Source organism: Gobio gobio (assembly GCF_949357685.1).
Source record: "Gobio gobio genome assembly, chromosome: 16".
NCBI lineage: Eukaryota > Metazoa > Chordata > Actinopteri > Cypriniformes > Gobionidae > Gobio > Gobio gobio.
Window position 1 is genome coordinate 9323779 of NC_137109.1, and position 288358 is coordinate 9612136.

General features: G+C 40.1%; 10 protein-coding genes across 12 annotated transcripts in view; 4 read left to right on the top strand and 6 right to left on the bottom strand.

Annotated features, from left to right (window-relative positions):
• tmem129 (transmembrane protein 129, E3 ubiquitin protein ligase) overlaps nt 1-4907 on the bottom strand; it is a 9205-nt gene extending 4298 nt beyond the window's left edge. The window contains exons 1-3 of the mRNA XM_079838743.1: nt 3910-4907; nt 1928-2402; nt 1686-1845 (exon numbers count right to left, since the gene is read on the bottom strand). Coding sequence (XP_079694869.1) covers nt 1686-1845; nt 1928-2402; nt 3910-4114 — 840 coding nt within the window. The 5' untranslated portion in view covers nt 4115-4907. The remainder of the gene's footprint in view (nt 1-1685; nt 1846-1927; nt 2403-3909) is intronic.
• Nucleotides 4908-5778: 871 nt separating this feature from the next.
• LOC307139686 (uncharacterized protein) lies at nt 5779-17056 on the top strand. The gene is made up of 3 exons (XM_079838744.1): nt 5779-6306; nt 6874-7071; nt 16565-17056. Exons 1-3 carry the CDS (start codon nt 5865-5867, stop codon nt 16906-16908), a joined length of 984 nt encoding a protein of 327 aa, XP_079694870.1. The 5' UTR covers nt 5779-5864; the 3' UTR covers nt 16909-17056.
• Nucleotides 17057-54581: 37525 nt separating this feature from the next.
• On the top strand, nt 54582-61132 carry atoh8 (atonal bHLH transcription factor 8). Its single transcript, XM_079838723.1, has 3 exons — nt 54582-55431; nt 58372-58563; nt 60546-61132. Exons 1-3 carry the CDS (start codon nt 54859-54861, stop codon nt 60549-60551), a joined length of 771 nt encoding a protein of 256 aa, XP_079694849.1. The 5' UTR covers nt 54582-54858; the 3' UTR covers nt 60552-61132.
• Nucleotides 61133-68101: 6969 nt separating this feature from the next.
• st3gal5 (ST3 beta-galactoside alpha-2,3-sialyltransferase 5) lies at nt 68102-100044 on the bottom strand. 2 transcript variants are annotated; one of them, XM_079838230.1, is made up of 7 exons: nt 99171-100044; nt 81324-81447; nt 81093-81213; nt 78642-78979; nt 71457-71643; nt 71203-71361; nt 68102-71123 (listed from the first exon to the last, which is right to left on the bottom strand). In XM_079838230.1, the coding sequence occupies exons 2-7, from the start codon at nt 81428-81430 to the stop codon at nt 70866-70868; spliced, it is 1170 nt and encodes a 389-aa protein (XP_079694356.1). In that variant the 5' UTR covers nt 81431-81447; nt 99171-100044; the 3' UTR covers nt 68102-70865. The 2 variants fall into 2 exon arrangements, with proteins under 2 accessions (XP_079694356.1, XP_079694355.1); XM_079838229.1 differs by lacking the exon at nt 99171-100044 and adding an exon at nt 81561-81659.
• Nucleotides 100045-117490: 17446 nt separating this feature from the next.
• rell2 (RELT like 2) lies at nt 117491-134246 on the bottom strand. Its single transcript, XM_079838745.1, has 5 exons — nt 133848-134246; nt 129281-129343; nt 128570-128633; nt 128008-128187; nt 117491-120425 (listed from the first exon to the last, which is right to left on the bottom strand). Exons 1-5 carry the CDS (start codon nt 134038-134040, stop codon nt 119759-119761), a joined length of 1167 nt encoding a protein of 388 aa, XP_079694871.1. The 5' UTR covers nt 134041-134246; the 3' UTR covers nt 117491-119758.
• Nucleotides 134247-151337: 17091 nt separating this feature from the next.
• rnf128b (ring finger protein 128b) lies at nt 151338-169396 on the bottom strand. The gene is made up of 7 exons (XM_079838875.1): nt 168923-169396; nt 159135-159382; nt 158943-159014; nt 158749-158831; nt 156234-156321; nt 156016-156139; nt 151338-151557 (listed from the first exon to the last, which is right to left on the bottom strand). The coding sequence occupies exons 1-7, from the start codon at nt 169347-169349 to the stop codon at nt 151427-151429; spliced, it is 1173 nt and encodes a 390-aa protein (XP_079695001.1). The 5' UTR covers nt 169350-169396; the 3' UTR covers nt 151338-151426.
• Nucleotides 169397-201749: 32353 nt separating this feature from the next.
• hmgn6 (high mobility group nucleosome binding domain 6) lies at nt 201750-206092 on the bottom strand. The gene is made up of 6 exons (XM_079839905.1): nt 205686-206092; nt 205010-205036; nt 204877-204906; nt 202871-202918; nt 202610-202723; nt 201750-202484 (listed from the first exon to the last, which is right to left on the bottom strand). The coding sequence occupies exons 1-6, from the start codon at nt 205698-205700 to the stop codon at nt 202440-202442; spliced, it is 279 nt and encodes a 92-aa protein (XP_079696031.1). The 5' UTR covers nt 205701-206092; the 3' UTR covers nt 201750-202439.
• A 979-nt stretch (nt 206093-207071) lies between these two features.
• On the top strand, nt 207072-224131 carry sh3bgrl (SH3 domain binding glutamate-rich protein like). 2 transcript variants are annotated; one of them, XM_079838746.1, is made up of 5 exons: nt 207072-207485; nt 213609-213794; nt 220693-220773; nt 220981-221418; nt 222097-224131. In XM_079838746.1, exons 1-4 carry the CDS (start codon nt 207441-207443, stop codon nt 221014-221016), a joined length of 348 nt encoding a protein of 115 aa, XP_079694872.1. In that variant the 5' UTR covers nt 207072-207440; the 3' UTR covers nt 221017-221418; nt 222097-224131. The 2 variants fall into 2 exon arrangements, with proteins under 2 accessions (XP_079694872.1, XP_079694873.1); XM_079838747.1 differs by having other exon boundaries at nt 207282-207485; nt 220981-221096; nt 222328-224131.
• Nucleotides 224132-244190: 20059 nt separating this feature from the next.
• Nucleotides 244191-245300, bottom strand: hrh2a (histamine receptor H2a; the record flags this gene model as incomplete). The annotated part of the gene is made up of 1 exon (XM_079838521.1): nt 244191-245300. One exon carries the CDS (start codon nt 245298-245300, stop codon nt 244191-244193), a length of 1110 nt encoding a protein of 369 aa, XP_079694647.1.
• Nucleotides 245301-285787: 40487 nt separating this feature from the next.
• dock2 (dedicator of cytokinesis 2) overlaps nt 285788-288358 on the top strand; it is a 185008-nt gene continuing 182437 nt past the window's right edge. Inside the window, 2 exon segments of the mRNA XM_079839088.1 lie at nt 285788-285986; nt 288059-288142. Of these exon segments, the coding sequence (XP_079695214.1) occupies nt 285944-285986; nt 288059-288142 (127 nt within the window). The 5' untranslated portion in view covers nt 285788-285943.

Genomic DNA, 288358 nt, shown 5'->3' on the forward strand with positions numbered 1-288358 from the left:
CCTCATGTGTTGCTGGTTCGTTAAACGTGGTGCCTACTTTCTAGTATTGTTAAAGGGTTAGTTCACCCAAAAATGAAAATTCTGTCATTAATTACTTACCCTCATGTCGTTCGACACCCGTCAGACCTCCTTTCATCTTCGGAACACAAATGAAGATATTTTAGTTGAAATCTGATGGCTCTGAAAGGCCTCCATTGGCAGAATGCACGGTTCACTCTCAAGACCCTTAAAAGGTACTAAAGACGTCGTTACAAAGTCCATCTCACTCTAGTGGTTCTACAATAACTTTATGAATCGGCGAGAATAGTTTTTGTGCGCAAAAAAACCCTAAATAACGACTTACATAGTGATGACGATTTCAAAACACGGCATCATGAAGCTTCGAAGCGTTATGAATCAGTGAGTCGATTCAGCGGTTTGAATCGCCAAATTTCAGCAGTTTGGCGGTTTGACACGCGATCCGAATCATGATTCGGCTCACTGATTCATAACGCTTCGAAGCTTCATGATGCCGTGTTTCGAAATCGTCATCACTATATAAATCGTTATTTAGGGTTTTTTTTGCGCACAAAAACTATTCTCGTCGCTTTATAAAGTTATTGTAGAACCACTGTAGTGAGATGGACTTTGTAATGACGTCTTTAGTACCTTTTAAGGGTCTTGAGAGTGAACCGTGCCATTGTGCCAATGGAGGCCTTTCAGAGCCATCAGATTTCAACTAAAATATCTTAATTTGTGTTCCGTAGATGAACGGAGGTCTGACGGGTGTCGAACGACATGAGGGTAAGTAATTAACCCTTTAAGCGTTAGTTCTGCCTTTTGGCCCTGTCTCGTTTCCTGTGTCTCTAGTTCCAGTCCTGTCCTGCAGAGCTTCCCTGGCTGCTTGCTCTCCTTGCCCAGCTGCAAGCCTGGTGTGTTTCCTGAGATATCCCCTTCTGCTAGGCCATCGCTGGTATCCTCTGGTCTCGTTCTGCTCTGACATAACTGCTCTCCAGCCTACCTTGGACTGTGTTCACCTCCTCCCCATTTCTTGTCTTGTCAGCTGTTTTGTTAATAAAGCCCTGAGTCCTCTCTCATAGAACGGTGACATGAGCTAATATGGCTTTACTGCCCTAGTCTTGGGAAATCCCTTTAAAAGTATCCATGTGAATTAAACAGGGCACAATGACCTTCATCATCCCTATGCTAATGCCTATCTAGTAGGGGTGTTTGATTCCAGGTTTTTTGGAGTCGACTCCGATTCCCGACTCCCCCTGTAGGAGTCGACTCCATCTGTGGTGTGAGGGGTTAAAGGCTTTGAGAATCTTTCCTTTTACACTGATATTGTTTAAAGCTAAAGTGATTGTACGTTCGAGTTAAATCCTACATTTTCCTATCGGTTCTAAGGAAGACTTTTACCTTTTAGAGATTTAGAGGTTGAAGAATCAACAACTTTAATCTGATTAATTATATTGGAGTCACATAAATAATTGAATAAGACATTTTTCCCTGACTATTGGTTCAAAATAGCATCGTAAACTTCTAGCCTTACATTAACAATTAAATCACAACATCATTGTTAGTGTTTCACGGTATGGATTAGTACTTGATGAGCTGCTTCTTGGAGCTGATTGCTTTGGTTCAAGTCTTCAAAATCTAGAAAAAAGTCTGTGAAATGTGTATAAAAGAACGAGAGAAGTGCTCACCTGGCCACTTGGACAGCTGTAGACTTCATTCAACCTCACATATGACTTAAAGGTCTCCAAAAAGAGCTCACTCATTGTCAAATGGATGACCACATTGGCGGCGTTCCTGATGGGTGCGTGCAGCTTCTCTTGCAGCTCGACGTACTCTGTGGATTTCAGCCTGCAAGAGAAAGTACAGTGGCCCTTGCACATCACTGAGGAAAACGAAAGGAGGCACATCCATTTCCTAAACATGAAATTACCTTATGTCAAAAGGCTTGACTCTGGGATTGATACTGGCAACAGTGATAGTGACGATTTGCACCGGCGTGTTTAATTCCGGCGACAGGCTGTGATGCTGGGAGTCTGTGACGGTCAGATGGCAGTCCTGATGCAAGGCAACGTGCAAGGAGTACGTCGTGACCTTCATCACCCAAGTATCGGTGACAATCACTCTTGCGCTAGTAGAACCGGAAGCAAATTTATCGATGCGGCGAAACTCTATGTTGATGGATGAGGCGACGGCTCTCCAGCTGGAGCGTTGTAAGGCATGCGTGCTGAGCTCCTGGCATATCGGATGATTAGCCCATCCACGTCTGGACCAATAGAAAGCAAGAGCACAACTCGAAAGCTGGATGGCCAGTGACAGCCCAAAGTATATTTGCCATCCATGACTTGCAAGATGGATGTACATGAGATTCTGTTCAGGAGCTGCAAAACACATTCCTATGTAGTATCCTGCAACACAAGAAAAACACGGATTCAGAAACACTGTGTTCATGTGAGGAAAACACATGGCCTGATGTATTAACCCTATCGCCAACTCTACCCTCCTTTTGATATTGTGGTAACAATTTGGACATTTTACAAAACTTTTTAGATTAAAATATTTACTATTTACGGTAACAGAATTGACAAGATTTATGTCAATTTATGACACAGTTTTATAAGATATTTATTTTTAAACAATTTAATGTTGTAGAATTAGGAAAATTGCTATTTAGGCCTTTTTTAATAAGATAAATTAAATATTACCAAAATAGTCAAATCAAATATTTTGATTACCAATGATACAAAAATACACTGACACACATAATATATGTGTGTGTTATGTATAATTATCATGTATATATAAATATACACACACACACACACACACACACACACACATACATATATATATAAATACAAATACATATTTGCAAGCATTTGTGTGAATACATAATAATTATACACAGTACACACACATTACGTAAACACAAACTTTTATTTTGGATGCAATTTGAATTAGGAAAATTACTATTTAGGGCTTTTTTAATAAGATAAATGAAATATTACCAAAAAAGTCAAATCAAATATTTTGATTACACAATGATACAAAAATACACTGACACACATAATATATGTGTGTGTGTGTGTGTTTTGTATAATTATTATGTATATATAAATATACACACATTCATATATATATATATATATATATATATATATATATATATATATATATATATATATATATATATATATATATGAAATATTTGCAAGTATGAACATTTATATAATATATAAATATTATAAATATAAATTACGCATTTGTGTGTATATACATAATAATTATATGATATAAATATATATACAGTATATACATGCAAATATTTCTTAAATATAAAACATGTATGTGTGTTATGTGTGTATACATAATATTTATTTTTATATAATTAATAATTACACAGTACACACACATTATGGAAACACAAACTTTTATTTTGGAGGTACTTAATCGTTTGACAGCCCTACTTTTACAAAAAATATTATATTGGTATGGCCTGTACCATTTTGTGATCCATGTCAATGAATAACAAAATATTCAAATCATTAAAAATATAAACATTTGGGGGGGCAGCAAAAAATTACTTTGGACTGAACTAAATGTACCTGCAGTTATAGAATCAGATTATCAAATATCAGATTTTCATCTTACATGTCCAAATTGCATATTTTTGCACAGTTTGGGGAATATTTAATACACTTTTTTAAAATATACATTTGCACCTGACAAGGTCATGTGACAACAATATGGGCAGTTTTAGCAATCTGTAGAATGAAAATATATCGACTGTTGTCTATACTACAAGTTTTGGTAGAACATCAACAACACGAGGACTTCAAACTTTATGATTTTTAATACATACCGACATCAATTATGTTTAACCCACTACAGAAAGGTGTGTTTACAGTGTCATACCGAGCGGCAGGAAGCTGTGGAAGAGCACCGTGAGTGTTGTTCGTCTGATGTGGTGCTGGATGAAGCTGATGTCTTCACTGCCCAGCCACTCCGAGAACATATGCTGGACCGTCAGACCGGCCGAACGGAACTCATTCGGCGTGAAAACAAAACACAACGCAAATACCATATAAGCCAGAGTAAATGTGGCGTCCGGCCTGTCCATGTTTACATCTAACGCGCGTGAAGCCGGGTGCAACTTCCTGAAACAAAAGGACAATAACTCATAAAAAGCAACGGATATCCTCGATTTTTGTATCCCTCTTGACGAAAATAAATAACTATAAATAATTAAGAAGTGTCAGTGGACAGCTCATAAACACAGTTAACGCAATCAGCATGTTTGAAGCTATTAAATGACAACAGTGGACGTGGCAATGAGATTTTCAAAATAAAAGCCACTAGTGATGAAGCTTCGAAACCTTTATGAATCTTTTGTTTCGAATCAGGGATTCGGAGAGTGAATCAAACAGTTAACGAGGCTTCTATACATTATACATATAATAACTGTTTTGAATGTACATTTCCTGAAGGGGAAGCTAGGCGGTTGCGAAGGGGTACAGGGTGGTTGGTAGGGCGTTGCTATGGTGTTCTGGGTGGTTGCTAAGGCATTGATAGGTGGTTGCAGGGCGATTATTTATGAACCCATGAATCATGCAGACTCACTGAACCATTGAACAAGTATAGGTTTTAACTGATATTTGATCAGTTTTATACATTTGTAGACGTTGAACATTAGTATAATTAAAAGCAATAATAGTATTTAAACGTTTCTTATTGGCATGTTTAATTGAGCCATCCCATGGAATAAACAAAACAAGCCCTGAAAATGTATAAAAGAACACATAGTATACAGAGACTTGATATTTAATTTTATTAGATGCTTAGTTTATTGCATTTTATAGACTTTACTTTCGATAAAACATTTACAATAGGTTGTAAAAGGTGTTTTTATGCATGTTTGGCATGAGTTGTTGTTGCACTTACACTGTTCTGACCAGCAGGGGTCACCAGCCACACGAACGCTTGGTGAATCATTTCGCGAATCATTTGGTTCAATTGATTCGAAACTTTGAAAAGCTTCGGTTCTCCCATCGCTAAAAATCACATTGAAATATATAATAAAAGTTATAGGGTATATTCCCATGTTTATTTGTAAATTCATAATTATCTCCGTGATTACATTTCGATGCGCAGTGATTGCTGGGCAAGTGCGAGTTGAGATCAGCACTGTTTATCGTAATGTGAGGGTTTGTTATTGTCATTAATGGAGCATTATATTGCAGCGTTTGTCTGAGTGAGGGGCCCATATGGGTCAGAAGTTGTTGATAACCCCGGTACTAAACAAGCAAAATGGTTAATACTGTTGTTGATATAGTAATATCAAAATGTCAGATGTTTGTGAATGAATAATAAGTAAATAATACTGATGAAAGTCAAAAGTGATGTATTTTTACCAATTAGAAGCAACATTGCACTTCATTCTTTGTTATTGTGCGAATATTTACTGACTACGTTTACAAACGCACGTATTGGGGTCATGTTTCTCATATTTTTACGTGTAGGATTATATTTTGTCATGTGAGCGCTATAATCCGATTGCCGTCAGAAGGGTTGACCGACATTTGACTGACAGCCTACCCAACCAATGAGACTGCACCCCAAAGTGTACAACCAATCAGAGTGGGCCGTTCGACAGACAAGGGGGCGGGACGGAGCCCTGTGATTGGCTGTGTTCTTAAATCCGCAGCCTCACGGGCACCATTCCGTTCTCTATACATTACTCCGAATCAAACAACTGTAGTTAGTCTGAATTTTGTCTCATCTGAACATCTTATTCTGAATACCCTATTATACTATAACGGGATATCCATTAATATCTAAGTAATTGCGGCTTCTGCGAGATCCAGGCAGAGATGTCAGGCAATCGAAGAAGCACACATTTCTGGAGCGAGGAAGAGACAGATTTCCTTTTACAAACTTTAAAAGAGATGAACATAGACCGATACCGAGACGGACGGAAGCACCGCAACAGCCTGATCTTCAGGAAGGTTTGCGCCAGACATAAGGAGGCAGGCTTTGCGCGCTCATGTGATCAAGTCAAACATCGCTGGAAAACCCTCAAATCCATTTACTATAAGGCCAAGAAACAAAACACCAGCAGCTCCAATGCGGCATTTAGACACTTTGATACAATGGAGGAAATTTTTGGGCACAGACCTTTAGTGGTTATGACAAATCAAACTGGAGCTGGCAATGATTTAAAAGACAGATCCCCACTGTCGGACAGCAAATGCTTCACTTTTGAGGATGGTGACTGTGATGAGGATGAGGATGAAGATTATGATGATGGTGGTGGTGAGTTTCACTGTAACCAGCATGTGTGCTTCAAAGAAGAAGAAAAAGTACCAGGGTAGCATCATGTTTTGGTTTGTTTCACAACCATGATACCAGGGTATCATATAGCTTTAGTACATGTTGTATAAAGTATTGTACCACGTGATATTACCATCCGATACTACCTGGTACTGCCACATAGCATTTTATATAGATAATGTAAAAACAACAACCTCTAGAGGAAGTTTTCTTGAGAAAATATACACTACACTAAACATGCTGATTATAACAATAACTGACTATAATGTGCTGTATGAATGAACTCACCTTGTCTATATTAAACTATTTAGCCGGTGAGTTTATTCATGTACCACATTTCAGTCAGATTCAAAGTGGGACAGTAAATAAACATATATAAAGTTAAATTAAAATCATTTATGACCGTAAGCTCATTTTGAAAACAGACAAGCATGAATACAAGGACATGAAATAATAATGCAGTGCAATAAAAGCACCAGTGCTCAGCTTTCAGAAGGAGCAGTGAAAGATTTCTGAATTTCTAACCTTGCGTGTGTTTGTCTGTTGAAGATAATGGCGTGGATGACATGGAAGGTGGAATTCAAGAAGTCCATTCAGTGAAAACGGAGAATGAACCGCTCATCCTCACGCAAGCGTCCCATGAGAGCTCCACCTCGACAGAAAGCTCCACGCCCACCCAGCCGTTCACTTCGACAGACAGCATCACATCTACACAGCCCTCCACTTCCCAGCAGCCTCCTGCTCAAGGTCTGCTAAACAACTCTCATCCTAGTTTAGCTTTAAATATATTTAAATATGCTATTTTAAAGGCTCCTAATGTTGCTTTGGAGTCTCCTACAACAGGTTTACATGCATCAAAGGTCAAAAACAGTTTCATTTTCTCATAATACACATTGCACATCACATTTTTCAATGATTCTCAAACGACTCGATGGATGAATCAGTCTCTCTAAATCCCTCCTTTCCGTGAGATACTCTGCTCTGATTGGTCAGATGGCCCAGTCTGTTGTGATTGGTCTACTGCATACAGCGCATGTCAGAAACGAAACGCTCATTACCATAAACTTCAGCTCCAGAGGCTTCCTAAAGCTCAGCGATTGTACACTGTAAAGACAGTAACGATGGCGTTGATTTGACCATATCAATCCGAGCGCGAGTGAACATTGCAGGGTTCCCACTCGTCCTGGAAAACCTTGAAAACCTGGAAAATTGATGACAAATTTTTCAGTCCTGGAAAACACATGGAAAATGAGAGAAAATGTAAAATGTCCTGGAAAATCTTGTTGTTGTTGTCTGGGAAAATTCTTTAAAAAAAAGTTATTTCTTTAGCCGAGTATAAAGAGTTTATCGCTGGCCCAAACAATTAGCGCTAGTTGCAGAAAGCACATGTACAGGAATGCTGAGTTTGATACGTGTGAGTAGTATCTTGAATAATGACGTTTAGTCTTGTGTTGCCTCTTGCAGCCGTTAGCTAATGCTATAACTGCTCAAATGTATGCAGTGAATGTTAACTCGTAAGCTGCTACATATCACATAATTTTGATATAAAGTCACATTTGTGTGTTATATAGTCAGAATTGCGTGATATAAACTCGCAATTCTGACCTTTTCTTCACAATTGACTTTTTTGCACAGTTGCGAGTTTATATCTTGTAATTCTGACTTCTTTTCTCAGAATTGTGAGATCTAAACTGCAATTGCAAGTTATAAAGTCCAAATTCTGAGGAAAAAAGAATTGCGACAATTTTCGTCCTGGAAAAGTACTGGAAAATGGTTGCTGAAAAAGAGTGGGAACCCTGACATTGGAAGAACTTGTTATTCAACCCAAACCTCCATCACAAGAATGACTTGAGCAGGACGTTTCTCAGTGATATGCTACTCATTTTGCAGCTGTAATTCCTCACCATCAGCATTAAATAGAGTACGTCCATCTACAAACCCATGTGTATATTTCTAGTTTGGTGATGTGGGAACTGTATAATAACAGCACACACATTATAGCTGAGCACTACTGTGAATGACTGACGCAACAAACGCTTGTCAAGTCAAGTCAACTTTATTTATATAGCGCTTTTAAAGGATTAGATCACTTTCAAATAAACATTTGCTTATAATTTACTCACCCCCTTGTCATCCAAGATATCCATGTCTTTCTGTCTTCAGTCGAAAAGAAACAAAGATTTTTGATGAAAAGATTTCAGGATATTTCTCCATATAATGGAAGTCAATAGACCCCATACGGTTCAAGGTCCAAATGAGAGGTTCAGTAAAAAACTGGCAACAGTTTAAAAAAATGACCGATCGTTTCGCTAGATAAGACCCTTATTGATCGTCTGGTACCGTTTGATGTGGTTTAAAGCCCTTTTGAAGCTGTACTGAATCTCTCATTTGGACCTTGAACCGTATGGGGTCTATTGACTTCCATTATATGGAGAAATATCCTGAAATCTTTTCATCAAAAATCTTTGTTTCTTTTCGACTGAAGACAGAAAGACATGGATATCTTGGATGACAAGGGGGTGAGTAAATTATAAACAAAAGTTGATTTGAAAGTGAACTAATCCTTTTACAATGCAGATTGTTTCAAAGCAGCTTTACAGAGTTAAACAGGAAAATAATGCAGAATAATTTTATTCAGCCGTCTAGCCATTCTGGAGAAAAAATGTCATCAGTTCATTTCAATTATCATACAGTGACAGTGTGGGCTTTAGATCAGTAATTAGATCAGTAATTTAGTTTATATGGTTAATTTAGTTAATTAATTAGATTTATTTCAATGTTTAGTTGAAAAATTTAGTGTCCCCAACTGAGCAAGCCAAGCCAGAGGCAACAGTGGCAAGGAAACCAAAACCCCATCAGGTGACCTAATGGAGAAAAATAAACCTTGGGAGAAACCCGGCTCAGTCGGGGTGCCAGTTCTCCTCTGGCTTGTGAAACATTTATCTTTACCTTTATCTTTACTCAAAGTAGTAACGATAGACAAACAGCAGAAGCAGTTCAGTTAGACATTAATAACGTGAGTTAGCTGGAAAATTACACAATATAAAACGTAAAACTACGTATTTTGAATTCCCGGTAGAAAATATACACATCAATAATTATTCATTTTTACAGGTTGTGATTCTGAGGAGCAGCTGGTCCAAATAAACCAGTGTTGGGGAAAGTTACTTTGAAAAGTAATGCATTACAATATTGCATTACTCCCTTAAAAAGTAACTAATTGAGTTACTTAGTTACTTTTTAAAGTCCTCATGAAATCAAAATTGACCCTATTTACTTTGTTAGCACTAGGGCTGAACGATACATCGAATTTTCATCGTCATCGCGATATGAACTCGCACGATGAACACATCGCAACAGCCAGCCTGACACGATAAGGGAAAACATGCGTTTATTTCATGCGCCAATCTGAGTAACGTATTCTGAATACTTGGATTCCTTCCACATTGAATTGCATTTTATAAGTGTAGGAATGCGGCCATCAAATCCTGCTTACTAAACATATATCGTCGCTGTCCGATGAAAACCACGTAGGTCCATTTTGCAGATTTTGAGATTTTTCGACGGATTGAATGTCCAGGTTCATTTCCGTATATAGTATGCTTCACATATCTAAATGGCCAATGAAAAGTTGTGAAATCATGTCATCTGATTTTCACGTATATCCATTTGGTGTCAAAGCTGTCAATCACGCCGCGTATCTCCCGCCCTGTGGAAGCATCTCGCCGGTGCATCTCGCCGGTCTCGTGAAGTTTCATCGAAGCTCAGCACTGGATATCCGAAAGTACGACATTGAAGCTCTCCACAGTTTATTTCTAATGTAGTTCTTCACAGATTAGTTTGCTTGTCTCATTGATAAGATTCAAACTTTTTTTTTCTTAGTCAAACTGATCAAATTATAGCCTGTAATGCTACTGTCATGATTGTCACTAGAACATGCCTCACTCATACTGCTATCACCGCTTGCCAGAGGCTGAGAATGTCCAGCACGTATTCCTCTGTCAATATGAAACGCCACTTGGCCATTCTAATTAATGATCGGAAGAACGCGTATCGACCACCGTTACTGTAAAATATGCACATTTGTCCATTTAAACTCAATTTTGGTCAAATGTGGATTATATCATTACACTGGCAAGAATATGGTTTCATGTAAAGATGCCGTACCAAGTATGACAACGCTACATTCAACTGCTTTTGAAATATGGTGTTTTTTTCACTTCCTGAAAAGTAACCGTTTTGGAGATACGTGAGTTTCATCGGGCAGCGACGATATTATAAAATATTTAGCTAACGAGAAACGGGGCCAACGGCTCTAGGGTTTGTAAATCAGCACATAGGAGAATGTAAAGTTGCACGTCAACTAAGCAGGAGCACCGGCGGTGGTCGGCCAAAACAATTTTTTTTTTTTTTATGTAAAGCTGTTTTACGTGAATATTATGACAAAATAAAGAAATTGTCCTATTGCCAATTTAGTAAACAGACATTTTTTCACTGTTTAACTACTGGAAGATAGCCATGACCAAACAAATAATCATTTAACCCTTAAATGCATGAATGTTTTGCCAATCATCATTACATATTTGGGTCTTTAGCGATCCGTATCTATAACACGGATGGATATCGCTAATATAAAACTCTCCTGATATTAGAGTAACAATAACAGAAGCATAAAATAAAGCATATCTTGTGACCTTTTGGAGCTTGGAAGGGTTCAGTTTGAGCAGATGTTTTATACCATCATCACTGTCCCCCGTCAGAGCTCATTTCCCAGTACATTCTGCATCTGGCTCATATTCGCCATCTCAAATATATTCTCAAAACTTTCATTTTCAACGTCTTCAAAATCAATATTTGATCGCTGACAGCTTCTTCACCAGAACCACCATCAAGTGACAGTGACACATATGATTGCGTTCAGTTCTTGATCCTTATGAAAGTTTAGTCAAGAGTAGTGAGCGATTTCTTTTTTTGTTTGTTGGTCTTTTTTTGTTTGATAAACATTAAAACAGACGGTTACACTTTATTTTGATAGTCCACTTTAAACATTCTACTAACTATAAGTAACTTTGCAACTACATGTCAACTAACTGTCATTAGAGTATTAGTTGACTGTCAGTAGACTGGTAGGTTATGGTTAGGTGTTAGGGTTCGGGTTAGTAGAATAAGTTGAATTGTAGTTGCCAAGTTACTTATAGTCAGTAGAATGTCTGTTGGGGGACCAACAAAATAAAGTTTTAGTAAATATTAATCAGACAGTCTACAAATACTCTAATGACAGTTAGTTGACATGTAGTTGCAAAGTTACTTATAGTTAGTACAATGTCTAAAGTGGACTATCAAAATAAAGTGTTACCAAACAGACAGCAGGAATGTTACATATAATCTTGGATTATGCAGCAGACATTACACAGCTCAGTGCCCTCACGCAGTTCAACATTCGCTGCACATGTGCATTTGCACACTGCGAGAAAGAGTCATGCAGCAGCTCTCCTGCCACTCAGTCCCGGAAAGTGACGTCGATGCATACCCTCTATATCGGCCCCCTAGTTGCAAGTAACTTCCGGCTCACTGGGACTTTTAAGAAAAGTAATGTGTTGCGTTACTTTTGCATTACTTTTTCTCACCTGGGCTGGGCTTGCTTTTTGTTTGTTTTGTTTTTTATATCAAAAAAGTTCTATTTTTGTGCAAATGTAAAGATCTCTTCATACCAAAATTTAAATAATAAGCCTCAGACTTGAGGTAAAAATGCAAATTCACTCATGAACAGTAGAGGGCGCAGCTCACACAAACCTTTCAGCTGTGCTGCCATTCTGGATAACAGAAGAATAGGACGCAGGAGAAAAAAGTTTTCGAGTCATTTTTGCTCATGGTTTTACTGAATCATCGAAGGTCAGCAGCAAGACATTGGTCAACAATGTGAGATTAAATGCGTAAAAAATGCTTGATTTATTTAATTTTAAATGTATTTAATAAATTAATTTATTCATTTTGAGGAATACTGAATCTTTATTGTGCAAGTGAGATGAATAAATGCTCACATTGGCCCTCATTTATCAATCTTGCGTAGAAACGGGCGTATATATTGGCGTAAGATTATGCTTACACTCCTCTCACCGCCTGATTTATGAAGCTGTGCGCACGTCTGAAATCCAGGCGTACGCAAAACCTGCCCTTAATAAATGCCGCGGCTGAAAACGATCGTCATTAGAATAACACGCCCCTATATATTCAAGTCTCGGCCTCCCCCACGCCCTCATTTTACGCCATGGACACACGGAAGACGGCAAAGAAGCGAAACTTCTCTGACGTGGAGATCGAGACCATCACCGGGGAAGTGGAAAAAAAACAAAATTGTTTTATTTGGGAGTTTAAAGAGTGGGATTAAAGAAGCCTAACAAAAAGGTGTACGGTGGAAATCCAGTTTAAATAGCTTTTTGGATGAGAAATTACCTATCACAATTCATTATTTTACAGCAGGTGTTTTGAAATAACTAGCATTTAATTTCGTATCACGTCACATGTATTGGGGTGGACAATAGTGATGATGATGTGATGTGGAGTACCATTCATTCACATTAATAATTGCATGACAATTTGTAAGATTCTTCTTATTATTATGATTTGTATTATTAATGACGCTTATTGTTATTTAGAAGAAGAATTTCGTTATTATTATTATTTATTTTATTATTATTTAAAAGAAGAAGAATGTCATTTTTATTATTTTGTCAGTCTGAATTATTTTCAGTCCCAGTCCGTGCGCAGCTCAAATTAAACATTGAAGTCCATGTTGCACAAAAATAAACACTGAAGTTTATAATTACTAGCCTATATCCCTATTCGCACGGGATTAGTAGCCTATTATCTGGGGACCTCTGGTGATTTGTAATAATTGCAGAGAATGTCTGTGATCTTAATCTTGTGCGAATCGGCCATGTCTGTAATATGTAAAGTAAAAATTCCCCCGCAAATGACCATATTTCGCCGAACACAGAGGTCCTGTGATAACATTAGTCCCGTGCGAATCGGCATCTCTGTGATTTGGCCGGGATTAGGCGGATCGTATATAATTTTTGCAAGGTTTTTGTGTCCTGTGCGCATTTCTATCTTTATCTTTCATGAAGAATGGAGCTAGGCTGCATATAATGCGCACCGTTATGAATTCTCGTGCGGCCGCGCGGATTATAGCCTACTTTCACTTTAGAATGATCACCAATTTGGGAGTAATTGCTTGAATGGTGTGTTTAATATTATTCTTAATGAAAAACACAAAAACAGAACAGTACAATGACAACTCGCTTAAATGGGCACTTTTACATTTAGCTTTGAAACTGAATCTTCCGTCGTAGCCTATATTGTTATATTGCTCAGTTACGTTTTTAATTGCGTCTGTTCTCTAACTGAACGAATTTTATTTTTATTACTATAAAACAATCAAAATTATATCGATACGACTGTTTATAATTTCATACAGCTATATCTATAACGAAAAAACATGTTCAAGTCTTTACATCATATCCGGGAGAAGTCAGTAAATTCGAGTAAAATCACAGCTTATCTCGTGCGAATGTGCCACGCAAAACTCAGATGTGGGGGAGTAATTTCTAAATCACACGAGGTCCCCAGATAATAGCGTACTTATCCCATGCGAATAGGGCTTTAGTTGTTGTTTTTTTACAGTGGGTCATAATATAGCATATCTTTGTCAGTGCGTTTTGTGGTGTTAGGAATTGTTTTTCTGCATTTTCGCACAAACTCAAAACGTGCGTACACCACCTCCTGAGCTGGCGTAGGATTTGAGCGTGCCGTACGCCAACGTCCATATTGATAAATCTCAGTCACCGTGGTTTTGGGTGTACGCCAGGTGTACGCTGGAAATTTGGTGTACGCACTTTTGATAAATGAGGGCCATTAAGTGTAGAACTACAATAACATGTTCACACACAACGCCTCTGCACTTACTCTCAATTTTTCCAGGAGAGCTGTCAGTCAAATAAAGGGGGAAAAGTAACTTGCATTACTTTTTTGAAAAAGTAATCTGATTACTTAAACTCAAGTTACTTGTAATGCGTTAGCCCCAACTCTGCTGAGTACTGACCCCGCTTTCAAGAAAATCCTGTGTTTAACTCAGAGAATTGAGAAACAATCGTAAGTAAAATGACGTTTGAGGGCGGGTCAAGTTGTTCGCATAGGTGGGCATTAATGCGTAATGCGATCTCGTGTGTGTGCGATTCGCAACTCTCCACTGTTTACACTGGTGTATAAATCAGCACAGTAATGAGACGGTGTTCCCGCTCATGAATAATGTGGAGAATCTAATGACATATTGTCCTTTGTATCAGTCAGAAGAACGGAAAAATTAAATGTCACTTCACCCTAATATTCATGTTGATATTGTTGATTTCAACAATACATATCTGTTAACATGAAGTGATAATATGTGTCCAAATATTAGGGCTGGGCAAATTAACGTGTTAACGCGGGCAATTAATTTTTTCAGCTTAAAGCTACACTATGTAACTTTTCCGTCCACTAGAGGTCGCCTGTTCAAAACAAAGGCGTAGTTTGATGACGCCACGTTTGAGCGCAGAATCTCGGGACATGTGGTCTTCACCTCACAGCCGGTGGGAAACAGTCAGGATAGGACTCGGGCAGAAATCATGTTCATGGATGTGATTATTAACATTACTGTAGTCTGAAGCAGAGCAGGAGCGAGTGTTGTGGAGCTGAGCAAGGCCGCAGGAGCGATTGAAGAGCGGGACTGTTATTATGGCATAGTCGCTGGCGGGACTTTTATTATGACATGGTTGCCGGGGCAACTTCCTCTTCTCCAGTGCTGAGTGTGAGGTAACGCAGCTCTGTTTATCGTATTAGATATATCTGAGTGTGTTGAAAAGGAAGTTATGACGTTCGCTCGGCGGCTGCTATGACACTTGTTCACAATGCAGTGAGAGTAAAGTGTTTCACTGAATAAAACCGGAGACCGAGGGTGACGCAGATATGACGCAATCGACAGGCGACTCCCTCACACGCATAGCTCACACGTCCCGGCTCCTTGGTTAAAATAGCAATTTTCTCACGATTTACAAATAGTTGAAAACATTTGGGATATTCTAAGTACTCAACTGAACAAAATATATAACACTGGCCTAGTGGTTTCTGGATGTTTTACTGCAAAAATCCTACATAGTTCACCTTTAACGCATTACAAATATTTAACGCAAATAACGCAGCGTCCATTTTTATATCCATTTTTGCCTAGCGTTACATGATCACGCTCCTATTCATGTAAATGCTTCTAAGGGCAACAAGACACAAGAGAACGCGCTGTGTGTGTGTGTGTGTGTGTGTGTGTGTGTGTGTGTGTGTGTGTGTGTCTCATGTCAGCTAATCGAGGGACACTCTGACACACACACACACACACACACTCGACGCAGGGACAGACTCGCGTCAGTCTCCTGCTCACATCAAGTTCTCTTTTGCTCTTGGACAAACAATAACAACACAGAGAATTTTGAGTATTCTCATATTAGGAGTCTTAAATTAGTCAAATAACGTCTTAAATGAACTTAAAGAGTTGTGAGGAAATGAGATGCGCGGGACAGCGCGTGAGATCCGTGTCATATTCGTCAGTGGCCGTTCTTAAAGTGACAGGAGCGCTGATGATGCCTGTCATTAATGTTCATCAAAGAACAACGGGAACAGAGAAAATTGTAGCTTTAATGATGATTAATCTATGTTTCATTTATTATTTATGCAGTTAAGAAAGGTGTTTGATAACTATTACATTTCTGTATATGTCTAACAGGGAAGGCCACAGGTAAAAATAACATTTATTATAATGGGTTTATGTTAAGATTGTTTTAAGTTCACTTAAATCAAAAGTTGTTTTTTTAAAGCCTAATAAATGTTGAAATTCAGTTATACTGTAATGTAACGTCATTAATGTTTCATAGAGACATCAGTGATACTGGCCTTCATTCATAAAAATATGCCATTACAACACACATTTAAAATATGCTGTCTTTAAATTGTTTCTACATTAATTTGGAGAGTAGCTGAAATTATTACAACATAAAAATATTAAAAACTTAAAATATTAAAACATGCGATTAAATACAGAAAAAAATTTGATTAATTAGTTGTATCGAAAAATGTATCGATTCCCAGCACTACCAAATAGTTATGGTGCCACTGTCATTTAGCTGAAGGTGTGTTTTCTCTCTTGTTTTTCCAGGTATGTTCAGACGCAGAAGGTCCTGCTGCGCTGCGTTGCACGGCCAGTATCAAGAGTTTCTTGAAAGAATGCAGCAGACACAAAACACGTGGCTGGAGCGGCAGTGGGAACAGAGCCATGCGCGAGAGGAACGGCTCATTGCTCGAGTGCTGACTGAACACACCCGTTCTATGGAGGCCTTAGTCAACCAGCTGTTTGCAGGGTTAAGAAGCCTCCTGCCCCAGTCCCATCCCCATCCAGATATCCTCAATCCTGCACACCAGCCATCGTCCAGCATGACTTCTCTGCCTGAAGACGATTCAAACGGCCACACGTCAGAGACTCCGAACCAGCCGTCAAAGTGATTTAAAGACTCCGTCAAAACCTGGAATATATTGTTAATATTGATGCATTCTTAGATTTCATTTCGAGCGACTGGTTTGTAAAACTTAAAGGGTTAGTTCACCCAAAAATGAACATTCTGTCATTAATTACTCACCCTCATGTCGTTCGACACCCGTCAGACCTCCGTTCATCTTCGGAACACAAATGAAGATATTTTAGTTGAAATCTGATGACTCTGAAAGGCCTCCATTGGCACAATGCACTTTACACTCTCAAGACCCTTAAAAGGTACTAAAGACATCGTTACAAAGTCCATCTCACTACAGTGGTTCTACAATAACTTTATGAATCGCCGATAATAGTTTTTGTGCACAAAAAAACCCTAAATAGTGACTTATATAGTGATGGGGCGATTTCAAAACAAGGCATCATGAAGCTTCGAAGCGTTATGAATCAGTGAGTCGATTCAGCAGTTTGAATCGCCAAATTTCAGCAGTTTGGCGGTTTGACACGCGATCCGAATCATGAATCGACTCGCTGATTCATAACGCTTCGAAGCTTCATGATGAAATCGTCATCACTATATAAGTCGTTATTTAGGGTTTTTTTGCGCACAAAAACTATTCTCGCCGATTCATAAAGTTATTTTAGAACCACTGTAGTGAGATGGACTTTGTAACGACGTCTTTAGTACATTTTAAGGGTCTTGAGAGTGAACCGTGCCATTGAGCCAATGGAGGCCTTTCAGAGCCATCAGATTACAACTAAAATATCTTCATTTGTGTTCCGAAGATGAACGGAGGTCTGACGGGTGTCGAACGACATGAGGGTAAGTAAGTAATGACAGAATTTTCATTTTTGGGTGAACTAACCCTTTAAAGTAGCAATGGAGTTCAGAAGCCATGTTGTTTTGTTTAGCTTACTGTGGTATTCGTAGACATCTTGTTGTTATTGTTTTCTTTGTACCAGCTTCTGAATGAAGTATCTGTCATGAATAAAGAGTCTGTGTCTAATGTAATTTATCAGGAGCCATGATGCCATGTTTGTGAAATATTTTCTCTTATCTATTCTTTTTATGATTTCTGAAGTATCATGTGACAATGAAGCCGGGAGTAATGATGCTGAGAATTCATCATAGGAATGAGTTACATTCTGAAATATATTAAAATAGGAAACTGTAAATTGTAATAATATTTGACATTACTGTTTTTACTGTATTTTGATCAAATAAATGCAGCTTTGGTGAGCAGAAGAGACAACATAAACATGGTAGTGCATGTATGAATTGATGTGTCCACAAATCCCCCATTTTATCAAACAAAATGCTGCTCTGGTTCCCTCCACAATCCAGAAACATGCAGCATCTGAACCAGATCGATGTGCATGTGTTTGTGAACCGTCCATCTGTCCAGGGTGTTTCCCCAGCTGTGGGACAGACTCCAGGCCTTACAGAGGACAAGTGCTTTGGAGAAAGGATGGACGGATGTGCCACACTGGGCCACTGAACTCATTTTAAAGTCTTTAGCACACACACTCTATCAATCTATCAGTATCCAATATTTATTTTTAACATTTAAACGGTACTATTAGTTCAAGTGCCATGTATCAGCTAACTAACATTTGATTGCCACGGTTAGAAACAAGTTTCAGTTTCTAGGCGAACAGAACAAGGAAACTCTGGCTCAGAGAAGGACAAACCCTTAGTTGCACACAGTCTGTGTTTAAAGAAACTGAACCCTTGTTGAGCTGATGGGAACGTCTCTATCTCAGCGTATAGCAGCAAAATGGACAGAGCTCAGCACGTGCAGATCTCCTGAAGGATTCAGTGGCCGTTCCCATTCACAGTTACTGTGAGAGCTGTCCTGCAAACAACCAGCAGGATCAGAACGCTAAAACATATTGGGTTATTTTTTCAGTGTTTGGGTAGTTTTTGTGTTACACAGATCCTGGGTCAGACGTATCAACCCAGTGTTTGGGTAGTTTTTGTGTTACCCAGATCCTGGGTCAGACGTAACAACCCAGTGTTTGGGTAGTTTTTGTGTTACACAGATCCTGGGTCAGACGTAACAACCCAGTGTTTGAGAAGTTTTTGTGTCACCCAGAAGATCCTGGATCAGACGTAACAACCCAGTGTTTGGGTAGTTTTTGTGTTAACGGTCCTGGATCAGACGTAACAACCCAGTGTTTGGGTAGTTTTTGTGTTACCAGATCCTGGATCAGACGTAACAACCCAGTGTTTGGGCAGTTTTTGTGTTACTCAGATCCTGGATCAGACGTAACAACCCAGTGTTTGGGTAGTTTTTGTGTTAACGGTCCTGGATCAGACGTAACAACCCAGTGTTTGGATAGTTTTTGTGTTAACGATCCTGGGTCAGACGTAACAACCCAGTGTTTGGATAGTTTTTGTGTCACCCAGATCCTGGGTCAGACGTAACAACCCAGTGTTTGGGTAGATTTTGTGTTACACAGATCCTGGGTCAGACGTAACAACCCAGTGTTTGGATCGTTTTTGTGTTACTCAGATCCTGGATCAGACGTAACAACCCAGTGTTTGGATAGTTTTTGTGTTAACGATCCTGGGTCAGACGTAACAACCCAGTGTTTTGATAGTTTTTGTGTTACAGATCCTGGGTCAGACGTAACAACCCAGTGTTTGGGTAGTTTTTGTGTTACACAGATCCTGGGTCAGACGTAACAACCCAGTGTTTGGGTAGTTTTTGTGTTACCCAGATCCTGGGTCAGACGTAACAACCCAGTGTTTGGGCAGTTTTTGTGTTACTCAGATCCTGGATCAGACGTAACAACCCAGTGTTTGGGTAGTTTTTGTGTTAACGGTCCTGGATCAGACGTAACAACCCAGTGTTTGGATAGTTTTTGTGTCACCCAGATCCTGGGTCAGACGTAACAACCCAGTGTTTGGGCAGTTTTTGTGTTACTCAGATCCTGGATCAGACGTAACAACCCAGTGTTTGGGTAGTTTTTGTGTTAACGGTCCTGGATCAGACGTAACAACCCAGTGTTTGGATAGTTTTTGTGTTACCCAGATCCTGGGTCAGACGTAACAACCCAGTGTTTGGGCAGTTTTTGTGTTACTCAGATCCTGGATCAGACGTAACAACCCAGTGTTTGGGTAGTTTTTGTGTTAACGGTCCTGGATCAGACGTAACAACCCAGTGTTTGGGTAGATTTTGTGTTACACAGATCCTGGGTCAGACGTAACAACCCAGTGTTTGGATCGTTTTTGTGTTACACAGATCCTGGGTCAGACGTAACAACCCAGTGTTTGAGTAGTTTTTGTGTCACCCAGAAGATCCTGGATCAGACGTAACAACCCAGTGTTTGGGTAGTTTTTGTGTTAACGGTCCTGGATCAGACGTAACAACCCAGTGTTTGGGTAGTTTTTGTGTTACCAGATCCTGGATCAGACGTAACAACCCAGTGTTTGGGCAGTTTTTGTGTTACTCAGATCCTGGATCAGACGTAACAACCCAGTGTTTGGGTAGTTTTTGTGTTAACGGTCCTGGATCAGACGTAACAACCCAGTGTTTGGATAGTTTTTGTGTTAACGATCCTGGGTCAGACGTAACAACCCAGTGTTTGGATAGTTTTTGTGTCACCCAGATCCTGGGTCAGACGTAACAACCCAGTGTTTGGGTAGATTTTGTGTTACACAGATCCTGGGTCAGACGTAACAACCCAGTGTTTTGATAGTTTTTGTGTTACAGATCCTGGGTCAGACGTAACAACCCAGTGTTTGGGTAGATTTTGTGTTACACAGATCCTGGGTCAGACGTAACAACCCAGTGTTTGAGTAGTTTTTGTGTTACACAGATCCTGGGTCAGACGTAACAACCCAGTGTTTGAGTAGTTTTTGTGTCACCCAGATCCTGGGTCAGACGTAACAACCCAGTGTTTGGGTAGATTTTGTGTTACACAGATCCTGGGTCAGACGTAACAACCCAGTGTTTTGATAGTTTTTGTGTTACAGATCCTGGGTCAGACGTAACAACCCAGTGTTTGGATCGTTTTTGTGTTACACAGATCCTGGGTCAGACGTAACAACCCAGTGTTTGAGTAGTTTTTGTGTTACACAGATCCTGGGTCAGGCGTAACAACCCAGTGTTTGGATCGTTTTTGTGTTACACAGATCCTGGGTCAGACGTAACAACCCAGTGTTTTGATAGTTTTTGTGTTACAGATCCTGGGTCAGACGTAACAACCCAGTGTTTGGGTAGATTTTGTGTTACACAGATCCTGGGTCAGACGTAACAACCCAGTGTTTGGGTAGATTTTGTGTTACACAGATCCTGGGTCAGACGTAACAACCCAGTGTTTGAGTAGTTTTTGTGTTACACAGATCCTGGGTCAGGCGTAACAACCCAGTGTTTGGGTAGTTTTTGTGTTACCCTGATCCTGGGTCAGACGTAACAACCCAGTGTTTGGGTAGTTTTTGTGTTACAGATCCTGGGTCAGACGTAACAACCCAGTGTTTGGGTAGATTTTGTGTTACACAGATCCTGGGTCAGACGTAACAACCCAGTGTTTGGGTAGATTTTGTGTTACCCAGATCCTGGGTCAGACGTAACAACCCAGTGTTTGGGTAGTTTTTGTGTTACCCTGATCCTGGGTCAGACGTAACAACCCAGTGTTTGGGTAGTTTTTGTGTTACCCTGATCCTGGGTCAGACGTAACAACCCAGTGTTTGGGTAGTTTTTGTGTTACCCTGATCCTGGGTCAGACGTAACAACCCAGTGTTTTGGGTCCATTACATTTGAATTGCTTCTAAATGTTTATTGTGTACTTCTAATTTTGTTAAAACAGCTTAAATGTAGGCAATATGTGTTAAAAACCATACAAAATATGCTTTACCGAAAAATATGATCGAAAATAAAGTAATTATCATGCAAACCATTGGCTGTGTGGAGTATTTAAAAAAAAAAAACTATTTAAGTTAATTATTTTATGAAAAAAATAATCTACTATTATAGTAAAACTGAATCAACCCTAACCCAATTTGCTGGGTAAAATTAACTCAACATGTGTTCTGTCCTACCAGCCCTCGGGTTAAAAACAACCCAAATTGGTTTGTTTTTAACCCAGTGTTTTTTTTGTGTTCACAGACCGAGTTTGCAGCTGAACTCAATGCAGACAGTCAATGCATCTCCTCTCCAAGACCTGTTTTAGATAATAATGTAGTGTGTGCTGAAATGCTGGAGAAAGTCAAGAAGACAAACGTCCAGGCTGTTTTTCCTGCTTCCTGTTATGCTGGAGCTGGACATGTGGAGTGCAACGTCTGCACTGGAAGAAAACACAAAGTGCTCAAGGCCTGCCTGATGTGTCTGGAACTGCTGAAATCGCTCTGATTTTACTGAGAAAGTGTCGTCACTGTGACTTTCTCCAGCTTTTCAGCACACACTACATTATTATCTAAAACCGGTCTTGGAGAGAAGATGCATTGACTGTCTGCATTGGGTTCAGAGTGGGTGAATGATATAACATGAGTAGGGAATAAATGCTCAAAAATCACCCTGCAGTCTGCACAACACTTTCAAAGGAAGTGAGACAGCGGCTCAGTGATGTGGCTCATGGTGAACGTCTGTGGTCTTCCACAAACACCTGATCCTAGTGTCTGTATTCTTCCCTATTAAAAAGTGTTCACAGTTGCCTTTTCTGATAGATAGATAGATAGATAGATAGATAGATAGATAGATAGATAGATAGATAGATAGATAGATAGATAGATAGATAGATAGATAGATAGATAGATAGATAGATAGATAGATAGATAGATAGATAGATAGATAGATAGATAGATAGATAGATAGATAGACAGACACACAGACAGACAGACAGACAGACAGACAGACAGACAATGATAGATAGATAGATAGATAGATAGATAGATAGATAGATAGATAGATAGATAGATAGATAGATAGATAGATAGATAGATAGATAGATAGATAGATAGATAGATAGATAGATAGATAGATAGATAGATAGATAGATAGATAGATAGATAGATAGATAGATAGATAGATATGATCATACATGTATCACAGCAACACTGCAAAATTAAAGACAGACAAACAGATCCAACTAAAATCACGTTTTATTGAGTCAGCAGTTATATACAAACAATAAGGAAAGCTTCAATGTTGTTGCAGTAGCGGACCAGCGATCTGTCTTTCTGCCTCCAGGATGCGCACGCACCCTGTAATGTTTGTAAACAGGAAACCCGTGTATTAGATAACAACAAACAAACAAGTAAAAACAACAGAGGAACAACTTGGATTCGGGTAAAGACAAATTTTTCTTCTAGAAAATACTTTTTAATTAAAGAAAGAAGACTGGAACCTGTGGATTAGCATCTGGCTGCTGGATCACCACTCTATCACCTAACTGCAGATTTCCCTCCAAAACGCTCAAGGATTTTTTAAAGGAACTACAGCTGAAAAACATCACAAAATTGTTGATCTCCAGTTACTAAACAGAGAGGTGAGCTCTATCTGCCAAAAAACTTGAACAAAAACTGTATATTTTGATGTTATTCTAGTAAAATCCCTGATTATTACAAGCTAAAAGCTAAAGCTAGCTGCAGTTTTGGCTCAGTGCCCAGTCTGATCACCATGGCGACCCCAGCGCACACAGAGTGCAGGGAGGTGTCTTACCCAGAGAAGTGCAGAAGTGTTCAGGCACGAAAAAAACACAAGGAGAAAACTCTCAGAGACAACCCTGATCTCCTGTATGCTGACTACATTCAACTCAATGGGAAAAGAATCAAGAACAACCTCATCTTCTACACCACTCTGATTACCGCATGGAAAACAGCCATCTGTGAGGAATACAAGCACATTTATAAAGAAGGAATCGGTCGAGGTGGAAGATTAACTATATGTAAAGATGAAATGCTGGACAACGACAACCCCATTCTCACCATAACCTACTATACTAAAGGCACCTTCCTCCTGCAAGGTAATGAGGCAAGCCTGAACTTATTCGAGGAGATCTTCCCTCTGCTGAAGGCCAGAGTAGAGGAGGAGAGAGATGAGCCTCATGCAGACGGCACAGACTCTGAGGAGGACGGCCCAGCGATTCTTTCACCTCCCCCATCCGACCGTCGACTGAGAGACAGTTTAGCTTTGCTGGAACTGGACTTCACTGAATTCAGAGAACACACTCAAGTCAAACTCTCAGACACACACAACACAAACATTCACATCCAAGAGCTCAAAGATGAACTCATGCAGCTGAAGAAAGACACCAACTCCTCCATCACTGAGCTCACAAGAGCTTTCAGAGAACTGCGAGAAGAAAACCAAACTCTCCGCGTGCAGATATGCAAGCTAGAGGAGGACAAAGAGAGAAAAGAAGAGAACCTCTCTAAACAGCTGCAAGAAATGAGAGAGCAGTTACAGGAAAACAGAAAAGACAACACACTTCACTGCAGTACAGCTCCTACTACAGACAGACACCTGCAGAAACACAAACCTCCCCTGCCCACCCTACAGAACCTGATCCAGATGTTCTCCTCCTTATGGACTCGAATGGGAAGTTTGTGGACCCACAGAAACTCTTCCCACATCAAAAAGCCACTGCAAAACGATGCAGCACAACAGGCCACGCCCACCAGATCATCAGAGACTTCACAGGAAACCCCTCATGTGTCATAATCCACACCGGGACTAATGACCTTCACTCGCTGCGCAACAACACGGCTGAAGCTGTCAGGAAAATGGCAGAATTCACCAGCAAAAGGTTCCCAGAATCCCGAGTTGTAATCTCTACACTTCTCCCACGACACGACACACCACCACACATCATCTACAGCATCAATACTGAAATTTCCCGCAGATGTTCTGCACTCCCAAACGTACACCTGGTCCACCACCACCACATCGGCCTCCAACACCTATATGATGGCCTCCACCTACACAAAGATGCAGTGCGTATTTTTGCAAAGACCCTAAGGCCCTGTCCACACGAACACGGGTATTTTCAAAACCGCAGCTTTTTCTACGCGGTTTGGCTGTTCGTCCACACGCAAACGCAGTATCCGGTTACTGAAACCGGACTTTTTTGAAAACTCCGGCCAGGGTGAAGTTTTTTAGAAACTCCGGTTACAGCATTGTCGTGTAGACGGTGAAACCGGAGATTTCGGCTTGTTAAGTCGAAATGTGCGCCGTTCTCTCCTTTGTTTGACATCAGATTGTGCGCCGTTATCGCTTTTGTTTATACATGAGTGGAGTCTATGCAATGGCGGACGTAACTTTTAATAACTCTGCTAACAGCGCTTATTACATACAGATACATGCGCAGTTATCTCATTGTATTGCAGAACAGAGGCGCCAGAATACAAAAATACAACATAGTAAGGCAAGTGTGTGAAGCTTCAGTCCACTTGAGCCCTGCCCCTACAGTTACCTGTCAGTGTCACTGATTCCAAAGTAAACTTGTAGAAGGGTTTCACTGAGCCCATAGCATCCCTCAGTGCATCGGTGCCGTGGATGGGACCCATGTGGAAATCAAGTAGCCAATCATAGCGCGGTTTTGCGTTTTCATGTGGACGGAGATTTTTTTAAAACTGTGCTTGTGTGGACGCGATTGTTTTTTAAAACGGAGGAGGAAAAACTCCGGTTATAAAAATACCCGTGTACGTGTGGACTAGGCCTAAAAGATGCAGCCCTGGGCCGCAGCCCAACATCACAGAGACACCTGCTACCGACTCCAGAACACCACCGGCCCATTCACCCCTATATGCCCAGACACACCCCTCCGACCCCGGTGAGGAAAGACATCGGCTGGATGAGCATCCCACGTCGTCCAACACACCCACAGCCACCTATGGTTCACTACACCCCTGTAAACCTGCAGTCACCAACTTCACATCCACCTGCTGACCATCAGGCCGCCATCAGGAAGAAGAAACCAAAAAACCCCACACACCCACACCAAGAGAAATCCCTGCAACCGAGAGCACAGAGCTACGCTGAAGCTGCAGCCCGGCCTCCTGCTCCACCCTCCACCTCCACCCCTGCCAGTGAGCGGAGCCAGATCAGAGAGATGCTGCACACACTGTGCAACCAGCTCCTGAACAGATAAGAGCTACATTCACAACACAGTGCTCTATCGAGAAAAAAAAAAGAACAAAACAAAACAAAAACAAACAAAAAAACACGTGTACTAATGTAATATTCCCGCAATGTATGTAGCTACATTAGCTTCACATGTTATATTAGTTAAATTATATTAGTTATTTTCTCTGTCTTACCAAATAGGTTTATCTTTAAAAATACTAATGTGTTCATTTCAAATAAGTTGTTGGAATATTCAGGGTCTTCATTCTTCGACATTTGGTTCTAAAAGCACAGACCCAGAATTTCTTAAAAATATCAAAGATGCCGATATTATAATCTTGACTGAAACCTGGTGTCGAAATGATGCGCTTACCTACTGTCCCTCAGGCTACTATGAAATAATTGTACCCTCAGTAAAATTAAGTACAGTCCATCGTGGACGAGACTCGGGAGGAATCCTGGTGTGGTACAGGGAGGATCTGGCCAAACACATTTCTGTTATTACAGTTGGAAAGTTTCATTGCTGGATAAAACTTAACAACCAAATTGGCATTTCAAACACAGACACATATCTCTGTGCCATCTACATTCCCCCAGAGGATTCTCCTTACCATGATGAGGAATACATGCACAACATCCACACAGAAACCAGCCATTTCCAGGCCCAGGGAAATGTGCTGCTGTGTGGAGACTTTAATGCAAGAACTGGATCTGAACCCGGATAACATAGATCCAAAGGGCAATGAATATGTGTTTGGTCACAACCCCCTGAGTCTCACAAAAAATCTCCCACCAAGAAACAACCTTGACCAAACAGTGAATAAAAACGGTAGAGAGTTAGTGCACCTCTGTCGAGCCTCGGGCCTGTACATCCTCAACGGCAGGATCCGAGGGGACTCTTTAGGGAGGTTCACGTGTTGTTCAGCTCTTGGAGCTAGTGTAGTTGACTACGCCATCACTGACATGGACCCATCCTCCTTCAGTGCATTCACTGTCAAACAGCAAACTCCGCTTTCTGACCATAACCAAACTAACATTTATATCAAAACACACAATATACCAGAACAAAACAGGCTGGAAACCTGCAAAATGCATCAGGTCCAGCAGAGATACAGATGGGCTCAAGACAGCCCAGACAAATTTATGCAAGCCCTAAATTCGGAAGAACTAAAAAAGCTGATAAATACATTTATTACTACAAAATTCGAAACAACTAAAGATGGTGTTAATTCGGCTACAAATGAAATCTATTACATATTTGAAAAAGCAGCATATAAAAGTGAATTGAAAAAGAAAGGCAAAAAATATGCAAAAAAAAACACCAAAAGATGAAAAATGGTTCGACTCAGACTGCAGAACATTAAGAAAACAACTTAGAAAATGATCAAATCTGAAACATAAAGAACCAAACAACACAGACATAAGATCTGAATACTGTTCAAAACTAAAACAATACAAAGACACAATTAGAGTGAGAAAGCAACACCATCTGACCAAAAGTTTACAGGAAATAGAACACTCAATCAACAATAATCAGTTCTGGGATATGTGGAATAATCTGAGCACGACCAAACCACAAGACCTACCAATACAAGATGGAGATATCTGGACAAAGCATTTTGGAAAATTATATAAAGAAATCCCACCAAAACAACTCAATGACAATTATAATCTGATCAAACAAAATCTACAAACTTATGAAGAAAGAATTAAAAATAATCAAAATCCACTTGACTTCCCAATTACACACGAAGAATTGACAAACAAACTCAAAAGCCAAAAAAGTAAGAAATCTTGTGGTCCTGACAGCATCCTGGGTGAAATGCTGAAGCACAGCACACCTGAGCTGCAGGCGGCTGTGCTCAAACTATTCAACATTGTACTTAGTTCAGGCTGTTTTCCTGACATCTGGAGCCAAGGACTTTTAACCCCAATCCACAAAAGTGGAAATAAATTGGACCCTAATAATTTCAGAGGCATTTGTGTGAGCAGTAATCTGGGGAAGTTATTTAGCAGTATTTTAAACAATAGAATTGTAAACTTCCTTAACGAGCACAATGTCCTGAGTCCGAGTCAGATTGGCTTTCTTCCAAATCACAGAACTACTGACCACATTTACACCCTACACACCCTAATCAATAAACACGTAAAACAGACCAAAAATGGAAAAATATTTGCATGCTTTGTCGATTTCAAAAAAGCATTTGATTCTATTTGGCACAACGGATTATACTACAATGTACGGTGTAGGGGGTAAAGTTTATGACATTATAAAATCAATGTATTCGAACAACAAATGTGCAATACGAATTGGCAACAAACATACAGAATTCCTCACTCAGAAGAGAGGAGTGCGGCAGGGCTGTAGCCTGAGTCCAACGCTGTTCAACATTTACATGAATGAACTAGCGGTGCAGCTGGAACAGTCGACAGGCCCTGGACTCACTCTAGGAGACGAACACATCAAGCTCCTGCTGTATGCAGACGACCTGCTGCTGCTGTCACCCACTGCACAGGGACTACAGCAGCACCTGGACCTGCTGGAGAACTACTGCCAGAACTGGGCCCTGGCAGTGAACCTCACAAAGACCAACATTATGGTCTTTCAGGAAAAGCCCAGATGTCCGGAACACAGACACCAGTTCAGTCTAGGCAGCACCGCCCAAGAGCACACGATGCAGTACACTTACCTCGGCCTGGTCATCACTGCATCGGGGAGTTTCAGTATGGCAGTGAATGCTCTCAAAGACAAAGCTCGAAGAGCTCTATATGCCATTAAGAAAAAATTCCAAAACATTGACTTACCAATTCCAATCTGGTGTAAAATCTTTGATAGTGTGATTCAGCCCATAGCGCTGTATGGAAGTGAGGTTTGGGGTCCACTCAGTGATCAGAGCTACACTAGATGGGACAGACATCCAACAGAAGCCCTACACACAGAATTCTGCAAACTCATCCTAAAAATACATAGAAAAACACCCAATAATGCATGTAGGGCAGAATTAGGCCGATTCCCTTTGATTATTAATATGCAAAAAAGAGCCCTCAAATTCTGGATGCACTTAAAAGCAAGTCCCACAGAATCGCTACATTTTAAAGCGTTACAAACCCAAGAACTGAACCCCGAAAAAAGTCCCCTCAGTCAGCTGGTTCTGAGACTGACTAACCCGACTAACCCTACTAACACTAACCAGTCTCAGACCAGCACTGCTTCTCACACAAACATCAGAATAAACCAAATTATCAAACAATCTAAGAATACATATCTGGAACATTGGGATCAGGAAACTAAATTACAAAGTAAATTACAATTCTATCGAACTCTAAAGTCATATTATGAATTGGAAGAATATCTCCAGAGTGTCAGAGACACAAAGCAGTGACGGATCCTGACCAAGTACAGGCTCAGTGCACACAGTCTGGCCATCGAGACCGCGTGTGTGTGTGTGTGTGTGTGTGTGTGTGTGTGTGTGTGTGTGTGTGTGTGTGTGTGTGTGTGTGTGTGTGTGTGTGTGTGTGTGTGTGTGTGTGTGTGTGTGTGTGTGTGTGTGTGTGTGTGTGAGAGAGAGAGTACAGGCTCAGTGCACACAGTCTGGCCATCGAGACCGCGCGTGTGTGTGTGTGTGTGTGTGTGTGTGTGTGTGTGTGTGTGTGTGTGTGTGTGTGTGTGTGTGTGTGTGTGTGTGTGTGTGTGTGTGTGTGTGTGTGTGTGAGAGAGAGAGTACAGGCTCAGTGCACACAGTCTGGCCATCGAGACCGCGTGTGTGTGTGTGTGTGTGTGTGTGTGTGTGTGTGTGTGTGTGTGTGTGTGTGTGTGTGTGTGTGTGTGTGTGTGTGTGTGTGTGTGTGTGTGTGAGAGAGAGAGAGTACAGGCTCAGTGCACACAGTCTGGCCATCGAGACGGGCAGACACAGACAGAGCTGGTTACCCAGAGAGCAAAGGGTGTGTGTTCACTGTAGGACAGGAGAGATCGAGACAGAGACGCACTTCCTCCTTCACTGTCAAAAATACATGTCCATAAGAGACCTCTACTTTAACAAATTCAGTACATTAATAAAAAACTTTACAGCCATGACTGAAGTAGATAAAATAAAGATAATATTAGGAGAGGGACAGACAGCAGCACTGGCTGCGAGATACGTGTGTGTGTGCCACAGCCTGAGAGACAGCAGGTGAATGTGTGTGTAATGTGTGTGTGTTACGTCTGACCTCAGTGTGTTTCCCTATTGTCCACCACAGTGACCCCCAGTACATGTGAGTGTATATATATGTTAAAACACTGTGGTATCAAATGTTCTAATTTGTTACACTGTTAATTTAAGTTTAAGTTATGTTGTAATATTTTCCTCTATTATATTGATGTTTATTATCATCATTAATATTATTATTAATGTTCACGTATAATTATTTATGTTCATATATGTATTATTATTTATGTTCATATATTCCTAGCTTTGGCAATATTGTACAATTTACATTCATGCCAATAAAGCAATTTTGAATTTGATAGATAGATAGATAGATAGATAGATAGATAGATAGATAGATAGATAGATAGATAGATAGATAGATAGATAGATAGATAGATAGATAGATAGATAGATAGATAGATAGATAGATAGATAGATAGATAGATAGATAGATAGATAGATAGATAGATAGATAGATAGATAGATAGATAGATAGATAGATAGATAGATAGATAGACAGACAGACAGGTGATAGATAGATAGATAGATAGATAGATAGATAGATAGATAGATAGATAGATAGATAGATAGATAGATAGATAGATAGATAGATAGATAGATAGATAGATAGATAGATAGATAGATAGATAGATAGATAGATAGACAGACAGACAGGTGATAGATAGATAGATAGATAGATAGATAGATAGATAGATAGATAGATAGATAGATAGATAGATAGATAGATAGATAGATAGATAGATAGATAGATAGATAGATAGATAGATAGATAGATAGATAGATAGATAGATAGATAGATAGATAGATAGATAGATAGACAGACAGACGATGATAGATGGATGGATGGATGGATGGATGGATGGATGGATGGATGGATGGATGGATGGACGGACGGACGGACGGACGGACGGACGGACGGACGGACGGACGGACGGACGATAGATAGATAGATAGATAGATAGATAGATAGATAGATAGACAGACAGACAGACAGACAGACAGACAGACAGACAGACAGACAGACAGACAGACAGATAGATAGATAGATAGATAGATAGATAGATAGATAGATAGATAGATAGATAGATAGACAGACAGACAGACAGACAGACAGGTGATAGATAGATAGATAGATAGATAGATAGATAGATAGATAGATAGATAGATAGATAGATAGATAGATAGACAGACAGACAGACAGACAGACAGACAGACAGACAGACAGACAGACAGACAGACAGACAGACAGACAGACAGACAGACGATGGACGGACGGACGGACGGACGGACGGACGGACGGACGGACGGACGGACGGACGATAGATAGATAGATAGATAGACAGACAGACAGACAGACAGACAGACAGACAGACAGACAGACAGACAGACAGACAGACAGACAGACAGACAGACAGACAGATAGATAGATAGATAGATAGATAGATAGATAGATAGATAGATAGATAGATAGATAGATAGATAGATAGATAGATAGATAGATAGATAGATAGATAGATAGATAGATAGATAGATAGATAGATAGATAGATAGATAGATAGATAGATAGATAGATAGATAGATAGATAGATAGATAGAATATTTGGCTTTAAATTAAAATTCATAGTGGGTTGTGGAAGTGGTATGAACTATTAATCTCTACCACTAGATGTCATAATAGTGCTTTAGGTTCACTGAGGGATTCGCATGACAACAAGACAACAAAACTAAACACAAATAAATTATAATAGTTTACTAGTTTAAGAACAAGTATTTTCGTATGCATGTAAGGAATAGGGAAGATTAAGGAGTGTTGTAACAGCTTTTACTTAAATGTCTATAACTCTGCTATGTGTAGCAAATGTTAATAAAATCTTGTGTCTGGGGGAAATTGAAGTGCCAAGTACAAAGTGTACGGTTACAATCTACCAAAAATTGGGTTTTGACCTGTACATCCTTCATATTTATTCAGATGGACTTACAAACTGATGATCATGTATGATAACGATTTCAAATTTGTTAAATAGGGAATACATGTACTTTTATTCATACACTGAAGTACATTTCCCAATATTATTGTTGTTGCATTTATCGCAAAAATGTTTGAACGTGTGATGTGTTGAGATTTTACAGCAGTGAATAAATAATTTGCACCAAACCTGCATTAACCTACATTCAGTCTTGTTGGAAAATAACTGACCCCTACTATGATTCATTGCTTTGACTTCATCTCGCCAGCACAAGCATGAACGCATGATGATCTAAAGTTGATACGATGTACATTTGCATGCAATAAACAGACTGAACCCTTTTCAAACACTGTAAATGTGTGAGAATACAATGAATGACCTCACTAGAGAGCATAACAGCACTGACAGCTGGAAATATTTACTTGTGAGTTCTTGCGGATCGCTGGCGTCAGGCAGGGCACAGTCCGTGCCAGAGGAATGTAATATCAGAGGAACAGCAGGTCGCTGGATGACTGGCACACTGCCCAGGAACAAACGGGCGCCCTTATGTTTGGGGGGAGTATAAAGTCAAGCAATGTTTAAGCATGTGTGTTCTCTCTGAAGAAAAACACTGGCCTCACTGTACTTTTATTAATAATAATAAAAATAGTAATAATAACTAGATGAAGAAGATTTAAGTGGTGCTTGCCGTGCGCAACTTCTGGCCCCTACATTGCAAGCATGTTTTTAACAAGATGCTAACACAATTAGCATGTTGCTAGCATGATGCTAACATGATTACCATATTGCTAACATGATTACTATGTTGCTAGCATTGTTTTTAACAAGATGCTAACACAATATGCATGTTGTTAACATTGTTAACACAATCAGCATTTTTGTTAGCATTATGATAACATGATTGCCATGTTGTTAACATGTTTTAACAAGATACAAAAATAATTAGCATGTTGGTAACATGATGTTAATATGATTAACATTTTGCTTGTATGTTTTTAACAAGATGCTTACACGATTATCATCTGGTAACCTAATGCTAAAACAATTAGCATGTTTGCTAACATGAAGCTAACATAATTACCATGTAGTTAGTATGTTTTTAGCAATATGTTTACATGATTAGCATATTGCTAGCATGATGCTGACACAATTAGCAAGTTGGTAGCATTATGTTAACACGATTTGCATGATGCTAACACAATAACCATGTTGTTAACATAATGCTAACACGATGTTGCTAGTATGTTTTTAGCAAGACATTAACATGATTAACATTTTGCTAACATGTTGCTAACACGATTAACGTGTTGCTAACATGTTTTTACCAAGATGCTAACATGATCAGCATATTACTAGCATGTTTTTAGCAAAAGATGCTTGATGGCATTATGGTAACACGGTAACACAATTAACATATTATTATATATTTTTAACCCTAAGATAATTGCTAGATAAGCGTGTAGCTATTCGCTGCTAGTATGTGTAGCATGTTGAAAGTCCTGTTTGCTAGCATGAGTCAAAAGAGCCAACCCACATGGCTATACGATGTTCTGATGCAGAGATATGTTTTGCTGAACAGTTGCTAGGGTGCTCTGTTTTGTTGTTAGGGAGTGGCTTGGCAGCTGCCAATGATGATACTCCAAAGGCTGCTTGTCAGTATGAATGTTATAAACCAACCCACAATGCCTCTATGACATTCAGAATTGAAGATATCCCTCTTTGGGTTTAGGTTGCTAGGTGTCAGAAGTGTCAAAGTTTTGTCCAGAAGAATAATAAGTATGAGGAATAAGGATAGTGATGCTTTGCCTTTGGCAAGCACCACTAATGATAATACATATTCATATTTTAAGTAACTGGTTTGCTCACATTTCACATATCTCACTGTAAGTGTCTCAGGGCTTGCAGAACTGTATTGCTGCAGTTTGTAAGCAGATGTATATCCAGAGGATTTGTATACAGTTCATTCTGTGAGCAGGACAACAACAGCAAACAGACACATCTCTGCCACAAGTTATCCCCCATTTTAAACAGAACAAAGACTTTCTTATAGTGGTGGGGACAAAATCAGCCGTGATAAAAGGTGGTGGAGGATTCTTCAACATTAATGACACCTAGAGCAAAACTTCCCCTCCCAATGAGTTTGAAAGCATTGTTATGTGGAAAGTCCAAGACATCACTTCAGCTGTCACTAATTTTGGCATTCAGCCCTAGATCGACCTCAAAGACCTCAAAGACGCTGTAGCATATTCTAATTATTACTGACATTATATTTTATAACCAGAGGAGAACTGGTATAACCTGGTTTCTCCCAAGATTTCCCCCCTCCATAATTCAACACTTGGAAGTTGCTCAAACAGGGATTCATATACATTTTTTATATAAATGATATGTCCTATGCCAAGATTTGCATATACAATCCAAGCACAGAACAGCTGGAGAGTTCTTTATTAACATATACAAAAAGTAAAAGCAAAACAAAACGGCTTAAAACAGAAGCCCAAAATACAACCAAAGTCAGCCGGATCTGAGCCGTATCCAGATCAGATGGAGGACCTGCACCTAGACATGACCAACGCATCCCTGAAGTGTCTGCAGAGCCCGTGTCAACTAGCCTGCCCTGTGAAGGCCTCATCGACACGACAGCCAGTGGAACAGATTCTCAACAAACCCGTCTCCGGCGTGATGAATCCGATCTTCAATCAACTGGACAAATATTTGGAATGTTCCAGTCTAATCTGACTTCTGACCTGTAATGCAGCCTGAATCATAATCACACCATGTTTGTTTGTTGGCCAGAGGAGAACTAGACCCGCTATATAAATAAAGGTGACATGGCTTGACAAAACAAAAGACAAGAACATGCGGCTAATGAGAGCTCCCACAGACCGTGAGTTCACACAAAACATGACCACATGATAGCACTCGGCAGATGAAAAACACAAACTGCATGCTACACAAAACAAGACAAAGCATGCTAGACGTAGCACGCGAGACACGAGCGCACGGTGAGCACTTGGTCCAGGTGCTCACAATGAAAGACAAAACATGGAGCATGAATGTCAGAAAGACCAACTAGAGTGACAGAACCTTGACACTTTGGATAAGAGCATCCATTAAATGGCTACTTGCTACTTCCCCAGCCTGCTCCGATCTTAGTTCAAAGCTTACATTAACGGGTCAGGACCTTTGTTCAATCCATGGAGCAGCAAATCTGAGCCACTGAACTGAGCTTGTTTAGCTTCATTCTCAGTCGGTCAAGTAGCCCCAGTTGGCACACCTGAGCAACACATCCTTGCTGATATCCAACAGATCCAGCAACCCTCACCACTTCAGATTGCCAGGGCAAATTCCAATCGGAAGTGAGCATCCCTATGCCCTACTCACTCCGAAGGGCAGAACATGACCATAAATTATTAAATTACTTCCTTGAAGGGACCATTGCATGTTCCCTTCGCTAACGGACCTGTGGAAGGGCCCTTCGTGAAGGGATTCAGATGTTCACTTTCATTTGAAACGCTCCTACAAATTGTGTCCTCTTCCCAAAGTGCCCTTCAAGGGGGTCCTCATTGTTTCAGTGAATCGTCTTTCCCCATAGCTTTAGCCTTATCCCAGTTGCTAGCCTCAGAGTGATGTGGAAGTGATCCAGGTATGACCCAGGCTGCCAAGCATTAAATTATGAGCAGCTGAGCTCTATACTGATCATATGCCAAGGTGGCTTACCTAATCTCACTGGTCTCAGCTGTTTAGGAGCAACAGAACCACTTTATCCGCTTGATAAGTCGTGACTTAAAGGTCCCATGGCATGGACTTTTTAATTATTTTATGTTTCCTGAGGTGTACTTATATTGTTAGTATGATTTTTACATAAAAAAAGGCATAATTTAGAAATAAAAGGCATTTTTTACCCTGATTTTAGCCCTGATTTTAGATTTTAGCCTGGCTTGAATGCTCTGTTTGAAGGGGCGTGTCTGATGTGAGACTTCAGTGTAAACGCCCACTGTTGTGATTGGCTGACATCTTTGCATTTGAAATGAGTATTAGATTTTGTTGCGCCGGGGGCGTGGTTTAGCGAGGTCTGCAAGCAAGCACTGCCAGAGAGAGACGGACTGGGCACTCGTGGACCAGAGAAACGGAGACTCGGAGAGCTGGAGAAAGATTGCTGAGAACGTTTTATTGTACTGAGTTTTTGAAAGCGCAAGTTTATTTTGTTTGTATTTGAGAGTTCTGAATAAACACGAGTCCCAGTCACGCCGACCCTGTCTTCTTCCTCCTTCTTCTACCAACTTTGTAACATGTGGAACCCCTCTCGAATACTTTTACTACATTACCATTACAGCTGTCAAGATTAACGAATCGTGAAAGTGTTGATTATAGCATTATTTTTCGATCTTTTCCCATCACATGAAAGGCTTCAGTGAAGAGCATTGTGTAGACTGACAGTCTGTTGATCGCGTGAATGCAGTGATCTCGTCATTTCAACGCGTTTTCTCTCACAAAATGCTTTCACTACAACTAGCAGCAAACACGACATCGACATGAATACAGTTAGAGCTGCATTGTGCAGCATAACAGCGTCATTCATTATAACGGTAGTTTGTGTGCAGATACACTCGCGACGTGTGATTGACCGATCCGAACATTATAAAGAGAGTGATCGCTAATCTAGCATCTAATCACAATTTAAATAACAGATTTGTTTCATGCTACTAACAGAAACAATGTTAAAGGGTTAGTTCACCCAAAAATGAAAATTCTGTCATTAATTACTTACCCTCATGTCGTTCGACACCCGTAAGACCTCCGTTCATCTTCAGAACAGAAATGAAGATATTTTAGTTGAAATCTGATGGCTCTGAAAGGCCTCCATTGGCACAATGCACGGTTCACTCTCAAGACCCATAAAAGGTACTAAAGACGTTATGAATCAGTGAGTCGAATCATGATTCGGATCGCGTGTCAAACCGCCAAACTGCTGAAATTTGGCGGTCCAAACTGCTGATTCGACTCACTGATTCATAACGCTTCGAAGCTTCACGATGCCGTGTTTTGAAATTGTCATCACTATATAAGTCGTTATTTAGGGGTTTTTTTTGCGCACAAAAACTATTCTCGTCACTCCATAAAGTTATTTTAGAACCACTGTAGTGAGATGGACTTTGTAACGACATCTTTAGTACCTTTTAAGGGTCTTGAGAGTGAACCGTGCATTGTGCCAATGGAGGCCTTTCAGAGCCATCAGATTTCAACTAAAATATCTTCATTTGTGTTCCGAAGATGAACGGAGGTCTGACGGGTGTCGAACGACATGAGGGTAAGTAATTAATGACAGAATTTTCATTTTTTGGGTGAACTAACCCTTTAAGTTGATCGTTTAGTCACTGGCTTGATTCACGGATGCATAAACAGTATTAAACGATTTAAAAAGAAAGTCTGTGTGAACTTGAATAAGGCTAGCCTACACATCAGAAATCACTGATCACAGATCAGGCATTAATGAACACTGTTACTCACTGTTTGTGGCGGTGCTGTCGAATCCATATGGTAAAGTCTGTTTGTAAAGCCTGTGCTAACATTGCAACTAAAATAAACGGAATTCATTTTCTCCAAATTACTCTGGGCGGGCAAAGCAGAGAAAGGGGAGGTAACCGTTCCCCGTATGACAACATACAGGGAAGATTCCAGATCGGCTCGTCTGAACTCTCATTTTCTCAAAGGCAGAGCAGGACACCCAGAACTCGGTTTACACATATCGAAATCTATAGACACTCGGGGACCATATACAGGCTAGGGGAACTCATATTAATGTTAAAAAACATCATAAAGTGACATTTTCATGTCATGGGACCTTTAAGAAATGCTGTTTCTGGGTCTAATGCTGCCTTCATGTGCTATCAGAATTATCGAAAATACTAGTTTCCCAGTTACAAAATGGGACATGAACGCCCTCTCAAGTCAAAATTTGAATGCAACAAGCTCATAATCATGACTTCAGAAGTGGGAGGTAGGAAATTTCCGATAGCACGTGAAGGCAGCATAAGCCTCTACTCGATTTACTTGAGAATACCATCTCAGGAGCCGTTTATGAGCACTACTTAATTTTTTACTACATATTACACATTTAAGCTAAGCATTTAAAAACTCACGGTGTACATTACAGTCTCCAGGCTCACGGCGCCCTGGACACAAATACGATTTATAAAAGATGAATCACTGTCTGAGCATCTGGGATTTCAGTATGGATATGATTTCTAGGTAGTGTTACATCACATAGTGAGTGTATATCAGCACTGCTCGTTGATTTATTATTGCATCTGATAGAGAGTTTGGAATCAGAAGAAGTGACATGACGTCAGACTTAACAAGCAGGAGGTTGTGAGTATTTGATAAGTTTGCATGTGCTCAAGATGCTACCTTCTGCTTGTTGGGAGTGGCTGAAATGTCCCTCACTGGTACAGTACGTCCTACAGGAGGACATCCAGTGAGCTGACAGATGTCATCGGTCTTAAAAAATGACCACATGAAGGCATCTTAATCGGATAGGATAGCATGTTACACAGACTGGATTCAGAGGAGGCTTGATATCTTAATTCCTACCTCCTTATACAGCTCTGAAGACTTTTTAAGTTTCAGACACAGCCAATGATTTAAACCGTGTGAATCTAAAGAATCTGAATAGCTGTGAGTTAATTAAAAGTTTCTTAAGGATAAAAATTATCTCTGTTAATGCTGTAAACTGTATAGGGAGCACTTTGCACATTACTGTAATATTAAAGGTTAACAACAAAGCCCAAACCAGCCTAAATTCAGTAGCTATTTATTTTTAGATATAATTATCTACACTCAAATAACAGATTGTATGCAAACATGTAAACTGTACATTATAAAATTATGTTTTTACTCCAATTTGTCGTTGAAATATTCAATTCAAATTTTATTTATAAAGCACAGCCAAAGAGCTGTACATAGTTAAAAAAAAAAAGAAGAAGAAAATGAATGCAAGAGAACAGATAGAAAATTACAAAGAATTAAAAGAACAAGAAAAAAGATGTTTTTAGCATGGATTTAAATTCGGCAAACGTAGAAGCAGTTCTGGCAGGTAGTGGCAGGTTGTTCCACAGCTTAGGGCCTGCTACTGCGAGGCGAGATCGTGGTACCAACAAAATATGACCATTTTGAAATCTAAGTGATCTGGAAGTGATCTTTCTATATACAGTGATCTGTCATGCTGTAACGGAGGCTAGCTAGTAGTCACTGTGCGAGTAAACCTCACTACTCTGATCTCAAAAGATGCTCTAGCGACTGACGCTAGAGGTTTAGCCTCCTTGTTAGAGCGTCCGACTCACATGCCAGCGGACCCAGGTTCGAGTCCTGCTTGGAGCGGGTGGTTCGAACAGGAGGGGTTACATTGGTGCAGTGACCCGGATGGGAGTGAGGTTTAGGGGGATGAGTGTAACGGAGGCCAGCTCGTTGTTGCTGTGTCCGAGTAAACCTCACTCCTCTGATCTCAAGAGATGCTCTAGCGACTGACACTAGAGGTTGCAGCCTTTAGCCTCCTTGTTAGAGCGTCCTACTCCCATACTGGCGGACCCGGGTTCGAGTCCTGCTTGGAGCGGGCAGTTCGAACAGGAGGGGTTACAATGCCACATTAAAGAGCGTCAAACTGCATTTTTTTGTTTGAATTACATAATAAAATGGACAGAATTTGAAAGATTACAGTTTAGCCGCGTTTCCACCGCAGGAAATTTCCCCAGGAACTAGGGACTTTGGGGTGGTACTCTGTGTGTTTCGACCACAGGAAACAGGGTCTAAATGAAGTTCCGGGTAAAGATTTCCCCCTCAAAATGGGCCTACTCGTGAGCAAAGTACTTTTTCAAAGTTCAGGAACTTTCGGTGGGTGGGACTTGGGCGCTGAACATGCTGATTGGTTGAGCTCACACAACATTTTATTTCAACCTAAAAGTCTGTTGCGGTGCGTGCAGTAAGAGTTGTTTGCTATTCGAATCAACAACAGAGTTTAAAAAATGCGGAGGACGAAATCCAGCAGGCTCTGGAAAGTCGCGTGCAGTCCTACGTCACCCGACTAATCTTCATGGTACTTTAGACCACGATGGAAACGCAGACAGCAGCAGGTCTGAGGGAAAAAGAGTCCCTTGGACAAATTGTTCCGGGTAATTTTGGTGGAAACGGGGCTTATGTTTCTTATCGAAAATTACAAAACGCAGAGCTTATTGCGATTATTGGTGGTTAGGCTTCAGCGCTGTATTCGGTCGTGTACACATAAGACAAGTAGGGGAGAACAAGGGCGAAAGTAACAAAGCGATTTTCTCAGAGCCCTGACTACAATTGCATTCCAAACTATGACAGCACGTTCAGCACACAACCCTTGACGGATCTGCCAAATATCATGTGTTTCCGTCATCGTTTCCCGTGGTTAGGTCCGAAATGCAGTTTTCAAGTAAATGTAAAGTAAAGTAATGAAGCGGTACTTTTTTGTTGTAATTACAAGTTGTGTTTCTTGTTTCATGTGTCACAGTAATAATCATTCTATGGTTATTTAGTGCTGTTACACACCCTGAAGGTTTGTCTTTTTAGAGTTTTTCAGTATAAAAGTAAATCGTGTTTAAATGTCAGGACTTCCTGTCGGGACGAAAGTAACACTTGTTACTTTTGTCCCGCTATTATATATATAATGCATATTATGCTAATTTAATTTAATTTTCATATTGTTCATACTGTTGAAGAAACAACTTATCAAATAAATTGACATTACAAATAAAAAAATATTCTAAACAATTCAAGTTTGTACTGTCAGGTTACATTTGAAACATTTGATCTTTAACATTTAAAATGAAAATGTAATTTAATAATTGTTTTGCAAAGATAAAGGACAAAATATGTTTTCAGTTACATATTAACAAGGTTATAGTCAGGTATGTTTAATAAAAACAACAGTAACACATAAAAATCTAGCTTGTATTGTTGTGTTACTTTTGACCCACCTGTGTTCCAGCTTATGTTCAAAGTGAAATTATACTGTAGTCGCTCAACATTTGTACAAAATACCACCTGATATTGATAGACCACACTTGTGCGTTATTGACCACAGCAAAAATATATCTCGGTCTAAAACATTATCTTTTAAAATTAAGTTTTTCTGAAAAATGGTACTTTCGTCCCTGCTCTCCCCTACCGAAAATTAGTGGGACGAATACATGCACCGTTACACAATTACTATTTAATGTCAAGGAAGAATATAGTTTTGTGACATATGGGTAAAGTGAGGAGAACCTCAGCAATGGGCCAGGGCTGGGCCGGGGCGGGGCAGCAGGGTGTGGGAGGCGTTCAGTATGCCGTAAGAGTACAGCGGTATGTATACTGTGGATGGTGTATTGCGTTTTTTTGGTTCGGCTTGAATATCGTTACACCCCTAATCATTTATCATCATCAAGTCGTATAACAATGACAATCATCGGAGATGAACCATTTAAAGGTTGTTTTTAACAAATGCATCCCTTATTGCATGTCCAGTCATTCCCTCATTCAGGTTAGGCTGGGCGTTCAACAGGCCTAGGTGCATCATAACTGTCCTCACAGAGAGGCACATCGTGCTTGGTAGTGATGTTGAGAAGGACAATACAGGCCAGTATTATGTTGCATGCTCTTCCTGGTTTCACTTGCAAGTAGCAAAGCATATTTTTAGAACTCAATTGCACATCTTATTTTGCAATGAGCAGTGTTTGAGCGTGCCTGCTTAGGTATGTTTTCTACCATGGTAGAAGTGGATAAGTACTGCCTCCGGTCAGCATGATATCCTGCTATACAGTGGGAAATAAGTATTTGAACACCCTGCTATTTTGCAAGTCCTCCCACATAGAAATCATGGAGGGGTCTGAAATTGTCATCGTAGGTGCATGTCCACTGTGAGATACATAATCTAAATAAAAAAATCCAGAAATCACAATGAATGATTTTTTAACTATTTATTTTTTATGATACAGCTGCAAAAAAGTATTTGAACACCTGTCTATCAGCTAGAATTCTGAACCTCAAAGACCTGTTATTCTACCTTTAAAATGTCCACCTCCACTCCATTTGTTATCCTAAATTAGATGCACCTGTTTGAGGTCGTTAGCTGCATAAAGACACCTGTCCACCCCATACAATCAGTAAGAATCCAACTACTAACATGGCCAAGACCAAAGACCTGTCCAAAGACACTAGAGACAAAATTGTACACCTCCACAAGGCTGGAAAGGGCTACGGGGAAATTGCCAAGCAGCTTGGTGAAAAAATGTCCACTGTTGGAGCAATCATTAGAAAATGGAAGAAGCTAAACATGACTGTCAATCTCTGGGGCTCCATGCAAGATCTCACCTCGTGGGGTCTCAATGATCCTAAGAAAGGTGAGAAATCAGCCCAGAACTACACGGGAGGAGCTGGTCAATGACCTGAAAAGAGCTGGGATCACCGTTTCCAAGGTTACTGTTGGTAATACACTAAGACGTCATGGTTTGAAATCATGCATGACACGGAAGGTTCCCCTGCTTAAACCAGCACATGTCCATGTCCGTCTTAAGTTTGCCAATGACTATTTGGATGATCCAGAGGAGTCATGGGAGAAAGTCATGTGGTCAGATTAGACCAAAATAGAACTTTTTGGTCATAATTCCACTAAACGTGTTTGGAGGAAGAAGAATGATGAGTACCATCCCAAGAACACCATCCCTACAGTGAAGCATGGGGGTGGTAGCATCATGCTTTGGGGGTGTTTTTCTGCACATGAGAAAAGGCGACTGCACTGTATTAAGGAGAGGATGACCGGGGCCATGTATTGTGAGATTTTGGGGAACAACCTCCTTCCCTCAGTTAGAGCACTGAAGATGGGTCGAGGCTGGGTCTTCCAACATGACAATGACCCAAAGCACACAGTCAGGATAACTAATAAGTGGCTCTGTAAGAAACATATCAAGGTTCTGGCGTGGCCTAGCCAGTCTCCAGACCTAAACCCAATAGAGAATCTTTGGAGGGAGCTCAAACTCCGTGTTTCTCAGCGACAGGCCAGAAACCTGACTGATCTAGAGAAGATCTGTGTGGAGAAGTGGGCCAAAATCCCTCCTGCAGTGTGTGCAAACCTGGTGAAAAACTACAGGAAACGTTTGACCTCTGTAATTGCAAACAAAGGCTACTGTACCAAATATTAACATTGATTTTCTCAGGTGTTCAAATACTTATTTGCAGCTGTATCATACAAATAAATATTTAAAAAAAATCATACATTGTGATTTCTGGATTTTTTTTTTTTAGATTATGTCTCTCACAGTGGACATGCACCTACGATGACAATTTCAGACCCCTCCATGATTTCTAAGTGGGAGAACTTGCAAAATAGCAGGGTGTTCAAATACTTATTTTCCTCACTGTAGATAGAGCACTCTCCTTCAAGATATGTGCATCATGGACAGACCCAGGCCACTTCACGATTCAGATTGTGATGATGAAGTCAGCGTCACCCATAAAATTGGATGTTGATTCTGTGCCTCCCCTACCGGTAGACATACTCACACTCACACAAATTGATTGACCAGACTGGCCAGTGTGATTGACACAGCTTTCATAACATCACACACAGTTGATTTGTCCACTCATATCGTCTCCAAAAACTTGGTAGAAAGTCCCAGATGCATAGTAAGAGCAATGGGGCATTGTTGTTCTACAGACAGACTGTGACTCCTTCGGGTTCTGCGGCTTTAAAATTCAACTTTTTTTGTCTTGTCAGAGGGAGAAAATGTCTATCATGAAAAAAAAACACTGGTCAAGCTCAGGCCAGTATGACCTAATAATTCTGACCAAATATTTCACATTCTCAGTCCTCCAAACAGGGTGGACCTTAACAGGGTCGACTTTTAAAGTGTATGAAGCCCATTTTTAGCTAGGACAGAGCTAGCTATATTTAAAAAAAAAATTTATATACAAACATTTTCATGTCTAGTATAAATTGACACAACAGGGTGGACTTATGTTGTACGCTATTAGATAAATCTTCAAAAAAATTTGGAAAAAAGAGAAAGGTTTATGACTTATTCTTAATTTGTTGTTGAAGTTGCTTTCCCTCCAAGGAAATTATGTCACTTCTGCCAAGTCATGTGATTTAGGGAATAAGCTTAAGATTTTAAATGGCAAATAGCACCAATGTAATAGGGTGGACTAGAGTTTGAGGGACACAAACTAATTTAATGGTTTTACACATTTAAAAAAATAGGTATGATATTTTTGTGAGAATAAGTAAATGTATATACTAATACTCAAAATTGCAATGAAAAACCCATGTTGCATTAAAGTTGATGAACATTTTATGTGAAATATGCAGAATTGTTTCATGGGGATGTAAAATCCACCAAACTGTAGGAACGATGGGAGTGGCAATGGACATATTATTAAGCTTTTCATCTCTGAGAAAAGCTAAATAATATGGCTGTGTAATTGGTCTTTTTAAACACACACCAATTAAACATTAGCTGATGTGCTTTTGGCTTCTGTTCCATTAAATCAATCATCCTCGAGGCCTATAATCTCCCAGATTCACTACACCAAAGAGGTGGAACCATGGGCTCAAAACAACCTCATTTCACTGTTGCAGAAACTCGCACACCGCTGGAGGGTGTTAGATGCCATTATGCTTCAATAGTAGAAGTGACTAACAAAAGGACATTTGAAATCACCCAAAATGTGAATCCAATGGGGTCTGGACAGAAGAGGACGATGGAGTAAGTGAAATTTAGATTTAATTTAGGGCCATGCTGAAGCAAAAAAACACCCAAACAGGCAACAAGCCCTTTAGGAGAGTTGATTCCACAGATGTGGTTCTTGACATTACTGGAGGTGAAAGCTCACAATCTCTGCATGCGATTCAAGGTGTTGTTGGGGACGGTGAGCCGTAAATCAGAAGAGGAAAAGTGAGTCAGTTCCTCCTAATGCAAGAGGAAACATTTATTCTGGATCTCAGCCATGTTTTTGAGCAAGAAGGTGGATACTCACTGGTATCAGTAGTTTTTTTTTTCTACAGGAGCTCAGAAAAAAGTCTTGAAACATTCACTGCAAAACTAAGATGATGATGCCTATAAGCCACTTCTTAAATGAGAAACTGAAAGCGTGGAGGTACAGATTTGTCAGGCAGAGGAACAAATCACTCATACCAAACTACTGCAAACCAAAGCCACGCTTGAAATCTGCTTTTAGCTGGTCTCTACATAAATGAAGAATAATTCATATTATTGATATTGGTTACTATTGGACATTGCCTTTTTTAATCTGCAAGAACCAATGAGGTTCATTCTCGTGTTACGCAGCACGTTTGAGCTTCTACAAGAACCAATGAGGTTCATTCTTGTGTTACGCACCATCTTTGAGCTTCAGCAAGAACCAATGAGGTTCATTCTCGTGTTACGCAGCACGTTTGAGCTTCAGCAAGAACCAATGAGGTTCATTCTCGTGTTACGCAGCACGTTTGAGCTTCTACTAGAACCAATGAGGTTCATTCTCGTGTTACGCAGCACGTTTGAGCTTCTACTAGAACCAATGAGGTTCATTCTCGTGTTACGCAGCACGTTTGAGCTTCAGCAAGAACCAATGAGGTTCATTCTCGTGTTACGCAGCACGTTTGAGCTTCTACTAGAACCAATGAGGTTCATTCTCGTGTTACGCAGCACGTTTGAGCTTCTACTAGAACCAATGAGGTTCATTCTCGTGTTACGCAGCACGTTTGAGCTTCTACTAGAACCAATGAGGTTCATTCTCGTGTTACGCAGCACGTTTGAGCTTCTACTAGAACCAATGAGGTTCATTCTCGTGTTACGCAGCACGTTTGAGCTTCAGCAAGAACCAATGAGGTTCATTCTCGTGTTACGCAGCACGTTTGAGCTTCTACTAGAACCAATGAGGTTCATTCTCGTGTTACGCAGCACGTTTGAGCTTCTACTAGAACCAATGAGGTTCATTCTCGTGTTACGCAGCACGTTTGAGCTTCTACTAGAACCAATGAGGTTTATTCTCGTGTTACGCAGCACGTTTGAGCTTCAGCAAGAACCAATGAGGTTCATTCTTGTGTTACGCAGCACGTTTGAGCTTCAGGAAGAACCAATGAGGTTCATTCTCGTGTTACGCAGCACGTTTGAGCTTCTACTAGAACCAATGAGGTTCATTCTCGTGTTACGCAGCACGTTTGAGCTTCTACAAGAACCAATGAGGTTCATTCTCATGTTACGCACCATCTTTGAGCTTCAGCAAGAACCAATGAGGTTCATTCTCGTGTTACGCACCATCTTTGAGCTTCAGCAAGAACCAATGAGGTTAATTCTCATGTTACACAGCACGTTTGAGCTTCTACAAGAACCAATGAGGTTTATTCTCATGTTAAGCAGCACGTTTGAGCTTCTACAAGAACCAATGAGGTTCATTCTTGTGTTACGTAGCACGTTTGAGCATCTACAAGAACCAATGAGGTTCATTCTTGTGTTACGTAGCACGTTTGAGCTTCTACAAGAACCAATGAGGTTCATTCTCGTGTTACGTAGCACGTTTGAGCTTCTACAAGAACCAATGAGGTTCATTCTTGTGTTACGTAGCACGTTTGAGCTTCTACAAGAACCAATGAGGTTCATTCTCGTGTTACAGCACGTTTGAGCTTCTACAAGAACCAATGAGGTTCATTCTCGTGTTACGCAGCACGTTTGAGCTTCTACAAGAACCAATGAGGTTCATTCTCGTGTTACGCAGCACGTTTGAGCTTCAGCAAGAACCAATGAGGTTCATTCTCGTGTTGCGTAGCACGTTTGAGCTTCTACAAGAACCAATGAGGTTCATTCTTGTGTTACGTAGCACGTTTGAGCTTCTACAAGAACCAATGAGGTTCATTCTCGTGTTACGTAGCACGTTTGAGCTTCTACAAGAACCAATGAGGTTCATTCTCGTGTTACGCAGCACGTTTGAGCTTCAGCAAGAACCAATGAGGTTCATTCTCATGTTACGCAGCACGTTTGAGCTTCTACAAGAACCAATGAGGTTCATTCTCATGTTACGCAGCACGTTTGAGCTTCAGCAAGAACCAATGAGGTTCATTCTCGTGTTACGCAGCACGTTTGAGCTTCTACAAGAACCAATGAGGTTCATTCTCATGTTACGCAGCACGTTTGAGCTTCAGCAAGAACCAATGAGGTTCATTCTCATGTTACGCAGCACGTTTGAGCTTCTACAAGAACCAATGAGGTTCATTCTCGTGTTACGCAGCACGTTTGAGCTTCTACAAGAACGAATGAGGTTCATTCTCGTGTTACGCAGCACGTTTGAGCTTCTACAAGAACCAATGAGGTTCATTCTTGTGTTAGCTGCACGTTTGAGTTTCAGCAAGAACCAATGAGGTTCATTCTCATGTTACGCAGCACGTTTGAGCTTCAGCAAGAACCAATGAGGTTCATTCTCGTGTTACGCAGCACGTTTGAGCTTCAGCAAGAACCAATGAGGTTCATTCTCATGTTACGCAGCACGTTTGAGCTTCAGCAAGAACCAATGAGGTTCATTCTCGTGTTACGCAGCACGTTTGAGCTTCAGCAAGAACCAATGAGGTTCATTCTCGTGTTACGCAGCACGTTTGAGCTTCTACAAGAACCAATGAGGTTCATTCTTGTGTTACGCAGCACGTTTGAGCTTCAGCGAGAACCAATGAGGTTCATTCATGTGTTACGCAGCACGTTTGAGCTTCTACAAGAACCAATGAGGTTCATTCTCGTGTTACGCTGCACGTTTGAGCTTCTACAAGAACCAATGAGGTTCATTCTCGTGTTACGCAGCACGTTTGAGCTTCAGCGAGAACCAATGTGGTTCATTCTCGTGTTACGCAGCACGTTTGAGCTTCTACAAGAACCAATGAGGTTCTTTCTCGTGTTACGCAGCACGTTTGAGTTTCCTCAAGAACCAATGAGGTTCATTCTCGTGTTACGCAGCACGTTTGAGCTTCTACTAGAACCAATGAGGTTCTTTCTCGTGTTACGCAGCATGTTTGAGCTTCTACTAGAACCAATGAGGTTCTTTCTCGTGTTACGCAGCATGTTTGAGCTTCTACAAGAACCAATGAGGTTCATTCTCGTGTTACGCAGCATGTTTGAGCTTCTACTAGAACCAATGAGGTTCATTCTCGTGTTACGCAGCATGTTTGAGCTTCTACTAGAACCAATGAGGTTCATTCTCGTGTTACGCAGCATGTTTGAGCTTCTACTAGAACCAATGAGGTTCATTCTCGTGTTACGCAGCATGTTTGAGCTTCTACTAGAACCAATGAGGTTCATTCTCATGTTACGCAGCACGTTTGAGCTTCAGCGAGAACCAATGAGGTTCATTCTCATGTTACGCAGCACGTTTGAGCTTCAGCAAGAACCAATGAGGTTCATTCTCATGTTACGCAGCACGTTTGAGCTTCTACAAGAACCAATGAGGTTCATTCTCGTGTTACGCAGCACGTTTGAGCTTCAGCGAGAACCAATGTGGTTCATTCTTGTGTTACGCAGCACATTTGAGCTTCTACAAGAACCAATGAGGTTCATTCTCGTGTTACGCAGCACATTTGAGCTTCTGCTAGAACCAATGAGGTTCATTCTCGTGTTACGCAGCACGTTTTAGTTTCCTCAAGAAACAATGAGGTTCATTCTCGTGTTGCGTAGCACGTTTGAGCTTCTACAAGAACCAATGAGGTTCATTCTCATGTTACGCAGCACGTTTGAGCTTCAGCAAGAACCAATGAGGTTCATTCTCATGTTACTCAGCACGTTTGAGCTTCTACAAGAACCAGTGAGGTTCATTCTCGTGTTACGCAGCACGTTTGAGCTTCAGCGAGAACCAATGTGGTTCATTCTTGTGTTTCGCAGCACGTTTGAGCTTCCTCAAGAACCAATGAGGTTCATTCTCGTGTTACGCAGCACGTTTGAGCTTCTACAAGAACCAATGAGGTTCATTCTTGTGTTACGCTGCACGTTTGAGTTTCAGCAAGAACCAATGAGGTTCATTCTCGTGTTACGCAGCACGTTTGAGCTTCTACTAGAACCAATGAGGTTCATTCTCGTGTTACGCAGCACGTTTGAGCTTCTACAAGAACCAATGAGGTTCATTCTCGTGTTACGCAGCACGTTTGAGCTTCTACAAGAACCAATGAGGTTCATTCTTGTGTTACGCTGCACGTTTGAGTTTCAGCAAGAACCAATGAGGTTCATTCTCGTGTTACGCAGCACGTTTGAGCTTCTACTAGAACCAATGAGGTTCATTCTCGTGTTACGCAGCATGTTTGAGCTTCTACTAGAACCAATGAGGTTCATTCTCGTGTTACGCAGCACGTTTGAGTTTCAGCAAGAACCAATGAGGTTCATTCTCGTGTTACGCAGCACGTTTGAGCTTCTACTAGAACCAATGAGGTTCATTCTCGTGTTACGCAGCACGTTTGAGCTTCTACAAGAACCAATGAGGTTCTTTCTCGTGTTACGCAGCACGTTTGAGTTTCCTCAAGAACCAATGAGGTTCATTCTCGTGTTACGCAGCACGTTTGAGCTTCTACTAGAACCAATGAGGTTCTTTCTCGTGTTACGCAGCATGTTTGAGCTTCTACTAGAACCAATGAGGTTCTTTCTCGTGTTACGCAGCATGTTTGAGCTTCTACAAGAACCAATGAGGTTCATTCTCGTGTTACGCAGCATGTTTGAGCTTCTACTAGAACCAATGAGGTTCATTCTCGTGTTACGCAGCATGTTTGAGCTTCTACTAGAACCAATGAGGTTCATTCTCGTGTTACGCAGCATGTTTGAGCTTCTACTAGAACCAATGAGGTTCATTCTCGTGTTACGCAGCATGTTTGAGCTTCTACTAGAACCAATGAGGTTCATTCTCGTGTTACGCAGCATGTTTGAGCTTCTACTAGAACCAATGAGGTTCATTCTCATGTTACGCAGCACGTTTGAGCTTCAGCGAGAACCAATGAGGTTCATTCTCATGTTACGCAGCACGTTTGAGCTTCAGCAAGAACCAATGAGGTTCATTCTCATGTTACGCAGCACGTTTGAGCTTCTACAAGAACCAATGAGGTTCATTCTCGTGTTACGCAGCACGTTTGAGCTTCAGCGAGAACCAATGTGGTTCATTCTTGTGTTACGCAGCACATTTGAGCTTCTACAAGAACCAATGAGGTTCATTCTCTGTTACGCAGCACATTGGAGCTTCTACTAGAACCAATGAGGTTCATTCTCGTGTTACGCAGCACGTTTTAGTTTCCTCAAGAAACAATGAGGTTCATTCTCGTGTTGCGTAGCACGTTTGAGCTTCTACAAGAACCAATGAGGTTCATTCTCATGTTACGCAGCACGTTTGAGCTTCAGCAAGAACCAATGAGGTTCATTCTCATGTTACGCAGCACGTTTGAGCTTCTACAAGAACCAATGAGGTTCATTCTCGTGTTACGCAGCACGTTTGAGCTTCAGCGAGAACCAATGTGGTTCATTCTTGTGTTTCGCAGCACGTTTGAGCTTCCTCAAGAAACAATGAGGTTCATTCTCGTGTTGCGTAGCACGTTTGAGCTTCTACAAGAACCAATGAGGTTCATTCTCATGTTACGCAGCACGTTTGAGCTTCAGCAAGAACCAATGAGGTTCATTCTCATGTTACGCAGCACGTTTGAGCTTCTACAAGAACCAATGAGGTTCATTCTCGTGTTACGCAGCACGTTTGAGCTTCAGCGAGAACCAATGAGGTTCATTCTCGTGTTACGCAGCACGTTTGAGCTTCTACAAGAACCAATGAGGTTCATTCTTGTGTTACGCTGCACGTTTGAGTTTCAGCAAGAACCAATGAGGTTCATTCTCGTGTTACGCAGCACGTTTGAGCTTCTACTAGAACCAATGAGGTTCATTCTCGTGTTACGCAGCACGTTTGAGCTTCTACAAGAACCAATGAGGTTCATTCTCGTGTTACGCAGCACGTTTGAGCTTCTACAAGAACCAATGAGGTTCATTCTTGTGTTACGCTGCACGTTTGAGTTTCAGCAAGAACCAATGAGGTTCATTCTCATCTTACGCAGCACGTTTGAGCTTCTACTAGAACCAATGAGGTTCATTCTCATGTTACGCAGCACGTTTGAGCTTCAGCGAGAACCAATGAGGTTCATTCTCATGTTACGCAGCACGTTTGAGCTTCAGCGAGAACCAATGAGGTTCATTCTCATGTTACGCAGCACGTTTGAGCTTCAGCAAGAACCAATGAGGTTCATTCTCATGTTACGCAGCACGTTTGAGCTTCTACAAGAACCAATGAGGTTCATTCTCGTGTTACGCAGCACGTTTGAGCTTCAGCGAGAACCAATGTGGTTCATTCTTGTGTTACGCAGCACATTTGAGCTTCTACAAGAACCAATGAGGTTCATTCTCTGTTACGCAGCACATTTGAGCTTCTACTAGAACCAATGAGGTTCATTCTCGTGTTACGCAGCACGTTTTAGTTTCCTCAAGAAACAATGAGGTTCATTCTCGTGTTGCGTAGCACGTTTGAGCTTCTACAAGAACCAATGAGGTTCATTCTCATGTTACTCAGCACGTTTAAGCTTCAGCAAGAACCAATGAGGTTCATTCTCATGTTACGCAGCACGTTTGAGCTTCTACAAGAACCAATGAGGTTCATTCTCGTGTTACGCAGCACGTTTGAGCTTCAGCGAGAACCAATGTGGTTCATTCTTGTGTTTCGCAGCACGTTTGAGCTTCCTCAAGAACCAATGAGGTTCATTCTCGTGTTACGCAGCACGTTTGAGCTTCTACAAGAACCAATGAGGTTCATTCTTGTGTTACGCTGCACGTTTGAGTTTCAGCAAGAACCAATGAGGTTCATTCTCGTGTTACGCAGCACGTTTGAGCTTCTACTAGAACCAATGAGGTTCATTCTCGTGTTACGCAGCACGTTTGAGCTTCTACAAGAACCAATGAGGTTCATTCTCGTGTTACGCAGCACGTTTGAGCTTCTACAAGAACCAATGAGGTTCATTCTTGTGTTACGCTGCACGTTTGAGTTTCAGCAAGAACCAATGAGGTTCATTCTCATCTTACGCAGCACGTTTGAGCTTCTACTAGAACCAATGAGGTTCATTCTCGTGTTACGCAGCATGTTTGAGCATCTACTAGAACCAATGAGGTTCATTCTCGTGTTACGCAGCATGTTTGAGCTTCTACTAGAACCAATGAGGTTCATTCTCGTGTTACGCAGCACGTTTGAGCTTCTACAAGAACCAATGAGGTTCATTCTCATGTTATCTTTGCTTCAATGTCTTAGTTTGTGTTCTGAAGATGAACGACAGTCTTACGGGTTTGGAACGACATGAGGGTAAATGATACTCACCCTCATGTTGTAAATGTCCACTACACTCAAAATAAATAAAGAAATATGCATAAATAAACAAAGAAAGAAAAAATTAAGAAAATTGATTGTGTAATTTCCTAAAAGACACCACAAAATCCAAACAGACTATTCTTATTTTAATGCAATATTGCAGTATTTATTATAAATGATTTACCATGCACATATTTATCCTTGCTCATCATTACCCGACCCATGTTTCAGTCCCTCCCCTCCAGCAACCTAACAAACATATGAAATGACCAAAGCATTTTGCAAACGACAACAATGATCAAATCAATTCCCGATGAGCAAAATCAAGTCCTGCACTACACTTCACTAGGATATAGGTCACACCAGGGAAGAAAGGTCAATTCCTGGTAAACTGTCAGAGTGTGGATTGATGTTTTCTTACTTGTTCATCCCTTGTATCCCACCTGCTCTCCCCTCAAAGGTGTTTTAACAAAGTACTTGGAATGTTTTCCTTAATATATCTGAGTTTATTAAGCACATTATTTTTGAGTGTACTGAATCTATGTGAGTACAATCTATTCTACATGATTCTAATAAGCTCTGAATAACTTTATTGAATACATTTAAGGAGCTGTAACTATTAGTGTTGTAGTCACGACCACATAATCCAAGACCAGACCAGCTACTTAAATTCATAAAGATCCACATGACCACCTGAGAAATTACTTATTTTTAATCAATAAACATAATTAGAATAAGACACTATATAGAGAGCTGTTATACCAATCAAATGAAATCATTAACAACAAAATTAATCTTTGCACTGGTGGTGGTACAGAAGATGCATCTGAATTGGTAAATTACAAATGCATAAATAATGTTGAAAATAATGATTTTATTTTTTTATTGTTTGTATAAAAGCAATATAATGTTTGCAGTCATGCGAAAACAGCTCTCTTGCTCTTGTGATATTGCTTAATTATATCACATGTTATAATATAAAAATCCAGATCTCATACAAATACTTTTTTGTAACAATATCTTGAATTTTGTGAGCATTTGTATTAATTTTGGTGTCATTTTTGACACATCCCTCATTTCTGAACCGGCACAATAAATAAATCAAAGTAGAAATAAGTTATTGATTGCTTCTGAAGCAGTAACTTTTACATCCAATGAATGATGTTAATAATTAAATCAGACAATAAACCGGCAAAATCGTCAATATCCCAGTTGTGGTCTTGAACTGAATTGAATCAACATTGAACTGAATTGTAATCAACATTTAACTGAATTGAATTTGTTTCATAATTGATGAAAGTTGCAACATTGACACTATTGAACTGAGTTGAATCATCAACATTGAACTGAGTTGAATCAACACTGAACTAAATTGAATCAACACTGAACTGAGTTGAATCAACATTACTACAACTAGTAACTATACTAAAAAAACAAAAACAAATAGCAGCATTAACTAAATAGGATTTCTGCGTGCAACCACCTTTAAAAAAAGTGTACGTACAGTCTTTAATTTATGGATGGGTTTTATTAATGAGTTATGATTCCATGACATTAGTCTAATGTTTAATTAGGACCACTTGATTGGTTTATTAATAACGACTTTGGGATTTACAGAGAACAATAACCTTGTTTAACCTAACTAGTGGAAAAATACATTTAGCCTATATAAATAATAAACCAAACATTTGAGAGTTGCATTTAAAGTTTATATTGTAAACAGTTTTAAACTGTGTAAATCTACTAATGAGATGTAGACTTTGCGACAACATGCTCCCGAATATGATGTTATCATGTCTTCCTTGTTTATGAATTATGAAACCTCACTATTCATTCGGTACTGCCTTCTGTTTTAACAAAGGCTTATATTAAGTGTGACAACGTCGTAATTATTATTTATTATTATTATTGTCATTTGAAAAGCTGTCGAGAGAGTGCTTTCATTGGTAATGTGTCAGGTCCTCTTGAGGGTTTATTTTGGGCGGTCTCTCGGCGCTGACTTATCTCACCAACAGGGGCTTCTGTGTTAACTGAGGCTGAATAAACACAGATGAACTGTCGAGCACATTCACAAAAATGTCCTGGCAATGTCTGCCTGACTTCACAGGACTCAGGACACCACAGGAGAAGCACGTCACCTCAAAAATACACTGACATGGAGTTTTAAACAAGCGAAGCAGGCATGCTCGTCCTGGAAGACTTGACTACAGCTGACCGAGCGCTGATTTGACACTTACAGCGTGATTTGTTTATCACCTCTCTACAACATTTCTCTTCCTTTCATTTCATTTTTTTTTTTTTATTGGACATCCGACATGAAGAATCCACATCTAAACGGTCATTGCAAGATCCTAAACACGGTATCAGGAGACAAGAAATTTAAACGGAAAGCACGAGACCCAATTAAGCGTGTCAGTGAGGATCATTTACCTTACTTTAAATTGTATAAGAACTCGCATCTAATGGCCGAGACACTGGGAGACGCTTGTCAAAAAGAGACTCACGGTTCGGAAACCGTCGCCGCGAGTGTCGGAAACGAAATTTTAAATACAGCCGTAGATATGCGGATTAACACCGTGATTTCTGGAGAGATACATGACTCGCAACTTCACTCCGAGAAGACTGTCAATAACAAACACTCGGCTTTGAGCAGTTCACAGGTTTTTCCGATGGAGCGCGTTGTGTTGTCTCAGCGCGCAGTCTCTCAGGCGCCTGCGACCAGCGGCAGAAGCGAGAGCGCGGAATCACCTAGGAGACGCGCTGGAGAGCCGTCTGGCGTCGTCACGGAGATCAAAGCCATTCAGCAGACTCGAAGGCTACTGGCGAACGCGCGCGAGAGGACGCGCGTGCACACCATCAGTGCAGCCTTTGAGGCGCTCAGAAAGCAGGTAAATTCCCACAGGCGGCATTACTTCAGTGTTGGATGAAATGCACAAAGTCACAAGGATCTGCTTTTACGCAGATGTAGAGGTCAGTAATATCCCAAATTTGAGGAATGCAAATGTGTTTAGCTGTAAAGATGTTTCAACAAAATAAAGAAATTGTCCTATTGCCAATAACTTAGTCAACAGACATTTTCATTTTTGCAGTTTTGGAGATGTTACATAATTATAAATTATCTTATCAGCACAACCCAAACCTAAGAGTGATGGAATTAGACCATCAATGAATATACTGTTTTTCAAGTTTAACTACTACACTCTTAAAAAAAAGGCTCGTAATCATAGTTCTTCAGCGGTTCTTCAGAGGTGCTATATAGCACCTTAGTCAAAGAACCGGTGAAGAACCTCTGAAGAACCGCTGAAGAACCACTGAAGCACCAAAATTGGTGCTATATAGCACTAAAAAAGGTTCCCCTATGATTACAAGCCAAGAACCATTTTTGGTGCCATATAGAACCTTTTTTTTTTTAGAGTGTAGAAGATAGCCATGACCAAACAAATAATCCTTTAACCCTCATGTTGCATGAATGTTTCACCAATCATCATTACATATTTGGGTCTTTAGCGACCCGGATCTTTAACACGGATAGATAGCGCTAATATAAAACTCTCCTGATATTAGAGTAACAATAACAGAAGCATAAAATAAAGCATATCTTGTGACCTTTTGGAGCTTGGAAGGGTTCAGTTTGAGCAGATGTTTTATACCATCATCACTGTCCCCCGTCAGAGCTCATTTCCCAGTAGATTCAGCATCTGGCTCATATTCGCCATCACAAATATATTCTCAAAACTTTCATTTTCAACGTCTTCAAAATCAATATTTGATCGCTGACAGCTTCTTCACCAGATCCACCATCAAGTGACAGTGACACATATGGTTGCGTTCAGTTCTTGATCGGCAGTAAATCTCTGAGCCATTTCAAGTTTTGCTGATGATACTTCCTATTCTTTTGTTTTCTGCCTGCGGTGACTATGAGTGAAACGTCACGTCATCATTGCGTATCAGACATTGCCACCTTGTGGAATAAAGGTGAACTGCACTTATTCAGTCATCAAAGATTCAATTATTGTTGTGCAGAAAAAAAAACTTGCACTGTCACACACCTCGGGTCGTTAGCGACCCTATACCATTTTTACAAAAATGAATGGGACAGCAGGAATTCTTTTATAATTGTTTTTCTTGTTATATTGTTTATTATGAACTGATTGAGGAATACTAAGAAGGTTTATGTCTAAATGTAAAAAATGAATGAGGAGGAGGGTAGGGAATGACGTCCTGGGTCACTAAAGACCCGAGGTATGAGTTTAAGCGTTAAACATTAACAGTGTTGAATTATCGCAGCAAACACCTCATTTTTTTTAGTGTAACAGTAACCTTCTTGTGAAGAAGACCTTTGATGAATTACTATACATTATTAGATAGCACAAGTAGATCTCGGAGACGTCTATTTGATGTCTGCATTTTTTTGAGTGTTTGCTCATCTGCAATACGTCTCTAGGACATATCCTATTAGATGCCATATATACATTAAGAATATGTCTTTAAGATGTATAAGATTTCGAATGTATGTAAAACTGCTTATTCTTCAGCTGTGTAAAAACATGTTTATCAGGTATTTTGTCTACACTGCAGATATGCTTTCCAGGTTAACATATCTATAGCAGACATCTTACAGACGTGCCTGTGCTATCTAATGGATTGAGTAGACTTTTTAGGCCTTAGGTCCTCATAATCATAACATAGAAGGAAATTTGCCTGGTTTCCATTACAGATTTGAGATGTAATGCATTCCATTAACCGATGTAAAGTGTAATTTTTTCCTCTTGTGATAAGTTGGTAAGTTTACGTAGCAACCGCAGCAACCGCACTAGCCATTATTTGCAATCGAAGGAGACGTAGGCGTGTTATCCAAGCATTAATGGATACTTGGGAGGTGTTTCTGGGAGGTTATAGTACATGATTTCACAGAGAAACGGCAGATTCATAATTTCCGGATGAACAGACCAACCTTTTTTGAGCTGTGCAATGCACAATTCGTCTTCTGTCCAAACCATAGACTGTTAAAAATATGGACGACGCACCTTTCACTCTCTTCCATTGTAGAAAAGCCGCCAATGTCCCAACATAGCGCCGACATCTTGCGGCGATTGGGGACCGTAGTGAACTCAAGAACCAAGTCTGCCGCGGTATCAGGGTCCTGCCCACACTCCCACAGAATCAATTTGTACAGTTTACTGCAGACCAACTCATGTCGGTGTGAAATAAACAGTTATGGAAATGTAGAAATTAAAGTTAAAGCTCCAATCTCCTCCCGAAAATCCCCCAAAAAGTCAGTTGGTGCCTCAGTGACTGCTTCGCTCAGAGAAGCTGTCAATCATGACGTCACACCCCACGTTTTTATAGCATCAAATAACTAACTAAAACCAAACTTACTTAAAAAACAAACACTTCAGCGTGATAAAAAACTGCCTAAAATGACAATAAATAGGCCTGTCTTTGGAAAAAAAAGTGTATTTGATTGTTTAGTTTGTCTCGCGTCCCATTAGAATACATGGCGGGGGCGGGGTTTATGTTCACCTGGGGGTGATCGAAATGTTTTGGCTTCACTTTTCAGGACTCGTGCAGCACACTTGGTCCAAACATAGATCATCTTTAAAGAATGATCATGTGACTTTAACGTACACCAGGTGACCTGTAAAGGCCAAAATTTCCATTGCAGTTTTGCGAAATACTCGCAAATGGCCTGAAAAACCACCTCATGTGAGCATGATGTTTCCATTGGGTGTATTTTCAATTTGAAGGGTAATTGAAACGCAGCTATTGATTTTTATATTCACGACCTGCTTTTTCTCGCTTGACGACACCTTAATCTACTTTTACAGGTACCCTGCTACTCTTATGGGCAGAAGCTTTCCAAGCTGGCTATATTAAGAATAGCTTGCAACTACATACTGTCCCTCGCTCAGCTTGCCGACCTGGACTATTCGCCAGACCACCGCAACATGAGCTTCAGAGACTGTGTGGAGCAGTGCACTAGAACTCTACAGGCCGAGGGTCGCTCCAAGAAGAGGAAGGTAAACAGTCAGTAGGGAAGAAGTTTTCCAGTGTCCCATGAAGGGCTACTGTATCCTGTGTGTAGGGCTTTTATATGATAAAACCAGGAGAAAAAACACATTTCCCACCTTTGAATTGCTCTTAACGGTCATGTAGTGCAAGTATATTGCAATCTGTATTATATTATTTTTAAAAAGAAAACAAACCCGTGCCTTTAGAAAGGCATGTTGCTCTCATGTGAACCTTGACATTTGCCCAGCAAACTGTGAATAATTATAGACAGGCAGAACTGTATTCTTAGGGTGTGTTTACACTTGGCATGTTGGGTTCGATTAAAACGAGCCCTGGTGCGATTGCTCTGTCAGTGTGAACGCTGCCATCTGAACCCAAACAAGTGGACCGAAACAGCTGAAAAGATGGGTCTTGGCCCGCTTCCAAACCAATTCTGGTGCGGTACGATTGAGAACGCAACATGGACCAAAGACATGTAAATGAACCAAAAACAGGAAGATGAGACCCTAAAAAGGACAGAATGCTTACGCATATTCTCGTCATAGCTGCGAGTTTGCCCATCACAGTTCAGTACAGGCATCAGAACCACATCGCATCGCAGCAGATCTTCGTTTGTGTGTGTGACGGAGGGATTCCTGCCCCTGTTTTGACTCCTTTACACATTTTATAAGCTCTTCACAAGTTCTCAGCTGGTCAAAATACCATCATATGTGGCTACACACACAACGAGCGCATTTAGGCCAGAACACGGCACTGCTTTGAATGTTCAGTAATACGTCATAAAAGCCGACCAATCAGGTTGTGAACAGATTTGGTTCTGCGATGAAAATGGCAATATGAACGCTAATCGGATCAGGAAAGCGAACCGAACTACAAGTGTGAAAACTCCATCCATTAGTTATTTTCTGCAAAAATAATGATACATACATACATTATGTGTATACATACAAAATTGGAGAGAACCCCCCCCCCCCCCCCCCCCCCCCCCCATGGCTAATAATGATCCCATTAAATTAAATTATCATCAACTTTTGTCAGAGACAGGACTGGGTGTTCCGCCAGCTTTTTCCTCAGAAAGCATCCCGGGCGAATAAATGGAGTGATTGATGTGTTTTTTTGCGGGGAGTTTTATGACACAGTCATCTATGTAGTCCCTATTTCCTGCAGCGTTATCCTATATCAACATGTGCGTTCCCTCTGTAATGATGTGCTCATGGTTTGTGTACAGTTAACCGTATAGTTTCCGTGATCCTCTCGTAGGAAAGAATGGGACGTTTTTATGGCATTTGAAATGAAGAAAAGAGCAGCTGTGACAAATCTAATCGGTTATGCTAACAGTTAGGTAAGGCATGAAGGGTCTTCAGAAGCCCGACAGATTATGTGCGAACCTCCATCCCCTATGTGAGCTAATGCGTTCCTTCAGCAAAGGAAGCTGGTTGAGTGCGCCTCCCCCTCCCCCCTCCAGAGCCAGACACCAGATGTTCGCAGCACTAGTTGGGAAGTCCTGCTGGCGCCACTCAGGGCAGAGGGCAGAGGGAAGGCACGCGAGCTGGAGCCCAGAGAACTCGCTCACTACAGGAATTGGCACATTCCCCAGCGCGGTCTTGGCTGACTCCCCAGTTCTCCCTTGGCCATCTGTTCCAAAAAAACACTTTGAAATAAAAAAGCACCGATCATCACTCTCTTAGGATACGGCTCCAAAGAGCAGCTGTTACAGAGGCGAGGGGGAAACAGGAGGAGGGTTTGGAGGAGGGGCACCGTCCAAGAAAGAAATCCCTTTGTCAAGTAGAGCCAGTGAGTCTGAGGGGAAAAATGTTTTGGCAAAGCAGAGCGTTGAAAAGCACTGAGTGAACATGGAAATGTGCACGAGTGTTGCAATTCTCAACAAAAAAAAAACAACTAGACCACTATATCTAGTCAGAATATGATCCTTTCTTTTGTCTGTGTTTTTGACAACTAACTAATGCATTTTTGTTGTTGTTCACAATAGGAATAATATGAAGAATGAAGTCTTGGATTTGGAGAACGAAGGAACTCAATCAATTGACATGAAGACACTTTCCCCCGTGTGGGAAAATGAAAGTGTAAAGTGAGTTTTACACTGCACTATTGACTTTACTACAGCTACCCCTATAAACCCGTAACGGATCTAAATATGCTATTCTACAACTTTTGCACAGCACAAACATTTTTCAAAAAGATGATGTGAAATCAGTTTCATTTTCCATTGTTGCATAATTGAACGCAGCAGTGACAGACTGATTATTTATTTATTTTTGTTATGATTTGCAGTGTTCTTATACAGTTTAACAAATACACTTAAAATAAAGGTTCCAAAAGGGTTTTTTATTTGCTTCGATTTCATAGAATTATTATTTTTGGTTCCACAAAGAACCTTCAAGTAAACAGTTCTTAATAGAACCTTTTTTTCTCTTAGCATGAAGATATAACTCTTTACCCGCCAGCGTAAAAAACAAAAAACAAAAAAAACAGCCAGCGTTTTTGATCATTTTTACAAAAATTTCATGGCCCCCAGAATATTTTGTTGTATGAATATCTGAACATGCAATATATATCAAAATAAAGAACAGATAAAGAATATATGAAAAGAATATATATATATATATATATATATATATATATATATATATATATATATATATATATATATATATATATATATATATATATATATATATATATATATATATATATATATACATGTATTAAAAAGCAACATTTTGAGCAAAAAGCTAACCTGGCGGGAACTCTGTTGAAGTTTAAAACTATTGGATCTGCACAGAGCAATTCTGGATCTGCCATAACCATTCGCTAACGTTTGGTCGTGATGTATGTCATCTCAAACTAGCGCATCAACGTCATCGTTCTCAGCCACTCCCTCTGTTCGCTGATTGGACCGGTTAAAATTTGACCGGAGAAAACCAGAGAATATACCGCAATCCCAGACTGAAAAGACATCTTGTCAAATTGTTCTGGAATCTTAAGTCACTTTTGAAAATGTGCAGATTTTTCGGTTTAGTTCTGAGATAAAACCTCAGGTGCAGACAATGTTCGAAGGCAAAGACCCACACTCCTATCTCTGTTGTCAGTTGAATGAAAGAAGTGGCATTTACGAGACATCAATGTGACATTTTGACTTGGTGGACAAAGTTTAAAGGGATGAGAATAATTTTTGTGCACAAAATTCTGTGAATAGCGCACTTTTTGTGACAAGAATGTGTTGAATATATTGAAGTATATGTTGAAGTTATTTTTGGGGGTTTTCCCACAAAAAGTATTCTCGTCACTTCAGAACATTAAGGTTAAACCACTGTAGTCACATGGACTATTTTAACGATGTCTTGACTACCAGTACTGAAGGAAAATGAAAATTGAGCAGAAGTACTTAGGAGGGCGGAGCCAGGCTAGAGAAAATCACGTTTGATCAAAACACAGATGGAGCAGATTGAGTCCATCAACACCCCTAATGCTTGCACAGTCCTATAGCTCGTCCTGGGTCGACATTTCATTCGCTAACATTAGGCAGTTTTGATTTATTTGCTATTTAATGTTGAGGATCGCATTATTTTACATATGCATATGATTGCATATGATATCACTTTTTGATTTAGTATTCTTTCAGAAATCATCATAGCGCCCCAGGGTTGGCAGGTTTTCTCAACAAAACCCGCCCAATTGCTACTCAAAACTAGCCCAATCGCGTTTCAAGGGGTCCCCCACATTTTTTGACGGGGGTTCCCTCCTTAAATTCGCATTTCCAGGGGGTAAATATCACATTATTGGGGTCGCTTCAACCCGCGCACATGAAAAACAGCCCTCGGCAACAATGTTAAAGTAGCCCAATTCTGCGGGAAAACTGCAAACTTGGTAACACTCGAGCGCCCCCTAGCAAAATCACGCGAACCTGGACAATTCTGTGTTTGGCGGGGAAAGAGTTAATAATCTAAACAACCCTTTTCCATCATTAAGAACCGTTTGTGGAATGGAAAGGTTCCGTGGATGTTAAAAAGTTCACGGAACCATCAATGCCAATGAAGAACCTTTATTTTTATGAGTGTATCTATAAGTTCCTATTCTGTCAAGAATGTCCTGCATGTGCTAGATCAAGAAAGCACACATTTTCTTTTTCTTTTAAATTCATATGCTTGTTATTTTGTCATTTTATCGATTACATTATAAACACTGATATCAATGAAAATGGCATATCATTAATTGAACGCTCATCTCCTGTCTGGCTTGTATTAACATTAACATTCTTGTAAACAGGAGCCTATACTTTAGAAAATGTATCCGAGATGTGGCTTTGCCAGCCAGTTGCTTATGTTAGCCTGTATTTTATACATGTATTTACTGTTAAAATACTTAACTATGTTGTAGTTAATGTAATACAAGAATTAATTACTGAAGAAGTTCTTCTTTGGAGGACGCAGTTTGCAATTGTTGATGATCCGCCAAAAACATCAAGAGGAAACAGATCTGAACATGGTGACCTGACCTGATCAGCAGGTCACAAACACCTAACTTCTGCATCATCAAAACTTAATGAATGTTGTAGTCATGCCAAAGTCAGTATTATGTGTTTATAACATGCCAGAAACACATTAATCACTGCAATAATGATCCAATCATAGTATTTACTTATTTAAATTCAGAAGGTGCCTTTTTTTGGCCAAACAGTGTATATAATGTATTTAATTGTATGTATTTGTATATGAATTAAAGTTCTGTTCCACCAATGAGAAAATTAAGATTTGGTTGTTCACTGATTAGTGTTTAAAAGCAATGTGTTTATGAGCATTTAAAGGTACACTGTGTGATATTTTCCCCCATCTAGCGGTGAAAAGGTATATGACCATCCAGTGAATATTAGTTTCTGTTCCTCTCAATTCTGATTTCGTTTTAACTCCTACGGTGGCCGATTTAGTCCAAGATTAATATGGCTTCCAGTTCGACCTCGTCCACATTTGACACGGTGCCATTGAGTGTTAAAACGCGAAAGGCGAAGCTTGAATTTACGGGTATGTCCCTCTTTGGCTAATGTACTTTCAAGATGGAGGGGCAACATGGCGACCCGCATTCGAACCCCTCACCCGTATGTATTTTCAATGGCATATTATAAACTTACGAGAATACTTTATTACTTGAAAGAAGTAAATATACATTAATGAGCACATATATTTTTGAAAGAACTAAGTGTTTTTAGCTAAGAATAAACTAAAAAAGTTACACAGTGTAGCTTTAACCAAACATATTTTAAAGCTGTTGTCCGTAACTTTTTTTGTGTTCAAGATTTGAATGAACATGAATCCATTTTCCAAACCGTGTTTTTGTCTTGCCCTGAATCATTATGGTACACTTATAATAAGCGTTTATATTGGGACTATTTCAGACCGGTCTGTTGGAGCCGCTGCGGAGGAGCGTGACTCGCCATAGACATAAACAGAGAGAACACATTTCAGAACACTCAGACACACTCAGAACACATTTCATTTCTGTTACGCCACATTAGCACCAAAACGCTATATAGTTGAAGTTTCTTACAGTTCATGACTATTTAATCTCTCAGCGTGCTTTCTGGTTGGATATTACTTCGTTTCACGCGAGTGTGCGCGCGTTTGTCCTCGGGGTTCCCCCCACACATCAGGATTTCTGATCGTAAATATTCAACATGTTGAATATTTACGATTCGCGATCGGGACGGCTCCGACGTTCGGACACTCTTAACACACTTCACACCACAGGAAAATCTGATAAAATAATCTTTAGAACCATCAAGATAATCGGGACATAGCTAGGATTGTCGGAAGGGGGGAAATCGGCCCAAAATCAGCCCGATTATCTTTTGGTGTGTACCCAGCATTATTGAGCAGTAGGCTAGCTGGAGCCATTTACCTCCAGTCTTTGTGACAAGCTAGGCTAGCAGTGGGTGCTTCAGACAGAGTTATGGCACGCACGGAGATGAGAATGGTAAGTATGGACTTATCTAACTCTGGGGGATACGGTGAATGAGCTATAGTCCCAAAAAGTCGGCGTGTTCCTTTAAGATTGCAGACGGCCCAATGTCATCTTTTTAGATGACATTGGGTTATGCCGACTGCACGATTTTCAAACTCGTCGGATTGCTGCCCTTTTCACACTGCATGACTATCTGGGGTAGCATTCAGTCACTGCTGTGTTCACACTGACCGATGGATCGGCAACAGGGGGTTTCACACTGCATGACTGTACAAGAGGAAGAATCGCCGACAGCTCTGTCCCGTCCGCAAACTACGTTTCACAACCAAACACACGCGAGAAGTGAGAAGGAAACAACGCAAGATCACACGTGCGCCAGACTGGTGTTCTTGTGCGAGACTGGAATTGTTATTAAAAATATAGACTGCAGTGTAGAAACTTGCGATCCAAATCGTCTGTGCGCTGATTTGCAGCAAAAAGGAGAAAAAGAAAAAGATTATAGAGGAGGAAATGGTTGGGGAGACACAGGGAGCAAGGATTGTGTTCTGCAAAGAGAGTTTGAGGTAAATAAATAATTTTGCACCGTGCTGCTGTTATGGCTGGTCAAGCAAATGTTTGTTTGCTTTGTTTCTGTTTGATATAATTGTGAATGTATCTATTAAAAAACTGATATGCTGGTCTATAACTCCTCCCTGAACCTCCCACTGCCCTGTATCTTGCTCTCTCAATAGCTGTCGGTCATCGCCAATGTAATTTTCTGTCAGAACACATTTCATACAGCAGGAGTTTGAATCGCAGACAGGTCCAGATATTTAGCGTGCCAAATATCTCACGGGCGCTGGCGACTCATCTGTGATTCTCTCTGATCGCGTCTTTGATAATTCACACTGCGTGATTGTCACGTGCTCGAGCACCGATTTGCCTATGATTTCGGGCATTTGTTGGTGATTTCGCAAAACCTGTTAGCAAGTCAAAACCGGGGCTAAAATCGGGCAGTGTGAACTCTGCATTACGTGATTATTGATTTCAGTCATGAAACTCTACATGGCACAAGTTTTAAAGTACAATCAACTTAGATGTTTAAGTAATTTCAACTTAAATTTCATTAAACTGACTTAAACGAGTTGAATCTTGTATAACTTATTTTGATGAGTTAAAGCAATGTAAAAACATGTCATAACTTATTGATCATATCATTGAAGAAAAAGCAGATCTATATTGTAAAACAGTCACAGCAACATGTATGTGTCTTAGCGGTAACACTTTACAATAAGGTTCTTTAGTTAACATTAGTTAATATGAACTAATAATGAACTGCACTTATAAAGCATTTATTTATTTTTGTTAATGTTAATTTCAACATCTACTAATGCATTATTAAAATCTTGTTAACATTAGTTAATGCACTGTGAACTAACATGAACAAACCATGAACAGCTGGATTTTTATGAACTAACGTTAACAAAGATTAACTAATGCATTAACTAATGTTAACTAATACAACCTTATTGTAAAGTGTTACCGTCTTAAATCTTTTTACATGATCAGCAACAGCATAAGCAAATCTAGTATGTCGAGACTAAACCTACTATTCACTTTCATTATAACAAGTTTCTTGTTCGCTAAGTTTCATTGAATTACTTTTAAATTGATCTTTTAGTGAAAATAAAATATCTGAAATGTCTGTTAAATTACTGGAAATAACATGGGGAAGTGAGGTCAGAATATTTATGATGTTGTCTCATGTACAAGGAAAAATGAAAGGTAAAATATAGAGCTACTTTTATTTCAAGGTGACTATAATCACATCAGCTGAAACTGCTGGAAAAGAGACAAAGAAAAACACTAGATACGATTTCATAGGGTTTTTATTTCATAATTTAAGCAACTTTGTTGAATGCTTTTTCCTATTCAGAGGTGGCTGTTCAAAGTTCACGTGAATGGATGCTTTCTTTCCTCTCTGAAAGGGTTAGTTCACCCAAAAACGAAAATTGTCATTAATTCCTCACCCTCATGTCGTTCCAAACCTGTGAGGACCTTCATTCATCTTCAGAACACAAAATATTACATTTTTGATGAAATTCGAGAGCTCTCTGACCCTTCCATATACAGAAAAGTCATCGCAACATTTTTTTCAGGCCCAGAAAGGTAGTTAAGACATTGTTAAAATAGTCCATGTGACTACAGTGGTTTAACCTTAATGTTATGACTTGATGAGAATATACTTTGTGGGAAAACCCCACAAAAATAACGACTTATTCAACAATTTCTTCTCGTCTGTGAATAACGTAGGAGAATGGCGTTGAGTAGAAGAGATTGTTGAATAAGGTCGTACATAAGGGCGCAAAAAAGTATTCTCGTCCCTTTAAACTGCATCTGTCCACCAAGTCAAAATGTCACATTGATGTCTCGTAAATGTTACTTCTTTCATTCAACTGACAACAGAGACAGGAGTGTAGGTCATTGAACATAGTCTGCACCTGATGCACAAGCATTGATCTAAACCAAAAAATCTGCACATTTCCAAATGCGATTTATTCCAGAACAATTTGACAAGATGTGTTTTTTTTTTCTCCTCAAAGTCTCATGCTTTGCAGATTTACTTCAATAAGAGGTTTGCCTCTCTATACATCCAAGTACAATTATACCACCACAATTGTAATAAATCACAGACATTGTAATTTCTTTCAGTTTAAACACTTTAACACAAAATCACAGATACTCGTTTTACTTCATACTTTTACCAGATACTTTCTAAAAAGTGAGACATCTGACATCTGTCTCCAGCATTTGGTGAGCGCTGCCTCAGGGGACGTCCATCCTCGTGCTAAACATGGGCTCGAGCCCGTCCTAAAGGGAAGCTATATTTTGTAAGGGAGAGGTGTCTAGCTGGGGTACCTCAGGGGTCAATGCTTGGCCCCCTCTTTTTCTATATACATAACATCACTGGCACAGACTGGTCATAGTGAGCATCATCCCGGTCAGGGTTTTATCAAAACCAGCTTTTAATACACAAATTATTTAAATGGAGAAAAATAATATCATCTGGCCGGCCATTTTCTATGACAGGGAGAGTAGTTTAACTGACCTCTCACACCCATTCACAACCTACTTGCGAAAGTTGCTGTCTAGGCAAGGAGATTTAGGGAAGAGATACAAATTTTAAATAAACCAAATGACATTTCACAATGTGTGTCATCAGCTAAAGGATAAACAGATGCATCTAAAACAGAGACAGCGTCTGATGGTGTGCTGTAGTAGTACTGAAACATTTATCTTCATACCCAAATCTCAGTCTACCCATCTGGGACACTGTATAAGTGTAGTATATACATTGAGTTTTTCAAAGCTTAGCTTAAATATAAGCTATAAATAAGCTCATGAACAGCTGTTAGGAGAGTATTCTCCCTTGAAACAGACCGAAACAGTATTCATTGAATTATGGCTCAACAGATTCTCCAAAATGCACAGTGGCACAGCAATTTTTGTCTTGCCCCACAGGCTATCTGTAGCTACCTACAATAAAAATGAATAAATCACAATATTTCTTTATTTTATTTTGTATTTATTGCAATAGTTAAACAGCATGAAAAGGATGACACATCATTCATTTCAATCAATACAAGCAACATGAGAGAACGAACAATGTGTCTTAGTATGGAATCTGACATTAGTTAATAACTAAAACCTTTTAAAAGAAAAATCTGTTGCTCATCCAGCACCTTCATGTCAAAGAAAAAGCCACATATAAATGATTTGTGTGTGTGCGTGTGTATGTGTGTGTGTGTGTGTGCAATTATTATAATACCAATCTAAAAGACCAACACTTGCAGGAAGACTAAAAACCATGAATGCCAGCTAATACAGTCCTTCAAGCTATACTTTCAGGTCATTACGGTTTCTCAAAATAAAATAAATTACAACTAGTATCTTGTATACAAACACATCTCTCCACATAAGGCAATTTGGCTGAAATCAGTATTTCTCACTTGTCAAACGTAGTGTGGTGACTTTGCGACCTCACATTAAGGATATAGCAAAGGTGAATGTAGTTTCTCTTCACTAGGCAAGACATTCAATAGGCTGTTCAGTGTATTTTTCTGTGTATTTTTTTACAACAATTGCTCCATCTGTTGGAAGAGTACAGTTATTGCAGTGACAAATTAATATATACAGTTGAGGTCAGAATTATTGGCACCCCTGGTAAATATGATCAAAGGCGACTGTAAAAATAAATCTGCATTGTTTATCCTTTTGATCTTTCAGTCAAAAAAAAATTATAATTCACAAACATCTAACCTTTCATTGAAGTAAAACAATTGAAAGTGGGGGGAAGTCACATTATGAAATAAATGTTCTTCTCCAAACACATTGGCCACAATTATTGGCACCAAGTTTAAAATATCTCTGAAGTATATTCCCATTCATAATTACATTTTTTTAGCACATCAGGATGACTAGGAGCATGAAATTGTCCAGTCATGACTTCCTGTTCCACAGGAATATAACTATGGGGAAACACAAAGGACAAATTCCCTTAATCATCATCAGAATGAGTAAAAGCACAGAATATATTTCTGATGTGCAGCAAAAGATTTTTTAGCTTCACAAAATAGAAAGTGTCTGTAAGAAAATAGCTGAAGCATGGGCAATAATTAAGAAGTTCTGATCAACTAAAGATGTTATGAATCTGCCTGGAAGAGGACGTGTCTATATCGTCCTAAAGCACGGTGAGGAGGAGAGTTTGAGCGGACAAAAAATCTCTAAGGAGCACAGATGGAGAACCGCAGAGATTAGTTGAGTCTTGGGGTCAGAAAGCCTAAAAAAATATCAAACAGCCCCTACATCACCACATGTTGTTTGGGAGGGTTTCAATAAAAATCCTCCTCGCTCATCCAGAAACAAACTCCAGAATATTCAGTGTTCAGACACAACTGGAAATTCAAAAGGACCTGGTTCAGCAAATCCATCTGATGGCTTTGGTGCAAACATGGATAAAAAGTAGCCCATGCCCACGGTTAAATATACCGCTGGATCTTTAATGTTTGGGCCTATTTTTTTGCTGGAGGTCCTGGACATCTTGTTCAGATTCATGGCATCATGGATTCAAATACCAACAGATAAAAAATCTAAACCTGTTGCTTCTGCTAGAAATCTTATAATGGGCCGTGGTTGGATCTTCTATCAGGACAATGATCCAGAACAAACATCAAAATCAACACACACACACACACACACACACACACACACACACACGTGTCGCGGAGCACAAAATGAAGCTTCTGCCATGACCGTCCCACTCCTGACCTGAACCCTATAGAAAATGAGTGAACTGAAGAGAAGAGCTGGGAATCTGAGGAACTGGAGAGATTCTGTATGAAGGAATGATCTCTGATCTCCAAACTCATCAGGCATTATAGAAGACGACTCAGAGCTGTTATCTTGGGAAAAGGACGTTGCAAAAAGGGTGCCAATAATTATGGCCAACATATTTTGGAGAAAAACATTTCATAATGTGATTTCAATTGTTTTACTTCAATGAAAGGTTAGATTTTTGCGCATTTTTGGAACGAAAGATCAAAAGGATAAACAATGCAGATTTATTTTTACAGCCATCTTTGATCATATTTACCAAGGGGGCCAATAATTCAGACCACGAATCAAGCATAGCGTTAGTTCTGGCAGGTCACGTAAGTCAAGCTCGCATCAGCTGATCACGTCTACCAATAGGAATACGATGTCTATCACAGCATGCAAATATAAGCTCCTTCAGTATTATCAGCAGCTATCGCGTTTCTCCGGAGCTAATTACCCTTCATCTCATCAGTCAGGATTTGCCATTCTGATTCCCCCTGAATCAGACTAAATTCCCGAATTATGTTGTACATTTATATATTGACCTTAATGATATCTGCAATACATTGTTGGTTCTGTTTTTATCACTGCTCTCCCCTGCCATAGAATCCAGAACCATACCGCCAATCCAAACTATATACTAATTGTCAATCATCTTTGACGATAATGGTCCTAACAGAACTGTACACAATGATTTTAATCATGATCAGAATAAAAAACAACAACAATTCAATTAAATTAAAAAACGGGCTTCGGTTACCCAACAAACTGCTTTAAATAAACAACAAAATGTATTTTGGCAAATCTTTTTAAAACAAAAGACTAAAATGGAGATTACAAGTTCAACCTAAAACAAAACCATCACAGCACCAGTCTCACAGCTTTAAGGTTACTAAAATACTAAGTAGTCCTTCATTAGTAGTTATTCCTCCACTTGCACCTTCAGCTTGACCCACAAAAGGGTTTTGTGGGAAGACATTTAGCTTGAACAGAAGCCGCAGTGTATCCCACCTGTGAGGTCAGTAATACTGCCTGAAGTCACCAGACGCTTAAGAAAAACAGTCTCTGTCTGTACATCGTGCATGGCTTCCTTTAACATGGATGTCATGGGTCTGTCGTCATAGTAATGAAGAGCAGCCTCTTTCTGGCTGAGGTTATAGCCAAAGCCTGCTAAGCTCACCTCATCACATAAGTATGTAGCCAGGTTGAGAGCGGAGACTCCTAAAGTAGGGACATTCTAGAGAGGGAACAAGGGGAAAAAATTATAACGTACATCTATTTTTGTTCTCCTATAAAATAAATGAAAAGGAGCTCACCTGGTCCCAGCCCCAGAGCCTTTGTCTAGCATCGGGATAGTGAAGTAGATCCGAGGACGTCTCTCTAATAATCTCCGGATTCAGGAGACGGAATTGGGAGGCATTGATTGGAACACTCACTGGCACATTCTGCCAGAAAAACAGCCAGTTCCACAGCGACTGAAAAGTTACATGTTAAAACTTGATGTTGAGACATACTGTATTGAACAAGACTTTAAGAGAATCATCTGCCAGATGCATAAACGCGCACTCACAATGGAGGTCTTTGTAATCATCGCACGGAGCCAGTGGAAGTCCACCGACTTATAGATCACAGCCACATACTTGAGATCGGAATCCATATCTTCCCAAACCATTGGGCAGCTTTCAGGGTAACTCATCCTGATGGAGGTGCGGTTCCCAACATCTGCACTGAAATCTCGGATTGGGCCACTGTTCAATCTGCATAGAAACAAGTTTCTTCTGCTCTTTTAAGTATTTACAATCAAACATTAGGCAAGTGTGAAACTCTGTAATAGGAGGGGTCGCAAGACAGATATTGAAAAAAAAAAAACTATAAAGAAATACAGGTAATACAAAAAAATGCACCTAAACGTTGGTCACCTTCATGAAGCCGCTTGTAGGAGTGGGAATCACCAAAGGCACAACGATACGATATTGTAATTCTATACAATGCAAACAATATTATTGCGCTTTTAGACATTTTGACATATGCTGAATATTATACTAAAATATACTGCGATGTATTAACTTGGTAACAAGTTACAATAAGGTCTCACATTAGCTAATGTACACAGGTGCATCTCAATAAATTAGAATGGAAAACGTGGAAAAGTTCATTTATTTAAGTAATTCAACTTAAAATGTGAAACTAATATATTATATAGACTCATTGCATGCAAAGTGAGATATTTCAGGCCTTCATTTGATGATTCAAGCAGCTTATGAAAACCCCAAATTCAAAATCTCTGAAAATTTGAATATTACATGAAATCCATTTTAAAAAAAGGATTTTAAATACAGAAATGTCAGCCCTCTGAAAAGTATAACCATGCACATGTACTCAGTGCTTGGTTGGGTCCCCTTTTGCATGAATTACTGCCTCAATGCGGCTTGGCTATCAGCCTGTGGCACTGCTGAGGTGTTGTGGAAGACCAGGATCCTTCAAGAGCGGCCTTCAGCTCTTCTGCATAGTTCGGTCTCATGTCTCTCATCTTTCTCTTGGCAATGCCCCATAGATTCTCTATGGAGTTCAGGTCAGGTGAGTTTGCTGGCCAATCAAGCACAGTAATCCCATGCAATGTTCCCTCTAATTTCTTTTCTCGCTGAGCAAAACTTTTCTCTATAGACCAATTTACTGTTTGTAAACACACAGGATGCGCGCGCAGATAGGATGCAGAAAACCAGGGGGAGATCGCATTTACGTATAGAAAATTACATGGAAAATTTAAAAAAGATTATAGATTATTTATAGATATATCTATAGATGACTAATTATAGATTAATAGATGTTATTTTCAAAATGTTGTCCGCATATTACAATCGTTTGTCACCCAGTGATAGGGCTGTGCGTGACAACCGCACCACCGCGGTGGCTGAATATTATGACACGAGTGAAGCACAAACATTTACTTACAAAATAAATATTATATTCATGCCAAACGAGAGAGAGGTAGGCTTTGTGAGCTGAGCCAAAATTTAAGCTTTGCCTACGTTTTGCGATCTGGTCACCCGATTTCCCACGAATTTAACAATAGGCTTACACCATTTTATTCTTCTGGACATGGAATCTCTTATTTATTTTCCAAAATCTTCCAAAATGTACGTGGGATTATACATGTTTCTTCCTTGTTTGCATCTAATTAGGAGTTTGCAGAATTTACTGTGTTAAAGTAGAAAACGGTGCTAGGACAGATACATTTTCCTTCAAACTCTATTTAACACAGAATCTTCCAAAATCTGTGTTAAAATTGCTGTTATTAAACTTAAGGTGTGTCAAGTTTATGTGTATAGCGCATTTCATTCATGCCGGATATTTTTAGTTTTGCTTATTTTTAGTGCATAATCAAACAAAGACTAAAGTTCTTGACCCTGCAGAAGATAAATTCGCTGTTCACAACTTTTACTACAGCAAGGCTCTCAGTTTTGGTACATCAGGAGAAAACATGAAGATATTGGAAAAGCGATGCTCTCTTTCCTGTACGATCGTGTACATCCTTTCAGCGCAAAGCGGCATAGGAGCACCTCTGTGGGGAAATTGGGAAAACCAATATATTAACTAATATTTAACTTTCTTAAATAATTTAAATTACCATTATTTACTGATATTTATTTAAATGTTTGACAGGCTGTAGGATTGTTTCACTGACGGAAAATGTAGGCTCTCTATCTCTATCTCTAATACAAAAAAAAAGTGTTTTGTCCGCCCAGTGCCAGTGGTATTCAGCCACCGCGGTGGTGCGATTGTCACGCACATCCCTATCACTGGGTGACAAACTATTGTAATATGCGGACAACATTTTGAAAATAACATCTAATAATCTATAATTAGTCATCTATAAATATATATCTATAATCTATTTAAATCGAACGATTTTGTACCGTATCCATGTAATTTTCTATACGTAAACGCTACCTCCCCCTGGTTTTCTGGAACCCATCTGCGCGCACATCCTGTGTGTTTACAAACAGTAAATTGGTCTATTGGGCGGACATTTTGGTCACCTGAGCAAAAACATTCTTTACCTTTACAGCGTATGTAAACGCACACACAAAAAAGTGGTTTCATCATGCAATTATAACTTTTAACTTTAATGTGCCATTTCTATTTTATTTAACCAATGTAACTTTTTAATTAAAAACAGTTAATTCAGAAGTCACTAAATTAAGCACATTTTACAGTGCTGCTAACTGTAGTCTTCTTTACCAAGAAATACTATTAAAATCTCCCCCAAGACAGTTCAATTCTTTGTAACATAATATAATATTTAAAAAAATTAAGCGATTACACTGAGATGGTTCTTAATGTGTTTTTGTACAGTCACATCACTGAAACACACACACATCTATTTAAACTGATGCGTGTTAGTTTGGTGTTTAGAGTTTGCACACTACACTTGTGGTGAATGTTCCCTCTAAGCTGCACGCGTGCGAGGCCGCGCAGAAAGAATAATGATGGACACAGCACATTTACACCCACTACAAGTGTAGCGTGCAAACTCTAAACACCAAAGTAACACACATCAGTTTAAATCAATGAGTGTGTGGTTTGGGTTTCAGTGATGTTTAGATAACTATAAGAGTTCACATGTTCCCTTGAACATATTTAGCTATTAGATCTATTTAATTACTTCAGTTATTTATTTATTTTTGTACAAATTGAAGCATTTAAGCTGATATAATATACTATCAGTTTAAATACTTCCATTTGTTTTTATATTATATCATAGGCTATTATAATTGTATTATAGTGTAAGCCTAATAAAGAATTGATCTCACAAGGGGATTGTTTAGGGACCTAAAGGATTATTAGAAACACCATACTAATACTGTGTTTGACCCCCTTTCGCCTTCAGAACTGCCTTAATTCTACGTGGCATTGATTCAACAAGGTGCAGAAAGCATTCTTTAGAAATGTTGGCCCATATTGATAGGATAGCATCTTGCAGTTGATGGAGATTTGTGGGATGCACATCCAGGGCACGAAGCTCCCGTTCCACCACATCCCAAAGATGCTGATCCATATTCTCATTCTGTTTACGCCAAATTCTGACTCTACCATCTGAATGTCTCAACAGAAATCGAGACTCATCAGACCAGGCAACATTTTTCCAGTCTTTAACTGTCCAATTTTGGTGAGCTTGTGCAAATTGTAGCCTCTTTTTCCTATTTGTAGTGGAGATGAGTGGTACCCGGTGGGGTCTTCTGCTGTTGTAGCCCATCCGCCTCAAGGTTGTGCGTGTTGTGGCTTCACAAATGCTTTGCTGCATACCTCGGTTGTAACGAGTGGTTATTTCAGTCAAAGTTGCTCTTCTATCAGCTTGAATCAGTCGGCCCATTCTCCTCTGACCTCTAGCATCAACAAGGCATTTTTGCCCACAGGACTGCCGCATACTGGATTTTTTTTCCTTTTCACACCATTCTTGGTAAACCCTAGAAAAGGTTGTGTGTGAAAATCCCAGTAACTGAGCAGATTGTGAAATACTCATAAGTATGAGAAGTATGAGAAGAAATACTCAGACCGGCCCGTCTGGCACCAACAACCATGCCACGCTCAAAATTGCTTAAAATCACCTTTCTTTCCCATTCTGACATTCAGTTTGGAGTTCAGGAGATTGTCTTGACCAGGACCACACCCCTAAATGCATTGAAGCAACTGCCATGTGATTGGTTGATTAGATAATTGCATTAATGAGAAATTGAACAGGTGTTCCTAATAATCCTTTAGGTGAGTTTAGATGGTTTAATGCTGCCTGTCGCCAATAAATAACTGTACAAAAACACATTAAGAACCATCTCAGTGTAACCGCTTAAATTCTTTATAATATAATATGAAAAAAATGAACTCTTGGGGGAGATTTTAATAGTATTTCGTGGTAAAGAAGACTACAGTTAACAGCACTGTAAAATGTGCTTAATTTAGTTACTTCTGAATAACTTTTTTATTTATTTTTTTATTTAATATATCATTAAGTTACATCAATGGGTAAATAAAATAGAAATGGCACATTCAAGTTAAAAGTTATAACTGCATGATGCTGATTTTCACAATATTCAAATTTGCATAAGCTGTAAGCCATAATCATAAAAATGTAAACAAATAAAGGCTTGAAATATCTTACTTTGCATGCAATGAGTCTATATAATATATTAGTTTCACATTAAGTTGTTTTACTGAAATAAATGATCTTTTCCACGACATTCTAATTTATTGAGATGCACCTGTGTACCATTAACAAACATTATAACTCAGATTGTGTTATCTGAAAGAAGAATGTCATATATGCCTAGGATGGCTTGAGAGAGTAAATCATGGGCTAATTTTATTTTTAGGTGAACTAACCCTTTAAAATGTTATGAAGTGATGAGAACATTTTTTGTGCACAAAAAAATTTTTTTCAACAGTTTCTTATCGTCTGTGCCAGTCTCTGTGACGCTGTTGACGTAGTGTAAACGTCAGAATGGCGTCTCACCATTTCGCATGACAGTGCACGTCATTTTTTTTGTAACTTTCGATGCACGACCTTGAGCCGATTCTGCTCGAGCAGATACATCTGTACCATCAGCTGTTGGTCCTCTTAGCAGCATGAACATCACGAGTTTTTGCCACATAACTGCGGTAATTACAACATGGCGAGAACACGTCATAAGACACAAAGCCACTAGTCTGTATCTCTAGCTCCACATTAAAGCAGATCACAGTGAAAGTATTTTAGAGATGAAATTTCCACTAATTATTAGGAAAGCGTGTAGCCCCTAATGTAATTATTATTTTTCGAATTATTATTCCTCCTCAATTGGAGTTTATGGCAACTAACTCTCACCTGAACTTCTGAACTAGCTGTTTTTCATGCATCATATTTCTGCAGGTTTTCGCACTTGTACCTTTGGTGTTTGGCCTTAATAACACTGCTTGCAACTAGATTTTATTATATTTATAAGTCTTGAAATATTTAGAAACTGTTTGGCTACTGCAAACAGCTGTTTGGCTGAAATGATAGTTCAGCTGATTTTGTTGTTAATCTTTTAAGCCATTTCCGAGCAAATACACAAATATTGAGAAATATACAGTGGGGCAAAAGAGTATTTAGTCAGCCACCAATTGTGCAAGTTCTCCCACTTAAAAATATGACAGAGGCCTGTAATTTTCATCATAGGTAAACTTCAAATATGAGACAGAAGGAGAAAAAATCCAGAGAATCACATTTATTTGCAAATGATGGTGGAAAATAAGTAAAAAGTTAATCTCAATACTTTGTTATATACCCTTTGTTGGCAATGACAGAGGTCAAACGTTTTCTGTAAGTCTCCACAAGGTTTTTACACACGGTTGCTGGTAGTTTGGCCCATTCCTCCATGCAGATCTCCTCTGGAGCAGTGATGTTTTGGGGCTGTCGCTGGGCAACACGGATTTTCAACTCCCTCCAAAGATTTTCTATGGGGTTGAGATCTGGAGACTGGCTAGGCCACTCCAGGACCTTGAAATGCTTCTTACGAAGCCACTCCTTCATTACCCGGGCGGTGTGTTTGGGATCATTGTCATGCTGAAAGACCCAGCCACGTTTCATTTTCAAGGCCCTTGCTGATGGAAGGAGGTTTTTACTCAATCTCAAGATACATGGCCCCATTCATTCTTTCCTTTGCGCGGATCAGTCGTCCTGGTCCCTTTGCAGAAAAACAGCCCCATGATGTTTCCACCCCCATTCTTCACAGTAGGTGTGGTGTTCTTTAGATGCAGCTCAGCTCTTTCTCCTCCAAACACGACAAGTTGAGTTTTTACCAAAAAGTTCTATTTTGGTTTAATCTGACCATATGACATTCTCCCAATCCTCTTCTGGATCATCCAAATACTCTCTAGCAAACTTCAGACGGGCCCGGACATGTACTGGCTTAAGCAGGGGGACACGTCTGGCACTGCAGGATTTGAGTCCCTGGCGGCGTAGTGTGTTACTGATGGTAGCCTTTGTTACTTTGGTCCCAGCTCTCTGCAGGTCATTCACTAGGTGGTTCTGGGATTTTTGCTCTCGTGATCATTTTGACCCCACGGGGTGAGATCTTTCCAGGAGCCCCAGATCGAGGGAGATTATCAGTGGTCTTGTATGTCTTCCATTTTCTAATAATTGCTCCCACAGTTGATTTCTTCACACCAAGCTGCTTACCTATTGCAGATTCAGTCTTCCCAGCCTGGTGCAGGTCTACAATTTTGTTTCTGGTGTCCTTTGACAGCTCTTTGGTCTTGGCCATAGTGGAGTTTGGAGTCTGACTGTTTGAGGTTGTAGACAGGTGTCTTTTATACTGATAACTATACTTTTTATACTTTTATACTGAGTTCAAACAGGGGCCATTAATACAGGTAACGAGTGGAGGACAGAAAAGCCTCTTAAAGAAGTTACAGGTCTGAGAGAGCCAGAAATCTTGCTTTTTTTGTAGGTAACCAAATACTTATTTTCCACCATAATTTGCAAATAAATTCTTTAAAAATCAGACAATGTGCTTTTCTGGATTTTCATTCTCATTCTGTCTCGCATAGTTGAAGTGTACCTATGATGAAAATTACAGGCCTCTCTCATCTTTCTAAGTGGGAGAACTTGCACAATTGGTAGCTGACTAAATACTTTTGTTGCCCGACTGTATAACATTATCAAAAGTTTAACTATATCAACTCCAGTCCTAGAGGTTCTTTAGCTAAAATCACACAAATAATAAGAGCAGGCTCTCACCTGATGACGGTATTAAACTGATTAAGAAGAGGTCCAAGTCTTAATCCTTTAAGTATCCCTCCATTTCCAATCACTACACATCGACGACAATCTCGCCCTCCGTGTCTCACTTCAGAAGAGGCTGGTAGGAGCTTCACGATTTCCTGAAGCCTGCTCTTCATATCCATGAAACCAAACGGTGGGGGATACTGGAATATTTTTTCATTTAAAAGAGTGTTCTTGTCCAAAAAGGGCTCTGCCACTGATTTGGAGCTGTAATGTTCAGCTTCCATTCTCTGTCGGGCAAAAGAAGGTCTGCATTCTTTGGCCAGTATCTCTCTGACATGGGAATGGATGCGCTGTAAGTGAAAATACAGTGCTTTAAAAGCAAATCCCCATTTCAACACAAATTGAAAAAAAAATGTCCACTAGTGCTGGGCACTATATTTGCATTATATATATATATATACACACAATTTATCTTATATATAAATATAATTTTTTTTCTTAATATGTGTGTGTACACATGCATGTATATATTTATGTAAACACAAATTTTTATTTTGGATGGGAGCAATTGCAATTATAATTTCATGTTTTCCATTCATTAACGGGCAGTAGTCTGGTTTAGATCCTACCTAACAGATTTCTACCACTTGGCAAAAAACATCTGACCTAAAAAAATTGGGGGTTAAGTATGATGTGCCAAGATTTGATCCAAGGATCTATTCCACTTTTATGCGCCGGCAGCCAGAGTCCAAATCTGGCACTACAAATGCCATCCAGACTACTCCACTTATATCTGTGGATCAATGCTACAGAATTCTCACAAGAAAAAAATGATTAAAAAGACCTAAACAGTGTTCATTACAAATGTATGCATTTAGATTTGTCATTTTGCATTTGTCAAAGGTTTTGATTCTGTTAAGCCCATAGAAGCTAAATTACAGTTGAGATCAGAATTATTAGCGCCCTTGGTAAACATGAGCAAAGGCGACTGTAAAAATAAATCTGCATTGTTTATCCTTTTGATCTTTCAATCAAAACATTTGCAAAAATGTAACCTTTTATTGAAGTAAAATAATTTAAAGTAGGGGGGAAATCACATTATGAAATAAATGCTTTTCTCCAAAACACGTTGCCCACAATTATTGGCACTCTTTTATTAAATACTTTTTGCAGCGTCCTTTTCCCAAGATAACAGCTCTGAGTCGTCTTCTGTAATGCCTGATGAGTTTGGAGATCAGAGATCATTCCTTCATACAGAATCTCTCCAGTTCCTCAGATTCCCAGCTCTTCTCTTCAGTTCACTCATTTTCTATAGGGTTCAGGTCAGGAGTGGGACAGACATGGCAGAAGCTTCATTTTGTGCTCAGTGACACGTGTGTGTGTTGATTTTGATGTTTGTTCTGGATCATTGTCTTGATGGAAGATCCAACCACGGCCCATTATAAGATTTAGGTGTTGGTATCTGCTAGAATCCATGATACCATGAATCTGAACAAGATGTCCAGGACCTCCAGCAAAAAAATAGATCCAGCAGTATATTTAACCGTGGGCATGGGCTACTTTTTATTCCTGTTTGCACCAAACACATTTAGTGGATTTGCTGAACCAAGTCCCTTTTGAAGGTCCAGTCGTGTCTGAACACTGAATATTCTGGAGTTTGTTTCTGGATGAGCGAGGAGGATTTTTCTTGAAACCCTCCCAAACAACATGTGGTGATGTAGGGGCTGTTTAATTTTTTTATTTATTTAGGCTTTCTGACCCCAAGACTCAACTAATCTCTGCGGTTCTCCATCTGTGCTCCTTTGAGAGTCTTTGTCCGCTCAAACTCTCCTCCTCACCGTGCTTTAGGACGATATAGACACACGTCCTCTTCCAGGCAGATTCATAACATCTTTAGTCAATTGGAGCTTCTTAATTATTGCCCTGATGGTGGAAATGGGGATTTTCAATGCTCTAGCTATTTTCCTACAGACACTTTCCATTTTGTGAAGCTCAACAATCTTTTGCTGCACATCAGAAATATATTCTGTGCTTTTACTCATTGTCATGATGATTAAGGGAATTTGGCCTTTGTTTCTTCATAATTATACTCCTGTGGAACAGGAAGTCATGACTGGACAATTTTATGCTCCTAGTCACCATGATGTGCTAAAAAATGTAATTATGAATGGAAATATACTTCAGAGACTCTATCGTGGCCAACGTGTTTTGGAGAAAAAAACTTTTATTTCACAAAGTGATTTCACCCCACTTTCAATTATTTTTCTTCAATGAAAAGATAGATTTTTAGCAAATTTCTTAAATGAAAGATCAAAAGGATAAACAATGCATATTTATTTTTACAGTCATTGATTTACCAGGGGTGCCAATAATTCTGACCACACCTGTAATTTATGTTTACCACAGAAATGTAAGTAGATACTTCCTGAATCTGATGTAAAATGAAATGAAAGGAAGTCATACCTCTCGGTGGATAGGGTCTACTGACACTTCAACAGGCTTTGGTTCCGTGTGAAAGAGAGGCAGTTTTAAAAATGCCAGTGAAATCAATGCCAAGCTCAGAAGAGGAATAAGCCATCTTTTGCTGAGGTAAAAAGGTTCAGTTACTTAACAACATTAGTAACATGATATTTGTAGGTGAATTTAAACGTGTTTTAATGGTTTACAAGTAATATTATCATGTCTATCGTTTACCTGGGTTGACAAAGCCACGGTTTGACAGCTCTCCTCATGGTGGCATCTAACCACCAAGTCCTCTCTTTACTTCTGCTGCCTAAAACAAGAGGCCCTCGTTTGCGCATGTGACGGATGCTTTCACCTACAAGCAGAAACAAAACCAGACTGATCACTTAAAATAGGGCATCAGCACTGCGTTCTTTGTGCTATCGCACTATAATCTGACAAATAAATTGAAAGAAAACCAAACACAACCTGAACAAAAACCTGTTGTCTCGCCAAATAGACAGAATAGGGTCTGATAAAAATTGGTAGATGTGCTTCTTCATTGCCAGGTGGTACACTGGGGTTACTTCGCCACATTGTTATGTTTTCTTGGGTTTGTGCTATTCCCTTCAAAGCAAACAAACCAGTGTGTCTTTATTTGTTGCTTGACAGTTGTATTGAAGTAAGCTAGACATGTGCAGGTGCTGCGCAATTTGGCTATATTTTAATATTCATATCGACTCATGAGTTTATAATATGTGCGTCAAATCGGTGCAGATTACATAAACTTCACCTGAAAATTGAGTGAACATAATTTGCAAAATCATAACCCACCAAACTGGTTAGTTTACATCGTCAGCCGCAACAGTTGATTTTTACCCGCATTTGACGGGTGTTGATTATGAAACTGCACAGAACATTTTGTTTGTAAAAGCAAACTGCTTAATTATGTTGTTGCTATGACAATATTGTATAGCAGATCTCAACTAAAGTTGTAATCATTGGCAAAATGGTAATGTTAGTGGATTTATGAAAGTGGCATTTGGAATAAAAAGTACACTATCTTAGGGTTGGGCAATACAACCAAAATCTTATATCATGATAGGAGTAATTTTATTTCACGATATATACATCACAATATAGTTATTTTTGCTTTAAATAAGGTTTTTAATATCAAAATGTATGATGCCACTGAAATGTCATAATTCCTGTAACCATTTTCAATATTACAAAACACTAATACTAGTACTAATACTTACTGAAGACAAGTAAACAGTGATAAAGAATGAACAAATAAACTATTTACAAGCATATAGGAAAACAAACTACAATAAAACGGACACGTATGAAATAGACCAACCTGAAAAACTTCAAGCACTAGAAATATTATCAATATAATCAAATGTATAAAAAAAAAAAACACTGCATAGTCTTCACTGTGTAAATTAAATATACATTTATTCTTAAAGTAACAAAAGTGATTCAGTCAAGAGCAGCGAGAGATTTAGTTCTTTTTTGTTGTTTGATTAACAAAGTGACCGTATCCAAGTGTACCTGTTGTCGTTAAAGAGTGAATGCACAGATCCAATACACTCGTGCATTTTCCTTCTCAACTGTTTACTTTCACATAATATATGACTGTGTTTACTTGCAAAGACATGGTCACATTGACACACAAGTATGTTTATTTAACATAGAATGTAAAAAACATATGGACGTAGTGTCCATGATATCACCTGTTGGTTTCTAAAGAGCAGTTTTAAAGCCTAAAGTTGGATGTTGCCATCTTGGCAGCACGTCAACGCGTTATAAAAAATGAGTGAGATACAGATTTGACTCCCTTTTGCCTTTTGGAGCCTGACTCTAGCAGCCAGTCGACGAATTGCAGTTTAAGTCACTTCCATGTTGGTTCAAGAGAGACCACGGGGGTTGCTGTTTGGTATTTAACCGTTCAAGCACAATTAGTCAGCAAAAAAACTTGCATCAGGTTAATAATGGACTAAAGTTTCGGCTAACTCTCGGCACTAGTTTGTGTGTACTTAGACTGTAATTTCCAGCTAATTTCCATTTAGGACAACAGAATGTTGCTCAACCAACCTAAATAGGGCGAGCCTTACCTCTGTTTATTGTAATATTACTCTAGCTGTGCTCTAGCGCTCTATTATTCTGCGTTCACACTAACATGAATAGAACGTCAAAATCGCGTCTATCGTGTCTGGTTGGACTCTTGAATATTTTGAATCCATTCGCGTGTCCACAGCGAATTGGACATGCGTATAAATAGAGTGTTTTAAGCGAAATAGACGCGTGTTCAATGCGCTCCAGGAGAAATATATCTTAAAACAGTTATGAAACTTCTTTGCCCTCGGTCAAAACGATTTGGTAGACAACAAATGATAGATTCATGACACCAAAGATCGGCCGTTAGATCTACACAAGACAAATTCTATCTCATGTTTAACCACTACAGAGGCATCTGAGTAGGGTTGCCACCTCCAGTGTGGCAAAATAAGGGACACCCATTCACAACCTATGTAAAATCCGGGACAAATATTGGTTTGATACGGGACACGTCATTTTGCTTGTAAATACGGAAAGATTCCGTATTTTACGGAACGGGAGGCAACCCTACATCTGAGCCAGCGGCAGACGTCAGAAGGACTGGCCGAGCAAAGGCTGCTCTCGCCGGGATTAATGAGAGCTGAGCGCCCGGTGATCGCCTGGATCTTACAACTCCAAAAACACAAGATTAATCTTTTTAAATAAACCACAGATTTGAGCTTTAAACAACTACATTCACACCTGAAAAAGTCTTAAAACTAAATTGTGACATAAGAACATTTAGTATTTTCCAAATTATGCGGGTTTCTCATCACGTCCCTATACCACGTGACAGCAGCAAACAGGCTCCTGATTGGTTAACACAGCGTGAATTGATGCCAAAGTTCAGATTTTTCAACTCAGGCGTCAGGCGCAAATTCGCTTCAAACGCGTGAATGCACAAAAAGCACCAAATAAAATCACTTGCGCGTATCGCGCAAGATGGTCGATTCGCATCTTTTGCGTGAACTGGACGCACAAATGAGGCAGAATTGTGTCCCGTCAACGCGTCTTTACATTGACTTAACGCTCTATTCGCGTTTGGTGTGAACGTAGCATTACTCTAGTGTACATGGGAAACCATGGCATGACCAAAGCAAAGCTACTATTAGAGAAAGTAATGTTGGGCGGCTTATATCAGTATTAGTGCTTATGTCCTCGGTGTTACTTTAATTCAAGTGTATACACATCTATGGGGACTAAACAAAATACGAGACCCCGAGCGACGTTGGAATCCAGATGAAAGAGTACAATAAGAATAAAGAGTTAAATAGAATTAAGGGTGTGCGATATCACTCTTTTATCGTAGACGATTAAAAGGTCTCCAGGATCTGCTTTTGAAGAAATATCGTAATATTGTGCAACACATTATAGCCTATCAGTTGCAGTTCTGACGCCTCTGTCTCAACATAGACTACTATACAACGCAACGTATATTCCCATCCATGGACGTCGGAACCATTGTATGTGGGACAAGACCCACCCACTTTTTAAGACCAATGATAATGGACCCACTCACTTTAACCGTCTCTAATTCAGCACATATCTGTTCACCTACCCCTAACTGATAAACACTATTATTAAACACCCGTTAGACACTTTATTTCCACTTTTCAAATATTTTCTTAATTTTATTTTATTATTTAATAAATTTCTTCCTGATCTGATGTGATGGGAAAATGGAAGAGCGAGTTCTGCAAAAGGCGGATTCGAACCTCGGGTCGATTTGCGTCAAAACCTTCTGCCATGTGCCTTACCCCTACACTATTGCCGCTGTTAATAATGCGGAGTCTTCTGTAATTTTGTCTGGCCCAACCAGACGTTTAGTAAACAAGGCGGGCTACTTGCCCTAATGTAAATGGCATCTACTCCAGTAAAAATGTTCTAGGGGAGGACCCGCCCACATTTGTTTTTGCTTCCGACGCCCATGTAAGCACAGAGGTAGAGCAATTCACAAAAGTTCATTATTTGCATGTGTTTTAAAGCCTTACCGGTTAAATATTTAATGTGTTTGCTGTTCTGACATGCACTTTTCTGAGCGCATACACCCGAAGTGCACAGACACTAAAAGCCTGTCAAACAGTGCCTGATTACTGGACTAAGTTATCTTTCACATCTGATTGCGCTAATAATGTCAAATAAACACCAGGTTTACATGAACACAGTTGGTTATGTCTAAAGGGAATGTTAACAATTGAGAAAATCGGATGCGTGTCAGTATATTAGGCTAGATGTGTGCAGATCTAAAAGTCAAACTTTTATTTTTTCAACAGAAGAAAGAAACTGCTTTGGGTTTAAAACTACTTGAGTAAAGGACGACAATTTCATTCATGGAGGGTTTATCCCTTTAATGTTAATAAAACTAAAGACAAAGAGAAATCACTCACTGCTCTCCACGATATGTCGGCCTGATATTTAGTGGCTCTTGTTATGTTATATCACAGGGTTTTAAAGGTGCTCCTAAGGAGATGTTCTTTGGAACAGTCAAGGCTGATCCAAACTTCATTTTGGCCAATTGAGACAAACTTCGGAACTATCGGAAGCCATTGAGACCAAAGGTAAATATACTCAAAGTTGGTATATGAAGGAATTTTCTGAAGGAAACCTGTATTTTGAATTATACATTGCATTGTGTTTTAGGGTTAAAGGTCCATGAATTAAATGGATAATGCCCTGGCAGAAAATGACCTGCACCTTTTCTGTTTTTCTACAGATTTTGAATGCATGTTAAACATGTATAATGCTTTCATGTCCCTATTACCAGTTGTAGGAATTTGTTTTGACAAAATAAATTAAAAACATTGTTAATTTTCAGCTAAGCTTAGTGGAGGTGTGGAGGACACACCCCTGCAACACCTGATTATAAATGTTCTCAGAATGTATTCCTAGAAGTTAGGGATGCACCGAAATGAAAATTCTTGGCCGAAACCGAAAAAGAGGAAACCAAGGCCGAAAGCCGAAAACCGAAACACCGAAAGAAATTATGCCAATTATTAGTACCATAGCATTTATGGCTATGACTGTGTACTAACTTTACTAAAATCAAGGCATTGCAATTGCATAAATTAATATTAAAGTTTCAAAGATTAAATCAATTACAAATTATGCCAATATTTATTTAGCACATTGCAACAATGCACAGTATAAAATAAAATTCAAACTAAAATGTTTAACTTGACCCCACTCATTTGTACATTAAATAATAATGTACAGGCCTACAGAAAGGTTTTAAAATTAAATGGTTCTCTCATAAAAACAAAGTGCATTTAGGTCTAGTGAAAAAACCTTGCTTCAAAAATGGCAGGACAATCACTGCCGCTACTAAAGATTGCTTTTTAAATAATCTTCCTCATCAGTATCATCTCCTCAACATCCCAGATAGTATAGAAGACCTCGATGTTGCAACAGAAACTATTGACTCTCTCTTTTCCAGTACTTTAGACACAGTTGCTCCTCTGCGCTTAAAGAAGATTAAAGAAAATAGTCCAACGCCGTGGTACAACGAGCACACCCAGGCCCTTAAAACAGCAGCCAGAAAAATGGAGCGCAGCTGGAAGAAAACAAAATTAGAGGTATTTCGTAATTCGTGGAAAGAGCACATGATCACATACAGAAAGGCCGTAAAAACTGCTAGATCTGCTTATTTCTCAACTCTCTTTGAAGAAAACAAACACAACCCAAGGTATTTATTCGATACAGTGGCTAAATTAACCAAAAATAAAGCTTCAACTTCTGATGATTGTAAACAGCACAGCAGTAATGACTTTATGAACTTCTTCACATGTAAGATTGATAATATTAGGAAAAAAAATTTTACCATTCAGCCGTCTATTACAGTATCACATCAGACAGAGCATTGTAGTGTCACTGAGGAAAAATTACACTCATTCACTGCCAGAGATGTATAAAGTACTAGAGACACATACTTGAGTAAAAGTACAAGTTCCTTATCAAAAAAGACACTTAAGTAGAAGTACTAAAGTATTCAAAAATTTTTGTACTTAAGTATTGCAAGTAGTTTATTTTAAAATGTACTACTCAAGTACTGAAAGTAAAAGTACAAGTATTGTGTTATGTAGTTATTAAAGAAAGTAGTCAAAAGTTTGAACATCATATTGTTTTTATTATTTCAAATGATTAAGCTAAAGGACAATCAATGTTGGTAGGTAATTTTTCTACACATTGCCATATAAATAACCTGAAAATAATGTAGTTCATTAAGATTAAATCTTACTATAACCACTCTTACTAAAAAAAAAAATGGGGTAAGCACACTTATATTCTCATTTCAAGAGGTGTTCTGAGTAAATGATTTGTTTGTAACACTTTACAATATAGTTTGATTTGTTAACATTACATTAGTTAATTTATTAGACTAATAACTAACATGAACTAACCATGATCAATACATTTGTTACTGTATTTATTAATCTTTGTTAATCTTAGTTAATAAAAATACAGCTGTTCATTGTTTGTATATGTTACTTCACAGTGCACATTAACTATGTAAACAAATAGAGAGCAATTTGAGCGCAAGAAGCTTGTGTTGTTTTAAAGACAGTTCTCTCTCTCTCTCTCTCTCTCTCTCTACCCGTCTCCAGCGTGTTGCCCTCGGTCCCTCGAATATTCCGATCTATTATGACCTCTGACCTGTAAAGCTGCCATAATAATAATAATAATAATAATAATAATACGCTGTTTGTTAATTGGCCAGAGGAGAACTGGCACCCCGACTGAGCCTGGTTTCTCCCAAGGTTTATTTTTCTCCATTGGGTCACCTAATGGGGTTTTGGTTTCCTTGCCACTGTTGCCTCTGGCTTGGCTTGCTCAGTTGGGGACACGAAATTTTTCAACTAAACATCGAAATAAATCTAATTAATAAACAAAATTACTGATCGAATTATTGATCTAAAGCCCACACTGTCACTGTATGATAATTGAAATGAACTGATGACATCAGCGTTTTTCCAGAATGGCTATACAGCTGAATAAAATTATGCTGCATTATTTTCCTGTTTAACACTGTAAAGCTGCTTTGAAACAATCTACATTGTTAAAAGCGCTATATAAATAAAGTTGAGTTGACTTGACTTGACTAGTGCATTTAATTTTTTTCTCTGTAGGACTACTACAAGAAAGTGCATTCAGAACAAGTGCAACTGCTTAAATATACAACTATTTTATCTGTAGGCCTTTAACATAATAGTGTATCAAAACAAAGACTGCCATAGCCCATATGTAAACTGTAGAATAGGGGTGTAGCGGTACACAAAACTGACGGTTCGGTACAGCAGTTTTACAAAATGGCTTTTTATTTATTTTTATTGGTTTACTGAAAGAAAGAAAAAAATATCTGTCCTTAAGTGAATTAAATTATAACTAAAAGTTTACTGAAGATATTGCTGTAAACAATATATAGGGAGCCCTTACTTGCACATTAATATTAAAGGTTAACAACAGAGCCCAAACTATTAACCTAAATTCAGTTACTATTTATTTTTTAGGTCTAATAATCAACACTCAAATAACACATTAAACATAACAACATAAATAACAACATAAACTTCACATAAGGCAGTATTTGCAATAACTTCTAAATCTAATTATAAAATAGTTTTTTATCCAATTCGTTGTTGAAATATAATCATTTATACACAGTGTCTGCCATTTTCATGACAGGTTTATTTAAACATTCATGAAATAATCAAGATATCATTAACAGGTTAAAGGGTTAGTTCACCCAAAAATGAAAATTCTGTCATTAATTACTCACCCTCACGTCGTTCGACACCCGTAAGACCTCCGTTCATATTCGGAACACAAATGAAGATATTTTTGTTGAAAGCTGATGGCTGAGAAAGGCTTCAGATAGGCCTCCATTGGCATTCAGTACACTTATACTCCCAAGACGGATAAAAGGCACTCAAAACATCGTTACAAAGTCCATCTCACCACAGTGACTCTACAATAATCTTACGATGCGACGACAATAGTTTTTGTGCGCAAAAAAAATCTAAATAACACCTTTTTCCAACTTGTTACTGCCTTCCGTGTGTGCCTCCACGACGCATGCGCGAGAATATGACGCAGATCCGGCGTTCGGACAGATGACCCAGAAGTGATTTGTTTACAATCAGAGGAAGACGCGCGTATCTCAGCTGTTGGATTCTACATTGATCGTGCTTTAGGTCTCGTTGTAGTGCTCAAAATGGGGTTAGAGTGTGCATTTCATGGATTCCCGAACCCCGGCGCCACGTCATATTCTCGCGCATGCGTCGTGGAGGCACACGCGGAAGGCAATAACAAGCTGGATAAAGGTGTTATTTTGATTTTTTTTTGCGCACAAAAACTATTGTCGTCGCATCGTAAGATTATTGTAGAGTCACTGTGGTGAGATGGACTTTGTAACGACATTTTAAGTGCCTTTTATCGGTCTTGGGAGTATAAGTGTACTGAATGCCAATGGAGGCCTATCTGAAGCCTTTCTCAGCCATCAGCTTTCAACAAAAATATCTTCATTTGTGTTCCGAATATGAACGGAGGTCTTACGGGTTTCGAACGACATAAGGGTGAGTAATTAATGACAGAATTTTCATTTTTGGGTGAACTAACCCTTTAAGTAGAATATAATGAATATGTAGGCTAATATAGGTCATATATTTAGTGAAAGAGTTGATTTACTCTAGTGAATAAAATTCTGTGGACACTGAGGTGCCTGAGGTAAATGTGATGCTAAAGTTACATGACATTGTTTAGTTTACAAGCAGGTATATTGACGTCTTTTCGCCGCGATTACACCACATATGATACGTGACAGTAAGTTGTAATGTATCCTCAACACACCTTAGATGTTCATTCATGTTTATGATGATCGATCGCGCTCACAGATGATCGCGTTCACGCACGTGCGCTGCCCCGCTTGAACTGTGATGTGATCAGTGATGCCACATTAGAGAGCGTCAAAACGGCATTTATCGTTTCAATTTCGTGATACATGTTGATCGATGTTGGTGTGGGAACTCGGATTGAAGTGTGTTCCGCACTTAAAACATGCCCACTGTTAAAGATTGCATTCGGAAACCGTTCGGTTTCACAGTGAAGTCTGGTCCTCTTCTCATCGAGAACACGAGCTGCTGCACTGAACACTAGCTCTCGCTGTCAACTGTAGAATAGGGGTGTACATGGGTGAACAGCTCTGGCTGTCAGTGCGTGTGCATGGAGCAGAAGTGGGTGTTTCTCAGATATACTGAAATACGTCCACACCGCAGACATGTTGCTTCAGACAAGCACGTGAGGGTCGCGGTTTCTGTTTGCGTCATCACAACATTTCGGCCGTGTTGTTTCGGTGACAAAAGTCTTTCGGTGGCCGAATATTCGGTGCATCCCTACTAGAACATACTGAACAATTACAGATTAATACAAAATAATGATTTGGTACATAAACATATTTTTTTTTTTTGTCATGCAACCGGTTTTGTCTCAGTGCACAGTCATGTAGCCTGTGGCTCTATGCTTTTCAACTATTTGAAGTAAATGTATTCTTAGAAATAAATAGTTGAAACGCATAGAGCCACAGGCTACATGTATAAATGTATGCATGTGTGTTTATGTACCAAATCATTATTTTTTATTAATCTGTAATTGTTTAGTATGTTCATTGGTATTTTGGTTTCTTCCGCTTTTTTCTCCAACTAACGAACATATACAATTATGACAACATTAGAGTGTTATATCGATCATGAAAAGAGGAACCAAAGGAAACAAACGTACATTAGGAGTTTATTAGGAGGTTTAGATGCTCCAGTGTGGAAATGAATGGGTCTTTATCATCGCTGAAGTGAACGACAATACGATCGCAAATGAACAAACAAGCAAACATGACACATGAGCATATTCAAGAAAAAGCCAGCATATATTAGTTCTGTGAAACAAAACTAAATCAACGTTACTCGCCTATAACACAGATGGAGTAGATCGAGTCCATCAACACCCCCTAAGCTTCACAGTCCCATAACTTGTCCTGGGTCGACATTTCAATCTGTAAAGTTCGACAGTATATCAATAACAATATCGCTTGTTTCTGCTTCTTCGCATATGTTTTGATCCGGAGATTCTGTAGTGAAAAGTGTTCTATCCAAGTGTGCCGCATAAGTCCTGAAAAGTGAAGCCAAAACGTCTCGATTGCCCCTAGGTGGTCAGTCCCAGGATAGGTCATAAACCCTCTCCATGTAATCGAATGGGATACGAGACAACTAAATGAAATTACACTTCAAATTAATTTTTTCCAAAGATGGGCTTTTAATCACACTGACGTAACTTCAAGTGTTTAGTTAGGTTTTTGATGCTATAAAAACGGAGATGTGACGTCATTATTGACATCTGGGATGTCACCAACACCAACTGCCTTTTTTTCTGGATTTTCAGAAGGAGATTGGAGCTTTAACTTTAATTTCTACATTTCCATAACTTTTTATTTCAGTTGAGTTGTTCTGCAGTAAACTGTACAAATTGATTCTGTGGGCAGGGTTTTGATATCATCTGCCAGAAGCTAGTTATTTTAGTTTTTTAAGTTTTAAATATGGTTATTTTTCCTCAAACAAACGCACCGCTTCGCTTCCTTTCAGGCCTTTATTAACCCCCCCGGAGCCGTGTGGAGCAGTTATGATGGCTGGATGCACTTTTATGGACTTCAAAACAGAACTACCCATTCAGTGTCATTATAAAGCTTGGAAGAGCCAGGACATTTAATATAACTCTGATTGTATTCGTCTGAAAGAAAAATGCCATATACACCTAGGATGGCTTGAGGGTGAGTAAATCATGGGTTCATTTTCATTTTTGGTTGAACTAACCTTTTAGAAAGAAATGAACACGTAACCCATTCTATTTCGGTATGACACATCCGCATTTGTTTCCTGTAAGAATGCAACCTTGCAAAAACATATGTTTAATTTTTAAAGTTCTGAAACTACTGCTCTTCCTGTCTCATTTATATTTAAGGCAGCAACCCTAAGACACTCCATAATAAAGACAAAAGGGATAGACATTAGACACCCTGTGCAAGTTATGCAGCTTAAGTTTCTACTTGGTATAAATTCTCTAGAAACTCTAGTTTCTACATAGTATACATTTAATTGATACATTTACTTACATGGGGGGATGTTTCTTTCACAGTCTGAAAGAAACATCCAACTCTGGTTCATTCAGAAACACAAAAACGTGCACATGCTTCAAAGATTCATTTTTGCATCCAAAAGTCAACTTTATTTATATAGCGCTTTTTACAATGCAGATTGTTTCAAAGCAGCTTCACAGTGTAAAACAGGAAAATAATGCAACAGAATGAGATTCGGTTGTACAACCGAGAAAACGGTGATGTCATCAGCTCATTTCAATAATCATACAGTGACAATATGGGCAATTTAGTTGATGCATTTAATTTAGTTTAGTAATTAAATTCAGTGTTTCCCCTACAATGTATTCACAGCGGCGCAGCGCCACTGCAAAATCTTCACATGATCAGTAATATCACGACATTCACTTACACACTGTAAAAGAGAGCGAGAGATTGACGATGGCCAGAGAACTAAACAAAAATGTAGTCTGCTTACACTTACACAATCACAGGGCTGTGATATTAATCTTATTTTATTTTCGCTTCCAAGTATTATAAAAAGAAGATATGAGGTAAAACTATTATAAACTATGCTCGTGCATCGTCTAGCACAGCTTCCTTCCCTTCATAGCGCGCGCTGTCATTTCTCCCCAACAAACATGCATTTAACGTCAGATTCAGCACAATCTGTGATTGTTGTCAAATGCACTCTCCACTTTGGCTAAATTGCAAAACGTGTTTGATTAAATGAAAAGCTCAATAATCAGCGCAATAGACGCTGTTTCCAAGTTCAAGGCGTGTGTGTGTGTGTGTCCGCACGCTGCGAAACGGACCGACTTGCACATATGCTTCGTTTGCGCGACTAAACCATCAAATACACAACAAAATAGCCTATATCTCAAAATGACAGGCTTGGAGAGTATTCACTTAAACAGTTTAGCTTAAATGGGCGTAAATAGTTGGGAGAAATTAATGGGAGAATGATATTAGATCTGCGTCTTAAAGGGGCAGCATCTAATAACCCTGGTGACGATTGAGCCAATAATGTGAATCAAACAACAAAAGGCAAAGAGAAAATTTACTTGCAGCTCTTGTATGATATGTGATGCTCTTAAATTAAAATTTTTTTATATACCTTTTTATTAATCATATATATATAATTTGATTAATAAAAAGGTAAAAAAAAACATCATGTAATAATATTTCACAATATGTTTTTTTTTCGGTATTTTTTATTAAATAAATGCAGGCTTGATAAGCATGAGACTTTTTGCAAAAGCATAAAATAGTATCCAAACACTTTTTTTTATTTTTATTTTTACATATTGCCCCTTTCTTACATTTGAGCCCTTGCCCCTTAGGAACTTTTTGCACGTCCCTGCAGGTTATTGAAGTAAAATAGGCTATAAGCTAGTCACCTTTTAAACTAATAAAAAGCTTAATTTGGATTTTAATGTTTAAAATGTCTATTTCTATCCACAAAACTTGCCAGAAATCATGGTTTAAGGGGTTATTTTTATTTTATTTATTCTGGAGGTGCATGCCCCCGGACCCCCCGACGCGCGGCTTGGTAACAACCACCGGTACGTAACAGCACCGCTGCTGGAAAAAATTCTAGGGGAAACACTGAAATTTATTTGGATATTTAGATGAAAATGTAGTGTCCCCAACTGAGCAAGCCGAGCCAAAGGTGACAGTGGCAAGGAACCAAAACTCAATGACATGTCGATTAAACAATTATTAAATAGGAATATTCGAAAGATCCAAGTCATCACACCGGAGACGGGATTATTGAGGATGACGTGTCGATTAAACAATTATCAAATAGGAATATTCGAAAGATCGGAGTCATCACGCCAGAGACGGGTTTATTGAGGATGACGTGTCGATTAAACAATTATTAAATAGGAATATTCGAAAGATCGGAGTCATCACGCCAGAGACGGGTTTATTGAGGATGACGTGTCGATTAAACAATTATTAAATAGGAATATTCGAAAGATCGGAGTCAGCACACCAGAGACGGGTTTATTGAGGATGACGTGTCGATTAAACAATTATTAAATAGGAATATTCGAAAGATCGGAGTCAGCACACCAGAGACGGGTTTATTGAGGATGACGTGTCGATTAAACAATTATTAAATAGGAATATTCGAAAGATCGGAGTCAGCACACCAGAGACGGGTTTATTGAGGATGACGTGTCGATTAAACAATTATTAAATAGGAATATTCGAAAGATCGGAGTCAGCACACCAGAGACGGGTTTATTGAGGATGACGTGTCGATTAAACAATTATTAAATAGGAATATTCGAAAGATCGGAGTCATCACGCCAGAGACGGGTTTATTGAGGATGACGTGTCGATTAAACAATTATTAAATAGGAATATTCGAAAGATCGGAGTCATCACGCCAGAGACGGGTTTATTGAGGATGACGTGTCGATTCAACAATTAAACAGGAATATTCGAAAGATCGGAGTCATCACGCCGGAGACGGGTATATTGAGGATGACGTGTCGATTAAACAATTATTAAATAGGAATATTCGAAAGATCGGAGTCAGCACACCAGAGACGGGTTTATTGAGGATGACGTGTCGATTAAACAATTATTAAATAGGAATATTCGAAAGATCGGAGTCAGCACACCAGAGACGGGTTTATTGAGGATGACGTGTCGATTAAACAATTATTAAATAGGAATATTCGAAAGATCGGAGTCAGCACACCAGAGACGGGTTTATTGAGGATGACGTGTCGATTAAACAATTATTAAATAGGAATATTCGAAAGATCGGAGTCAGCACACCAGAGACGGGTTTATTGAGGATGACGTGTCGATTAAACAATTATTAAATAGGAATATTCGAAAGATCGGAGTCAGCACACCAGAGACGGGTTTATTGAGGATGACGTGTCGATTAAACAATTATTAAATAGGAATATTCGAAAGATCGGAGTCAGCACACCAGAGACGGGTTTATTGAGGATGACGTGTCGATTAAACAATTATTAAATAGGAATATTCGAAAGATCGGAGTCATCACGCCAGAGACGGGTTTATTGAGGATGACGTGTCGATTAAACAATTATTAAATAGGAATATTCGAAAGATCGGAGTCATCACGCCAGAGACGGGTTTATTGAGGATGACGTGTCGATTAAACAATTATTAAATAGGAATATTCGAAAGATCGGAGTCATCACGCCGGAGACGGGTTTATTGAGGATGACGTGTCGATTAAACAATTATTAAATAGGAATATTCGAAAGATCGGAGTCAGCACACCAGAGACGGGTTTATTGAGGATAACGTGTCGATTAAACAATTATTAAACAGGAATATTCGAAAGATCGGAGTCAGCACACCAGAGACGGGTTTATTGAGGATGACGTGTCGATTAAACAATTATTAAATAGGAATATTCGAAAGATCGGAGTCAGCACACCAGAGACGGGTTTATTGAGGATGACGTGTCGATTAAACAATTATTAAATAGGAATATTCGAAAGATCGGAGTCATCACGCCAGAGACGGGTTTATTGAGGATGACGTGTCGATTAAACAATTATTAAATAGGAATATTCGAAAGATCGGAGTCATCACGCCAGAGACGGGTTTATTGAGGATGACGTGTCGATTCAACAATTAAACAGGAATATTCGAAAGATCGGAGTCATCACGCCGGAGACGGGTATATTGAGGATGACGTGTCGATTAAACAATTATTAAATAGGAATATTCGAAAGATCGGAGTCAGCACACCAGAGACGGGTTTATTGAGGATGACGTGTCGATTAAACAATTATTAAATAGGAATATTCGAAAGATCGGAGTCAGCACACCAGAGACGGGTATATTGAGGATGACGTGTCGATTAAACAATTATTAAATAGGAATATTCGAAAGATCGGAGTCATCACGCCAGAGACGGGTTTATTGAGGATGACGTGTCGATTAAACAATTATTAAATAGGAATATTCGAAAGATCGGAGTCAGCACACCGGAGACGGGTTTATTGAGGATGACGTGTGGATTAAACAATTATTAAATAGGAATATTCGAAAGATCGGAGTCAGCACACCGGAGACGGGTTTATTGAGGATGACGTGTCGATTAAACAATTATTAAATAGGAATATTCGAAAGATCGGAGTCATCACGCCAGAGACGGGTTTATTGAGGATGACGTGTCGATTAAACAATTAAACAGGAATATTCGAAAGATCGGAGTCATCACGCCGGAGACGGGTATATTGAGGATGACGTGTCGATTAAACAATTATTAAATAGGAATATTCGCAAGATCGGAGTCATCACACCAGAGACGGGTTTATTGAGGATGACGTGTCGATTAAACAATTATTAAACAGGAATATTCGAAAGATCGGAGTCATCACGCCAGAGACGGGTTTATTGAGGATGACGTGTCGATTAAACAATTATTAAACAGGAATATTCGAAAGATCGGAGTCATCACACCGGAGACGGGTTTATTGAGGATGACGTGTTGATGACGAGATTTCAGGGGGAAGTCTAATTGACACAGGCAGACACTTCAGGGATGCGTTGGTCATGTCTGGGCGCAGGTCCACCAAAAGTAATCATTTTAATTGGGCTTACACGCACGGCCTCATCCGATTTCACTATTCTTAATTAATGTCGGTACATTTGATATCGTTGGTGTAACCACTAGTGAAACAGTAATACGAGAGAGTGTATGGGTGTTTTGCATGTATTCCAAGATTTGTCAATATAACTGCATTACTAATCAAGCTGAATTGAATTGAGAGTGTGTGTGTGTATGAGGCTCTGTGTGTTAGATTAAGTTTCAAAAATACTATTGATCTGACGGTAATGATGTTGTTGTTTTAGAACCGAACTGAGCGATGAAAATCTTTTGCACAACTGCTTTACAGAGAAAATGACAAATTTAGTTGAACAGCAGAAAGGAATCATTTTCCTGTTATTACAGTAAAGCTGCTTTGAAACAATGTGTAAAGTATGAGGCAGCACTATATAAATAAAGGTGACGTGTGTGTGTGTGTGTGTGTGTGTGTGCGTGTGGTTTGTGGACATTTTGAATTAACGTAATCAGTAAAAAAAAACTGATACAAAGCATTACTTGTGTGCAGCCGTGTCATAATGGAAATCAGAATAAAATTTCACATTTAAGAAAAGATCTTATAAAATTAGAAAAATTAATGAAATGTCAGTATAAAACATAATGAGTCAGATGCTTAGTTACTAATTAAAGAGGGTCTGGTGCCCCCAAACAGAACGTAAGGGTTTACGCTAACACTTTATTTGACAGTGTCATTGTTACACGTTGCATGTAGTTACTAATACATACATTTTATTGCATACTTACAACTAACCCTAAATCAAATCCTAACTCTATAGTAGGTACATGTAGCTATATTACTCATTACTAATGTATAATTACAGTGTGACAAAGACACTTTAAAATAAAGTGTAAGAAGGTTTACTCACTACATTTAAAAAAAAAAACAGCTTGTTTGATTTATAGGGCAATATAGAGCAGCGCGGGGCACAACCTAACGCGGGTTAGTTGTAACACGCATGGTTTAACACTTTCCACACATGCCAGGTTGACGAAACTTAGTGTATTTACTCGTTGCCATATCAATATTTAGAGACAAAATTGAGCCAAAATTAAAAAATCCTTGGCAGATATTACTGAACATTTATTTAACCATAGCAAAAGCAAATTTCTTAAGTTTATTTTTCATAAATTTGTATTGTATCATAACATTTGAAGCTGTCATTTGGTCATGTTACAATGTAGGCTACCTCACTTATGGGGCATGTCACTTCCATTCTTTCAGGGTAAATCAAGAAAAATTGATGAAACAAAACCACATTCTTCTACTAGACATGTGTGAAATTAATGTGGGAAACCCAAATTAATTCACACAAAATGAGAAAGTCAAAAAAGCGTTAGGTTGTGCCCCGCTCTCCCCTAAGCAAGTTGTTGTTGTTGTTGTTGTTATTTTTACAACTGACATCACAGCACAACACCTAAACATGATTGAATGTGTAATATGAAGGTATTTTTGGTGCAAAACAACTGAAGGCGTGTGAGAGTGGAATTTGTAGCTGTAAAGCAGATACACACTTGTGGATTATTTTAACATACCGTCCTTTATTGGTACTTGATATCGCCAGATCGGGAGAGGTTGCTCATGGGTTTTTCCCCTTTCTCGGTCGCGCGCCAGCAGTTTAAAAGAGCTCTTTTGATTGGCCGAAATTCTCTGCCGCTGCCTCACATATGCACACAAATTACTTTTGTTCCACATTTCACGTAGTATATGGTGCAAAAGTGAGATGTGGTGCGAAAGTGGAGGAAAAACTGCATTTGAACTCGTAGCAGCAGAGTCAAGCAGTTGTAGTAATTAGACTTGAGATTGTGTTAGAAAAATATCCAAGAAAACTAATGCATTTGTGACCAAATATTCTACAAGTGTGCACCTCTCATAGCATGGATCCACATACTAATTTGCGGATGTGCAACATTTGTCTGTGCCTTCACATTTTTGATACGGATGCGTGAATGCGTTTTGCACCATAACTGTAGCAAAACTGTGCGTATGAGTTTCTACGTGTGTGATTCGTAGAATAGGATTTGTGCACCTGTCCTGCAGTGAAGAAAGTGTGAAGGTGTAACTGTTGTGTTGTGTTTGTAGGTGAGAAGAAAAAGTCTACAAGTTTACAACTCTCTGTGACCTCAAATGTATTGATACACAAGTGAGGATAATGGCTACAGATTCCACTTCAGTTGTTTTTCACCAAAATACCTTCATATTGTGTATAACGTTGAACTAGTATAACATTGTTAAATCATCATTCACACTTACCTTTAGCTTTGTGTTCTCATAAAGATCCGCTTACTGAGCTAATGATCCCTCGATGTAGCCGTTATGCATTTTTGTAACCAGAATTGCGTGGGAATGTTTGGACGCACTGACGCTACATCCAAAAAAAACAAAATACATAGGCTACTCTGAAGATTGCATTAAGAAGATTGCATTAACCCATTGGATAGGCTACCGATCCAGGACAAAAATGTGTCGACGCCACTGTTCATACGTTCCTAAAGGAAATGCACAAGTCATACCTCGACGTGAGTGCGCTTATTTATGCACACACACACACACACACACACACACACACACACAAACAACGAATAACGTATCGCTTCCTGGGGGCGTCCAGTCACGTTATCTAATTATTATTCACAAGTCAAGTAGCGGCGTATTTACACTGGGGTGGAGGAAACCTTCTCAGCTGAACGCTTCCATGCCTCTCTATGGGTTTTTGTGTAGGCTAATGTTTGATCAGCACACGATAACAGTTGGGATATGCAAACCTTCTTTCCGGATGATGTTGTAACTGTTGTAAACTCAGCTAGTATATGCGTACTAATACTAAATAGGCTAACCTACACAACCGCAAGTGTTCAAACAATACGACACATGCGATAAATTCAACAGAAAAGCGTTTTTCGCTTGGTATCCCAGCATATACACAGAGAGCCAAGCCAGCAGTGGGTTAGGTTTGTCAGCTCCGCCCCAACTTCCGGTCTGAGATTTCTCGCTTGTCTGCTGTCCCTGTAACGAGATATATGACCTGGGGCACGTTCAAACATAGATATGTAGAGCTCAAACCGGTGCGCAACGTTTTGCTAAGGTTTCCGGTTGAACGTCATGTTTCCTGGAAACGGTGTGTAACGGTTTGCAACGGGTTTGAGATGCGTTTTCTCTCGTTTGGTGGGTGTGTCAAATATGTCAGCCCAATCAGCGAGAAGGGGGTTGCTGCAGCCTGCGGTGGATGTCCAACCCGGCCCACATCCAAGTGTGACGTCAGAGTCCAGGCCAAAGCCGCCCTGCAGCCAGTGGCGCCACCAGGGGGTGGCCCCTGGCCGACTCCTGGCCACCCCATGGCCAATATAAATTTTAGTAGCATCAGTTATGCATTTCATCCCTAATGCACAGTCTTCTTCTTCTTCTTCTTCCTTAATTTTTATTGGCGGTTGGCAAACAACTTTCAGGTGCATTACCGCCACCCACTGATCTGGAGTATGGACTAAAGATCTATATAAACACCCAAATTATAAGGACAAAGAGAATAATTTTAAATTAGATTAAAAACAAACAAACAAAAACTGATAAATAAAATAATAACAAATAAACAAACCTATATAAATATAAATAAAATTATAACTCAAATTCTATTCATTAATCTTGTTGATCCTAAATACTCTAGAAGAAGTTTCCAACCATTATCACCTGCAGATGTTTTAAGAATATTACTGATATTTTCCTCTCCATTTTCTCTTAATGCATGCTTTAAAACTTCTCTCTCTGATTCATACTTCAGACAATGTAATAAAACATGATCTACTGTTTCTTGCTCACCACAATATTCACACTTCCCATCAATATGTTTTCCAATCACGTAGAGAGAACTGTTTAGCCCAGTATGCCCATTCCTTATTCTTGTAATAACCCTCTCCTCTTTTCTATTTCTTCCTCCATACCCTGTACTCCCAACTAATGGATTATTTTTGAACAGATATCTTCCTTTTCTTTCTTTGTTCCATTGATTTTGCCACATGTTTTTTATTTGTCCTTTAATCAGCACTTTAGCTTCTGACTTACTAATATTTACATTTATGTTTTTATCCCCATTCTTTAATGCACATTTTGCTACTTGATCTGCCTTTTCATTCCCATCAACCCCCACATGTGCAGGGACCCACACAAAACTAACATACAAGTGCATTTGTCGAATTCTAAATAATGATTGTAGTATTTCATACAATAAATCCTCTCTACTTCTGGAATTGCAAAATGTTAAACTCATTAATACTGCACATGAATCTGATGCAATGACCACTCTCTCTGGCCTGACCTCCTCTACCCATTGCAATGCAATAACAATGGCAATCATTTCACATGCAAAGACAGATATATCATTTGTGAGTCTCTTTCCACATTCCACATTAAAATCAGGGATTATTACTGCTGCTGCTGTTCTACCTGTCGTAGGGTCTTTAGAACCATCTGTATAGATTTGTAAATACCCATAGTAATTTCTTCTGATGTATGCATTAAAAATGTTTTTGTAATTTCCCTCATTTACATCTCTCATCAATTCAAGGAGGCTTAGATCTATCTCTGGCTGTGGCAATAACCAAGGTGGTATAGCTGGCAGAACTACAGTTGGAGAGTAACTCCTATCTAGTATACCCATTTCACCTGCCTTCTTTCTAACAACCCAACCAAAGCTCTTTGTTTGCCTTTTTTCATGTTCCCAGCACGGCTCAATTGCACTTATTGCAGGATGGTTATTATGTCCTTGTAAATTAACCCAGTATGTTGTCATGATTTGCTGTCTCCTTAACTCCAATGGCATTTCCCCCCTTTCAACCTGTAATGCGGCCACAGATGTTGTTTTAAAAGCCCCACTACATATCCTTCATGCTTGAGCTTGAATTACATCCAATTTTTTCAACAAGGTTTTAGTTGCTGACCCATACACCACACATCCATAATCCAGAACAGATCTTATTAAACCTATATATATAGTTTTCAAAGCAGATCTATCGGCTCCCCACTCTGTTCCCACTAAACATCTCATCACATTCAATACCTTTTTACACTTATTTACAATACTGTTAATATGTACATTCCATGTGAGCCTAGCATCAAACCACACACCTAAACATTTGAATGATTCTATCCTTTCCAGCTTCTTGCCATATAAATACAGTTGGACCTCTACTCCAATTTTCTTCCTTGTAAAGAAAAGTGTTTTTGTTTTTTCCACCGAAAATTTAAATCCCCATTCCCAGGACCATTGCTCCACTCTTTTAATTGTTTCCTGCATCTGTTTCACAACATATTCAACATTCCTACCTCTTTTCCACAGTGCCCCATCATCTGCAAACAGAGATCTCCCTATACCTTGCCCAATATTATTATACACATCATCTATCATTATTGAAAACAATAATGGACTTATAACACTTCCTTGTGGCGTTCCATTATCCACCAAAAAGCTTGCTGACAAGGTTTTTCCCACTCTCACCTCTATTGAGCGTTCATATAAAAATTCCTTCACCCATCTAAAAATGTTTCCTGATATTCCTAATCTTTTCATTTTAATCAATAATCCCTCTTTCCATAATAAATCATACGCTTTTTCCACATCAAAAAACACTGCTACCACTACCTCTTTATTCACTTGTGCCTTCCTCACCTCTGATTCTAGACATACTATCGGATCCATTGTTCCCCTACCTTTTCTAAATCCACTTTGAAATATTGATCTTATATTCCTTGCTTCCAAATAATATGTTAATCTGTCTGTGATCATACGTTCCATTATTTTACACATATGAGAAGTCAATGCTATTGGTCTATAGTTAGATGGATTCGTTGGATCTTTCCCTGGTTTCCTGATGGGTATTATAACTGCTTGTTTCCAACATCCTGGTAATACCCCTTCCTTCCAAATCATATTATATAAATGTAAAATGACCTCTAACCCTACATCTGACAAATGTTTCAACATGATATAGCAGATCTGATCTTTTCCTGGAGCAGTTAATCCTGATTTAAAGATAGACCGTTTCAATTCCTCTAAAGTAAAATGAGAATTAATAGCATTATCCCTCTCTTCTTCTCTTTCCAGCAATTCTTTATTATCTTTACTAGTTTTTTCCCTTCCTATTATCCCCTCTTCTGACATATTACTAGAACTATGCACCTCAACCAATGCTTTAACTAACATATCTGCTTTCTCTATATCTTTACTAGCCACCACCCCCCCCCCCATTTTCCAATACTGGGTACCCCCACTCCCGTCTTACTCCACTCATTTTCTTTATCATTGTCCAGACTTTCTCAATTGGTGTGCTTCTCCCTATTGAATCACAAAATGTTCTCCAATACTTCCTTTTATTTTCTTTAATAGTCTTTCTAACCACTGCTTGCATTCTTTTGTATTCTATAAAATGTTGGAAATTATGGGTATTTTTTAATACCTTAAAAGCCTTATTGCGTTTCCTTATTACTTTACTACACTCATCGCTCCACCACGGAACTAACTTCCGCCTTTTCATAACATCTTTTCTTAAAATTGTCTGATTAGCAGCCCCAATTATTGCCTCCCTCACATTTTCATTAAATATTTCTATATCCTGCTTTTTATTTATATTTTTAAAACTTGTTTCACTTATTTCTTTAAAATTATCCCACTCTGCTTTACCAAATATCCACCTTTCTGATGCCTCTTCTAATACAACCTTACTTTCATTACCTACTCTACATAAAATGGGGTAATGATCACTTCCTACAGTTGATTGTTTTATAACCTCCCACACACAAATACCTGCCAAGGACTGTGACACTAATGTCAAGTCTAAACATGACTCACTCCCTGTACTACAATTAACCCTTGTAAAACTCCCATCATTTAAACACACCAGTCCTAATGTATCCATCAAATCCTCCACTATCAAACCATTCCTATCCGTCCTCTCCCCTCCCCAAAGAGTACTGTGAGCATTAAAATCACCGCACCAAATTATTCTTTTACTATCTAGTCCCTTTATATGCTCCAATTTTTCCAATTCCAACCTCTGACATGGATTATAGAAGTTCACAATAACCAACCTACCATCCCCTACCCACACTTCAACAACTACATACTCCAACTCTTTACCTTTTTCTATGACTCTATATGAAACCCCTTGCTTGATAAAAGTAGCACATCCACCCCCATTACCTCCTTCTCTATCCCTTCTTATAGACACATATCCCTGTATCACAAAATCTAAATTAGGTTTAAGCCATGTCTCTTCAACACATATTATGTCAGGTTTGTATTCTAACGCGTCAAGAAATCCTTTAAATTCTTGCCCATTCGACAGTAGACTCCTTGCATTCCACTGAAGAACTAACATTAAAATTAACAATAAAATTAATCTTGTGACCATGATTCCTTGCTTAACTGTTCCTGTTTTTTAAGCTCTTCTTGAACCCCTATCCCAGTCAAGCCTTGAATATTTAAATATCTTGCTGCACTTTTTACTATTATTTCAATCTTCTCAGATCTCCCCTTTGCTTGGAACGTACAGTTAATTACTTCAGCCATGAAATACACAAAATCTTCCTTTTTAACTCGTAACATATCACCATCTTCCCTCTGACTTTTTGTTACAAGCTGCTCACTTGAATGTTCTTTTTCTATTTCTTTTACTTTCTTCTCCACTCTACTCTCCCTCTGAACCAACTTAACTGCTTCTACATATGATATGTCCTTGTTAGCTCTCAGCTGTTGTACTTCTACTGCCTTCTTCCTCACTTCACATCCACCATAGGCCACACTATGTGCACCTCCACAATTAGCACATTTAATCTCTGCCCCATCCTCACATTTCCCATACTCATGTTCCCCTCCACACCTTCCACACTTCTGTTTTCCTTTACATCCAGCCGCAATATGTCCATATTTTTGGCATTTATAACATCTCAAAGGAGGAGGAACATATGCTCTTACATTGTAACTTAAAAAGCCCACTCTCACTTTTTCTGGCAACACTCTTTCTTGGAACACCAGCAGCACTGACAAGCTATCAACCCTTTCTCCTCCCTTTCTCGCTTGAAGTCTTTTAATGTTAATAACTTTCCCACCTTTTATGCTTAGCTTCAAATCCTCCAACTTTTCTTCAACTGGAATACCATAAATAACACCTTTCGTAAAGGGTCCATCACCTGTCTTCTTGGCTTCCTCCACCGATTTACCGCACACTTTAGCCATCTTCATCGCCTTTTCTCTCTGTTTCTCATCTTTACATTTTATTAACAGCCCACCATCTCCCAACACTTTCGCCATTGAAATTTCACCAATTTTCTCCTTTAAACCCCGTGTCTATGCCACCGGACTAACTTTCCTTATATCATGTCCTTCCTTAAACCTCAGAATTATTTTAAACCCCTTCTCTTCAACTTGCCTTCTCCTCACCACCCTACCTTCCTCTCCCCCATCTGAACTACTCCCTCCTATACTACTATTATTCCTAACTCGTTTATTTCTCCGTACTTCTGTCCAGTCATTTAAATCCATATCCTCATGCCCACCCTCACCATCACTACTACCTGCCATCCTTAGTCCAGTCACAGATCAGTTTATGCCCCACCACATTTACATTACATTTACATTTAGTCATTTAGCAGACGCTTTTATCCAAAGCGACTTACAAATGAGAGCAATAGAAGCAACTAGAACGGTCAAGGGCTACAGTATGCAAGTGCTGTAACAAGTCTCAGTTAATCTAACACAGAACACACGACAATTATTTTTTTTTTTTAAATAAATTAGACAGACAGAAAATGAATCGAATGGAATGTTTAGATCACCGTTTAGATCCGATCCACGCTTCTCACAACACTCGATTCCAGGGAAGATTGTAGCATGAACCTAGCCTGGATGCCAGCCGAATTTAGCCCCGCCCACAAAAATGTTTACTCGGGCAATTCGGTCTGGGCTCGCTCCATAGAGGAGTAATTATGCCCGAACAGAAACTGTTCGGACCAATGAAATTGTCAGGGCGGGCTTTAGACGATGATGGACAGATGATCAACAGTAACGTAATCATCCACGTCATCGAAGGCTCTTGGGTTCAATTTGCTCTTATCCTAAACGGAGAACTTGTTCGTATATGCATTCACCTTCACTATTTCTCTCAGAAACGATGATCAAACTTTCCGGGGGGTTCTCCGGACAAAAATGGCGTTTGGTTGGCAAAATATGTTATTTTGGCAAGGTTGCCTGCTAAAATTCGCATTCCTGGGTTTATATAATCACATAATTGGGGTCGCTTCAACCCGCGGACATGGAGAAAAACACGGACTTGGTAACAGTGCAGTTGAGTTCTGTTGACATTTGACAACTAACGTTACGCGTCGCTCCGTTGCTCTGATTGGTTGTGGGTCTATCCAATTGAGGTCTTTCCTGGCTCGGTTGAAACACGCCCCATAATCAAAACTCAATGGAGCGGTACCAGACTCATATTCTGACTAGAATTGAGTATGGCCACGCCAGGCTAGCATGAACCCTAATGCACAGTCAGGCAGGCAAGCCGCTCTAGACCTTCGATCACACACAGCCCGCCCCGCCCCTCCCCCGATGCCGCTGTTGCGCGCTCAGACAACAGTACAGGTCAGCGCGTGCCTGTCAGTCAACAATTTCAAAAGAATTAAGAAGACGAAGAAGACTACCGTAAATAAGTCAAAAAATATTCTTTAGTAAAAGAAGATGGGGAATTATGTGTCGTGACGTGCTTTTTAACCCTTTAAGACCTAAGGGTATTTTTACAATTAATTTTCCGCCTGGTGTTATTTACTAAAAAAGCTTGTAAAACATCAACCCTGTTGTGCACAGACAATTGACACACCTCTTTTTTTTCAAGACAAGTTGCACTGTCAGTATATTTGTGTTGCATTGATGTCACCTGAATGTAAAATAAGTTATGGGACCATAAAGACAAATGAAAACATAAAACGGAAATTGAATCACTCAAATATTTATTGAAAACACACACAAATAAATAAAAGCTAAGCATATTTCCTCTGGAAAACAGTTTGTTCAAGTCTTTGGAGTCCTGGAACTCAGGAATAAACATGATAACTTATACAGAACCAAAACTATTTAAATTTTTCCAAAAATAGTCCAGGCGCTTTTGGCCTCTTTGGATTTTGGATATTTACTGGTGCCAAGCCTCAAAACAGTTCCTATCAGGAACTTCTCCTCAAACTTTCTCCTCAAACTTTTTCCTCAAACTTTCTCCACAAAACTACTAAAAACTGCAGCGCGTCTCTCTCTCTCTCTCCTCAACACTAGCCGTGCGTCTCTCCCTCTTCACAATAACAAAGCTGTGAGGAAAGAAAAAAAAGTTGGTATCAAGCATCAGATATTATTTAAAGGGGCCATGAACTGCAATGTTTTATTGTTTTATAATGTTTCCTGTGGTGCACTTATAATGTTAGTATGGTTTTTACATCAAAAATTGTCATAATTTAAAAATAAAAGGCATTTTTCCTACCCTAATGAACATTTTATCCTAATAAACGCTCACTGCTGTGATTGGCTGCTGTGAGTCTTAAAGGGTTTGTTCACCCAAAAATGAAAATTCTGTCATTAATTACTTACCCTCATTTCGTTCGACACCCGTAAGACCTCCGTTCATCTTCACAACACAAATGAAGATATTTTAGATGGCTCAGAAAGGCCTCCATTAGCACAATGCACGGTTCACTCTCAAGACCCTTAAAAGGTACTAAAGACGTCATTACAAAGTCCATCTCACTACAGTGGTTCTACAATAACTTTATGAAGCGACGATAATAGTTTTTGTGCGTAAAAGACCTCTCATTAACGACTTAATTAGTGACCGATTTCAAAACACTGCATCATGAAGCTTCGAAGCGTTGTGAATCAGTGAGTCGAATCATGATTGTGATCGCGTGTCAAACTGCTGAAATCACGTAACTTTGGCGATCCAAACCGCTGAATCGACTCGCTGATTCATAACGCTTGACAGTCAGCGACGGAGTGTAATCATTTTTGTGCGATACTGTCTGCAACAAAAACAAGTATGGAAGAGATGCAAGCCAGGATTTGTTCATAAGGGTGGCCGGGCAGGGGCCAGCAACCATGCTGGGGTGGCACAGAAATCTTCGTTATTTCAACATAAAAATTTGTTTGACTATAACATACTGGACTGTTTCAGTGCCTACAAAACAATTGAATACAGCTAATTCGTACCTACTTAATTGTAATTGAGATAGTAGTGAATTAGATCATGGAATACTGAGTGAATTTGAATTTTCTTTGTGTTATTCCTCACCTCCAGACAAAGGGCTAACATTATAGCTAAAGTTGAACTTGCTCAGTCAGCCAGGTTCTGGTTCTCAAAACCCCTAATATCTTTTTCTCCATTGTTGCATCTTTCATGGATGTGAAAAACATGTGTTCTCTATTGAATCATATGCAAGAATATTAATTTATTTAAATTATTGAGTAAGGATGGAAGTCAATATTTTATTTTATGCATTTAAATATTATCCATTGTTGTTTGTATACTTTACAAGTGAAAGCAAAATGAACGCCTGTCTTTCAGTATAAATTGGTGCAAATTGGGGCACAATGCTCACATATATTTGTGCATTAAAAAAATTACATTTCAGCTTGTGCTTTATATTGCAATCTCACATGGCAGAATGTTAAATTTTTATCCAGATATGTGACTCATATTTAACAAATATATACATGCACACACAGTTTTAACGCAACTTTAATCGATTTTTTTCTTATTTCATGACTTAATAGATGACAGAACTACGACTTTGCACGCTCGTAGTTTCTTTTGCGGTTTATTTGAAGTGATATGAGGCGCCACGTAGGATTTAAAGGGGTGGTAAAACACATTCTTTTGAAGGCTTGATTGTGTTTGTGGGGTGCACTGTAACATGTGTTCATGCTTCGTTTAAAAAAAAAAAAGCATTATTTTTCATATATTTGACCTTTATTCTACACTGCTCTGTCCCTCCTTGTAAAACGGTCTGATGCGTTCCGGGTTGTATGAAGCCAGTCCCTCAAAAATACGCAGTGGGCTCTGATTGGTTAGCTGGCCTAGTGTGTTCTGATTCGCTAACCGCAGTGCATGTTTGTCGGAAACGCCACGCCCTTTACCGGTAGACTGTGCTTTGGTCAGTATTAGCCAGTATTAAACCATTGCATCAATAAAAGCATACCAATCTGAGCCCGAATCAGACCCAGAACATTTTAGTGAAGATGATCGAGCAGAACCTGTTCAGTCCTCAAGAGTAAAGACTGCGGATCTACAGTGATCGCTACTGAATGGCACTGTTACTTTTGTATTTTTAGAACAATTATAGCCAAATATCTGTCGCAAGAACTATTAACCCAAAACGAACACTAAGCACTGGCTTTAACTAGTAAGTTAGCCAAATCACACACAGAACCATGTTTAGCATGCCTGCAGATAAACAATACATAAAAGCTCTAATCAAAGAATCATTTACACTAATGCCAAGTTCGCTGTTGAGATTTTAACGTTAGTGTTTGTAATGTTAGGTGTTCGTCGGATAACGTTAAGTATGAATGAGCATTTAACAGACTGGTTTGCAGAACAGTGTTGTCATCTGTTTACTTCCTTGCTACAACATATTACAGGAAAACACATCGATGAAATATAAATCAGACTTACAGGTTGTGGCCCGTAAACAGCTTCTGTTTGTAAATCCAGCTTTCAGGACAAGCCGTTGTGTGATTCCTGCATTGAACTCGCGAACATTGTGAAAGGTTTCCTCCGTGAAATGTGCTGCGGGAGGGAGCCCCGCGCGCGTCGTGCATTCACGCACTGGCCGCGTTTGTCTCGGCGCGCTGACGTTGTGCAAATCTGGCATTGAACTCGCGAACATTGTGGATGTTTCCCTCCGTGAGATGTGCTGCTGGAGCCCCGCACGCGCCTGTTTCCCTCCGTCTCAAACACACTTGCATATAACATGCTGTATGTTAAACGCTCTGCAACGCACCCCTGTCCCTATGAAGGCTGAACAAAGCAAGTACCCCAGACCTGCAATCCGGATGAATATAACAGCGTTTCCTCGGCATCGCGGCAACAACACTCCAGCCTAAGTGTTGTAACTATACCACAACAGCGCCGCGATACAAAATGGCCTCACCCCCCCCCCCCCCCCCCCCTTATTTAATATTCTCGGAGGAGGGGTTTATGTAAATATTGAGCCTGTTGATGTCACCAACCCTGGAGGAATGTGTGTAGTCGCCTACTGGCCGTTTGCTGTAGTTCTTAGAAATTGATTTCTTTAAAAGCAAATATCTCCCTTTGCTTTAAACTTTGAACGTTGTAACTTTGCAGATGTTGTTTATGCTCAAGCAGCAACATTACATGCTAGCTAAAGTTAGAATAGTGAAATCGTTGTTTACCACCCCTTTAAATCAAACTTCGCTTATCAATACATACATAACACACGTGCATATACACCTATACATTACTCGCATATACAGGTGGATGTTCAAAATACATATATGAAATACACGTGCACACTAATATGAAATCCACACCAATACATATTATGTTAGTAATGAATGCATTCACACTTGTGAATAACTTGCATACACATATAAACTTGACGCACGCATAGACCTATAAACACTCGCACATACACTCACTGCACGCAGACACACCTATACACACTCGCACATACATATAAACTTCCATGCATTTACACCTACACACTCGCACATAAACTTCCATGCACCTACACACTCGCACATAAACTTCCATGCACCTACACACTCGCACATACATATAAACTTCCATGCATATACACCTACACACTCGCACATATAAACTTCCATGCATATACACCTATACACACTCGCACATACATATACACTTCCATGCATATACACCTACACACTCGCACATACATATAAACTTCCATGCATACCTATAAACACTCGCACATATAAACTCGATGCGCGCATACACATCCATAAAACACGTGTGCACGTGTATTTCATATGTATTTTGAACATCCAATAGTGTACATGTATATGCGAGTAATTTATAGGTGTAGCCTATATGCACGTGTGTTATGTATGTATTGATAAGCGAAGTTTGATTTAAATCCTACGTGGCGCCTCATACGCATCTGACGTCTGAAGTCTCACGTTTTTTGTGGTCTTAAAGAGACGGTTTTGCGTTTAAATAAACACAATTCTTGTCAAAAAAAAGCGGGGTGGCCAAAGGGGTGGCCAAGCTTAGGCCAAGGGTGGCCGCCCCCTAGCTCCGCCACTGTAATGTTAATCAAACAACTACAGGTGTGAAATAAATGTATAGGCTACATATTAAATAAACCTACTGTATCATTTTTTTTTTTTTTTTAGGCTACTATTGTTTTTGTAATTTGCTTATTTGCTTCTTTGTTCTTTATAGCCTAAAAATAACTCAATACATTTCTCATATTAGCCTATGTTCATATTGTCCACCCCTTGCCCACCTGCACATACCAGCTGATATGCAATGTAGTCTTGATTTGGGTGGTCACTCTGCATTTGAAAGTTTGAAAGGGTTTTAAATCTTCTAAATCAAGTACAATGACTCAAAATCCAGTTATTTAAGCATGCTATAAAGTCAACTTTAATCATATAAGATTTAATTTCAAAATTGTGGCCTGTGAAAATGCTGAGTGGCTAGTAACTTTGGAAAACCACAAGCCACAGTGACTGGTGAGCAAAAAAAGTTAATGTCAAACCCTGTATAATAGTTTAGCATATTGTTTTGAATATTTTGTTGAATTCTTTGAAAGATGATGATATTAAAAAAAAAAAAAAAACTAATCTCTGACACCATGCTTGCCTCATCTTGAATATATCTTAGTCATTAGGCCTGCGGAGGACCAGTGATATTTGCATATTGCATCTTAAACTTATAATGTTGGCACACTCAGCCTATCTGTTGCAAATGAGCCATTCCAAGAGATAGTTCACAAAATAAACTACTGGCAGAGACTACTTGCAAGGTGAGAGAATAGTTGTTTGACAGGTTTGAAAACCCCTGGAATAAGGAATAGTCAAAATGTATAATTATGTTGTCTCTATTGTCTGTATGCCAGTATTGATTGCAAAATCTGCCCCTCTTCCGTGGCTAATATTAATGTCATAGTGATCATCAAGCAGCAAAAGTCAAGAGACAATGTGCAAATCCTGGCTCATTTTCGGGTGAACTAAATATGCAAGACTGTTTATAACACAGGATGTTACAACACAGGGTGTTACATGTCACTGTTTATAACACAGGATGTTCATCTATTGCTGGGCCACTTAAAAAAAAAATTGGGGGCATAAATTAAGAGTATTCTCCAGGCACCACTACACCACTGCGTGCATCACTTTGGCGTTTGTTTTACACAAAGTAACTTATAAATTACTTTTCTGCCTGGATTTGGCCTACCCAAATTGAAAAGCTTCCCATACCCATGCACATACAGTGGTCTAAATACACAAGTTTGGTGTAATTTTACAGGAACCCCTTTGAAGTTACATAAACCACTGCTAAAAGTGATAAACATGTAAGTATATGTTGTCTGAGCTGTAATAACCGCTTTTTTATTTTTTTGGTTATAAATTCATTTTTGAAAGTGATTTTTGTCTGGATCATGTATGCAAGATTTTATTCAAATGAATCTAAATGGAGGAATATTACTTTTTATGTAATATACAGTGGTATAAATACAATATCTCTCTTTTGTCTCTTTTACAGAAAGTCCCTGAAATTACTTAAAACACTTCTGAAAGTGATAAATGTTATAGTATATGTTGTGTGTGATATAATAAACATATAAAATATTTTTTTTAAAAACCAGACAAACAAAATAGGCGTTTTTGATTTTTTTTTTTTCCCTTCAGATCCATTTGTGTAAATCTTGCGTACAACATGATACAGACAAAATTCTTTTTTCCAGTATTTTCTGGAATCTAATGGAAACAGCCCAAACTATCTGCAGGGTGCTAGAGCACACAGGGTCTGAGTTACACACTTTCAAAACTGAATTTATAACCAAAAAAACAAACTGAAAGTCTCTTTTTTTGGGTGTGTGTGTGGGGATGGTTATTAAGCTCCCAGAGTTTAAGAGGTTAACTAATCATGAAAAATGTGTTGATTATATGTTGATTATAGCATTATGTTTAGATCTATGGCATTATATCCAGATTGTGGCATGAAAGGTTGCAGCGATGAGCATTGTAGCCGATCACAGACAAGTTGAGCTCATGAATGCAGTGATCTTGTCAGTCATCAATGCAACTCAAATTCTGCACACTAACAAATGCTTTCATCATAACTAACAGTGCAAACGCAATGCGAATAAGATTATAACGATTTAACAGAGTTTTGCTGAGAGTCCAGAACTCAGTCAATGATAAACTCAGTCACTGATAAACTCAATCATTGATAAACTCAATCATTGATAAACTCAATCATTGATAAACTCAATCACTGATAAACTCAATCACTGATAAACTCAATCACTGATAAACTCAATCATTGATAAACTCAATCACTGATAAACTCAATCATTGATAAACTCAATCATTGATAAACTCAATCACTGATAAACTCAGTCACTGATAAACTCAGTTTGATTGACCGCTCCAGTGACTGTAAAGGGAGGTTTCTTTGATCACTTTCTATATGTAATTTAGTTACAGTTTGAGTAACAGATTACTTTCATCCTACTAAGAGCAATAATGTTAAGTTGAGCGTTTAGTCACTGGTTTGATTTACTGACACTTAGACAAAGAACATCTGACTGTACATGAATCATTACATATCAGAAATCACAGAACAGCCAGTAGAATTAACACGGTTACTTACATGTGTGCACACCAAAAGCGAATTTAAAGGATTAGTTCACTCAAATATATTAAAGGATATATTTTACTCATCCCCATCTCATCCAAGATGTCCTTGTCTTTCTTTCTTCAGTCGAAAAGAAACCACGTTTTTTGAGGAAAAGATTTCAGGATTTTTCTCCATATTATAGACTTCTATATGGCAACCAAAATGTTGAAGGTCCAAATCAATGCAGTTTCAAAGGAAGGGCTTCAGAAGCTCTGCACAATCCCTAGCCAAACGATCAGTCATTTTCAAAAAAAAAACAAAAATTCTGTATATACTTTTTAACCTAAATTGCTCATCTTGCGCCACGGATTGCGTAATCACGTCGGAAAGGTCACGCTAGATGTAGGCAGAAGTACCACCCCAATTGAACGTGCAAGGACTAATACAAACGGCCTTTACCAAAAAACACTCCATCTTCAAATTCAAAATCATCCGACATGATTTTGCTAAAGGACATTTGTATTAGTCTTCGCAGCAGTACTTCTGCCTACGTCTAGCGTGACCTTAATAGCTAAACTTGGAGACCTGGGCATCAACACTTCAATGTGTAACTGGATTTTGGACTTCCTAACTGACAGACCCCAGAATGTTCGATCAGGACTCACCTGCTCCACATCCATCACTCTTAACACTGGTGTACCACAGGGCTGTGTGCTAAGCCCGTTTCTCTACTCCCTCTTCTCCGCCGACTGTAAGCCTGTGTATGGATCTAATTCTATCATCAAGTTTGCGGACGACACTACGGTGATTGGTCTCATCAGCAACAACGATGAGACTGCCTATAGGGAGGAGATCCAGCACCTGGCCACATGGTGTACCGAAAATAACCTGCTCCTCAACACCACCAAAACGAAGGAGCTCATCGTGGACTTCAGGAAGGAGTCAAGAGGCACACACGACACCATCCATATCAATGGAATGGCTGTTGAGCGTGTTTCCAGTTTCAAGTTCCTGGGGATCCACATCTCGGCGGACATGTCGTGGACGACCAACACCTCCAGCCTGGTCAAGAAGGCTCACCAGCGCCTTTTCTTCCTGAGGACACTGAGGAAGAATCAGCTCTCCTCGGCTATCCTGGTGAACTTCTATCGCTGTGCAATAGAAAGCATCCTGACCAACTGTGTGGCAGTATGGTATGGGAGCTGCTCTGTTGCGGAGCGCAAGGCACTGCAGCGGGTGGTGAAAACTGCCCAGCGCATCACAGGGACTCCACTGCCTGCCATCGAGCACATCCAGAGGAAACGCTGTCTGCATCGAGCTCGCAGCATCCTCAAGGACTCCTCTCACCCAGCCCACAGACTGTTTTCTCTCCTGCCCTCCGGCAGGCGTTTCAGGATCCACCGGACCAGGACCAGCAGACTAAAGAACAGTTTTTTCCCCAGAGCTGTCTCTTTACTGAACTCAAACCCCCGTTGATCCACTCCCCTCATATACTGCTAACTCTCCTCTCCCCCCTCACACCTGCCTTCACTTTGTTATTTGCACTACCGACTGTTTATTACAGTAACTGTTTACTTATGCATTTTGCACCGTACTTCGTACTGTAATACACTTTAAAAAAAAAGTCTCGTAATCATAAGGGAACCTTTTTTAGTGCTATATAGCACCAATTTTGGTGCTTCAGTGGTTCTTCAGAGGTGCTATATAGCACCTTAGTCAAAGAACCGGTGAAGAACCTCTGAAGCACCGCTGAAGAACCACTGAAGCACCAAAAATGGTGCTATATAGCACTAAAAAAGGTTCCCCTATGATTACGAGCCAAGAACTATTTTTGGTGCCATATAGAACCTTTTTTTTTTTAGAGTGTAGGCAATCACTTCCACTGCACTTTTACACTTTTTTCGGATAGCTTCTGTCCATAATTTATTGCACTACCTTAATCCACTGCCATATTCCTCATTTTAGCCTAACATATAATTGTATACCTCTATCTGTAAAATTATGTTTATAGTAATAGCCATCTGTATATTATATTATATTCATAGTACATATCCACCTGTAAATTCTGTTTATAGTAATAGCCATCTGTATATTTATTCACTGTACATATTCACCTGTAAATTCTGTTTATAGTAATAACCATCTCTCTATTTATAGATATATTTATATCAGTACATATCCATGTCCTGCACTTATGCAAATGTTGTATATCCTGCACTTGCTGCTATTGCACTTCTGGTTAGACCTAAACTGCATTTCGTTGCCTTGTACTTGTGTAATGACAATAAAGTTGAATCTAATCTAATCTAATCTAACATGATTGCGCAATCACTGGCGGCTCGCCAGAGCAGCACAAGATAAGCAATTTAGGTAAAAAAGTATGAAAATATTTATTGTATTTTTTTAAATGACCGATTGTTTGGCTAGATAAGACCCTATTCCTCGTCTGGAATTCTTGCAGAGCCTAAAGCCCTTACTTTGAAACTGCATTGATTTGGACCTTCAACATTTTGGTTGCCATTGAAGTCCATTATGTGGAGAAAAATCCTGGAATGTTTTCCTAAAAAAACGTAATTTCTTTTCGACTGAAGAAACAAAGACATGAACATCTTGGATGAGATGGGGGTGAGTAAATTATCAGGAAATTTTCATTTTGAAGTGAACTAATCCTTTAATTATTTGCGCGGGTAGATTACAAAGAAAGTCAATGCAAAGATGCTAATTCTTGTGGGTGACGCAAATTGGACGATGTGATTGTCAGTGATAAAAATATGCGTCTATTACTTGATTCTAGCTATGAGTTTTACATTATTATGAACTGGTTTACAGTTGATGACAGAAAAAATGACAGAAGGAAACGTTGTTGTTGATGTGTGTGAAGATGTGCGTGAAGACACTCCTCATCATGCAATGTTTTTATTCGCACAAGTGATTAATCTAGAGCGAGTAACGCAGTGCGAATATTCGCTTCACTTTTGGTGTGCACACCATCACATGTTGCGGCATTACTGTCGAGTCCGTATTGTAAAAGTCTGTTTGTAAAGCCTGCGCCAAAATTGCGACTGATTTACCAAAGAATCCACAGTGAAATGTACCGAATACTAATAAATAATGCTCAACTGAGACATTCACATTGTTGAAAATAAATAAGCACATTCCTAACATTAGGATCCTTATAAGGTAATGTTAATTGTAGTCCATCCTGTATCGCTCTTTTCTCCTCTTCATCTCACTAACACACCAGTGGGCGGGGCCAAAGTTGCAATGATGAAGTAGGCGTTGATCTTCTGTGGAGGCGTCTGTCTTTCGGCACATTCCACAATGAGTCGTTCTCTGGGCTTGGTTACAATAAAAGCTGTTTTTAGACTTAGCTTAATTTCAGAATCTCGCCGGGAGAAGTAGCTGTGAAGTATGCGATTTCAGATGCAGCCAAAGAGTGATTTTGCTAAATATTTCTAGAAAGATTCAACCCAATATGTGCACATCCATGGGCAAAAAGCTCAATGAGGAAAAAAGGAAAAGTTGGCACACCACAGCTCCAAAAATAGAAAAATATTTATGTTATCATCAGAGGTGACGAGTCTTTCTTTCCTCTTTTTTTATGCACTATTTCTAGGTCATTCAATCTGTACTGAGCATTGTTACAGGGCTGGCTGACATGGATAGTGTAAATAACTTTTATTTCAACTATTTTATTTTATTTTAATATTTTATTTTCTGTTCTCAAAAAAAAAAAACATACACAGGTATACAAAAATTGTACTGAAACGAAACAAGAAACTCAATGGAAACCAAGGGAAAATGTCAAACATAGGATAAACTGAGTACAGATGGAGCAATTTTTGCTTTTTACTGCACGAAAACAAACAACAACAACATCTGTCTACCAACATATGTCAAAAAACGACATATATAGTTCCTATTTACCACAATTAATGCTTGAAGACAAGCAGCATTTTTGTTATCTGTCAGTTGTCACACTACCCCAGGACTTTATGCGATTAATCATGTATTTAAATAATGGTACGATAATCTCAAACAAAATTAAATATCTATAAGAAATATTATGTTACTAACTTTGCAAAACTTTGGCAAATCCAGTGATTACTTCATCCTCAAAAGTGAACTGATAAAAAGACCTGACATTGATAGACTGATGAAGTGTTTTCCAGTTTTGTGTGCAATATGAATCAGATTGTTATAGTAAGACGGGCCGAGCTGAGGCTACAGTACTTCTCCATACTGTATCTCTGGCTCCAAATTAAAATGTGCTTCAGAAAGAAAGAATTTTAGAGGTCGACAGAATTGCCAGTGTTTATTGATGATTAGGCTATTATATAATTTGATGAGCTGTAAGTGGTTCACAAGCAATGTTTGTCCCCTCTTCTGTTCAGACCTTTCAAACTTTTAAAAACCAGACATTTCAGCCATATTCACACAATTCCAAGCCCATCACATCAAATGTATTTTGTCCACAACTGATGAAGCCATCTGGACGGGTGGTGAAATGTCTTTAATAAATAGAAATGTTCATATAGTCCAATAAATACATTTCTATTCATTGATGACCTGCATAACTGCTGACTGTTTTTGCAGTCTTATATACAAGGACACATGACATAAGTTTAAATAGTTAAGGTAAAAAGAGTCCCCAATAACACAATTGAGTACAGTGTTATTTTAATATGAGCGATGCCTGAATTAAGCTGCTTTCTAACCCTCATCCCTCCCTCCTCGCACTTTGTAACAAATCTTTCCATCGCGGGTCAAAATGACCAGAAGCCGTAAAATTATACTTTTTTTTGTCCAGAAAGCTTATTTCATTTTGATCATATTTGTTTTGTTTTTTTTGTTAATGCAACTTTTCGGAGATTTTTCCATTTAATTACTAATTTATTACTAGATTTTATCAATAAATAATAATTGAAGCACATGCTTCACATTCTTTCACATTAACTCACCATTTCATGCATAACCCTTTCAATTAAACTCAAAATATCTTACATTGGGTGTCTTTGCCGACCTCTTGTGGAAAAATATAATCTAATATATTTCATGACTCTTGCCACCTGGCTCCGCCCTCCTACGTACTTCCGCTCAATTTTCATTTTCCATCAGTACTCCGTCTGGGATTGCGGTATATTCTCTGGTTTTCTCTGGTCCAATTTTAACCCGTCCAATCAGCGAACAGAGGGAGTGGCTGAGAACGATGACGTTGATGCGCTAGTTTGAGATGACATACATCACGACCAAACGTTAGCGATTGGTTATGGCAGATCCAGAGTGGCTCTGGGCAGATCTAATAGTTTTAAACTTCAACAGAGTTCCCGCCTTCAAGGAAGTAAACTCTTGTCAATGGAGAGTGGCCAGACTGTCCGTACAAATGAAATGTACGAGAGTCTGGTAGGACCAAGCTAGCGTTATAGCTCAATATAGATCAAATTAGCTGTTCCGCTGGGTCCTAAAGTCAGTTTCTCTTCAGTATGCATTCAGATACACACGTAGACATTATAAAATTATTTTTTGGTAAAGTTTTAGCATTTTTAGTTTTCTATGTGAAGCATTCCTTGCATTCCCATCATTTCTAAGGAGTTAAATTGACCCGTGAGGGAAGGATTTGTTACTTTTTAAGCACAAAAATTCTCGAATCCAGTTAATTTTTTTGTGTGCATTTGTGGTTCAAGTGCGACAAAATTGCTAGGGTCTTGGACCACTCCGATGAACACTCAATTTTCGGGTCAAAATGACCCGAGGGAAGGATTAAGGCTAAAGGACCAAATTGTCAATATATTTTAATAGCCTTTGCTTATTGATTAACCCTTATCATATTTATAGATTTAATATGCAATTAACTGAGAACCAGGTGTATTTTTGGTCAAAGCAGTGCTGTGGCAAATTATACGTTTTCCATTTGAGTCCCCTTCTTAATAAACAATCGTCTGACCATCTGATAATTGTTATGCTTGTGCGGATGTGACGCTGTAATCATATCTGCTGATTGTCTGTACCCTCCTGACTAACTTGGCCAGTCTTAACGTCCTCGTGTTTTGTCGTATCTTCTCTATAGTCAGCGGCGGCTACAGGTGGGATGGCAGGCTCTTCCGTAGTTCGTACCACCGAAAATCTATTAGAACGATCACAAACTATCTCTGTTGTGCTTGTGCTTAATTTGTCTCGCAATTTCACGTTTAAAGTCGCTTCATCAGCCTTTTCGTTCTCTAGGCTGATCTCCTCTAATTTAAGACCTTTATTTGAATTTTCATCTAAAGCTGTTTCGTCAGTGGGAGACAGTGCTACTGAGCTCAAGCCTTCTTCTAGAGAGACAGATAACGGATCAGCGGTGGTTGACCCCTCCTTGTCCTCCTCACACACTTCCGGTCCGCCTTTGGTCTCCACAGGATTAGCACCCTTATAGAAGCCGAACAACGTGACACTCTTCTTCCGTTTGCCTACATTTGGGACTTTGCCATTGGTTGCTCCAGTGTCTTTGAACATGTTCTGGATGTTGTATTCCTCCTTTTTTGAAGTGTCTTTAAATCCTGCCCTGCTATCAGAGAGCGTTGTGTCATTTGACGTGTTTCCTGGCTTTGAGGTAGAAAGGTTGATTGAACCTTGCAGGCTGTTTCTCTTATCCATGTGGGTGACACGAAATCTGTGAATTTAGGTAAGTATTAGTTAGGTTAGAAAATTATTCTGTAAATTTAGCATTTTGCAGATTTTGCTATTATCTTCCATGATCAACACAGTCAAAAGTCTGTATGTTTCTCATTATCCTAAAATGCTTTTGACCTAAAGGATGACGTTTCAATGCTTCAAATAGTTTTAGATACATTTCATTCATGCTTACACATGAATGTCTTTACAAAACTGGATCAACATGGTCATACTTTTTGTTCATATTCATTCATACATTCACTGACTTGAATACATTCATTTTAATTCAGTTTTAGTGTATCAATTTTTTAAAAAAAGGCAGCGGCTATTTGCACTAAGTGTAAATAGCAACTAGATTATACAACCCCAAATCAAAAAAAGTTGGGACAGTATGGAAAATGCAAAAAAAAAAAAAAAGAAGTGATTTCTAAATTTACTTTGACTTGTATTTCATTGCAGACAATATGAACACAAAATATTTCATGTTTTGTCTGGTCAACTTCATGTCATTTGTAAATATGCATCCTTTCCTGTCATTCAGACCTGCAATACATTTCAAAAAAAGTTGGGACAGGAGCAATTTAGGGCTAGTAATGAGGTAAAATGGTTAAATAATGATGTGATTTGAAACAGGTGATGTCAACAGGTGATTGTAATTATGATTTGGTACAAAAGCAGCATCCAAGAAAGGTCTAATCCTTTAGGAGCAAAGATGGGCCGAGGATCGCCAGTTTGCCAACAAATAAGTGAGAAAATTATTGAAATGTTTAAAAACAATGTTCCTCAAAGAAAGATAGGAAGAGATTTGGATATTTCACATTCAACAGTGCATAACATAATTAAAAGATTCAAGGAATCTGGAGGATTTTCAGTGCGTAAAGGACAAGGGTGCAAGCCTAAGCTGAACAACCGTGATCTCCGATCCCTCAGGCGGCACTGCATCAAGAATCATCATTCATCTAGAAGCGATATCACCACATGGGCTCAGGACTACTTTGGCAAACCTTTGTCAAGTACCACAATACGTAGTTACATCCACAAATGCCAGTTAAAACTGTACTGTGCCAAAAGGAAGCCCTATGTTAACAGTGTCCAGAAGCGCCGTCGACTTCTCTGGGCTCGGAGGCATCTGGGATGGACCATCACACAGTGGAAACGTGTACTGTGGTCAGATGAATCAGTATTTGAGGTATTTTTTGGGAGGAATGGACGCCGTGTGCTCTGGACCAAAGAAGAAAAGGATCATCCAGACTGTTACCAGCAACAAGTCCAAAAGCCAGGGTCTGTCATGGGATGGGTTGTGTCAGTGCCCTTGGCAAAGGTAACTTGCACTTCTGTGAAGGCACCATTAATGCTGAAAAGTACATAGAGATTTTGGAGCATAATATGCTGCCTTCAAGAAGACATCTTTTCCAGTGACGTCCATGCATATTTCAACAAGACAATGCAAAACCACATTCTGCACACATTACAAAGTCCTGGCTGCGGAGGAAGAGGGTTCGGGTACTAGACTGGCCTGCCTCAGTCCTGACCTGTCTCCAATAGAGAATGTGTGACAACGGAGACCCCGTACTGATGCCCACCTTAAGACTTGTTTGCAGGAAGAATGGGACAAAATTACACCTGAAACATTTCATCACTTGGTGTCTTCAGTCCCTAAACGTCTTTTAAGTGTTGTGAAAAGGAATGGCAACATTACTAAGTGGTAAATGCTTTACTGTCCCAACTTTTTTTGAAATGTGTTGCAGGTCTGAATGACAGGAAAGGATGCATATTTACAAATGACATGAAGTTGACCAGACAAAACATTAAATATTTTGTGTTCATATTGTCTGCAATGAAATACAAGTCAAAGTAAATTTAGAAATCACTTCTTCTTTTTTTTTTTTTTGCGTTTTCCATACTTTCCCAACTTTTTCTGATTTGGGGTTGTATTTATACTAAGTGAAAATAAAATTTTCTTAGTGATAGACGAAATTTACACTAAGAGCAAATAGCTCTAAAATCATTTAAAAGAAAACCATATTAAGTGGTATGGCATATTTATGGTGTATTTTATTATTACTTATTAGAAGAAAAAAAAGAAAGAAAAGGAAAGAAAAAGAAAACTGCTTATTAATATGAACATTTTGTTCATCAGATCAAAGTCACATGGTGCAACCAACATAAAACAGAAAAAGATCAAGAGAACCCACCCAGCCAGCACAGTCATGTGGGGCCCATATGGGCGTCACCTGGGCTGTCTAACTGGGGCCCAGCCAGTTTTGTCGTCAGTTTCCATGTAGGCCCCACATGGGCTAGCCCAGATGAACTGAACACTGCTCAGTGTGCACACTACAGGCTGTTAAATGTAACTGAATCAGTGTTGGAGTTAATGAGATAATTAAGTGATTAATAGAGTAATGACTGAATATTATTGAAGACTCCTGATGATAACAAGCAGAATCACTGAAGGACAGAGAAACACAACAGACTTCAGACACAACTTCATAAAAGCATTATCAGCTTCCCTTTTTACCTATTAGATTGACTTTCTTTATCTTAGTTTTTATTGATAATTCCCACTGAGCAAAGGTGTACGTTGAAAAGACGTCCACTGAGGAGCCAGAATGAAAGTTTTTATGACGTCTGTTTTTGACGTGTTCTGCACGTCCGATATAGACGTTTATGGAACCTCAGGGTTAAAAACTAGTTCAAATGTGCTCATTGTGGACATATTTCCCATTTGCAATTGCAAAGCAACTCACAGACAGTGTGTGTTTGTCCAGAAATCATGAAAATAAAAGAAACTTAGCTCACACCTTTAGACACTTTAGAAAACGTATCATCTGTAATTCACACATCTTTGGATTGTGAGAGAATCGTGGGATTCAATCCAGATCTTCTTGCTGTGAGGAGACAGTGTTTCCCACTGAGACACTGGTGCTGCCCTTAATCACAGACATAAGACACACTTTGACTATTTCTGTCAGACGTCTACAGAAGCTCTTACTGAGAATTAACAGAGCTTTAGATGTTGATGTTTATGGTTAATTTGAAGTCACCATCGTGGTGGGAAGCGTTTGCTTTAGTTGGGCTCTTGGTCCCTGTACTTGAGTTAGCATTTCTTTGGCAGCTGTAACTGTGTGTGTAAAACACAATAGTAACTGTGTGTGTAAAACACAATAGTTGTGGCTGAGAAAGCAAAGATAAAGTGACTTCAGGTGTTGTCAGCTCCTTGTTGATGACTAAATCATCAGAAGTCTAGAATCTGATGTTATGCTTTTGAGTTTTATGTTCTTGTTTGGCAAATAATAATTTGTTTATATACTATAACCTTGTGAATCCACTGTATCGGGACTAATCGCAATAAAATAATCACTTATCCTGAAAGATGATAAAACCGCATGTGCACGTTGTTTTGAGAAAATATTTCACATAGTCACACGCAGACATCAAGATTTTGCATATGATTCACAACAACGGTGACAATCATAACAAAAAAAACTTCATGCTGCAATGCATGATGGGTAGCTTCAAAGTACAAAACTCATGCTTGATTGTCACCGTTGTTGTGAATCATATGCAAAATCTTGATGTCCGTGTGTGACTATGTGAAATATTTTTCTCAAAACAATGTGCACCTGCTGTTTTATCATCTTTCAGGATGAGTGATTTGTTTATTGCTATTGGCGTCAATACAGCAGATTCACAAGGTTATAGTATATAAACAAATTATTATTTGCCGAACAAGAACATAAAACTCAAAAGCACAACATCATATTCTAGACTTCTGATGATTTAGTCATCAACAAGGAGCTGACAACACCTGAAGTCACTTTATCTTTGCTTTCTCAGCCATAAGTATTGTGTTTAACACACACAGTTACAGCTGCCAAAGAAATGCTAACTCAAGTACAGGGACCAAGAGCCCAACTAAAGCAAACACTTCCCACCACAATGGTGACTTCAAATTAACCATAAACATCAACATCTAAAGCTCTGTTAATTCTCAGTAAGAGCTTCTGTAGACGTCTGACAGAAATAGTCAAAGTGTGTCTTATGTCTGTGATTAAGGGCAGCACCAGTGTCTCAGTGGGAAACACTGTCTCCTCACAGCAAGAAGATCCTGGATTGAATCCCACGATTCTCTCACGATCCAAAGATGTGTGAATTACAGATGATACGTTTTCTAAAGTGTCTAAAGGTGTGAGCTAAGTTTCTTTTATTTTCATGATTTCTGGACAAACACACACTGTCTGTGAGTTGCTTTGCAATTACAAATGGGAAATATGTCCACAATGAGCACATTTGAACTAGTTTTTAACCCTGAGGTTCCATAAACGTCTATATCGGACGTGCAGAACACGTCAAAAACAGACGTCATAAAAACTTTCATTCTGGCTCCTCAGTGGACGTCTTTTCAACGTACACCTTTGCTCAGTGGGAATTATCAATAAAAACTAAGATAACAGAAAGTCAATCTAATAGGTAAAAAGGGAAGCTGATAATGCTTTTGTGAAGTTGTGTCTGAAGTCTGTTGTGTTTCTCTGTCCTTCAGTGATTCTGCTTGTTATCATCAGGAGTCTTCAATAATATTCAGTCATTACTCTATTAATCACTTAATTATCTCATTAACTCCAACACTGATTCAGTTACATTTAACAGCCTGTAGTGTGCACACTGAGCAGTGTTCAGTTCATCTGGGCTAGCCCATGTGGGGCCTACATGGAAACTGACGACAAAACTGGCTGGGCCCCAGTTAGACAGCCCAGGTGACGCCCATATGGGCCCCACATGACTGTGCTGGCTGGGCAGTGGCATAGCTTCTGGTTATGCAAGGTATTTATATTCAAATGCATTATTATAAAATAATAATAAAATACTTTTATTAGGTTCAAGTCATTTATTTATACACCGATCAGGCATAATATAATGACCACCGTCCTGACATTGTGTTGGTCCCCCTGACCCGTCGAGACATGGACTCCACTAGACCCCTGAAGGTGTGCTGTGGTATCTGGCACCAAGATGTTAGCAGCAGATCCTTTAAGTCCTGTAAGTTGCGAGGTGGGGCCTCCATGGTTCGGACTTGTTTGTTCAGCACATCCCACAGATGCTCCATTGGATTGAGATCTGGGGAATTTGGAGGCCAAGTCGACACCTCAAACTCGTTGTTATGCTCCTCAAGCCATTCCTGAACCATTTTTGCTTTGTGCCGCATTATCTGCTGAAAAAGCCACAGCCACCAGGGAATACCATTTCCATGAAAGCGTGTACAAGGTCTGCCCACTGTTGGTGCTTTCAGCGGTGGACAGGGGTCAGCATGGGCACCCTGACTGGGCTGCGGCTATGCAGCCCCATACGCAACAAACTGTGATGCTCTGTGTATTCTGACACCTTTCTATCAGAATCAGCATTAACTTCTTGAGCAATTTGAGCTCCAGTAGCTCGTCTGTTTGATCGGACCACACGGGCCAGCCTTCGCTCCCCACGTGCATCAATGAGTCTTGGCCGCCCATGACCCTGTCGCCGGTTCACCACTGTTCCTTCCTTGGAGCACTTTTGATAGAGACTGACCACTGCAGACCGGGAACACCCCACAAGAGCTGCAGTTTTGGAGATGCTCTGACCCAGTCGTCTAGCCATCACAATTTGGCCCTTGTCAAACTCGCTCTAATCCTTACGCTTGCCCATTTTTCCTGCTTCTAACACATCAACTTTGAGGACAAAATGTTCACTTGCTGCCTAATATATCCCACCCACTAACAGGTGCCGTGATGAAGAGATAATCAGTGTTATTCACTTCACCTGTCAGTGGTCATAAATTTGTGTCTGATCGGTGTATATTGCTTTATACAATTTAGATTCAAAGCAGCTTTGCAGTAACAAAAAGGAAATAACAGTGTAAAAGTTGCAGAATTTATCATGAAATTACTTCAATTTCAGCTGTAAAGCAAGGAGACAATAGTGTCATTATTCAGTTGAAATCTTGGAAGAGCCAGGATATTTTTAATATAACTCCGATTGTGTTCGGCTGAAAGAAGAAAGTCATGTACACCTAGGATGGCTTGAGGGTGAGTAAATCATGGGATAATTTTCATGTTTGACTGAACTAACCCTTTAAATGTTTTTTAAACCCCAATTAGGCAAGCCAAAGCCGACAGTCAAATTCTATCAAGTAACATAATGGAGGAAAAAAAATTGGGAGAAAATATGGTCAGTCGGTGGGCCAGTATTACCCCAGTTTTGGACTCTTTACACTTGTTGCCTGTAAAATTCAGAATTTGAGTTTAAGGTTATATTGCTGTTTTTAAAGCTTGCATGGTGTTGCACCAAAACATATTTTTAAATGACCTTTTGATATCTTATCAAAACACAAGGCATGTGAGATCTTCCAGCCAGATTTTTCATGTTCCCGAAACTAGATTAAATCCAAAGGGTGATAGGGCCGTTTCTGTGGTTGCTCCTTGCTTATGGAACTCTCTTCCAAATGCACATTAAATTAAATGGATGCTTTTAAGTCTAGTGTGGATGTACTGTATGTAATTGCTTGTTTTGTATTTATTATGCTGGAAAGCACTTTGGTCAACCGCAGTTGTTTCAAATGTGCTATAGAAATAAAATGTGTATTTTATCGTGGATACTCTTATTTGTCATCAGACTAATATTAGCATTTTTTAGTCCCAATGCCCAGCATACATGGGAACTCCTGTAAAGCTTCTTTTAAAAAACTTACTCCACTATATTGCCAAAAGTCTTGGGACGCCTGTCTTTAGATGCGCATGAACTTTAATGACATCCCATTCTTAATCCGTAGGGTTTAATATGGAGTTGGCCCACCCTTTGCAGCTCTAACAGCTTCAACTCTTCTGGGAAGGCTTTCCACAAGGTTTAGGAGTGTGTTTATGGGGATTTCTGACCATTCTTCTAGAAGCGCATTTGTAAGGTCAGGCACTGATGTTGGACGAGAAGGCCTGGCTCGCATCCCGCTCTAATTCATCCCAAAGGTGTTTCTATCGGGTTGAGGTCAGGACTCTGTGCAGGCCAGTTCCTCCATACCAAACTCACTCATCCATGTCTTTATGAACCTTGCTTTGTGCACTGGTACGCAGTCATGTTGGGACAGGAAGGGGCCATCCCTAAACTGTTCCCACAAAGTTGGGAGCATGAAATTGTCCAAAATGTCTTGTATGCTGGAGCATCAAGAGTTCCTTTCACTGGAATTAAGGGGCCAAGCCCAACCCCTGAAAAACAACCCCACACCATAATCCTCCCTCCACCAAACTTTACACTTGGCACAATGCAGTCCGGCTAGTACCGTTCTCCTGGCAACCGCCAAACCCAGACTCATCCATCGGATTGCCAGACAGAGAAGCCTGATTCGACCGAATTCAATGATTTGCAGGGGTTTTCCAATACTTTTGGCAATATAGTGTTTGCACCTCTATAATCTAGGCAAGATTCAATTCATTTTTGAAGAAGCACAAACATGTTCCATACATACTTCCATTTGTGGTATTGCATGTCTTTGAAAACTTTAGCATGTCCATTACTGTACCTTTCTGACTGATATATAATAACAGATAACAGAGTCTCACCTTCCCACAGAAAACACAGTCTGCTCCACTGGCCGAGCTTTGCTTCTAGCCACACGGCTTCTGCGGCGTGTTTTTAATATATGTCCTTGCATACAGTGGATGCAAGAGCTGATTTCCCCACCCAGATGAATTGTATGATGGTGAAGGGGAAGACCAACTGCACTATCTTTGTGATGTAACCTGGTTAGGAAAAATAAAATGATTTAAGTAATGCTGAAATGGCCACTATTCCTCAATTACATTTGCATTAGTTTAGAGGTCAGTCAATGTGTACGCTAATTTACACATCTACATGTCTTTGCTTGTGCTACATCACTGTGAGGTATGTAGGGCCAATGTTGAACTGAGTACTAAAACAATTACACATTACAAACTAAAATATCTGCAAACAAACTGGAAGATCTTAAATAATCTCAATGTATGCAGTTCATATCATTTCAAACAACATATTTATACAAAGTTAATATCTCATCTTTGAGTCCACCAAAATGCAGCCAAATGTGATGTGTAGGTTGGTGTTTATCAATTTAGCATTTAAAGATCACAAATATAATGATAATACCGTGGATCGTGATGTTCACAAACATTTTGGCCTTCGAACATGTCTTTGAAGGCCTCCATATTGGCTGTGACACAAAAATAGCAAAACACGTGGTGAAAATCATTTAAATACATGACCAATACTGTCATGATCCCAGCCTGTGTTTCCTTGTCTTGTGAGGACTTTTGTTATTTCCTGTCTTGTGTCATGTTTTGTAGTTCTTTGTAGTTTTTTCATGTTGATTAGTTCTCCCAGGTGTTTCCAATTTAGCCACTCCCTCTTGTTGTCTTGTTAAGCTAGTCTTCCCTTTGTATATATATATAGTGCTTGTGTCTTATTAGAGTTGGTGGGTAGTTCTGTCACGTGCTGGAGAAAGCAGGCGAAGGCGAGGATCTAAATGCAGGTTTTTTTTAATAAAATAACACATTGAACAAAATAACTCCTGGAATAAAGGAACAAAGACCACTAGGACACACGAACTAGAAGCAACCATTACATGTACAACAACCCACCTACACCAGTAAGACACAAGCACTATGTATACTAAGGGAAGACTAGCTTAACAAGATAACCCTGAGAGAACTAATCAACATGAACAACTACAAAGAACTACAAAACATGACACAAGACATGAAATAACAAAAGTCCTCACAAGACAGGGAAACACAGGCTGGGATCATGACAAATACAACAGTAAATACAGCAGAATAGAACAGAACGAATGATCTGTACCTTCATTCTCAATGATGCATTTCAGAATTTGTTCCACAGTGTCTTGACTGTCTTCTGATTCATCTGGGCAAAAACAGTTGGTAATTTTATGTCATATTTAATCAGAGGTGGACAAAGTACACAACTCCATTACTTGAGTGAAAGTAAAAGTACTAGTCAAATATTACTCTGTTACAAGTGAAAGTTGTTAAAAAAAATGTTTACTTAAGTAAAAGTACAGAAGTACTTGCTTTTAAAAGTACTTAAGTATCAAAAGTAAATTTCCTTTTTTATGTCAATGCATTATTTTATTATTGTTGCATTGTTGTATAAATGCACGGTGGTTTAAGCCAGTCAGTGATGCTCCATCCGACATGCTAGCATACGACTATCTTGAACTCAATTAAATACTTAAAAGTTACAAAGCTTTTTACAAAGCTGCTCTCCCTTTAAGGCAGAATGCACAAATCCTACACACTGATGCACATCCGATATTCCCCCAACTGTTTACGTTCACTTAAGACATAATCAACTTTGTTTACGTGAATACTTTCCAAAATGAAAATTGACATTTTGTGTGTATTGGTCTGTTTAAGTGCTAAAAAAACACACAAAAGAAAGCTCTATTCAGTACTCGTGCTCTGGCATCTGAGAGGCACAAAAAACAGACTGAACTGAGCTCGTTCATCAGGCTTTCTCAGATTCATCCATATGTCTATGCTTCTCTTTCTCCCAGACATTTACATTTTGCACAAAAAAAAAACACTTTTAAAGAAGAAGAAAAAATCATCCACTGACTTGCAAAGCTGCTACAGAAACGACTTTTGACTTCGAGGACCTTGATAGAAATGTAGTGGAGTAAAAAGTACGATATTTGTCTTTCAAATGTAGTGAAGTTAAAGTAAAAGTTTCCCTAAAAAATAATACTTCAGTAAAGTACAGATACACAAAAAGTGAACTTAAGTACAGTACTCAAGTAAATGTACTTCGTTACTGTCCACCTCTGTATTTAATTATGGTAATGAAAGTCATGTTGTATAAACTGGATTGACTCAAATTTGATCTGAATATTTCATAAATCATCCTGTATATTTGTTCAGTTTAAAGGGGCTATATTTAAGATTTTTCATGTAGGCTATTATATATATTTTTTTACTGGCAATGTGTGAACAGCTTGAAACGAAACTTTGTGAAACTATATGATTTGTATGTGAAGGACAAATCGCCGGGAAAATCTAAAGGATGTGATGTTTACACATGCTCCCAAGAGTCTCTCTTCCGTTCTCTGACAGATTAAATTAACGCTTATACAAATGATCAGGATAATGCAGAAAGAGCTATTCTGGGTTGCGTTTCCCCAAAGCATCGTAAGCCTAAATCGATCGTGGAACAATTGCCACCAATGGTCTTTATGATCAACTTAGGCTTGCAATGCTTTTGGGAAACGCAGTCCTGTACCGTAATGTCAATATGTTGGGCACAGAAAAGGGATTCATTCAAACTATAGTCTCACATAGTCAGATCTACATAGTCTCAAATATACTTTTCAAAATCGCCAAGAAAATTGTAATCCGTGCATCTCTAATAACAAGGGTTTCTGAAGTCTATATATAGCCCCTTTAAAGGGTTCGTTCACCCAAACATTTTAATTATGTCATTAATTATTCACCCTCACAAACCCGTAAGACTTTCATTCTTCTTCAAAACACAAATGAACATCTTTTTAACACTAGAACCGCCAGAGGTCGCTGTATACCTAAAACCGCCAGCGGGTAAAATTTACCCATACAGATGATTACTGTTTTGAAACGGCTAAAAAACGTAATATATCACTGTATTATGCCACTGTCAATGATTATTTTTAGTCATTAACTATGTTTTTGTCCTGCTGTTTTGTGCTATTTTAAGCAGGTTACACTAATCACTTTTTGGTGAATAGGTTAAATCAGCCTGCAATGATAACGAGAATTTGAGGGAAATAAATACATATTTGGGTGGTGTAATATTATAATAAAATGTCATTAATCTCATATTAAGATAACCCATGTTATTTAAATTAATAAAATACCCTAAATAGACAATAAAGAGTGATTATAATAATCCACCGCACTGCATGTGCAAACGACAAATCTAAGCGCACAGTTTCACCTAATTAAATATTAATTTGTATAGCCTAGTTATATCATTTATAATTTGAATAAGACAACAACACCAATATTGCTGTAATCATGAAAATTGTTTTATTCATTACATTATAGATCGGAAATATATTTTTCAGGAAACGGGCAGACTTGAATAAACAGCAACACAGTAGCAAACAATTACACAATAAAAAATAGCTAAACAAAAATGTATAATTTATCCAAAGTTTGAACATTTATAAATAGGCTAAAACATCTTAATTTGACCGTGCGTTGTGTGACTGCCTACACGTTGCTATTTATATAGGGGTAAATTTGACCCGCTGGCGCTTATAGGTATAAATGCCCCCTTTTTAAATCTGGTTTTATCTAAACAATTTTTAACAACAGGGTATTGTAAATAACACAATTTTAGTAAAAGTCAGTGACTTGGATATTTTATTGAAAATCTTTTATGTACATTTGAAAAACAGCCATGGGTAAATTTTGCCCTGTGGCGGTTCTAGTGTTAATAAAATCTGAGTGTTTTCTGTCCCTCCATTGACACCTACACAACTACCACTTCAAAGCCCCAGTAAGGTAGTAAAGACATCATAAAAGTAATCCATGTGGTCCAAGTGGTTTAACCGCAAATTTATGAAGCGACGCGCATGCTTTGTTTGCACAAAAAAACATAATTTATCTCCAACATGCGTTCACGAGAGCACCATGACACATGCATGTTGTGCTAACGAGAGCAGACATTGCGCGAACACGCATTGAAGATTAATATTTTGTAAATAAAGTGGTAAATTATGGGGGGTTTTTTGTGCAAACAAAGCACTTGCATCGGTTAAACCCCTAGAGTGTTCCGAAGATGAACGGAAGTCTTACAGGTTTGGAACGACATGAGGGTGAGTACATTTTTGGGTAAACTAACCCAGCAAGCAATAGCCGTCATTTCACCGTCTCAGTTAACTATAGACCTGATATAGTCCGGGTATGAGTAACCCACTTCTAACCAAAATAACCTTGAATTTGGTTACATGTCGTTTTTGCAAAATAACTTGCGAGATGTGTGATCATGAAAGTCAACAGTGATTACAAGGTGTTTGGTTTCATTTCTTTGACATGTTCTTGATGACTAGTCTATTCTTGGGCTATGGTCTGACGTCTATTACATTTTCACTGACAGCACAAATTTCACCTTGGTTTAGCCTAGACATCAAGGCTGTGTTTGGACGGCTATTAGACATCTTTTAAACGTAAAATGTCTTGCTGGGAACCCTTTAATGAGATATGTGCATCTCAATCTCAAATCCTGGGTACGTGCCCAGTTTCCCACAAGGTTAATCTTATGGTCAAGTTGACTGTGTCAAATTGGGCTTGTATTTGTCAAAATGCTAAGTATTTATACCCTTATATAGTTAATAAAATGACTATTAATTACAATCTTGCTACTCTGTTTGTAATCTCTTGTCTTTTGGCAGTGTATGTTTAATACAGTTAAAAATAATAGCCAAACTTGTTGGCAAAGGTCATTTTCCCTAACTTCACTCACCATTCCTCATATGTGACCCTGGAGCACAAAACCAGTCATAAGTCGCACGGGTATATTTGTGGCAATATCAAACAATATGGGTCAAAATTATACATTTTTCTTTTATGCCAAAAATCATTAGAATATTAAGTAAAGATCATGTTCCATAAAGATATTTTGTCAATGTCTTACCGTAAATATATAAAAAATTTATTATTAGTAATAATATGCCTTGCTAAGGACTTAATTTGGACAACTTTAAAGGCGATTTTCTCCTTTTCATTTTTTTGCACCCAGATTCCAGATTTTCAAATAGTTGTATCTCTGCCAAATATACAAACCATACATCAATGGATCTTATCCTAACAAACCATACATAAATGGAAAGCTTATTTATTCAGCTTTCATATGATATATAAATCTCAATTTAAAAAAATGTACCCTTATGACTGGTTTTGTGTCACATGTAGTCTATTTATTACAAAATGTTCTTTCTATTTATTCTTGTGCAAATATACCTACCACTATTTATATAAATAGTATCTACCTTCTTAACACCACCATGTTTTATTCGTCAAAAATCTTACTGTGTATCATATTTTGACAGAGTGATCCTCATGCTGTGCACTGCAAGGGCGGAAATCTTTTTTAAAAAGTCTATTATTATAATATCCCAGTTAAATGGGGGTCTATGGAAAAATAGTGCTTATGTTTGGATCATATGACCAGACTATACAAGCAAATAATAATAATTAAAAAAAAGTGGTGAGTGGTGAAGTTCTGAGGGATGTCTTGGTGTTAAGCCAGGAATTTGGAGAGAAATAAAACCTCCATGGGATAAAGATACAGAAACTATGATCTTTAGACAATATGGGTTTTGTATAAAACATATGCATATTTTTGCAAAACAAAGTTTGAAATGACTTGCCATCTTTGTCTGTCCCCGGTTTGTCTTCACACTCTTCTACATCCTCTTCCAGTTCACAGCGGTAGCCCTTCGTCTTCAATAAGTGACAGATTAGGAAACCCAGAAGGCCAGTGATGAAGAAGAAAAAGACAAGGATGAAGATTATGTATGTTGGAGACTGATCACCCTCATTGGGTATCTCTTGGTCTGTCATCCCACTGTCTTCTTTGCAAAGGCAGTTGGCTGCAAATTGGACAAAAGGATGGCAGTTACATTTATACGGCAGTTGACGCTCACACAAGCTACAACTAATTTCTCTCCAGCACTGAGAAAGTCGTCTTTGTCACGCCATCTGACTCTCTTGGCTCAGAGAGATAATCAGCCGCTCAGCTCCATCAGGGTAGATTTCCTATTAGCAACTACCTTTATCTTGCCATCCAGCCGTGTGATGAGAGGAACTCAGCCCACACCCTCTGGTATACGCAGCTTCGACAGCCTGCAAAACATGTCTCATTCTGTTGTTTTAACATTCGAATCAATTCAAATTATTCATGAACAACTGCCATGAAAACCAGTGGAATAACTATTCACATGACCGTTCACCAAAACAACAGTTTAAATAAGGCAACTGGATTGATATTGGGTTTGCCAGTTTATACACATAAAGTGTACCTTTTATAATCTCGATAGACGGTTCCTGCTTCTTGTCTGACAGACGTCTTTTTTCAAAGAATGAGCGAGTAATTTACCCTTTATTTTATGTTTCTCCATTAAAGGGTTAGTTCACCCAAAAATGAAAATTCTGTCATTAATTACTTACCCTCATGTCGTTCGAAACCCCTTAAGACCTCCGTTCATCTACAGAACACAAATGAAGATATTTTAGTTGAAGTCTGATGGCTCTGAAAGGCCTCCATTGGCTCAATGCACGGTTCACTCTCAAGACCCTTAAAAGGTACTAAAGACGTCGATACAAAGTCCATCTCACTACAGTGGTTCTACAATAACTTTATGAATCGGCGAGAATAGTTTTTGTGCACAAAAAAACGTCTCGGTTACGTATGGTAACCCTCGTTCCCTGAAGGAGGGAACGGAGACGTACGTCCCGTCGCCACAGTTCCTTACCATAACTGCATGGCCGAGTCACTAGTTCGGCTCCTCAGTGAAAAACGTCAGTGCGTTGCTCTCGCTTCCTGTTTATACCCGCGGCGCGGGGCGGAGCGCGAGATGCAAATCTCGCACGCCAATGGCCCATTGGCCTGTTCTCTAAATCTCGAAGCTGATAGGGGCTCTCTAAAGTGATCCCAATTCGTCGGTAATACCGACGTACGTCGTAGTGACCGACTGAAAGGGAACCCTAAATAACGACTTATATAGTGATGACGATTTCAAAACACGGCCTCATGAAGCTTCGAAGCGTTATGAATCAGTGAGTCGATTCAGCAGTTTGGATCGCCAAATTTCAGCAGTTTGGCGGTTTGACACGTGCACAAAAACTATTCTCGCCGATTCATAAAGTTATTGTAGAACCACTGTAGTGAGATGGACTTTGTAACGACGTCTTTAGTACCTTTTAAGGGTCTTGAGAGTGAACCGTGCATTGTGCCAATGGAGGCCTTTCAGAGCCATCAGATTTCAACTAAAATATCTTCATTTGTGTTCCGAAGATGAACGGAGGTCTGACGGGTGTCGAACGACATGAAGTAATTAATGACAGAATTTTCATTTTTGGGTGAACTAACCCTTTAATGTGTACAATGCAAAAAAAAAGGTACAGATAACATTGTGAATAACAATAAGAGTGGGGAATGATATGAGACACAAACAAAAATCAGCACGGAATGGAAGGGTTAAGCAAACTGAACTGTTTGGCCTGCCGGTGGAAAATCGACTTAGGGTAATATCTTCTATATTATTAACACATTAGTCACATGACGTCACAGTAGGTGTTACACCCAGTGAATTGCAAAAAGACGCTAGTGTTCAGCTTGAATGCCATAGAAACACATTTCAAATGTGAAAGAGCCTGAAAGTCGGAGCCGGAATCCAGGCACCTTAAATGTGGTATGTTGAATTGTACCCTAGGTCAGTGGTTTAAAAACCCAAGCCCTGCACATTGTGTGCGTCTCCCTCATCTATCACACCTCATTCATCTCATCAACTCGTTAGTAGAGACTGCAAGGACTAAATTGAGTGTGTCTGATAGGGAGACTTACAAAATGTGCACATTTTATGCAAATATGACATAAAATTACCAACTGTTTTTGCCCAGATGAATCAGAAGACAGTCAAGACACTGTGGAACAAATTCTGAAATGCATATCATTTGTTCTGTTCTATTCTGCTGTATTTACTATTGCATTGGTCATGATCCCAGCCTGTGTTTCCCTGTCTTGTGAGGACTTTTGTTATTTCCTGTCTTGTGTCATGTTTTGTAGTTTTTCATGTTGATTAGTTCTCCCACAGTTTTGAAAACCACTGCCCTAGTTTGCATGTTGATATTGTTATTAGTTACTCATCAAGGAAATATATTCTGTGTAACCGTGAAGTTTTTATCAGAAAAAAACTGGTAACAGTTAATGAATAACTACACAGGAAAAAATGAGTAACACACTATTAACATTCTGATAAATAATTAGTAAGTAATAGCACTCATGTGAATGTGGTAGTTCACTATTAGCTAATCAGTGACTATTCATTTTTGAATTCATTATACATTATGCATTATTCAGATGAATTATGAACCTGTATATAGTAGTTCTTAGTAGTGAAAAAAAAAGTAGTTTTTGAATAGTGAACTACAACATTCAGCTGAGAGCTATTACTTACTAATTCGTTAATCAGTTAATAGCAGTTACTAAAGTGTTGATATTGTGCTGCTCATTTGTTCTGCTGTAGTTATTCATTAATGACAGAACAATATTCTAGAGTGCTGAACTTTGTATCATCTGCCTCATGTTAATCGCTGACTGTTATCCATCTACAAATAATATTGAGGACACAAAATAATGTTCTGGTAGTTTCATGATTTTAATTTCACCAACAAATCCCGCCTTAAAGTACGACCAAGCGTCAAGTCAAATGTATTTGTTTAGCACAATTCACATTGTTCAAAACAGATTTACATGAAGTCATAATGTTATGACTATAAAGCAAATCTGCTTTAAGGGCAGGGTGATATAACGATAAAAAATTAAGTGATCCTTTGGATTTAGATCTAGCTGTATTGCATTTTTAGTGTTATCTAGCAGATGAAGCGTTCAGGCTTTGCTGTGTGTATTTCCAGTTACATTTAAAGGGGTGATGAATTGAGAAATCAACTTTCCTTTGAGCCTTTGGTATATTAAAGTTCATCGTGATATAAGAATATCCTGCAAGTTTCAGAGCTGAAAACTTCCTTGTTAGTCAAAGAAAAGCTTTTATAGACACCAGGCCCAGAAAACGAGAGATCTCAGAATATGTCGACCACTGGCGTAGTAGGACGCAGAAGCACCGCCTCAAGCCCGCCCACCGACTCGTGAAGCTAAACGATGCAGAATCGATTGTAAACAAGATAGAGGTCGAGACTGGATTTGCAGACATATTGAGATTAAAACACAATGCTGTGCCTTCTATATTGGATCTGACCGGAACGGTGCAACACACTTTTTTTATGTGTTAGTATTGCATTGTTACAGATCGTTTGATATCTATTGATTACATACCTTAGCACGCTGTCACAGGCTGGAGAAGGTGTTATTGGTTCATTCGGGATCAGACTCGGACTTGTAACGGCAGCTCGCAAAACCCAAAGTCCCGGGGCTATGTGCTTTTCAGACGGGCTCGCGCATGTGTGTGTACGGTTCGCGGTTATATTCACTGATGATCGAGCGAAATGATATAAAAATAACATTGCAATCAATCGCAGGTGGATGAGAGATGAATCATTGTGTTTGTTTGATAAAGACATTTTGCGAGCCCTGGGAGATTAATTCAGGTTGGAGGGGAGCAGAAGCTCATTAAATATGCAAATCTTATCCAATCCTAGCCGTTAGCGTTTACTTCCAAGTCTTCAGTGAGCACGCCCATCAAAACCGACCGTTTTTCAGAGAGCCTCAAAACCAAGGCAGAAAGTAGGCTATTACTTAATCATTATGATGTTTCTGAATGTAAAAACCACAAGAACGTCATAAGTTGACCTCAGACAACAGTATAAACAAATTAAAAAAGCCAGTTTATGACACCTTTAAAAGTAAAAAAACCTGATTTCTGTGTCCACTAGTTGTTTGGTAAGTTGTAAAGATTGTTGTCTAGTCTAACTGCCTTTAATTTAAGCATGTAATCATTTGTTTTGCTCTAGCGGGTTCCCCTACTAGCACCAGTCAATTTGCTGGATGTTTTGCTACTCAGTCCGACAGAGAGTGGTGGAATTAAAGTGTTTTTTGTGTGTGTGTGTGTGTGTGTGTGTGTGTGTGTGTGTGTGTGTGTGTGTGTGTGTGTGTGTGTGTGTGTGTGTGTGTGTGTGTGTGTGTGTGTGTGTGTGTGTGTGTGTGTGTGTGCATGTTTTTCTAGCCTGGTGGGGACTTCAACCTGACTGTAGACAGACTCATGGGGACTCGTGTCACCGTGGGGACCTCAAAAAAGCTTATAAATCATTCAGAATGAGTTTTTATGAAAATGTAAAAATGCAGAATGTCTCCTGTGAGGGGTAGGTTTAGGGGCAGGGGCAGTGTAAGGGGATAGAAAATACGGTTTGTACAGTATAAAAACCATTACGCCTATGGTGAGTCCCCAGAAGGATAGCGCACCAGACGTGTGTGTGTGTGTGTGTGTGTGTGTGTGTGTGTGTGTGTGTGTGTGTGTGTGTGTGTGTGTGTGTGTGTGTGTGTGTGTGTGTGTGTGTGTGTGTGTGTGTGTGTGTGTGTGTGTGTGTGTGTGTTTGAGCCTTTACCACTAGCCAGCTCGTCTTGCCCAAAGTCATTGTGGAAATTGCTGAATTAGTTATGACATTGGATTAATTTACAAAGCGTGGCCTCTATTTTCAATACAGAGTAAAGCTGGTAAGCATGAGAGAGCTACCCTGCAGTATGACTCAGCATTCTCATGACCTCTACAACCAAACACACACTGATGACACCGCACGCACAAGTTATTCTCATCCTCAGATCATTGAAACCTGATCTATCTATGTAGCATAGCCTCTTACTGTCATTCAAATGTATTCAAATGCAATGCATCCAGTCTTTTCACGTTGGTTTAGTTAGAACAGTTGTAAACAAAATGACTACAAAATAACATTTTGACAAGAATCTGATATAATCTAATTTCCCAAAAATACAATTTTATAATTTTTATTCATGAAATGCAGAGGCACTCTATAGACCTGCATACATGAAGAATTCAACTTTATGATCAACTTTTGAATGAACTTATGAAGACTGGAAATGTCAAACACTGTATGCAAGAGAAGAGTCTGAACTAAACTTGTATGTCCAGATGAACATTCTCATGCATAATAGCCTACTATCTATTAAACGGTTCATATTTGTACATATAGACGAGTAAAACAGACAAAAGGGGAATATTATGAATGCACTCAGCCAATACTGTGTAAGGAAACAATGTTTAACATTGTCTCACCTTGAGTGCTATGCTTCATAGATGCGCATAGGAGGATATCATATGTCATACTTTACCTAATCAGGAAATAGCGAAACTATCGTTATTTTGAGGATAAAACCAAATGGGTTACTCTATTCACTGCAAGTAGTAAATATACCGACAAAGACTGTCAAATGCGTCATTGTCACAACCATTCTGATTATTATTATTTTGATCATTGTTATTATTAATAGTTCCCACGTTTTTTCCTCTTTTTTTTTTTGCTGGTCTACGCGCATTTTCGAAGATGCGTGCCAAGTTAAAAAATAGTTCAGAGAAGAGTCACGTGAGCTTTGAGTATTAGATGTAAACACAAGAGACTGATGCTGACACTCTCGGGTAAACACCTCAATAAAATCACTGCGGTGTTTTTGAATTATTTGCTTCCTGGTTACTTGCACAGATTATTGTGGCGTGAATTTAATGTGACAAAAATAGTGTTACTATTAGGCCTATGCTGCATTCCTAATAAACAAAACAGATAGAGCTGCTACAGTTAAAAACAAAAACATCAATGATCGCATTATTGTCAGGTAGGCTACTCACCAGAGCTTTTAACCACCAAGGGATGCTGATGCTTTCCGCATGACACTGAAGCTGAGACAGCAGAAGCTGGACTCGAGAGCTGCAGCCCGCTACATATTTAAAGGCAGACGACGCGTGAAATGCTTTCTATAGTGGATCCAGCTCTCTGGAGCAGGTCTTTAACTTTTGAAATGGGTTAATGCATTAAAGGGATACTCCACCCCAAATCACCCTCATCGTTTTCTTACCCTCGTGCTGGCCCATATACACTGTGTGCAGAATTATTAGGCTCGTTGATTTTCTGATCATATATTTTTTCCAGGCACATTTGACCAATTCCAAACCACAGTTATCCTAATAACTACTATTAATTTAGTACCCTATTTAATAATGTATAAGTGATATATAATTGTTCATGAAGGCTGGAAATGAAAAACACCTTATATTCAGGTGTGCAGAATTATTAGGCATGTTTTCTTTTACAGATAAATTGAGCCAAAAAAGAGATTTAACTCAGACTGAAAAGTCAAAAATTATGAAATGCCCATGAGAAGGATGCAATACTAGACATTGCAGTTAAGGCATGACCATTGGACAGTGAAATGTTCGTTGGGTCAGCAGGGTCAGACAAAAACATGTGGTGGAGAAAAGACACCTGTTAACCGCAAAATAATTAAGAATTAAGGTGAAGAATTAAGTGTGAAACCATCAGGAACCCTTTAGTCTCCTACCTGGAGTCTCCAGAAGTGCAAGGTGTCCGGATCTCAGAGACTTCAGTTAGGTAAAGAATCCTAAAAAATGACCCCCACTAAATAAGAATCACAAGCTGAAGTGTTGTAAAATACATGAAGACTGTTTTTTATAGACTTTATGGACAGTTTTTTTTAAATGATTCGGGAGGAGCACGTTCAGATAATTGACACAGGTGGAGAGCACTCAGCTAATCAACAATAGAGGTATATATACACGCAGCAGTCTTACCTCCATTCATTGACAGTTTTCCAGTATCCCTCCACCACCCCTTCTCCACACTTTTATTTTATCAACCACTTACATACGGGGGGTACTCTGGGTTCGGGCCAAATTCCGAGCTCGAAGCCCTCCCCCCGGACAGCACGCCAAATACGCATTTAAATTACTCTCCATAAATTATATGTAAGTGTGAACTCGTGAATAGGCTTTATGGACAGGTTGAGAGTGACTCTTGAAGGACCAGCACCACATCCTCTAGTAGCACTGATTTGAGAATCTATCTATAGTGGTTGGAAGGATTGTTCTGCCTGGTCGATAACGTGGCGCAACATGACAGATTTCAGCAGTATGCAAGTTACCATGTAATGGTCAGTGGCATCATCACTTTGCGGTATAATATCTATATCGGTTGGGTTGGTTCCATGTGATAGAATTAAATCTAGTGTGTGATTAAGACGATGAGTGGGACCAGTGACGTTTTGCTTGACCCCAAGGGAGTTTAATAGATCTGTAAACGCAGCCCCTAACGCATCATTTGTGTTATCTACGTGTATGTTAAAATCTCCAACAATTAATGCTTTATCGACGTTGACCAATAGATCTGAGAGAAAGTTTGCAAACTCTTTTAGGAAATCAGCATAGGGCCCTGGAGCTCTATATACAGTAGCCAGGGCTAGAGATAATACGGATTTCTTTCTTACATCTAAGAGCGTAACATTTAGCACTAGTACTTCAAACGAATTAAACCTGTGACCTGTTTTCTGGGTAACATTTAGAATATCTCTATAGATTGTTGCAACACTGCCGCCACGGCCAATCAGACGGGGCTCATGCTTATAACAGTATCCTGGTGGAGTAGACTCATTAAGACCGAAATAATCATTTGGCTTAAGCCAGGTTTCAGTAAGGCAAAGTACATCGAAACTATTATCTGTGACCATTTATTTACAATAACCGCCTTAGGTGTCAGCGATCTAATGTTTAGAAGACCTAGTTTTAGAAATTGTTTTTGTTCACTAATATTGCGATTTTCTGGTTTAATCACAATTAGATTTTTCCTAGATCCTACAGTAGATTTAATGTTTGACCTCACTAAACGAGGAATAGACACAGTTTCTATATAATGTTCTACATTGGTACTTATGTCAATTAAGTTAGGACAAAATTGGTTTTGTTCACTAATATTGAGATTTTCTGGTTTAATCACAATTAGATTTTTCCTAGATCCTACAGTAGATTTAATGTTTGACCTCACTAAACGAGGAATAGACACAGTTTCTATATAATGTTCTACATTGGTACTTATGTCAATTAAGTTAGGACAGCAAATACTGTGATTTGGACTTTGACTTACTAGTCATATGATGGTGTGCAACGCTCTCGAGATGTTGTCCGACAGAAGAGCCGCTCCGATTCTGCTGGGGTGAAGGCCATCAGGACGGAAGAGCCTAGGTCGCTCCCAAAACAGATTCCAATTATTTACAAAGAGCAGCTTCTGTTCATTACACCATGACATTAACCATTCATTTAGAGCAAATAATCTACTGAACTTTTCATGTCCTAGTCGGTACGTGGGAAGCGGTCCAGACACGATGATCGTTGCTTCAGGCGATGTTCTGCGCACCGTCTCGACCAGGCTCCTGTAGTCTTTCTTCAGAACCTCCATCTGCCGCAGCCTGGTGTCGTTCGTTCCCACGTGCAGCACGACAGCTCCGATGCGCTCGTCACCGTTCAGGATCTCGGGAACCTGCGCAGCGACATCGAGAACACGAGCACCAGGAAAGCAGTGAGTGATAACCTTGCCTTTACCTGAGGTAGCGTGGACATGCAGGACGATGGAAGTACCGATGACCACAGCGTCGCGTTCCGTCTCGCGAAGAGGGGAGAAGCGGTTCCGGGTGGAGATCTCGAAGACCGGGAGGGGCGGAGAGGTCCTCGCTCTGGTCCTGGCTCGCGTCTTCCGCTGTGGAAACACCCAGGGTCCATGGTGCTGTGTCGGTGCCGGAGTGAACGAAACCAGGGATGATGATCGCGTCCTGGGTGCTTGGGTCCTGTGCAGAGAAACACGCGGAGTAGACGAGGTCGGAGTCAAAATGTTAGTATCCACTGACTTGAGAGCATTGGCGTGCGATGTTTCAAGCGCTGTTCGCCGCTCTCTCAGCACGTCTTGTCTGTCTAGAAGGCCGCGAATCTGCTTCTCCAACGACTCCAACTCCAACTGCACCGAATGCAGCCTGAACGTGTCCTCACCTGCACTCAAAGGTAACATTAGACACACATCCGAGTTATTCGCCATTGTAGCAGAAGTGCTACGATGGCGAATTGTAGCTATCAGTGTTTACCGGGTGTAACGTTAAACAAGTTACCACGCGTGCAAGGCTAGCGGGCTACTGCTAGTAGCAGAAGCTCGGATATAAGTAGCGATATCAAAGCAATCCGATTGTTTTTTTATAGAGAATCGTATTGGAGATATGTTCACACGCTGTAAATAATAGAAAGTATTCGTTTGTAAGCGAGTATTAAGAAGAAAATCAAGGATTATGAATCAATTTGACGGAGCTCAAACACAAACAACGCGCTCATATGAACGAATACAAGTTGTGCATGAAGGAATCTACAGACAGCAGCCAATGCAGCAACTTCAGGTACGGCAAAGGAAGGACAGTCATCCTGGCATAATGTTGCCTATTCAAATTAAATTAAATTAAATTAAAAATACACTGCCGTAGGGATGCTCATTCGGTTAATTTTCCCAACCGACAACCGCTGCTCATTATCCAATTATTAACCGTTAACTGATAAGATTATAATATTGAATTGGCATTAAATAAAAATATGATTGACGAGTGTCTGTGACACTTTTTTCACGGGTTTATTTTACCGTGCAAACAGCAGCATACAGATCAGATAAAATATAAATAATAAGAATAAAATAAAGAGGCCTACACAAAATATTTTTCACTTAAATAATTACCAAATTAAGATAAAATGAAAATACACAGAATCCATTTGAAGAACCGGAATAGTTTTTTGTTAAATAAAAATAGCAGGCCTACCTCAACCCTCACCTTGTATGTTTTTGTTTTTTTAAAGTAACATCTAGAGCGCAGCCTGTTGACAGTTAAGCCTTGTCTATACTTTCGTCTGTCTCTGCAGGGCGACTCTCCAATGACTGCGCGCGCCTTCTGCGTTCTCCTGTTGGGAGCAGCAATATTTAATCGTTATAACTTTATATTTTTGCTGCTGCGAATGCACATGCATTCTTATAGTCATGAAGGTGTAACTCGAGCTGTAAAATGGTCCCAAACATAACTCCGACATGCTTCATTTTTTTTCATTTTTCATGTTGGCTTTACATGTTTTGCGGTTAAGCAAGCATGCATGCGCATGACCTTGCTTAATCAATTTGACCTCTGCAAAAGCATCCAATTGCACCAAGTCTGGCTTGACAGACAGGAGCGCATGCCCAATGCCAGGTATGGGACCACCCCTTACCAAAATGCATAAAGCACCTGCACACTCTACCTTTCCTCAGTGAGCATTTTCGTTTCTCATGCAGCTAGTGGGGCACGCTTGGTGGATCTCTCCACTCAATGTTTCAGAGAAACAGGGATACGACAGTAACCTATTGTTCTCTTTCATCATCTTGTGTTTGAGGTTCACCTATGGGAGATATGGACAGCTCCCTAGTTGCCAATACACTCACAGCAAGGCCCTGAAACCCAGAGGATGGTCACCTGGAAAGGCATTGCATGACACGTCACAAATTTGCAGACCACACAAAAAGTGAGGATGCAACACCAGCAATCAAAAGAAATTATATGTGGTAACATGCATTCATGAATAAACCAAACAATGCATATAATGATGAAATGATATAGTGCCAGGTGAGGGTACGCTAGTGAGCTAGTAACATAAATAAGCTGAGCTAGTCAGCCCAGGATTAAAGTGGGGTAGAGGGCCTCAGAGCACGAGGCTACGAAGAGCCCACACCCAGGACAGAATGAGCTACCGGGATTCTGGTGACATTGAGCCGGTAGTATCTGACAAATTATATGGGCATATGTCCAGCTTGCAGCGGCACATATGTCAAGCAAGAAAACTCCCTTAAACAGAGCCCAAGAGGCAGCCATACCCCTGATGGAGTGTGCTCTGAGGCCCCCTGGAGGCTGCACTCCCTTAGATTCATATGCCAGCAACATATCTTCCACAAGCCAATGAGAGAGGCATTGCTCTCTCATTGAGAGGGCAGCCCAAGAGATGAAAAGCTGGTCGCTGTCTAAGTAAATCCGCAAGGCACATGAGTGTGCAAATCTCTGAAAGCTCAATCACCTCGCATGTGAACTCTGAGAAGCATTTTGACATAAAGGCTGGCTTGGGCCTGAGAAAAACCTTATCTTCGCTCAAGGACTGAACAAGCAAATCACCGACATGTTTAGCTGGTGCCAAGTCCAGGAACAGAGCTGTCTTGAAAGACAGGAGCTTACGGGGAATATTTCCCAGGGGCTCAGAAGGCTGTCGATACAAAGCCTCCGGCACTATGGAGAGGTCCCACTCTGGAACCACTCTTCTAGTGATTGGAAGACAATGGCGAGCGGCCTTCATAAATCTATGAATAAGGGTTGCCCCACCATAGCGCCGTCAAACCCAACATGACATGCAGCGATAGCCAGGCCCAGTGGGCAAGCCTGTCTGGATGAGGGTGGTAAATTTCCCCGTTCGCTTGGGAAAAGTGGTGCGTAATGGGAGGGGCCACGGCTGGGCATACAGCAGAGGAATAATCCCTGTGAGCCATGGTACTTTGGGCCACCTGGGTGCTATCAAAATAAGAATGTCCCATAGCGAGAAGAAAATAGGGCAATGAGCATTTTTACACAAGACGAAGAGATTGACGGTAGCCTACCATATCTCTCCTACAGTAGATGCACTATCTGAGGATGGAGGGGCCAGTCTACATAGAGTGGGTTCCCCCTCGACTGAGGTCTGCGTCCCTGTTTAGTAAGCCCGGGACATAGGTCGCCCGTAATGACAGAAAGTGCTGTCTGCTCCATATTAACAGCTTGTGATCTATAGCATGAAGCTTGGAGGAGCACATCCCCCTTGGCGGATGATATGTGCTATAGTTGTGGTATTGTCGAAGCGCACCAGCACGTGATGCCCCTGCAAGCGGGGCAGAAAATGATTTAGAGCCTTCCACACAGTGAGGAGCTCCAAATAATTTATATGAGTTTATATATAATTATATAATTTATATTTATAATTTAGTGTGCTTGGTCACACACCATTCATTGTTCTGCCCTCCTGGGTGGCCCCCCACCCTGTTAAAGACGCATCTGCCATTACCACTTTCTGCAAAATGAACGGGTCCCATGTGTTGAATTGGGAAGCGTTACATTGATGCCGCATCAACGCAGGTCAAAATCCAATTTTAGCTTCAGTCCAATCTCTCCCACTCCAGACAGGATCCATCATCCTAGCCCTGGACTGAAGAGATCTTCCGCCGTTGACCTGACATCGATGCCTGAGCAACCTCCACCCATGGAGCCAAAGCCTGCCAATGTGTCCATCCCAGAGCTAGAGCGGGAAGCCACCTTCATCCCGAGGGCTGAGCCCACTGCCAGGTCCATCACGGAGACCACACAGTTGGGGCAGTCTTCTCCTGAGCCAGTCGAGGAGTGCTTCACAGCAAGGCCAGCTCCCAACCTTGTCCGTGCCTCTGAACTTAGTCCTAGGAATACTTTAGATCCACTCCGACCCTGTTAGTTACTTTAGTATTTAGTTTTTCCCTTATCCATAGCAGTCTGCCTTTGACCTTTATTTATTAGTTCTTTCTCTTTATTCATAGTATTAGTTCTCCTCTCCTTATTAGCTCCCTTCTTTAGTTGTAGTTCCTTTCTAGCTATTGGTTAGCTTTAGTCTCTGCCTTGTTGTCTTGTCTTGTGTTTGTTGTGTCTCTTGTTTGTTCTAGTCCTGTCCTGCACGCTGAGCTTCCCTGGCCGCTTCCTCTCCCTGCCTAGAAGCAAGACCGGTGCAGTGCCCTAGATACCTGAGTGTTTAGGCTGAGGTGCTTTGAGTTCCTGCCCAGTTTAATGGTGCAGATTAATTATCATACTTTATTAGTATTTATAGCTCCTAACATAATAAAACAGGCATAAGGAATAAATACCTAAGTACCCCTCCCTGTACCAATGCTTGCATGCCTGCTGTAGTTTATAATACATATGGTTAAATTGGTGATGATGGAGTTGATTAGATATGCAATGCTGAGAAATAATTTATTAGATTTGGCATGTAATCCTTTGCAGTTGATAGAACATTCAGAGTTTATACTGCACAGTAATGTTTCCTTAAAAGTGAAATGATTTCTGGTCAGATGCTTTAGACTTTTCAGACCTTAGACTTTAACCTTTTATTGTTCTGCTTAGGGACAATTTGTTCTGCAGCATGGAAATTACCATCACATAAAAAACAAACAGAAAAACAACATCAATAATGAATTTCTTTCTAAAGAAAGAAAGAAGGGTACCTAAATGCTGTGCACGTCCATGCTTCAGTTTTTAAAACCAAAAGTTGAGGTTATCCATTTACTGGTATATAAAGTTAGCCTAGAAATCTGCTAGTGGCAGCAAATATAATTTGCAGCCAGGGCGTCTAGCAACTCTCCGTTGGCTTGCGAGCTGGAAAATCCAAACTCTAGTCAGGCCAATCACATCGTGTATAGAGTCGGTGGGCGGGCTTAACATAATGACGGCAGAGTTGACACGGTTCCCAGTGCTACTTGAAAACAAAGAAGCTGGCGAACAGCGGTCTTTCGAATCGGCTTTGGCCACGACTCTGGAAGACTTGGAGTTCAGCTTTTCTTTGAGAAAAGAACAAAGAACGGCACTGAAGTCATTCTTAAAAAAGGAAGATGTGTTCGGAGTTTTGCCGACCGGATACGGCAAAAGTTTCATTCAATCAACTAGCTTCGTTCCTCTGGTTGGTTGTAGCGCTATCCTATTGCAGAAGGAATTTGAAAGACAATCGTTTATCCCGCCCTTCGGATTGAGCCCTGCCAATGTTGAGTTCCCAGACCCAACATCTTGATGTGGGTCTGGCTTGTCAGGCTAATATAAAGTGGCTTGCGATGCAAATCTCACTCGTGCATTGGCTTGTTCTGTTACCACTCAAAGGTAATTGGGCTCTTAGTCTTAGCTCTCCGACATGATATCGAACGTGACTGACTGACTGATAGGGAACAAATTAGGTTAAATATGTCAACATAGTTACCAATGTTTAGGGTTAGGGGTTGGTTAGGAGAAAATTAGCCTGGTCCTACCAGACTCTTGTACATTTCATTTGTACAGAGAGTCTGGCCACTCTCCATGGACAAGCGTTAACTTCCTTGAAGGCGGGTTCTCTGTTGAAGTTTATAACGATTGGATCTGCCATAACCAATCACTAACGTTTGGTCGTGACGAATGTCATCTCAAACTAGCGCACGACATCAACGTCATCGTTCTCAACCACTCCCTCTTTTAGCTGATTGGACCGGTTAAAATTTGACCGGAGAAAACCAGAGAGTATACTGCAATCCCATACAGATTACTGAAGGAAAATGAAAATTGAGCGGAAGTACGTAGGAGGGTGGAGCCAGGCTAGGAGAAAATACTAGTTATATTTAAATAACTAAAACAGTACGTTATTCCTTAAAATAAATAATACACATACAAAACTGATTAGTAAGTGCTCTAAAATATATACAAAAAATAAAGGTAGAAATGTGTGTCCTGGGACTGCATTAAGAACAAAGGGCAGGAGCAAGTTGTCTGCAAGCTGAGAGTGAGACACAGAAACTGTTGTGACATGTGGCTCTGCAGTTGGATATTGCTTTCATATTTTACATTATGCCTTATTCTTCCCTTTCTTAATTCCACTAAATACCACTAAATGGCCTAATCTATTATCAGGGTATATTACAACATGTAACAGATAGACTTTCAGTAAAAATAATCTCATATGGTCATATTTATGAGGTTTTATTTATTAGGTTTTTTATTAATGAATGGCATCATATAGGTTTCAGACAGCAACCTACACCATACATATGATAACAATTAAATATACCATCAAAATGAAATCAGGGTATGCAAATATGCAATCAGCAACAGAAAGAATACAATCAACAATCAATTGAGTTTAGTACTGATTCACCCAAACTTTGCAAAGTGTTCAGTGTGTGGGGATATCTTATCTGTATCCATAAACTGATGATGCATCAAGACATTGAAATACACGCCACAGGGTGATGTACCAGTGTAAATCTGCTGGCTCACTGTTCGATCATCCAAGATTAACTCAACTCAATGGAAGACTTTCACAACAAAGAAACCAGCACAATTCATATGACTAGTAAAAATACAATTGTATATCTCTCTAATCTTAATTCTTACTAGTAAATTTCCAGATCTACAATTGAAATTCAATGATAATGAGTACTCTTGGGCCATTTAAAGCTAAATCGGTTGGCCATGCAATGGTGCGATATTTGACTAGTAAAGATTATATCGCAGTAATTAGTAAAAATGCAATTGTAGATCTGTCTAATTGGAAGTCTTGCAAGTAAAAATGTATTTAGAGAGCTCTGTAACTGCAGTTCCTACCAGTGTTGGGGAACGTTATTTGTTGTGTTACAATATTGTGTTAATTTTAATGAAAAGTAATGCATTAAGTTACTTTTGTGTTACTTTTTCTCAAATGGGCTGGGCTTGCTTGTTATGTTTTATAATTATAAAATGTTCTATTTTTGGCAAATGCAAAGGCCCTGACAAATTTACACGAAAGGTGAAATGAATAAGCCGCATGCTGAAGGAAATGCAAATTCACGTCTGCACAGAAGAGGGCGGAGCTCAAACAAACCTTTCAGTTTTGCTGCCATTCTGAATTGCAGAAGAAATTTTAACACTCTTAACTTCAACAATAATAATAATAATAATAAAGAAACACAAATGTGATGTTAATCTAAAGTCACTTTTGTTTGTTAGTATGATTGGATTGGATCATCGAAGGATAGCAATATTGGTTAATAAAGTGAGATTAAAAACATAAAGTATATTCTTGTTACTTAAAGCTGCAGTCCGTAACTTGTTGCGCTCTAGCGGTTAATAAACAGAACTGCATGCGTCGTGCGGACGAACATTTCAGCCGGAGCTACTCTGTTTATGTCTATGGCGAGTCAGGCTGGGGCTGTGCTCCTCCGCAGCGGTTCCTACCAGACCGGTCTGAAATAGTCCCAATATAAACGCTTATTATGATTCAGGGTAAGACAAAAACACGGTTTGGAAAATGGATTGATGTGGTACATTCTCATTATATAATTTTTGTAAATCTTGAACACAAAAAAAGTTACGGACAGCAGCTTTAATATTGAACTAGTGCAGGTTTGTGTAATATTCTGAGTTTGCATTTCACTCTTTTTATTTGTTGAAAAATACTGAATTAAAAAAAATTCTCTCGACATGGGGACAGGAGAGGTGTCAGTCAATAAATGGGAAAAAAGTAACTTGCGGTACTTATTTGAAAAAGTAACTAAAAAAGTAATCGTATTACTCACATCGCTTGTAATGCATTACCACCAACACTTATTTTTTCTAGTAAAAATTTAATTACAGAGATTTCTGATTGTAATTCTTACTAGTAAACATAGAACACATCTCTGTATATCTGGGGGTATATCATTTTAAAAATATATAATTTTTAAAAAATATAACTTTTTCTTTAGCTAGTGTTTGTGTGTGTGTGTGTTTGTGTGTGTGTCTTTGTGGTTCTGTTGCAGTGATGGGCTGCAAGCGTCTTTGAAATGTGTGTGTGTGTGTGTGTGTGTGTGTGTGTGTGTGTGTGTGTGTGTGTGTGTGTGTGTGTGTGTGTGTGTGTGTGTGTGTGTGTGTGTGTGTGTGTGTGTGTGTGTGTGTGTGTGTGTGTGTGTGTGTGTGTGTGTGTGTGTGTGTGTGGTTCTGTAGCATTGATGGGCTGCAAGCGTCTTTGAAATAACTTAATTTGGCGAAGTGATATGGACTTGTAATGTAATCAAGACCTGGCTGGAACTACTTTTAGCAGCAATTATTGGAGATTTAATATAAATTGAGTTATCAGTGTAAAACCAGCTAGCTCTTGTTATGGCATTAAAACAGATTCACTTACAGTACAAGCTTTATTGATCCGATGACAGGTATGCAAGCTGTCACAGTAATGAATCATTTTTATTTTTGTTCTCTAACCTGCCTCTTCTTAAAAGTAATTAAAATCTACATAAATTAAACAGTGCTCAATTATTAATAAATAGTCTGTCACACTTTGAACATCCAATTTTAGTAGTTTCTTCTTTTTTATATATTTGTCATTTTGATGTCATATTTCAATCACTTGTTTTGGCTGTTTGTGATATTCAAACTGTAGAAAGATTTGAAATATGTTACAGTAGTGTATTAATCTTGGCTGTTGATGTCCTGCTGCACCGTTATCTCTGGTTCTTCTTCAAATGCTTGGTTCTCATAGATGTATTGTGTCTGGATATCCGGGTCACAGCGCACAGAGTCTGATGAATGTCCAAGAGCTGCTGTCATAAAGAAAAATCAATAACCATGAGTCATCAGTATACACCATATACAGATTCATCCAGCATGAGAATGATAATGACTGCTGGATTTATGTATTTATATATTGTGTTTAATTTATTCATTATTATGATACAGTATATTGCCTTTACTTTAACGAATCTGGTTTTAGTATTACTGCAGATTTTTATGTTTTTATGGAATTATATTTAAATTTTCTTTACTATATTTGGTTACTGTTTTGGGATCACGCACAGTCCTTGGTTCCAAGCATCAGTTACTTGATATTAGTGTTGCTGAGTCTCCAGATCAGTAGATAAGATGTGGATATTGGAGTCCATTGTTGAGATTTGAAATGTAGGATTGATGCTATTAATCAATATTTTGAATGATACCAATCCACAATCGGACTTCTGTCTTGTGATACAGCCTGGAATCATAAGTCACACTATGTTCGTTGTTGGTCCCCTGACTGAGCTTGGTTTCTCCCAAGGTTTTTTTTTCCTCCATTCTGTCACCGATGTATATTTAGGGTTTCTTGCCACTATAATTTTTTCAGGCTTGCTTAGTTGGGGACGCTTAGTATTCAACAATATTATTGCTATGACTGCACTGACACTATTTGATGAGAACTGAACTGAGCTGGACGATGACATTACTGTTCCCTTTCGAAGTGGAACTCTGTATCATGGTGTTGATGATATGGAAACGCTCCTCGTGAACTGGTGTCTGAAGCATGTGTGCTAAACACCAATCTTGACCAATCAAGCAATCAAGCTTTGCTCCCGGCTGGCAGAGCCAGGTTTCTGCGGCCTGAGGCAGTGCAGCGTTTACGATCGTGGTGCTTACATTTAGATGTGATGGGGGTTGAGGAAGATGTATTATATGAGCCCGCCTTTTTATCGTCATCAACACGGGGAAATACTGGACGTGATGATCCGTGCCACCCCTAGATTGAGTATAGACTGGATGGTGGACCAACATGAATGCTCTCCAGGCAGGCTAGACGAGGTGGGTCATAAACAAGTGTCCCCAGCAAGCCTTCCATTTCTCCCAGATCTCCACAGTGAAGTGTTGAGATCTTGGTGAAATCCTTTCTCAGCCCATGTGTTTCATCCCAGCAAGTCCAACTATGCTAATGTAAAAGGATCGGAGGCACACGGGTATACAAAGATGCCCCGGATGGAGGAATCACTAGGAGGTTACCTCTCCTCTGGCGCGGCATCTTCGTGGAAGCCTCCTGCTTTGCCCTCTAAGCCCAGCCAATTTACATTTACAACTTGTGGGAAATAATGTACACAGCTACAGGTCAAGTTGGCAATCCCCTGCAGGTGTTGCAGGTATACCAAGCTGACCTCCTGAAGTATATTGGCGCTGCGGGAGGTGTGGCTCCAGATGCGATTGAGGAGCTCCACCGTACCACCGACCTTGCCCTCCGTGTGACTAAGCAGGCGACTCGTGCCACTGGCCACTCACTTGCTGCTTTGGTTGCAACAGAGTGGCATTTACGGCTTAACCTGTCTGACGCCCCAGTTTAGCCTTCCAGACTTTTCAGCACTGCACAGTCAAGAAGGTGGTCTGGAAGTTTAGTGAAAGTGAAAGTGAAGTGACGTGTGCCCGAGTATGGTGACCCATACTTGGAATTTGTGCTGTGCATCAAACCCATCCAAGTGCACACACAAAGTAGTGAACACACACACACACACCGGGAACACACACCCGGAGCAGTGGGCAGCCATATTGTTGCGGCGCTCAGGGAGCAGTTGGGGGTTCGGTGCCTTGCTCAAGGGTCTCACCTCAGTAGTGGTATTGAGGGTGGAGGAGGGCGCTGGTTATTCACTCCCCCCACCGACAATTCCTGCCGGACCTGAGACTCAAACCTGCAACCTTCTGGTTACAAGTCCGACTTGTCCACGACTGCCCTGGAGGCAAGGGTTAAGTCAGTGGTGTTCCAGTGCTACAGACAATGTCCTTTAGTCCCCCCTTTTGAGCCTGTCCCTGGTCCAGCTGACGACAGGAGCAGAAAATGAGTGTGGCCGCTAGGGCTCCACCACAGAGAGGTAAGGGATCGAGGCAGCGACCTTGCTCAAGAAGCGGTAAAAAGAGGGGTGTGCTTGCGTTGGTGCTGGGTACATTTAAAACGTTTTCTTTTCAAATGAATGATGGATGATACCGCTGTCTCTTCACAAAAAAAGAGTACATATATAGGTTTATTTTGCATCCATCCACAGCCATTGCAGTATGTTCATGGGAAAGATGTAAGGTTATTGGTGATTAAAATCTTTTTGTTGTCACTCCCCAGTAGGGGGTTGGATGCTATTTCATATATAATAGACACCCAATCATACTTTTGATGCCGTGACGAGGTTGTATGCTTCCTCTGCACTTTTACTAATGATTATAAGTGCGCTGTAGCTGATCGAACAGCATCTCGCTCCTTGGCACTAATAACTGTGCAGTGATAGAAGAAGAGATATGAGATCTGGTCTTTCTCAGGAAGCTAGGAATGTTTTTCTGAGAAGCACGTTTGCTCATTCTGCAGTCGCAGGCTTAAATAACATAAGATGCGAAGATGGGCAATACCACTTCTCGCGTTTCACTTCTTCATTTACTGCCTTTTGGAACTGTGCGTGCAGAAGTGAATGTGATATGCTTATGTAATGGAACAGCTGAAAGAAGATAGAAGTAGAAGCTCTTTTGCTTCCCACTTTCTTATGCCCCACTTCTCCTTAACAAATACGACAGATCAGCAGATCAGCAGGGTCAGCAGGGTCAGCAGACATAGTTGAAGTGGTTGCCACTTCTCCACTGGCCGCTGTTACAGAAGGTATGCTGGTAGGCTGAGTAAGAAGTTGGTACCACTTCTGGTGTCCCGCTTCTCCACCTATCGCCACCTCATCTGTTGTCTCTCCAGGTTGAGTTCCCTTATTAGGGTAAGGTCAAGTTAACCCTTCACACGGTCAGAAGGGCATTATGTGCTCATTGGGGAAATGGAGGATGTGGAAGCTACGTAAGCGCTTCATCCTCACTAGTCTCTCACCATATATTTTGGGAAGTACTTGCGAGTTCTCATGTAAGCCATTTCGTTGAGCGAGTACCACTCTCTCCCAGGGCCGCTCCGGTCTCACCACAGGAAGCTGAATCTTTTCGCCAAGCTCCATGGACAAATTTACCATCGCCTCAGGTTCACTTGTTGTGAGCCATCAATGCTTCCCCTCTTTCTCCACTAAGGTTGGTTCAGGTAATATTGGAGGGGTCGACTTGAGTGCACCAGGGGTGCTAAGCTCTCTGGTCAGCAGGTGCATTGTGTGGCAGCATCTCGGCTACTGCTAAGAGCTCACTGAGAGGCGTTTTTTCAGTACGGTGTGGGTATTTCAGTACAGTGGGTATTTCGTTTCCATAGCGTCAACACCATGATGAGGTCCACTTCGAAAGGGAATGTCTTGGGTTACAACTGTAACCACGGTTCCCTGAGAAGGGGAATGAGACGCCGTGTCGAGGTGCCATACTTCTGGCTTGCCTACTAGTCTTCCTTCAGACAATATGAAGCAGATAACATGTTCTCTAGGTACCCCTTATATATCCAGCAAGCATGCCTGTGACGTCACTTGACAGGAGTGGCCAATAAAGATTGGTGTTTAGCACACGTGCTTCAGACACCGGTTCACAAGGAACGTTCCCATCGCGTCAACACCATGACACAGTGTCTTGATTCCCTTCTCAGGGAACCATGGTTACAGATGTATTCCAATACGTTCTCTGCAGAGCTGCTTTATAAGCGAATTGAACTAATTTAATAATTGATTAACTTTATTATGGGACTGAATCAACACTGAACTGACTTCAGCTGAACGATGACACATATTTCTTTTTAGAGCTGTTTTACAGCTGAATTTCTGTTTATTTCCTGTTCATGACTGTAAAACTGCTTTGAAACAATCTTAATTGTATAAAGCGCTATAAAAGAATAAAGATGACTTTACTTGATTTATTATAAACTGAGTAAATTAACCTTTTGCATTGCTTCTTATTAAGTAATAATTAATAATGAAATAATAAGAAAATGCTTTAACACAAACGGTGTCCTTTTTTAACCAGCAAGTCATTGAAAGGCTATTAACAACAATGATTTTGAATTACCAAACAGCAGGTAATAATATAAAAGAGACCAATGAAACACCATTATGAATTGTAATTTGTTAATTTGTTAATTAAATATGTAAAATATTGTTTTATAAAATCTATAAATAATAAAAATATATTTAAATATATCAATTGACATAATCACTTTCATAATCACTCAAAACTAAATATTTGCTATAAAAATAAGTTTAACATTTTAATGTGCATATGAAAAAAAGAGCAGAGCTGCAATGAAAAGTTGTTCATTTCCAACACCTACATAATGGAAGAACACAATTTAAAGGACGGCAAATGTTTTTGTGATAGCCTTTACTCACTTTCTGCTGTTTGAATGTTTGAGTTTTGTTGATCTGCCGATGTCTCTGTCACTGTCACTGTAGCTAAAGAGAATACGTTGTTTGATGGTGATGATGAGGGCTGCTCATCGCTCTCCTCGTCAATCTAAACACACATGGCAACAAAGAATCTCATGTTAGTAAATGCAACATCATCTATGTCTGAATAAAGATGGTTCAGTGGGTGCTGGCAAACCGACCTTGGATTTAAGGATATTATATTTACACATGGGACAGGTGGGGTGTTCCAGGAGCCATGGCTCAATGCATTTCTTATGGTACAGATGTCTGGGAAAACAGAATGTACCCCATATTATCCATTTCTTTCATATTTACAGGAAAACAAAAGCAACTACTGCGTGTTAAACGTGATTTGTGTAGTTTTTAATGTTATGTTCTACTTTCTCCTCTGGCAGGATGAATTTCAGTACCTCAAAAAATGAAAATATACTGCACTGAAAAAAATGATTAGTTGAATTTACAAAAAAAATGTATCGTAAGTGGTTGCAATCAATTTATTTTATCTCAATTTAAACAAAAACACATGCAATTCCCATAGAACCAAATCATTTTTTTTAATTAAAATAAAAAAACTAAATTTCAATAATTTAAACGAGCACAAATTAATTATGCTTAATTTAATCGGGCCATAATCATTTGTATGTATAATATAACAACATGTACAATCTAAAAAATAATGTGTTGGCTCAACAAAATAAAAATTACTCTTTTATTATGAGTTATGAGGAAATTTACATTAAATCAACAAGCTACACTGAGTTAGAGGAACTTAATAGTTTGTAGAATAAAAACACATTTTTAAGTTGATTTCTCAAAAAAATTCAGTTGCTCCAACTACCAGAGTTATAACCCTGGAACCAATTAACTCTTTCCCCTCCAGCGTTTTAAAATAAAGTTGCCAGCCACTGCTAGGTTTTTGATAATTTTCACATTTGCATAACAGTATGGCCCATAGAATATTTTGTTGTATGAATATCTGAACATGCAATATATTAAAGACCCTCTGCTTTTAAACACACAAAAAGTTTTTATTCTAGCTTCATGCATTCCTTTTTTATCAACTGTGGGTAAGTTTAATTTGAAAAAATCAACATTTTGAACAAAAAGCTGAGAAAATAATTTTTTTGTCAAAGACTACGTCTGGATCAGATTCAAAGCGATGATCAAACACAGATGTAGTAAATCGAGTCCATCAACACCCCAAAGCATCACAGTCCTATAGCTCGTACTGGGTCGACATTAAATTCAGTAATATTAAAGGGTTAGTTCACCAAAAAATGTAAATAATGTAATTTATTACTCGCTGATTCGATACACTCCGAAGCTTCATGAAGCATTGTTTTGAAATCGGTTATCACTATATAAGTCGTTATTTCGGGGGTTTTGGCACACCAAAAATATTCTCATCACTTTGTAATATTAATATTGAACCATTGTACTTACATGAACTTATTTAAATATGTTTTTAGTACATTAATGAATATTGAGAGAGGAAATGTCATTGCTGGCTATATATGCAGGCCTCACAGAGCCATCGGATTTCAACACAAATATCTTAATTTGTGTTCTGAAGATGAACGGAGGTCTTACGGGTGTGGAACGGCATGAGGGGGAGGAATAAATGACATTATTTTCATTTTTTGGTGAACAAACCCTTTAAGCAGTTTTGATTTATTTGATGTTTAGTGTTGATGATCACGTTATTTTACATATGCATCTGCTTACATACGATCGCTTGTTTTTTTGCATCTTCTTCGTCTGTGTTTTGATCAGGAGATTCTGTACTCATTCAGAAGATGCGTAATAGCGCCCCCTACCGTATAACAGTGAAAACACGGAAAATTCAGTGTTTGGCAGGGAAAGAGTTAATCTTATCTATTTCAGTTCAAATCGACAGCTATCATAGCACATGCTAACATAACTTATTTAACATGTATATTTAATAATCAAGTGTGATAGGCTATTACTTGTCACTGGCATTAGCGCAGTCATTGCTTATAGTCAATGTATTGTTTACCTTCATGTGTCTACTCTTCAGCACAATGGTAACCACAAAAACGTCAACATTACAGAAACTCTTTTAAATGTCAAACATAACAGGTCTTTCCCTTCACTAAAACATATAATTTAACACTTAATTTCAACATTTATTCTCCTTATCCAGTCCTATGCAAAGCATGCTGGGAACTAGAAATCCACTCCCTAATTTAATTTAATTAAGTTACTACAACCTAATTTAAGGAAAAAAAAGTCATTTAACACAGACATTTGAGTTTAAATTACAGATGATATTAAGTTGATGTAATGATCAACATTATTACGTCAACAGAACTCAACAAAATAATCTTGGCAACTTAAAAGATTTAATTAAAACAAAAAATTTGAATTTTTAACTTTCGACCATGCTTTTAATTAAGTTGTGGTAACTGAATTACTTTTTAGAGTGTATTTACTTCTTATGTCTTCTCTAAATAATATGCTTAGTGTGTGCATGGCACAAAACTCAGACCTTTCATTCAGCAGAATCTCATTCAATGCACTAACGCAAGCAAGTTACAATAGAGAAAATAAATGAGGATGAATAAAACCATTCAAAATAGTCTGAGCCAATGCATTGGAATTGACACTCCTCCGAAGTTAGGAAACGTCTGTAATGTTGCACTAAAATCACATGTGTATTTCCTCATACTGCACCTGCAGGGTAGAACCGTGACCTTTTCACCATGTGTGAATGAGTCGGTGCAAACCACACAGCTCACGTCCTCTGATCCAACCTCCTACAGACACACAGGCATGATGCTTTTACTCACTGCAGTTTAAATGCTTGCTGAATTTATTACACTGTTATTTACAGTTATTTCTTTTATAATGTAGCAATGGTACAATACCGGGTCACCTGTCCGCAGAGTCCGCACTTCTAACTTTACTATTGCATTTCCAGTCACTTTTTTCATCTCCCTCTGCACAGAAACGAATGACAGAGAAGAATTAGCATCCCTTATTTCGGGATGCCTGGAATATAACAGATTATTGTATATTGAATATACTACATATTTCAGTAGAGTGGCTAAATACTTGACCTGTTGCATACGAAGTTGTCTGTTTCTGTACATTCGTTTGATAAGCAGGAAAGCGAAGTAGAACAAAGTGATGGCTGTTATTCCAATGAAGGTGAAAGACAGTGCATATGCCCATGTAGCGCTGAACCACAGGCCATGTGCATTGGCCACAGCAATCGCCATATAGACATCTGAGCCATTCTTGGTCAGTTTAGAGATTTCTGTGCCTAGAATATTGCCAAGCATGATGGCAACTATGTCATCAGCATCTGTAAAAAATAAAATACTAACATTAACCATGACTGGTTAGCTATTTTTGAGACCAACAGCATAGCATACAAAAATATTATCGCAGGGAATATATTCCGTGTTGATCACTTGCATGACTAAAAACCATGTCAAGCATTATATCAAGTTATAAATCAAGTTATAAAACATCTTCCCTTAAAAGTCTAGAGTATTTGAATAAAGTGTCTGGGAATGAATGCAAATAGCCTTAAAAAATGTCAGTCAGAAGATTTTTTTTTTTAATTCCTGGGATCATTACAATGAATGGCATTAAACAAAATATATAAATATAGTCTTAAAACATTTTTTTGTGAAAAAGTACTATTCCTACAATATATTCACAGTACTGTTGATACACTATATTGTCAAAAGTTTTGGGACACCTATCTTTAGATGCAAATGAACTTTAATGACATCCTATTCTTAATCCATAGGGTTTCATATGGAGTTGGCCCACTCTCTGCAGCTCTAACAGCTTCAACTCTTCTGGGAAGGCTTTCCACAAGGTTTAGGAGTGTGTTTATGGGAAAATTTGACCATTCTTCTAGAAGCTCATTTGTAAGGTCAGGCACTGATGTTGGACGAGAAGGCCTGGCTCACAGTCTCCGCTCTAATTCATGCCAAAGGTGTTTCTATCGTGTTGAGGTCAGGACTCTGTGCAGGCCAGTCAAGTTCCTCCACACCAAACTCACTCATCCATGTCTTTATGGACCGACGCTTTGTGCACTGGTGCGCAGTCATGTTGGAACAGGAAGGGGCCATTCTCAAACTGTTCCTGGGAGCATAAAATTGTCCAAAATGTCTTGGTATGCTGAAGCATTAAGAGTTCCTTTCACTGAAACTAAGGGGCCAAGCCCAACCCCTGTAAAACAACCCAACACCATAACCAAACTTTACACTTGGCACAATGCAGTCAGGCAAGTCCCGTTCTCCTGGCAACCGGCAAACCCAGACTCGTCCATCAGGTTGCCAGACAGAGAAGCGTGATTGGTCACTCCAGAGAACACGTCTCCACTGCTCTGGAGTCCAGTGGCGGCGTGCTTTACCCCACTGCATCCCACGCTTTGCATTGCACTTGGTGATGTAAGGCTTGGATGAGCTGCTCGCCATGGAAACCCATTCCATGAAGCTGTTCTTGAGCTAATCTGAAGGCCACACAAAGTTTGGAGGACTGTAGCTATTGACTCTGCAGAAAGTTGGCGACTTCTGTGCACTGTGACCCTCAGCATGCGCTGACCCCGCTCTGTGATTTTACATGGCCTACCACTTCATGGCTGAGTTTCTGAGCTGACTTATTGTACAGGTGGCAACCTATCACGGTCCCACACTTGAGTTCACTGAGCTCCTGAGAGCGACCCATTCTTTCACAAATGTTTGTAGAAGCGTCTGCATGTCTAGTGCTTGATTTTAAACACCTGTGGCCATGGAAGTGATTGTAACACCTGAATTCAATGATTTGGAGGGGTGTCTCAATACTTTTGGCAATATAGTGTGTTTGAGGAACCCTGGCCTAAGGTGTTATCGAAACAGTTTGGTAACCATCCTAATCGACTTTTGGTGTTTTGGACGACACTCCTAATCCAGCACTGTGTCAGCAATATTTGTCAACAATGGCATTGTGGTGCACCATTGACCAGCTGTTGGTCAGTTTTGGCCCCTGGCCGAGGGATGCATCTGTGTCTAAGCAGCTGCTATCTCACTGGCTGGTAGACACCATTTCCAATGCCTACCAATTGGTAGGTATTCCATTTCCAATATCCATGAAATGCCATTCTACTTGTACTGTTATCACTTCAGTTAGCTCTGCTGTGTTTACGGACAGTGTTTAGAGTTCAGTCCTTGTGACTTGGTGGTGTACATCTTCCACTACGCCTCTGGCGGACTGGATCTATGCAATAGACGCTGGTTACTGATGTAAACGTGGTTCCATGAATAGCAGATGACCACTAGAAGCTCCAGTCACTCAGGCGGACTAGAATGACTGCAAAGACAGACCATGATATATATGGAAGTTTACTGTATATGGACTCCGATACGTCATTGGTCAAGGTCACGTGTGACTGAATCATTACAAGATTCTCGTATCATACATGAGCACATGACCCTTTTCCACTATGTTTGACTGTCTCTACCAGTCTTCCACTATTCATAAAACCATAATTTTGTTTTTTAACTGCTTCTTCACCAATCAGCTGGTGTGTGGTGGGCGTTCTGGTGCAATATGGCTGCCGTCGCATCATCCAGGTTGTGCTGCACTTTGGTGGTGGTTGAGGAGATTGCCCCCCTTCCATGTAAAGCGCTTTGAGTACCCAGGAAAGCGCTATATAAATGTAACAAATCATTATTATTATAGAGGGCCAAAAGTTACATACGCTCTAAAAAAAAAAAAGGTTCTATATAGCACCAAAAATGGTTCTTGGCTCGTAATCATAGGGGAACCTTTTTTAGTGCTATATAGCACCAGCGGTTCTTCAGTGGTTCTTCAGCGGTTCTTCACCGGTTCTTTGACTAAGGTGCTATATTAGCACCTCTGAAGAACCGCTGAAGAACCACTGAAGCACCAAAATTGGTGCTATATAGCACTAAAAAAGGTTCCCCTATGATTACGAGCCAAGAACCATTTTTGGTGCCATATAGAACCTTTTTTTTTTAGAGTGTAGTATACCTTTTAAATGTACAAGTTTGGATGGAATCACACTGCTGCCCGGGACGCGTTCAAGACGAGTAAACACGTCTTAATATGTAATATGTAAGCAGGGCCATTGATATAACTCAGCTAGTTACAAAACCACTTGTTATTCAAACATCTTGCTATCAGATAACTGTCGGGTCATACGTAAAGTCTGGAAAATCAGGTGTTGTACAACACATCATATAACGATGGGATTTTACAGTTCAGGGAAGGAACTGGAATTTATGACCCCACGAACTTCAGAAAGAGTGAGTCATAAATACATTCTGGTACAATTCAACTCAACATAAAATTTTACAATGCCATATGTGCACTGAATAAATAAACAGTTAAGTTAGCCACATCTTCAAGACCCGAGCAACAGTTGGGTTGTGTTTTGAAATATACAGTATATATACATACACAACCTTTTTAGTTAATAACTTTAGTTAGTTGTGTGGGAGTGATTTTATTCAGGTCATGTCAGCATATCAAAATTATCAAAGTCTGAGCTCAGTCTGTTTTTGATTTTTTGTTGCCCAATACTTATACAAGTATGACCTTTAATACAATGACAAAGTATATTACACAATTAAAAATTAAAGTAAATGCTTCCAAAGGGTTCACATGACTGTATATGGTCAGGTTATGATCACCATAACAAGTTTTAGTCATGCAATGATTATAAAAATCTCTCCGAAGGCATCAAAAACTAAGTAAGGGATAGTGTTCATCCAGCCGATTGTTATCGCAGAATAAACCCTGACAGGCTGATCAGGACCCGACGCGAAGCAGAGGTCTTGCATCAGTCTGAGGGGGTTTATTCTGTGATCCAGCTGGATATACATTATCCTCCGAATTCCTCAGAGCCGTGTAATAAAGCATGTTAAAACACCTCGCTTTCTTTAAAGGAGCATTAAATTGTTTAGTAGCTTGCATTAACGTACGTTAAAGTCGGCATGAAACGGACGATAGTCTTTTCTTCCCTATTGTGACGTATTTCCGAGTGAAACGGCTTCTGGATCAAGAACAAATGAAGGGTGGGACTTGATTTTGATCGTGGGGAATTGATTGGATGGCTGTGGTTTGCTATTGATGGATCGCATGTCCCACCCATGCACCAGTAAACAGGTCATGTTTACTGAGAAGAGATGTCGCTGCAAGAGGGAGGGGAAGATATTTTGATTACAGATTATGAGGAACATAATCTTAAAAACAAAAACATTATGTGCACAGATGAATAATTTATAATAAACACCACAATATTCCATTAACAAAAAACAAATAAACAAAAAACAAGAATTTCATGATGACTTTAAGTATACCGATACCACATTGGTGTTAGACGCTGCATCTAACAATGTTATCTATCAACATGGATCAGTATGATCATATCTGAGTTTTATGTTAATCACACTGATACCATTGAGCTTTAGAGAGCAGTCTACACAATAATAACCCCCTTACTTGTACATCATTTAGATGATTCTTCACAAAAACACAACTTGTTTCTTAAAGTGTAAATGTCTGTTAAAATTAGCATCAACTACTAAATGCATTTTTAAGAGCAATAAAGGTATCCGTAAGCTTCACTATACCGATTATAACAGAATTTTATCGTCATGAAACTGTATATTGGGGTATAATTTTGTCATTACGATGACATAGAGGAAAATGGGGGAAGATGCCCTCCTTAAAGGATTAGTTCTCTTTTAGATAAACTTTTGCTGATAATTTACTCACCCCCATGTCATCCAAGATGTCCATTCTTTCTGCAGTCGAAAAGAAATTACGTTTTTTGATGAAAACGTTCCAGGATTTTTCTCCATAGGATGGACTTCAATGGGCTCCAAACGGTTCAAGGTCCAAATGACAGTCTCAGTGCAGCTTCAAAGGGCTTTAAACGATACCAGACGATGAATAACGGTCTTATCTAGCGAAACGATCAGTTTCTGCGAGAAACCGAGCAGTATTTATGCTATTATTTTACCTCTTATCAGACGAGCGTGATCATCTCTGAGCTCCGCCATAACTTCCGGAGAGTGAGGTCAAAATACGAGCGTGGTCATAGATATATCGATCGTAGATGCCTCATTCTACTGATCCGTGCAACCGCTAATGAGGCATCTACGTATACATCTATGACCAGGCTCGTATTTTGACCTCACTTAGCCGAAGTTATGGCGGAGCTCAGAGATGATCACGTTCGTCTGATAAGAGGTAAAATAATAGCATAAATACTGCTCGGGTTCTCACAGAAACTGATCGTTTTGCTAGATAAGACCTTTATTCCTCAGCTGGGATCGTGCAGAGCCTCTGAAGCCCTTCCTTTGAAACTTCATTGATTTGGACCTTCAACCCAATGGTTGCCATTGAAGTCCATTATGTGGAGAAAAATCCTGCAATGTATTCCTCCGAAAACTTTATTTCTTTTTGACAAAAGAAAAAAAAACAAGGACACCTTGGATGAGACGGAGGTGAGTAAATTGTCAGGAATTTTTCATTTTGAAGGGAACTAATCCTTTAAGAACAAAGTGAATTTACTTTTAAATTGTAACACAGATAGGAGTAGTTTAGCATGTGCGGGATGATGATAATAATAAATAAATACTTTAGAGCTGTCATATAGCACAAAATGTCAAATGAATCAATGTGGCCAACTTACCCTGGGTAAGCTCTTACAAATTATATAAATTGCTTGATATCATTCATCCATTTTGCAAAACTGCGTATCCTCTGCGGAGATGAGGCTGCGTCTATCTCGTCATCCCGGGCCACAGGACAGTTCATCACAGGGCCGTTTTGGCCGTTCATTTACACGACGACAGTGTTTTTTGGGCCTGAAAACGTAAACTTCTGAAAACGGGTACAGATACAAAAAGGTACATTTGTGAAAACGGAGACGTCATGCCCATGCGTATTACGTGTTCAGTCTATATGCACATAGTTTTTCTTTACACATCACCATCTATTGGCCTGGCAGCAGAGTACAGCCTTTTTCACAGACCATTTTGACAGCGTTGTCGCCTGCACGTGAAAAACACGAGGGAAAAACGTTTCCATTTTTAGTACATTGTTGTTGTGTAAACGTTGTGTATTTTATAATACTTCAGCTGTCTATATGTGCAACTGTTTACAGTTGTACGCGCATGCCCAGTGAGCATAAACGGTCATGAGACATGATTTTAGTTAATGCTCACAGTTAGCTCTGCTGTGTTTACGGACAGTGTTTAGAGTTCAGTCCTTGTGACTTGGTGGTGTACATCTTCCACGATGTTTAACCGCCTCTGGCGGACTGGAACTATGCAATAGACGCTGGTTACTGATGTAAACGTGGTTCCATGAATAGCAGATGACCACCAGAAGCTCCAGTCACTCAGGCGGACTAGAATGACTGCAAAGACAGACCATGACATATATGGAAGTTTACTGTATATGGACTCCGATACGTCGTTGGTCAAGGTCACGTGTGACTGAATCATTACAAGATTCTCGTATCATACGTGAATGTCACATGTCTGCCTTGTCTTGTTTGGCACATGTGGTGTTTTGGGTAATTCTTGTGTCATGTGCGTTCCTGTCTTCTGTCTTCTGTCTTGACCCCACCCTTCTTGTTATCTCATTATTGGTTAATTTGCCCCACCTGTTTTCCCTTATTTCCCACTTGATTTGTCACCCTTTATATTCTCATGGTGTTTTCAGTCCCATGCTGGTTCGTTGTCGTGAGTATGTCTTATGTCGTCTGTTATCTGCCGTGTTCCTGTTTATGTTCCGTCTCATTGTATTAGTTTATTCCAAGTTTGAATTTCCCCCTTGTGGGCTTTTGTTTTGTGTTTATTTTTTATTATTTTGCTAATAAATCTACATTCCTGCATATAGTCCTACAGTCCTCGCTCCCATTTTTCCCTATCACTACGTGACAGTGAGAGCATGACCCTTTTCCACTATGTTTGACTGTCTCTACCAGTCTTCCACTATTCATAAAACCATAATTTTTAACTGCTTCTTCACCAATCAGCTGGTGTGTGGTGGCCGTTCTGTTGCAATATGGCTGCCGTCGCATCATCCAGGTTGTGCTGCATTTTGGTGGTGGTTGAGGAGATTCCCCCCCTTCCATGTAAAGCGCTTTGAGTACCCAGAAAATTTAGAATATTCCAGACATGGATGTTCTGTGTACACGAGTGTGTTTTAAACACATACATTTTGCTACATTTTGCTACGTTTACACCCCGTTTTAGTTAGAAAAGTCCGGGGTTGCATTTTTGTTTAAACAGACCAAAACTGAGACTTTTGAAAATGGCATGGCTGCCCACATTACGCTACAAGTAACCTAGAATACTGTCTAACACTTGATGGCTGTTCTGTCAAGTCCTCGTCGTCAGTGAGGAACCTGGGTGTGCTCTTTGATACCAATCTTTCGTTTGAAAGCCACGTTTCTAGCATCTGTAAAACTGCTTTCTACCATCTTAAAAATATATCTAAATTACGGCACATGCTCTCAATGCAAAATGCTGAACAGTTAGTTCATGCGTTCATGACCTCAAGGCTAGATTATTGTAATGCTCTACTGGGTGGTTGCCCTGCTCGCCTAATAAATAAACCCCAGCTGGTCCAAAACGCAGCAGCTCGAGTTCTTACTAGAACCAGGAAGTATGACCATTTTAGCCCAGTTCTGTCAACACTGCACTGGCTGCCTATTAAACATTGCATACATTTTAAAATCTTACTTATTACTTACAAAGCACTAAATGGTTTAGCTCCCCAGTACTTAAACAAGCTCTTAACATATTATACTCCATCACGTCTACTGCGGTCTCAAAATTCTGGCCAGTTGATAATACAGAGAATATCCAAATCAACTGCAGGCGGTCGATCCTTTTCCTATTTAGCTCCGAAACTCTGGAACAGTCTTCCTAACATTGTTTGGGAAGCAGACACACTCTGTCAGTTTAAATCTAGACTAAAAACACATCTCTTTACTGTGGCATACACATAAAACACTTTTTCAATGAAATGATTTTTAGGCTGCATTAACTAGGTCAGCCGGAACCGGGAACACTTCCCATAACACCTGATGTACTCGTTACATCATCAGAAGAACGGCATCTAACCTAATGATAGTCTCTCTGTTTTATCCCGAGGTTTACTGCAGTCAGCCGGATCCGGGCCGTATCCAGTTCAGATGGTGGACCTGCGCCCAGAGAAGACCAACACAGGACCCCGAAGTGTCTGCAGAGACCGTGATTAGACTCCCCCTGCAACTGCCTCATCGACACGGCATCTCAATAAACTTGTCTCCGGTGTGTTGACTCCGATTGTTCGAATATTACAATTAAATAATACTTAAATCGATATGTCATCCTCAATAAACCCGTCTCCGGCGTGTTGCCTCCGATAATTCGAATATTGCACTTTAATAATTATTTAATCAACATCATCCTCAATAAACCCGTCTCCAGCATGTTGCCCCCGGTCCCTCGAATATTCTGATCTATTATGACCTCCGAGCTGTAAAACTGCCAGAATAATAATAATAATATGCTGTTTGTTAATTGGCCAGAGGAGAACTGGCACCCTGACTGAGCCTGGTTTCTCCCAAGGTTTATTTTTCTCCATTAGGTCACCTAATGGGGTTTTGGTTTCCTTGCCACTGTTGCCTCTGGCTTGGCTTGCTCAGTTGGGGACACTAAATTTTTCAACTAAACATCGAAATAAATCTAAATAATAAACTAAATTAACCATTTAAACTAAATTACTGATCGAATTATTGATCTAAAGCCCACACTGTCACTGTATGATAATTGAAATGAACTGATGACATCAGCGTTTTTTCCAGAATGGCTATACAGCTGAATAAAATTATGCTGCATTATTTTCCTGTTTAACACTGTAAAGCTGCTTTGAAACAATCTACATTGTTAAAAGCGCTATATAAATAAAGTTGACTTGACTTGACTTGACATGACAATAACAGACCAGGGCTGAGTTTCCCAAAAGCATTGTACACCTAAGTTGATTGTAGAGACCATTTTTGGTCATGTAGTGTGGATGAAGATCGTTTCTGAAACGCAGTGGAAACTCCAGTTTAAGACGAGTATTGTTTTCATTTTTAAATGCTGTTTCAAAACGGAAACACACAACGCTTTTGAGAGCGACCTGGATGCTCCAGTAAGTGATGAGATACTTTGCTAATAAAATGATCACGCTAAGATGGCGTGAGAACTATACTATCTCTGGTCTCACTGTCATCTCCGTGAGCTTTTATTACATTTTTTACGCATATGCAGTAAGACGATTTAAGCATTTTCAGATGGTTCAATGGGACAAGAAACTTTTTTGGATGGAAAATGTGAAGGCCGAAACACCATTTTCATGTATCCAGATTAATGTTCACAGGGAGAACTCAAAACTTATAATAAAAAGTAGGCTAATAGTAGCATTAGCATTACAAACCTTTCTTTTTCTTAGATCACTGGCGTAATGGCAAGTTTATAACTTAGTCATTTTATATTTTGTTTGTCATAATCTTGACTATCATAGATTTTAACTTGAACTCAAACATTTAGAATTTTTTTCTTTTTTTTTTATAAAACATTTTATTTTAAATCTCCTAATACATTCTACAAAGTAGATTTTTAGGCAATACAATTTAATCTAGGATTATGTCAGTTATATAATAGCATGGAGGATGCCAATTCAGGAAGTTTAGCATTTTTTTGGTTCCTCTCAAGGTTTTCCCCTTTGTGGCGTTGTCACAGTTACCATTGCCTTGCTCACTGTGTATTTTCTGTAAAGCTGCTTTGAAACAAATGTACTTGTGTTTGTTTGCCATTTAGAGAAACTATCATACCTGAATGGGACATTAGGTTTGTGTCATTGCCTGTCCCATCTATATTGTAAATAACCACAGCAGAGGCTCCTTCTCGCTGGGCAGCCTTTATCTTCCGTGAATAGGTACAGTTTCCTTTTTGTATCAGGGCAATCCATGGCTGGTGACTCGCTGTGAAAGTAGTGTTCCCTGAGCATCCCAGAGGATCCTGATTTGGAAGCACTATTAGTCCAGAAGCCGATTCCAAGGGTGAGTGCACTCCAAACACACCACACTCACATACACTGCGTACAGTTTCGTTAGATCCTCTGTCAAAATATCTAAAGTCCACATAGGCAGTCCAGTAGATCAAGGAAGCACTTTGTTGGAAACAGTACTGGAAAATCAATACTGTCAACCAGATAGATGAATGGCCATGCCCATGCATTGCTCCAAGCATCGCTTTCATTGTGTCAGGTAAACACTCCAGTGTCTTGACATTACTCTGAGGCCATCTGTAGTAATCAGATGCCTTCTAGGCGGTAATATAAGATAGCTTTTACGTCAGGGGAGGTGTTCTTATCACAGTGGACCTTGGACATAGGTAAAGATAATATTCATTTGAAAGGGTTGGGCTTAAGTATTTTATTTTCAGGAAACTGTTGCCACTTTAAGCCCTCTGTGGAACTCAGGGTCATATCTTTTGATTTTATCCAGGTGATCTGAATGTAGCAATAAAATATTCTTTTAAATGTTTCCTCATTTTGGAAGCAAACGTGAGAGAAAAAAAACGTTTCCCCCTAACACCTTCTATCAAGGCTGTAACAACGGGGCTTTTCACACTGTGCTTAACCCTGGGTTAACGTCGTTCTAAACATTGCTTTTAACCCCGGGTAAAGGAACGTTTCACACTTGTAATTTAAATACAGGGTTAGCACCGCTTTTTACCCGGGGTTATGAAACCCTGCGTTGGAGCTTTTGCAGTGTTAACTCCACATTGCGGTGCCAAAGTTGTACAGTGTGAAATGATGTTGTGTTAGTATGTTACAACTAGATACTTAGCAGCCAACAACCAATTGCGTACGGGCGTGCCTTATATCTTCCTGGGACCCATAAATAGACTTTTGTCCACTGTGGACATTATATTTTAGTGAATTTCTCTGACAGCATACATGTCACAGTCTGGATGTCCTGAGTTTAGCACTCTTATGGAAAATTATAATATTTTGTAATTATAATTTAAATCGGATTTATTTTCAAATTGTTTGTTATAAATCAACATCTCAGGAAAATGTTAAGGAGGTTTCTAATCAAAGTATGACTTTCTGTTACAAAACAGGGCATTGATTTCATAAATGTCCACTGTAGTGGACGCCAGGATTTAAATCATGTTTATCAGGCATTTTGGAGACATAACAAGTGAATAGGGAAGTAAATTACATATCAATATTCCTATGAAATATTAGAAATTATTATTAAAATGTTGTCAATTACTCCTCCCATTATTACACTTCTATTTTCCTTACATGTTGCATCAAGAACACATTAATATGCAAATTAGATCCAGTGTATAGATACATTGAATTGGATGGGAAAATCCAAGTATGGCCCTTTTACCCACATATTGCATAATGTAAAATGGTGTATCAATGCATTCCGTTAAATCTTTCATAACATAGTTCAGAATCATCTTTAAACAAAGTTTGTTTTTTAAAAAAAACCTGAAACCTAAAAATTGATTGGTGAATGAAAAATAAATTCCATTGTTTTTTTCTATACATGCAATTTCATGTCATTTTATTTTTTAAACAACTGAGTCCTGGTGTCAACTACAGAGGACATATCATAAATCCTGTTTATCCGACATTTTGGAGACATAAGTGAATAGGGAACATATGAATAAAATGGAAATGGGTCCCAGCAGGATATTCATATACTTTGGGCAGTCACAGAAAAACCGTGTGGTGTATATAAACAGTCGTTTCTGCATTTGATAGTTCTTGCATTTGAAATGTCAAACGGCAATGGAAAACACGACAGTTCATTCTTAGGCCCCGTCCACACGGAGACGCGTTTAGCTGATATGTAAAGATTTTGTACCATATCAGCATTTCGTCCACACGGATCCAGCGTTTTGGGAGCATGAATCCGATATTTTTTTAAACCGGGTCCCAGAGTGGATGAATCTGAAAACGACACCCTTGCGTTTTCGTGTTACAGCCAATCCGTATATTTTGTGAAACGCTGATGTCATCACACCACGTCCCGCACGGGAAAGACTTAAAAGGGATAAAACTACGGGCACTGGGCATGTGCACATCAATATAGCGTCATTTAATTACTGTATTTGCATTATTGTAAGGGTAGGTTTAGGGTTGAGGTTGGTGTGTGTTAATAAAACACAATCTGATAAAGCACATGTATTTATTGTTATTTTATTCTGAGATTTTGCCTCACTTCCAACCATTGCTGTACCCCTTCTAGCAACAACTCTTCTTCTCCGTTCTTCAACTCTTCTTCTACGCAGATATTTCTTGAAACAAGGGGGAAAAAAAGATCGGATAGGGAAAGCTCTGGCTTCGTGTAGACGGGGCCTTACTTCAGAAAATGTAGTCCTAATATATTCATTCAGAAAATTTCCAGTTACAATGTGTAATATGAGGTCGCGCAATGCTAGAGCCTTTTTGCAAACAGGTCATGTGCTGTGTTTGTCCAGTCAGTGACACTGGCACTGCGAATATGCAAACAAGGAAGTTATCCCGGGGTTTAGGAATGTACAGTGTGAAACATCATTCATTCAATTAATTGTTAACTCCAGGTAAATTATGAGCAGTGTGCAAATGTGAAAAGCCTAATATTTGCATGCTTTGCAGTCACGGAAACACTCTGCATTGTTGTATCCCAGTCATCATGCGATGATCACAGTGGCATCACACCATTCTCATACTGTGATACTCATAATATGTGAGCTCACTGTGAATTAAAAAATGTTGAGCAGGTTGAAAGGAGACAGTTCAAATGTCGGTCACCGGGGTGGCATTACACTTCCTGGCTGCGTCTGAAACCTGGAAAATGCTGTCTTACGAGGACACATTTCAAGGTAGGAAGGCATCAAGGCACGTCCGAATCTAATGTTAGCTTCACTTCCTGTCTCCTGAGATCCCTTCATCTGATCGAGTTTTGAAGGCAGCATACATGTATCCTTCACTGCTTTTGATATCCCACAATCCTGTGCGTTCCATTCTGTGACAGTTGAGCTGGCGGAAAAAAGATGGCGTCCGAAAGTTGCGTGTGCTGGTCATTTGTGTGTAAATGTACATTTTTGACCAACATTTTCCACTTCTGATGTCATTTCTAGCGAGAAATTACTAATGTAGTAGTTACATATTTGTTTAGTTCTCACCAAAGCTCTCTCTATTTTGCTGTAGATCATTAAACTGTTACACTGCCTAAGAAGTCATTGTCTGATAAGGCAGCGAGGCAACAAGTCAGTTTTCGGATGCAGCCCCTGTTTCTCAACATTGGAAAAACGTGGATACTGCAGGATTTGTAAGCAAACTGTTTGTGCTGCACATTTGTGTTCTGAACTCAGCATGGAATTGTTACATGGGAGTGTCTCTTTAATTGCTATTCACATACAGTACGCTCATATGGTATTATTATGCCAATATGCACTGTGGCCTGGCCCTGTGTTAGCAGAGTACTGTCACATGGCCAGGTACATGTGAGCCAGCCATCTTGCCAGCTCAGGTGTGGAATCACCTGGCTTCAGTAATCACAGCTGGCTAGTGTTACAACTGATTGCATTGACGTAATGCTCTGTGTTTCAGGATGTATCAAGTCTTCTCACAGGGAAAAAGAAATACAGGTTAAAAAGTGAAAAGAAGTCACCAAAGCAGCACCAGAATCTGAATGCATCCGTCAAAAATAATTGTTTGTGTTCTCATAACAACGTTCTTGCAACGTCTTTATCATGTTTTTTGTGCTTGACTGATGTTCTCATAATGTTCAGTGAAAACGTTCTCACTACAACGTTCTTGCAACGTCTTTATCATGTTTTTTGTGCTTGACTGATGTTCCCATAATGTTGAGTGAAAACGTTCTCATAACAACGTTCTTGCAACGTCTTAATCATGTTATTTGTGCTTGACTGATGTTCTCATAATGTTGCGCAAAAACGTTCTCATAACAACGTTCTTGCAACGTCTTTAGCATGTTGCTTGACTGATGTTCTCATAATGTTCATTGAAAACGTTCTCATAACATTTTCAAGATGATAGAATGGAATGTTTCTGTAACTTTCACATAAACCAAGAGAAAACGTTCTTAATACATAAAAAAAACCGGACATTTTAAACATTTAAAGAACATTCCGTAATAACGTTTTCATAACGTTTTCAAGATGATAGAATGGAATGTTTCCGCAACGTTCACATAAACCAAGAAAAAACGTTCTTAATATATGAAGAAAACGCACATTTGAAACATTTAAAGAACATTCCATAATAACGTTTTCGTAATGTTTTCAAAATAATTGAATGGAATGTTCCTGTAACGTTCGCAGAGACCCCACAAAAAACGTTCTTAATACATTAAAAAAACTGGACGTTTTAAACGTGTACAAAACATTCCCAAATAACGTTTTGATAACTTAAAGGGAATGTTAACAAAACGTTCTGACAACAACTTTTTGTTAGCTGGGTCCATGTAGGACAAGACCTGACAAAGAACATAGGAGACAAGGGTTTAAATACACAGGGGCAAACAAGCTCAACAAATTAACAAGACACACCTGGGGAGACTAATCAACATGAAAAGCTCCAAAGAACTACAAAACATGGCACAAAACTGGAAATAACCAAAGAGTCTTCACAAGACAGGGAAACACAGGCTGGAATCATGACAGAGCCCCCCACTTAAGGAGTGGATTCCAGACGCTCCACAGGAAACAGTCTAGGAGGGTGGTGGAATGGAGGCAGAACAGGGTGGGCCAGGCCTGTGCAGGGAGACAGGACATGGTCCCAGACATGGCAGAGATGGGCCTGGGAGCATGGGCGAACCTGGGCATAACAAAAACCACAGAGATCAGAGAACCAAGGAACAGATAAAAGAATGAGTCGCACCAAACGTACATCCATGTTGGACAAGACCTGACAAAGAACATAGGAGACACAAGGGTTTTAAATACACAGGCGCAAACAAGCTCAACAAATTAACAAGACACACCTGGGGGAGACTAATCAACATGAAAAGCTCCAAAGAACTACAAAACATGGCACAAAACAGGAAATAACCAAAGGGTCTTCACAAGACAGGCTGGAAGCATGACACCTACACTGTGACCTCACATAGTATAGTAGTAGCTACTTTATTGATCCCCATTGGGAAATGAAAGTGCGTTAGCAGCAATACATGAAGACAGTAATGTACTCACAGTACACTCAAAAACATACTATACACATTTAATAAATAAACAAAGTGCCAAAAAAACTGTAATTATTGCACATCTTGTTTGAAGTTTCAAATATAGTCAAATATAAATAAAAACCAGTCAAACAATAATACATTTTTTTGTTATGCTGGTTGAAAGTCTCCTCATATCCTGCTTGCAATCACTCTGTTAAGCGGTCTAAATGTATTTTTATAAATATATATCGTCTGTGGAAGGCATTGGACCATAAAATGTTTGTTCAATCCTTGCGTTCGGTCCGAACGATCCTATAGCATGTGTTCCCTGTCGGTCAATGTGTTTGCATACCACTGCGCAGCCACTTCACGCAGACATCCTACGTCATAAGTGCATTCACGTACGCTGTGCAGTCAGAGCGAGAATGGCAACAAGCAGCAACAACAACCGGACCTTCCTTCAGAACTGACAACAAGTGGCCTTCTAACAAGTTTTAATAAACAATGTTCTACAGTTACCCAGATTTTGAACACGACGTGCATCCTCCAGTGCAATCCTCCAAAACAAAACACTGACAAGTTTTACTAGCTAAACAAACCGAAAACTTGCTGCATCTAATTCTGTTTTTTTTAGAGTTTGGTATGTTGTACTGTTACTAACTGTACTATAAAGTTTTCTAACTGGTGAATGACACATGATGTATTGCAGTAGTACATTATCTCTGGTCTTCTGGGCTGTGCGCGTTCATGCTTTTAGGAGGCGTGGCTTTGGACGGCGATTTGCAGAGAGGGTGGAATCAGTGCTATCAGGCTAAAGTTAGCATTTACCCAGATCTCCTACAGCACCTGTAACTGCATAAAGTACAGCTATACAATGGGTGTAGTGACCTAGTTCCTAGAATGAAAGGTTAATGATACCTCGGCACAGGATAGATGAATTGTAAAGTCTTTGTAAATGACCCCCTGTAGCGTTCTCTGTTGCACAGTGGCTGGATCAGTCGGTTGCTCAATGTACTTCTCATTCCAGCAAGCATGTCATGGAGGGAGTGTGAGGTATTTTTGTGATGGTCAGCAGCTTGGACATTATTCTCGTCTCTTTAACAACCTCAAACATGTCTAGATCCACTCCATTGACAAAGCCTGCCTTCTAAATAAGCTTATTCAGCCTTTTGGCATCTCCAGCTTTAATCCCAGTGCCCCAGCACACAACGGCGTAAAACAGGGCACTAGCGATGACAGACTGATAGAACATGGGAAGCATCTTGCAACACATGTCACGGGGTGACTAAGACCCGGAACGTTTCTTTGGCTGTGCCCCTTTCCCCCCGGACGTCTTTCCGGAAACCCTGAGTCCGGTTCCGGTGGCTAGTGCGCATGAGCTCGAGACAGCTCATGTTGATGATGAGAGACTGGCCGCACCTGTGTGAGTGAACAAAGGCGCGGGTGATATGTGGGAGGAGGGAGATAAAAGCAGCGTTCTGCAGACGTGTGGTCATGTAAGCTGTGGCGTGGATAATTTGTGGCGTGAGCTCTTCTTGGGAAGAATCGGCAAGCGCAGTGTTGAGAGGACGTGCTCAGTTGATCTGGCCAGCATCTTCCAGGGAATTCGTGCATGTGGTGACGAGTTATCAGTCGTGGAGTTAAAGGGGAAAGGATTACACGTCGGAGCTACCACTAGAAAGATAAGTGTTCCACTTGGCGTTGTGAGAAACAAGACGACAGTAGGGGAGCATCTTTGACTGTTATCAGGAATAAAGCTGTGTGGTTTCACTAGATGTCCGCCATCATCGACCGGCATGGAAATATCTCGCTGGATTTGAGCAGTGTTCTAGTTTTGAGGGAATTGGAGTGTTACTGGTGTTTGCTGAACTTTGCACGATTAATGAGAGTGAGATTGCGGTGATTGCACGTGTGGGGTAGCGTACAGTGCTTGCAGCGAGGGAAAGAACTGCAACAACAACGTGTCGATGGGCGGAGGATCCAAGCGTCTAAGTGGAACGCAACCACAGCCGAATACCTATTCCACCACAGCCTAAAGTACTGTCTTCTATGCTGAGCCACCACAGCCGAACGCCCATTGTGAGTACTCTTCTTTGAAGTTACACTGAACATTCCGAATGTCTCCCCTCTTCATGCTGTTGCATTGATATCTATATGCTGAGCCACTACAGTCTAAAGTGTTGTCTTCTATGCTGAGCCACCACAGCTGAACGCCCATTTGCCGTTTCTGCCCGAGTCGACGATCCTTCCCGGCCGTGGCCCAGGCTGATCCTGTGGAACAGAAGCTCAACGTCAGTGTACTCACTTTCATCCAACTGTTGCTGTGAAATTAATGCGGCCACTTTCCTGTCCGTCCCTTGCTGGTTTCGGCCCGTCCTCGGAAGAATTCCTGCCTCCTGTAGTGGTGTCTAGCTTGGCTGGCAGAATCCCGATCCTGTGAGATAGAAAACAACGGTCAATAACACCCTCATTGAGCCCCTGTTGTAAAAGACGGAACGGCCCCCGGGGTAAGGACCTGTGCCACTGTGTTCGAGAGCCTCTCCCCAACAGTGCCATACTCACCCACCATCGGACCTGACCTGGGCGTCCAGATACTTACCATCCGTCCACATTGAGAGCAGCTCCCAATTATAGAATCTTTTAAATAATAAAGTCTTTTAAATTGTTACTCTATCGTCTGTCGTCTCTGGGCTGTGGGGTAGCTCCTCGGAAGGGCACTGCCAAGGGGTTAACGGGGAGGTCGGTCGGCGTGGTGCCACCGTATCCCCAACCTGTGACATCTGGCGTAGTCGGCAGGGTTGCCTTTCTGCGTTGAGCACCCGTAGCTAAGAGATGGCGGATGAAGAGGGACTGGCCGCTAGACCCCAAGTTATGCCCGTTTTCATGGGAGCACCGTGGGTGCAGCGTTTCGGGGGGCCTGGCTCGGAATTGAACTTATACGAGTGGAAGACTCGGACCGAATACTTGGCTGGGTTACAAGGGCTGAGTGAGCCACAGAAACTGCAGTTTGTAGTGGGGTCCCTCGAGGGGGAAGCCAAGAGGGAGGTCCAGGCCGCACCCAGAGCTGTCAGAGCCACTGCCAAGACAGTTTACGATTTCCTTACTGAATTATATGGGGACACCACTCCAGTTGCGGCGCTCCGGGCCCAGTTCTTCAATTTCCGACAAGGCCCCCGACAGAACCTTCGTGCTTATTCCTTGCGTCTCCGAGAGCAGTATACCCGCCTGAAGGAACGAGCGGATCATGGCTTGGGAGAAGAAGATACCTTATTACGAGACCAATTCCTGTTGGGGCTTCGTGACGGGCCGATCCGTCAGAGTTTGCGGTTACAGCTTCGCCAAGACCCCACGTTGACTTTTGAAGCCCTCCGCCGTGAGGCTCTGGCCCAAGAAGCTGATCACGCCGAGACTCCTGATCCGCCCGCTTGCATGGCCGCGAGCGGGGTCCGTCCCCTCACTGCTCCGACGGTGGACGATTGGAAGCAAGAGCTACGAGCAGAGCTCATGAAAGATGTTAAGGAACAGATGGCCGAACTTTCTAAGACCTTGATCGGCGAGCTCCAACGGGGTCGTCCTGGTGGGGTGCCTTTGTTGCGGGAGCGGTCTCATTCCGAGGGAAGTCGGGAGATGGGACGCCGACCGGGAAGACCAGGCCCAGCTCGGTTCCAGTGGGATGATCAAGGACGGCCAATCTGTAATCACTGTGGGGAGGCGGGACATATGAGCCGCCAGTGTGGTTCGCGGCGTGGGTCACAAGGGGGTTTTTAAGGTTACCGGCCACTGTGGGTCAAGTGGTCGGGACCCCCACAATTGACCCCCCTTCCTTGCCCATTCCTAGAGACCAGTTAGTTGGACGCTGTCCGACGGTTGAAATCCAAGTTAACGGCACCAAACTTCAGTGTCTGGTTGATACTGGTTCACAAGTCACCTTGTTCGCAGAAAGCTTGTCTCGAGAACTCTTCCATGAATGTCGCAGCCCAGAAACCGAAGCACCCTGGCTCACCCTTAGAGGGGCGAATGGACTGGACATCCCGTATATCGGATACGTAGTGGCTGACTTCCAGATCAGAGGGGTCGGAGTCCAACAGAAGGGCATTGTCATCGTCCGGGATCAGTGTCTGGGAGCCCACGAGCTCTTCTGGGCATGAATGTGATATCGGAGTGTTGGGAGGAGTTGTTCCGGAGTCGGCCCGCTCCGAGGCTCCCATCAAAAGAAGCAAGGGAGTGGGAAGGTATAATCGCAGATTGTCGACGGATTTATGGTGCTCGAGCACAATGGGACTGGGAGGAGACCGGACGAGTGGCCTGCAGGTATGCCCTTTCTGTTCCAGCTAGGAGCGAGGCTTTCGTCTGGGCTCGGTTGCCAGTACGGTCAAGTCGTCAGGAGGGCTGGGTTCTTGTGGAACCACACGGGGCGTGCCGGGCCGTCGAAGTCGCCCGAGGGCTCGCCGCCATCTGCCGAGGCAGAGTAATTGTCAAAGTCCGGAACACCAGTCCTTATCCCGTCAGTCTTTATCGACATCAGCAACTGGCTCGAGTAACGGCAGTGGAGCCTCAACAGGTACGGGAAAGTCGAGACGTATGCTTCAGTCGAGTGGATGCAGCAGTTGTGGAGGTGGCTATTGCACCTGAGGGCCAGCGAATGGGTCTGGGCGGCACTGAAGTGCCTGACCATCTGACCAGCGAAGCTCTACAGGGAGAGGGGCTAGAGGAGGAACAACAGCGTCAGCTCCAAGCTTTGTTGAACAAATGGCGGCATATATTCTCCACCCATGAAGAGGACTATGGATGCACGGGCATTGTGAGGCACCAGATCCCTACGGGGGACGCTGCACCCAGCCGGGAGCGCTATCGACCGGTACCACCGACCTTATACTCCGAAGTTCGTACCCTGTTACAGGGGATGATAGAGAGAGGCATCGTTCGCGAAAGCAGTAGCCCTTGGGCGGCTCCGATTGTCCTGGTCCAAAAGAAGAGCGGAGCGTGGAGATTCTGTGTAGATTACAGGAAGCTGAATAGTGTGACCAAGAAAGACGCCTTCCCCCTGCCCCGGATCGAAGACTCGTTGACTAGTTTAACCAAAGCTGCCTGGTACTCCACGTTGGATCTTGCCAGTGGGTACTGGCAGGTCCAGGTAGAGGAGGGGGATCGGGAGAAGACCGCATTTACGACCCCCTTTGGTCTCTTCGAGTGGGAACGGATGCCGTTCGGCCTTTGCAACGCCCCCGCCACCTTCCAGAGGCTGATGCAGCGGTGTCTGGGAGGTCAGTTGGTGGACTCCACGTTGGTCTATCTGGACGACGTGATCGTCTTCTCCCCAGACTTTGCTAGCCATCTACTCCACCTGGAGCAAGTGTTCCAGGCGATGGAAAAATACGGGCTGAAGTTGCGGCCGGACAAGTGCCAGCTGTTTAGGCAGGAGGTCAAGTTCCTGGGTCATTGCGTCAGTGCGGCAGGAGTCTCCCCCGATCCAGAGAAAGTGAGGGCGGTACAAGAGTGGGAGCCTCCGAAGACGGTTCGACAGGTGCGGTCATTCCTGGGGTTTGTGGGCTATTATCGGCGCTTTATTCAAGACTTCTCCAAGATAGCCAAGCCATTAAATCAACTGCTTGTGGGCACGGCACGGTTGCGGGGTCGTGGCTCCCCTTCCGTGACCTGGAGCGACGCATGCGAAATAGCCTTCCGAAGTCTCCAACAACAACTGCTACGGGCCCCAATACTGGCATATGCCGACTTCTCGCTCCCATTCGTCCTGTACACCGACGCAAGTAACTTGGGGTTGGGTGCCGTACTGGCGCAACGACAACAAGGCGAGGAACGAGTGATCGCCTATGCCAGTCGGAGCCTCCACCCGGCGGAACGGAACGACTCCAATTATAGTTCCTTTAAAATCGAGCTACTGGCGATGAAGTGGGCCATGAGTGAAAAGTTCAAGGACTACCTGTGGGGAGCTAAGGTACAGGTGGTGACAGATAATAATCCCTTGGTACACTTGCATACAGCAAAGTTGGGCGCAGTCGAGCAACGCTGGGTGGCTCAGCTGGCTAACTACGACTATCAGATCCGGCATCGGCCAGGACGAGAACATGCTAACGCGGACGTACTGTCCAGGCTCCCGGTGCACCATGGGGAGAACCTAGGCGAGGCCCCTCCGAGGGAGGACCAAGAGGAATTCCTGGTGGGAATAGTGGAAGCCCCCGGAGCAGGTAACAGCGATGTTCCCGAGAGTTGGGGCTGGGACCCTACGCGTTGGAAGGAGCTGCAGGAGAGGGATGCTGATTTGATGGTCGTTCGGAAGTGGCTGGAGAAGGGCTCCCTATTGAGGGATGTTGCGAGACAGACGGAGACGATGAGTTTGCTCCGTGGCCAGTGGGAGAGGCTCTGTTTAAAGGAGGGTGTGATCTGCCGGGCATTCCAGGATCCTGTCACCCGTGAGCCAGTGTACCAGGTGGTGGTACCGGCAGGGCAGGTGCAGCCGTTACTCCACGCCTACCATACCCAGATGGGCCATCAAGGCCAGGATAGGACTTTGTCGCTATTGAGGAGACATTTCTTCTGGGCTAGGATGGGAGCAACGGTGGGTGAGTTTGTCCGAGGTTGTCCCCGCTGTCTGCTGTTTAAGGCCCGGAAGGAAGTGAAAGCCCCCCTTGTCCCAGTACGACCACGGGCACCGTTACATATGGTGGGGGTAGACTTCTTGACGTTGAGCCGGCCGGCTGACCCATTTCAGAACATCCTGGTAGTCACAGACTTATTTACTAAGTATTCTTGGGCTATTCCCACTCCGGACCAGACGGCTACTACTACAGCTGCAGCCCTCTGGAAAGCTGTGTTCCAACCCTTCGGATGCCCAGAGGTCCTCCTGTCGGATCAGGGCCCAAACTTTGAGTCTCGGGTGATCGCTGAATTGTGCCAACTGTATGGGTGCCGAAAGACCCACACTACCCCGTACCACCCCCAGGGGAATGGGGGGTGCGAGAGATTCAACCAGACCCTATTGGGTTTGCTGGGGACCCTAGAGGCGGACCAACAGAGCGCATGGGCAGAATGCCTCCCTTCCCTATTACAAGCGTATAATAATAGCATCCACAGCATTACGGGCTTCGCCCCCGCTTTCTTGATGTTTGGGAGGCACGTAAGGTTGCCAGTTGATCTCCTTTGGGGAACCGTACCGACAACGGGTACCCCGAGCACTACTGAGTGGGTGAGTCGGCATCACCAACAGCTACACGCTGCCTACGAGAGAGTCACCGAACACCTAAGCAGGGCCGCAGCTAAGAGTAAGAGATTGTACGACCGTACTGCTAAAGAGGCCCCGTTGTTGCCGGGAGAGCGAGTAGTAGTGAGGGATAATCGACGTCAAGGGAAAGGGAAGTTGAGTGACCGGTGGGAGGCTATGCCTTATGTGGTGGACCGGCAAAAAGATCCAAATCAGCCGGTATATGTCCTCCGACCCGAGGGGAGGCTGGGTCCCGAAAGAGTGTTGCATCGTAACTTGCTTCGGCCCTGTCCCAATTATCCGGGACCGGTGAGGACGGACCCGATGCCCCTTGGGATGCCTGAACCCTTAGGAATAGGCTGGGGAGTGATTCCTGAGGAACCAGAACCCGTAGCGGACCATGGACCTTTACCCTCTCCGCCATCACCGCCCCGACGCTCACAGCGTGACAATCAGGGACAACCGCCGGTGAGGTATGGTGAGTGGACGTCTGGTCCGGGGTTCTAGGGACTAGAACCCATTGGTAGGGGGGGGTGTCACGGGGTGACTAAGACCCGGAACGTTATCTGTTATCAGGAATAAAGCTGTGTGGTTTCACTAGATGTCCGCCATCGACCGGCATGGAAATATCTCGCTGGATTTGAGCAGTGTTCTAGTTTTGAGGGAACTAGAGTGTTACTGGTGTTTGCTGAACATTGCACGATTAATGAGAGTGAGATTGCGGTGATTGCACGTGTGGGGTAGCGTACAGTGCTTGCAGCGAGGGAAAGAACTGCAACAACAACGTGTCGATGGGCGGAGGATCCAAGCGTCTAAGTGGAACGCAACCACAGCCGAATACCTATTCCACCACAGCCTAAAGTACTGTCTTCTATGCTGAGCCACCACAGCCGAACGCCCATTGTGAGTACTCTTCTTTGAAGATACACTGAACATTCTGAATGTCTCTTCTATTCATGCTGTTTCATTGATACTTATATGCTGAGACACTACAGTCTAAAGTGTTGTCTTCTATACTGAGCCACCGCAGCCGAACGCCCATTGTGAGTACTCTTCTTTGAAGTTACACTGAACCTTCTGAATGTCTCCTCTATTCATGCTGTTGCATTGATACTTATATGCTGGGCCACTACAGTCTAAAGTGTTGTCTTCTATACTGAGCCACCACAGCCTAAAGTACTGTCTTCTATGCTGAGCCACCACAGCCGAACGCCCATTGTGAGTACTCTTCTTTGAAGATACACTGAACATTCTGAATGTCTCTTCTATTCATGCTGTTTCATTGATACTTATATGCTGAGACACTACAGTCTAAAGTGTTGTCTTCTATACTGAGCCACCGCAGCCGAACGCCCATTGTGAGTTCTCTTCTTTGAAGTTACACTGAACCTTCTGAATGTCTCCTCTATTCATGCTGTTGCATTGATACTTATATGCTGGGCCACTACAGTCTAAAGTGTTGTCTTCTACACTGAGCCACCACGGCCTAAAGTACTGTCTTCTATGCTGAGCCACCACAGCCGAACGCCCATTGTGAGTACTCTTCTTTGAAGTTACTGTGCGTTCACACCGCCGCCGGCGAGAGCGTCAAACTTCGCTCTGGCCGCCCTGCCATCGACGCTGTAGAAGATTCGTGGACGCGCTGCCGCTCTGACGTAGATCGAATGCTTGGTCTTTTTTGAAACAGCATTTAAAGGGGCTGCAAAGCAAACAATCATGTTGATCGGCGTTTGTGCTGACTGACCACAAGTAGGGTATAACCGTATAATATAACCTCATGAAATCATTTAAATGTGAAAGTAAAAAAAAAAGCAGATCGATGGAAAGAACTTAACAATTATAGTTACATGTTTGCTAACGAAATAAACCAATTAAAAGCCATTTGTGTGGTGTATAAATAATGTTGCGCATCTTCTTATCAAACCCGCCGCACCAGCAGTGATCAACCTCTCTCTATTTTGCTTGGGAACTAATGTGGTCGGAACCAAAGTTTACAGCGCTGCGTTCTCTAGAATCATCTCAAGCGGAGCACTTCTACATTCCCATTGGTTGCCGCCGGCTGCCGCCGAAGCGCGTCGTAGCTCATTACCATAAAGTTGACCTGATCCCAACTCTCCTCGACGCCCAAATCGTCCAAGACGCGCCGCGCCGCTCTCGCCGGAGCTCGCCGCCGGGCTCCCATTGAGAATGAATGACTTCCGGCCACTTTGACGCTCTCGCCGGCGGCGGTGTGAACGCACAGTTACACTGAACATTCTGAATGTCTCCCCTCTTCATGCTGTTGCATTGATATCTATACTGAGCCACCACAGCCGAACGCCCATTGTGAGTACTCTTCTTTGAAGTTACACTGAACATTCTGAATGTCTCCCCTCTTCATGCTGTTGCATTGATATCTATACTGAGCCACCACCATCTAAAGCACGGTCTTCTATGCTGAGCCACTACAGTCTAAAGTGTTGTCTTCTATACTGAGCCACCACAGCCGAACGCCCATTGTGAGTACTCTTCTTTGAAGTTACACTGAACATTCTGAATGTCTCCCCTCTTCATGCTGTTGCATTGATATCTATGCTGAGCCACTACAGTCTAAAGTGTTGTCTTCTATACTGAGCCACCGCAGCCGAACGCCCATTGTGAGTACTCTTCTTTGAAGTTACACTGAACCTTCTGAATGTCTCCTCTATTCATACTGTTGCATTGATACTTATATGCTGGGCCACTACAGTCTAAAGTGTTGTCTTCTATACTGAGCCACCACGGCCTAAAGTACTGTCTTCTATGCTGAGCCACCACAGCCGAACGCCCATTGTGAGTACTCTTCTTTGAAGTTACACTGAACATTCTGAATGTCTCCCCTCTTCATGCTGTTGCATTGATATCTATACTGAGCCACCACAGCCGAACGCCCATTGTGAGTACTCTTCTTTGAAGTTACACTGAACATTCTGAATGTCTCCCCTCTTCATGCTGTTGCATTGATATCTATACTGAGCCACCACCATCTAAAGCACGGTCTTCTATGCTGAGCCACTACAGTCTAAAGTGTTGTCTTCTATACTGAGCCACCACAGCCGAACGCCCATTGTGAGTACTCTTCTTTGAAGTACCACTGAACATTCTGAATGTCTCCCCTCTTCATGCTGTTGCATTGATATCTATGCTGAGCCACTACAGTCTAAAGTGTTGTCTTCTATACTGAGCCACCACAGCCGAACGCCCATTGTGAGTACTCGTCTTTGAAGTTACACTGAACATTCTGAATGTCTCCCCTCTTCATGCTGTTGCATTGATATCTATACTGAGCCACCACCATCTAAAGCACGGTCTTCTATGCTGAGCCACCACAGCCGAACGCCCATTGTGAGTACTCTTCTTTGAAGTTACACTGAACATTCTGAATGTCTCCCCTCTTCATGCTGTTGCATTGATATCTATACTGAGCCACCACCATCTAAAGCACTGTCTTCTATGCTGAGCCACTACAGTCTAAAGTGTTGTCTTCTATACTGAGCCACCACAGCCGAACGCCCATTGTGAGTACTCTTCTTTGAAGTTACACTGAACATTCTGAATGTCTCCCCTCTTCATGCTGTTGCATTGATATCTATATTGAGCCACCACCATCTAAAGCACGGTCTTCTATGCTGAGCCTCTACAGTCTAAAGTGTTGTCTTTTATACTGAGCCACCACAGCCGAACGCCCATTGTGAGTACTCTTCTTTGAAGTTACACTGAACATTCTGAATGTCTCCCCTCTTCATGCTGTTGCATTGATATCTATACTGAGCCACCACCATCTAAAGCACGGTCTTCTATGCTAAGCCAAGTCTTCTATACTGAGCCACCACAGCCTAAATTACTGTCTTCTATGCTGAGCCACCACAGCCGAACGCCCATTGTGAGTACTCTTCTTTGAAGTTACACTGAACATTCCGAATGTCTCCCCTCTTCATGCTGTTGCATTGATATCTATATGCTGAGCCACTACAGTCTAAAGTGTTGTCTTCTATGCTGAGCCACCACAGCTGAACGCCCATTTGCCGTTTCTGCCCGAGTCGACGATCCTTCCCGGCCGTGGCCCAGGCTGATCCTGTGGAACAGAAGCTCAACGTCAGTGTACTCACTTTAATCCAACTGTTGCTGTGAAATTAATGCGGCCACTTTCCTGTCCGTCCCTTGCTGGTTTCGGCCCGTCCTCGGAAGAATTCCTGCCTCCTGTAGTGGTGTCTAGCTTGGCTGGCAGAATCCCGATCCTGTGAGATAGAAAACAACGGTCAATAACACCCTCATTGAGCCCCTGTTGTAAAAGAAGGAACGGCCCCCGGGGTAAGGACCTGTGCCACTGTGTTCGAGAGCCTCTCCCCAACAGTGCCATACTCACCCACCATCGGACCTGACCTGGGCGTCCAGATACTTACCATCCGTCCACATTGAGAGCAGCTCCCAATTATAGAATCTTTTAAATAATAAAGTCTTTTAAATTGTTACTCTATCGTCTGTCGTCTCTGGGCTGTGGGGTAGCTCCTCGGAAGGGCACTGCCAAGGGGTTAACGGGGAGGTCGGTCGGCGTGGTGCCACCGTATCCCCAACCTGTGACACACACATTGAAGGACCGAGTATTAATCAAATTTAACTGCACGTCATTTGGCAAAGGCTGTGATTATTTTAATGCGCAGCTTGTCAGTGCAGCACAGCTCTGTGATCTGTGATACTTTATAAACAAACAAAACAGACGCTCGTGGGCGCATCAACACAGCAAAACACTCTCAAAAATACGTTGGCTTAATCACTCGGATTTCAATGCTTTTCTCAGCTCAGCAGATGCGCGAGGTCCCAGTCCAAAGCTCTATCTCCCATCTCTCTCCCCGCTGCGGCTTATATGCAGTCTCTCCATGCCAATTACTGCAATCAGACTCAGGTGTTATTCATCTGCACTTGACCTACTTACTCACCGCTCGGCTCCGCCCTCTCTCTCCCGCTACAGACCTCGCAAAACCACGCCCCCTCCGCCACAGCATCATACTATCACTGTAGCTGAATAAACAGAAGATTGAACCGCTTTGATTGATTAAACATGACTAATAAACACACGACTGCGACAATATGGTTTATCTGAGTTCTTCAAGCCTTCTCGGGTGTTTTCATGATAATAAAGTATATTTATACTTCAATGCCTATCGACGCCTTTATCACTTTATAGAATACTATGAAATAATATATGGTGTGTGCCTTATTTTGTGTAAATCACATCATCTCTCAGAAGGATGCTCAACTGTCGTAATGAAGTGACTTGGTTCATAAATGCTTCTCATGTTTGGAAAGATGTTTGACGCGTGTTGATTTTTCAAATCCCCGTCAAATAAACGTCTCAAACTCGCAGTGATTTCAGACGGAGCAGCATTTACTACTAGGGTTGCCACCCGTCCCGTGAAATACGGAATCGTCCCGTATTTACAAGCAAAATGACGGATTTGTCCCGTATTTTACATAGGTCTACACACAGTTCAATAGACACATAAGGATTTTGCAGTGCGGAGAATACTGATAGCAAATATAAAGAAATCAATTTCACAATAAGTAGTAGAGAAGCTCATTTGCGCGTGATTGCGTTTTAGCGCCATTGTTGACCATAGCATCTGAGTTTCGAGAACATATGCTGTAAACTTGCGCATTTTTTTTTAAAACAGGTCGAGCTCGCGTCCACCGTTTGAACGCAAGAGGATCTCCAGATATAGGGCTGAATAGAAAAAAGGTATCAATGGGTCTATCCAGTAACTCATGATGAACTTCAGGCGAATTGCACACTTTGCAGAGAAGCATTTCAGACTTCTGCTTTCAGTCAGATAGTTGCTCCGACTGTCTGACTTAAAGCAGAAGCGATGACAGTGACACACATCCGTGCTTCTAAAGGTATAGGCCTATAGTTTATTTATTTATTTATTTATTTATTTATTTTTATGGATAATATATTAAATATTCCATACATTATCAGAGCTTGTCAGACATAATTATTATATATTTTAGACAGGTTAATTAATAGATTATAGCCTGATTATTGTTATTATTAATTTATCATTTAGCTAGGCTATATTAATCATACATAATAAATAATCCTGTCATATAAAGTTTATGACATTTAAAAAAAATATTTAGATAAAAATGGGACAAATAATTACATAATAATATAGTCATAATTTAAGTAAATTAATTAAAAAAAATAACATATTTGAATTTCAGAATAGACCCTTTTCACATTTCCGGGTTTCTCAGATCGGAAGTCGTCATAGTTGGGTTAAATATTATAGCTGTAAATGAGAGAATACATTAAATATTTTTCTGTGTGCCCATTTGCTCACATAGCAAAAGAAAAACGCCACAGTTGTGATTTCACAACTTTCAAAAAGAGGGAGAAAAAAAAAGTCAGATTGATAACGGCAGTGAAAAGAGAGAAATATGTTCATTTTCACCATCACTCCAATAGACGCTATTACTAAACACCCCCACAGCAGTGGTAATTTTTTTATTGTAATTTGATGCTAAAGTAATAAAATACAAAGTATTAGTGTTATAAATGTACATATATATTTTTAAAAATGAAAATACAAAAAACGCTGCAGGATTTACGATATTGCTGACCGTTAAAACGCGTCATCACAGTCTGTGAAAAGGGTCTATTGTCAAAAAAGTGATTACTGGTTCAGACTGACTGCTGAACATTTTTAACATGGTGCAGCTTTAATATTGCTGCGATCAGATTGTTTGGAAAATGTGCAGGCTATTGGTTATCTTTTCTTTTTTTTTGCACCTTTTTTGTGTTAAAAACTGGATGAGAAAGTCCATATTACAAAAATTTAAACAATGCAAATATTACAAAATGTGACCTTAAAAAACAACAGTGACACCAGCAGGCTTGCCTCCCCTGAGCCCATTGACTTTTAACAGTAACACCCTAAGCCTGCGGTGAGTTTGGTGGTGTGCCTCTATCGCACTATGATTGGATACGATCGGTTATGATTGGTTTGTGCGATAAATCCCGCCTCTTGTTTCGGCCTGAACTAATCAAATCGGCTTGGAGGAAGACAATGGTGGCTTTAATGGAAAGATGAATTAAAAAGTAAATAAACAACTCAGCCACTTAGATTTCACCGCTTTATGTCACGTCAAAATCAAACTTGAAATGGGCTGAAAACATGATGATCGGGGTTTTTTAGAGAGCAATCAGCTTGGGGAAATTAAAGGTACATCTTCGTGTCTGTTTCTATGACCAGTGTGTGCAAGCTTGATGATCGATGAAAATAAGTTGAATATTAACCCTCTGGTCCTCTTCATTTAGGGTGTAAACTTTGACTTGGACAGCCAAAAAGGAAAATTCTGTTATCATTTTCTCACCCTCAAGTTGTTCCAAACATGTATACATTTCTTTGTTGTGTTGAAGGAATATACATTCCTACTATGGAAGTCAGTGGTGCCCCCAAAGCAGCCTGGGTACAGAGGTGTAAAAAGTACTCAAAAATGTTACTCAAGTGAAAGTACAAGTACTGAATGAAATTTTTACTCAATTAAAAGTAAAAGTATCTGACCAGAATCATACTTGAGTAAAAGTAAAATTGTACTTGAGTATTAAAAAAGTAAAAGTAGCGTAAAAGTAGCAGCAAGAATGAAAACTAGAGATTCTTCTTTAAGCTTTTAATCTCTAAAAACATGAAGTGAATGAACCACATACAAGGGTTTATCCTGCTTTACAACTGTTTGAATTTAATGGTATTTAATTATCAAACTATAAGACTACTACCTAATGCCAGTATGCAACATGCTACTCAAAGCTGTAAAACCCCGGATTTAACTTAAAGGGATAGTTCACCCAAAAATGGAAATTTGATATTTATTTGCTCATCTCCAGGGCATCCAAGATGTAGGTGTCTTTGTTTCTTCAATAGAACACAAATTAAGATTTTTAACTCCAACAGTTGCAGTCTGTCAGTCGTATAATGCTTGTGAATGGAAACAAAATCTATGAGAGTAAAAAAAAAACATGCACAGACAAATCCATATTAAACCCCGCAGCTCGTGACAACACATTGATGTCCTAAGACACGAAACGATCGGTTTGTGCGAGAAACCGAACTGTATTTGTAAAAAATTTTTACCTCGAATATGTTCTATGTCCGACACCCGTTCAGCGTGCCATTACTTCCGGTAAGTGTGGTCAATGTACACAATCTGGCGTAGAGATACGTGCGAGAGATACGGCACTCTGTCTGATCATTTGCCAGCAGCCATATCACACTTTGCCCAAGACTTGTTTCCCACTGAAGCTAAGCAGGGCTGAGCATGGTCAGTACCCGGATGGGAGACCTCCTGGGAAAATCAGGTTTCTGCTGGTAGATGTGTTAGTGAGGCCAGCAGGGGGCGCTCACCCTGTGGTCTGTATAGGTCCTAACGCCCCAGTAGGGGACCATATACTGTCAAAGAGCACTGTCCTTCTCATGAGACGTTAAACCGAGATCCTGACTCTCTGTGGTCTTAAAAAAAACCTTAGGATGTCCTTCGGAAAAGAGTAGGGGTGTAACCCCGGCATTTCTGGCCAAATTGGCCTCTGTCCATTATGGCCTCCTAATCATCCCCATATACCGACTGGCTTCATCACTCCGTCTCCTCTCCACCACAAGCCGGTGTGTGGTGGGCGTTCTGGAGCAATATGGCTGCCGTCACATCATCCAGGTGGTGCTGCACATTGGTGTTGGTTGAGGAGATTTCCCCCTTCTATATGTAAAGCGATTTGAGTACCCAAAAAAACGCAAAGCCAAAGCGCTATATAAATGTAAAAAATTATTATTATTATTATTATTATTATTATCATTATTATTATTATTATGTACATTGACCACACTTACCGGAAGTGATGGCGCGCTGAACGGGTGTCGGACATAGATCGTTTTTGAGGTAAAAATATTATATAAATACTGTTCGGTTTCTCGCACAAACCGATCGTTTCATGTCTTAGGACATCAATGTGTTGTCACGAGCTGCGGAGTTTAATATGGATTTGTCTGTGCAGGTTTTTTTTACTCTCATAGATGATGCTAGTAGTCATGTACCATTCACATGCATTATACGACTGATAGACTGCAATGATTGGAGTTCAAAATCTTCATTTGTGTTCTACTGAAGAAACAAAGACGCCTACATGTAAGCAGACAAACATCACATTTTCATTTTTGGGAGAACTATCCCTTTAAGCAGAAGCTGATTTTCAAAATTGTGAGTGTCAAGCGTCTTTTGGGGCTGAAAAGCCTCTCACTCTAATTTCCAGGGCTGCGTTTCCCAAAACCATCGTAAGCTTAATGGTCTCTATGATCAACTTAGGCTTACGATGGTTCTGGGAAACGCAGCCCAGGTCAAGGTGTTGCATTGAGGTAATTGATGCGACATGACGTCACTTCCAAAGGACCAATTAACATGTCTGACCAATTTCATGGAATGTGAAAATGAATCTCATTGGCAGAATAAATACATTTTAATTAAACATTTAAATTAAACTGGGCATCAGCGCAATTCAATTGGTTTGGTAATAGCAAGGGAAAATAGAATGAAGTGATCTCCAAAAAAGAAGTACTTTTTGACTGTAAATAAAATTGTAAGGAGTAAAAAAAATTTTTAAGTTTCTTTCTTAAACAATGTAATAAGGTAAAAGTATTGATTTTTAATTGTACTCAAGTAAAGTAAAAATCCCCCAAAGAATACTTAAGTACAGTAATCAAGTACACTGTAAAAAAAAATTCAGGTCTCCAATTGAAAATTTTCTAGTAACCGATCACATCTAAATTTTTTAGTTGGCCAAATTGAATTTATGTGAATTTATGCAATTTAATTCAATTAAAATTCAAGAAATTCAATTTGGCCAACTAAAAAATGTAGATGTGATCAGTCACTAGAAAATGTTCAATTGGAGTACTTTAGTACTTTACACCTCTGCCTGGGTACAAACTTTCTTCAAATTATCTTCTTTGTGTTTAGCAGAACAAAGAAACTCATACAGGTTTGGAACATCATGAGGGTGAGTAAGTTCATGTTTGGGTGAACTATCCCTTTAATGTGCACCAAATAGGCTATTAAAGAGTTATTTAGAAATAAATCAAATGTAAAATAATATAAAATGTGTTCTGTTGCAAGTTCACATTTTACTTGATCTCATGTTTTCTTATGGTTTATTGTTGAGCTGTCAAGTTGTCATTGTTGAAATAATCAATTCATGACTTTTGTGGCCTTGATTTTTGGGGGGGGGGGGGGGGGGGTCGTGAATGGGTGTCCCTTATTTTGCCACACTGAAGGTAGCAACCCTATTTACTACTGATCACAGAGCCGTGCTGCACTGACAAGATGCGCGTAGAATTCATAATTTCGCGATTTCATTATCGCAATAAGCCAAATCGGTTTAAGCGCGATTTCAGGTTAATTGCAATTAATCGTGCAGCCCTATTCATCTTGATTGTTCACAGGTGTGTTTTGTGCCTTTGTACCTGGTCACTCATGTTTGGTTGCAGTTCCTCGTTTCTCAGTTCCCTATTGTCCCTTGTTTTGGTTTTGATCTGTTTTCATCCAATCCTCCAATCCTGCATTTAGGTCCTTCCTCCTTGTAATTCATTCACCTTTGTGTACACTGAGTGAGTCAGAGTGAACACTGCCAACATATTTCTCACAGTTACAGCTCACCTTGACTCTGGTTGGCCACCAACTACGTCCCCGGGAAGCTCCATCACAAGCTACCCTCCTGATTCAGTCAATAGTGGGCAGGCCACTTGGGAAGGGTCTCATCACTCACTATACCAAACACGTCAGTCTTCGCATAGGATTCACTCACCACAAATTCCCAAGTTGATTTACCATCTGACTTACCATCAGCCATTCAAGGATGTGTTTAGCCCACAATGTGCCTCTCAGCTTCCACCAGACCATGCGGTTCTGTCACTTCTGGAGCAGAAGACCATGGAGGAATATGTGGAGGAGGCATTGAACCAAGACATTTGGTCTAATGTGATGTGGGTTTCAGAATGAAGCTTAGCACTGGCCATTTACACACAAGCAGCTCATGATTGGAAAGTGCACCACAAAATACCAGTTTTTTGTGTATTCTGCATAAATCATGATATCACACAGGTGATGCAGTGCTCTTTTTACTCATGCATGATGGTATACAAACCTTTCTCTCTCCTCATACATTTATTCCCCCACATAATACAACAACTCCCTCTAGTGGGCATTTCCCAATCTGCGATGTACTTGACTGAACACAATAACAACTCCAGCCCTGACTCAAACACCAAGGTCGACAAAGATTTACATTCTGTGCATCACCAATACATGCCTCACATGGTAGTTTACAAGTCTCTCTGTGAAGGACGAAGTATTGTTGAAAAGTTACCCTTCAAGTTAATTTAAGTATAAAGTTAAAGTATATTTAAGGTATATTTTATGTAGTAAGTATACTAATATCGATGTACTAGAAATATACTTGTAAGTGTTTTAATACTATTTGGGACTAAATTGGGCCACTTTTTAGTGTAAAAGTACTACCGACTATTAAGTATACTTTAAGTGTAACATTAGTAAACTTTATTTACAACTAGTTTTACATTTGCACTGCAACTATACCACAAGTGAACTTATAGGTATACTAATAGTTTACTAATCAAACACTTGTTGCACATTTTTTTTGTTTATGAAAGTGCACTTTGAAGTATGCACAGTTTTATATTGCAAGTATAGCCTACTTGTACGTTTTCTTTTAAATGAACAACATCATTCTTAGTTTACTATTTATATATTAGTTTTGCACAGATATAGAATCTGAATTTTGAGGGAAGAAAGTCTGAATTACAAGATATAGAATCGGTATTCTGAGAAAAACGTCTAAATGGCGAGATATAGAATAGGAATTCTGAGGGGGAAAAGTCTTAAATTGTGAGATATAGAATAGGAATTCTGAGGGGAAAAGTCTTAAATTGTGAGATATAGAATAGGAATTCTGAGGGAAAACGTCTAAATGGCAAGATATAGAAGAAGAATTCTGAGGGAAAAAGTCTGAATAGCGAGATATAGAATAGGAATTCTGAGGGAAAAAGTCTTAAATTGCGAGATATAGAATCAGAATTCTGAGGAAAAACATCTAAATGGCGAGATATAGAATAGGAATTCTGAGGAAAAACATCTAAATGGCAAATTCTGAGGGAAAAAGTCTTAAATTGCGAGATACAGAATCAGAATTCTGATGAAAAACATTTAAATGGCGAGATATAGAATAGGAATTCTGAGGAAAAAAGTCTGAATAGTGAGATATAGAATAGGAATTCGGAGGAAAATAGTCTAAATTGTGAGATATAGAATAGGAATTTTGAGGAGAAAAGTCTATATTTGTCATGGTTCATGAATCTGCTGTCTCTCTCTCGTCTCGTGTTGTGTCTGTGGGCGTGGTCACTGATCACTGCTGATCAGCAGTGCCAGCTGGTTCCAATTGTTTGTGTCTTTATATGTGCAGTGACTTGTGTCTCATGTTGTCAGATCGTTGTGGTTTTCCCCGGTGTGTGTTCCTGCCCTGGTTGTCCCGCGCTGTCGTCTGGTTCCTGGATTCCTTGTTCTTCGTCGTGTTCGTTCTGGATTCTCCACTCAGCACTGGGATCACAGGCACCTTCACGAGGATTCACCACACCTGGATTGAGCACGATCACCGTCTGTCCACCGAGGTCCTTGCGTCACCTACCATCCAGCTTGTGTCTGTCTGACCCACCTGTGTGTGTGTGTGTGGACTGCCGGTTTTGACCGCGTACCTTGTCATTAATAAAGAGCGTTTTTGCACTTGCATCCTGAGCCTGTCAGTGTTACAGAACGATCTGACCAATGATGGATGCAGCAAGCGCAACGAGTTGGGATGAGTTCGCTGCATGCAGCATAGCGAGAATGGATCAACAAGAGGAAGGTATCGCTCACACAGGTCGGGCAGTCCAAGCTCTTGTGACGCAGGTGTCCGAGCTCACCCGTCAACTACAACTGCTGAGGACTCCCACTGCGCCACCCACACCGCCCGTGCAGCCTATACCAACAGAGGAGAGTTCCCCCCCAGAGCCGTGATTGCCCACCCCGGAGGGATACGCAGGTGAGCCTGAATACTGCAGAGCATTTCTGACCCGTTGTTCAATGCACTTCTCCCTGCAGCCGCAGATGTTTCATCAGGAACAGACCAAAGTGGCCTTCGTTCTTACCTTATTGGCTGGTAAAGCAGCTCTTTGGGGAACGGCGGTGTGGGAGAGTCAAGACCCATGCTGCGCCTCGTTCCAGGCACTCTCCGAGGAGATGAAGAGGGTTTTCGATCGTGCGGTGGCGGGTAGAGAGGCGGCCAGGCTACTCGCCGATCTCCGCCAGGGAGAGCGTTCGGTGTCGGAATATTCCATCCAGTTCCGCACCCTGGCCGCAGAGTGCCGTTGGAACGAGGAGGCGCAGTGGGACAGATTCCTGCATCAGCCCCGTCGCCGATCACGAGCCCATGCAGGTGGGGAGAGCTCGGCTTTCCCGGGAGGAGAGAGAGAGAAGCGGAGATCCCAGGGACTTCATCCACTCCTGCCCGGTAAAAGATCAAGCCCGGTTGTAACATTGAGGCTACTATCGGGTGGGATCTCCGCTGAGAAGACCTCATCATCCACACTCCTCCCGGTAAGACTAAGGTGGGCAGCTCACATGTACGACACCAAGGCATTACTGGACTCTGGAGCTGAAGGAAATTTTATGGACTTTAAACTGGCTCAAAGACTTCAGATTCCCTTCTCTCCACTTACACTCTGCATCTCCGTCAACGCTCTCAATGGCCAATCACTACCCAACATTTCTCACATTACTGACTCCATCACTCTCATCACATCCGGCAATCATACAGAGACCATCACATTTTTTCTCATGAACTCACCTTTGGCACCCGTTGTACTTGGACATCCGTAGCTCCCCAAGCATAACCCCAGAGTCGATTGGGGCCACAACACTGTGTCTGAGTGGAGTAGTTTGTGTCATGAGTCTTGTTTAGTGTCTGCTTGTTCGTCTGTTCCTGTCTCTGTGTTCCAGGAGGAGGCAGTGGATTTATCTAACGTGCCCTTGGAGTACCAGGACCTGAGGAGAGTGTTCAGTAAGTCTCGTGCTGCTTCTCTTCCTCCGCATCGTCCCTATGACTGTGCTATAGACTTAGTACCGGGTGAGTCTCCGCCTAAGGGCAAATTATATTCACTTTCTGTTCCAGAGAGGGAGGCTATGGAGAAATATATTTCTGATTCGCTAGCATCCAAATTCATTCGCCCTTCCTCATCTCCAGCGTGGGCGGGGTTCTTTTTTGTGGGGAAAAAGGATGGCTCTCTGCGACCGAGTATTGATTACCGGGGGCTGAACAACATCACGGTAAAGAATACTTATCCTTTGCCGCTGATGTCTTCAGCTTTCGAGCGATTACAGGGAGCATCCGTCTTCACAAAATTGGATTTACGTAACACTTATCATTTGGTTCGCATAAGGAAGGGTGATGAATGGAAGACCGCATTTAATACCCCTAGGGGGCACTTTGAATACTTGGTCATGCCGTTCGGGCTGTCCAACTCCCCAGCGGTCTTCCAGGCACTCGTCAATGACGTGCTGAGAGATATGGTCGACCAGTTCATATATGTCTACCTGGACGACATATTGATTTTTTCATCTTCTCTCCAGGATCACGTTCAGCATGTCAGACGAGTGCTTCAGAGGTTGTTGGCGAATGGGCTTTTTGTCAAGGCGGAGAAATGCGTTTTTCATGCACAGTCTGTTCCTTTTCTAGGGTACATCGTCTCGTCTGAGGGAGTGCGTATGGATCCTGACAAGGTTAAGGCTGTGATAGATTGGCCAAGTCCAGATTCCCGTAAGGCCCTACAGAGGTTTCTGGGATTTGCCAATTTTTATCGGCGTTTCATTCGCAACTACAGCCAACTAGCCGCGCCTCTGACTGCCTTGACCTCCCCCAGAACGACGTTCAGGTGGTCCGATACAGCTGAAGCTGTATTCTTTAAACTCAAAAGCCGCTTCGTTTCGGCTCCCATTCTCGTTGCACCTGATCCATCACGTCAGTTCGTGGTGGAGGTCGACGCATCAGAGGTGGGGGTAGGAGCAGTTCTCTCCCAACGTTCTTCCACAGACGACAAGATGCATCCCTGCGTGTTTTTGTCTCATCGTTTATCACCTGCCGAACGTAACTATGACATTGGTAACAGAGTTGTTGGCTGTCAAGTTAGAGCTGGAGGAGTGGCGTCACTGGTTGGAAGGGTCAGATGTACCTTTCATAGTATGGACCGATCACAAGTACTTAGAATATATCAGAACCGCTAAAAGACTCAACTCTAGGCAGGCTCAGTGGGCACTTTTTTTCGGACATTTGACTTCTCACTCTCGTACCGCCCGGGTTCCAAAAACATCAAACCCGATTCTTTATCTCGAATTTTTGACCAATCCGAACGCCCGTCTACTCCCGAGTGTATTTTACCCGAGACCCTTTTTGTCTCCACTCTTAGGTGGGAGATCGAATCGAAGGTTATATCAGCCTTAGAAGGGGTAACACCTCCGCCCGATTGCCCACCGAATCGTTTGTTTGTGCCAGAGGGAAATCGGTCCGACGTTATTCAGTGGGGACATTGTTCCAGCATAGCTTGCCACCCAGGGGTGCACCGCACCAGTTATTTGGTAAGACAACGATTTTGGTGGCCACTTATGGCTCGCGATATCCGCAATTTTGTCTTGGCTTGCTCGGTTTGTGCCACTGGTAAAACTTCCAATCGTCCTCCGGATGGGTTATTGCAACCGCTGTCAGTCCCTTCGAGACCCTGGTCCCATATCGCTCTAGATTTTATTACCGCCCTCCCAGGGCAAGATGGTCATTTTGACCGTTGTGGACCGGTTCTCGAAGGCGGCTCATTTTATTCCTTTACCCAAATTACCCTCAGCCAAGGAGACAGCGGTTACTGTCATTGATCACGTCTTTCGATTACATGGCCTCCCGATGGACGTGGTGTCTGACAGGGGTCCCCAATTTGTGTCCAAATTTTGGCAAGAGTTTTGTAGACTTCTGGGGGCGAGTGTCAGTTTATCTTCGGGGTTTCATCCTCAAAGCAATGGACAAACCGAGAGAGCCAACCAAGACTTTGAGAGAGTGTTGCGATGTTTGGTTTCCAGGAATCCTTCCTCCTGGAGTCAGCAACTCTCAATAGTGGAGTACCACGGGCCTCCCTCCGTTTGAATGTAGTTTAGGTTCCAGCCACCAGTTTTTCCCAGTTTGGAATCCGAGGTCGCGGTCCCCTCCGCTCACGCCTTCATCCAGAGGTGCCGTCACACCTGGAGCAGAGCCCGAGAGACTCTTCTCCATGTAGGGGCGCGCACCAAGGCTAAAGCCGATCGCCACCGGTCGAAGCCTCCCGTATACGTCGTTGGTCAAAAAGTGTGGCTTTCTACTAAGAACATTCCTCTCCTATCCGTGTCAAATAAGCTTGCTCCTAAATTTATTGGCCCATTTCCTGTCACCAAGATCATTAGTCTGGTGGCAGTCCGACTCAAACTTCCTCCCGCGTACAGGAGAATTCATCCCGCCTTCCATGTATCTAAAATTAAGCCCGTGTTTCATGCACACATTAATCCGCCGGGCCCGGTTCCTCCCCCGCCGCGTCTCGTAGATCGGGAACCCACTTATTCGGTTAACCGTATTCTGGATTCGAGAAGGAGGGGGCGCGGATTTCAATACTTGGTGGACTGGGAAGGTTACGGTCCGGAGGAGAGAAGTTGGGTTCCTGCTAGAGACATTCTGGATCACTCCCTGATCGATGATTACAATCGACAGGTAAGTCCGTCTGGGAATGCCAGGAGGCATTCCTAGAGGAGAGGGTAATGTCACGGTTCATGAATCTGCTGTCTCGTGTTGTGTCTGTGGGCGTGGTCACTGATCACTGCTGATCAGCAGTGCCAGCTGGTTCCAATTGTTTGTGTCTTTATATGTGCAGTGACTGGTGTCTCATGTTGTCAGATCATTGTGGTTTTCCCCGGTGTGTGTTCCTGCCCTGGTTGTCCCGCGCTGTCGTCTGGTTCCTGGATTCCTTGTTCTTCATCTTGTTCGTTCTGGATTCTACACTCAGCACTGGGATCACGGGCACCTTCACGAGGATTCACCACACCTGGATTGAGCACGATCACCGTCTGTCCACCGAGGTCCTTGCGTCACCTACCATCCAGCTTGTGTCTGTCTGACCCACCTGTGTGTGTGTGTGTGTGTGTGGACTGCCGGTTTTGACCGCGTACCTTGTCATTAATAAAGAGCGTTTTTGCACTTGCATCCTGAGCCTGTCATTGTTACAATATTGTGAGATATAGAACAGGAATTTTGAGGAAAAAGTCTGAATAGTGAGATATAGAATAGGAAATCTGAGGAAAAATGTCTAAATGGCGAGATATAGATTAGGAATTTTGAGGAAAAAAGTCTGAATCGCGAGACAGAATCGGAATTCTGAGGGAAAAAGTCTAAATTGCGAGATAAGAATAGGAATTTTGTGAAAAAAAGTCTAAATGGCGAGATATAGAATAGGAATTTTGAGGAAAAAAGTCTAAATGGTGAGATATAGAATAGGAATTCTGAGGAAAAACGTCTAAATGGCGAATTCTGAGGGAAAAAGTCTAAATTGCGAGATATAGAATAGGAATATAGAGGGAAAAAGTTTAAATGGCGAGATATAGAATAGGAATTTTGAGGAAAAAAGTCTAAATGGTGAGAACTAGAATAGGAATTCTGAGGAAAAACGTCTAAATGGCGAATTCTGAGGGAAAAAGTCTAAATTGCGAGATATAGAATAGGAATTTTTTAGGAAAAAAGTTTAAATGGCGAGATATAGAATAGGAATTTTGAGGAAAAAAGTCTAAATGGCGAGATATAGAATAGGAATTTTGAGGAAAAAAGTCTAAATGGTGAGAAACCGAATAAGAATTCTGAGGAAAAACGTCTAAATGGCGAATTCTGAGGGAAAAAGTCTTAAATTGCGAGATACAGAATCAGAATTCTGACGAAAAACATTTAAATGGCGAGATATAGAATAGGAATTTTGAGGAAAAAAGTCTAAATGGCGAGATATAGAATAGGAATTTTGAGGAAAAAAGTCTAAATGGCGAGATATTGAATAGGAATTTTGAGGAAAAAAGTCTAAATGGCGAGATATAGAATAGGAATTCTGAGGAAAAATGTCTAAATGGAGATATATAGAATAGGAATTTTGAGGAAAAAAGTCTGAATCGCGAGACAGAATCGGAATTCTGAGGGAAAAAGTCTAAATTGCGAGATAAGAATAGGAATTTTGAGGAAAAAAGTTTAAATGGCGAGATATAGAATAGAAATTTTGAGGAAAAAAGTCTAAATGGCGAGATATAGAATAGGAATTTTGAGGAAAAAAGTCTAAATGGTGAGATATAGAATAGGAATTCTGAGGAAAAACGTCTAAATGGCAAATTCTGAGGGAAAAAGTCTAAATTGCGAGATATAGAATAGGAATATAGAGGAAAAAAGTTTAAATGGCGAGATATAGAATAGGAATTTTGAGGAAAAAAGTCTAAATGGTGAGATATAGAATAGGAATTCTGAGGAAAAACGTCTAAATGGCGAATTCTGAGGGAAAAAGTCTAAATTGCGAGATATAGAATAGGAAATTTGAGGAAAAAAGTTTAAATGGCGAGATATAGAATAGGAATTTTGAGGAAAAAAGTCTAAATGGCGATATATAGAATAGGAATTTTGAGGAAAAAAGTCTAAATGGTGAGAAACAGAATAAGAATTCTGAGGAAAAACGTCTAAATGGCGAATTCTGAGGGAAAAAGTCTTAAATTGCGAGATACAGAATCAGAATTCTGAGGAAAAACATTTAAATGGCGAGATATAGAATAGGAATTCTGAGGAAAAACGTCTAAATCGCGAGATATAGAATAGGAATTTTCAGGAAAAACGTCTAAATTGTGAGATATAGAATAGGAATTTTGAGGAAAAAAGTCTATATTGTGAGATATAGAAGGAATTTTGAGGAAAAAAGTCTAAATGGCGAGATATAGAATAGGAATTTTGAGGAAAAAAGTCTAAATGGCGAGATATAGAATAGGAGTTCTGAGGAAAAACATCTAAATGGAGAGATTTAGAATAGGGAATCTGAGGAAAAACGTCTAAATGGCGAGATCTAGAATAGGAATTTTGAGGAAAAAACTCTAAATGGCAAGAAATAGAATAGGAATTTTGAGGGAAAAAGTCTGAATCGCGAGACAGAATCGGAATTCTGAGGGAAAAAGTCTAAATTGGGAGATATAGAATAGGAATTTTGAGGAAAAAAGTTTAAATGGCGAGATATAGAATAGGAATTTTGAGGAAAAAAGTCTAAATGGCGAGATATAGAATAGGAATTCTGAGGAAAAACGTCTAAATGGAGATTTATAGAATAGGAATTTTGAGGAAAAAAGTCTGAATCGCGAGACATAATCGTAATTCTGAGGGAATCCTATACCTTTAACTGTACTTTAACTCTTTTAAAAAGATTTTATTCTAGCTTCACAAAAATTCAGACACTCAGAATTAGGAACATATCAGTTTTCCAAGTTAAGACAGTATGCAAAACTATGTGAAAAAAAGTATTTAATAGGCTACTTGATCAAAAGACTGAATACAAGTAAAGGCCAAGTATACTTAGACTTTTCTAAGTGCAAGTTTAAGTATATTTCTGAGAAGTACATAAAAAGTAGACTGAAAGTATACTTATTTTAGCTTAAAAGACACATACTAATAGCACTCGAGTAAACCTAGCAGTAACACTACCCAGAGAAAAAGGGTGTCAAAATTTTACCTTTAGGGGTACAGCTTGTCGCTGGGACCCTTAAAAGGATATATTTGTACCTTTTTTACTCCTAAAAGGTGCATATTAGTACCTTTACTACAAATACATACCTTATGGTACAACTATGAACCTTTTTGTGGTACAAATGTCCTTTTAAGGGTACTGCCCTAGCGACAAGCTGTTGTACCCCTAAAGGTACAATTTTGACAGCCTTTTTCTCTGTGTATAGCATATCTAGCTTGGTCAATAAAGCATCCAGCTCCTGTGAGTATTTTATTGTCGTGCATTTCATTTTAGTGTCAAATGCGGTTTATCATTTTGGAAGAAAACAAAGCAAGAGGCAAAAGTGAGGAAAATTCCACCATTTTTTATTAGCAGACACTGCAACATCAGAGAGTAGATAACAACCTGCGGACTTCAATAAATGTTGGAATCACATAGTAAAAAAATTACAATTTGCATGAAAACATTATGATCTTTAATAAGCTGCCATTTTTAATTATCACTTTGTTGTTGTTGATTTTGCAGGGTAGAGTGAAATACATCAGCTCTCTGTTTTGTTTTTTTGTTGAATTATTATTCCTCTTATGAATAATACATCACAATCTAGGGCTAATGGATAAACAGCAAGGAAAAAATACATGAGGTTAAAAAGTCAAATTTCCCCCAGCCATGTATAATCGCTTGGAAAACCTTAAAAACAAGAATGAAGAGCGTGTGGAAACAATTTAAGAAAACATTCAGAACTCTGGAGAAGGGGTACGATTTTTTTTTCTAGACCAAATAATCTATCAACAACAATAAATGGCATTTAAAAATATTTTAGTGTGGCATTCTCGCAGAAACAATCACTGCAAATCTACAAGGTGCTCAGTATTTAGCTTGAGTTTGTGCTAAAAATTGGTACTGATACTTATAAAACCATTGATAAAAATATTTCTTTGTTAACAATATGCCTTGGAGGTTGGACAATGACACAACACGGAGTGATGATGAGGAGTTGCAACGACAGTGTTGATGGGAGGCAATAGTGCTACTCAGACTTTGCTTCCTTTGTTTCTTTGTGAGTCTTTGCGACCTGAGAAAAAGAATGAAGAACAATTCATTTAGCATGAAAATATCCCACAGTAACAGCATTCCACTTCATTACACAAAATCAAATTAAAATAGGTTTATTAAAAAAAATGCTTATAACACACTGACCTTCGCATCACCATTTTCCGAGTGGTTCTCCTCGTTGGCTGCAGACTCTGAGGACTCCTTGGCCTTCACCTTGGTCTTTTTGTCCTCCTTCTTGGCATTGACAGCTTTGTCTTTCTGCAGAGGAAGTGAACGATTGGAAGCACATTTTGTTATCTGAATCCAGAAACGGAACTTTTCCACTTACATGAATGCTCTAGCACTGAAACATTGCTCTAAAGTTACAGTTTTACGGTAGGTTTGATAGGTATCTGTTATATTTACCTTAGCTGTCCTCTTTGATTTGGGTTCAGCCTTAGCAGGACCTGGTTTCTATGAATGAAAAACACAGCTGAGAAGTGCTCGTGTGTAAAATATAAAAACAGGCACATTCAACTTAAATTATAAAACAAAGTTAAATTTAAAAAGGAAAATGTCACTAAATGTGTTTAATCTGTCAAACCAAATTCCATTACAGAGTGAGTGCAAAAATAAAAGTATCAGCGTTAATAATGTGTCCTTGCCGTAACACGATTTTGTATTTAAATTTAGAGTAATATTTTGATTAATGATGTATTTATATTGGATTTGGCAGGAAATTTTACATTTACATCATTCACAAAACAGAGAAAAGAAGGTCTGGCTACAAAGGTGGCAGTTATGCTACTTATTTTCTCAGATTTACAGAAGACGCCTTGTACATCTTTCAGTTTATTTAGTGGAGAATGAATGAGAAATCTGCTCTAATCATAGACAACCACTGGTAAATCAGCCAATGACCACAGAGAGATCAAAACTCAGGAGTGCACTTTTAACAGTGGATTTAGTACGCATTTTAACCCTTGATCAAAAATTACCATTTTTTTTAATTCAATGAAATGTATGTATTATATTTTATTCTTTTTCATTTCATATTTTCTGGGGATTTTATGGTACTAAATTATATTTAAGCTGTATTTATAATCCATTTATTCAATTTCTAGGCATAGACGGGACAATTGTCCAACTTAAACTGTCGTAAATCAGAGCACAGAAAAAGTCTGATCTCTTTTTAAAAACGACACTTTAAAATGAATGCTAAAGAGAAACAAGTTTTTAAAAAGTGAACTTTAAGTTACAGAATTTTACATATAATGGGCTTCATTCCTGAAACACGAATCGTTCGTGTAAATCGTTCGTAAAGCCGTTCTGAAATTCTCGGATTCATGAAAATTAGTTGGTAGGAAAAATGTTTACACCTGGAGCCACGTGTAAATGTGGGTAAAACATCTTAACGTTGTGTTATTTTAGTCAAACTGATGCCATTGAATGTTGATTAGTTTAATTTTGATCTTTTTATTTTTGCTTATTTATTTATTTATTATGTAGCAAAAGAGTTGAAAACTGTTCAACTTTGGATAAAACTGCGCTCATCACTGTCACTTTTAACTCAGCCGTCCAATCACTGTGGAGGAGGGGCGGGACAAATACAACACGACCGACCATCCCACTCATACAACAGTGAAGAAAGTTAATATTGCCTATTAATGCATTTTAATATTCAGTAATATTATTCAGAAAGAGATAGCACATACTTCCTAGCATATTTCGTATCATCATAGCAACCAAATGTTTTTGGCGGGAAAACTGCTGTGTCTCCAAAGCGTTTTCAAGTGCCACCAGCAGGCCATTTAAAGAGGAGCGCCTGACTTTTTTTGGAGCGGGCTAAAAAATGTTTTGCCTGACAATTTTGATTGAATATTTATTGTTAGGCATATGGCCAATTGGTCTCTTTAGCATTTATCTAATATACTGGAGCTAACCTGAGATGGGAGTCCAGAAGATTCCACAGCGTTCGTGGACACAATTTACACAGTTATAATTCATGGGCGGGGAAAATGGGCCGTTTTATGCGCAAGTTACTCCAAATTTACTCATATATTTACTAAAGTTTAATGAATGAGACCCATTTTTATGGAAATGCACAAAAATACTATTTTAAATTTTTATATGAAATATATATATATTTTCAGAACTACATTTTACTCTAAAACGGCAAGAAAATCAAAGCTATAAATCTAAACAAGTTGTGTTCCAAATTTGAAGTGTGGAAGACTTTGTTTTGGGCGCAGTACCAAATGTTTCCACTAGATGAAATTCATCTCCCATTCATTTCCAATGTGGTCATTGTTGACCACGAGGAACACAAGTGAGACAATTTTTTTAATCTTTTCAAATCATGTTAATGATTTTTATCGTACCATTACGATAAACATATCACAAAAACATTCTGATAATGGCAATATACTTACTGTTGATAACCGTGCAGATCTCCTCTGAGGCTGAAAAGAGTACAAGGTAAGTAAAATATGCACACACCATTAATAAAGGAATTAATTTCAATAAAAAAAAACACATAATCCAAGTGGCATATAAATATTTCACCTCATCCTTTGCTTCCCCATCTGCTCTCTGTGGATGAAAAACAAAAACATTAGCTCAACAAAACCTTAATTTAGAATTGCATGACTATAAAACCATAAATATTAAAACATTTGCATTACTTTTATTATAATTTTACATTTGCACACATCCAAATGTAAGACCAATTTCCAGTGGCCTGTATATGTAAACTCAATAATTCAGCTCAACCATCCCTTATTAATAGCACAACCAACCCCTATATGTGAGAGGAGGAGCTGACGACAGCGCCATCTTTCGGTACTTGAGCGCCATTACAGCCATCTGCTCACAAGAACAAAGACTATAAAATAATCACACTGTGTTATTGTCCATATCAATGCGTTTTCAATCTTTGGTATTGCACAAGTAATTTTTAGGGTAAGTAGAGGTTTCGTGATGGGTTTTTTATCATAGTTTCCTCGTGCACAGCATGGCTGACGCCACAGGAAACCAGCAAAACACACACTTGAGCACGAAATCACACGTAATGTGCACAATGAAAGATATCTGCAGCGCGGATTTCAGTGTTTAAAAAGTATGCAGATATATATTTAGCGAAACAAAGAACAAATAAACCATACGAATATGGCTCTATTAAAACCGAACAACGCCTCCCTGATGTTGATGCGTGTGCGTGCGCGCGCAAAATTATACGTACCTTTCTTTTAGGCATGTTGGATTTCTAAAGAGATTCAGCAAAACACAAGGAAAACAGCTGCTTTGGAGGAGAACTCAGCATATACGTGCTCACTAACACTAAACACAATAGTAAACACAGCGAGGAACATACAGCAAGAGACTGAATGGGATAAGGGGAGGAGCTTAGGCGTGATCGATGTGCAGTTACACCAATCAGCGCTGAGAACCGAGACTCAAATATGACAAAGATCCGAGCCGGTATCTATCGCTAACAAATGTAGACATTAGAGAAAGGTCTATTGAGAAAATTAATTCTTCTAAGACTTAAATATGCCTCTTCATCAGTTTACTTTTAAACAAGGGAAAACAATAGGTGACCCTTTGTGCTTTGGCAATTCCATAGCGGCTTTGTCATTTGGGTAGTTCAAAATGGCGCCTTGGAATTGTGTCGGGTTAGGGTTTGTTTCTCAAGCCTGTAAAAAAAAAATCGTTCGCGATTAGTGCACACAGTTTATTTGGTTAACAGGGCGTTTAGTTTGCTTTGTCGCACGGTGATAAACTGCGAAGCAAGCAACATATAACTTATTCAGTGGAAACTGCACCATTTATACAATTACGTGTAGTTATGGGAGAACCGAAGCTTTTCAAAGCTTCGAATCAATTGAACCAAATGCTTCGCAAAATGATTCACTGTTTCGAAGCGCTCGAAACGCCACGCGCTGGTGACCCCCGCTGGTCAGAATAGTGTAAATGCAACAACATCTCAGGCCAAACATGCATAAAAACACCTTTTACAACCTATTGTAAATGTTTTATTGAAAGTAAAGTCTATAAAATGCAATTAACTAATCATCTAATAAGATTAAATATCACGTTTGTGTATAATATGTGTTATTTTATCAATTTCCAGGGCTTGTTTTGATTATACCATGGATGGCTCAACTAACAGGCCAACGAGATACTTTTAAATACTATTATTCCTTTTAATTATACTAATGTCTATTTAAAACGTCTATCAATGTACAAAACGGGTCAAAGATCAGTTAAAACCTATACTTGTCCAATGGTTCATTAGTGAATCTGCGCGATGCATAGGTTCACAGAGATCATCGCCCCATTTCGAAACAGTTACGACACAACGAATCCTCTGAAATCACGTGACTTGGGCAGTTTGATTCACGCTCCGAGTCACTGATTCGAAACAAAAGATTCGTAAAGGTTTCGAAGCTTCATAAAGCAGTGTTTCGAAATCGCCCATCGTCATACGTGTCACCGCTACAGAAAGTGCTGCACGTACTACATGAAATCAGAAGAATGTGCATTTTGCACCAAACACCAATGTGGCAGAACTCTACAATTAAATGTGTGCATGAACACGATTTATTACACCAGCTCTGAAATAGCAGGCAGCACGGCGAAGGCTTTGTGTATAGTCATCCATGGCCGCTATAACTTTCCCACATTTATTGCTACAAGTCGTTTTAAGAAAGCTGCACATTTCACACCAGTCTTGTTTTCACATCCTCTAGTTCTTATATCGGCTATTTCTGATAAAGCAGAATGAGTTTTGCAAGCCATGTTTTGCTGTAGAGGCGGAGAACGAGGAGGGGTAAAAGAAAGAGAGAAGGGCAATAATGAGCACAGATCTTGACCGGAATGAACAGATTCTCACCGAGACAGACGGAGTGAATGTGGATCTTTACAACGCTGTTGTGCCGTAACACATTGATGATTGTTTCTTTGCATCCCTGATAGATTTAAAGAATTTGTGATTATGGTGATTAAAGTTTACATCGCATCCTCCTCCGGATCAACATCGGTAAGAACTTCAGACACCGTGAGATTGTTTGAGAACATAAGATATGCGAGAGATATTTGCTACCACAACAGATTATAAGCCAAAATACAATTGCCACAGTGAAGTCATAATAAATCAATGTGGGATCAAACAGTGTAAGAAGAGTCCACAATCTTTATTTATTTATTTCATTTGTATGATGTCGTTGATGACGCATTAAATCACCATAGTTATTCTGTAGTAACAATAATTGTGACACGAATACTATTTTGGCGGAAATTATGTCTATAAGTATTGTTTTTATTGTTATTATTATGGTAACACTTTACAATAAGGTCTCATTTGTTAACATTAATGTATTAACTAACATAAGCAATACATTTGTTACAGTATTTATTCATCTTTGTTAAAGTGAGTTAATACAAACTCATGTTGTTCATTGTTTATGTTAGGTCACAGTGAATTAACTAATTTTAGCAAATACAACATTTGATTTTAATAATGCTGAAATTAACATTAACTAAGATGAATAAATGCTGTATGTGCAGTACATTATTAGTTCATGTTCACTAAAGTAGTTAACTTGTGAAACCTTATTGTAAAGTGTTACCATTATTATTTGTCAGACTGAAAACATGTTTATTGACTACTGAAACGTTAACATAAAAATACTGCTAGAGACTAGTCTTTTGTTCAAAAGCAAATTTAACAGAGAAAAACACACCACAAAGTCTAAATATGGTGTTGAAGTTGACAGTTAACCACTTCCTCGTTTGTGTGGTAATATCCGCTAGATTCATCACAAAAATAAGGTGCATATCTTGAGACTGCATCAGAATGTTTCCTACAAGTTTCTTTGAGTATGCTTTATTTGCATCTTAACTGTTGAAAAGTGAAATAACAGTGCACAGTGTGTAAAATGACCGCGCTAGAGGGAGCTACCCCTCCAGCAGGTGATTTGGCTCTAGCACTTCCTAATTTGGTGAGTTAGCGAAAAGTTGTGCTCTAGATACTCTGAGTTATGTAACATTGGAATGACAGTGGCACATCTCATGGTCTTGACTAGCCCATGCCACAGACACCAGTGGTGTGTCGTTTCCTTCTGAAATGAGGCAAATACTTCTCACTTTTTTTGTTTTTTCTTTTGTCAATTGCAAAATTAATAGGCTATTCAAATTTCTTTTGATGTTGACACAGTTTAGTGTTATTTATCTTAACTATCAACAAGCAACCAATCATTTATTTCTTATGTTTATTAAAACCAAGTATAAATCTCATCAAATATGCAGTGTTGGGGAGTAACTAGTTGCATGTAACTAGATTACGTAATTTAATTAGAAAATAAATGTAACTGTAATCATCAATTACTGAGAAAAATGTGTGATTAAATTACAGATATGAAAATGTTAAAGGGTAACTTCAGTGATTTAGCATTAAGCTTTGCATCAGTAGAAACCCGGTAGTATATTTAAATTATGGTACTCATATCCCCCTGAGACGAGAGAATTATGCATATTTTTTTCTGGAAAAAATCCTCCGATCAATCAAATATCGTCATTTTGCATCATCGGAGGATTTTTGGCCAGAGACTTTCGTTCAGCTCACTCACTCACACTTTATTGAAAAGACACGTTCAGTTTTTTCTAACTGAACGAAATAATTTTATTACTATGAATATCAAAACGACGTTGGGGGCGGTGCCGCGGTGGGCAAGTGATAACCAGTCGCCGTGGCTTTGGGAGTGGCCTCGTAGGGCAGCGAAGCAAGTGCATTCTGGGAGTTGTTGTCTTTCATCCACATGAGACAAAAATACATTTTCTGTCTTTTCTCAGTCTAGAAGGCACCAAATTCAAGAATAATTTCACATTTCTACTACATAAATGACACAAGTTTAAATACACATTCATCTTCCCAGCGCTGAAGTACCTTTAATGATTACAAAGGGGGTTACATCTGAATATTTTCTGTAAATACTAGGATGTTGAATAATATTAATTAGTTGCTTTGCCTGTTTTTGATGTGCTTGATGTCTCCTGCCATTTAAAGGTGCAGCGTGTGATATTTATGAGGATCTATTGACAGAAATGCAATATAATATACATAACTATATTTTCAGTGGTGTATAAAGACATTACATAATGAACCGTTATGTTTTTATTACCTTAGAATGAGCCATTTCTGTCTCCATACACCGCGGGTCCCCTTACAGTGAAATCGCCATTTTGTGCCGCCATGTTTCTACAGTAGCCCTAAACGGACAAACTTATCTACAGAGTGCTAGTCACTCTCTGCTGTCTCAGACGACGACATCTTTGTCCTGTGTCGGCCACCGTAGCTTCGAAAGGGAGGGGTGAGCAGTGGGCGGTTGCAATTCACAACATCACGCTAGATGCCGTTAAAATTTACACACTGCACCTTTAAAGGCTGTTTAGTAAAGGAATGCTATTCTGATGCTTTTGATTGATTCTCGTTTGAATTTGCAGAGCTGCCAATTACATAAATCCACATTGCCACTAAAAGCTTTCAGACTGAAAGCGTCAGCTTCTGAGGCTGAATCCGAAATCGCCCCCTATACCCTTAAATAGGGAATTATTTGAGGGGACAGCCATTTGTAGTGGTGTACGAAACCATATAGTGGACATTTTTAAGTGCAATCATTCTATCCCACACTGCACCGCAATAACGAGTGTACAGTCGATGTACACACAGCGTGGCTGTCCGAATTCACTCACTTGTTTTCAGTCACTCCTTCAAGTGAACTGTATTAGTGGACTAAAGTAGGGAATAGTGATTGAGGGTTTAGGGGGCGATTTTGCGGATTCAGCCTGATAGTTGCCACCATGGCAAGTGATAAAAAAGCATTTTAATTCTGGAAATTAGAAATGTAACAAGTAACTTTACTTAAATAAAGTAATTTAAATAGTTACACTACTTAATACATTTTAAATAGGGTAACTTGTAATCTGTAACCTATTACATTTCCAAAGTAACCTTCCCAACATTTCTTCAAAAATAACTACAATAATAGGCTACAGTAACACATTTAATATATATTTTATTTCTGAAATGTTGCTATTTTTTAATAGTTTTTTTTGTTGTTGTCACAAATGCAGCATGAAATCCTCTTAAACATCACCAAGGAATTTTAGATCATCATTTCAAGCTTATTTTAATTAAGACCAGAAAGACAGCGATGATACTGTATTTGAATCCACACATCAGCTCATCAGGCGAGATTACAAAACCGGACATGGATGGGTCAGATAAGGGAGACATCCAAAATGTCTCTTGGTGTGTTTCCTGGAACAGGGTTGGGAAACAATGTTTGACATTCATGCTGATTTGTGAAGCGTAATAAGTATGATAAGCAAATCATATTGCAATGGAAACTAACATGTGACTTAGCCTAATTCTGTCTGTTGCTATATACGTGGATGATCCACGACTGTTTTTGCATTTTTGTGATGGTTGTTTATGAGTCCCTTGTTTGTCCTGAGCAGTGAAACTGTCCACTGTTCTTGAGAAAAATCCTCCAGCTCCTGCACATTCTTAGCTTTTCCAGCATCCTCTGCATATTTGAATGCTTTCCAGCAGGGACTGTATGTGTCTTTTCACACTGAGGAAACATTCACTGATGCTCCAGATGGCAACACAATGCATTAAGAGCCAGGGGTGTAAACTTTTGAAATGGATTAATATTCTATGAATAAATTCTTATTTTTTACCCCAATTATTCTGTTTAAAAAGTTTTCACCCCATAATATTTTGCCCCACATATTGAATACGGATTAATCCAAATAAATATGATTACACACAGTGATCACATTTGGAGGTAGATAAATGCAAGCTTGCAAGGGCGGGGTTTAAGCACACTAATTAAGTCCTGCATATGTCTCCAGAGAGAAGTCTGTTGTTTTCACCGTAGGATCCAGTTAGGTCGTTTTGATGAAAAATTATAAGTTTGAACTATAATTATAAGATCTAATAGTCACTTATTAGTTCCACAACTGTTCTTAGTTCATAAGGGAGTTCATTCTTAGTTCATAAGGGTATAAAACACAATGTTAATCTTGCGTACTTATAGAGTAGCATTGCATCCTTCAAATCTCTGAAGAGTCTTTAGTTTTATCAAATTTATAAAAGAGAAAAGATAAGCTGTTCAGATTCTTTCTGAAAATAGCTGAGTTTGTGCAGCCGTGCAGTGGGCGGAGTCACGAGTACACACACACACACACACACACACATCACATTATCCCTGGATAACTTGATTCACTATACATGCGTGTTGTTCATATGATATGCACTTGCGTGCCAATTGCCAACAAAACACAGACATTTGATGCAGTTTCACTCACCGCCTGATGTTTCGACTCGCAACCGGGAACAAACAAACACACTTGAGGAACTCAGTTTCTGCCCCGGAAACACAAACCGCATCCACTGTTTCCTTAACGCTGGATTATTTGTGAAGCTGGACAAGGTTATCTTTCCCTCACAACCAGAAACACACTCCTTTAGTGACATTGTTGATTTCGTGGGCTAAAAACAAAATGGCAGCGCTGCCAACAGCTTCTGTAACCTGAGCAAAGCTCATTGTTGACGCTCTCGCTCTGGTTGATGTGCGCGCGCTCATCCCATACAAGCAATTCTGCCCTATGAAGTCAAACAGGGCCATACTCTGAAAAAAAAAAACCTTTCCGAAACTTATTAGAATCCTGAAGGAGTGTATTTGGCACAGAAATACTCATCATACGCCCAACTGTTTTTTGAAATTTTGGCCATGTTTAACATGAGAATCAACTCTTTAATGGGATAGTTCACCCAAAAATGAAAATTAGCCCATAATTTACTCACCCTCAAGTCATCCTAGGTGTATATGACATTCTTCTTTCAGACGAATAAAATCAGAGTTATATTACAAAAGTCCAGGCTAATCCAAGCATTAGAATTGGATTTATAGTTGCTCTGTTTTTGAAGTCCATAAAAAGTGCATCTGCCCATCATATAACTGCTCCACGCGGCTCCGGGGTGTTAATAAAGGCCTTCTGAAGCGAATCGATGTGTTTGTGTATGAAAAATATCCATATTTAAAACTTTATCAAGTAAACTTTCGACCGACCGCCTTCCGTGGAAAAGTGTTGAATGTTGAAAGTGAAACTCAAGATGCGTTCGTGACGTCATGACGAGCGGACCTGCTCACATTAGTCTTTCGATCGGCTGGGGAACTTTCAACAATTTTTCCATAGATTGAACAGGGAAGGCGGTCGGCCGAAAGTTTACTTGATAAAGTTTTAAATATGGATATTTTTCTTACACAAACGCATTGATTCGCTTCAGAAGGCCTTTATTAACACCCCAGAGCCGCGTGGAGCAGTTATATGATGGGCAGATGCACTTTTTATGGACTTCAAAAACAGAGCAACTATAAATCCAATTCTAATGCTTGGATTAGCCTGGACTTTTGTAATATAACTTAGATTTTATTCGTCTGAAAGAAGAATGTCATATACACCTAGAATGACTTGAGGGTGAGTAAATTATGGGCTAATTTTCATTTTTGGGTGAACTATCCCTTTAACCGTATAAATAAGTCAAAATGCATGAAATAGCATTAGACCCCCACTTTAATTACTCTGTGTGTATAACCCTTAGTTTTCTTTGTTAAGTCTCGTTTATGGTTGTGTTTTACTGTGATTACTCCTGCGGTCTCCTGCATGTTATTTATTAGTAAAGTGCAAATAAAAGCGGCCTTGTGCGCTTTATACAGCTACTCATTACAGATCCTTCTATGTATAATATCTATAACATGCATTTAGAAAACAATCAGGGTAAATGTGCTTTTCATGCCTTTTAATTGTCTAAGCTTTTGAACACAAAGAGGTATTTTCACAGAGTTTGGTATACGCACGTAAGGGCTTAGTCTGAGTACACATCATTTTGATAGGGCTTGGCCACAACAAGCAAAAACAAATGACTTTTGGACTTGGATGTTTTCCAAATAAGACTAGTGCAGGACAATTTCTAAGAGTCCATAGGTCAGTTATTATCAATACAATTCACACATGAAATGCCCTCTGTTTTTGAGGGCATCAGAATTAGTGTCAATCCGTTTTAATGTTTGATTTAATCTTCTGTTTCCCTCAGATCAAGAAGCAGCAACAGGATGTCATGGGCTTCTTGGCAGCCAATAAGATTGAGTTTGAGGAATGTGACATTGCAGCGGATGAAGACAACAGAAAATGGATGCGGGAAAATGTTCCAGAGGACTTCCGACCAGCCACAGGGAACCCTTTACCTCCTCAGATCTTCAACGAAGAGAGATATTGTGGGGTGTGTACACATAAGAAATATCACATGTTGGGGTACAGTAGCTCTCAACACTAGTCAAACATTATGGAATATTCTGGGTTAAAGATAACCTAAACTCTTTGGACAATATCTGTGAGACACTGTCACAGAAACTATTTTCAGCTCATTCCTTTCTAAAAATAAGCAAAAGCCCTTTAAAAGTGCACTATGCAGGCTTTTCAGTTACGGTTTTCAAACACAAGAGTCAAACTTGGCCTTTCCTCATGGGCGTAACATCACCAGAAGCCACACCCTCTCCCCTGATACGATATATTAGTTTCACATGCAGCCAGGGTTGCCAAGTCTGCAGTTTTCCCATGGACATTTTTTAACCGTGCCTTGATTTTTCCATCGCGAGTTAAAGGTTCTGACATATTGTTAAAATATTTTTTATTCTACCAATTACAATACTTTGCTAGATGTTAAGTTTAGGGAAGGATGGCCACTGGTAGGGAGTCTTGTTGTTGTTGTGGATACTTTATTGATCCTTTACAGGAAATTACATTGTCACGGCAGCTTCAACACACAAAAAACATCACTCTTTTTTCTGACTCTGTACGATCTACAATATGAAAATAATACATAGAAATTTACATGAATAAGAAATGAGCGCTAACGTACCAGGAGAACAAATGTGCGAATGATGATATGAGTACAAAAAATAGACTGTGCTAGGTCTCATCTATATATGCAGTACCAGTAATGAGTCATGTTATATTCATAGCACATTAAACAATCTGATAGCCTTCGATAGAAAGGACTTCCTGCTAAGCTCAGATGTGCACTTGGGTGTAGTCAGTCTATGACTGAAGGTGCTGTTGTTAATCATCCCAAGAGCGTAGTGGATGTGGGGAGTTGCCCATTAGTTCACTCAAAAATGAAAATTCTGTCATTAATGACTTACCCTCATGTCGTTCGACACCCGTAAGACCTCCGTTCATCTTCAGAACACAAATGAAGATATTTAGTTGAAATCTGAGGGCTCAGAAAGGCCTCCATTGGCACAATGCACGGTTCACTCTCAAGACCCTTAAAAGGTACTAAAGACATCGTGACAAAGTCCATCTCACTACAGTGGTTCTACAATAACTTTATAAAGCGACGAGAATAGTTTTTGTGAGCAAAAAAAACCTAAATAACGACTTATATAGTGATTACGATTTCAAAATAATGCATCATGAAGCTTCGAAGCGTTATGAATCAGTGAGTCGATCCAGCGGTTTGGATTGCCAAAGTCAGGTGATTTCAGCAGTTTGACACACGATCCGAATCATGATTCGACTCGCTGATTCATAACGCTTCGAAGCTTCATGATGCTGTGTTTTGAAATCGGTCATCACTATATAAGTCGTTATTTAGGTTTTTTTTGTGCACAAAAACTATTCTCGACGCTTCATAAAGTTATTGAAGAACCACTGTAGTGAGATGGACTTTGTCACGACGTCTTTAGTACCTTTTATGGGTCTTGAGAGTGAACCGTGCCATTGTGCCAATGAAGGCCTTTCTGAGCCATCTAAAATATCTTCATTTGTGTTCCGAAGATGAATGGAGGTCTTACGGGTGTCGAACGACATGAGGGTAAGTAATTAATGACAGAATTTTCATTTTTGGGTGAACTAACCCTTTAAGCTATTTTGCAAATATTGTTTCAAATATTGTGTTTATCATGAATAAATAGTATTTTACTTGTTACGCTAATAGTTAGATGACTGGCTATAACTTGCAAGCAAGTTTAGCCATCTTCAGTCTAGCTCGCTAATAAATATAATTGTGATGAAAAACATAGTTACAATCAGTGTTGGGGGTAACGCATTACAAGTAACTTGAGTTGTGTAACTAGTAAAGTAAAGCATTACTTTTAAAATTTACAACACCTGACAGCTCTCCTGTCCCCATGTTGAGAAAAATCGAGAGTAAGTGCAGAGGCGTTGTGTGTAAACATGAGGGTTATTGTAGTTCTAGACTAAATGTGAGCATTTATTCATCTCACTTGCACAATAAAGATTCAGTATTCCTCAAAATGAATAAAATCAGTCAAATGCAAAATCAGAGTACTCTGCAAACCTCCAATAATTATAATAAATAACAAATATTTTTATGCATTTAATCTACCTTTATTGACCAATGTCTTGCTGCTGACCTTCGATGATTCAGTTAAACTATGAGCAAAAATGGCTCTATTTTTTTTGTTTTTATTGGTAAAACTTTTTTTCTCCTGTGTCCTATTCTTCCATTATCCAGAATGGCAGCACAGCACGGCAGAGCTGTGCACAACACACCTCTACTCTTCATGCATGAATTTGCATTTTTACCTTAAAATCTAACTTTTTCCATTTTAGTATGAAGAGGTCTTTATATTTGCACAAAAATAGAACTTTTTTGTTATAAAAAAAAAAAAAAAAAAAAAAAAAAAGCCCAGCCCAGGTGAGAAAAAGTAACGCAAAAGTAACGTAACACATTACTTTTCTTAAAAAGTAACTAAGTAACTCAGTTAGTTACTTTTTACGGGAGTAACGCAATATTGTAATGCATTACTTTTCAAAGCAACTTTCCCCAACACTGGTTACAATGCCTGTCGAGTTACATGTAGCACCGTAGTAGTCAACAAGGCAATAGCAACATCAGCGAAAGTTTTGTTTTACTTCTAGTGGACCATAAGTTATGATTGAGAGGTATTATTTTTGTACGAGTCGATGCTATTTTTCACCCTGATCATCCTACGTAGTGCACCTTTAACTCTTGTTGTTTCTCAAGTTCTCCAAAATGGCCTATGAGAAGTCCTCGGACAATAAGCGATTGAGACCCGAGTTTGAATCCTGGCTCGTGGTACTTTCTGAACCCATCCTACTGTCTTTCGTTTATCCTTTACTAGCTGTCACCGCTCTGACTATACTAATTAAATCAAGGCCAACACTTTTATGATTTGATTTCTTCTGCAGAACAGATTTAATATATTTTGAAGAATGTCAGCTGTTTTTGGTCCATATTAAGTCAATGGGACGCAAAATGTTGGGACACAAGTAGTGTTAAAATTACATTCATACATCAGGGGCCATATTCACAAAACATCTTAAAGGAACACGCCACTATTTTTGAAAATAGGCTCATTTTCCAACTCAAGTTAAACAGTTGAGTTATCGTTTTCAAATCCATTCGGCCGATCTCTGAGTCTGGCGGTAGCACTTTTAGCATAGCTTAGCATAGATCATTGAATCATCTGATTAGACCGTTAGCATCTCGCTCAAAAATGACCAAAGAGTTACGATATTTTTCCTATTTAAAACTTGACTCTTCTGTAGTTACATTGTGTACTAAAACGACGGAAAATGAAAAGTACCAAGAGTGCAGTGGCACAGGTTTTCACGTTGGTTATGTTGACGGAGGTTAGCCAATTTTCAGGCGCTGTGTAATATCATTGCACCGCAATGAGGATGCAGCCTTCAAAATGTACTCTCACACTATTTGACGCATTTAACAGTCCCTCCAGAAAAACGCGATTATGCGATCGCGTGATTTAACGCATAATCAGCCAAAGTCCGCATATTCATGCGGGGGCCGCATTTTTTCAAATACGCCGCACTTTCGCCACATAAATTGCCTATTTCCGCGTGCAAAATATGCGGGGCTATCATGATTTCATAATCCCCGCATTTTCGTTGCAAAAAAAGTCATATATATTAGCAGAAAGTTGAAAATTTTTCGTTTACTTCACACAAGAGCCGCCATTTCCGCCTATTGCCATGGAAACGTTTTGAAGTGACGTGATTACCCGACGCGAACGTCATCGAAAAGCTTCAAACCCCGTGGAGAAACCATAGATACCGGTGAAACCATGATGAAGCACAAACTCCCATTGGCCAACAAAAATAACAGCAAAAGAGCAAAGCAGTTTCCCTGTGTGCTGACTGATTTCAAAACACAGCTTTGAAGCGTTATGAATCAATGAGTCGATTCAGCGGTTTGAAGCGTTATGAATCAATGAGTCGATTCAGCGGGTTGGATCGCCAAAGTCACGTATTTCAGCAGTTTGACACGCGATCCGAATCATGAATCGACTCGATGATTCATAGCATCATGTGTTTTGAAATCAGTCATCACTATATAAATCGTTATTTAGTTTTTTTTGCACACAATAACTATTATCGTCGCTTCATAAAGTTATTGTAGAACCACTGTAATGAGATGGACTTTGTAACGACGTCTTTAGTAGGCTACCTTTTATGGGTCTTGAGAGTGTACATTGTGCCAATGGAGGCCTTTCTGAGCCATCGGAATTCAACTAAAATATCTTAATTTGTGTCCAACAACATAAAGGGAAGTCATTAATGACAGAATTTTCATTTTTAGGTGAACTAACCCTTTAAGAGATTGCACTTTGTGCATTGGAAGCACTCAAATGTCTGTTTTGTATAGCGACATCTGTAAAACAGGAAGTTATTTATTAGTTTTTTCAGAAGTTGTAGCATATTCCTTTTGTAAAGCTACAGAACTTGATTGACTAAATGTTTTGTAAATTTGAGCCATTATTAAGGTCTTCAATAAAACAAGATGAGAACTTAAATATTCCAGCACTTTCTGTGATGTAGTGCTTTTTTTCTCTTTCTCATCAAACCGCAGTTTTTGCAAGTTCCCGCAATTTTATCGCATAAAATTGCATAAATATCCCGCATTTTTCATCGCATTTTTTAAGAAAACGTGCCGCATAATCAAGGATTTTTGCCCGCAACAATCACAAAAAAAAGCAGCATTTTTCTGGAAGGACTGATTTAACAAGTGAATTGGATCCGTGCATTAGATCCTAAAAAAATGTCAGCAACCTAATACATACCTATTGTGCTATATGTCCTTAAAGGGTTAATTCACCCAAAAATGAAAATAATGTCATTTATTACTCCTCCTCATGCCGTTCCACACCCGTAAGACCTCCGTTCATCTTCAAAACACAAATTAAGATATTTGTGTTGAAATCCGACGGCTCAGTGAGGCCTGCATAAGGATCAATGTAATTTACACTCTCAAGATCCATTAATGTACTTAAAACCTATTTAAATCAGTTCATGTGAGTACAGTGGTTCAATATTAATATTATAAAGCGATGAGAATATTTTTGGTGTGCCAAAACCCCCCGAAATAACGACTTTTATAGTGATAACCGATTTCAAAACTCTGCTTCATGATGCTTCGGAGTGTATCGAATCAGTGAGTCGAATCATGATTCGGATCGCGTGTCAAAGCGCCAAACTGCTGAAATCATGTGACTTTGGCGCTCCGAACCGCTGAATCGACTCACTGATTCGATACGCTCCGAAGCTTCATGAAGCAGTGTTTTGAAATTGGTTATCACTATATAAGTTGTTATTTCGTTTTTTTTTGCTGCACCAAAAATATTATCATCGCTTTATAATATTAATATTGAACCAATATACTCACATGGACTGATTTAAATTTCCCAGTAGAAAGAAAGCCATATGTATTTGGAACAACTGGCTGAATAAATTGTGACATAATGATTTTTTTTGGTTGAACTATTTAACAACCATTTAACAACAAATCACAGATTTAACCCTGAATATTCCTTTAAGAGAAAATACCCGAACTGTACAGATGCCTTTCACACGGAGTATAAGCTTTGAAAATGAATCTATTTCAGTATGTTTCAGTGTTGAGCAGGACGCATTTCTGCATCAGATGAACTGCAGTTTTGTGTTTTGACTGGTTTAAACGGACTCCACACAGCAAAATCCCCAGTGATAAATCAACACCGCTCAGAGTACATATGATCCCACTCTACAGGGTGGTAAAGTAACACTGAATCAGTGGCTATGTTTACATGCAACCAAATAATCCATTAGTAAACGGATTGACGGCTCAATCGGATTGAAAAGCCTTCATATAAACACCTTAATCGATCCGTTTGAGCTCGATCCAAATAAAATTTCGATTGGATTAAAAGGGGTGGTTTATTCCTTTTCTAATCTGATCGAGAGGACGTGTAAACACTTGATTGTATTGAAAACCGAAAGGACTATGCTTGTTTAGCACGTGAACCGTTGTGCCGTGATGCTTATATTCATCAAACGGTACAAACGCCCCTTCCCGCACCCAAAAATAAAGAGTCTGTGGATGAGAGTATGCAGTGAGGACTGATGGGACGTTGTTCTGCTCCACTTCACAGATGATGAGTGGTAGGAAAACTTTTTAATGTTTTTTAGATTTTTTGGTTAAAAAAATTTAATCTGGATCAGAATTATCTGGATTTTGAAATCCCATGTTTTGCTATCCAAGATCAGGTAATCCATCTTACTTTTGTGCTGGTTTTTCAAAGCAAAATTGGATTGGATCACCCTGATCCAGACACACTTTTTCAGATGACCAAATCTGGAGTACTAGTGCTCTACGGCTATACTGGGATCACTATAATCCTGATTTTTTTGGGATCAAAGGTATCCCGATCTTATTAAAAAGTTTTGAACAACACAAACTGATGATTTGATCCAGATCAAGATTGGATCTTGTGATCTAATCTGATTTCAAAATCCTTTTTTCCTTCGAACAACCCATTTTCAAGATTTGAGCCAATCCGATCAGATTACTTTTGAACAACTGGCCCTAAATATCTCAAGATCTCAGCAGAGGAGGATTAAACAACTCCACAAACAAGCATTACCAGCTTCACTTATTACTAACCAGACTGACTTTCTGTCCGCCGTCTACAGAAGTGCTTATTGAGATTTAACAGAGCTTTAGATGTTGGTGTCTCTGTAGAGCGGGACCATATGTACTCTGAGCAGTGTTGACTTAACACTGGGGATTTTGACTAAGAATTGAGCAATGCTTTCTTTTTGCCATCTGCTCCCTAAATGATTCTTCTGTGCTCCAGAACTATGAGGCATTTTTCGATGCCCGTGAAGACAATGCTGTGTACGCGTTCCTTGGCTTGACTGCGCCCCCTGGTTCAAAGGTAGGTGTTCTGACAGACATAAAGGGTCCTTTATTCCCACCTCTGTGTGTGTCCACTCTAGGAATGTATTTGAGTGCTAATGTTTAGCCTCAGGGACACAGATGTCCCGTCTTCATAGACACGCTCTGCTCTTTCTTCCACTGTACAGAACAGGTTCTCACTGCTGATTTGAACTAATCTGAAGGCTTTCTATGTGTTTCTTCACAGGAAGCAGAAGCTCTAGCCAAGAAAATGCAGATGTAATCCAGAGAATCCGCTCCAGCACAGCTGCTGAACTCCTGCACTTTCTGATTTCGGATGATTTTCTTTTCCTTTTCTTATTGGTTCATTGCTTGCACCCGAACGTATGTGATGAGATGGGATTATTTGTCCGCTCAAAAGGCCATTTTTATTAATTCACAAGTTGAAATGAATTTCTCTAGCCGTCCAAACCCAGTGGAAAGAAAAAGTATGTGAACCACTTGCAGAATCTGTGAAAATGACTAAATCATACAAAATGCATGTTATTTTTTTAATCTAGTACTGTCCTGAATAAGATATTTTACATAAAAATTGTTTACATATAGTCCACAAGACAAAAAAACAGCCGAATTTATTAAAATGATCCCGATCAAAAGTTTATGAACCATTAATTCTCAATACTGAGTGTCGTTCGCTGATGACCCACGGCTGTTTTCATGTTTTGTGATGGTTGTTCATGAGTCTCTTGTTTGTCCTGAGCAGTTAAACCGCCCAGTGTTCAACTGCCCTGCACATTTTTCAGTTTTCCAGCATCTTTTTCATATTTGAACCCTCTCCAGCAGTGACTATGATTTTGAGATCCATCTTTTCACACCGAGGACAATTGAGGGACTCAAACACAACTACTAAAAAAGGTTCAACCTTTCACTAATGCTCCAGAAGGAAACTCGATGCATGAAGATGTCCAAATTTTTCATATTTTGTTTAAATATCTTTTTTTTTTCATTTAGTACTGCCCTTCAGAAGCAACAGAAGATACTTGCATGTTTCCTGGAAGACAAATGAAGTACATTTTACCTTGATCTTCAAATTCAATAAGTTTTCACCCCCCAGCTCTTAATGCATCTGTGAATGTTTGAACCTTTTTTAGTAGTTGTGTTTGAGTCCCTCAATTGTCCTTGGTGTGAAAAGATGGATCTCAAAATCATACAGTCCCTGCTGGAGAGGGTTCAAATATGCAAAAGATGCTGGAAAACTGAAGAGTGTGCAGGACCTGGAGGATTTTTCTGAAGAACATTGGGCGGTTTAACTGCTCAGAACAAACAAGAGACTCATGAACAACATCACAAAACAAAAAAACAGCCGTGGGTCATCAGGGAACGACACATAGTGTTGAGAATCAATGGTTCATAAACCTTTGAATGGGGTTATTTTAATAAATGCAGCCTTTTTTTTTTTGTCTTGTTGACTATATGTAAACATTTTTTATGTAAAATATCTTATTCAGGACAGTACTTAATAAAAAATAACATGCATGTTGTATGATCTCTCTTATTTAGTTAAAATTATTCCCATTTTCACAGATTTAGCAAGCGGTTCACATACTTTTTCTTGCCACTGTAGATATGAGCAAAGAGTTGACAATTAATTATTCCTCTAATGTTTAAACAAGTTTATACTTGAATGTTCTTGATTATTTATGTGGTTCGAGTTACATTCAATCAATGCCCATATATTGCAATGATACTTTGCTTTTTTTGTATGTTTAAATATTATTTTTAGTATCTAGTATTTTTAGCAAAATATATCTTTTACAAAATTTTTATGTGTATATTTCACAACGCAGCTTTTGCCTCAAGTATCCTTCATGTCTTAATAGAGTACTTTTTTTTTAGGTTTAAAACAAGAGAGATATACAACAGGCCTCCCATTTATAACACCGCTAGTCATTCTTTCAAATTCTGATCTCTTGCTTTCATTACAGTTGTACATATTTTCTTTTCCAAGATCATTGTAACATGTAATAAGAACATTTGATATGAATGTATACTGTAGTGAATCTTAGAGCTACAGTAATTTGTGAGTCTCTACCACGGTAAGGCCTTTGTTTACATTATTACATGGCATACTGTATTGTACAATGCCTGTATTTTATAACAGTTACCTGCCATCTGTTGCTCTCCATCCGATGCATGTCTGATTTCAGTTTATACCATCACTTTGGCACTAATTTCTGAATTTTTATGTCATTTTTCAAAACTCTAGACACATCATTCTCAAAACAAGTCAGTCTTCAGCTGTAACAGGCTGTGCAGTGTTCACAACATTGCATTGTTTAAACCTTGTCGTCTCTCAGTTATGTAAAAAATGTGTCTTTGTTTTGAGAAATGAATGGTTTGAGAAACTGTGCCAACCGAATCAGTTATAGTGTGTTAGCAATGGAGAAAAACTATAATCCAAATCACCCACACACACGATACCGATAGTTTCACTGTGTAGTTGTTTGTACAATCATTAAATATTGTTGTACAATATATGTGATAGATATTTCATACTGGTACTACAAATACAACACTGTAAAATGACTTGAGAGAATATTACAGTATTGATGAAATACAATCAAATCACAACATACACTGTAAAAAAATTACATGAACATATGTTTTTGTCTCATCAAAATAAGTTTTTCAACATTCAAATTCAACATTTTTTATAAGTTATACAAGATCCAACTATTTTTTAAAGTTAGTTTTATGTCATTTAAGTTGAAATGTTTTTAAATATTTAAAGAAGCATTTTTTTTTTTTTTACGGTGTATGTTCCATTTCATTGAATCAAAGAAAAAAGTAATTACTTAATTATTATTACTACTTTGTACTGAAGTATTATAAAACTTCAACTGCAGTGTTCCTCACATGGCTTACAGTAAAAAGCAAAATTGATAACTGTAATGTGTTGGTACATATACATCTATCAAAGCTGTATCTGTAGAAATATATACATGTACCAAATGATTGATTGATTGATTAGTGGGATTAAATGATGGACAAATGTATGAAACTGAATGAGAATAGATCAAATGTTTGATAGAATTACTGTAGTGTAATGAAAGGCAGTTACTGTGAATGAAAAGTAATATAGATGAATCACTTATTATCTGCAGTGTAAAGGATACTTTATGAATTTGTACTAACATAATTGTGAAAATAGTACTAAAGCGATTACAAAAATGTAAAACATCAGTGTCAGTGAAAACAAATGAGAATGGTTTTGCTATTTTCAGTTGTCTTTATAATTGCAGACTAATGTGTACACAGAATACTGAATACAAATATAGTAAAACATGTATATGGTACAATGCATAACATACAAAAATAAATGTTTTAAACTGTAAACGGATGACTGAATCTGATTGCCAGGATGTATCTCTCATTTGATCATTTTAACTGAAATACCTTATAAAATACACTATATTGGGACGCCTGCCTTTACATGCACATGAACTTATGGAGTTGGCCCACCCTTTGAAGCTACACTCTAAAAAATGCTGGGTTAAAAATAACCCAAGTTAGGTTGAAAATGGACTAACCCAGCAATTGGGTTGTTTTAACCCAGCGATTGGGTTGTTTTAAGCAAACATTTAACCCAACCGCTGGGTTAAAACAACCCAATTGTTGGGTTAGTCCATTTTCAACCCAACTTGCATTTGTGAGGTCAGACACTGATGTTGGACGAGAAGGCCTGGCTCGCATAATTTCAATTTCTAAAGCTCTATTCGGACGGTAATTGTTTCTCGTGGGGTCATAAGGTATTTTCATCATTTACAGGGGCTAGTCTGTGATTTTATTGCCGTCCGAAACCAGAATGTCAGTGTTTTTCTCCAACCACCCGCGTAAAAATCCCTGGCCGAATTACCTGTTTTTAGACAAACACCAAGGTCGTGTGGTAATTTAATTGCCATCCGTTTTCAAGAATATATCACTTCAAAAATCCCGGTTTATATCCTTTTTGACCACTGCAGAGCACCGTACGGCTGCGCTTCGCTGTAATTTGGATGCATTTTAAAGATCTAGCCTTTTATTACTGAAATGCTGGCAAGTTTTTACAAGAGCAATATATTTAATCACCGCTCAAAAAAATAAAAAGAAGAAAAGCATGTTAACATTTGAAATGGGCCGTTATTACTTATAGTATGTTAAAATAACCAAGTTTACCTCATGTAAATAAGAGGCTGTATTCACTTATTTCGGCTCATTTCCTGTGGAATAAAATTATATTCTTTATTTTGAGATAAAATTCAAGACAGAAAACCATTTTAACTACAATTTTAAAGGGTTAGTTCACCCAAAAATGAAAATTCTGTCATTAATTACTTACCCTTATGTCGTTGGACACCCGTCAGACCTCCGTTCATCTTCAGAACACAAATGAAGATATTTTAGTTGAAATCTGAGGGCTCTGAAAGGCCTCCATTGGCACAATGCACGGTACACTCTCAAGACCCTTAAAAGGTACTAAAGACGTCGTTACAAAGTCCATCTCACTACAGTGGTTCTAAAATAACTTAATGAATCGGCGACAATAGTTTTTGTGCGCAAAAAAACCCTAAATAACGACTTATATAGTGATGACGATTTCAAAACACAGCATCATGAAGCTTCGAAGCGTTATGAATCAGTGAGTCGAATGAGCAGTTTGAATCGCCAAATTTCAGCAGTTTGACGGTTCTGCGAATCATGATTCGACTCAGTGAATCATGAGTCAAGTAAGTAATTAATAAGTAATTAATAAGTAAGTAATTAATGACAGAATTTTCATTTTTGGGTGAACTAACCCTTTAACTATATATCTTCCTATTTTTAAACAGATTTAAATAACTAAATAATAATTAGGATATTATTTTCCTATTATTAAATTGAATATGCATTTATCTTATTATACCAAGCATATGACATTTTATTTACAGCATACAATCATGTTATTGAGCACGTGAGCAGCGTTCCCAGGTGCGCAGGATCACAAAACTCCACCATGAATAAATCACCATCCGAATGCACAAGTTTTATCACTGAGGTGGCATGCAAATTTATTTTTATTTATAAGTGACGTGTTGAGCGATGCATAGTTGTCAACAGAACTCAACTGCACGCACGCTGGAAGAAGTAGAAGAAGAAGATGAGTGTAAACGATCTTTGCTGGTGTTGTAAAAAATAATGTAAGGATACACAGAGTATACCAACACGATCATCATTTTTGAGAGAAATAGTAAAGGTGAATGCATATACGAACAAGTTCTCCGTTTAGGATTAGAACGAATTCAACCCAAGCGCTCTTTGGTGACATGGATGATTACGTTACTGTTGATCATCTGTCCATCATCGTATAAAGCCCGCCCTGACAATTTGATTGGTCCGAACAGCTCTGGTTCGAGAATAGTTGCTCCACAACGGATCAAGTCCAGATGAACTTCCCGACCTCAAATGTTGTGGGCGGGGCTAAGGTCGGCTGGCATCCAGGCTAAGTAAATTGTTGAGCACAAACCTTAGTAAATCACCTTGCATGATTAATTAAATACTCCTCCTTCAATACATTTTGCCTGAAAGGGAAACTCCTGCAAAAATAACCCTGTCCACGCCTTTTCAGTGCTAACTGTCTTTAGTAAAACATCAAAAGTTTGCCCTTGAAATTGATGCATCAAAAAGAACCAAATGAGGATACTTAGAGGAAACTTGACAGAACCCTCAATTCTCAATTCGTGCGGCCAAGTCTGTAGCCATTTTCAAAAAATGTCTAAAGACACATATTTTCCAGCAGCACCTGATCAATCAAGAATAGCACTTATCATTCTATTCATTGTCTGTCTGTCTAATTTATATATATATATATATATATATATATATATATATATATATATATAAAAAAATCTGTTCTGTGCTAGATTAACTGAGACTTGTTACAGCACTTGCATATTCTTGCATATTCACTGCTTCTATTGCCCTCATTTGTAAATCGCTTTGGATAAAAGCGTCTGCTAAATGACTAAATGTAAATGTAAATCCAATTAAAGCTGCGAGCAGCGATGACGGGCCCAAGCCGGTGGCACCGCCACGCCGGTGGCATCAGCTTAACTGTGCACGGCAGGCAATATGCATTTAAACAGGAGAATATTTTAGAATCGCTCGAATATGCCACATTTACTGCAGCAACTGGTGCCACTATCACCACAAGCCACACCCATGATGTAATTTAAATCTAGATTAATTTTAATGTTATAGGATAAAATAAATAAAAGTTATATTTTCCTGCTCAAAATTTTGTAAGTCCAGAAGGCCAGTATTTAATTCAAGGTGTTTGTAGTTCTTTTTTACTTATTCACACTAAAGTGATAGTTTTTTGTGATAGTCTATGATACGAAAGGGGTAAATTATCATTCCGAGAGAGAAAGGCACACACACAAACTCACAGGGTGAGAGAGACACCCCCCCCCCCACACACACACACACACACACACCACACACACACGTGCGCGCACACAATCAAACACACACACACCCAGGGTGAGCCTGAGAGTGAGGGGGGAGGGGAAGGACTGAGAGAGAGGCAATCTGCACATTGAACCAGGTTCACAAGATTTTAACAACAAAAAGAAATAAAATCTAAATGGTGGGAGAAAGTTTTTTTTATTTCACTCTCTGAAAAAAATATGTTGAATATATTTGAAATCAATGTGTGAGAAAGTCACACACACACACACACACACACACACACACACACACACACACACACACACACACACACACACACACACACACACACACACATACACACACACCAGTGATGCGCGGGTTGATCCAAAATGAGCGGGTGCCCGCGGCCACCCGCGGTTACCCGCGGTTACGAGTCATCCAAAAATATTTTTAATGATATTCGGGTCACGGTCGGTCGGATCGTCAATAAATCCTTATTTACCTTTTGAATGTTGAGCGTTATTAACTTTTGAATAAATGCTGACGCGGGACAAAATGCCCGATTTCCCAAAACGTTGAACTGAGCAATGCCATTGTACCATTTTAATAGGCTTCTTTTAAACGCATTTAAAGTCAGTTTTATGTATTTTCTGAGAGGGGGCGGGATTTTTGTTGGGAAAGTCGGGGGAGAGACGCACACTTCGATTAGACTGGATAAACACATGCAGCATCTTAATTGTTAAGAAAATTTAACGAAATAAATGAATAAATCAAGCCTGTATTACATAACACTAGGCTATATCATACAGCATTCAGAAAAATAACAGTTTGCGCTCCTAAGGGCTTTCACACTTTTCCAAATGTTTTCCAAATGTGGGCTGATGAATTCTTCAAGCCGGGTCGAAACATAAACATCGCGTTCATCAATAATATGCATCTGGAGCTGAAATGGAAAATGATGGGCCGCCTCAAGAACTTCCTGCTCTCGCTGCTGCACCTCTGAGCACACCACGTCAGGGCCTGAAACATTTTCTCAATGGCCCAATGAGCTACGATGAGCATTTAAAATGCGGGTCAGGAAGCGGGTCGGGTACAATATTTTCTTCTTTTTTTTTGCGGTCCGAGTTGCGGGCGGGTTAGTTGAAAACGTCGGTCGGGTGCGGGTTGTTTATACATTGACCCGCGCATCACTGACACACACACACACACACACACACACACAATGATAGAGGGAGAGTGAGGGGGAGGGGAAGGACTGAGAGAAAGGCACACACACATACTCACAGGGTGAGAGAGAGAGCCCCCCCCCCCCCCTCCACACACACACACACACACACAGAGAGAGAGTGATAGAGAGGGGGAAGGGGAAAGACAGGCGGAGGGCATTCCATAGACTTAATGGTTTTTATACTGTACAAACTGTAAATTCTATCCCCCTACACTACCCCTAAGCCTACATATCGCACACACACACACACACACACACACACACACACACACACACACACACACACACACACACACACACACACACACACACACACACACACACACACACACACACTACCCCTAAACCTACCATCACAGAAAACATTCTGCATTTTTACATTTTTATTAAAACATTGTTTAGTATGCTTTTAAAGCTATTTTGATTTACGGGGACACATGAAATGTCTTCATAAACCATGATTATGTTGTAATAAACACCCCTCCAACACACCCATTTCTGAGGCTTTGCCCATTTCCACTGACTGACATCTCTGATGTGTGTGTTGAGTTTCAAGCAATTTCAAGCATGCTAAGAGCCTCAAAAACAGCCAAAAGATGATTAAACTTTGACACACTGCCATGGCAACAGTATGTAAAATATCAGGAATCCATTCGTATGTCTACATCTGCCATGTTTTGTCATTATACTGATGAAGTTTGAAGTAAATCGGGTGAAAACAAGACAGTGATTTAGCATTTTTGAAAGTGACACACTTCCTGCTGCCAGTTGGTGGACACACACACACACAAACACACACACACACACACACACACACACACACACACACACACACACACACACACACACACACACACACACACACACACACACACACACACACACACACACACACACACACACACGTTTGTTTTTGTGAAATGTGAGGACATTCCATAGGCGTAATGGTTTTTATACCGTACAAACCGTATTTTCTATCCCCTTACACTGCCCCTGCCCCTAAACCTAACCCTCACAGGAGACTGTGCAGTTCACTTTCTGTGAAAAAAACCTTGTTCTGTGTGATTTATAAGCATTTTGAAAAGTGAGGACATGGGGAACGTCCTCATATTTCACCCTCTTTTTGTAATATGTCATACCCATGTCATTATACACATTTGTGTCCTGATATTTCACAAAAACATGCCCACACACACACACACACACACACACACACACACACACACACACACACAGACACACAGACACACAAACCCCTTAAAGCTATTTCATTTATGGGACACAGGAAATATTCTCATAAACCATGTTTTCATTGTAATTTGTAGTATATTTTTAAAGCTACTTGGTTACATTTTAATAATACATTATTTAGTATGTTTTTAAAGATATTTTTATTATGTGGACACATGAAATGTCCTCATTAACCACTACGTTGTAATAACAGTGTAATACCCATGTCATTATACAAATTTGTGTCCCTAATAAATCACATAAACAAGCACACACACACACACACACACACACACACACACACACACACACACACACACACACACACACACACACACACACACACACACACACACACACACACACACACACACACACACGGAGAGAGAGTTTCAAAAATAACAACACTGCTACCTTTTAGTGAGGGGAGGGCAGACAGAGAATAAATATTCAGAAGAAATATATTAAATAAAATAAATATATTGATCTGAAAAATAGTATGATTATTTTAAAGCTATTTGGTTACATTTTAATAAAACATTGTTTTAGTATGTTTTTAAACACACACACATACACGTTGTAATACCAGTGTAATACCCATGTCATTATACAAATTTGTGTCCTCATAAATCACAAACAAGAGAGAGAGAGAGAGAGAGAGAGAGAGAGAGAAACAAGTTTTTTTTTTATCCTGCTTCAAAACTAATACAATGCCGCCATCTTGTGTTCATTGAGGGGAGAGCAGCAGACACAGAGAATTTATGTTCCCCTTTTTTGTCCTTATTTAATTCCTTGCCATGGAAACACCGTTTGAGATATCCAATATCCGTTCACATTTTAGCATCTTCAGTATCTTTGTTTCATGTTGACCGAGTTTGGTGGAGATTGAATAAATCGCCTACGAGGAGAACGTAAAAACTCAGACCCCGATTTAATCAAAAATTCACCTTCAAACCAAAATATCTGACTTCCTGTTGGTCGGAGCTAATGACTGTAAATTAGAAAGTTGTCCGGCTCGATGAGGTCAATATATATACTGAGTTTGGTGATTGTAGATGAAACGAAGCCCTTCACTTTTGTCAAAAGGTGGCGCTAGAGAGCCCCTCATCCCCGCCCGTTTCTGAGGCTTTGCCCATGTGTACTGACTAACATCTCTGATGTGTGTGTTGAGTTTCAAGCAGTTTCAAGCAATTTCAAGCATGCTAAGAGCCTCAGAACAGCCAAAAGATTATTAAACTTTGACACGTTGCCATGGCAACAGTATTTGAAATTTCAGGAATCCATTTCATACGTCTCTATCTGTCATGTTTTCACATTATACTGATGAAGTTTGAAATAAATCTGGTGAAAATAAGATGGTGATTCAAAGCATTTTTGAAAGTGACACACTTCCCGCTGCCAGTTGGTGGCGCTATAACTTTGACTCACAAAAGTCATATCCTTGTGATCGGCCTCTTACAACGAACACACAGCTGAAGTTTCATCCAAACCAGTCAATGTTTGCACAAGTTAAAACACACTTCCTGTTTCCCTTTTCTCGCCATAAATTCGTTGCATCGCCACGGCCAGACTTTTCGAGATATCAAAAATCCGCTCGCAATTTAGCATCCTGGATATGTTCACTTAATGCTGACCGAGTTTGGCAATGATCGAAACAATGGCCTCGGAGGAGTATATTAAATTCCAGAGCATGCGTTTTCCGAACAACCCATAATAGCTCACTTCCTGTAGGGCTGACGCATAACTTAGAGCACGAAAGTTGTTCGGCCCGATGAGGTCTATATGTGTACCAAGTTTCATACATGTACGTGCAAGTGTGTTTGATATATGGACCAAGTTTTCAGACCCCACTTTAGGGGGCGCTGTCGAGCCCCCCTGCCACGCCCGGGTACCAGCTTCAGCCCGGCTCTGATGGCCGCGCATTCCGACGCCTGTGCGAAGTTTCAAGAGTTTTCGAGCATGTTAAGTGCCCCAAAAGTACCCGAGAAGTCAAAAAAAAAAAAAAAAAAAAAAAAAAAAACAAAGAATTAAAGCTGCGAGCAGCGATGACGGGCCCAAGCCGGTGGCACCGCCACGCCGGTGGCATCAGCATAATTGTGCACGGCAGGCAATATGCATTTAAACAGGATAATTTTTTTAAATCGCTCGAATATGTCACATTTACCGCAGCAGCTGGTGCCACTATCACCACAAGCCACACCCATGATGTCATTTAAATGTAGATGATTTTTAATGTCATGGGATGAAATAGATCTCTTTCAAATATGTGAAAAGTTATCTTTTCCTGCTCAAAATGTTATAAGTCCAGAAGGCCAGTATTTAATTCAAGGTATTTGTATAGTTCTTTTTTTACTTATTCACAAGTGATAGTTATTTGTGATAGTCTATGATATGAAAGGGGTAAATTATCATCATCAAGAGTGAGCTGAGAGTGAGGGGGGAGGGGAAGGACTGAGAGAGAGGCAATCTGCACATTGAACAAGATTCACAAGATTTTAACAACAAAAAGAAATAAAATCTAAAATCTAAATGGTGGGAGAAAGTTTTTTTTACTTCAATCTCTGAAAACATTATTTTGAATATATTTGAAATCACAGATGTTGGGTGATGAGAATTGTAACTCAAATATAATTTAGAAAACTAGTCCTGTCTGAATAGTGATATGTCAGTGAGATCAGCTCGGGCGCGCACACCGTCTATGGGTGATGTCACGTATTTTGCGAAATGCGCAGTTAGGTGATGTGTCGCCCTCCACACGTTGCGAAACAGACTCCGAAATGGGGAAATGTAAATTTGCGGACTCCTGGTTGGAGAAGGATGAGTTTAAACAATGACCGCAGGGTTTTTCTATGGTTTTTCCTGCATAGCGGCCGCCTCCGTCACATTTCGTGCCACCTCCGTCTGTCGACAAAACTCAAGACAGGCAGTCACTTGCTCAGATTAGGCATGTCGTGGTAATTAAATAATCATCAGAAATATATATTGTCACATGATCTTTCAGCAATCTTTATTAGTATTTTATGATTTGCTAGTACAAAGTCATCTAAAGCCATTCCATAGCTGAATGTCTTTCCTCCGCTGTAGCTGTCCATCATTCTCCGTTCAGCATTCAAACTGCACGTCGTGTTTGGTTACAGTCAGTCAGCTGCTCGGTAAAGCTCACTCCAAGATGATATATTCCCGTTATAATACTTGATATGCAGATAAAATAATTTATCTTCCTGGAGTTTATCTAGCGGTTTCTGAACGATGTTGTGCTCCCTACCCGGGTGACAACACAAGGCATCACACGCACAATAACCGGAATTTAAAACTGTGAAGAAACCGACCGATATACATAGTAGACTAGGATTTGTGCGCTCAACGCTCATCGTTTCTTTATGCCGTGAACTTTTTAATGTGCACTCGCGGTGCACTGCGCCCTCTGACTCCATGTTGCTTTAAGCGCATCATTCTGCACCCGGGATGCGCATAAGCGCATTGTTCCACGCTTTCATATATTTTCATAGTTTTGTGCACTTAAAGATGATTAAAAAAAATCTTGTTCTCACGTATCTATCATATATTTGTTGCCCCTTTACAGAGCTGCACATTACGTTTACAATAAACTATAAATCTTGAAATGTTATATTATTTGTGTAGGCCCATATAATTATTTACATTCATATATAAATTAAATATAAATTGTTTTTTTTATAAATGTATTTAATAAGAACACAAAGTAATTTGTACCTTTTCATTAACATTTTTAGATTTTATAAAATTAGTCCAGAGATGTTTTTTCAAGAATTACTTTTTGTAATTGCAAATTTTTTTAACTATCCACTCAACTAATTTAATATATATTTTTGTTATAGCTTATGATTATATATTTTTATTTTATTGCTCAACAGTAGTTCTCATCGCCGATGAGGTCTTTAAATATTTTGAGAAGGTCTTAAAAAAGTATAGTATAGTCATTCCGTTTCATGTTGACCGAGTTTGGTGGTACTTTAGTTGAGTATTTGTGCACATTTATGTGTGTGCGTGTGTGGTCAAACTGCAAACACAAAACAATTCACAATTATTATCTAGTAATGTTCACATCACCAAATACGTTTCTAAAACATTGTAACATCAGCTTTGTGTACTAAGCATTAAACTTTGTTTAACTAAATGCAACATATTTTACAGGCAATACAAACTGTAAATGTCTAAAACAAAACAAATATATAACATATAGGCGTTTAGGCGCTAATCGCAAATAGCGATCTTCATAGTGATACACAAACCATCACAACACTTAAACAACATAAAACTACTCACCACGCTGGGAATATAATGTAAGATAATAGTTTTAGCTGGAATTATTAAATGTTCAAATCTTCATTTGAGGTCAACATGGCTTTCTCACTCAGTTCTCTAAGTTCAGTTTGTTTTTCCCTGCACTTCTTCCTGCACGATCACATCACTTGCGCTCACCGGAACAACGTCCTTAAAGGGGCAGCACCCAACATCAGGGATTACCAGTCCCCCCACACACACACACACACACACACACACACACACACACACACACACACACACACACACACACACACACACACACACACACACACACACACACACACACACACACACACACACACACACACACACACACACACACACACACACACACACACACACACACACACACACACACACACACACACACACACACACACACACACACACACACACACACCTGAAGAGATGGAATGTTTTTTTTTTATCCTGTTTCAAAACTAACACAATGCTGCCATCTTGTGTTCATTGAGGGGAGGGCACACACAGGCACAATACATTATACAAATAAATATTTATAAAATATATATATATATATATATATATATATATATATATATATATATATATATATATATATATATATATATATATATATATATATATATATATATATATATATATATATATATATATATTCATCTGAAAAATAGTATAGTCATTTAAAATTAATCTAAGTTCAGTTGCCAAACATACAATCTTAATTTAATTGAAATCAAAATATGATTTTACAAGATATGAGACAATTTCTGTTCCTCTTTTTTGTCCTTATTTAATCCCTCGCCATGGCAACACCGTTTGAGATATCCAAAATCCGTTCACATTTTAGCATCTTCCGTATCTTTGTTTCATGTTGACCGAGTTTGGTGGAGATTGAATAAATCGCCTACGAGGAGAACGTAAAAACTCAGACCCCGATTTAACCAAAAATTCACCTTAAAACCAAAATATCTGACTTCCTGTTGGTCGGAGCTAATGACTGTAAATTAGAAAGTTGTCCGGCTCGAAGAGAACAATATATGTACCGAGTTTGGTGACTGAAGATAAAACTAACCCCCCACTTTTGTCAAAAGGTGGCGCTAGAGAGGCCCTCATCCCCGCCCATTTCTGATGCTTTGCCAATGTGTACTGACTGACATCTCTGATGTGTGTGTTGAGTTTCAAGCAGTTTCAAGCAATTTCAAGCATGCTAAGAGCCTCAAAACAGCCAAAAGATTATTAAACTTTGACACGTTGCCATGGCAACAGTATTTGAAATTTCAGGAATCCATTTCATACGTCTCTATCTGTCATGTTTTCACATTATACTGATGAAGTTTGAAGTAAATGGGGTGAAAATAAGATGGTGATTCAAAGCATTTTTGAAAGTGACACACTTCCTGCTGCCAGTTGGTGGCGCTATAACTTTGACTCACAAAAGTCATATCCATGTGATCGGCCTCTTACAACGAACACACAGCTGAAGTTTCATCCAAATCAGTCAATGTTTGCTGACGTTATAACACACTTCCTGTTTCCCTTTTCTCGCCATAAATTCGTTGCTTCGCCACGGCCAAACCATTTGAGATATCAAAAATCCGCTCGCAATTTAGCATCCTGGATATGTTCTCTTCATGCTGACCGAGTTTGGCGATGATCGAAACAATGGCCTCGGAGGAGTATATTAAATTCCAGAGCATGGGTTTTCCGAACAACCGATTATAGCTCACTTCCTGTTGGGCTGACGCATAACTATGAGCACGAAAGTTGTTCGGCCCGATGAGATCTAAATGTGTACCAAGTTTCATACATGTATGTGCAAGTGTGTTTGATATATGGACCAAGTTTTCAGACCCCACTTAAGGGGGCGCTGTCGAGCCCCCCTGCCACGCCCGGGTACCAGCTTCAGCCCGGCTCTGATGGCCGCGCATTCCGACGCCTGTGCGAAGTTTCAATAGTTTTCGAGCATGTTAAGTGCCCCAAAAGTACCCGAGAAGTCGAAAAAAAAAATAAAATAAAAAACAAAGAATAATCTGAGGAAGAACAATAGGGCTCTGCGCCCTTTGGGCTTGGGCCCTAATAATCTGAGGAAGAACAATAGGGCTCTGCGCCCTTTCAGGGCTTGGGCCCTAATGAGCCAGTGAAATCGGATCTCCATCAAGTAGGCCTATACTACACGCAAACGATCAGAGATGGGAAGTAACGTTAACGTTACTGCACATACTTCACCATTTATATTTAACTTTTTACCTTCACTCCTTACATTTTTACACAAATATCTGTACTTTCTACTTCTTAAATTTTCAAACCAGACTCGTTACTTTAGTTTTTAAATTGTATTTGGAGGTATCTTTAATACATCATGAATCGGCTAGTCTTGACTGGCAAACGCTACGACTCGGTTTGCGCGCGCGCTGCGCGGCTCCGCCAACGGTTTACGATCAGATCAATGCGAGAGACTCGATATAATGGAGTGAAGCGACCAGGTGGAGCAGAGAGACGAAACTACTGACCTATTCAGGACCTCAAGTGCAGGTCAGTTTCATCTGTAATGGTAAAATAGACCATTGTAAGTTTTGTCTTTGTTTACTTAGTTAAGCATTAGGCCTACTGCTGGCAACTCTTAGCAGTAGCACCCAATTAACGTTACTATTATCACTCAAAATACCTACGTTATGCTAAAGGACACCATTATTCTCTTTTATAAAGTTACAGTAGTAATTTAGCAGACACATATTCATATGGTTTTATAATAGGTTTAGAGGGAGCTAGGGCAAACAACAACACGACCCATAAGAAAATTAACAATGGTTTTACTAAAGTTTCATATAAAACAAACATGGTTAGGCCTACTATTGTTAAACCATGGTAACCACAATTAACCATGGGTTTGCTACACTAACCATAGTTTAACCTTTTGGAATTATTTATAGTAAAACTATGGCTTTAATGGTAATCAATCTGCTAAAAAAAACAGTTACTATACTTTTACTAAAACCATGGTTAATTTTCTGGAAAAACATGACTCATGATAATGCAATAACATGTTTCTATAGATATTGTCATGATGTTGTTATTATTGTACTAATTTTGACATTTAGGCAATTTAGGAAATAGCCTATAGTTTTTTTTTTTAAATCTAGAGCAATTTAGTCATTTTAAGATAAAACAATAACACATGGTCGTAATCTGATACTTTAAATTGAACAAAGTAAGAGATAAAGAGATATCAGGGCCTTTCAGTGTATATTTTATCTGATATAGCATTGTATATACCCCCCCCCCCCCCCCCCGCGCCCCCATCCACACACACACACACACACACACACACACACACACACACACACACACACACACACACACACACACACCTGTCCCACCCACTTTTTAAAACAAAGTTTCGGCACTGTATATAGGCTACCAGGGTTTTTCCTGGGTCAAAAATGGTCTTCGCAGTGGCTGACAGACATGGTCATCCATACACACACACACACACACACACACACGCACAGTAAAAAAGTACCCTACCCACGTGATCTGCAAGTGCAATACTGACAATACATTTTAGATAAATTCAAAGAAAGTTTGTAATTTTTGCTTATCTTATTTTGATACCTTATTTTTACACTATTTACAGATAATTGTTTATATAATCATATCAATATTAAAAAGAAGTATTAAAAAAATTATCAAATAGCCTAATTTTCTGCCATATACAATTTCATAAAATTTTCAGCTAGCTAATAACTTTGGTCTGGTTTCACCTCACTCCAGTCTAAACTAAGTGATTTATATGCTATTTATTTTACTACACATTGTGAACATAAATAAGCTGAAAGACTGTGAATAATTAAAACTAACTCTTACACCTACTCTTGCTAAATTGGGTTAGCACACTTGTGTTCTCATTTCAGATTGTTCTGAGTAAATTATTAACTGATTCGTGAGTTCAGTGTTGGACAGATCAGTTGTTCTAACCAGTCGTTAAATGATTCGGTTCAAAGGAGTCATTAGGTCGCGAATCGGACATTAGCAGACGCGTTGTTTGCGAATCCCGTCTGTTAGAACATCGCGAAAGATTTTTCAACACACAGAAAACACTTCATAACTGGATTGGATTTGTTTCCCGTTTATTCAAAGTATGGTTTATGTCAGCTAGTCAGAGAAGAGTCAACATATTTTATAGCGTAATTCACACCCAGCGGTATTTCAAGGAAAACATCGTCTGATAGCGCCACGTGCAACATGGATTCGGTCTTCCGACCTTTTGATTTTGATTAACGTTATATGTGAAATATTAGAAAGCGAATGCTTATTTTGAAGACAGAGAGCGTGTGAGCGGGGGAGGAGCTCTGATCGTTCTATCTGTCACTCAGTTAAAGGTGAACTATGTAGGATTTTTGCAGTAAAACATCCAGAAACCACTAGGCCAGTGTTATATATTTTGTTCAGTTGAGTACTTAGAATATCCCAAATGTTTTCAACTATTTGTAAATCGTGAGAAAATTGCTATTTTAACCAAGGAGCCGGGACGTGTGAGCTATGCGTGTGATGGAGTCGCCTGTCGATTGCGTCATATCTGCGTCACCCTCGGTCTCCGGTTTTATTCAGTGAAACACTTTACTCTCACAGCAGTGTGAACAAGTGTCATAGCAGCCGCTGAGCGAATGTCATAACTTCCTTTTCAACACACTCAGATATATCTAATACGATAAACAGAGCTGCGTTACCTCACACTCAGCACTGGAGAAGAGGAAGTGCCGCCGGCAACCGTGTCATAATAAAAGTCCCGACAGCGACTATGCCATAATAACAGTCCCGCTCTTCAATCGCTCCTGCGGCCTTGCTCAGCTCCACAACACTCGCTCCTGCTCTGCTTCAGACTACAGTAACGTTAATAATCGCATCCATGAACATGATTTCTGCCCGAGTCCTATCCTGACTGTTTTCCACCGGCTGTGAGGTGAAGACCACATGTCCCGAGATTCTGCGCTCAAACGTGGCGTCATCAAACTACGCCTTTGTTTTGAACAGGCGACCTCTAGTGGACGGAAAAGTTACATAGTGTAGCTTTAATGCAAGCCAGCAGTCATCTATTCTACATCACTCATAAATCACAATAACTGATCAAATAAGGCTTTGGCGGGACAAAAATTTGTTTTGGCGGCCGCCAAAAAATTTTCAATGTAGGAAAAACCCTGGCTACTTTAGACATGTAGCTCATATCCTTGTTTGTGTCTCAATGTCTGTCATGTGTGCTGTAGGTGCGAAACTTTTAGGAGTTATATCCAAGATGTAGGTTACTCAATATTGGTCAGTCATATCCGACATAAAGGATCCGACCAGTGCACCAATGAAACTGACCACAAACACCATTAACTTAAGTCAATGAAAGGCAATAATCAGCAATATGCATTCATATAAATAACTTTTTTTATTTGAAATTTTCAATATGTGTTGACACAAATGACTTTATTTTGAATGTTTCATTGATATAACATGACACTGCGTAGTAACATCATTGGGTGATGACATAAGGAACCGATGAATCCGTTTTTTGAACCCGGTTCATTGAAACGAATTGTCCGAAAGAACCGGTTCGTGGAAATTAATCAGCCTTTACATTACTAATTTCCAGAGGTCAGGAATCTGAGTTTCTGAATTACTCTGTGTGTTTTTGCCCTTATTATTTGATGACAAATCAGTATGATGGATGACCCACTGAAAGTGTGTGTGTGTGTGTGTGTGTCTGCGTGCACACAAGTTCTGCTGTTTGACATGTGTTAATTGGCCAATGATGAACGTCTTAAATGAGTAGTTGGTCAGACTGAATCATCCAAAAGAAAGATATGAAGGAATGTTGAGGTAGAAATCAATATGATATACATGATATAAGATTTTAGAAAATCCTGAAGAGCACATTTAATTTCATCTCTTATTTCATTGTGTATTTTTGAATTCCCTTCCGCATTCTTTACACTAGATTTTAGACTCATGCACATGCTTATCTCACTCGGTTTATCGTCTTTACAGTGATGCTGTAATTAGATTAGATTAGATAATTGTTTAAATATGACCACCATGCAACAATATTTCTCTGAGAGAAAGCAGGACAGAATTCTTAAACTTCCACATAGAGGAATAATCATACAAAGGCATTAATTCACTGGTCCAGGTGAATCTCCCTAGAGTGAATCTCATGAAAACATGTCAAGGTCACATTTTTCCACAGAAGGAAAAATACATTATTTGTCATTGCGACAGTATTCTCATGGCAATTTTGTAGATTCTTTTTCTTTTCTCATTTCCGTCACAGTACAAAGGTCAAAAAACAGCCTTTGTTTTCTTCATGTATGCATTCATGCATATTTTGTTCAGTTATTTATTTAGTAATTATGTGACCTTTTTGATGAGATTTTTACTGTGTACTTTATTTAGTGTGTATACACTGAATGATAATGCATCTCTTTGTTTTGTTTTTTTAGACTTTTTTTGTTGTATCAAAAGAGCTCCATGTTCCATGATAATACAAAATACAGCGTTTGAGTATGAACAAAGATAAGGTGAGTAAAAATGACATTTTATCTTTGTAGTAACAGTTTAACATTCATATATTGGAGTGAAATGTGACCTAGGCAAGTGCTTGTTCTTAGTGCTTCTACATTATCTTGTTACTTCTCATGGCCACCAGAGGGCATCAAAAGAAAGCATTTTGGTTATAGAAAATGTTGCAGTTTGCAAATTACAAATTGCATTTGCACTTTCTTTTCTATGGTATGTTTAAAGGGGTACTTCAGTGCTGGGAAGATGAATGTGTATTTAAACTGGGTCATTTGTGTAGTAGAAATGTGAAATAACTTTTGAATTTGGTGCCTTCTAGACCGAGAAAAGACAAAAAAAAAGATTTTTGTCTCATGTGGATGAAAGACAACAACTCCCAGAATGCACTTGCTTCGCTGCCCAACGAGGCCACTCCCAAAGCCACGGCCACTGGTTATCACTTGCCCACTATTACACCACCCCACCGTCGTTTGGATTTTCATAGTAATAAAATAATTTAGTTCAGTTAGAGAATAAACACTACAATTAAAAACTGAACGTGTCTTTTCAATAAAGTGTGAGTGAGCCGAACGAACGTCACGGGAAGCAGCAGGAGTCAGATTTCATTCCTCTTGAGAGAAGAGCTGAGCAGAGCTGAGGAAAGCGTGGCTGTCATTCACAACGTGTGTCCAGTCTGGCGCGTTTTCAGATCATGCCTATGGAAGCTTAACTTTCATTGGTATTCTTAGCCTCTGGCCAAAAAATCCTCAGATGACGCAAATATCGTCATTTTGCGTCATCAGACGATTTTTTCCAGAAATAAAATGCATAATTCTCTCGTCTCAGGGGGATATGAGGGGGGAAAGTACCGTAATTTGAATATACTACCGGGTTTAGACTGATACAAAGCTTAATGCTAATCGGTGAAGTAACTCTTTAAAGGGATAGTTCACCCAAAACATTTTAAATTAGCCCATAATTTACTCACCCCCAAGTCATCCTAGGTGTATTTGGCATTTTTCTTTCAGACGAATAAAATCGGAGTTATATTACAAAAGTCCAGGCTAATCCAAGCATTAGAACAATGATTCATAGTTGCTCTGTTTTTGAAGTCCATAAAAAGTGCATCTGCCCATCAAATAACTGCTCCACGCGGCTCTGGGGTGTTAATAAAGGCCTTCTGAAGCGAATCGATGTGTTTGTGTAAGAAAAATATCCATATTTAAAACTTTATCAAGTAAACTTTCGACCGACCGCCTTCCGTGGAAAAGTGTTGAATGTTGAAAGTGAAACTCAAGATGCGTTCGTGACATCATGACGAGAGGACCTGCTCACATTAGTCTTTCGATCGGCTGGGGAACTTTCAACAATTTTTCCATAAATTGAACAGGGAAGGCGGACGGTCGAAAGTTTACTTGATAAAGTTTTAAATATGGATATTTTTCTTACACAAACGCGTCGATTCGCTTCAGAAGGCCTTTATTAACACCCCAGAGCCGCGTGGAGCAGTTATTTGATGGGCAGATGCACTTTTTATGGACTTCAAAAACAGAGCAACTATGAATCCAATTCTAATGCTTGGATTAGCCTGGACTTTTGTAATATAACTCCGATTTTATTCGTCTGAAAGAAGAATGTCATACCTATGATGACACCTATGATGACTTGAGGGTGAGTAAATTATGGGCTAATTTTCATTTTTGGGTGAACTATCCCTTTAAGTTACACAGTCTTAAAGGTCCCGTTCTTCGTGTTTTTTTGAAGCTTTGATTGTGTTTACAGTGTGCAATATAACATGTGTTCATGTTTCGCGTGTAAAAAAACACAGTATTTTTCATACAATGTACTTATCTGTATACCGCTGTTTTCACTGTCCTAAAAACGGCTGGTGATTTCCTCTTTCTATGAAGTCCCTCCTTCAGAAACACGTAACGAGTTCTGATTGTGCAAGCGCTTACCGTGTTGTAATTCGACCGCAGCTTAGCGCAGGTGCCAGCAGTTCCTGTGTTGTGATTCGACAGCAGCTTAGCGCATGTTGGAAAGGTCACGCCTCTTAACGGAGAGATGTATGCGTTCAATAATCTCTACAGCGTCCCTGGGAAAGCCAAACAAAGGTGATTTGACTCCTAGATGAAAATAACAGCGTCTCGACGACATGGCGATAAACACACTCAACGCAACAGTTCCTTTTCTCCACGCGACACGTCCGCTTCTCCACGTGGGACAGCAACAAGACCGCGCCCCCTTTTTCGCGTTTCTTTGTGGGCGGAGGTAAGTCTGTTCTACTGCTCTACTGACGTAATTAAAGAAGGAAGTACCAGGATGTAGTCCAAGCCAGCCGTTCGCTGTAGGCTTTGAAAGGGAACTTCTGTTAAATAAAATATCTCGCTTGGCATTGAACTTTGAGCTTTATAATTTTACAGGTATTATTTATGCTCTAACAGCAACATTACACACTAACTAAAGTTTGAACAATGGGATCATGCGGAATGGGACCTTTAAAATGAATCCCATGAAAACATGTCTAGATGACATTTTTACACCAGAAACAAAAATTTAATTTGCTAAATGAAAACTAAGCCTTAGGACTAGATTTCTTTGGTATTGTGAGGTTATTTTCATGACAATGCTCATGACTCTAATGCATCCAGATGTTTTATTTATTTATTTTAATATATATTCCGGTGTGTGTGTGTGTCAGATTTCGCCCTTAAATAAGTCAAATTATTTTATAGTTTGTTTGTTTGTTAGTGAAATGTGACCTAGGCAAGTTTTATGAGGTTCACAGATTTCTAAGTGTTACTACATTCTCATGTTACCTCTAAAGGCCACCAGCATTTTAGCCGTGTTTCCACCAAAATTACCCGGAACAATTTGTCCTAGGAACTATTTTTCCCCCAGACCTGTTGCTGTCTGCGTTTCCATTGTGGTCTAAAGTATCGTGAAGATTAGGCAAATCAGTCCGGTGACGTAGGACTGCACACGACTTTCCAGTTCCCGCTGGATTTTGTCCTCCACATATAAGCTTAATAAAGCCTGAACCTCGTCGTGGGTCCATCGGTCGTATTTTTTTAACTCCATTGTTGACTTTAATAGCAAACAACTCTTCCTGCACGCACCGCAACAGACTTTTAAAAATGGTGGTTGAAATAAAATGCTGCGTGAGCTCAACCAATCAGCATGTTCAGCGCCCAAGTCCCACCTTCGAAAGTTTCTAAACTTTGAAAAAGTACTACCTCGCGAGCAGGGACTTTCTGTGGGGGAAATTTACCCTGAACTTACATTTACATTACATTTACATTTATGCATTTGGCAGGCGCTTTTATCCAAAGCGACTTACATTGCATTCAAGGTATACATTTTACATTTTGTCAATTCTTGCTTTCCCTGGGAATCGAACCCATGACCTTGGTGTTGCTAGCGCCATGCTCTACTGTTTGAGCTATAGGAAAGCTAACTTCATTTAGACCCTGGTTCCTGCGGTCAAAACACACTGAGTACCACCCCAAAGTCCCTGGGAAAGTTCCTGCGGTGGAAACACGGCTTTATTTGTAGAAAAAGTTACAGATTAATTGCATTTGTACTTTCCTTCCCATGTGCACTTTTAAGTTATACAATCTTAATATTAAATTCCCTGCTGGCTGTTGACAGATAGCCAAAACCAAGTTATTTTTACAATATTTATACTACCTTTTATTCCCATTAGATACAATGGTAACTGTAGCACCAGTCGTTGTGTTGCTATCGACCTTCTTCCCGTTTTCAATCTCTTGCAGCAGCACACAAGTTCTAGGCCGAAGCCCCGTCCCTTGTGGAGGAGGGGCATGTCTACTCATTAGCCCCTCCTCCATTGCTGATATCGGTATTCTTGTCCGTGTTTTACATCCTCGTCCTCCACAGAGCAGCTTGGCGTAAGCAGACCTGAAGTCTCTGTTGAGCGTGGCGTAAAGTACAGGATTTAGCGCAGAGTTTGCATATCCTAGCCAAAGAACCACCGACTGCACCGTGCGTGGCGGATTATCTTCGTTGCGTATCCCCATTATCGTGAAAAACGTGAAATACGGGAACCAGCACACCACGAACGCACCAAGCACAACCGCAAGCGTCACTGTGGCTTTGTGTTCGCGCAGTGCAAGAATCGTCACCCCTGGCGACGACGATGAATCCCGCCGAGTAGAAATGATCCGTTTCGCCTGCATCCTTGCAATGCGAAAAACTCTGTGGTAGCTCCAACACATGGCCACCAGGGGGAGATAAAACGTCGCAAAGGCGTCGACCAATACGTATGTTGGATTTAACTCGAATCTGCAGTCTCGCGCAGGGTCGTCCTCGCGAATATTTTGCACGCTCAAGTCTCGTGTATTCCAGCCCAGGTGGATGGGGACAAACGAAACGCCCACCGAAACCAGCCAGATTGTCGCTAAAATGGCGCCAACGTGCCACGGTAGCAAAAGCATTGGGTAGTGCAGTGGGGCGGTGACCGAAAAGTAACGATCCAAGCTGATAGCAAAGAGATTGAGTATGGAGGCAGTGCATAGCATGACATCCAACGAAATGTAGATGTTGCAGAAGTGCGCCCCCAGTGGCCAATCGCCTGTAACTTGGTAAAGGGTGGAAAATGGCAGCACTAGGACGCCCAGTAGAAAGTCTGTAATTGCTAGCGAGACGATGAAGCAGTTGGTGACGTTACGCAGCCGTCTCGTAGAGTACACCGCCAGACAAACCAAAATATTCCCACTGACAGTGAGAAGGATAAGAGCGGAGAGCGTTACAGCTAGTGCTATCTGAGATGTCATTCTTTGTTTAGTTGTGTTATTTCTTCACTGTTTTATCGGTAGGCTTTGCGTTTGATTCCAGGAAATGCACATATTTGCATCGGCAATGCAATTTTTCTAGGTCAAGATGTTTAATGCAAGACAATTTTTTGGTCAAAATGTGTGATTTCCTTCAGTTTTATTTGTTGAGAAACACTATGTCTTATGTCTATGACTTATGTCTTCTTTGCATCTGCAAAATGCATCAGTGCAAAATGCAATGCAATTCATGTAGGTCAAGATGTTTAAAAATGTCTCCGGTGTATTTTCCCAGCGGTCTGCTTCCACACTCCAGGGGCACGTCCACCTCCTCCATTCATCCATCTCTTCATCCATCCACCTTCCGTCCATCTATATTATTGTTCCAGACCTCCATTAGACTGAAGTGTGTCGTAGTGAGGTATTAAATTTTTTCTCTCCTGTTTAAAAGAAAGAGAACAGAGATGCATTTATATCAAAGGCTGCCAACCTTTCTCAAGCTAACCCAGCAAGCAATTTTGCGTTTAAAAGACATATAGCCGTCCAAACACAGTCCTGATGTCTAGGCTTAAACAAGGCAAAATTTGGGCTGTCAGTGAAAATTTCACTGATGTATGATTTCACTGTATGATATTCCATTTCATGATGGAATATCATACATCTCGCAAGTTATTTTGCCAAAAACGACATGTAACCAAATTCAAGGTTATTTTGGCGAGAAGTGGGTTACTCATAGCCGGACTGTATTTGGTCTATAGTTAACTTAGGGTGAAATGATGGCTATTGCTTGCTGGGAAGGCTCCCCTTTTATTCAGTAACATTGCAAGATACGGTATATTCCATTAACAACATTAACAGACATAACTGCCTTATGCTAAACTAGTATTGACTTGCAATTTACTGTTTAGCAATTAACTGTTTTCATTCTATCTCTGTATTGTGTGACATGATGTTCTCTTACGAGAGGTTCTCTCGTATTGCGTAAGTTCCTTACGCATCGGGAAAGTTTTCTTTCTTCGAGATTACTGAAAAACCCAAAATTATCCTTAATTTTGTAATATTGTCAACGCAGTGCGGCAGCCTGGCAGACCATAGCAGGCTTTTCCAGCGTGCTATTGGCTGCTCTGCTGGCAACTGCAGCAGCCAATCGGTGAGCCCGCGTGACGTGGCGACCAATGAGGGCGCTTCGCGCCCACCTGGCTTCATTTGCCTACAGGTGGGGCGTGGCCACGTGTATATAAGCGGGGCTCACGGGCTGCATATTAGATTTTCTGTTCTTCAGCGAAGCTCTTCGCATCGCTGGATCTGGGACCCGCCGCCGTTGACCTCGCAGCACAGCAAGCTTAGGACAGCGCCTGAAGAAGCCGGCTGCATCTCGCCACCTTCAGCCTTCCGTGCCTGCTCTGCTATCCGGCAGCATTATATCCTTTCATTACACGTGTTCTCGCCGTGGCGTCACACGTTTCATAAAAGAGCACGAGCGTTTTTATCAAAACGCCTCGTTCCACCTGCGGCTCGTGCCACGTGCAGCTCAGCACCAGAGACCGCCATGTGTCTGCACTCTCTGTCTGGGCCGTGACCACGCCGCCGCCGCACTCCTCGCGGGCGAATGCCCCGAGTGCGAGGAACTCTCTATGTCGACCCTGCGGGCTCGACTCGAGCAGTTTTATGACGACATCACTCCGCTGTTCCCCCCCCTCTGTTCAAGCCGCGCCACCGCGCCGCTTACAAGGGATGGTAGGAATGAACGGTCTCGGAGCGAGCCTCCTCCCCCTCTGTTCAAGACGCGCCACCGCGCCGCTTACAAGGGATGGTAGGAATGAACGGTCTCGGAGCAAGCCTCCTCCCCCCTCTGTTCATGCCGCGCTAATGCCCCTGTTGTGCTCAACCCGTGCTCAACCCGCACTTCCCCCTGTTGGACCGCGCAGATTGCGCCGTTCACAAGGAATGAGAGTGCGCACGGTCACGAGCACGTTCAGCGCGCGCCGCACTCACCGGGAAATTAACAGAGGGTGTTTTCGTCCCGCTGTGGCCGGACGAACCGCCATTCTCTAACATTTCTCAGCCCCCTCTCCAGTTCAGGCGGCTGGAAATATTACTATTGCAGTAACGAGCCTGTCTTTTATGCACGCACGACTGCCAACAAGCACGAGGACGTACTGCCCTATGCTCGCGCTAACTGAACGCTAATGTGTCCCTCCCGGTAGCACAGTGGCAAAATCAGCGGCTGAAACGCCGGAGACCCGAGTTCGAGCCCAGCTCTCGCGGCAGATAAAAATGTTTTACTGTCCGCTTCCCCGGGCTCGCGGCCAGCTTTTCTTACATACAGAAAGCTAACTCGCACCACGTGGTGCTCGAGTATTTTTGGGCGTCTATACATATGGAGAGAAAAGACGGTTAAGTCCCGCTGCGGCCGGACCACCGTTAAAACTCTGTTTTCCTGTCAGTCCCCACTCCTGTGGCTACTGCAAATGTTTTCCACGCAGCCAACGAGCCGGCGAACTCGCCCGCTCGCCTGTTTCCAACTGAAGCCCCTCCAAAGTCCTCCTAGCAGAGGGGGGAAGCGACGGTTAAGTCCCGCCGTGGCCGGACCACCGTCAAAACTCTTCTTCCTGTCAGCCCCCACTCCTGTGGCTGCTGCAGATGGCTCTCACGCAGCCAACCAGCCGGCAAAACTGCCCTCTCGCCTGTCTACAAACGCTGTTTTTACGGCGAACCAGAGAATTCACAAAGTTGCATTTTGCCTGGTTGCACGGCTCACGCCGTATGTGTCTCAAATGCAGTAAACGTGCCCACTTGTCTGTGTTCACCCCTGCACCCAAGCACCACAAATCCCGTGTCTCTCACTCACATAAAGCGCTCGAAGCGGTAGAGTTACAGTGTGTAGGGCGGCCAGCCATCGCGATGCGAGTTTTGAATTATCTGGACGATTGGCTCATCCTGGCACAGTCAGAGGCCGAGCTCCTCGCCCACAGGGCAATGCTGCTCAGCCATTTGGACAGCCTGGGGCTCACGGTCAATTGGACCAAGAGCTCATTGGTGCCCACGCAATCAACCTTATTTCTGGGCTTGAATCTGGACACCGTGGCAATGTCAGCCCGCCTGTCACCCCAACGCGCGCGTCGAGTCCAACGCATGGCTGCGAACTTCCAGCCGGGCAAAATCGCACCTCTCAAAGTTTTTCAGAGAATGCTGGGACGCATGGGCTCAGCTGCAGCAGTGCTCCAGCTGGGCCTAATGCGCATGCGCCCGCTACAACGCTGGTCAAACGCTCGAGTGCCTCACAGAGCCTGGGCGTCCGGGGGCTTCCGGATCAGAGTGATTCAGAGCTGTGTTTCAGCTCTGGAGCCCTGGTTAGTAGCCGACTGGTACCGGCAGGGAGTGACGATGGGAGCCATCTCACACCGCAAGGTTATCTCGACGGACGCCTCCACCTCGGGTTGGGGCGCCGTTTTCGAGGGCAAATCGGCTTTCGGCCTCTGGTCGAGCCGGGAAAAACTCCTACACATAAACTGTTTGGAGATGATAGCGGTAGAGAACGCGCTCAAGCAGTTTCTCCCTCTTATACGAGGCCACCACGTATTGGTCTGGTCGGACAATACCACGGTGGTATCCTACGTGAACCGGCAGAGCGGTGTCAGATCCAGTTGTCTGGGCAATCTGACAGAGCGCCTGCTCACGTGGGCACACAGCTCGCTGCGCTCGCTAAGGGCTGCGCGTGTACCGGGCCAACTCAACGTGGGCCCGGACAAGCTGTCCAGGGGCCTCATTCTCCCAGGCGAATGGTCCTTGCACAACCAGACAGTCCAGCTGGTATGGCGCCTATTCGGCAGAGCGGAGCTCGACCTCTTTGCAAGAAAAGAAAACGCCCGCTGCCCGAAGTTTCTATCCAAAAGCGAGGATGCGCTGTCCCAGCCTTGGCCCAGCCGCCCGCTGTATGCTTTCCCGCCGATTTCCCTATTGCCCCAGGTTATAGCGAAAATCAGGGAGACGCGCCGCCCGGTGCTCCTTGTAGCGCCGCGCTGGGAGAACCAGATTTGGTACCCAGAGCTGGTGAAGCTGTCGCACTCACCCCCGTGGCCAGTTCCGCTGAGAGCAGACCTCCTCTCTCAAGCCGGAGGGTCAGTTTGGCATCCCCATCCAGAGCGATGGTCTCTGCATGTATGGGTGACCAACGGATATATGTTGACCTGCCCGAAGGGGTTATGAACACGATCTCACACTCTAGAGCCCCCTCGACGAGGCGGTTATATAGTTCTAAGTGGTCGGTGTTTACTGAGTGGTGTGTTTCCAAGGGTTTGGATCCACAGCAATGTGGGGTCCAGCGGGTGCTCTCCTTCCTCCAGGAGCTTTTGGAACTGGGCAGGGCCCCTTCCACGCTCAAAGTGTATGTAGCGGCTATAGCAGCGTTCGCTCAGACGACGCTGGGCAGCACGCTAGGAAGGAACGAGCTCATCATCCGTTTCCTCAGAGGAGCCAGACGGATGAATCCCCTGCGGCCCCCATCGGTTCCTATATGGGATCTGGCCTTGGTCCTAGAGGCCTTGAAGGCTCATCCCTTCGAACCGCTTGAAACCGTGGAACCGAGGTTCCTTTCGATCAAAACCGCGTTCCTGATAGCTCTGGCTTCAGTAAAACGCGTGGGGGATCTACACGCGCTCTCAGTGAGCCCGACGTGTATGGAGTTCGGTCCTAATGACTCCAAGGTCATTCTCAGACCGAGGCATGGTTATGTCCCCAAAGCGATCGGCACTCCCTTCAGGGCGCAGATTATCTCCCTCTCGGCTCTGCCAGCATCCGATGAGGGGGACGGTGGCAATGTCCTCTGCCCTGTCAGGGCATTGAGGGTTTATGTCACATGCTCCGCCGCCTTCAGGCGTTCTGAGCAGCTATTTGTTTCGTTTGGTGGGCGCACTAAAGGTCTCGCCTCCTCGAAACAGACCCTGTCCAGGTGGATAGTGGACGCGATTGCAACAGCATACGCATCCAAACACCTGCAGTGCCCGCTAGGTGTCAGAGCACACTCCACTAGAGGCATGGCCTCTTCGTGGGCTTGGGCCAGAGGGATTTCCATGCACGATATCTGTATGGCGGCAGGCTGGGCCTCCCCGTCTACATTCGTGAGATTTTACAATCTGGAAGTTCCTGCCTTACAGGCGAAAGTGTAATCAGTTCAATAAGGCTTTTGGTTCTGCCCAGTGATTCTGCGCAGACATAGCTCACATACTGGTAGTAAGTTCGGTACTAGGCTTATGTGAATTTGAAGGAGACCGGCGGTGCCGTTCCCTCATTTACGAGACAAGCTGTTGTGAGTTTGAAGGTGACCGGCGGTGCCGTTACCTCACTCATATAACAAGATATTGTGAATTTGAAGGCGACCGGCGTTGCCGTTCCCTCATTCATGAGACAAGGTGTGGTGAATTTGAAGGAGGTCGGCAGGTGCCGTTCCCTCATTCATGGGACAGGGTGTTGTAACCACCCGTCGTAACCACCCGTCAGTTCAAATGAAGTATCCGTATATACGGTGGCCCGTTTCCTTACCGGCCACCCTGCCCGAGCAGTGTTTTTTCCCTGGTTCCCCGGGAAACATGTGCGGTATGCGAGGCGCGCACGGCGTTGACAATATGTTCCCGATGCGTAAGGAACTTACGCAATGCGAGAGAACCTCTCGTAAGAGAACGATACTCGGTTACTTAACGTAACCTCGGTTCTCTCTAGAGAGGGAACGAGTATTGCGTTCCTTGCCGTGCGTCCCACGGGCTTTTACGCTTCAGAACTACAAAAACCGAATATGCAGCCCGTGAGCCCCGCTTATATACACGTGGCCACGCCCCACCTGTAGGCAAATGAAGCCAGGTGGGCGCGAAGCGCCCTCATTGGTCGCCACGTCACGCGGGCTCACCGATAGGCTGCTGCAGTTGCCAGCAGAGCAGCCAATAGCACGCTGGAATAGCCTGCTATGGTCTGCCAGGCTGCCGCACTGCGTTGACAATATTACAAAATCAAGGATAATTTTGGGTTTTTCAGTAATCTCGAAGAAAGAAAACTTTCCCGATGCGTAAGGAACTTACGCAATACTCGTTCCCTCTCTAGAGAGAACCGAGGTTACGTTAAGTAACCGAGTATCGTTTTATGCTATTTATTTTGGGTCAGCAGTTTTTCCTGCTTTTGCACTGAGTAGTTCTAGGAACTAACCACCAGTTCCCCTTGGAACATTTTTCCTGGTTGCATTCGCACCGCCAGTAGGAACTCTGAAGTGATGTAAGCCACGCTTGTTGTGACTTTGTTGTGACAGCTTGGCAGACCTTTATTTTGACGACGCTGAGAACGCCAGAGCACACAGGTCTCACATTCTCCTTCTTCATAAGCTTATGATATGTTTAACAGTCCTTTCTAATACGCTATTAGATAGAACTGTTATACAAAAAAAGTAGGGCTGTCAAAAGATTCATCGCGATTAATCGCATCCAAAATAAAAGTTTGTGTTTACATAATATATGTGTGTGTACTCTGTTAATTATTATTTATATATAAATACACACACAAGCATGTATATATTTAAGAAAAAAATATTATTTTTTATATATAAAATATTTATATTTATATATTATAGATTATATAAATGTATATACAGTATATACATGCAAATATTTCTTAAATATATACATGAATGTGTGTGTATTTATATATAAATAATAATTAACAGTACACACACATATATTATGTAAACACAAACTTTTATTTTGGATGCGATTAATCGCGATTAATCTTTTGACAGCCCTAAAAAAAAGTAAACAGTATATGAAAAAGTATTAGCGTTTGCAGTGTTGTTGATGTCCAATGTCGCTAGCTGAGCAGAAATGCATAATCATGTTTCGCTCGGTCCCCTCAAAGTCGCAATTTTCTCTTTAGCGTAAAGGTTGAGAGGTCCATCTATCACAGTTGTCTGTTCTATCACAGTTCTATCACATCTATCACAGAGTAAATATATAGGCTATAATCTCTGTGTGTAGACGCCTTTTTTAAAAATGGCAGGTGCTGGTGTTACAGGTGCTGGTGCGTTTGGCCAATCAGCGTACATTTACATCACTGGTAGTTCCTATTGTGCTGGGTTAGAGCCTACTCTGAAGCTGGAGCTAAAGGAGTTCTTAGAACTAAAATCGTTCCTAGTTCTTGCTGTGTGAACACGCCGAAATCCAGGTACTTCCGCCAATAGATCTAGGAACTATGAAAAGGTCCTCCGGTGCGAAAGCACAGCTTGTTTAACCTGTAAGGGAAGTCAAACGCTGCAACTGAACCACACAACCAAACTGATCAGTGTTCCTCGAACAAATGCTAGTGATGCTTTTTTGTTGCGCTTTGCTGTTAGAATAATATTTCATATGTATTAAAGAGGTCATGAATTGAGAAATCAACTTTCCCTTGAGCTTTTGATATATAAAAGGTCATGGTAATATAAGAATATCCTGTAAGTTTCGGAGCTGAAACTTCCTTGTTAGTAAAAGAAAAGCTTTTATTGACACCAGGCCCAGCAAACACTCGATCTCAGGATGTGTCTTGATGTGACGTCAGAGTGTGGTGAAACGCCGCCTCAACAGAAGAAGAACAACGCCGGTTCTGTAGCCCCGCCCACCGACTCGTGCCTGACATGTTATAGATAAATAACATAGGCCTACGTAGAGCTAAACCGGATCGAACTTCCAAGCAATAAACATGCTGCCTAAACTTCATTCGGATTCCAATATTATGAATGCATGGTTGAACTTTATTTTTAATGAATATCCAGCTCACGCGGGAAAGACATTGCGCGTCTGTTCCTTCATTTCACCACGGATTCGTTTGTAAACAAGAGACTGGATTTGCAGACAGGATGAGATTAACCACACTTATGTGAGTAAAAATTACTTTTTTATATATGTGACAGTATTGCATTGTTACAGATCGTTTGATATCTATTGATTATGTGTACATGTGTAACTTAACATAACTTAGCACGCTGTCACAGGCTGGAGAATCTTTTATTTGAGGTGGTGTTGGTTCATTGAGATTCGTGATCAGACTCAGACATATATGGGCCAGGGCTCACAAAGCCCAACATCCCTGGGCTATGTGTTTTCCAGACGGGCTACCAAAACGAATCACCGGCCCTTCCTATCATTTTAAATAGTGAAATAACATTCCTTTCTTGAAGTGCGTTGTTCACTCTCGTGACTTGATATTTGAAGGAAAAATACAATCGCGGAAGTTTTGATCATGCTGATTTGTCTTACTCTGCAATGAGGCTTGTGTGTGTGTGTTAGTGATGCACGGTTTGCGGTTATATCCACCGATCGGGCCGGCCAAGTAATAAAAAATAACATTCCAATCAATCGCTGGTGGATGAAATGTCATAAGTTGACCTCAGACAACAGTATAAAAAAAGTAAAAAAGCCAGTTCATGACCCCTTTAAGAGAAACAAGCAATGTTGTAAAGCAAGGATCTCTGTAGATTAAGACATCTTGCAATAGTTATAATGAATCAAGATATTTTTCCAGACACGCACTACCGTTTAAAAGTTTAGGGTCAGTACGTTTTTTGTTGTTGTTAGTTTTGGAAGAAAGAAAATACTTTTAAATAAGGATACATTCAATTGATCAAAAGTGACAGTAAAAGCATTTAGTAAAAAGAAATCCTGAAAATAATGAAGCATGGTTTCCACAAGAGAGACAATGGTTTTCACCATCGATAACAATCAGAAATGTGTCTTGAGCAGCAAATCATCATATTAGAATGATTTCTGAAGAATCATGTGACACGGGAGTGACATGGAGTAATGATGCTGAAAATTCAACTTTGATCACAGGAATAAATTACAGTTTACAATACATTACACTAGAAACATGCATTTAGTGTGACATTTCAAATCATCAAGGAAAGATACACATTCTTCCACATAACTTGGAGAACAACAAAAATGGCATCAGTGTAAATAATGCTCTAAACAGTCAACAATGAGTCAGAATTGTGCATGAATTATTCATAAAGCAGTGCAGACTGGGAAATAGTCCTATAGCCATCACCTTGAACATCATAGGTTTACTTCATGTTTAAAAGATTGCCGACCCCTGCTCTTTATAGTAGAAATCTTTAGAAAAAACACTTTTAGAAAGACATTTTGAAATTTAGGTTTACTTCATGTTTAAAAGGTTGCCGACCTGAATTTATAGAATATTCTTATGGTATAGCGAAGTATAGAGTGCTTTCTCATTGTGATTGTGTGTGCTTGCGTATGTGTGTAGGACCATAAGTTGAAAGGGAACACAATGCTCTAACCCTCATGCTGTAGCACAACACAAATGGCACATTACGATCAAAGCTACTGAGTGGAGATTATGTCATATCTGCACGCATTAGCTTTGTTCAGTGTTCAAAGTAAACATACACTCTTTTCTTCTTCCTTTTAGAGACTTTATAAGCACCCGTTAGTGGCACGTTCTTGGACGGATTCTGATATTCTGTATGAATAGATTCACATTCCTGCCCTATTTCCTCATGCTCACAGACCTTGTCCTCGCATCCACCCTCTAGAGATTTTCCATGGTCTGTATGTGTGAGAGAGAGATACACTGAAATGAAGTAATTAATATCCATTCTTTTTGAAGAGCTGTCAACTGGGTCATTTCTACTGTTCCGCATGTTTTCATGTCCACAGCATGTGTCTTACTATATAGCATAAAATATTAAACTCTCCATTTCTGCAGATGGATATCACATTAGTTCATTTTCTTTTATCACAATATAATGAAGTGAATAATGAAGTGAATTTTAAATCATTGTACTCCTTTACTTAGAGAGGATATTCATTTCAGTCTCTTCTTCGGTTGCTGCACTGACTTCTAACATTAAAACCACCTATTTATTTAGTAATATTCCATTCTTTTTTTCTTTCTGTAATCAAAAAATGTATTCTTTGGAATATTGTTTTAATCGATTTAAAAAAAAGAAATGTTTAAATTTATGTGCTTTTTCAGAAATACCTTTTATATTGGTTGAAACTCTCTTCACACTGGTATGAATAGATTAAACCTCTACTCCAAGAGAAAGAAAATACCCACAACAATTAACAGGGATCCGATCAACAAGATCCCTGCGTGCCTGCTCTCACTCCCAAGGCTTAAAAACACCAAACACCAAAAGTGCAAAAAGTGCATTTATTAAACAAGAGTAGGGGGAGAGTGGGGTAAGATGAGCCTTATTTATGGTTTAAGATGAGCCTTATTTATGGGTTAAGATGAGCCTTATTTATTTATCGGTCCTCCAGATAAGAGAAAATTAGGCAAAAGTACAATGCAAGTATCTAAAGTAATTTCAGGATGTTCCCTATCATTTTAAAGGGTTAGTTCACCCAAAAATGAAAATAATGTAATTTATTCCTCCCCCTCATGCCGTTCCACACCCGTGACCTCCGTTCATCTTCACAACACAAATGAAGATATTTGTGTTGAAATCCGATGGCTCAGTGAGGCCTGCATATATAGCCAGCAATGACATTTCCTCTCTCAAGATTCATTAATGTACTAAAAACATATTTAAATCAGTTCATGTGAGTACAGTGGTTCAATATTAATATTATAAAGCAACGAGAATATTTTTGGTGCGCCAAAAAAAGCGAAATAATGACTTCTATAGTGATGGCCGATTTCAAAACAATGCTTCATGAAGCTTCGGAATGTATCGAATCAGTGGTTCGGAGCACCAAAGTCACGTGATTTCAGCAGTTTGCCGGTTTGACACGTGATCCGAATCATGATTCGACTCGTTGATTCGATACACTCTGAAGCTTCTTGAAGCAGAGTTTTGAAATCGGCCATCACTATATAAGTCGTTATTCAGGTTTTTTTTTGGCGCACCAAAATATTCTCGTCGCTTTATAATATTAATATTGAACCACTGTACTCACATGAACTGATTTAAATATGTTTTTAGTACATTAATGGATCTTGAGAGAGGAAATGTCATTGCTGGCTATGCAGGCCTCAATGAGCCGTCTGATTACAACAAAAATATCTTAATTTGTGTTGTGAAGATGAACGGAGGTCTTACGGGTGTGGAACGGCATGAGGGTGAGGAATAAATGAAATTATTTTCATTTTTGGGCGAACTAACCCTTTAAATGATCAGAATACATCTACGACAAAGTGCCCTATTTTAACAATGTGAGCACATGGTCTGAAACGCATGGCGGAGGTGCAATAAGGGCGTGTCCGAAAAGCCAGTTGCGCTTTGACTGAACGCTTCTCCAGAGAGGAATCCTTTTATTTTAACTATTTAAGAATTATTGTGTGCTGCTGCGCGCCCCTGTGTGTGTAATAAACAGTGTACATGAGTTGTGCACCCACCTATAGGTGCATATTACTAACGCGCCCTTTAAATAACACACAAAATACTGCGCTATTGACTTTAGACCAGGTTTTTGTTGATCAATGGCACAGTCATTTTCAGTTCCTCAAAATAGCAACTATACACCTGAACACACGTGGTTTTCAGACCAGCACGGCCATGGGAGAACAGATGGCGCGAGTTTATTTGCTATTTATTAGGGCTGGGCAAATTAACGCGTTAACGCGGGCGATTAATTTTTTCAGCTTAACGCAATTAAAATATTTAACGCAAATAACGCAGCGTCCGTTTTTATATCCATTTTTGCTTAGCGTTACATGATCATCACGCTCTTATTCATGTAAATGCTTCCAAGCGTGACAAGACACAAGCGAACGCGCTTTATGCCAATGTCCTGTGTGTGTGTGTGTGTGTCAGTGTCCTGTCTGTGTGGATGCGTCCCATGTCAGCTAATCAAGGGACACACACACACACACACACACACACTCAACGCATAGATAGACTTGCGTCAGTTTCCTGCTCACATCGAGTTCTCTTTTGCTCTTGAACAAACAATAACACAGAGGATTTTGAGTATTCTCATATTAGAAGTCTTAAATTAGTTAAATAACGTCTTAAATGAACTTAAAGAGTTGTGAGGAAATGAGATGCGCGGGACAGCGCGTGAGATCCGCGGCTGTTCTTAAAGTGACAGGAGCACTGATGATGCCTGTCATTAATGTTCATCAAAGAACAACGGGAACAGAGAAAATTTTAGCTTTAATGATGATTCATCTATATTTAATTTATTATTTATGCAGTTAAGAAAGATAACTATTACATTTCTGTATATGTATAACAGGGAAGGCCATGGGTAAATATAACATTTATTATTTTGGGTTTATGTAAAGATTGTTTTAAGTTCACTTAAATTAAAAGTTGTTTTTTTTAAAGCCTAATAAATGTTGAAATTGGGAGCTTTCAGTTATACTGTAATGTAACGTCATTAAGGTTTCATAGACACTTTAGTATCAGTGATACTGGCCTTCATTCATAAAAATGACAATACAACACATATTTAAAATATGCTGTCTTTAAATTGTTTATACATTAATTTGGAGAGTAACTGAAATTATTACAATATCAAAATATTAAAAACTTAAAATATTAAAAACTTGCGATTAATCGCGATTAATTACAGAAAAAAGTGCGATTAATTAGTTAATTTTTTTTAATCGAAGCCCAGCACTACTATTTATACATCGTGGCACTGGACGTGAAAATGATAACTGTGTCAAGCTGAAACTAGAGAAAAACACTTACGTAGCACTTGCAGTTGCATTGCGCCGGGTGTATGATAGGGCCCAAAGGGTTCTAAAAATATGGCTTCTTATAAAAAAGTGTTCCTGTGGCTCAATTTGCCCCAGATTAGAGGCAAGGTGATCCAAGTCAGTGGGTAAGTCGTGTGCGTAAACTGACCTTCTTTAATGAAATCTGAATTAAACCCAGGTTAAATTGTAAATATAATTGACCTCTTTTAAAACTTAAACAACATAAAACCAACCAAATGAAGTTGTAATTTCAATATATTTAATTGTTTGCATTTCTGAAACAATATGTTGAACAGAACAAAAACAGAACAGAGATTGTGGAGTCAAAATAAATAAAAACTGAATTAGAAGGAATGAATAAATGTCACTGAAACTAATAACGTTCTTGGCATGGTCGTTTTTCTACAATGTCAAGCTTGTTAGGTCATTAGAGACTACAGGTGGAAAGATTTATTTGATTAAGCATCTTCTGGTTCAGAGAAGGATTTGATGTACACCTACATTGTTCTGATCAAATAAACTCAAACTATTTAAAAAAAAAATGATAAACTAAAATAGGTTGCTTAACATTACATTGAGATTATACCGGTTTATACTTCAGAGATTTAACTTAACTACAGTGCCTTATGGTGGGATCAGTTAAAATGCTGGCTCAATTATTTACCCCACAGCATTTGGCTCACTTTGCCCCATAGCTGCCATTTTGGACAAAACTAGCTAGCTTACCAATTCAGGCTAATATTTGACAAGCCAAAAACATAAAAGTGCATAATTCTGATTTTCTTAAAGCAATTTAAAATACTTGACTATTTGGCCACTGGAAAATATTGAGAATAACTCTTCTCTAAAAACGTTCTCTGAAATGTATTTTATACAATTTTGATTTATTATTTCAAAACAAGGCAAGAATACTGAATGATTTTTAGCAATGTAGAATGTGACAGCACGTCTCATATCCTTATCTCATATTTTCATAATGTCTTGTACCATTAAATATGGTATCACATGGATGGGCATATGCATGGGAATGCAGATGACCTTATGCATAGTAAAACTAGGCGTTGTAAACTCCATGGTTAATTCAGGGCACAATCTTCCACTGACTGAGTTTTATAAAAGGAAATATGCGTGGGTTCTGCTGTACAAATGGTTTTGTAAATCTGAAACCTTTTGTGCGTACGCACACTTTTAGGATGAAATCCACGGAAAGTTTTATACATGAGGCCCATGTTCTTTGGAGAATTTTGGTTCAATGTCCATCTGATTTGTGGCTGGTCTAGAGTAATATCTCTCTATTTCAGTATCTCTCTTACTCATTCGATTATCAGTGTAGCATGACTGCTGCCGACAAAAAGGCATTGGATCCAAGTGCAGTGGACATTGATTGATACAAGACAACAGAAGTAAATCCATACATGAGAGAACAGAAAGCTGCAGCACACAATACAACCATGAATTGGCAACACTAGACAAAGAACATGGAAAACACTGGGGTATTTATACACAAGATAACAAGAGGGCTGACTAGGGAGGGACAGGTGCTGATAATTTGTAGTCATGGGAACTAATAAGGGTAACTATGGCGACAAACAAGTGTAGCTATTGCAGTAAACAAGGCAGGAAAGACCACAAGGGAAACAGGAGCTGAACCACACCGGATTGTGATGGTCAGTTTGGTCTCGAGATGTTTCTCCTAAAATGTTTGAGTTCCGAAAGAGATCTCTGACTTTTGATTGCGGACTTTGACAAATCTGAATTTTGAGACATTGAGATTATTCTGAAACTCTATAGGGGAGAAGCATCTGAGAAGCAGGACACTTCAGCAAAAATCTCATCTTTTATTTAATTGAGACAACTGAAATATATTCAGCAACTAGCTTGTCTTTTATGTGTGTCTCTCTGCTTTTCTGTGTCGTGCTCTTTCTCATTATTTCTCAGAGATAAAGCAGGATCAGGCTGTTCTTCCCTATAAAAGTAGATCTGATTTAATGATTTCGAAACATATGGACAGTTTTAACTTTAACGCTTCGTTTGCTGTCTTCAGTCCCAGCTGTCTCTGTCTCTGCAGACCATCGAGAGGCACATTTCTCCTCTGCATCTCCATCTCCATAACTGCATGTTAAGCTTTAAACAGATTATGAAATATTTAACGTCTCCTTCGGCAATTACAGTATGTCAGCGTGGCACATCTGCCTTCTGACAAGCCCTGTTCATTTAACATCATTTTCAATTTCATTCTCAACTTTTTTTCGTCTTTTTTCTCTTGTTCCTCACAAGCAATGATGCAATAGAAAGTGATGTGAGTGGTGTTTGCAAAAATCACTCCTAGGATGTACAGTGATGCTACAGTAAGGTGCTGGTGGTTTTGTCTAGTCACATTTATTTATATGGTGCTTTATACACTCACCTAAAGGATTATTAGGAACACCTGTTCAATTTCTCATTAATGCAATTATCTAATCAACCAATCACATGGCAGTTGCTTCAATGCATTTAGGGGTGTGGTCCTGGTCAAGACAATCTCCTGAACTCCAAACTGAATGTCAGAATGGGAAAGAAAGGTGATTTAAGCAATTTTGAGCGTGGCATGGCTGTTGGTGCCAGACGGGCCGGTCTGAGTATTTCACAATCTGCTCAGTTACTGGGATTTTCACGCACAACCATTTCTAGGATTTACAAAGAATGGTGTGAAAAGGGAAAAACATCCAGTATGCGGCAGTCCTGTGGGCGAAAATGCCTTGTTGATGCTAGAGGTCAGAGGAGAATGGGCCGACTGATTCAAGCTGATAGACGAGCCAATTTGACTGAAATAACCACTCGTTACAACCGAGGTATGCAGCAAAGCATTTGTGAAGCCACAATACGCACAACCTTGAGGCGGATGGGCTACAACAGCAGAAGACCCCACCGGGTACCACTCATCTCCACTACAAATAGGAAAAAGAGGCTACAATTTGCATGAGCTCACCAAAATTGGACAGTTGAAGACTGGAAAAATGTTGCCTGGTCTGATGAGTCTCGATTTCTGTTGAGACATTCAGATGGTAGAGTCAGAATTTGGCGTAAATAGAATGAGAACATGGATCCATCATGTCTTGTTACCACTGTGCAGGCTGGTGGTGGTGGTGTAATGGTGTGGGGGATGTTTTCTTGGCACACTTTAAGCCCCTTAGTGCCAATTGGGCATCACTTAAATGCCACGGCCTACCTGAGCATTGTTTCTGACCATGTCCATCCCTTTATGACCACCATGTACCCATCCTCTGATGGCTAATTCCAGCAGGATAATGCACCATGTCACAAAGCTCAAATCATTTCAAATTGGTTTCTTGAACATGACAATGAGTTCACTGAACTAAAATGGCCCCCACAGACACCAGATTTCAACCCAATAGAGCATCTTTGGGATGTGGTGGAACGGGAGCTTCGTGCCCTGGATGTGCATCCCACAAATCTCCATCAACTGCAAGATGCTATCCTATCAATATGGGCCAACATTTCTAAAGAATGCTTTCAGCACCTTGTTGAATCAATGCCACGTAGAATTAAGGCAGTTCTGAAGGCAAAAGAGGGTCAAACACAGTATTAGTATGGTGTTCCTAATAATCCTTTAGGTGAGTGTATAATACAGAATGTTTCAAAGCAGCTTCACAATACTAAACAGGAAAATAACAGTATTAAACTCTGCAGACCCTGTACAGGGTCCGGAATGACATATTCAAGTATATACTTTCAATTTTAAATGTCTGTGGAGGAGCTCTGACCTCATGGTACCATCACTCTGGCATTTGTTTTACACAAAGTAACTTATTTACACTGAATTACTCTGGGACCATTTCCGCCTGGATTTGGCCTACCCAAATTGAAAAGCTTCCAATACCCACATACAGTGGTCTAAATAAAAAATGTTGATGTCATTTTACAGGAAACCCTTTGAAGTTACATAAACATATACATTATTACAGCTCAGACAACATATACTTACATGTTTATCACTTTTAGCAGTGGTTTATGTAACTTCAAAGGGTTTCCTTTAAAATCACACCAAAATTGTGTATTTAGAGACCTCTGTATGTGGGTATGGGAAGCTTTTCAATTTGGGTAGGCCAAATCCAGGCGGAAATCCCCAAAAATGGTCCCGGAGCATAAGTGGTTAAGGCTGCAAAGTTAAATAATTATGAACTAATACAATTTCAGCTGTAAAGCAGCTTTGATACTTTAATAATACTTTCACAAAACGGTTTATGATGGTTTACAATAGCCTACTATACCTGCTTAAGCATAACAATATCAAGTAGTATCGCTATACCATGCAGTTTTGTGTTAATTTATAATTCAAATCTACTAAATGAACCAAACTTTCATAAATGCATAGATGTAAATGAGTAGTAGGGGAGAGCGGGGCACAACCTAACGCTGAGTTAGTTGTAACATACATGGTTTAACACTTTCCACACATGCCAGGAGAACAAAACTTAGTGTATTCACTAGTTGTCATATCAACATTATTTAGAGAGAAAATAGCGCCAAAATTAAAAAATCTTTGGAAGATATCACTGAACATTTATTTAACCATTGCAAAAGTAAGTTTCTTACTGTAGTTAATGTTTCATCTCTGTTTTTTGTGTTTATTTAAAATAAGACAAATTTGATATTATTGTAAACTTATATCGGTTATTTAACAGTTGATATTGTTCTTTAATGCTGATCTAACCAGCAAAAGACACTAGCCGCGGTTTAAATCCCAGTTGTGCAGATGGGGCATGTTGTCACACTGAGATACAATGAGCCCCTATTTGAACTACGCTATTATATTCTATACTTTAATGAATTCTATTGAGAAACCATGAGAAAAAGGTGAATAAAGACTGAAAAATTATTAATTATTATTATGTTTTTTTTTAACTATGCAGGGGTGCGTTTCCCAAAAGTATCATTAGCCAACTATGGTCGCAAGTTCCGTCATTATCAACATAGTTCAATGAGTCTGTGTTTCCCGAAACAGCTCTCGACCTGTGGTTAGAAGAATAGTTTCTTGTTTGCATGACATGTGGACTTAATAAATCCTTACCCTGAGCAAAATTAGCAAGCTGACATTCAGCACAATCTATATCTTTTATTTCGAATACATACAAATGCCTGTCATGTCTTTTAGTTTGTCAAGAGATTTAAAGCACCGTTTTTGAAGAGTGCGCATGTGCGTATGTGCTCTAGAGTACGTAAGAACGAGCCTGTGATTGAATCTGGAAATAAAGCAAAATAACTGAGAAAAATAAGAATAAGTCCTCAGGTGCCATGTCCATAATTTATAGCAAAAAATCTAGCATGAATTCGATCTCAAACTAATTCATTAAAAGAAGCTATTACTCCACCACCTGCGTGACATCATTAACCAACATGGTTGAACGACAGATTTGCGACAAACCGGTTTCGGGGAACAGTCGTCAGTAGCTAGTTGATTTCTTCAACGATGCATCGTAGTATGGTAGTTAAGCAGTGAGTAGCGTCGTTGTATGGGAAACGCACCCCTGTATAGCTGTATTTAGCAATGTGTTTGTTGTTAAACTCAAAAATTTGTATATTTTTAATTATTAAAAAATGCTTTTATTTTATTTATGAAAGTTAATAATAGTATTTTATTGACAAAATATTTTAGTTTGTCTTGGATATTTTTTGATTATTTCAGATAACATTTGAAGCTGTCATTTGGTCATGTTACAATGTACCCCACCTACGGGGCATGTTGTCACATTTCACTTCCATTCTTTCGGGGTAAATCAAGAAAAAAGTATATACACTGTATTAATGAAACAAAACCACACAATTGAACTAGACGTGTGAAATTAATGTGGGAAAAATAAATACTCTAAACCCCAAGTGGATTTACACAAACTGAGAAAGTCAAAAAGCGTTAGGTTGTGCCCCGCTCTACCCTAAACCTGATTTTCCTTCGAAATTAATGAGAATGAATAACTAGCTATTGTTAGGCTACCAATCAAATGAAATCAGCGTTAACAAAATTAATCTTAGCACTGCACAGTAGCACGGTATTTATGCACTTGCACTGCAATTACAATTACAACGAGACAATGAAAGTGTTTTTTTGACCTTTGATGCATGGAAATCTGTTGGAGACATCCAAAACAAAACTAGGATAGCATGTCATTTGCTTCTCACTCTCACAGGTTTGAGATTTATACCTCAAAGACTTAAAGGTTAATTTTAGATTCTCTGCTAACCAAAACATCTTTCTTGTTGACACTGTTGTAAAAATGGGGATGTTATAACATTAGTGAGTTTATCAGTTTATTGATCACAATGGAAAAAAAAAGTTAATTGTTAGTTTTTAAAATTTAAAAACAGCGTATTTAGTTCCTTTTTTCACATTAAAGCTTTAGAGAGAAAATAATTGTTACATTTAAAAGAGGTAGAACAGCTTGAAACTAAGCTATTCACCTATGGTCACTTTAGATTTAGTGTTCTCTTATGTTTCACTTAATACTAGGGGCCCTATCATACACCCGGCACAATGCAACGTTTTTTTGCTAGTTTCAGCCCAACAGAGTTATCATTTTCATATTTTCATATTTCATTTTCTTATTATTACACATACAGGGATGTGCAGCAGCACACAAAAAGGATTCCCCTCTGGAGAAGCGTTCAGTCTTTCCGCTCACAAATTCCTCCATGTAAATATCGAATCCACCATGGTGCGAGCGCAACTGGCTTTTAAAGGGAATGGGAGATGAGACTCTGATTGGTTTATTGCACGTTACGCCCAAAACACACCCATGACTCATTAAGAGACTAGGTACAACTATACCCCTTTTCCACCAAGGCAGTGCTAGAGCTAATTCAGAGCCAGAGCTAGTCCCAGTTCATAGTTGGTTCGACTGAGGAGCCTTCTAAGAACCGTTTGCTTTTCCACGGGCTGAGAGCCACAACAGAGCCAGGTCTTACGTCACTGTATACGTCTCATCTCTCTCAGCAACGCTAGCGAGGTGTTGCCAAGTCTGTGGTTTTGCCGCGGGCTGTTTTTTCATGTCCGCGGGATGAAGCGACCCCAATTATGTGATATTTAGCCCCGGGAATGTGAATTTTAGCAGGCAACCATTCCAAAAAACACATATTTTACCCAAATGTGATTTTTACTGGGGAAGCCCCCCTGAAACGCGATTGGGCTTGTTTTGAGTAGCAATTGGGCGGGTTTGGTTGTGAAAACCTGGCAACCCTGGGCAGCGGGAAGCACACACACACCAGGCTTGTTCGAGATGCATCGGCGTTGCGCAGACCAATCCACGTATGATATATATATATAAAAAAACCGCATGAGTGAATCAAAAGCATAAGGAGTCATGTGCTCTCGCTGGACTCGTTATCATACGGCGATCGGTCTCTGCACAGCACCGCTGCGAACAAGCCATCCATCAACAATGCAAACGTTGCGTTACTATTCATTCACATGGCTTTACGATCCTACATCGGCATCAAAACACAACGAAAACACAGCGAATCCAACGCATTCATGTAGTTCTCCGTAATTTGTATAGACGGAGATTACAAACGAGCAGCAGCTGTTAGCTCCATTAGCTGCTATTTAAAAAATGGCGGATCTCAAGTTTGTGTTGGCCTTGTTGACCCCGCCCCCAGCGCCTGACGTAATCGGGTCTTACTTCTAGCCCTGTTCTAGCCCAGCAATGTTTTGGTGCTACTTAAGAACCACTTTTCCTGGCTCAGAGCTGGGGCTTTGGGTGTGGAAACACAAAGAACCGACTTGAAACTAGGCTCTGGCTCCGATCTAGCTCTAGCTCTGCTTTGGTGGAAAAGGGGTACTAGAGATGCACCGATTGATCGGCCAGGGATGGGAATTGGCCGATTTTCTGCATGATCAGCCCTGATCGGTGATCGGACGATCAGTCTCATGTGTCTCCGATTTTGAGCCGATCCGTCTACATGCGGCTGTGAGCACGAGCGCGGCCGCGACGTTGACATCACAGCTGCATGCAAACATGTCGTTGGCATGGAAGTTTTTTACTGTGAGCGAAGAAGACACTAATTATGCCATTTGTAAAACTTGTAAGGTTAAAATAAACCGCGGGGGAACCACCAGGAAAGCGCAAACACGACAAACCTAATTAGACACTTAAAACTCCATCACCCCGCGGAACATGCCCAGTTTGAAGAAGGTAGTAAAGGTAAAACGGCTAAAGCTGGCCAGAGCTCAGAGCCAGCCACAGGTCAGCAGCTTCTCCTATCTTTCCTTGGTATAAGCAGCGAAAAGACAAAAGAAATGATGGACTTCATGGTGCTGGATGACCAGCCGAACGCATAAACCGTCACTTAATGAGAATTTACCGTTTCATTTGAGAAATAGAGTCATGGGTCTAAAAGAGTTTGTTAGAAAATCAATCTTCCTTTTTTGTAAAAAAATTAAACCACACAATGTTTACTTCTCCAAGAGACTGACCTGGATGAGAAATTCTGGTCAAACCAGTGGGGAGATAAAAAACTTCTTTATGGTTCTAATAGGTCAGCAGGGATGACTGGCTCATTGTTTTGATTTTGGGAAATATGTAATGGATATAAAACCAAAATAAAATCTTGATTGATGATGTTACCAAAGTTGTAAAAGATTTATGCCAAAGGTATCCTACTGAAAACTGATTTAAAATGGTGATAGACAAATGGCTTGATAGTGTTACAAACTTGGGTGTTGATGAAACTCGCGAAGGAGAACTTGGAACAGGAACTTTAATTGCCAATATATTCAGGAAACACGCAAACACACCAGTATACATGAACAAAAACCGATAAACCCTGAGGGAGAACTGAGAACTAAATACACAGGGGCAAACGAGGTAATTGACAAGACACAGGTGATAGACATTACTAATTAACAGGACACAGGGGATGGACTTAACTCATAATGACAATAGCGGGAAAACTGCAAAAAGCAAAACAGACTAGACATGTAACAGATAGATGTCCATCAAAATATCTGAGACATTGTTACAATCCCATATTGCTTGACCTTTGTTGTGTATTTAAATTGATAGATGTATGGTGCACTAAAAACCCTGGTATCCAAGTCTTCACCTGGTTTAAACCTGATGGTTCAGTCAAATCCAGATTAGATTTCTGGTTAGTCTCTGAATTTTGATATTGTCTGGGGTCAAACTCTATAGCCTCTGTTGCACCTGTGGTTACACTTATTCTTAAACCTGCAAACACATATCAAAGGAGAAAAGGATACTGGAAATGTAACTCAAATCTTCTAAACAGTGAACCCTTTTGTCAAGAAAATATAGCTACAATTTATAATATAACTACAATTTATATAGAAAAATGGGAATATTTAAAATATAAGGTAGCTATGTCAGATCTCTATATCTAATGGTAAATTATTAAGCAACTGACAAGCACAAACATTTATGTTGATAAAGACAAGGGATCATATACGATCGAGTGAAACCGGATAGAGGAGAGCTCCGCATATTTTTGTAGATTGGAGAAAAAGAGACACAAGCGTAATGGTATTAAGTCTCAGATAATCAATAATCAAGAATGTACGGATCCTGATAAAATTACTAAGGAAATTTACTTTTTCTACAGTAAACTGTATTCCTCTGCTTATTCACACACAGATGCCGATGCTTTCTATGAACTCATTAAAGATTGTATCCCCAAAGTAGATGTGAGTTTTAAAAATGTATGTGATGCAGATATTAATATGGATGAATTGGGAAAAGCCATGAAATGTTTAGACAAATCACCCCCAGTTCAGATGGATTAACGAGTAACTCGTCTCTCTCTCTCTCTCTCTCTCTCTCTCTCTCTCTCTCTCTCTCTCTCTCTCTCTCTCTCTCTCTCTCTCTCTCTCTCTCTCTCTCTCTCTCTCTCTCTCTCTCTCTCTCTCTCTCTCTCTCTCTCTCTCTCTCTATCTATCTATCTATCTATCTATCTATCTATCTATCTATCTATCTAGATTAGATTAGATTAGATTCAACTTTATTGTCATTACACAAGTACAAGTACAAGGCAACGAAATGCAGTTTAGGTCTAACCAGAAGTGCAATAGCAGCAAGTGCAGGATATATACAATGGTTGCGTAAGTGCAGGACATAAAAATGTTCTGAATATATATAAATATGTATAAGTAGAGAGATGGTTATTACTATAAGTAGAACTGAATTTACAGATGGATATATACAGTGAATAAATATACAGATGGCTATTTCTATAAACAGAATTTACAGGTGAATATGTACTAGAATATAATATACAGATGGCTATTACTATAAACAGAATTTACAGGTGAATATGTACTGTGAATATAATATACAGATGGCTATTACTATAAACAGAATTTACAGGTGACTATGTACTATGAATAAATATACAGACGGTTATTACTTGAACAGAATTTTACAGTTAGAGGTATACAATAATATGTTAGGCTAATATGAGGAATATAGCAGTGGATTAAGTTAGTACAATAAATTATGGACAGAGCTATCCGAAGAAAGTGTAAAAGTGCAGTGAAAAGTGGTTGCATATTCCAGTTAGAAGTACGGTGCAAAATGCAAATGTAAACATTGTTACTGTAAATACAGTCGGCAGTGCAAATGAGCATAATCCAGTTACGGTATGGTGGTGCAGAATGCATAAGTAAACAGTTGTTACTGTAATAAACAGTCGGTAGTGCAAATAACAAAGTGAATGTAGGTGTGAGGTAGGAGAGTTCGCAGTTTATGAAGGAAGTGGATCAACGGGGGTTTGAGTTCAGTAAAGAGACAGCTCTGGGGAAAAAACTGTTCTTTAGTCTGCTGGTCCTGGTCCGGTGAATCCTGAAACGCCTGCCGGAGGGCAGGAGAGAAAACAGTCTGTGTGCTGGGTGAGAGGAGTCCTTGAGGATGCTGCGAGCTCGATGCAGGCAGCGTTTCCTCTGGATGTGCTCGATGGCAGGCAGTGGAGTTCCTGTGATGCGCTGGGCAGTTTTCACCACCCGCTGCAGTGCCTTGCGCTCCGCAACAGAGCAGCTCCCATACCACACTGCCACACAGTTGGTCAGGATGCTTTCTATTGCGCAGCGGTAGAAGTTCACCAGGATAGCCGAGGAGAGCTGATTCTTCCTCAGTGTCCTCAGGAAGAAGAGGCGCTGGTGAGCCTTCTTGACCAGGCTGGAGGTGTTGGTCGTCCACGACATGTCCGCCGAGATGTGGGTCCCCAGGAACTTGAAACTGGAGACACGCTCAACAGCCATTCCATTGATGTGGATGGTGTCGTGTGTGCCTCTTGACTCCTTCCTGAAGTCCACGATGAGCTCCTTCGTTTTGGTGGTGTTGAGGAGCAGGTTATTTTCGGTACACCATGTGGCCAGGTGCTGGATCTCCTCCCTGTAGGCAGTCTCATCGTTGTTGCTGATGAGACCAATCACCGTAGTGTCATCCGCAAACTTGACGATGGAATTAGTTCCATACACAGGCTTGCAGTCGGAGGTGAAGAGGGAGTAGAGAAACGGACTTAGCACACAGCCCTGTGGTACACCAGTGTTAAGAGTGATGGATGTGGAGCAGGTGGATCCTGAACGAACATTCTGGGGTCTGTCAGTTAGGAAGTCCAAAATCCAGTTGCACATTGAAGTGTTGATGCCCAGGTCTCCAAGTTTGGCAATTAACTTGGATGGGATGACAGTGTTGAATGCTGAGCTGAAGTCAACAAACAGCATGCGTGCATACGTGTTCTTATGGTCCAGATGGGTGAGCACAGAGTGCAGTGCCATGGAAACGGCATCCTCTGTGCTCCTATTGCTGCGGTAGGCAAACTGGTGTGAGTCCAATGTGGATGGTATAGAGTCTTTTAGGTGTTCCAGGACCAGCCGCTCAAAGCACTTCATAATGATGGGTGTGAGTGCTACAGGGCGGTAGTCATTAGGGCACCTCGGGCTGGAGTGTTTCGGCACTGGCACAATGGAAGTGCGTTTAAAGCATGATGGTACAGCTGCTTGGGCGAGAGACAGGTTGAAAATGTCTGTAAAAACCCCAGCGAGCTGCTCCGCACATGCCCTGAGCACACGTCCAGGGATGTTGTCTGGTCCAGCAGCCTTGTGCGCGCTGATCCCGCTCAGTGCCTTGCAGACATCTGTGGAGGAGAGTGTGATTGGTGGGTGGTCAGCTGAGGGTTTGAGCTTGGTGGCAGTTTCTCTGTTGTCTCTTTCAAAACGAGCATAAAAGTAATTTAGCTCATTCAGGAAGTTGACATCAGTGGCTGCGGGGATGGAGTGGGGGGGTTTGTAGTCACTGATGGCCTGGATGCCCTGCCACATGCGTCGAGGGTCAGAGTTGGAAAAGTGACCCTCAATCTTAAGCTTGTAGCAGTGCTTGGCCTTTTTGATGCCCCTCTTCAGGTTTGCCCTGGATGCGCTGTAGGCTTGTGCATCTCCTGATCTGAAGGCAGTGTTGCGTGACTTCAACAGGAGTCGTACTTCCCTGTTCATCCAAGGCTTCTGATTTGGGTATGTGGTGATCTGTTTCTGGGTTGTAACACTGTCGATGGTGGTATTGATATGATCCAATACTGAGGAAGTGAATGAGTCAATGTCCGTGTGAGCGCCACTGGTGGCTTGAGAAGCAAACATACTCCAGTCTGTGTTTAGAAACCTTTCCTGGAGTGTGGAGTCTGCCCCCGCAGGCCACACCTTGATGGTTTTCATTGATGGCTTCACGCGGTTGATGAGGGGTGAATATTTGGGTCTGAGAAACAAAGAGAGGTGGTCTGACTGTCCTAGGTGGGGGAGGGGTGTCGCAACGTAAGCTCCGGCCATGTTTGTGTAAACATGGTCTAAGGTTTTGTTTCCTCTGGTGTGGCAGGAAACATGCTGGTGAAACTTGGGTAGCACTGACTTTAAGTTTGAGTGATTAAAGTCACCTGCAACAATAAACGCAGCTTCCGGGTGATCAGTCTGTTGTTTACTGATGGCTGCGTGAAGTTCTTTCATAGCAAGCTTGGCATCAGCATCGGGTGGAATATAGGCTGCTGTGATAATGGTGGAGGTGAACTCCCGGGGTAGATAAAACGGTCTACATTTAACCATGAGAAACTCCAGGTTAGCTGAACAATGACTCCCAACAATAGCAGAGTTTGTGCACCAAGCTTTGTTAATATAAATGCACAATCCGCCCCCTCTGCTCTTCCCGGAGCCATCTAATGTTCTATCCGCCCGGAGTGTGTGGCGTCCCGCTAGCTCGATAGCGGTGTCCGGTATTCCGCTGTTTAACCAGGTTTCCGTGAATATTAGGACGTTACAGTTCAAAAGTTTCTTACTGTGTGTGATGCTGAGTCGAATCTCCTCCATTTTGTTCACTAGCGACCGTACATTGGCAAGGAAAATGCTGGGTAAAGAGAGCCGATGAGGAGTAAGCGTTAGCTTAGCACGCGTTCCTCCACGTCTCCCCCGCCTTTGTTTACGATCACGCCGCCGTCTGCGTGCACTTCCGCCCGGCCGGGTAGAGTGCAGAGTCACCGGTGTCTTAGCGATCTCAGGAAGGAGTTGTAGATTGTCCATAAAACTGTCGGAAATTCGCAAACCAATATCCAAAAGCTCAGCGCGGGTGTACGATGTAAAGGCACAACTGTTCTGTGCGAACAGACCCGAGAAGAACAGGAAAAATACCGCAAAATTGCAGAATCTGGAGAGAGCCAGAGCCTCGCGATCTACTCGCGCCGCCATCTTGGTCAATCTAGGATGCAACAATACAGTTAGTCCACGGTTCAATACATACCTCGGTTTTTAACCACGGTTTTCGGTTCGGTTCTGATGGCTTGTCACATCAGTTTTTGTCTATTCTATTTTAAGCGATATATATATAGCCATTTTTGGGAGCATGTTAAAGACCTTATTTTGCACATGTTAAAAGAAATATCTGAATCCCGCATTCTTCCAACTACTATGAAGCAAGGGATAATCACTCTCATCCCCAAAAATCTAAAATTGTCTATTAATTTAGGGGAAAAATCCTAAATTAATTGACAATTTTAGACCCATAACCCTGTTTAATAATGACTATAACATTTTAACTCATTTATGCCAACAAATTATTTCACAGATTATTTCAGACAGTTTTTTCTTTAAAAAAGGGTGCTCAATTCACAATAATATATGACTTGTGACAATTGAACACAATTTTATGGTTCGTACTTAATGATAATGATTACGTAATGATTTCGATTAGGAGAAAATGTTATTAATTTTTTTTAATTAATTTATAAGGACACTAATAGCACAGTTATATTACCAAAGTCCATTTAAGGAGTATCATAAATTTTGTTTCTAAATGCTCGAATCATGACAAAAAACTTATTGTATACATATGTAACCCTCATTCCCCGAAGGAGTGAAGAGAGACGAATGTCGGGACTGGCCGACAAATTGGGGATCGCTTTGAGAGACCAATCTACTTTGTGTGTAACTAAACGAGCCAATCAACTTTGGCGTGCGGTTCACGGATTCCACGCTCCTCCTCGCCATGCGGGTATAAATAAGGAAGTGAATACACTGCATCTTTGCTTTTCTGTTGAGGAGCCCCCCTACTGTTGGAGTGGGAAATCAGGCCTCTAAGCAGAGAAGGTCATTCATTGCTGTTCCGCAAGAACCACTCAGTGTGACTATTGGATAACTCTGGGAATGCATGCCCCTCTAGGGGAAGGGAACTTTCCATAGTGAGCTCTGTCAAGGGAAAGACACTCAACAGGGGTTAGCCATTTCTGGGGAACTCTACTGGAGTCAAAGGCACACGTATCCGGCCCAGCGGGTGGGAGTGACGTTGCAAGACGACACTAGAACGGGTCCTTTGCTCTACTGGCCACTGGGGCCGAGTATATGGGAAGACACCGGCTCTACACGAAGGCTATAGAATCTAGCAAACGTGTTAGGTGTCGCCCAGCCCGCACCTCTGCAAATATGTGTTATCGAGGCGCCTTGATCCAGCGCCCAGGAGGAAGCAACACTTCTAGTTGAGTGTGCTCGCAACCCGAACGGGCAAGGCACATCTTGGGACTGATATGCTAAGACAATAGCATCCACTATCCAGTGGGCTGCCTCTGCTTGGAGACAGCGTTTCCCTTCGGCTGGCCTCCATTACAGGCGAAGAGCTGATCTGAGGTCCTAAAGCTTTGCGTTCTCTCCACATAACAGCACGGACGGGACAGAGAAAAGCCAGGGCTGAGTCTGCCTGCTCTAAAGGCAGCGCTTGCAGGTTCATTACCTGGTCCCTGCACGGAGTGGTAGGAACCTTGGACATGTATCCAGGCCAGGGTCTCAGGACGACGTGAGAGTTGGCCGGCCCGAATTCTAGGCACGATTCGTTGACCAAGAATGCTTGCAGGTCCCCTACCCTCTTGATGGAGGCCAGTGCAGTGCAGTGCAGATTTTTAACTCCACTGACTGCAATGGCTCAAAGGGATATCTCTGCAGTGCCGAGGGCACCAGAGACAGGTCCCAAGAGGGTATTGAGGTATGACTAGGAGGATTTAACCTCCTCGCACCTCGGAACCTGACGATCAGGTCGTGCTTCCCTATTATCTCACCTTCTCCACCTTTGCAACTATTGCTGCCACATACACTTTAAGGGTACAGGGAGACAGCCTGCGCTCCAGCGCATCTTGCAGGAAGGAAAGCAAAACTCTGACCGGGCATCTTCAGGAGTCTTCCCGATGGGAAGAACACCAGTCAACGAACCAGTTCAATGCACAGAGGCGCCTCGTAGAGGGGGCTCTAGCGGAAGTGATGGTGTATACCACCGACTGGGGTAGGCCACCTAGAACCTCCACGTCCCATTCAGGGACCAGACATGGAGTTTCCAGAGGTCTGGACGCGGGTACCATAGAGTGCCCTGTCTCTGAGAAAGCAGGTCCTTCCTCAGAGAAATGGGCCAGTGGCTGTCGCGACGAGTGTGAGTTTAGGGAACCAGGTCCGTTTGGCCCTGTATAGTGTAACTAACAAGGCTTGCTCCTCGTCCTCCCTGACTTTGCACAATGTCTGCTTAAGAAGGCTCACTGGGGAAAACGCATATTTGCGTAGGTCCCGGGGCCAGCTGTGTGCCAGTGCGTCTGTGCAGAGGGTCCCTAAAACAACTGGCAATGGGTAGAGTCCAGAGAGGCAAACAGATTTACCTGTGCGGCTCTGAAGCGTCTCCATATCAGGTGGACCGCCTGGGGATGGAGTCTCCACTCTCCCGGAAACGTGGGCTGTCGTGAGAGCTTGTCTGCTGCATGATTGAGCACACTGGGGATGTGAATGGCCCGAAGCGACCATAGATGCTTCTGACTCCAAAGGAAGAGATGGCGGGCAAGTTGCAACATGCAGCGGGAGTGTAGACCATCTTGTCGGTTGATGTACGCAGCGGTCGCAGTGCTGTCCGTACGAACCAGTATGTGCTTGCCATGTAGCGGCCCCTTGAGGAGGCCCAGTGCAAGACATACTGCCAGCAACTTGTGGCAGTTCATGTGCCAATACAGTTGAGGCCCTGTCCACAGACCTGAGACTGCATGCCCGTTGTATTTGGTCCCCCCAGTTGGGGACTGAGGCATCAGTGAATTCCACAGCATGCCTGGACACTTGTTCTAGGGGAACTTCTGTCCGTAGGAATGAAGAGTCCGACCACGGGCGGAAGGTTTGGTGACAGTACGGAGTAACATGAACCCGGTACATGCTGCTCTGCAAAACCCATCTCGGGACTCGGCTGTGAAGCCAGTGTTGAAGCGGCCTCATATGAAGCAACCAGAGCGGCGTTACTGCAGTCACTGTGTTCACACAACTGATCCCGAGACTGAGCCAGTATAAGCCAGTCGTGGAGTTGAGAATGCTGATGCCGCGTTCTCTGAGCGGAACAATGGCTGCCTCCGTGACCTTCGTAAAGACTCGGGAGGGGAGAAACGGATTACCCAGCCAAGAGATAGCGGTCTTGGGACACAGTTGCATCGCAACAGACAGTTCCACTGACCGCCGCCATCGAGCGTAGTGAGGGAGGAGGCAGCACCAGACCGGCTTCGGGCAGAAAAAGATGCCGTCCACGATCTGGTAACTTCCTCATGCACTTCCAGAAAGAAAGGCACTGGGGCGGCACACTGAGAACAAGCACGGGCTGCCCCAAGATACCAATTGTCCAGCCTTGAGGGTTCGGGACACGGTGGTGGATTCCACTTGAGTCCGATGCTCGCGCTGGCCCGGGAAAGCATAGCCGTCAGCTCTGGGCCAGACTCTGGCAATGTGACCACACCCGAAGGGGGCAGTGCAGCCGAATCCTCATCCCTGGAGGACATAAGCTCACCCTCGGATGCAGCGATCAACATTCTGTCTTCCGGAGCCCCCAAAGAAACGACTGGTCCCCCATGAGAAGAACCAGCCCTCTCTCTCGAAAGCTCCATGGCTTGCAGTGTGGAGGAGTGAGGGGCCCGAGGAGGTTGACTCAGCAGAGAAGCCCTCGGCCCAAGGCTATTAACTTAAGTATGTGCCTTCTGAGTTGCCCCAGAAGGTGCAGATCGGGGATTAGGCAAAGGGACTCTGAGGTATTCCTGTCTGGACCTTAACACTGCGATGGTCATGTTCCCGCATGGGGCACATGAAACATCCATGAACACCACCCCAAGCACGAGAGACAGCGATTGTGACCGTCAGCCAGGGACAGATAGTGACCACATCCAGAAACACAGTGTGAATGACATCTTGAAAAAGACACAGGGTCAAACCATGTAAGCTCTTTTAGAAGGAACTGCACATACTGGTGCTTAACCGCACAGGGGAGATGGCCGCGGCTGCACAACAGTTCTGAAGTGCATGCCTGTTGTGAGCACTCACACTCTTTGAAGACGCAACCAGTTGTATTCTCAACAGCGCACACTCTCCAAAAGCTTATAAGCGGGGCTTATTTGCCATATTGGGCGTTGAACGTTCTCCCATTCATAAGTAATTGGAGTGCACCATCTTCCTAAATATGAAGTCTTTGATATTACCACAGGGTATATCTTCAAGATTTTCAGTTGATAAAGGAATCAAACATGGTTGTCCCATCTCTCCCCTGCTCTTTATTGCTGCAGCGGAAATTGTCTCCATTCTTGTAAAAAATTCTGATTATGAATTGGCATTGTTTGGAAAACAGTTATTATTAACAGTTAAAAATATGCTAGCCATGGGAAAAAACGTGTTGGTCTAATGTGGCGTTCACACCGGACGCGATTCGCGCGAATAATTCGCGCTAATCGCGCGAAGGTGGACGCGTGTACATTTTGAGTTTACTCGCGCGAATCGCGTGTGACATTTACTGCACAACAGATGCGAATTCGCGTCATGGGCGGGGCTTCCGCCAGCAGCTCGTCTCGTTGAGAAATGGCTGACATGGGCTGTGTTTACATGTCTTTTTTTTTGTTCATATCTACTGTTAATGTGTGACAAAACGTAGTTTTAAGACTTTTTCAGTCGATAATGTAGTTTTTTAAAGCTCAAATCTGTGGTTTATTTACATAAACAGTGCCTATTTGAACATTTTATCTGCTGTTGTCGGAGCTGTGAGCTCCAGCGGACAGCGCGCTCAGCGCACGTGAAAGCCGGCGAGGGCAACCTTTCCTCGGCCAGTCCTTCTGCCGTCTCCCGCTGGCTCTGATGTCTCTGTGGTGTGTCTCGAGCTATAATTCGTCTTGTAACGGCCGATCTTTGGTCTCATGGATCTATAATTTGTTCCCTGGCAAATCGTTTAGGCTGAGGGCAAAGATAAGTTTCATTACTTTATATTTTTAGGCTATAACTGTACGTTGCAGTTGTAACGTTAGCCTACTAGCACTGACTTTGAATGTTTGACTGCATTGTTGCTTTGTTTCATGTATAGCTTGTTATACATTACTGATACTTTTGTATTATTGATCATACATAAACTTGCATTTAACAAAAAGAGACTGGGTTGTGTTTCATGTAATTTAATGTTATCACAGTGATAATCATATTGTCTGAACCAGATATCAATATACAGATTTTCTCTTCATTGTTGTCACTACTAGAGCAAGCTCCTGATTGGTTAACGCGGCGCGAAATATCCGCCAAAGTTCAGAATTTTCAACTTGAGCGTTTCGCGCGATTCACGCGATTCGCGCGAATCGCGCGTTCAAAACGCTCAAGTCGCGTCCTTCTCGCCGCCTCAATCGCGCGAATCGCGCGAATCTCGCCGCCTCATTCGCGCGAATCGCGCCGCAGAATGCCATTTCGCGTCTCTGCATTGACTTAACATGTAAATCACTCGCGCGAATCGCGCGAATCGCGTCCGGTGTGAACGCACCATAAGAGTTGTTTATTAGCGTTTAATTGAAATTAAACATTAATTAAAACTTAAAATTATGGAAACCCTAAAAAATTACATATGAAGCTCCTTTTGAAACCCCTTTAAGATTCTGTATGGGACTTTGTATTGCTCCTTCTAAGAGCGATAAATTTTTTTAATTAAACGGTTCAAATGTTTTCTCAATGATATTGCTTGTAAAAGACAGCAGGTGGCGTGTTTTGGTGTCATTTTGATGATTCCATGTTCCTGTGCATCTAAGTGGCCGCTCTGCTCCGATCATTGATTGGCTTGTAAACACATTTGTCAGTTCATCCTCATTTCTGAGGCTGTCAGGAAGTCTGTGAGGAATACAGCCGCTAGTCTTTTGATTGCTTCTGACAAGCGTGGTCGTCATGGGTGTTGGGTTGCTAGGAGACCACATCCTTTTAAATGTTGCGATGATTTGTTTGTTATTTTTGAAGTAATCTGAAGAGGTACGATGTGAAGAGGACATGTGTTTCATCTTATGATTCCTCTGACGCACATAAATAGTCTACATTGATCTATCTCAGATCGAATAGACCGTGATTCACTTCTTTAAACATCTTCTGCAGAAATCCGGCTCACTCTCTCTCTCAGACACACACACACACACACACACACACACACACACACACACACACACACACACACACACACACACACACACACACACACACACACACACACACACACACACACACACACACACACACACACACACACACACACACACACACACACACACACACACACACACACACACACACACACACACACACACAAATGTGATTGAAATGCAAAAGAAAAGGATCAGATCAAGTCTGTCTAGACAGATTTAGCATCAAGTCTTCTGTTGAAAAGAGCAACGGCAGCCAACTTCTAATGAGTTGAAAACACAATACATTTCAGCAAGGAACATGCCGAACATCTTCTGATTCCTTCAATAACAAAGTCCCACAGCATCTACATTTTTTTCTCGACCTTCTATATAAATGCATTTATCTGTCATTTTCATGAACTGTCAGGATTCATCCATTCAGCAGCAGCAATTTAAACATGTTTTATTCTTGTCTGCATTATCACATACAAACAATGTTGAGCATGCAGTTTTATTGTTGGAAAGAATTTGCTAAAATGAGATTTTATATGCGGTGCAGTAGCATCGTAACTTACCTTGGACGACCTTCATTCTTCTGTTACTCTTGCCTCTCTCTCTCTCTCTCTCTCTCTCCCTCTACACACACAGTATATAACTCAAAACACTTCTTCAGTTAGCCAATCAGATGCTTCTCTCTCTATCTCTCTCTTTTTTTGGTACCGTAGAACGGGTTGAGCATAAGGAGGATGGACCAGGACTCTCTCTGTGTGTATTGTTAAATTTTTTCAAAGCTGTGATTTTCTTTATGACACAAGTGATATTTACTGTTTTGTTCATCTTCACCTTGACTACAGAAAACAGATGCGCAAAAATAGGATAAATGTTTTAGAAGTAAATGGGGAAAGCTGTGTTACAACCCTCCTCATTTGCTCAGACATGATATTTCTGGGTTTTTTTTGTAAGCGTAATATACCAATTAAAACATAAGAATATGCTAATACCATGCGATTCTAGAATTTGACATACGTTAGCGTGTCACCAATCCACACTCTGACTTGTAATGTTGCCTGAATCATAATCACACAGTGTTTGTTTGTTGGCCAGAGGAGAACTAGCCCCCCCGACTGAGCCTGGTTTATCCCAAGTTTTATTTCTCCATTCTGTCACCTGATGGAGTTTGGGTTCCTGCATAGACACCATTATATGAATGAACTGAACTGAGCTGGACGATGAAAACACTGATTTCTCCAGAGCTGCTTGACAGCAGAATTGAACTCTGCTTGCATAATTGGATCATTATTTTCTTGTTCATCACCGGAAAGCTCCTTCGAAACAAACTATATTGTATAAATAATAAATAAAAGGAGACTTGACTTGACCTGATTGTAAATGAAAATATAACACAGAAGAGAAATGCAGATTTTTCTACCTAATGTATTTGTGTTAACACTTTATTTTATGGTTTGATTCTCACTATTAACTAGTTGCTTATTGGCATGCACATTACTAGGATATTGACTGTTTATTAGTACTTATAAAGCACATATTAATGCCTTATTCTGCATGACCTTATTCTACATCCCTTAATCCTACTAATACCTAAACTTAAATGCTACAAAAACTGCCATACTAACTATTAATAAGCAGTAAATTAGGAGTTTATTGAGGCAAATTGTCATAGTTAATAGTGAATATGTGTTCCCCATACTAAAGTGTTACCATATTTGTTTGTTTGTTTGTTTGTTGGTTGGTCCTGTAAGGGATTTGATCCCTGGACTCGATGGTTAAAGTTAGAACCAGTCTTGGCAATTTGGTTTTAGTGTTGATCTAATTCTTTATTTTATTAAAACGGTTCTGAGAATGCCATTAGACAGAACCAGAGTTGCAGTCAAATGCAAACATGGCCTTCATCTGGCCATGCAGGTATACAAGAATGAAATAAATGGCACACTATTGTAAAAGACCTCTTTGAAAGGTCTTCAATAAGCTGCTTGATAAAGGTCAGAATCTGATGAAGGATATTCAAATGACTGAACTTTAGCGAGACGTTTGCCAACTGCCATGTTAATATATGGTATTGTGCAATATTGATCATGTGCACGCGCACACACACACATATATATTATTACGGAGTGTCTATTCACACCAAGTGCAAATAACGTGCCTAGCTCCGCCTAACAATGCCTGGTTGGACCAAACAACATAAAATAAAATAAAAACGCTCGTATTTCAATGTCTTCAGTGGCTCAATCAGTAAAGCGTAAGGCTTAAGGATCTAGATTTTGGCACAATCGACCCCGGTTCAAATCCTCCTTTTGCAGAGCTCGCTCTTCTTTCTTTTCCTATCACACATCACATCGGAAAGGCAATACAAATTAAGAAAATGTTCTAAAAGGGGAAATAAAGTGCCTAACAAAATGTTTAATAATCATAAAAGCATTTATTGGGTAGGGGTAGGTGTAGGCAGGGCTTGTATTGTCCCATTAAGGAGGTATTCATTTAATATTTTTAATAAACATAATTACTTACACTCTATGTTATTATTGCATCCTGTTAATGTACAACAATACTGAGGTGTATATAAATATAAAAATAGTATGTATCTGTCAAAATAAAGTATAAATTGCATGTAATTACTATTTACACATATTGCAAAGAACTACTACTTTTATATGATGTAAATAGAATATATCACTATTTTCACTTAGTAAACAGCATCTACAGCTATTTGCACTTAGTGTAAATAGCAATTATCGCTAAGAAAAGATATTATTTTCACAGTGTAAATAGCCGCTGCCTATATATAATTTAAGGAATAATTGACAAAGGGCCATTGAATTATTACAAAAATAATGGACACCCGAGGTTCAATGACCTGGAGTCAATTATTGTGCTTGCACACCTCAAAACATTGTTCAGATTATGTATTTCAAGATATTTGTCAGGTTTTGTCCCTAAAACGCTCTTGTGTGCAGGACTAATTTCTTACGCATCTCATCCCAGCCTCTGTTGCTAATTCTAAAACGTCCTTTGAGAGAGGGAGAGAGAGAGAGAGAGAGAGAGAGAGAGAGAGAGAGTCCCCTGATTCAGCTGGTCCTGAAGCTGCAAAAACAAACTAACACGACTAAAAATAATCAGTCTCAGCTCAGGACACTGACACCCTCATCCACACAATTCGGCCCAACCAAATGATTAAAGCACAAAAAGATCTTATTGGAATGAAACAACACAAAAACAAAGCAAAATACAATTTTATTTGGCCCTAAACAGAGATTACACGACAGCAGAATATCTGAGCAGAGTCAGAGACCACAAACATGATGAGGTACAGACTGAGTGACCACAGCCTGGCTATAGAGCAGGGCAGATACAGACAGAGCTGGCTGCCCAGAGAGAGCAGGTTATGCCTGCACTGTAGCCAAGGAGAAATAGAAACAGAGCTGCACTTCATAACCACCTGCCCTAATTATAATGACATTCGAAAACACTTCTTTCCCAAATTTGAAAATATTTGTCCCAACTTTAAAATGTTGAAGAATGATGCACAAGCTCAATATTTAATTGGCGAAAACAGAGACTGCATTTCACTAGCAGCAAAAAACATCAATTCCTGGCACAAAAAGAGGGAAGAGTGGACCAAACAGTGATGCGTCCATTTACTCACACACACACACACACACACACACACACACACACACACACACACAAACACACACACATGAAATGTGAAATGTGATGTTTTTATACCGTACAAACCGTATTTTCTATCCCGTTACACTGCCCCTACCCCTAAACCTACCCATCACAGGAGACTGTGCAGTTCACTTTCTGTGAAAAAAAAACTCATTCTGTGTGATTTTTAAGCATTTTGAAAAGTGAGGACATGGGGAACGTCCTCATATTTCAACCTATCCTGGTAATACCTATGTCATACCCATGTCATTATACACATTTGTGTCCTGATATTTCACAAAAACATGCCCACACACACACACACACACACACATTAACTCACACAAACTCTTATACACACACATATGCAAACATACACCACTTAAAGTACATACACTGTGTATTGAATTGAGAGAGAGAGAGAGAGAGAGAGAGAGAGAGAGAGAGAGAGGAAGGACCTGCTTCCCCTTATATAGCACAGCATATCTATAAATGCCACAAATTAAGATGTACTGAGTGAACACGTCCAGATTAATAATATTATTAATATATGTATATATAAATATAAATGTGAATGTGTTTTATGTATGTATTTGTTTTGCTTTGTGAAATGCTTTGGCAATATGTACCCATGTATGTCATGCCAATAAAGCGAATTGAATTGAATTGAATTGAATTGAGAGAGAGAGAGAGAGAGAGAGAGAGAGAGAAAGATGTTGATTCACTGTAAAATTAGAAACACTTTGGAAATACATTGTAACAATTGTCATGCCAATAAAGCACAATTGAATTGAGCTAGAGAGAGAGAGAGCGAGAGAGAGAGATTGAGAGAGAGGGGTGAATTACCTCAGTCTGTGTGTTCCTCAACAGTGATCGGCACCGTATCTACTAATAGCCAAACTGTAAGTTTATCTGCCCAAGAACAAGGCCATCATTACCTCGCTAGTGAGAAATGTTGTGTAACTTTTACGTTGTTAAACTTTTTTTCTGATAAAATCGTCAGAGCAGCGCTGACAACACTTTCTCTGCGAGTGTGTGTCCGTTTGAGTGGGACAGCGAGCAGGAGAAAAATAGTAGGCCTTTGCCTGCTATAATAAAATGTATTTTTTGCAGCAAAAAAATATGCAAATAATGTGTTGTTTTTATTGTTTACTATATGTAAGTGTCGCTTTGGTTTTGGGTTCTTTTGCTGTTGTTTGCTGTAAAGACCTTTGAAATGACTGAAATCATTTGGCGAAGTGATATGGAACTGTAACGTGGTCAAGATCTGCCTGGAAGACCTCGCACACCTTAGAATGCTCGTCAGCCAATCAGATTCAAGCATTCAACATCCCCCATAGTGTTTATTGCCATTGTTGAATTATTATAAATTCAGCTCCACACCTTTTATATGCAAGTCAATACTATTACATTTACTTTGAAGTGTTTATTCGATGCTTTACAATTAACTATTGATTGGTATTATTGATTGTTTTTCATATAATTTACTGCATAGTTGCCGTGACTGTCTCTAATCGTGTGTTTCAGTGTCTTGTTCAGTGATGAAATGATGGATTTTACCTGCATTATGCAGCGCAGGGGTGTAACCAATATCATCCCGGCAGCAACTGACATGCTGGTGAGTATTAAACAAAATATTTCACACTTTTAAACCAAGGAAACTTGTATATCTGTGCAATCAATGCAATATTTATTATATATATATATATATATATATATATATATATATATATATATATATATATATACATACACACAAACTACCATTCAAAAGTTTGAAATCATTTAGATTTATGTCTCTCATGTTCATCAAGGCTGCATTTATTTTGTCAAAAATACAGTAAAAACAGTGAAATATTATTAAAACGTAAAATAACTCTTTCTATGTGAATATAATGTAACATGTAATTTATTCCTGTGATCAAAGCTGAATTTTCAGCATCATTACTCCAGTCTTCAGTGTCACATGATCTTTCAAAAATCATGCTGATTTGCTGCTTAAGAAACGTTTTTTAATAAAAAATTATTATCAATGTTGCATATTTTATTTAAAAAAATTAAACAAAAATAAAATAAAATTTATTTATAATTGTTTTCAATCATAATATTGTAAACAAATATACATTTTCATATCATTTTATAATTATTTTTAAATAATGAAACTCTCTATATTTTGCTTCCCAGTACTGTTGTGGTCAAAAAAGGCTTTGGTCTGATCCAAATTAAAACCCCTCACATTATCCACTTGAGGAAACCAGCGGAGCTGTTTGGACCTCTTTAAATCAAAGTGAATGATGCATTATGGGGCGTATTAAGAGGTGCTTTGTGCTTCAACAAAAGCCGGCGTTTATTTCTGTGAGAAGCGGTCCTGTTTTTCAGCACAGTAGGAAAACATAAAGCGGAGCGTTTCACGGCTTCCAGTTGTGTTTAGAATTGCCACATGTTGCTATTCATCGATAAATCTCCATATATGGACATGATTGTTTCTGAAATTTTACATTGTCTGAACATAACTGTGTGAGAAGTTGCTAGGGTGTTCTGGGTGGTTGCTAGGTGGTTTCTTTCAGGTCCAAATGAAAAGAGTTCACCCCTCAAGTCTCTTTGATATTCTTGTCTCTAAATATTGGATTTGTTTCAGGTAAAATTCAGCAGTATATCACTTATAAGTGTTATACGTACTTATTCATATTTGAAAGAAAAAACAACTTTAACTTTAACTCAAAATGAAATAAAAAACAGGAAATACAAAAATAAAAACTAATTCAAAAGAGCATAATTAACTCTGTGATTGTTTTCAGTGCCCTCTTTTTGCTGCAACGAAAACCATTAAAACATTTTTTGTTACCTATAAAATAAAAGTTAACTGAAATAATAAAAACTTAATTGAAATATACACTTATTTTATTTAAGCTAAAACAACATTTCTCATTTTAATTTAGTTAAACTTTGATGTATTAAAAAACTGAAATACAAATGAATAAAAAACATAGATAAAATAATTATATTAAAAATAAAGAAATTGCTAAAACTTTAACTAAAATTTTAATAAAAAGGTATAGGATTAATAAAAAAAATCTGTATTATTTAAGTTTTTATTTGTTCTATTATAGTTCAATTAGGCTAATATTTTGAAAAAGCTTTTGTGTTTTATATTTTCAGTTTTCATGTACATTTTTGTTTAATTTTTAGTAATTTTGTTGTGTGCTTTTGTGAATTGATTTTCTTTTTAAATATTGCTGTTTCGGTTTAATTTGTTTTAATTTCAGTTATTTTTTATTTCCATTAAATAACTATACAACTTATTTTAGTTTTCTTGCCAAGGCAACATCTCTATAAAATGAATAAAACGTGTATATATACATTCTTAAAATAATAATAAATATGGCAAAAACACAATGAAATGAACTAAAATTAAAAGTAATTTCTACATTTCTATTTTAGTTTTTATTTGAGTTCTATTATAGTTTGATAATATTTTGAATGAGCTTTTGTTTTCATATTTTTAGTGTTCATGTTAAATTTTTGTTAAATTTTTTTATACTTTTGTAAATGTACGTTTATTTTTAATATTGCTATTTAAATGTAATTTATTTTCATTTCAGTTTTTTATTTCCATGTTAATAATTTTAGTACTTCAACTTATTTCAGTTTATTGCCAAGGCAACGTTTCTAGTTTTAGTTCAGTTTGAGTTTTTTGAGATTTCTTTTTATTTTAGCTTTTTTATTTCAATGAACTGAAATATTTTAAGATGTTTTTATAACCCTGCTGCTTCTCTTCAGCAAGCTGTGTTTGCGTTGCGCTCTGTAGGCTGCTGTAGGTATTGCGCCTCAATATTGACATTATTTTGATGGTTGTAGAGTAAAGATATAGAGCAGCTTGTTTGTGTGTTTGCATAAACCTGCTTGCATTAAGTCTCTCGGATACATAAATCAAACATCTTAGGGGAATCTGTGCTTTGTCTCGTCCCGCGCCAGATGTTTCCTCCAGCATTAAAGATTCATAAATGATGATTTACGTGCTCCATCACACACACCGTAATACACTGTACTCAACACATACATGATCCCCAGACATTAATCGATAAAAGCCATTGAAACGTGTGCTTTAGTCATCATGAAGTTGTGCTGCGTTACATTTGTCAGCGATGGAAGGCCAAAAGAGGAAGAGGAAGAAGCAGACAGTCAGACAGAGAGGAGGAGGAGCACTTCATGCTGGTTACTTCTCACACCCTCACCCAAAAAAACAGCTAGTGTAGGACATAAGAAAGGAACTGAGATATTCCGAAAGATTAAATACAGACAGAAAGAGACTCGCAGGGGAGCGTTTTACAGTCCAACCAATGGCTCCTTGGACAAAAACTAGCTCTGAAAGATATGGAGTTGGTGAGTTTGGCCTTTCTTTTGTGTGTGCATGTGATTCACCTGTGCAGGAATGATTGTTTGAAAGTTGTGTATTTGCGTGTGTGTGCGTGTGTTGGTGTATATTCCTGGCTCTCCTCGCAGCGGTCGTCTACAGTTTCTTGAATTCAGTTCCTATTTCTCAGGATGTGGGCAGAGACGGATCAGTCAAGCGGCCCAACAGTCACTGGCCTAAACAGATTGCAGCGTTTTATCATTTAGCACTTGTTTTGCTTTGAAATCCTGCAAAAAGTCAGATTTGTGATGCGGTGCGGTCGTGGAATGCTTGTTAACATTAGAAATGCATTGGAAAAATGTGCTTAATATAGAAGCATGTGGTTTATTAAAGTGAGAAAATACAATTTCATGCAACTGAAATGAACCTCTGCACATTTTCAGTCTGAAGGATTTGCTTCTTCAGCCTGTTTGCAGAATGAATGTGCTTTTAAGGGTTGTCAACATTTAATAACACAGGAGCAACATTGAGTTTTTAGAGGCGATCTGCGTGAAATGAGATCGGTTAATTGTTTCTCCTGGACAGCAATGAGATGTCAGATGTTTCACATCTCACACAAGCCTCTTCTAGTGCTACATCTCACTAGTGTCTCCAAATGTGCTCATATTTGCTCAAGTGTGCAATCAAAAGTCTGAGATCTCAAGTGTTTCTCATAAAAGGATCTGAGCTGCTCTCCACATTCAGCTTTACAGTTCTCTGCTCTTAATGTTGGACAACTAATGACTTATTTGGGTCATTATCTTTAAAGTTAAAAACATTTTCATTACTTGAAATACAATAAAATATAAAACCCTTAAACTTATTTTATTTCAGCTAGTTGCAAAAGCAACATTTTTCTCATTTTCATTTCGTTTAACTTGATTTTTTACTAAAATAACCTTTAAAAAAGTTGCTGCCTTAAATGAAGTACAATCAACTTGGATCTTTAAGTAATTTCAACTTAAATGACATTAAACCGACTTAACCTATAAAAAGTTGCTTAATTGGCTTAACTTATTATAAAAACGTATGTTGTCATATAATTTTTTCATTGTGAAACATTTTCAATTGATAAAAACAAGCAAAAAATACTAAAAAATTTGATTTAAAGTATACTACAATAACACTGATTGTGTCTTTTCTCTTAAGGAATTGAGGGCGAAGCATCTTAGACAAAGTTAAATTAAACACATGTGAGAACTCTTCAAGTCTCTTCAAGTGTTTGGTTATGGTGACCATTCTTTGGGAAGAAATATTTCATGCAAATGACATTCGAAATCCCTTTTAATCAACCGAAGCTCATTTGCGAAGCGTCCAGGAAGAGCAGTGCTAGCTTGAGATGGTGACACTGATTCGAGGAACTTTATTTAGGGTTATTTGTGAATGTAGAACTCACGCCATATGAGTTATGTTTGCTCAAAACTGTCTTGAAATGAATGCAAAAGTGATTGCCGATGTTAGTGCCTCTGGTTCTGGTGTAGTCAGCAGTTTTGTAGCTCACTAGTGAAGAAATGAGGATATTTCATAAATATATAAGCTAAAACGTATGAATTAATTCATTACAAAAAGCTGTCTGCTCATGTAAATGCATATGAATTTCTTATTGCATGTTATTTAAATTGTAAACATGCTGATGGCGGCGTGTATCTGTGTGTGTGCTGTTGTACAGGAAGCTGCACTGAGAGGAAGTAGGCCAACGAACTCGTACTTGCAGAAATGAAGTGTGTGTGTGTGTGTGTAATATGGTTCTCTATGTCGCAGAAGCAGTTGAACTTTTTATGTCATTGATGTTGGCTAAAGAGTTAAAGTTCAGTGTGTGTGTCGTCCTGCAACATTTGTGCTCCAGACATGAATTGCAGGACCCGTTTCACGCCAGACAAGAACAAAGCAAAGTAGTGGAGGACAGTTTCACATCGTTTGATGTCTGAATGGAGGCATTAAATGATCTCATTCGGCCGTTTTTGCTGAGCATCACTTGAGAAATAAATCCAAACTGTGACTTCACTTTATGTATTTTAAAATGCATCTGATGATTTTTATGCGATTTGTGTTTTCTCTGAAGTTAAGTGGAATTTCATCGCCAAAGCGGAAAAGCAGTTGTCCTTGGCTGTCGGGGACACGGTGCACATACAGGAATCATGTGAAGGTGAGGGATTCTGGGATTTTGCATTTATGCATTTAACAGATCTTTTTCCTGCGAATTACAGGATATATTGGATCAGTTAATGCATTCCCTGTGGAATCAAACCCATGACCGTGGTGTTGCTTGCTCTGCTGTTTGAGCTGGGGTTTAAGGGTGTGTTCACACTTGGCATGTTTGGTTTGTTTAAAACAAACCCTGGTGTGATTGCTCTGTTAAAGG

Bases quoted from the DNA above. Each gene is read 5' to 3' on its own strand.
- LOC307139686 (XM_079838744.1), top strand. From the start codon at position 5,865: ATGTCAGGCAATCGAAGAAGCACACATTTCTGGAGCGAGGAAGAGACA. The intron at 6,307-6,873 runs GTGAGTTTCACT...TGTCTGTTGAAG, and splicing joins AGATTATGATGATGGTGGTG to ATAATGGCGTGGATGACATG. The intron at 7,072-16,564 runs GTCTGCTAAACA...TTGTTTTTCCAG, and splicing joins CCAGCAGCCTCCTGCTCAAG to GTATGTTCAGACGCAGAAGG.
- sh3bgrl (XM_079838746.1), top strand. From the start codon at position 207,441: ATGGTGATTAAAGTTTACATCGCATCCTCCTCCGGATCAACATCG. The intron at 213,795-220,692 runs GTGTGTACACAT...TCTGTGCTCCAG, and splicing joins ACGAAGAGAGATATTGTGGG to AACTATGAGGCATTTTTCGA. The intron at 220,774-220,980 runs GTAGGTGTTCTG...GTTTCTTCACAG, and splicing joins CTGCGCCCCCTGGTTCAAAG to GAAGCAGAAGCTCTAGCCAA.
- rnf128b (XM_079838875.1), bottom strand. From the start codon at position 169,349: ATGAAAGCGATGCTTGGAGCAATGCATGGGCATGGCCATTCATCTATC. The intron at 159,383-168,922 runs GTATGATAGTTT...TATTTTTTACAG, and splicing joins AAACCTAATGTCCCATTCAG to ATGCTGATGACATAGTTGCC. The intron at 159,015-159,134 runs GTCAAGTATTTA...GTTTCTGTGCAG, and splicing joins GACAACTTCGTATGCAACAG to AGGGAGATGAAAAAAGTGAC.
- hmgn6 (XM_079839905.1), bottom strand. The intron at 204,907-205,009 runs GTGAAATATTTA...TACTCTTTTCAG, and splicing joins ATGGGGAAGCAAAGGATGAG to CCTCAGAGGAGATCTGCACG. The intron at 202,724-202,870 runs GTAAATATAACA...CTTCCTCTGCAG, and splicing joins AATCAAAGAGGACAGCTAAG to AAAGACAAAGCTGTCAATGC.
- st3gal5 (XM_079838230.1), bottom strand. From the start codon at position 81,430: ATGCGCAAACGAGGGCCTCTTGTTTTAGGCAGCAGAAGTAAAGAGAGG. The intron at 78,980-81,092 runs GTATGACTTCCT...TTTCACTTACAG, and splicing joins TAGACCCTATCCACCGAGAG to CGCATCCATTCCCATGTCAG. The intron at 71,124-71,202 runs GTGAGCTCCTTT...TTCCCTCTCTAG, and splicing joins GGCTCTGGGGCTGGGACCAG to AATGTCCCTACTTTAGGAGT.
- atoh8 (XM_079838723.1), top strand. From the start codon at position 54,859: ATGAAGAATCCACATCTAAACGGTCATTGCAAGATCCTAAACACGGTA. The intron at 55,432-58,371 runs GTAAATTCCCAC...CTACTTTTACAG, and splicing joins TTGAGGCGCTCAGAAAGCAG to GTACCCTGCTACTCTTATGG.
- rell2 (XM_079838745.1), bottom strand. From the start codon at position 134,040: ATGACAGACCAAGAGATACCCAATGAGGGTGATCAGTCTCCAACATAC. The intron at 129,344-133,847 runs GCAAGTCATTTC...GTTTTTGCCCAG, and splicing joins ACCGGGGACAGACAAAGATG to ATGAATCAGAAGACAGTCAA. The intron at 128,188-128,569 runs GTATTATCATTA...TTTCCTAACCAG, and splicing joins TGTGAACATCACGATCCACG to GTTACATCACAAAGATAGTG.